The sequence below is a fragment of the Mauremys reevesii genome, linkage group 2 (assembly GCF_016161935.1).
Source record: "Mauremys reevesii isolate NIE-2019 linkage group 2, ASM1616193v1, whole genome shotgun sequence".
Classification (NCBI taxonomy): domain Eukaryota; kingdom Metazoa; phylum Chordata; order Testudines; family Geoemydidae; genus Mauremys; species Mauremys reevesii.
The window spans coordinates 19003588-19291945 of record NC_052624.1 but is presented as its reverse complement, the minus strand read 5'-3'; the positions used below and the strand labels follow the sequence as shown (position 1 = coordinate 19291945).

Here is a 288358-nt window from a genome sequence, read left to right as displayed (position 1 = left end):
TTTTAATAAAAATACTCATGAATAAATCGTAGTCTTAGTCATCCGTTATATCATAGACTTTGACAAGCAATTCCAGACCATTCTGATATCAGAGGTAACTCAGCCAATCACCACACTTACTCTACAGCTAATCTGCATGCAGCAATTTCATTGGTTGTATAAGGGAGAACGCACAGATGGTGGATTACTTGGCCCAACTTGCATACCTGTGCAACACATGGACTTTCAGCTACTAATGTCAAATGTGAGATTAGAAACAAGCCAATTAAGCTGCCATGCCAGTTTTGTGTTTTGTTTTGTTTTTTAATTTCCTTCCATTTCTCAATGTTCTCTGCATACCGTCTTCTCCCTTTTCTATTAATACCTTGTAGAGGCTTGTTGAACTCAGCACCTTTCTGTATTTTCCTATTATGACCCCTTGGAGTATTTATTAGTTCACAGGTTTAGCACCTTGGTTGCACCTTTACAGATTTGTAGATTAAGGACCAAATTCTCTGCTGGTTGTAAATTGGTACAGTGTCATTGACTTTAATGAAGCTGGTCTTGTATCTTGAAATGGGCCAAAACCATAAACTTTGATTGAAATACCCTCTGCACTTTGCAGCTGAAGCCTAACTCTACTTACACATTATTATTTTATGGTCTGTTTCAAGTGTAAATCCTAAAGTTCTCAAAGGCCTACTATATCCATCTTCATCCTGCCTTCCACTGAACTACAGCAACAACTCTTGTCTTCCACGTAATATAAGCCAAATGTTCTAAGTTCTTATTTCATAGTTTCATAGAGTTTAGGGCCAGAAGGGGCCATTAGACCTGCTAATCTGACCTCCTATGTCACAGGCCATTAATTTTCACCTAGTTACTCCAATAAATGCTCATCCATGTGGGCATTCATGACCCTGAGCAGATCAGCAGTGATTACAGAGATCTGGCAGCAAGCATGAAGGAGTCAAGGGCACAGACTGTGTTCCTGTCCATCTTCTTGGTTAAGAGTAAGGGCCCAGGCAGAGACTTGTAGAGAATAAAGTCCAGAGCAGTTATAGATACACTTGGTGATTTAAGAGGGCCAATTTCACAAAGCTGAGAATCATTATGAGCCAAATCAGCTGGGAGAAAGAATATAATTAGAAAAATGTGAATGATAATTGGAAATCATTTAAGAACACTTTACAAGATGCCCCAAAAGCCACACTTCCAGAACTGAAGAAGGCCATGCTGGTTAAAAAACCAACTTGGTTTAGAGGGGAAGTGAAGGCAGCTGTGAAAAATTAAAAAAAATATATAACAAATGGAAGAAAGTGGAAGTTGATAGTAATGAACATAAATCAGAAGTTAGGAATTGTACAAAATTGATAAGGGAAGCCAAAGGACACAAGGAGAAATCTATGACCAGCAGAGGTAAGGACAATAACGAGCTTTTCAAATACATTTGTAACAAAAGGAATCCTGACAATGTATTGGTCCATTACTACATGGAAATGGTTGAACTATCAATAATAATGCAGAAAAGCTGGAAGCATTCAATAAATATTCCTCTTCTGGATTTAGGGAAAAGCAAATGATATAGTCTCATCATGTGGTGATGATAATACTCTTTCCATTCCACTAATATCTCTGGAGGATGTTAAACAGAAGCTATTAAAGTCAAATATTTTTAAATCAGCAGGTCCAGATAATTTGCATACTATATTTTTAAAAGAGCTGGCTGAGGAGCTCACTGGACTGTTAATGTTGATTTTCAATAAATCTTGGAGCACTGAGGAAGTTCCAGAAGACTGGAAGAAAGCTAATGTACCATTTTTCAAAAAAGATATAAAATTAACATGACACACATTAAATGGAATAAAAACTGGCTAACTGATAGGTCTCAAAATGTAAATGTAAACTGAGAATCAACCGGATGCGTTTGCAGTGAGGTCCCACAGTGATCAGTTCTTGGCCCTATGCTATTTAACATTTTTATCAGTCACCTGGAAGAAAACATAAAATCATCACCAATAAAGTTTGCAGATGACACAAAAATCAGGGGGTAATAAATAATGAAGTGAACAGGTCACTGATTCTGAGTGGCCTGGATCACTTGGTAAACTGGGTGCAAGCAAACAATATGCACTTTAATATGGCTAAATGTAAAAGCATAAATATAAGAACAAAGCTTACAGAATGGGGGACTCTATGCTAGGAAGCTGAGACTCTGAAAAAGGTTTGGGGGTTGTGACTGATAACCAGGTGAACATGAACTCCCAATATGACATTATGGCCAAAAGAGCTAATGTGATCCTGGGATGAAAACAGGGGAATCTCAAGTAGGTGTAGATAGGTTACTCTACCTCTCTATTTAGCACTGGTGTGACCATTGCTGGACTATTGTTCCAGTTCTGGTGCCAACAATTCAAGAAGGATGTTGATACATTGGAGATGATTCAGAGAAGAGCCACAAGAATGATTAGAGGATCAGAAAACATGCATACAGTGATAGACTCAAGGGGCTTAATCCATATAGCTTAACAAAGAGAAGGTTACGGGGTGACTTGATTACAGTCTAAAAATATCTACATAGAGAACAAACCTTTAATAATGGGGTCTTCAATTTAGCAGAGAAAAGTAGAACACAATCCAATGGCTGGAAGTTGAAGCTAGACAAATTCAAACTGGAAATAAGGCATACATTTTTATTTGTGAGAATAATTAACCACTGGAACAATTTACCAAGGGTCGTGGTGGATTCTACATCACAGTCCATTTTAAAATCAAGATTGGATGTTTCTTCTAAAAGATCTGCTCCAGTAATTATTTTCGGAGACTAGATGATTACGACAGGCCATTCTGGCCTTGGAATCTAGGAAAGCTAGTGCACGTGTAATAGCAGTGTAACCACGGTACCACAAGCAGTGGCAGCTGAGGCACGGTTTAGCTGTGCCAAGTACAAACCCACCTGAATCTAGTGGGCACACACTCGGCACCGCTAAGCTATGCCTCCACTGCTGCCACCAATGATACCATGGCTAGAGTGCTATTAACACTCACGCTAGCTTGATGAGAGCTAGCACTTGGAGATGTACGCAAGCAGGGGAAATCACACTCCTAGCTCATAGTGTAGACGTAGCCATAGAGTCACAGATTCACAGACTCCAAGTGCAGAAGGGACCATTACAATCATCCAAAATCTTCTGACCCAGGTGGCTGTTGGGTAAATCATGCACCATGACAATGATAGTGGCAGCTCTCATTACAGAGAGACAGGGCCACCAGAACACTCTGCTAAAAAGACAGGGGTCACCTTCCTAGCATCCTCTTCATTTCAGGGGCAACCTTTCACTCAGACCGCTATTCACTTCAGGTCTTTAGTTGCCCTGGGGAGGGGCCTCTACATGGAGCTCCTCCCTCTCTGCCCTCCCACTTCTCTGATTCTCCCAGCAGTGGCCTGTCTACTGAACACACACACTCCCTTGTATGAGGACCTAGCTGACAGACCCAGCCTGCACCACTATGAGTGCAATGTATCTGAGGCGGTCTCCTCATCTGGCTGGTAAGAGCCACAAAAGTGCCCATGCTGCTGACAGCCTGGCCTTGCTTGCCCAGGCGGGAAGAGGCAATTTAGATGTGCGACATGACCAGTGTCACAAGGAAGACTTCATAGAATCTCAGGGTTGGAAGGGACCTCAGGAGGTCATCTAGTCCAACCCCCTGCTCAAAGCAGGACCAAACCCAACTAAATCATCCCAGCCAGGGCTTTGTCAAGCCTGACCTTAAAAACCTCTAAGGAAGGAGATTCCACTACCTCCCTAGGTAACCCATTCCAGTTCTTCACCACCCTACTAGTGAAAAAGTTTTTCCTAATATCCAACCTAAACCTCCCCCTCTGCAACTTGAGACCATTACTCCTTGTTCTGTCATCTTCTACCACTGAGAACAGTCTAGATCCATCCTCTTTGGAACCCCCTTTCAGGTAGTTGAAAGCAGCTATCAAATCCCCCCTCATTCTTCTCTTCTGCAGACTAAACAATCCCAGTTCCCTCAGCCTCTCCTCGACTTAGCACACGTAGGAGATATGACTCCTGTGAGTGGGCCTAAGAGAGATGCTGCAGAGGCCCATTTGTTAGGAATTGTAGGTGCTCAGTACATATGACATCAAGTTGATTTTAGAGTTAAACCAAAAAGAGAGGCTGGTTTCTATACACGGAATCCAACTTTCAAAAGCAGGGTTAGATGCTCCGAAAGCTGATGTATATAATTTTTGCCATGTGGGCACCCACCATCTTCTCTGATGTTGAGCCATTGACCAAATGGGACAATGTCTCAGACTTTCAATGTTGGCCTTTAGCAATTTCCTGGAACCTCCAAAGAGGATGAAGAGTGAATCTGACCTAGAGCATGTATTTTACATATGCACTCATAGCTGTGTTGTCTATCATGATCCATGGTGTCCTGTGCAGTGGCCCTCTGAGCAAGAAGAGCTAGTTCAAGAGCAAGAAGTGCTTTTCATTCAAAAATATTTATATGAAGATTCCTCTCTTTTCATGACCATGGTCCAAGCACCTCATTCCTACAGCCTGTCAGGAAAATCCTACACCACAACAGCAGAGAGTGTCTGACTTTTGTAAAGCCTGACCTTTCCTCTCCAGATGCTTCTCAGTCATCTTAATGACTGAGATCACCGGTTGCTCCTTTCTAACTACAAGCCCCAGACTCTGGAAGACTGCTCTTTAAGACTGCTCTTCTTTGGAATGGTGCAGGCGAGCTAAACACAGATTCCCTGTTACCTGACAACTGTTACAACCACTGCCATTGTTTTGGTGAAAGTCCTTGCAGCAGATGCAAGGCCAAAGAACAGGAAGCAATACTGGAACAGCAACTGACCAGTGTAAAATGCAGTGTCATGAGGGATATGCAAACATGCACTTTTAGATGTCAGATCGATGTTGCCTGCTGCAAAATCACTGGAGCTGATTGCCTGTACTGCAAGCTGAAACAAGGCAGGAGGATGAGCAGAGAATCTTGATGTTGATTGGCCTGCCTGTGAACCAACAAAGAGCAGGCAAAACCCAGAACCACAGAAATTATATTTTAGTCAAACTTTTTCCAGCATCCCAGTAAGTCGTATGGAGTTTTGAGAACTGTTGTGACTATGTGGTTATTGTATCATTGAAGTCTGGAATATTTTATCTGGCAGAATTCAAAGCAACTTATTCATTTCCAGTCAGATGCATCTGGAATTCAGACTGGAGATTGAACCTAAGTATGAAGTAGCATGGTTGTAGTTTGTAGATAAAGGACCCCTTCACTATGCTAACTGGGTTCATTTTTGTTGTTGCTTTATTTTTTATGTGGTATTTATTCTAATCCAATCAAAATAACTGAAGTTAATTTTAAAAGGCTTTTTTGGCTTATTAGCTCTTCGGAGACATAAGAAAAGTAATTGGCAATGAGGATAATGTCCATTTGAAACCAGGTGATCCAGCAGTGATGAAGAGGTCTCTGATTAACTGGAGAAAGGAAAGGTAAAAATGGTGGGTTTCATTTTGACAGAAAAGATTAAAAGGATTTTGAAGTGTATGCAGAAAGGGTGCAGCAGTATTTTTATAACAACAACGAAATGAGGCTCAGGAAGAGATCCATTTTCCTATCCCTAGTTGGGGAACAAGGCAGCTTAGGATTTCCTCAAGAACATGGCAAGATAGACTATAAGGGTTTGATTGAAGTGCTTAAAAAGCTCTATGAATCCCACACAAACTTCACAGCAGAGAGAGATATAAATTTCATTTAGAAAACCATAGAGAAGGGGAAAGCACATCTGATGTTCTAGCAACTCTTAAAAATCAGTCCCTGACCTTCATTTTAGTAATCATCTCTGAGAAGCCCTCAGCCACCAGAAATCCAAAAGGGAGAGGGGCTGCAAAGAAACAAGTAAACCTGAAAGGAGCAATGGTTATCGTGTTGGTGTTGGAATCCACCAAAAGAAACATACTGCACTTGGAGAGAGCACCTCTGCCTGCATTTCATATTGATGAAGGAAAGGCCAGACCTTAGACAAGGAAGTGGACATGAGTTGCTACACCCTGGAGGAGACCAGCAAGTTAGAAGGAACCACATTTTCAATGCTTAGAAACATCACATCAATCAGAGCAATTATGCAGTAGTATGGAAACTGTGCCAAGAGAGGGTATTCGGGTGTTGCTAGTCATGTACATTACTGGAGAAAGGAATTAAATAAAAGGAAGCTGTTCTCATTAAGGATATGGAAAACCACCTAGTTCTGTGAGTATCTAGGAGCTAATTACATAATTTGTTCTTCATCATAATGAGATGGCTGGTCATTTATATCACTTCTTAGAACTGCTTTTGGCACACAATAAGCAGGATTCAAATGCCACATATAAGGTAATATATGTACAAATAAAGGAACTCCACAAATGGAAATCTATGGAGGTGCTGCCATATCTGTAATTCTTGAAAAGCTGTACATGAAAATATTTGCTAACGTCAAATTAAGAAAAACAAGTAGAGTATTGAATAAGAGGCATTAGAAGATAAAAGTTATGATAGCTGCAGGTGATTGTAAAGTAAAAGGGTATCTGTTTGCTGTCAGCATTAACTGTTACATAAGGAGATGGTCCTTCACAAAACAACAAGGCTAAGTCACATTGCAGTTCTAGGAACCATGCATTAGATAGCTAGTGAAGTTAAAACGAACACTTTTTTGATATATGGCTTAGTGAAAGGCATAACAACAAACCTGAATGCAGTTAAAAATGCCATTCCTACATTTCTTAATGCTCCTCCTGTGCCTTATGCTTTGCTAGAACATATAAAAAGGCAAATTAGAATACTGCAGAAACAGGGGATAATATGACTTCTAGAGTTTAGTTTAATTTTGTGTGTTACTAAACCCAATGGTAGTGTGAGGATTTGGGGATATTTATATATAGTCACCTTAAGCTTGGTTGGAAGTGTTCAGGTACCAAGGTGATAGGCACAGTACAAGAATCTAAATGGATCACTATCCATCCACTTCCAAAACCAAAGAATTTATTTCCTAACAGGTAGGAGGGGTGAAGTTTACGGAACCTGATCTGTTCCCAGCATTTACAAGTGGCCAGATAGCCAGATTATTTAAAAAATCAAATCTAACCTAAGATTAAACGTATATATAAAGCTTAATAGGTATGAAAGGCAACCATTCAGTGTAGCTAGTGACCCTGCCATATCCCAAAGACTAATGCATACATTTTGTCCAGATTTCAACTTTATCATCTCCTATTTAAAGGACACTTGAGAAATCTAGAATGGGTTCTGAAAACATTGTAAAAGTATGGATTTAAAATGGTAAAAATAATAATAATGGTGGCTTCCAGAACCAAGATGTTTATTTAGGGAATAGCAAAGATGCAAAGCGAACACAGCCCTTAAAAAAAAAAAAGAGGCAAAAGCCATTGAAAAGGTTGTTGGTACCCAAAAACGTTTCAAGGTGGAGATTGTTTTTGCCTGTTGTGGAATATAATAATGAGTGTCTTCATTGTTACAGATTATTTAAAATGGGTTTGGACTGGAAAGAAAAATAAACTTTTGAGGAACCAAAGGCATATTTCCACCTTAATCCAGAGCTTCCTTAAATCAAAAACATGGAGACCCGGGAGAAAGGTCAGAATCTGGGGGAAGCATGGACCATTATAGCAGGGACAAGGGAGAGGCAAGAGAAAACACAGAGGGGAAATAAAATCAGTATATTAGATATCTCTATACTAATGTGAGAAGTATGGGGAATAAGCAGGAAGAACTAGAAATGCCAGTGAATAAACGCAACTATGACAAACTTGGCATCACAGACACTTGGTGGGATAATACTCATGACTGGCATATTGGTATGGAAGAGTACAGCTTGCTCAGGAAGGACAGGCAGGGAAAAAAGGGAGAAGGTTTTGTCTTATATATTAAAGATGTATACACTTGGACTGAGGTTGAGATTGAAATAGGAGACAGACTTGTTGCAAGTGTCTGGGTAAGAATAAAAGGGGTAAAAACAAGGGTGATGTCATGGTAGGGGTCTTCTACAAACCACCTAACCAGGAAGATGGGGCAGATGATGCTTTTTTTAAACAACTAGCAAAATCACCCAAATCACACGGCTTTATGGGGATGTGGGACTTCAACTACCCAGACATTTGTTGGGAAAATAACACAGAAGGGCACAGATTATCCCACAAATTTTTGGAAGGTATTGGAGATAATATTTTATTTCAGAAGGTGGAGAAAGCTACTAGGGGAGAGGCTATTCTAGATTTGATTTTACCAAATAGAGAGGAACTGGTTGAGAATTTGAAAGTGGAAGGCAGCTTGGGTGAAAGTTATCATGAAATGGTAGAATTCATGATTTTAAGGAATGGTAGGAGGGAGAACAGCAAAATAAAGATAATGGATTTTAAGAAGACAGACTTTAGCAAACTCAGGTTGGTAGGTAAGATCCCAGGGGAAGCAAGTTTAAGGGGAAAAACAGTTCAACAGAGTTGGCAGTTTTTCAAAGAGACATTATTAAGGGCACAAAAGCAAACTATCCCAGGAAAGATAGATATAATGGCAAGAGACCACCCTGGCTTAACCAGGAGATCTTCAATTATCTGAAACTCAAAAAAAAAATCCTTAAAAAAGTGGAAACTAGATCAAACTACAAACGATGAATATAAACAAACAATACAAGCATGTAGGAACAAAATTAAAAAGGCCAAGCAGGTAATGAGCTTAAGCTAGTTAGAGACATGTAGGGTAATAAGAAAACATTCTACATACATTAGATGCAAGAGTAAGACCAAGGATAGGATAGGTCCATTACTCAGTGAGGAGGGAAACACAATAACAGAAAATGTGGAAATGGCAGAAGTGCTAAACAACTTTTTTGTTTTAGTTTTCACCAAAAAGGTTAGCAGGGATTGGACGACTAACACAGTGAACACCAGTCAAAATGAGGTAGGATCTGAGGCTAAAATAGGGAAAGAACAAGTTCAAAATTACTTAGACAAGTTAGACGTCTTTAAGTAGCCAGGGCCTGATGAAATACATCCTAGAATACTCAAGGAGCTGACAGAGGAGATACCTGAGCCATTAGTGATTATCTTTGAAAACTTATGGAACATGGGAGAGATTCCAGAGGACTGGAAAAGGGCAAATATAGTGTCTATCTATAAGAAGGGAAATAAAGACAATCCAGGGAATTACAGACCAATCATCTTAACTTCAGTACCTGGAAAGATAATGGCATAAATAATCAAGCAATCAATTTGCAAATTTGCAAACACCTAGAAGATAATAAGATGATAAATAACAGCAATAGCTTTCTTTGACAGGATAACAAGCCTTGTGGATAGGTGGGAAGCAGCAGATGTGGTATATCTTGACTTTAGTAAGGCTTTTGATACTATCTTGCATGATTTTCTCAAAAACAAACTAGGGAAATACAACCTAGATGGAGCTACTATAAGGTGGGTGCAAAACTGGTCAGAAAACGGTTCCCAGCAAGTAGTTATCAGTGGTTCACAATCAAGCTAGAAGGACATATCGAGTGGGATCCTGCAAGGATCAATCCTGGGTCTGGTTGTGTTCAATATCTTCATGAATGATTTAGATCAGTGGTGGGCAACCTGCGGCCCACCAGGGTAATCCACTGGCGGGCCATGAGACAGTTTGTTTACATTGACCATCCACAGGCATGGCCACCCGTAGCTCCCAGTGGCTGTGGTTCACCGTTCAAACAGAATGAAATTCAATAAGGACAAATGCAAAGTACTCTACTTAGGAAGGAACAATCAATTGCAAACATACAAAATGGGAAATGACTGCCTAGGAAGGAGTACTGCGGAAAGGGATCTGGGGGCTATAGTGGATCGCTAACTAAATATGAGTCAACAGTGTAACACTGTTGCAAAAAAAGAAAACATCATTCTGGGATGTATTAGCAGTGTTGTAAGCAAGACAGAAGAAGTAATTTTTGAGTGAGGCCTTATCAGCATAGAGCAGAGCGGGAGTATTGTGTCCAGTTCTGGGCAGCACATTTCAGGAAAGAGGTGGACAAATTGGAGAAAGTCCACAGGAGAGCAACAAAAATGATTAAAGGTCTAGCGAACATGACCTATGAGGGAAGATTGAAAAAAGTGTTTAATCTGGAGAAGAGAAGACTGAGGGGGGACATAACAGTTTTCAAGCACATAAGAGGTTGTTACACGGAGGAGGGAGAAAAAGTGTTCTCCTTAACCTCTGAGGGTAGGACAAGAAGCAATGGGCTTAAACTGCACCAAGGGAGGTTTATGTTAGATATCAGGAAAAACTTCCCAACTGGCAGGGTAGTTAAGCACTGGAATATAAAATTACCTAGGGAGGTTGTGGAATCTCCATCATTAGAGATTTTTAAGAGCAGATTAGACAAACAGCTGCCAGGGAATGGTCTAGATACTAGTTAGTCCTGTGTTGAGTGCAGGGGACTGGAACAGAAGACCTCTTGAAGTCCCTTCCAGTCCTACTCTTCTCTGATTCCTCCTTTATTAATATTATGCTTCTCCAGTGCTGGACCTGTAATTCTACACACACTTAAAGACAGAGACACAACCACTATCTCTTGTTCACTCTTCCATCTAACTTTTTTTTTCTTGTGATTGCATTTGTGCTTAGAGATGAGAAAGAGAAATCCACAGCACATTGAGTGGGTAAATGAGGAGCCCCAGTTTGATTCATTTTGGGATCTTTATGTTTTTTGTGGTTCCTTTCCCCCCAGCATGCAGGAATCAATCAATAAGTCACAGAGTGGCACAGATGATGTTTAAAATGTATATTAAATGCTGCTGGCAGAGTCCACAGAAATGAACACTATGCCATTAATCTGATCCCGTTAAAGTCACTGTAGTGAATTACAATTATTTGTTTTTCAGGAGATGTAACACCCAGGGCCAGATTCCGACACACTCGTGCTGAATAGCATCTTACTCCATGTGTGATTCCATTGCCTTCAACATGAGTCAGGGTATCAGAGAGTGGCCCTAAGTTATTTGTGCTCACAGCAGACAGAATTCTCTGATCATGGTGCAGGCGAGTTTTCTAGATGGCCACCTCCCACAGCACTTTTATTATGACACTGAAGCTCATTAATATAATGGATGTATAGGGCTACATTATAGGTTTTACAGTCAGAGGTATAAGGAAAGCACACAGTGGCAGCACCCAAGTAACAATGAGTCCTGCCCACTCAGGCACAATCCAAAACACTTAAGCATGATCTTAATTTTAAATACATGAGCGGTCTCCTTGACTTCAATGGGACCCCTCATGTGCTTAAAAAAGAGCATATGTCTAAGTGCTTTGCTGGAATGGGGTCATAGGACAGGGAATGCAGAATGCCACAGTGGGAGCACACTCAGAAACAGAGTCACTATATTATTTAACAGGTGTAGTGTGTGCACATACCAACAGGAAGGGTGTAGTCAGGTTACATTCTCAACTTAAAGACACACAGTCTTTTGGGTTTATAACTCTGTTGACTCTGAGAACCAGTCCCTTTGTGACCTACACTGCGGGCATGAGCTTCAGCATTCTTGTCCTCTCCAGTCTGGGTGTGATATGGAGCAAGAGCTCTCAGCCTCTGCTTTCTCCTTCCCCAGCATACTTGTGCTGAGTAAGATACACCGCTACCTCGATATAACGCCACCCGATATAACACGGTAAAGCAGTGCTCCGCGGGGGTGAGGCTGCACACTCCGGTGGATCAAAGCAAGTTCAATATAACATGGTTTCACCTATAACGTGCTAAGATTTTTTGGCTCCCAAGGACAGTGTTCTATCGAGGTAGAGGTATAGTTTGGATCTTAAACGGCTGTTGATAGACTGTTTTTGTACTGCAGTAATCGATCAACCAATCCAAATCAGCTGGCATGGGGAAATCTTGGGTTCAAAGATATAAAGTGTCTCATTAGCCTTTTCTACAACTATTTAAAAAATAAATAAAAGTTAACTTGTCTATTATCCTTCTTAAGATGTTAGCACTAAGCTTCTACTAAAGTTAATGGGAATTGTGCATGGATACGGAGAGGACATGCCACGAAGTGCCTATCTTTTCTGGTTACCCAGATAGCTTTTTCTCTGCAAATCAACGCACTGGAGTCTTGTTGAATCTACAGCCAGATAGGCTAAAAAAATAAATGCAGCCAGATAGGCTAAAAAAATAAATAAAGGTCTGAACTTCTTTCATGCATCTTAATGGGGAATATTATCCATAGAGCCCATTTATGACCATTTAAGTGAAAAATACTATTTAAACGGGCAGCAAAAACAGCCTCCATCATTAAAATGCATTTTAAGTGTCAAGTGGATACAGCATTAGTCACGACTGTGAGTGTCCATGCACAAAAACCCACAAAACCAGGACAAGATCCAGCTTGTCCTTTTGCCGCAAAATACTTTAAGATAACAGGTCAGAAGGAGTAGTGTATCTCGTAGATTTTTTTCGGGTTAATTCTCATCAAATGTAAAACTTTTATAAGTACCGGAATTTTATGTTTACAGAAAAGTAGAAAAGATCTCAACAGATTTTTTTCCTTTTTCCCCATATATTTGGATCGCTTCTTCTCATAAGCTACTGACTTTTCAGCTACAGGCTATGACTTATCCCCTGACAACTATAGTCTCTGCGATAAATTATTCAAAGTCAGACCTGGGGCTGTGTCAGTTCCTAGAATATCTGGGTTTTATATCTTCTCTAGGCTCACTTTAATTTATATAATAAAAAATGCAATCTGACCCCAGATGGACTAGAACGCATTTTACACCCGATTGTAATTTACTTTAGCAAGTATCTAAAAGTGCAAACTCTCATTTTGAAAACAAAACACATGCATCATAAAAATAGCGCACCCCATTAGCAGCATCTAAAATGTTGCACAATGCAAATAATAAGAGCTAATTAGGACTTTGCGGACACTAGTGCTGTGTTGTAAAATGACAGTGGGTCGGCTTTCTCAGTATTTCTATTTCGATCGATGTCTGCATTCGCTCTGTTAGTTTTCAATTGGTTTCATCTATCTTATTTTGGGTGTCAGGTGAATTATTGTAATTAATTCACACGTTTTAAAATTTTCCTTTGTTTTTCAGATTTATCCATTGCTTTTAATAAGTCTTTTAGAAAAAAAGAACCACAGGGTAGCCTAAATTCTGCTCTAACATACACCATACAAGCACAGAATTCAGGCCTAACAATCAGGCTGATTTCCTTCTCTCTCTCTCTCTTTCTCTCTCTCTCTTTCTAAAATACCCAGGATTAGGGAGGCCTCCCACAACTCTTACGTTTGGTAGGAGTGGTTCAGGGCTCACCATCACTTGAGAGACGTGAGCTGGGGAAGGAAATCAAACAGGCCAGTAACAAAAGAACTCACTTGTGATGGGACATATGAGATGTCACTGAGAGAAGATATATGTACTTCAGAGCTGTGGCTCTCAACCTTTCCAGACCCCTTTCAGGAGTCTGATTTGTCGTGTGTATCCCCAAGTTTTACCTCACTTAAAAACTACTTGCTTACAAAATCAGACATAAAAATACAAAAGTGTCACAGCACACTAGTACTGAAAAATTGCTGACTTTCTCAGTTTCACCATATAAGTGTAAAATAAATTGATTGGAATATAAATATTGTATTTACTTTTCAGTGTATAGTATATAGAGCAGTATATATAAGTCATTGTCTATATGAAATTTTAGTTTGTACTGACTTTGCTAGTGCTTTTTATGTAGCCTGTTGTAATACTAGGTAAATATATGGATGAGTTGATGTACCCCCTGGAAGACCTCTGCGTACCCCCAGGGGTACATGTACCCCTGGTTGAGAACCACTGCTTCAAAGGGTGCCCTGAGCAGGGGGAGTGGTTTGGGGGGGGGGGGGTTGAAGGCTGAGTACAAGCCAAATGGATTGAAATTTCATTAACCTGTTATTTTGTGGTTACCAAAATTGAATTCACAAGTAATTTTTTTCTGTCATTTCAAGCTGGTTCTCTAGTAATGGTTGATTCCATTAAAAAGATATCTATCTAGAGGAATCTGTGCTGTATCACTTTTTAAATTTGAAACAACATTTCATTTTGAATTTTAGTTCAATTAAAAAGGTAACAAAAAAGCCCACAAGCCTAAAACAAGATATTCAACCCCAACCAATTTTTTTTTTTGCTTTACTTTTCCAGTCCAGGCTCCAAACTGAAAAATCAGTTATTTGTACAGCTCTAATCACAAAATATTCCGGACTGTACTGAAAGGCATCTCAAAAACCAAAGGTCTATCCAGAAGGACACAAACAGTAGCCCGATTGGATAATGTCGTTCTCACTATATTTTTCTGGTACTTCAGAGTTGTGGATTTCACACATGCAAGAATCTTTGATCCCACATTTTTGGCAGCTGGTGAAGAGATAATGAGCGTTAAGCACAATACAAGCAAGAACAAAAAATCTGTAAGTTTCATAGAGACAAATTCAATGATGACATGATTAGAGGTATAAGCTATATGTTGGTGGGGAATTTTGCTCTCAATTGCGCTGGCGTAAAACTGGAGTTCAGGATGTGGCTCTCTGTAGTGAGATCATTTTTTAAATGTTCACTTAGCAAATAAAAGAAAAAAAAAACATTTATTCCAGCTTTTTGAATTTCCTAGGCTGATGTGACATTTATTATGCTATGTCCCACACACATCTTGCTGCATCTGTTTGTTAATCACATAATGTAGCTAATGCTGCCAAATGAGGACATAGCCAACAAACATAGCAAAGCAGCTGAAAGACAGTTGTCTTGCAAAAAAAACCAAACCCAAACTGGTTTTACATATTAATTTTGGGGTTTGGGTTTTAAAAAGCTCATGTTGGGAGGGGTGGGGTCAGACTCAGTAGGGCAGATTCTTCCCTCAGTTACATCTTCACATGCACACCCGAAGTCAGTTTTGGGGTTGTGGTGGGTGCGGGTGGAGGTGCATGCATGCATATGCATCCCCACCAGGGTCCTGATTTCTAGAGATGCTGAGCAGCCAGAGCTCCCACTGAAGTCAACGGGAGCTGTAATCCCGGAAGGCTACAGTGAGCACTGGAGTAGATTTGCACATATGTAATTTAGGGCAGAATTTGGCTCAAAAACATGCATTTAGGGATAAATGACATAGGAAGATACCCACATTTTTGCATACACTGGGAAGCTGTCACACCTCTCTGCCTCACCTGGCTTTCCTCCTTCCACCAGAACATAGGGTGACCAGATAGCAAGTGTGAAAAATTGGGACCCTTTTTTTTCAGGGGTTGGAAGGGTATGGTGCCTATATAAGACAAAGTCCCGAATATCAGGGTGTCTGGTCACCCTACCAGAACAGGCCCTGAGGACCACTCCTTATCCATTCAGAGGGATGAGGTGGCTGACCTCCTGCCCCCTCAAATGCCTCACTCTATAGGTCTTCATGGGTGCTGGTTTGGTTTCCTCCATCTCCTTTTCTGGGGACATCACCAGGCTGGCACATTGCTCTCCCCCAGATCCTTGGGATCTTCGTGACACAGGTGAGCAAGAAGCAATCTGACCTTTCCTTACACACAGAGGGTAGCAGGTGAAGTAAAAACTCCACTTCTACAGCACTGGCTGCAGTGCTAAGTCCTGGCAACTCACAAAGATTTAGGGATACTCTTTGCCCTTGAGCTTAGCCAATACAGAAGGAAAGGAAATGTCTGATTCTCCCTTCGCCCTATTGGAGTGACTACTTCCCTAGGAACCACGCTAACTCTCCTGGGGGGCATTCTGTTCCTGCACAGCCACTACGGTGGGAGAGGGTCCATGTGCCTTTCCCTCTGCCCTGTGAATGGAAGGGCTCAGGCCTCCTGCCCCTGACCACTCGCAGCATCACACTTCTTTTCAGTAAGGAAAAGGCACAAACCTCAAAATCAGGGGGTTCATTTTCCCAGTTCATTTCAAACTCGCAAAAGCTGTGTGCATCTGTAAAAAGAGAGAGAGAGAAGCTGAAATGTGACCACTTTTTCTGCAAAAACTTGGGCCATTTTTAAATGTTATTTTTGAGCAAAACAGTTAACGTTTAGAATTCTGCGATTTTAGTCAGATGAAGATCAAAAATATGAAAGACAAAGCACTGAAATGTGTAAAAATTCAAAGTTTTGTTTCTTTTGGTGCAAAATGGACCATTTCACAAACCAATTGGTGAAAGGCACTGGAATACCAGCATGACGGGGCCATAACTACAAAGATATGGTAAAGTAAAATGGCTTGGCATGAACGTGCAAATGGTTTTTTGAGAAGTTTTGTGGGGAAATGAACATTTTTTCATAACATCAAGTAATATCCTCTAAATTTCAATGATAATATTCAAGAAAAGTGGAATGATCTCCAAATGCAGATGTCCTAACAAACCCGATTACTGTGCAAAGAGAATACAACTACTTTTGCACTTCATTTTTGAAAGTATGTGTGGCTGAATTTCAACCTTGAACTTGGCTATGGACCAAACCTAAGACCAACAGAGCCTATGCTTGTCGTTTTTTTTACAAGACCCAATCCTGCCATATGTTTACCAGTGATATCATAATCGTCTGTGCAATACGCAGTCTGCTGTGGATTTTGCCACAGCTGTCAATAGAGCTCATTCATCATGGACCCTAGATAATTGAAGCACTCCATCTGCTGTATGGCCACTATTATCAACTGTGATACTTGTGTAAGTAACTTACTAAATAATGGTCTGATCCTGCTTCCATTGAGAAATCAATGGTAGAACTCCTATTATCATGACTGGTAGCAGGATCAGCCTTAATTTACTAGCCTTTCAATTCTGAAATTGTGAATGACTATCAAATGCCTAGTTTGATATATAAGGGTGATCTCTGTCCCATCTTGATTAGATTTCAGGACTCATAGCTAGAAGGAAAAAATGACATACAAAATTCAGCATGGCCTGTCATTATCACACAGTCTCTACAAACTAATTCAACATAGCACCGTTTATTACAAATTTGCACTAAGGGAAAGAACAGACAAAATAGAGAAAGACGAAATGTCCTAAAGAAACAAGTTATGCTGAATTCAAAGTACCCTAGTTCGAACTACTCACCCGTCCAGACGCCACGGAATCGAAGTCCGCGGCTCCAAGGTCGACTCCGCCACCGCCGTTTGCAGTGGTGGAGTACCGGAGTCGACCGCGGCGCTTCCGGAGTTCAAACTATCACGTCCACATTAGACGCGATAGTTCGAACTCCGAGAAGTCGAACTCACCGCGTCGACCCGGCTGGTAAGTGTAGACTAGCCCATAGACTTTAAGGTCAGAAGGGACCATTATGATCATCTAGTCTGACCTCCTGCACAACACAGGCCACAAAATCTCACCACCACCCCCCACTCCTGTAACAAACCCCTAACCTATGTCTGAGTTATTGAAATCCTCAAATCATGGTTTAAAGACCTCAAGGTGCAGAGAATCCTCCAGCAAGTGACCCGTGCCCCACGCTGCAGAGGAAGGTGAAAAACCTCCAGGGCCTCTGCCAATCTGTCTTGGGAGGAATATTCCTTCCCGACCCCAAATATGACGATCAGCTAAACCCTGAGCATGTGGGCAAGACTCACCAGCCAGATACCCAGGAAAGAATTCTCTGTAGTAACTCAGTTCCCACCCCATCTAACATCCCATCACAGGCCATTGGGCATATTTACCGCTAATAATCAAAGATCAATTAATTGCCAAAATTAAGCTATCCCATCATACCATCACCTCCATAAACTTATCAAGCTTAGTCTCGAAGCCAGATATGTCTTTTGACCCCACTACTCCCCTTTACAAAGGAGATCAGTATTATGATTTTTTTCTCCAGCAAAATTATTTCATTTGCAAGTTCCTTTCTTCCAAGTTCTGAATGTTTACACAAAGCCTATTTTTGTCCTTAGACACTTTTTTCAGGAAAAGGCATAAGCTTTCTGAAAAGTAAAGCAACAGCAGCAGGTGCCATTTTTAACAAAGAAGAAAGAAAATGTTGTTGCCCTTCCATATAAGGGTCCACACCAGAACTTTAGGACAGAACACCCTTGAACTTTGAGTTCAGTTTCAGACCCAGATAGCTGCCCAGACCCCACCTCTAGTCAATCTTTGGCTCCCATTGACCTTAATTGGTATTCATTGATTTCATTGGGAGCCATTTTTTTCCATTTCAGTAAAGATTGTCACAGAGCAGACACCCCCGCTCTCTCATGGAGACTTTACTTTTGTTTTTCCTTGTTCTCAACATTTAAAATAAAGGCCTTTCTGATTTAATATATCTGTTTGCTCTTTGTGTATGTAACATTACAACACTAGCCAAGTCAAAAATTCTAAGAGATGATCCTCTCTTACGGTGTTCAGCAATTCCACTCTCAGCTAAAAACCAGAAAGTGTTAATGTGCAAAGAGAGAAAATCATTTTGAATCTCAAAAAGAAACAAAACCTTAGTTCCAGTTTTAGCCAGAGGCTCATATTGGTTCATAAATTTATCCAGACTGATCTTTCCATCTCTAAGAAAAACACAGAAAGTAAGCACAATTGTGCATTGGGTAGGTTAGCAATAACTTTAATGCTTTATTGCTTGGGTTTTTATCTGATTCACAAACTAATTGGTAATCTTACCACTGCAAGAGACCTGTAAGAAGGGGCAATTAGGCAGAATGGTGTCCTCTAATGTATTCCTTTAGCAAGACATCCACAGGCTGTATGTTTAATGGAGCCACTCTGAAGTCAGTATGCCCTATGGGAAAAAGAGTGAACAACATTCAAGAACTGGTAGAGTTATAAAAAATAAACAAATACAAAATACAGGGGATGATGCCAGTCTTCTAGAGGTGACATTTTGATAGAAACAGGCCCAAACATTCCTAGACTTTGGAGTGTTAGAATCAAGATCCCAATTTTTCATTTTCAACTTCTGTCTACTTTTTGACTATGCTGTTACTACAGAAGTTGCTATGGAACAATCTACCACTGAGGAGGTCACAGTCACAGGCAAACAGCTATTAAAAAGTTAATAAGAGAGGATCATCCAAATGTTATAAATATCAAAACTCTTCACTGAAATCTTAAGGCCCTAAAAAGAATAGAGACGGAAAAATCAGCTGCAGGATGTATACTGCAGAACTGTTTGTTCCTTCCCCCTGACTTTATACTGCAAAGAGCCCAGCGGCTTTTTTCTTAAGAGTGCATTTTTTTACCATTCTGGTTTTCCTCTAGATGCAGCAGAAACCAGCAGTACTTCCTGGAGGACGCCATCTTAGATCAGCTAAGTGCTGCTGGTTTAGAACCTTGAACAGCACCCTATGGTGGCAGAAATGTAGCATGGCAGGTTTCCATTGAGGTGACTGGGAAAAGTGCAAGTGATTAGTCACAGTAGTCTGTTGGTTTGTCATCATTGTCATTCAAGGTTGATTTTGGTGGTCCTTTACTGCCTCCTGGACTGGGCAAGCCAAGGTGGCATTTTTTAATGGTTAAAACAAAATAAAAGGGGAGGTGGAAGAGAGCATTAAAAGTGGTTGGAGTTACTGATTGAAGCTGAATGGAGGTGAAGCCAAGGAACAAAGACACAGGTCTCCAGTGTCAGTGGAAACCAGTTCAGACTAGCCCTCAGTAGAGATGGGAGCACTTGCTCATTAATAAAGGTGGGGTTTTGGAAAGGATAATAGTAATCTAACTACATAAAAAGGTTACCCTGGTTTTGGACACATAATGAACCTCTAACCTATTTCTGTCCTTCTTTCCACCACTGAATGAAACTAGTCCACAGCCCACCATTCAGACCCTACAGCTGTAGTGTGACAGATGTACAAACCATTAATAGCTGCCACCCATTCCAAGTCATTAAACTGAAACTCTGCACAGGTGTGTAAGCTATCGCCAGGGGACCTGTGGGATAGGGGGTTAGTTCTTTTCACTGAAAGGGTCATTCTTATTAGTGACATAGTAGGGAGGAAGGAGTTCACATCCTGACTGGGGTTACACCAGTCTTGCAAAATGCTAGTGAAAATTTACCATCCAAGGCACAAGTTCTCTATGCTGTCCCTTTACCATGATAGAAATTTCACTTGCCTGTCAAATATAACTTCATGCCCCAGGTGAACAGGCAATTAGAATATAAAACATTTTTTTAAAAAACCAGTAAAATTAGAGAGCAGCCTAAACTAAAATTTTCCAGTGTCCAGGGGAAGGGGGAGATCCGAGATTTTGGTTTGGTCCATTAGAAATAGATTCCGATAGCAAAGTTCAGGTCAGGAACTCCAATAGTGCATTGCTAAATGCCTCTATAAAAAGCTGAATGGATGAGTTTGGGTGCAGTGTGAACAGTGGTTTGGGTACAGTGTCCTGATCCAGGTGCTGTAGGTGGATTCAGTGATTTCTGTGCCATTCTGTTAACTTCAGAAAACAACCACTACAGTGGACACTAACTGGCACCTTCGTGGGCAGTTTTAGCGGGAGGCCAAGGACGGAATGAATGTGGAGACTGAACTCCCTGCTGCACAACTCCTATGCATTGCAGAGCTCAGCTCTGGGGGAGACCCTAGAAAAGCATCACACATGAGGGGCTGAGCATGTGTAGGTTAGGGGCCAGGGTAATTTCCACTGTGTGGATGTTCCTATCCTCACCCTATGGTGAAAGGAGAGGGAACAGCGGCAGCTATATAGCAACCCATCCACCCAAACCCCAGTCAGCTACTAAGGCTAAGTGCTGAGCAGAATTTGCCCCATAATCACAGCCTATCAAGCAAAGGTCCCAGACTATTAGCATAGGAATAGATGCTCAGACCCATCTCCCACAAACCCAGGCATTACAACACCCCTCTGCTTTGGGTATCCGAATTCTCTGTTCATTATTTGAAGGCAACTACCTTAGCTAATCCTATCAGGGCTGAATTTGTAGACCTTATATGCCATGAATTCGTAGCATTTTTGTAGACTGCATGACATTCCAGCAACTGGCTGACTTTATAATGTTGCAAGTGGGTGAGTTTTTGCTCACTCTCTTGCAATCTCTCTGTAAGCAGTGCAAGCAGAAGCAGGGCAAGTGTCACAGGCAATATTCAGTGGCAATTCCGGAAACTTTGCTGCTCAGAAGTGGCACTCAGCCAGCAGAGGGAAAAGAGAAAAGCTCATAGCTGTGAGCTTGCACACTTTGTAACAAAAATGCTACTGATGAGGCAGAGAGAGAAATCTGGAGAGGTGACTTTGGGAGGTCACAGAAGACTAGTTTTTGCCAACAAACATGAACACTCACAATCAGATTGTGGCCTCATGCCATTCACTGTTTTATGTGCTATCTCATCAAAATATTTGAATTTTCAATGGCTGGTTTAAAGGCCTGCTTGTTGCAATATTATATATCAAACTCCTACAGGTTTTGAATTGTACAGATACAAAAGAAGGGTATTGAGGAAAGCTGGCATTCAGAATTTATATTGTTCTCGATTAACATTTTCCTTCATTCTAAAAATTGTCAAGTGGCTGAAGGTCACTGAGCAACATGGCAAAACTGATGACAGACGGGTGGCAAAAAAAAAAAATCACTGGAAAATGAAAATCCTTCATTGTCCAGATTGGAAGGTCACAAATTGCCATTTTAGATTGCCTAGTCTAAAAGAATCCTACCCCGCTTAAGGTGTCAGCTCTTCAAAGAGAAGTATTGTAAATATCGCTGCCTTTTACGTGATGTCATTTGTGAAGGACTCTGCTGATGTAAAGATTATTACTCATTTATAAACATACGCTATTATAATCATTAGCACCCTTTGTTCTTTGGTTCAATGGAGTTACATTCAAAACTAACAGGATTTTCTGTAGTCCAGTAATAAAGACTCTGTCAACTTAATTTTGGCCCAACATTTATATTTTATTTTTTTTTAAATCTTTTAAAGCCTAAAACCAATAAACATGACAGGTTATATATATATATATATACATTTAAAATATATATCCTGATGAAAGCAGCCAGTTAAAATAAGCACTTCCTTGCAGGATTTGAAATCCATGCACTGTAACACCAGGAACTCCTAAGCAAAATTGACTGTAAACAAAAAAGTAACTGATTTCATTTCCCAGGCTGAGCAAAATGAGAAAAGTAAACAGCACACATAAATGGTGGCATGGACATTAGCTATTTTGAATTAGTTCACTTTTAATAATCAAGAGAGGCATTAGTAATAAGTTTACAATATATGATTTTTAAATTGACAGCATCCCATCAATAAGGCTTTACATTGGTAGAGAAGAATCCCAGAGGTCTTGTCAAACTATGTAATTCACTCTGTGTTTGTGTGTGTATGTGGTGGGGTCTTGCTGATGACTCCTTAAGAACTGAGGTCCTGTTTGCTCTGTATGGTCAGTGTTGATCCTTTCTGTAAGAGCAGAAATTTTTCCCAGTCACCAAGGCAGAAAAATTCCCATCACAAACTCAGTTATAGTGTGTATTTCATGCCACTGGCTGCACTTCAATGGCTTTTCATGTATATTATTTGTAAGGCGCTTTGGGATTTTTCAGAATGAAAAGGGCTATAAAAATGTAAAAGGATTCATATTACTTTACATACTATGGACCAGCTCCCCCTGGAGTCAGTGTCAGAGCCTCCCAGTGTCTGCAGTGGAAGCAGGCCTGGACCCTTTATACAGGGATCATGTCACTCACTTCTGGGTACCACACAGCAACCATTTGAACCAGCACCCACCCACAGAGGCAACGTGCCAAATAGGTTCTCTAGCTGAAAATACTAAGAGCATTTTAGATGTGTGGAATATAATTTCACAGATGAGAATTTCTCCAACACGCTATTACAGAACGGGATCTTTCAGAGCACAGTTCATCAGCATCTTGGTGGTATGACCCATCAAAAACAATGCTGTATTGGTTCACTACTGACTCATAATAAGCTGTTTCCTTCTTATTATTAACAATGTTTCTTACAATAGTGCCTAAAGATCAACCTTGAATGAGGCCCCATCATGCTAGGTACTGTAGAGGGTCTCTTCCCTGAAGAGTTTATAATCTAAAGAGACAAGACAGACACAGTGTGGGGGAAAGGATAGAACTCATGAGCAGAGTGAACAATGTGATGGCAGCAAATGGCATGTTAATGTCAAGCTTTATTTATTTATTGACTTGGTTGGGGGTGGGTTTACTTAGCAGCTGATCAACTGAATGGAAAGAAAAGGATGGGAAGAGGGTGAGGGGAGAAGAGGGTAGGAGGAGAGGTGTGGCATGAATCTGAGATGAAGAGACTGTGAAGGAGGGGGTGGGAAAGGGAGAGGGTTGGCTCAAACAGCCAATCAGTACAGGGCACAGAAAGGCCCGTCAAAACTGGAGAAAGTTCTCTAAATGTCTAGAGGTCCCTGCTTTGGCTGCCTCCTGAGTTACCTAAAGTATCACCTGCAACATCTTGTTTTTCCTTGGAAGTCTTCCATGCAGGTATAGACCAAACCATGACTGGCTTAGGGTGTGATCCAAACCCCATTAAAGTCAACAGAAAGACTCCTATTCGCTTTGAATCAGCTTGGATCAGGCTCTTAGTTTATGAGACCGTTGTATGGCTGTCCTTAATATTACGGAATTTTTAACGGAAATAAGTATTTTGTTCATTGTTTCTCTACAAGGTACTTCAATAATACAACATTTACATGCACAGGAAACATGACTGATGCAGGATACTGCACATCTAAATGCAGTTCTTCCTACTTTTCCCTTTAGAAACACACTTATAAAGCTGTAATCAGCAGCAAGTGAACCGGATCAAATAAAATAAAAACCACTGTCATCTGAACCCACTGAAAACCCAATTTTTCCTAACAGAGTAAAGATCATATATTTTTAAAAATCATTTTAAAATGTTCACTCTTTGTTACTGATAACACCTTGTGTTATTCCAAGTGACTCTTTTACAACACATTTGCTTTTCACCGTTAATAATGTGTTGTAATGTAGCAGTGAAGCTGAACAGCTCTTCACATTGTCCAGGCTAATTAAAGTGAGTTTCACTTCCTAGTTCTCATGCCCTAGTGCTGTGCTGTGATGTTTGGGATGTGGATTTGCTGAAGAAATCATGTGCTCACAAGATTTCCAGACAATTTCTGCAAACTAGGGAGGTTTGGATAGTTTATATCAACGTGGGATAAACATCTGTGCTCTTGGAAACAGAATCCAAACACTGCGACTTTCATGGTCTCCCCATCACCATCTATAACATTTGGATGGTGAGAGTATTCTATGCAGGTTCCTCCCTTTAGCAGGGTAAAATTGATTCCAAGCTCTGTAGTTGCCAACCGGACAGAGTGCAATGACTGTATCTTTGTGCTTTTCTGAATTATATCAACTAGTCTTCAGAAAAACTTCAGTCGACTATTTCTACAGGCTTTTCCATGGCACTCGTGGTATCTGAGCACCTCATATATATGAAAAGTTTTATCCTTGCAACATTGCTATAAGGCAAGGGGGTATTATTCTCATCTTACAGATGGGGAACAAGGGTACAGAGTGATTAAGTGACCTTCCCAAAGGTCATAGAGAATGTCTGTGGCAAAGCCAGGAATAGACTCCAGATCTTCTGAGTCCCATTAGGCAAAATACCATCAGATAAATATTTTAATTACACCTTGTCTGTACAAGGAAGTTGCACCAGGTTAACATAAATTGATTTTTAAGCTGATATAGTTAAACCATTGCAAAAAAAATGTGTGGACTCTCTTAATTCAGTTCAAGAGTGGTTTATTTCAGGTTAGCTGAAACCTGTTCCTAAATAAGAGTGCCCATGTGGTCTTTGGTGTCAGTTTAAGTCTACAGTTTGAATTCACACCTTCAGTTACACTGGTGCAACTTTCTCATGTGAAATAGCCCTGAGACATGGGCCTGAGCTGAAGCGTTCAGATCTGGATCTGAACTTATGTGAAATTCAAAGGTATTCAGATGTGGGGATTCCGAACCACCCAGTGAGAAACAAAAGAGCTTCAAAGTACAGATCTAGAGCAGGCTCATCTCTAATTTTAATAATATTAATATTCTCAGGACAACTATCCTGTCAAAAGGAACACTGGAGTTTTTTTACCAATCATGTGGTTTTTTTTTTAACTAAAGAATCACTTTAATTGGTTTGAATTCCTTGAGGGTCGATTCAGAACACAGCAACATGGAGGATTATACCCACAGTACTTATGTTACTTTTCTCCACAATAAACATTATAAGTGAGTTAGCCGAGAGTCTGTACTTATAGCTGTAACCTACTATTGACATGTGCATACGTTACAGGGGGAGGACCGCTATCCAGTTACTATGTAACGTTCTATCAGTGAGATTTTTAGGATTTTTGAACAGTGTACTCTGTATATGGCAACTGCTGGTTAGTGTTTGCCTATTCTTCACTGCCTAAGGACTCTGGTTTTGTCTTAAGGGTCCGCGTAAGGTCAACTTCCCACCCCCCAACAGTGTCATAGAGAACTATGCTGAAGGTGGAGGAAATGCCTCCCTTTACTAAGCAGCCAGTGTTGATAAAACAGCTCTCTGTTAGAATAGCTTTCAGGGCAAACAGTGAGAAGGTTTACTCATTCAAACAAAGTTAAGAGTGAGCAAATTCTCTTAAAGATGTACCTATGTCTGAAATCTTTGTTTCATTTTCAGTTACTTGATAGAAAGTACAGATAAAGACAAGTAAGACCTTCCTTGAGAAAGCCTCTGTGCTCGTGACAATGTTTCTTTTGTGTATAACAGAGAAGCATTAAAAAAATATCCCCACTATTGTATTAAAGTCCAGGGGGGGAATATGTGATGAGAAAAAATAAATCACCACCATTTAAGTCTTTTTTACATATGTGAGTTACCATTGTTTTCTTGTTCTTTCTGAAAGAAGGACAGCACAAGAAATAGAAACACTTCATCCTGTCCAAGTTTCAATGCATTTGATACCAATGAGTAGTTTGGGGGAAAGTGATCAAAGGTAAACAGTGGCTAAGGAACTGTATGATTTGTAAACATGTGATTGCTATTACAGCATGAAAGCTGTATATCATTTTACTACTATTACTACTGTTTGTTCGTTCTTCTTTAGAATTGTTGATGGTATCCAGACAAATCTTTCATTAAGCACTAACAATACACTTGTACATAATTAAAATAAGACTGTGGATACAGAAGGCCCTGACTGGGAAGACAGGATCCAATTTCCATATTCCCACTGAATGCTGAAGGAGTTTTTATCTAAACTTCAGGGCAGCTTGGAACCATCTTTCCCAAGCAGATCTGAATCAAATATTGAATCACAGCCCCTTTAAACTTTGGATCCAGACACAGGTAAAGAACCTGTGCCAGGGAACTACACCCCACAAGTGCCTCCGTGGATGGGACTGCTGAAGTGGGTTCCTACAAGGAATGTGGAAGGAAGGAAGGAAGTGGATGTGCCACACATAAATAGTGACATAGCCAGGGGGGGTCTGTTCACAGCACAGGTTTGCATAAACCAGAAGAGCACAGGGGGAGTTAGAGTCTACTACTTCCATTCCAGCTGTAGCCAGCAGCAGGCCAGCCTTCACCTTTCTGCCACATTCAGGGGTGCATGCTCCATCTCTACTGAATTAGGTTATACTTTTGTGCCAGAACAGCCCTTCCACTCAGGCTTTGCTTTCTTCCTAGGACTGAGCCCTCTTTAGAATGATTTAAGCTAAAAGGTGTTCAGCAGAACTATGTGGAAGGCTGCCCTGTTCTCTCTTTGTGGGCCAAATCCTTAAATGCCGTACAACACATAAGTAAGCAGGCGCGTCCATAGCCTGGGAATGGGGGGCACAGCATCCTTCCCTGGGCTATGACACTTTCAGGAGCCATTTTATGGCGGCTGCTGCTCCAGCCTTGGGGCTGAAGTGGTATCTGTAACCCCTTTTACAGTGTGCACACGTGTGTGTAACGCTGACAGACCCTAGTTGTCAGCGGGCAGGATCCAACCGGGGACCTCTGGAGCTTAGTGCATGAGACTCTACTGCATAAGCTAAAAGCCAACCGGCTCTTAACTAAGACTGTAGAGCACACTTATTAATTATTCTCTCTTTAAGTGGTCTTGGTGCCACTAGATGGGACAGAACACCACACCCAGGAGGTGTGCACATTACATGTGCACTGGCCTGAGGGGCCATGTGGTTGCAGTTAAAGTAGCATGTTCTCACTCCTTCCTTGGTCAGTTCAGTCCTCAAATTCCCCCTCCACATTCTATAGAGTCAATATGGCACACTGGGTACAGAATTCTGTGCACACTCTCCAGTACCACAGCAAGTGTAGGATTTTGCATATTTTTGATTGAATAGGTTGTTATGGGCCCCTCCCTCCTGTGTAACATTTTCCCTGACAAGCAGAGCTCTAAACACCTATCTGTTTAATCAAAATATAACCACTGGTGAAAAAGGCAACACAGACTGCTGGAAACTTCATATTCAAGAAGCAGGAGATAATTCTGGAAAGTAGCAGTTAAAATGAGTTAGTGCCTTCAACCATAGTGAAAGCCATGGATAGTCTGAATGTAAATAAACCATTTTTGCCCCTCACTTAGGCAACAATTCAGCAGTCTATCCCTGTGCTCAGTACATACTGAACTGGAGGCTTACATGTTAGTGCAGCTTCAACATTTTTATGAATAAAGGTTATGTGTAGCCACTTTCCATTTCTTTGCTTTGTCTATCATAAATGAATGCTGTTCTTGACAGAAGGGAACTACTATTTGCATAGAACATCTTGCTTATTCTAACACATAAGCAGCCTCCTTATGTCGTGAGACAAAAAGCATCACAACTGTTATAAATCTTCTGAAACAAGGATTAATGTGAAAGGCAATGAATATAATTATCTAGTGTATGAACCTTAACTACATAAGCAACACAACCATGTCATACAAAGACAGAGCACACCAAAAATCCTGGAACTTCATGGAAGTTTTAATCTGGTCTCTGTGAGATCTGAGTTGAGATCTGAGTTCTATGGCTCAGACTTTTTGCCAAGAAGGCTAATGGCATTTTGGGCTGTATAAGTAGGGGCATTGCCAGCAGATCGAGGGCTGTGATCATTCCCCTCTATTCAACATTGGTGAGGCCTCATCTGGAGTACTGTGTCCAGTTTTGGGCCCCACACTACAAGAAGGATGTGGAAAAATTGGAAAGAGTCCAGCGGAGGGCAACAAAAATGATTAGGGGGCTGGAGCACATGACTTATGAGGAGACGCTGAGGGAACTGGGATTGTTTAGTCTGCAGAAGAGAAGAATGAGGGGGGATTTGATAGCTGCTTTCAACTACCTGAAAGGGGGTTCCAAAAGGGATGGATCTAGACTGTTCTCAGTGGTACCTGATGACAGAACAAGGAGTAATGGTCTCAAGTTGCAGTGGGGGAGGTTTAGGTTGGATATTAGGAAAAACTTTTTCACTCAGAGAGTGGTGAACCACTGGAATGGGTTACCTAGGGAGGTAGTGGAATCTCCTTCCTTAGAGATTTTTAAGGTCAGGCTTGACAAAGCCCTGGCTGGGATGATTTAGTTGAGAATTGGTCCTGCTTTGAGCAGGGGGTTGGACTAGATGACCTCCTGAGGTCCCTTCCAACCCTGATATTCTATGATTCTATGATTCTATATACCAAATACAATGGTGTTACTGTGTGATTGGTCCTCAGAATAAGCTGTGATATATCACTAGGTAACTTGGATATTAACTCATGCTGCTAATTTAGATAGATACACTAAGAGTGAAAATGATATTTAGCCCATACTGATTTCTTTAAATCTATAAGCAGGCTTTGATACTACTGACTCCCAGATTTTGTTGAATCGGCTGTGGACTCTCACATTAGTGGACAGGATTGCCTTTGAGTGTTTCTGTTCTAGTGTTTCAGAAAGAGCCCAGAGGGTGGCAGGAGGTAATTGCTCATTTGTCCCGAGGGGCAGATATGGTTCCACAGGATTCTGTTCCCTCAGCCCAGCTCCTCACCATGGCTGTAAGGATTCTGAGGTAAGCAAGTTGCTCAGGTATCACTCTCTCTCTGGATTTGGGACCAGACTTCAAAGAGAAACTGCTGAGCTCCAGTTCATCTGCAAATTTAACACCATCAGCTTAGGACTAAACAAAGACTGTGAATGGCTTGCCAATTACAGAACCAGTTTCTCCTCCCTTGGTTTTCACACCTCAGCTGCTGGAACAGGGCCCCATCCTCCCTGATTGATCTAACCTCGTTATCTCTAGCTTGCTTCTTGCTTGCTTATATATACACACCTGCCCCTGGAAATTTCCACTGCTTGCATCCGAAGAAGTGGGTATTCACCCACGAAAGCTCATGCTGCAAAACGTCTGTTAGTCTATAAGGTGCCACAGGATTCTTTGCTGCTTCTACAGAACCAGACTAACACGGCTACCCCTCTGATACTCTCTCTCACTTTCATCAAATCCAGGTGGAGTGCTATCTTTGATCTTCAGTATGTGGCAGAGATAGGGGCTTGGGTGAGAGCAGCCTTCAACAGAGTTGATCAATTACTGTTAACAAGACTTATCTGAAATGGATGGCAAAGCATTATCATAACTTCAAGCATTCCTCTTAGATAGGACTTGGAGTTATGCATGACAGCCTCGGTAGCTAGCACTGCCTGAAAGCCATCGCTTGTTCCACAGGGATCAGTATATTTTCCTCCTTCTCTCCAATCCCTACATGAAACCATGTAGAGAGACTGGGAGGCACAACAGACTCCTTATCCCAAAAGCATGCTGACCAAACCTAGCTTTGCATCTCATGCTCAAAAGACATCATCAGCTTTGTCAAAGATAGCACAACACCTGCACAAGATCAGTACCTGATTCAAACTGAACCCAGGTGAGACTGAGGCAATGCTAGAGGGAAGGGGAAACACCACAGAGCTAGCCAAGATGCTAACCTGTTCCTCCATTGAGGCCATCTGCCCTCTGTTCATTAGCATGGTGTGAAGTTTTCACTCATAGTTGATGGTGGATACCCAGGTAACAAATGTGGTTAAAAATGCCTTATTCTGCCTGCAACTTGCCTGGAGAGTGAGCCCCTTACTGCCAGAGGAGACGCTAGTGACAGAGATCCATGTATTCATCAGCTCCAGAGTGAATTCCTGTCTCTCAATGTAGCTTGGGATGAAGGAGAAGGGAGCAATACAATAATTCTAAATTGTGCAGAATGGGGCAATCTCCTTACGGGGGAAAAACACCCTGGACACAGCCCACGAGTGCTCAGCACCTTCTGCTAACTCCCACTTTACTTCTGGTGCCAACTCAAGGCCTTGAACAAGCGAGGTCCAGGCTACCTCAGAGACCCACTAGCCATTCACAACCCACTGAGACAACTGCACTCCAATGGGGCAATGCAGCTAATTATACCTAGGAGGCCCTTGACTACAGAATGACCTATCTGAGAAGAGATTATGCAGCCCAGTCAGCCATTTGCAGAGCACTTTGCACAACAAAAAGGTTTATAACAAAAGCCTTCCTGCAATGACTGAACACAAGAAATAGCAGCTACAACAAACCACCTCCCAGTAACATATGCTGAGAAATTGAGAGGAGAATGAGTAAAGTCCACAATAGACAATATTTTGTAAATACTAATGTCTGTGTTTGGTGACTGGACACTCCGCCTGATGACCGCTCTTGAAATAGTTTAGATTTGAGACAGATAGCGTGCTGGTTGAGGCTCAGTCTAGGTAATGTTTGTAGGCTGATGGAAGCTGTATAGCAAAATGGTGCCTGCCCTCTTTGTCAATGAGGGTCACAAATTTCAGTGCACTTTTGGATGGCAGATTGCACCTGTATTTGGCACGATGAGTGCAAACGTTTGGCTCCTACATCAATATTGCTGTGGTGATCTCTGCCTTTGTGACCTCCACACGGCTTTACTGTTACACTGTCTACATCAGTCTACCCTGGAAGGCCACTCAGATGCACAGCTACTGCGGAATGCAGAGCCTCCTCACTTCGCTGTGCTACCTTCAGTGAGTGCATTACATTAGTGCTCCAAAGGGTGAGTTGTCTCCCTGTTTGCTTTAGGTGTTGATATTGCTCTTTGAGAGAAAGAGTTTTAAAAGCTGCTTTGCCTTTCTGCATCTGCAAATGGCGGGCACAATTTTGCACTTGCCATTATTTGTTGATTGAATTAATCTCACTCGGGCATCTACGTACCTTTTCTGTGGCAGCAGTTGGGTAACAGGAAACGGCATCCATTTCACTCAGTTCTTTGTACTCTCAAAACTGAGGGGGCAAAAAGAGAAGCTGGACTGAGGTCCATTCAGATGCAAAAATCAGACCCTCTAGCCCTATATAGTTGAAATCCTAGATACCTTGTCATTGCCTCTCTTTCAGAGCACTGGCATAACAGGTGAGTTCGGTTTATATGCTCTTGCTTACAATCCTTAGTTTTGAATGTCTAAAGGTGGTGACAGGTTGTTCTCAAAGGAAATTTCACAATAGAATTCACTTCCCCTGCTGATTTGTTAAGGACCAGGCCCATTGATTTTCAAGTCACAATGCAAGACCTTTTCCTGTGGAGGTGGGATATACCCCTGCTTCCTTCTACTTGCAAGATTGAGGCACTTAAAACTTAGGTCGACATAGCTAAAACATTCAGGGGTGTGAAAAATCCACACCCCTGAGGACCGTAGCTATGCCAACCTAACCCCCAGGGTAGAGTCACCTGGCTCAGTGGAAGAATACTTCCGTGAGTTTAGCTACCATTGCTCAGGGAAGTGGTGTTCCTACAACAATGGAAAAACCCCTTCTGTTGCTGTAGGCTGCAGCTACACTATGGGATTATGCCGGCATAACTGCTGAGCTGTGCTACGTTGCTATAGTCCGTTGTAGTGTAGACATATTCTTGGTCTCTTTAAATTTAGTTTGAGGTTAGTTATCTAAGTGTGCATGTGTTTTTTAAGTAATTTATGTGCAAGTACTGAAGACACAATACGATGGGCGCATTTTTAAAAATAAATAGGCCAGATCCTCAGTTGATGTAAACTGGCATGACTATTGATTAAAGTGGAGCTACACCAATTTACACCAGCTGAGACCCTGTCCCAATGAATGTAGGCTGTGCAATACCCAGGGCAAAGATAAAATACTATTTTTTTAAACAGTCTCTTACCCTGCCTTAAAATTGTAGTTCTCCTTGTAGTAACGCAACAGTGGTAAGAATCTTTTGACTTTAAAGAACTCTGACATAATTTATATCATATTAAACTGCCCTCTGACTGAGCAAGTCAGTCAACTATAAAGAATAAAAGTCAATACATTAAAAAGAAAGAAACACTGCAGCCCTCACCATCTGCAGTAGTCACAGTATTTTGTGATATTTAGCATGGGAAGTACCACTGCCAAGATGCCAAGTGTTGAATTTTTAATGTTGCCCATTGTATTTACTTGAAAGACTTCCTTCACCATTGGCCCCAATCCTGTAACCTGATCCATATAAGTAGACCTTTGTGGACCCCCTATTGACTTTAATGGGACCTCAAGTGGTCATTAGGGCCAGCCTGTGCAGATTCATTGGCAGGATCATCGCCCATTGTTTGTAATGGTATAAGGGTGGCTCCTATCTGCTATGTGAACCGTAAATCTGGCCAAAATGTAACTATGTTGTTCGGAACAGCAAGACATTTGAGAGATTTCTCGTCTATATTGACAGTAACAAATATTTTCAAATACTTATATTTCCTGCTCTGACACTATTTCAGCATGTTGAAGGAGTTCCAGGGTCTTCTTGTGTACTTGTGTGGTTTTAAAGACTGCACAGTGTACTAATTCCCCTTCAAAAGAAAAATCCAATTTCAACATCACCTTGTTTTTTTAAAAAGAACATGAAAAATAGTAATAAATTTCATTTTGGCTCAGTTGATGTAAAAAAAATGCTTTTAAAACAAATTAATGTCATCTTCTAACCGCAATGTCTGGACGTGCTGACAGAGTCTGCCAATGTCCCCTATACCCTACGAACAATAAACACGTATCTTGAAAGAAGGATTAAAATAAAGAGCCCAACCCTGCTCCCATTGAAATCTACCCAGCAGAAACATTTCTGATGCACTGAGCAAACACTGTGGTGGTTGGGTCCTCAAAAATTCTGTATTAAGTTCTGCCTCTGGAGAGGTGCTTAAAAATTCATAATACTGTGTATCTATTGATGTATTTAACGGAACTCTGGAGTAAGAAAGTAGAACTCTCCAATACTGTCAAGATAACACTGCCAAATTTTCCTTTGGATCTATACACTTCCAGATGAAAAACTGAGTTCCCTTGGGGGTATAGATATTATAGTTGGAGATGACAGCTTGGATCCCTATTGTGAGAAATTATTCATGATATTAGCAATTCTTCCCTTTTAAGGTAAGAAGGTGAAATATTACATCTTCACTCATATTTCCTGCAATAACCTAATATGCAGCTCAATATACCAGGACATTTATCAACAAGAACTAATGTAAAAGTGAGTTAGGTAGTATAACAAAATAGTGCATATCTGCTTGAAAGTGAACTTGCAATGAATACCAAGTACTAAGATAGTGTGTATCAAGTTTAGAGCCTCTGAGATGAGGCAGTTAGACATATGCCTTGTGGGGCTTTCTCGCTACATCGCCAGCCTTTCTTGTGCTCACAAACTACATTAGAAGAGCTTTGGCTTTACAACAGAGCTGCAATGACTAGCTTACCAGGAAAAAAAAATCCCTCTTCTGTCTGCTACACTAATATCCGATTGTCGATAACTCATTCAGCTGTTAGGTCATTGGTCTGACATGGGAGTAAGTCAAGTAATATCAAGCATGCAGCAGACATAAAAACACAAGTTAAGCACCTTTTTGGAGTGCAGAAGAAACAAGCAAACCCTCCGTTAAGCATTTCTTATGCCCTTCTGCTTTTCTTGTTACTCTGAGCTCTGCTGGCCCTCTGGCATGTGAGTTACACCAGCTAAGACACATTTAGCTTCCCTTCATCTCAGAAGCAGGGAACCAAAGTGAGAGGTGACGTTTAAGGGATATAAGTTACATGTAGGTAAATGAGTGTGAATCTAAGGTGATGCAGAGCTCTCCAGCAGAGGAGTCCGGCAATCCCAGAATAGAAAGAGGTCCCCAGCATGGACTGACCGGGAAGTCCAGGATCGGAAACATTTATTTTTTTAAAACAGGGATATATATAAAAAAATAATACTATATATAAAAATTTTTAAATATGAAACTATAACAACAGGTCTACATATAGGAATGGAGCAGCAATATAGTGGGGATGATAATTCAAAAAAAGCTCTCAGAGGCAGCCTGAAAAGCCTCAGTTTCGACTAGTTCTGAGATCTCCTGAGACTTAGTTCCCTGGTCTTGTTCTTTGAAACTGACTACTAGACTGTGTGTGTTTTACTGCAAACATGTGTGTGTGTTCAAATCAAATCTACTTTTCATTCACACAGCGTTTCTGGTGTCAGAAGACTTTCTGTTGTTCTGTGGGGGTAATTGTAATGTCACTCATAGCCCACAGTGCCATGCACAGACTTGGGCTGCAGGGCAGGGTGCACACACACACACACTGCACTCACTAGAGGGACAGGGACAGTGTGTGGTGTGTGTTGCTGCCTTTCCTTTCCTTGGTGTATGCTGCAGGTGGTGCCTTCCTGCAAACCCACCCATCAGTGCACACTTAAAGCACACAGAATGTGCCATGTTTCAACGAATAAACAGAAATGCAAAGTCAACGAAGATTTTTTATTAATTACTAAAACAAACATGTTAGTTTTAAACGTCCTTGTTGGGGGGAAAACTTGGTTTTTGATCAGGCTCTCTCTTAAAATCAAGTGGGCAGTCAGTTCCACCACCATTCTGCACTTGCTCAGCCGGTAGTTGAAGTTGGCCGAGGATCACTGTAGGCATCTGCACATCCCCAACCGTTATTTTGTGGTCCGGGAGAAAAGTGCTGCTGGAAGCGTCTAAACAGACCAGGTTCCTGAACACATCCCAGACCTGCAGCACTTGTGTATTTAGTATGGATACACAAATTCGACTATTAAGTCGAATCCACATTCGACTTTTTAAGATTAGAAATAGTCCTGTGTAGTAGAGAAGCCTAAGGCCAAAGGGAGTCTCCGCTGGTCTAACATACAAGTTAAATCAACTCAAACTCATCTCTGAATTTGACCCTCAGTTTGAAGATTCTAGACGCAGTCATTTCCTGAATCCTGCAATTCCTCTAAGCCCCGAACCTTGGGCATTTAATATCTCACCCCCACACACATATACACCATATCCAAACAGATGAATATCCAGCTAGTGATTTTGCCTGACAGCCAAGTCGTCCTTTTTCATGTCCTCTATTTCAGTTCATGCTGTGGATTTTTCACCTTCACCTTGCCCAGAATAGGTTCTTTAGGTCAGGTATGCTAAAGTTATCCAGACTTTGGAACAGTTTGAGACATCAGAGTGACCTGAGTGCCTAAATGACCTAATTCTTTACTGAAAATGAAACTTAAGCGCTTTTAAAAATTTTACTCCTAAGGGCCCTGCAATTTCAGGTGGCCATAAATCATATAAATCTGTTATTATTGCTTATCATAAACAACCTTAAACCATGGCAGAAGGAACATTTGTCTCTACTCCAAAGTTACAGGGCTATTTAATAATGAGGGGTCTATTTGGTCCAACATTTGTAATAGTTACCCCAAGTAATGCCATTGCAGAACTACCCCCCAAAAGCACAATCAGAGTCATATAATCACCACGACAAACAAGAAACTACATAGCTATCATGTGACTTAACCCAGATGTCCACCTTGTATTCCCTGCTCCTCCCAAGCATAGCTTTAGGATGCTGTCCTCCATTACGAACCCTGTGATCTCATAAAATACCACATGATGACCCAAAAGGCACACATTAGTTCACAGACATTACACAGCCATGTCTACAAGTTTGCTTCTGAGCAGTCTGTGTTTAGTTTTAGGAATAAGATAGTAGAATAGTGAGGAGAAAAGAGGTAGCCGGTACTGTTTGGATTTAAAGTCTTCCTCTGCACAAAGTGCTTGAAAATAGGAGGCATTGCCCCTGGTTTGCACCAGTACAGGTAACTTTCCATTACAACTAAGTGTTTGCAACACCATCTCTGAGGTATCTGGGCCTTTCTATCCAACTAGCTCAAAAGATGAATGAGTTTAGCCTCACAACACTTTTATTGTTCCCATTTTACAAATGAGAAAACTAAGACTCCCAGAGAGATTAATAATAATTGGAGATATACCAATCTCCTAGACCTGGAAGGGACCTTGAAAGGTCATTGAGTCCAGTCCCCTGCCTTCACTAGGCAAGACCAATTTTTTTGCCCTGATCCCTAAGTAGCCCCCTCAAGGATTGAACTCACAACCCTGGGTTTAGCAGGCCAATGCTCAAACCACTGAGCTACCCCATTTGACAGAGTCACTGACCCTATGGCAAAAGCAGGATTAGAATTCGTGCCTCCTGACTCCCAGGCTCAGGTTTTTACCCACAAGACCATCCTCACATCCTGCTGGTATAGCTGGAGAATTATGATTTACACAGGCCTTGGATGAGTCACAAATTACAATCTGACGTCACATGGTATTTACTAGGGCACATTGCACTGGGGGGCTGAACAGGAGAAAGTCACTGCAGCACAGGGCAGCGTCTACTTGCATTATGAACATGTCCTCCCACTCTACATTTGTCATATGGCAACATGTAACACAGTGCTGGTTTTATGTCTTTCCCCCCCACACACCCCTACTCTGATTTCCATCCCTATTTTGACCTTTCTCCTGCTGTGGGTAACTGTTAGAAAGTCCACTGGGTTGTAGGATGGTATCAAATCAGCACCCACACATTTTGATGACAAGACTTTTGGTGGGCCCACAGACATGTCTCTTCCACTAAATTTGACAGGTGGAGAAAGGGGATCTGACAGATTTACATGGACCACCATATATAAATGGGTCAGTTACCAGGTTATGAAAATTAAGAGAATCTTTAGAATTTTTTTTAATTCATATTATGCCATCTCATTTCTACTGGCTTGCACTATTTTTGACTTTGTAGCAGAATCAATGAGCAAAGCCATCTCTGCTATAACTTCATTGCCTATAAGGAAAAACACAAGGGATAAATTTGGCCCAGAGTTTTTTCACTCATACTGCACTCCAAAACAATGGGTCACCGTTTTAACTAGCGATTTAAACTTTAAGGAAAATTAATATCATGGGCAGATCCTCAGCTGGTGTTAGTCAGCACAGCACCATTGAAGTAATTTACACCAGCTAGGGATCTGGTCTCACATGTATACATTTACCTTAGTCAGAGCACACTAGGTTAAAGAGACCCAAATCTGTCATAGAAATATATAATACTTTATCTTGAAGAGCCATTTATAAATAGTTTATAAAAGGTTAATAACTTGTTAATAGATGTTACATAAATGGTAACTCAGTTATCGAGTCCAGCAGGTTCCTTGTAAATATGCCTTATAACCATCTATGCCACCTTCTACTGATGCGCTTATAACCATCTCTAACACAATATTCATGTTTGTAATATGCATATAAAGAATCAATCATTTATTAACCCTTCATGAAGTATTTATAAATGCAACCTTAATACAAAGTGTGACCAAATAGATCCTTTCTGAGGTATTACTCCACTCTGGAAATATAACCAGAAAGTTAAAATGAATCAATGTTACCATTCCAGAAACGTGTGAAAGAGCTGTTTTGTAAACTGTATACAGTTATATATATATATAAAAATGCTGAAATCACCACTGTCCACCTCCGATAAAAAAAATCTGAAAATGGGAAATTTAAAATATATGTTACTGAATTCCAAATTTAAACTATTTTGCCCATGTAGCTCTTTAAAAAAAACAACCCTATTAACATGTCCCCCACATACATGTTTCTGTTATTTTAAAAGGGATTCGGCTTTCCTGGGAAATTATTTACTCTAAGGATAACAATGAAAACATTAACACAAACATGCATTTTTTTACAAAGTAAGTAAAGGATAGGGCCAAATTCCACTCTTAGTTACAACAGTGTAACAGAAAACAAAATTTGGGCTCAATGTATTAAAAAAGATACATTACATTCCACAGAAATCTGGATTGTAGCAGCTGTGCTGTTCACTCCGACAGTTTTAAGAAAATGTGGCTAGTGTTTGGTTTTTTTCTCTTCTAAATTAACTTTAACTGGATTCAGTGGCCAAAAAGTCCAACATAATTTAAGTATCTTTAAAAAGAAACAAACGGGTGGATTAAGTTGAAAGCTTTTCTTCAGCTAGCATTTCATAGTGAGCAGTAAAAGACTTTTGCATATGTTTTACAGTACTGTATTATCTACAAAGGCATATACCAGGATCTCTTAATCTCTGACTGTTAGTAAGAATGGAAACATTTTAATTTTTCAGAAATACTTTTTGTATTATATAACTTTGTCCAAGGATTACCTGGGCTTGATTGTTTAATCATTTCTTTAAAACAATGCAAATGGAAGGCAAAGTTATTTTGATCATCACCACAGGCTGAAAGGCCTTGGCTGAGAATTCATACCAGACAATAGAAGAAAGACTGCAAAGAGATAACACGGAAAACATGATTAAATCACAGAAGTGACATAAAATCAATAGAAGCAGCCAAAGATCAATAATTCTTTGCTCTGAGTAACAGTCAGTAGAGCTTGTACTCGTTTTCAGATTTCTTCAAGATTATTTCCTGTTTGATTTGTAGGGAGAGAGAGAGAGACTTTCTTTAGAACTCTTCTCTTTTTAGTGTTTTTATTAAGAGTCTTCATTTGTACGTATTTATTGTTGAATGCATTAGCTACTGTCACTTTGTTTGCGTTGGTCTCTAAAAGGGCCACCAGTAACAAAGTAATATCAATGTAGGGTAATTATTGAAGAAAAGTTGATGTGACTTAGTAAACGTATTAAAGAATTTAGGAATTTCCAACTTTCAGCATATGTGAAATGTAAGCAAGTATCATTCACTTCTTTATTTAGAATGTCTCTCTCTCTCTCTCTCAATATATATATTTCTGAACACTCAGATGACATTGGCATTGCATTAACTCAACAAATTCTAAAGGAGAATAGCAAAAGCAGATTTGCTGTCAGAGAATTGAAAGGATCCATTACATATAACTCTGGGAAAAAAGCAAGGGCACCAGACAAATTGCATTTTGTAAATTATCTAAACTGTAGCAAAACGACACAAATAAACAGAGTCTGTTTTTCAGGCATTGCTGCAAATGCGTACTGCAAAACAATACAAGCCTCCACCACACTCCAGTGGTATAGACAAAACCGTAACCCATCATTGATCTATACATGGAACAAAGGCAGTATACGGCCCTAGGTTTGCATTTGCAATTAACGTAAAGGCTAAGGGCCTGATTCTCATTTATACTAAGGCCTACGCTGTTCTGACAGGATAAAGGGGCTTTAAGGTGTGTATAAATTATCCAGTAACCCCAGTGCTGGGCCAGATGCTCTACTGGTATAAATTGTCATCCCACTAATAACATCAGTGGAGTTCTGACAACCCCATGTGCTCAAAAATCATGAGACAGGCCCCCAAAATCATAAGATTGGCTCAAAAATCATGAGAATGTTTATTTTTAAGAATTCATTTTGGGATCTTTTAACCTGAGGTCTGGTTTTTGAACCTTCAGGGCACACTCCAGGCATGTTTTCAAGATGCTCCCTGTAACTATGAAGGCTAGAAACTGACTTTTTGATTTTACAATCATGCTGAGATTTTCACATATTCAGCCGACTTCAGGAGCTGGGGCTTAAAGAGAAACGCCAAGTGTGAAATCCTGGCCCCACTGTAGTCAATAGGAATGTTGCCATTGACATCAATGGGGCCAGGTTTTCACCTCAAATATCAGGAGCCCTGCAATCAAAATAATGTGAGTGGGCAACACTGAGCCTCTTGACACCAGCTGAGAGTCTGGCCCAGACAGCTACTTAGTCCAAAAGAGCAAAGACTGGGCCTGATTCCCCACTGTGCTCCCCTACTTTCACTTCGGAGGAGCCCCGTTGATTTCAGTGGCGTTACACCAGTGTGAAACTGGAGTAATGAAGCAGTGCAACAGGCCTCCAAAGTGTGTACCCCCACACACAGACACACATGTTATTTATAATAATCCACTAAAGCTTCACATCCTGTCCATCGGACACACAGGTAGACCTGGTATCATGGACATTTAGAAAACATTAGTACCAGTATCAATTTTTAGCTAAAGTTTAACACAGTTGTAAAGCAAAGGTGCTCAGTCTGCAGCTCTTCAGCCGCATGAGAGAATCTGGATTTTGATCAATGAGCTTCCCATTGTCCCTAATTCTCAGGCGGAGTGAAAAGAGCATCGATCATAGGAGCATTCCCTGGGTTTGTGTCAGGCATAGGGAGCACCAATGTCATATCGCTGGGGGTGTCCGGGAAGAGCTTGCTGCAAAGTGAGATCACCAGGGATTCTTTCAGACCCTGAGTAGGAAGCTTGCTGCAAGGGGAACTGACTACATCCAGGCAGTTACAAGTCTTCCAGTGTAGCTCTGCTGATCTGGTCGAGACCAAAGCACAAGCACACAAGAAGGACCAGGAAGGCCCCCCAAGGGCACAAAGCCCTTGTCACTTGAGGTGGGCAACATTTTTCAGCTGAAATTTTATGTAAAAAATGCAGATGTTGGTCGACTAAAACATTTCACGATTGTGTGTTGATTTTGGTGAATTGTTTCAGTCAAAGAGAGAAAATAAATTGGAAATGTTAAAACGAACCATTTTGACATTTCCAAAATGAGACGTTTTGATTTGGGGGTCTAGGATCACAAGGGGATTTGGTTGCTATTGACAAAACTGAGGCGGCCGCACAGCTGCGTGCCTCAGTAGACCGATGGTGAGGGCACTCACCTGGGTTGTGGGAGGCCCATGTTCAAAGCAGGACTCCTAGGAGCAGCCAAGCCTGGAGAGAGGGCTTGAGGGGAACTTCACTATTGTTAATTTCGGCATTAATAAAACCAAAGCCCAGGAAGGGAGGTGGTTTGCACTCTACTCAGTGTGTGGGTTGTGGTTCAGAACAGGTTAGGAAATGGACCTGCTTACTGCCAGAAAATGGGACAAGAAAAGTAAAAGACAAAAGGAAGAGAAATGAATAAAACACAAAAATGGAGAGAAGAGACAATGAAAAGAAGAGGAACGCACAGAGGAGGAAGCAGCAACACAAAAACAAAGATGGAGGAGAGGACAGACAAACAGATGATGAGAAGTCCCAGCATCTTTGAGATGGGGCATATCATTAGCTATTATGACAATATATCCAAAGAGCTATCCAAGAGCATTCATCTTCTTGTCTGAAGTCTGTCAGGAGCAGCACAGGAGTGCCAAGCAATATGATCCACAGCATGGAAGATACTTTGAGCAGCTAACCCAAGCCTCATAAGGGGGGAAATAGAAAAGTACCAATGAGGAATCCTCCCTTCATTCAGGAGTCAGGGAGGAAAAGGTAGAGACAAGAGATATGCCTCCCCACCCTTAAACCAGGATAAAAGGGAGAAACAACTTCTGTGGTGAAAAGCTGAAGGGGATGGACATAGAGCTAAAAAATAATCATAGCAGAACGGCCTGGCAACATGCTTTGGACTTTAGCATTCAGATGTAACAGCATTAAGTCATTAGGCTGAAACAGTTGATTTGCAAGTACACGTTAGATATTTCACATGTATAAGTGAGGTCCAGCAGGTGTATTTATGCAACTGAACATGCCTCCTTCTGAAAACCTTGCCATTAGATGATCAAATATTCTTAAAAAAAACAATTATTTTCACCTCAAAACTTCCACAGTTAGTTGTGATGGGGTTCACTACACTCAAGTACTTTGTTATCACTGTAATCAACCCAAGTCATTGAAAAGTGGTCTCCAAATCATCATGTGACACTTCTCTTCAACACATGTCCAGCCCCAGATGTGTTTCAGAGCACTGAACCTGAATAGAAGGCAGTAGACACTGTCAGATTTAGTTGTTTACAAGCTTCTGAAAAGAAAGGATACAAGGTCATCAGAGGAACTAAATAGTCATCAGCTTTACAGCATTTTTTCTAGCTGCAGACCTTTCCCCTCAGAATTAAATTGGCTTTTGACAATGGATAAAATGTATTATAGGTGGGATTTGTATCGATGTCTATACTAGAATTAAGATTGCCTATTTTATATTATATGAATCTCCTTTTTCAGTTGCTCCTAAGTTTCACCTTTTGCTTCATCTGGTCTTTGCCAAAGTATGATTTTTTGGAGAAGTTTGGAGAATAAAGGTCTTTCGGCTATATTTTTGAATGACAAAAGTTAATTTTATCTCTCTATATATGTATGGGGGGGGCTCTAAACTTCTGTTTGCAATTAAAAAATAGTCAAATGAAAACAGAGAGAGCGAGACATACACACACACACACACACTTTTGCCACTATTAAAAAAATGTTTTTTTTTTAAGACCGCGTACTGCGTCAGCAGTTTTGGACAGAATATTGAAATGTGACAGGAAGAAAGTCAATGACAGGGGCACTAGATTACACCAGCTACAGATTTGGCCTAAATGCTTTATCCTATTAGAAACGGAGTGAAAGGAGAATTCTTAAGAGTACAAAGGTCCAGGGACCAATTCTCCACTGCCTTGTGCCTTATGTAGTCATTTATACCTGTGTAATGTTGATGTAGCAGGCTATCAAATCAGAATTCTCCATTCACAGTGGAGATAGTGTTTTGCATTCACATTGCACAGACGTAAATGATTACATAAGGTGCAAGGCAGTAGAGAATCAGACCCTAAACGTCTAGGTATTTATAATGCAACTATCACCAAGGTATCACCAAGGTAGCAAAATTTATAGCAAAACTCAGACCCAGTCTACCAAACAGTTTTTGTCTTCTCTATCCTTCCCATTTAGTAGTGAAAAATTTCCTCTTAGGCCTGTAATTTGGATTCATGGTTAGGACCCTACCAAATTCATGGCCATGAAAAACAGACTGTGAAATCTGGCCTCCCTTTATTAAATCTGGTCTTTTGTGTGCTTTTACCCTATATTACACAGATTTCATGGAGAGACCAACATTTCGCAAACTGGGGCTCCTGACCCAAAAGGGAGTTCCAGGGGAGTTGCAAGGTTATTTTAGGGGGGTCGCAGTATTGCCACCCTTACTTCTGCGCTGCCTTCAGAGCTGGGCAGCCGGAGATTGGTGGCCGTTGGCCGGGCACCCAGCTCTGAAGGCAGCATAATGCCAGCAGCAGTGCAGAATTAAGAGTGGCAATACCATACCATACCATGCTGGGTCTCCGGAGAGTGGTGACTGCTTACTGAGGGGCCAGCTCTGCAGGCAGCAGCACAGCAGTAAGGGTGACAATGCCATGCCATTCCATCCTTACTTTTGCGCTGCTGCTGGCAACGGCTCTGCCTTCAGAGCTGGGCTCCTGGCCAGCAGCTGCCGTTCTCCAGCTGCCCAGCTCTGAAGGCTTTGGAAAAGTATCCTTCCTCTTCCCAGTCCCCTCGTGCTTTCCTCATTAGCAAGAGTGACTGTGATTTATCAAAGTTCTTATGCTGGTAGAAAAATTAAGAGAAATTCTTTCCAGATTGTACAGCTAATGGCACATATAAATAATGTAAGGAGAAATCCGTAGCTGTTAAGAGGTATAGGGTAGGCGCTGTCAGCTTTAGAAAACTCCCACCAAGAAATGCACAAAAATTAAAAGGCAGAATTTAAGGAAGTTTCCAGTGCCCCATAGAGAGCAGAGAACCATCCAAAAATTCTTTCCTGAGCTCTTTCCTTCCAAAATGCAGCATCTGAATCCTTGGTATCTTGCACAGATGAACAAACATAGACATTGTTTTCAAGCTGAAGTTTTCATTTAACTGTTTTTTAATTGCAAACAGACGTTTACAGTCCAACAATATATAACCTGGTAAATCGTCATTAAAATGCCTCGAGTCATAAAACAATGACAGGAACAATAATCAATATGTATATATCAAAAGTGAGAGGTTTATACTCTGACTGAGACAATAGCACAACAAAGCAAATGTTTGCAGTCTTTAAGAATAGCAATGTCATTTATAAAGTATGAGTAATAAAATCAATACTGCTGATATTAACCAATACCTGGGTGGAACTTGTTCTTGGACTTAAGACAGGTTTCCAGATAAGAATGTTGGCTATTCAGATCCTTTTTTCAGTAAATATAAATATATTGCTTAAAGATATGCCTTTTTGTTACAAGAATGTGCTAGCAGTGTTGATACTTTATGAGCATATAATAAAATAACTATATGATATCTGCAGAAATATAACATTTAGACTTTTTACTTCCCTACTTTATTGGGCTTACTATTTTTTTCTCCTTTAATTACAATAAATAAATTCCCCGACAGCTGATGAGGTGGATGAGGTGGCTATTCTGGAATATGTACTTTGCATTACAATCAATGATGTGTACTGAGGAGCTGAATGACACATTTAAGAACTCACTATTTATAGGGCACGTAAAGGATGTCTATTCTAGAGGCTCTTACCTAACCTGAACTAGAAAGGCACTTAAAAAATTGAATCTGCTACTCAGAGCTTGGATTCTATTGTAAATTGCCATCTATACTTCTGTCTGACTGCTGAGCCATTATGAGATCACAAAGCTGGTCTAATCCTCACTGATGTCTTTAGTTTCAGTTTGCATTTTATGCATCTATCCCTCTGTGTCAGACAAAAAAATAGTGGTAGTTAGGCAGATAAATATGCTACCAGGAAAAAAATGATTTTACAAGAAGAGTGTTTTAAAAGCCACTTTCCTGGGTCTTTACAGTATGTAGTCAAGATACTGCTCTCATTTACCATGGGGTAAGTTCAGAATAATGCTGGTGGAGTTACTCCAAACTTACACCAGTGTAAAAAAAAGGGGGGGGGCAGAGATTTGGTTCTATATTAATCACAACCTTCTTGATCTTTTCCTTCTCTTTCACCTTTTTCTATGGGGTTCCTTCATGCTAACACTTGGCAAAGGTCACACAAGTGTTCAGTGGGTGTAGCACCTTTTTTAAGCTTATCTACATAAGGAAGCCTGGCAATGATCTACCAGGGAGCCCTTTTATTACTGGAGATGATCCAGCTTTTTCCCCTTTTTATTTTTCTTTTAAATGAAGCAACCGCTATCAGTTGCAAAATGCACCTTGCCTGTAGTGCGTCATGACAGAATAGGGTTGAAGATGTTAGGTTAAATTCTGTTCTCAGTTACACCTGTGTAAATTCCAAATGACTCCATTAACTTCAATGACGTTATTTGGGATTTTACACTGGACTTAGAGCAGAATGTGTCCCCTGACTGGCACTAGGAATAAATCAAAATCATTCCAGTGTAGTGCAAAAGCCTTAGAAAGCTGGGTAATTCAGCTTCCAATCTAACGAGCTGCAGCTTGTAACACAGAGGGAAAGAGGAAAAATTAGTACAAGTTTTTTAACCAAAATCAGTTTACAGTTTTGAAGTTTACAAATCCATCAAAATAAGCCTAAATAACTAAATTCACCCATCCTTCAATGTAATGTTTTTACCCTTCCTATCTTTGTCTCTCTAATTAAAGTAATAAGAATTATCCAAATATCTTAATAACAAACAATTGAAAATAAAATAACTGTTTTGTTCTGCTGAGCACAAATAAGTGTTCAGCTAGCAAAGCTTTTAGCCTGCTAGAGTCTAAGGATTTCACTACTCATGTTTGTCCAATAAAAATAATTCTGAACATTTTAGATCTCAACACAGCAACTAGCTGCTTAAAAATAGAATAGAATTGGGATATCAGTTTTGCAGCCAGACATCCATTTACACAGGAACCAATTACATCCAAAAGAGATGGATCTGCTCCTGTAAAGTGCTCATGCTCATTCTAGTTCAGCAATCAAGGACACTGAATTTAGAAACATTTTACAATAACCTCAGGAGCAGAACTTTGCCCCCACTGAAATGAAAAATATAGCAGATCCAAGGAATGGTGAGTTGGCAATGATAGTAAAAAGGAGAAACCAGACAGGTCAGCAATTTTTAATGCACCCTGAAATATAAATCTTGATAAGAAATATATATTAACATACCCAGATGCATTAACATATACAGGGACAGTGTTTTCAGGACAGAAAGGCTATCCTGTGGCTGGGTGGGATTCATTTTTTATTATAAAAAGAACAGGAGCACTTGTGACACCTGAGAGACTAACAAATTCATTTGAGCATAAGCTTTCGTGGGCTAAAACCCACTTCATCAGATGCATAGCATGGAACACACAGAAAGAAGATATTTATACATACAGAGAACATGAAAAGGTGGGAGTAGCCATACCAACTGTAAGAGGCCAATCAATTGAGATGAGCTATCATCAGCAGGAGAAAGAAAAAAACCTTTTAAGCGATAATTGAGATGACCCATAGAAGGTGTGAGGATATTTTAACATGGGGAAATAGATTCAATTAGTGTAATGAATTGCGGATACAGACTAACACGGCTACTACTCTGAAACCATTTTTTATTATGAAGATTTGGTAGAAAACAAATGTGTTCTTGCTTCATGCCATCAAGCTTTTCCTATGAGGATCCAAGTCAGGATCCACCAGATAAAGTCAATCCAAAATGTATCTTAAGATCAAAAAAGCAATCAGCTTTATCCTAGTTAGAGACTTATGAACAAAGTCTAACTCCATGAGCTCAAGGAAGAAGACATCTTTCTTCAAAGGATTTCACCCACCCCCACAATTACCTTCCCTTAATTAATTATAAAACCTGAACTCTTACCATAATCTGCCTAACAGGTTACTTTCTAGCTCCCCCTTGTGAATCAGCACAACATACTGTTAGTTCCATCCCATAGGATTATACTGAGCCTAAACTTGGATTTGTAATAAAATTAGTGATGATACTTACATAGCACATTTATCAGTAGATCTAGCAGCTTTTTGCAAGGGTAACTGTGCATTTTTATCCCCATTTTACTGATGGGAAAGTGGAGGCATATGGAAATTAAGTGACTGGGCTTTTTGGCTTTGACTCTATTCCCAAAATATCACCATCAGCATATTTATATTTTCCTGAATTTACATATTTGACAAGACATGCTGAAATCTGATACACACTACTCAGATACTCTTCTGCTCATAGCATGACTTACTTAATAAACAGCTTGTTTTAACTTCAGTCCAGAATTATGGAAAGTTTGATTTGGCAGGATAGGTAAAGTGAGATCTTCCAAGGAAAATTAGGAGCCTAATCCATTCACAGAATAATGGGACATGGATACTCCGCAAATATCTCTCTGCAACAAAAGGAGAAGAAGTTGAGCTTGATGAACAATTAAAACATGAGTGTTGACAAATCTGAGCTGTGTTTGTCTGTTATGAATGATCATATCATTTCATATTAGTTCTTTTCTCTGATTGAATGAACATAACTCTCAGAATCAGGAAGAGGGCTTGAAAAAAAAACACTGAGGCTTTAAATCTTTCTGGGAGATATAGCAGATAAACGGGATTGGGAAATTTTGGAAGAAAATTAAGGCCTTTTTAAGCATCATTCTTAAAATATAACCTACTGTAGAAAATATTAGCTGATTGCAAATTTCCCATTTAAGTTTCCTCTCATCATATTCACATAGTTATTGTGTGTGAGCAAGAGAGCTACAAAGGGTGCTCTCAGAACCTTCTCAGGCTTATATAAATGTCAGTGTCTCAGGGCTCTGGTGAAAGAGATTGCAAACATTTTCCCCCTTCTGTGTCAAGCAGCGTCCTGATCAACATAAAATATGCCATGCATGATGTGGATACTCAAATATTAAAATTAAAATTTGCTTTCCACAAATATTTGTGTGAGAAAAACTCACATCACCCAAATGTTTGCAGAATGCAAATGCAAAAGGGGCACAAAGCATGGATGATGCAAAGTCATTTTTACATTTTCATGAATATTTGTGAATTGATTGATTGATTGATTGATTGATTGCAGTATAAACCCAATTTTGCTCAGTATCATATCACCCATCCCCTAAACGGTATAGTTCAAAAATGAAGAGCATTATCAAACAACCTGAAAGCACATTGCAGTTTTTAAACAGCTAATTTGCTATGCTATAGAACATTCAAGAGAACGCATACTTCTGTTCTATGACCATATATGGATTTTTAAGTGGTAGACTAAGAAAAGGTATAGCTTGTAAATTTGATTAATCAGTAGAAAAGTTACTGGAAACAGTGATCAAGAACACAGCAGGGGAACACCTAGAAAGCTATTGTTTAATTAACGATAGTCAACATGGGTTCAGAGGAAATCATGCCGAAGCAAATCAGAATTCTTGATTTTAGGATACAGCACCACACAAAAGAGAAATCTATTGTATGAGGGTGAGCCACTTCATGGATAAAGAATTGGCTTGAAAATATGGTCTAAGTGAAGGCAGGTCAGGACAGAAGGAGAAAACTCAGAAGGTTTAGTATTCAAATCGGTGTTGTTCATCTTGCATATCAATGATCTGAAAAAATCAAAGTGCAAGATGATTAAATTAACTGACTGTATTTGTCTGGGAAGACAGTCACTAAAGAGGGCAACAAACTTTGGACTGACATTTTTGGACTCAGAGCATGAAGATGGATGCTATTAAACATTATTGTATGGTGGAAGGGAAGACTAATGACAAACAGTATCAAAAAGAACTGGGACTCTGAGTGAGATAATTGGCCTAACTCCTCCTATTCAAGTAATTCAGAGTTTTACCAACTGACTTCATTGGAAGCAGAGTTATGTCAACACTGAGCATTTTTGAAAATCCTACCATGGACCCTCAGAGGCTATGAAAAGTGACAAGTTAGGATAAGAAAGATGCGGTGGCAACAATAGACAACATTGAAATAATGTGTCATACCAATAAAAGATGCAAATGATTCTGGGATTCCAAAACAGAGGTGATGAGCATCACTCAGAAAAATGATTCTGCAGAAGAGGGGACTAGTGTATGCAGATGTGGAGAACTGGAACATGGCCCAGTGTATCAGGCACAAAACTGGGTCTCGAGAGATCCAGCTTCTATTCCCATCTATGCCACTGACCGGCTGAGTGACAGCAGGCAAGTCACTTCCCCTCTTTCTGCCCCTGTTTCCCTCCGACTCTTTGTCTGTCTTGTCTATTCAGACAATAAGCTCCTCAGGGCCAGGACTGTCTTCCAATGTGTTTGTACAATGCCTAGAACAATGGGGTCCTGATCTCAGTTGGGACCCATAGGTGCTACTGTAATATAAATAAAAGATGCTCTGGTTCTGCTTTTTAGTTTTTATAGGATACCATAGAAATAAAGAAGGAGTGATAGAAGCTAATCAGAATTCTACCTGGATTCAAGGACTTTAGTGACACAACCAATTTAAGAGGTGCTACATCTGCATTCCTTCCACAGGAAAATATGAAGATGGCACCTGACTAAGGGCTTGACTTTGTGGTCTTCAGTTAGCAAAACTTCCACTGATTTCTGTCTTCTCCAGATTGAGCTTTAAGAGACCGTGTAAAAATGTCCAAACAATACTAGAACTGATAGCTTTACAAGATTGTCTTCACTATTGTCGGATACAAGAATGAACAGGGACAAACTTGAGAGGAAAAGGCTGAGGATGGGCCCAAAATGGATTTAGGCAGAATTTCTTCACACAGAGTAATTAGTATTATTTACATGTAGCAGTTACAGACATTGTGAGGTACAATTTGCAACTCAGGAAGGCTGGATCCAGATGGGCTCTCTGGCTTCGTTCCATCATAATAGGATCTTTAATTTTCCAACATAAAGCAGCAACTTCATGCACATATTCCTTACTTCAGAGCAAAACTTGGTTTACAAACCCAAGTAGTTTAAGGATTAAAAAGTTTAGTCTATCTCTGCAAATAGCTGTAAATGAACTTTATCAAAGTGCAGGGAAAATCAAGCCTTCAGGTAAACAGGAACATTTGCCAAGTGGAAATCCCAGCCCTTTGTATATTTAGTAATGAGTGAAGATAAGATTTCTTTTTTGACAGCATGATGGATACAATCATAAAAGCAATCATGCTATTGTAACAGAGTATACTTGAAGAGTGAATGTGATGGCTGCAGCTTTATACTTTAACGTCTTTTGCCTTTCCTTGATTTAATGTACATGAAAGTCAGTTAGTTTCTCTGGCATGTGAAATGTTAAAGATTTTTTTAAGCAATACAGACAACCTAGATCTAATTGTCATCAGACTCAAAACTGCTGAGCAATTCAATAATTTCTGACTCATTTAAGCATACTTGTTTAATATATTTTATGGAGAGAAAGGTACAGTAAGCACTGAACTGCCAATTCTTGGAAAAACACTGGCTCATCAATTGTTGACTCTGACACTATGGTCTAAAAAAAAATCAAGGAATTGGTGAGAACAACTGATTAGTTCCCTGACATTTCACTTCTGGAAGCCTGGTTCAAATCTGCTTTAGGCTACAAGTGAAATGAGTTCACTGGTCTCAGCTTAATCCCTTCTGGATACTTATCAACATCACAAAAACCATATAATCTGACATGACTGACAATCGCTGATCAGGAGAAGGCCCTAGCTTGAATTACAGCAGTAGCAAGTCAGGACTGCAGTTCGATGACACACATATCCAGGAAAGCTTTCACAGTGACTCACTGTGCTGGGCCTGGCTATAGTCTGGGCTAACCATCTTTCTCTTTCATTAGTCTTTGAATCCACCCAAAATGTGAAGGTGATCAACAAATATTAAAAACATTGGCTTTGTGGGCCAATTGCTACCGCTAAACAGGCTATGGGGGGACATTCAGCACAGAAATAGGTTAACACCAACTTGTTTAGATTCTGGTTTCCCACTTTGAATTTCTCAAAGTACTCACTGGTCCCAAAAACCCCAGAATGTATAATTCTGTGACGTCAAACATCATGGATTGCACAAATGGCAGTGGGGCTTCCCATATTTGTGATGTCCCATTCTGGCATAGCTTCAGGGAACCTGGAGGCATCAAACAGGCTTCAGAGAGGGAATATGAGAAAAGGTGACTATTGTAGGTGACTCCCTCTTGGTCCAGACTGGCCTCAGCCTGATGCTGTGTGAGTAGTGTAGACCTGAAATTGGCTAGTGACAACAGGTAAAATGAGACTTAGGCACCTAAGTGACTTTTGTAGTTTCCAAAATTTGACATAACCACCCCACGTCCCCCTAGGGGCAGCACAGTAGGTACTCCACATAGTACAGTCACATGGACACCTAACACTTGGCAAGTTCACCTAAGAATGACATGTGTCGTTCTTTGCATTACAACAACCAGAGTTTGTGTAACCCACACATCTCCTGGGTGTGGTGCTCTGTCCCATGTAATGGCACTGAGACCACTTAGAGAGAGGTTAATGAGTTTACTCTACAGCAGTGGTGGGAAAACTGTGGCCTGTGGACCGCACACGGCACATCAGGGTAATCTGCTGGTGGGCCATGAGACAGTTTGTTTACATTTACTATCTGCAGGCATGGCCGCCCACAGCTCCCAGTGGCCATGGTTCACCATTCCCAGTCAATGGGAGCTTCGGGAATGGTGAACCATGGCTCCCATTGACTGGGAATGGGAGTCATGGCTGGCTGCCACTTGGGAACTGTGAGTGGCTGTGCCTGAGGATGGTCAGTGTAAACAAACTGTCTTGCGACCCTCCAGCAGGTTATCCTGATGGGCCACCACTGCTCTACAGCCTTAGCTAAGAGTCATATGGCTTTTAGCTCATGTATTTAGCTCCAGAGGTCCCAGGTTCGATCCTGCCTGCCAGTGACCGGGGTTTGTCCGTGTTACACTTGCAATTAACAACAGGGCTATTTTTACTTAAACCAGAAATTAGGGTTTGTCATTTGCTGCAGCTCATTCTCTGTCTCTGCACAAAAGGGATCCCTTTGGCCCTTCCAGCCACACCCACATCCTTACACAACAGCTGCTCCGCACAACAATTGAGTGCAAAGGCTGAAACTTTCTACACTTGGCTTCTGTGGTAAGGTGAGTAAGGACCCAATCCCACAATCAGATTCACACACATTGAACTTCGCACCCAGGAAAATCCCCAGTGATTCCCAGGGGATGCCACACTGGCATTCAGGGAGTCCATCTGGAGTCAATCAGACTCTAATGAGTGCAAAGATCCACACATACGGATCCAGTTGCAGGACTCGGGCCTTATTTTGGAGAAGTATGAGGCAAAAGACTCTTGTTCCTCTTTTGTGTTATGAGAAAGTGGGAGAATGTATATATTTCCCAATTGAGAAAAGAAATACTAAACATGCTTTTTTGATCAGGCTACTTATGATATATTGGGGAAGAGTCAACATGGCTTTTTTTAAAGGGACATCATGCCTCGCCACTCTATTAGAATTCTTTGAGGGGGTCAACAAACATGTGGACAAGGATGATCCAGAGGATATAGTGTACTTGGACTTTCAAAAAGCCTTTGACAAGGTCCCATACCAAATGCTCTTAGGTAAATTAAGCATTCATGGGATAAGAAGGAAAGTCCTCTCATGGATCAGTAACTGGTTAAAAAAAAGGAAACAAGGGATAGGAATATATGGTCAGTTTTCACAATGGACAGAGGTAAATAGCAGGGTACACTAAGGATCTGTCCTGGGAACAGTGCTGTTCAATGTATTCATAAATACATTGGAAAAACGAGTAAACAGTGATACAAAATTACTTAAGATAGTTAAGTCCAAAACTGACTGCAAAAAGTTACAAAGGGATCCCCCAAAACTGGGTTACTGGGTAACAAAATGGCAGATGGAATTCAGTGTGGATAAATGCAAAGTAATGCACATTAGAAAACATAATCCCAACTATACATACAAAATGATGGGGCCTAAATTAACCGCTACCACTCAAGAAAGAGATCTTGGAGTCACTGTGAATAGTTCTCTGAAAACATCTGCTCAGTGTGCAATGACAATCAAAAAAGCTAACAGACTGTTAGGAACCATTAGGAGCAGAATAGATTATAAAACAGAAAATATAATAATGCAACTGCATAAATCCATGCTATGCCCACCATTTGAATACTGTGTACAGTTCTGGTTGCTCCGTTTCAAAAAAAGATGTATTAGAACTGGAAAAGTTCAGAGAAGAGCAACAAAAATGATTAGGAGGATAGAACAGCTACCATATGAGGAGAGATTAAGAAGACTGGAACTGGACAGTTAGGAAAAGAGATGACTAAAGGTAGATATGATAGAGGTCTATAAAGTCATGAATAGTGTGGAGAAAGTGAATAGGGAAGTATTATTTACCCCTTCACATAACTAGAGGACACTCAATGAAATTAATAGGCAGCAGATTTAAAAACAAACACATAACGCACATTTAACCTGTGGAACTTATTGCCAGGGGATGTTGTAAAGGCCAAAGGTATAACCAGGTGAGAAAAAATATTAGATAACTTCATGGAGAATGGGTCCATCAATGGCTATTAGCCAGGAAGGTCAGGGACACAAACCTTCTCTGGGTTTCCTGAACCTCTGATTGCCAGAAGCTGGGAGTGGACAAGAGGAGACAGATCACTTGATGATTACCTGTTCTGTGCATTCCCTCTGCAGCACCTGGCACCAGCCACTGTCAGAAGACAGGATACTGGGCTAGATGGACCATTGGTCTGACCCAGTATGGCCACTCTTACGTTCTTAATAAAAGGATGTGCTTTGAAACTCAGCAGGGTTCTCCGTGAGGAGGGGTTTGTTAAGAGGGAAAAATGTGAGGGTGTAAGCCATTCTCAGCAGGAATTACTTGTGGGTGAGCGGGTATTATTTGTTTTTATTTTCTAGGCCTCTGGCACCTTGGGAGTGAGGGGGAAGAGGGCTCATAGGTGATGATTAGAGCAGAAGTTCCTCCCATCTCCCTATCTGAATGTATTTAGGAACCCTCCTGGAGTTCCTGAAGGGAGAATGCTATTCTTCCACCTTCTCAGTCACACTGAGGGTGTCTCTTCTAACTGTAATATCTGCTTCTCTGGGAGTTTTTCTGGTAGCAATGTGTTATAGATTAAGTGTAGGTCAGATCTACCCCTTGTTTTTTCTCTTATCTTCGGGTGTCTGTAGGATTTTGTTGTCTACAGAGAATAAGGAGGAAAGCATCCCTTTGCGCAATCTTCTTGTGTTTGTTTTCCCACTTATACTATCCTTTCCCCTAGCAGAAGAGCTCTGGAGATAACAAAGGATGCAGATTGGCTTAATCAGCAACTCAGAGCTCCCTCTGGAAAGAGTTCCTAATATCTCCTAGTGAAGAGCACACCTGATTTAGCTTGCTTGGCATTCCCACTGTCAGCCCAGAGCTAGCTTGTCTGAGGTAAAGCCATCAGCAACTTTCATTTCAGAGGGGGTGTGTGGGGGTAAAGCAAACAGCCACCTGCTGCTAATCATGGCCATTCGGCAGAGACGAGCCAGATGAGATTAACTGAACAGTTCACAGGTGGACAGTCAGCAGTTATTATGAAGCAAAGATCATGGGATGTCTATTTAAGGCTTGAGCCTGGCTACAGCCCACTTGTGGTGGGATCCTGGGGAGGTGGGCTGTGTCCATGGGTTTTTGGAGTGCTGTAAGGTGCTTCAAAGGTAGTTTGGTTTCTAACTTCCATTGATTTCAGTGGAACTTAGGAGCTTAAATACCATTAGAGGAGCTAGGTAATGGTGTCTGTAAAGTCCTGCAAATGGCTCCTAAGCCACCCTCCCTCCTGGCAGCATGGGGACTCAGGAGCTGCCATGGCCTCATGACCTATGTCTAGGCCATGCACCTGCCCAGGGAGTTACTGGCCCAGAGCAGACTCTGCAAGTGTTAAGAATAAAGGGGTTGGAAATTTTCTATAAAAAATTTTTTTGACAGAAAATTGGCTTTTCTGTTACACTAACATTTTCCCATTACATGTCTGCTTTCTTCAAAAAAAGTTTGATATTTCATTGGAAACCTCTCCTCTTCCCAGCCAACAAAAAAAAAATCTGCAATTTTCAGTCAACATTTTTCAGTTTGGGGCCAAAAATGTCCAGGTTTTGGGGGGTTTTCTCACAGAAGATTTCAACAACAACACCAAGTTCATTTTAGATGAAATTTTCCGCAGGGGAAAAAAATCATTTTCCAACCAACACCACTTAATAATGACAGGCTTAACATTAACTTCTGCATGCTGTTGTCATTACTAGTATTAATTATTTATTATTTGTATTAGTAGAGCATCTAGAACCCCTAGTCATCGACCAGGACCCAACAGTGCTAGGTGCTGTACAAACTCAGAACAAAAAGAACAGGCCATACCCCAAAGAACTTACAAACTAAGTATAAGACAAGAGACAACAGATGGATACAGACAGGTGGGAGGTACAAGGAAACAGTGATGCAGTCCTGGGCACCATGATAGGCATTGGTCTCTACATAGTAGCAGCCTATCTGTTGTCAAGTTTTATGTCGGTATCATGACAAAGGAGGAGTTTTGAAGAGCTATTTGAAGGTGGATAGTGAGGTACTTGTAGACATGCAGAATGTCTAGCCATGCTCCGAGTCTCTAAACCCATAGATCCTGGATCAAATAGTGTTTGTGTAGGGAGGTTTCCACAATCTCCGAGGAGGGGACATGATACTGTGTTGGCTCTTTTCCCACCAGGAGTTTTAGGGCTAGTGTAGCAGGCTCTCCATTTCTTTCATCACTTTTGCATTGTTGGGGACGAAGGGAAATAGTTCATGCTTCCTTCAGAGCTCACAGTGCAAGATATACTTCTTTGCACAGTCCTTTTCTCAGTCAAGTACACAAGTTCCATGTGGAGTGAGGGACATGCAGAAGAAACATTATATTTCCTGTTCTCCATATGGTTCTGCTCTTTGACTCAAGTCATTATGCCCTAGACATCTGGTCAAAAGAAATGAGTGTGTACCTGATTGGAAGATGCTGTTTTTCTTCCTAATCTCAGTCCAGCAACCTGAGCACCAGTAAGAAATGCATTTCCAGCTTCTTTCCTCTATCATGACAAACAATCCTGAGATACAAGCATGTATAAATTGTTTCTGATCAGATCAAATCTGACCTAACAAATTGGTCAGTTATTCCATTACTGTCCTGTTTGTTTTGCTTACATCCACCTCCATTTCCACCTCCATTTCCAGGTTGCTTTAATATGCTTCAAGTTTTATCACAGTGCATCAAGACTAGACACAAGCAGTGCGGCACAGGTCTTTGACATGAGACATTGTTCTAAGGAGGCCTGCTGTTCAAAGCCATCATGATGCTATATCATGAAAATATACAGCATGGAGACCTTGTCAGGCTGAGCTTTGCCTTGTGACTTCCTGTCAATGCATTGTACCAATTATGTCATAATCAGATCTCTGAAATTATATATTATGTGAATGTGCCATATTTGAGATATTATTCTTAATAATTATTGACATGACATGCTAAAAATGACTCTTTTAGAATCAACATTGTGTATGCTGTCAATGCAAACTAAGACTAGCATACACCGTACTTTTTATGAACACAGACAAAGAATCATTACCACCAATGAGAATTTACTCACCCTTATTAGGAATGAAGGCACTGGAAATAAGGGCTAAATAATTCCAGGGTATAAGCTGACTATGGCCACCGCAGATCCTAGAGGAGTGCCTCAGCAACAGAAAGGCCACCAAGAAAGAGGCTGCTTTGATGGACAGCATCAACAACCTACTTTCTGCTGGGGATATGCAAAGGCCAACACTGCCACCAACCAGGACAATGTTGACCAAACAAGAAGTGTGGACATGGGGCTGATTCATTGCATCCTCTAAGCAGCTGCTCTATAGGAGCCCTTGTCATCACTTAGAGCTGCTCCTTCAACTACACATCACAACATGACCATCTCTGGTTGGGGTGAATCCCCACAGATGAGGAAGGGCATTGGTTGGCATAGGGGAATGTTGCCATCTTGCAGGGTCCTAGAGCCTGGGCTCCCACCCAAGCCCAAATGTCTACACCGCAATTAAACAGCCCCTTAGTCCAAGCCCCCCAGCCCAAGTCAGCTGGCAGGGACCAGCCACAGGTGTCTAATTGCAGTGAAGATGTACCTCAGAAGTTTCTCCCTAACTGTAGGCAGTAGTGGTTGCCTTATGTCCAGAAGCCTCAAGGCTAACACCTCTCATAAACATATATCCTAGCTAGTGCTAGTGCAGAGATTCTAATTAATTATGTAAATACTGTCCTTTTTGGAACCCTCTGGAGATCTTTGCAGCAGTAACATCTAGTAGCAGTGATTTCTACAGGTGAATTAACCTATCTCCTAGGCACCATCCCTTCCAGGGGATCATTTCTTGTGTGAAGCAGGGCTTGCAGTGGTTCATACCTGGCCAGGAGTGTGCACTGGAAGGAAGAAAAGTAAAGAATGATGCACATTTTGATGAAAGCCTATGGGTCACATTCATCCCGGGTGTAACAGCACTGACTTTGTTAGAGATACACCAAGGATGAGTTTGGCCTGACAGCTTTAAAAACACTCGGTTTCACTGGAGCTACAACCTATTCAGACAAACTCCTGTCAGGGATGGTCTAAATAATACTTAGTCCTGCCTCAGTGCCGGGGACTGCACTAGATGACCTCTCAAGGTCCCTTCCAGTCCTACCTTTCTGTGAATCTATGACTTAAAATAGCTGAGTGTCTGATCCTCCAGGGTGTTTCCTTTCTATGAGCTAGATTGTAACACCCTGATTCACGTTTGGTAGTGTCTTACTGTGTGAATAGTCCCATTGTCCTCAAAAGGACTTCTCAGCAGAAAGAGTCTGCTCCGTGTGAATAAGGGTGTAAGCACATTGCAACAGGGACTGACTTATTCTTTGTTAGTACAATGCCAGGCACAACGGGGTCCCATTCTCAGCTGGCCCCTTGGCACTACCATCATAATAATAAATGGTTAATAATAATCATAATAATTAATAATATAAATATGACCATATATGAAGACATATCAGCTTTTGAAACAACCTTGGCTTGGCCCTTCCTCACTGGCATTATAATGGCAAAAATACTAATTAAAACTGAATCATTCTGTGTTAAATTGAATGAATTTTCACTTGATAGTTGATCTGGGGAAATGTTAGCCTGCTCTTTGCTCAGCATATTTAGATAGAATGAATGCATTCTAACAATTGTCTCTGTCTTCTGGTTAGTGCATTTTGAATTGATTTCAAAATTTCCTTAGGTTATATCAGAGACACTTTTCTAGCGGCTCAGAAATCACAGTGCACCCCGTGCCCTGTTGTCTGTGTGTCTTACGTTGTTTACGTGCCAGGATCATTTTATACACCACACTCTGTGCCTTACTTTGTAAGGCTGCCCTTATATTACTTTGCAACTGTTTAGATTTTCAAGCATCCATGCATAAATTATGATTTATTTTGCTCTCCAAATGGAAGGTTGAGACGAGTATTTGTGTGTGTTGTGGGGGGGAGGTTGTTTTTCGTTATGAATATTTTAAGAGGATTTTTTTCTTCTAAAAAAACTACTGCACATTAGCTAAATTTAAGTTTTCTTTCTACATAAAAAAACAACACAACGTACAAAGCTGGAATTAAATGAAAAAACTAGCCTTGGGCCCTAGATTAAGAGGTGCTCAGCACTTGTAACTCTCACTAGAGTCTACAGGAGCTACAGCTGCTCAGCACCCTCAAAAGTTTGCCTTCTGTGATAATTAATATTCCTTCGTATATATGTGCCTATCATGCCATGTAATACCAGCTAGATAGTAGCTACATACCACCATTATATACATTTGTCAGGACTTACAACAGATATATGTATTGAATAGGCATCAATATAAATATTGTGCAATTTTGAACATAATGATAGTACAGTATATTGTTGCTCACAAGTTACTCAGACGTTGTTATGATACTGAGAGCCAAAAGATGAGGGCATAATTGAACTATTGCCCAAAGGCAATTACTGACTAAAATTGATTCATCCTACAAACAAATTTGACCAATGCATTACAGCAGATTTGGACAATTATGCCATAATTGTTAAAGAGACATAACTGCCTAATATTAGGCAGTTATATTATTAGCAGTTATAATAACTGCTAATATTAGGCAGTTAATATAATTTGTTATACTCTAGAATTTCTTGTTGGTTTAGCCAACTAGATCTCATGCAGGAATAGGGAGCTGCGCACTATTTTGTGAAAGACATGAGTTTTTTCTTGCTTCCATGGCTTTTTGTTTTGTTTTGTTTTTTTATGTGTCTTCAATGGAAACGCTAAACTTTCAGTAATAAGAGGAGGGCTGCTCTAAACGTAATGGGTTCATTAGGGGCCTGAGCCAAAGCCCATTGAAAACAATGGGACGTCTCTTACTGATTTCAATGGGCGTTGGATCAGGGCCTACCCGGTTGGGATGAAGGTCGTCCTTCCTTGTATGAAGCCTGAGGGGTTTTCTGTGGGAACTGGGAGGGAACAAAGTTAGCTCCTATCAACCCGTAGTCAGATTGCAGGGATTTGGGGCCACTGAATTTGCATGAACATGAACTCATGCCCCACTCAATAGTTCAGCGCCTAAACAGAGACCACTTCCATGGTGGCACATAGCGTGAGGGGCCCTTTTGTTGCCACCCTTCTTGTGAGCCCCCAGCTCCTCCACACCTAGAGGAATTCACCTTAAGGAAGGACACTGCTTTTTAAAGCAGTCTGAGCTGAAGAGGTTCAGGCCTGCTACTAGATGCCCATGTAGGAGCTGCACTAAACATTTAATTTAATTTATTTGTTTATTCCATCTTCACCTAACAAATGACTGTTGGTTTTGGATGTAAACCTTGCCACAATTATACACCACCTTGAGACTAGGCTACTCTCCTGTACATTACACGGGGCTGCATTTAAGACTACCTGGAAACTGAAACAGAATGTAGCTGCCCACTTTCTAGGTGTGGTGTCACACTGGGAGCAAATAAGTCCAAAGGTCCATTTCCTGCACTGGTTATCATTAGCTTCTGAATAGAGTCTGAGGTATTGGTTTTAACCTGTAAAGCTATATTGGGTCAGAACACCCAAGAGATTCTCTCTTCCCATGTGACACCACTGCAGTTATGATCACTGGGGGGAGCCCATTGTGGAGATAGCTGGGACAATTCCTCAGCTGATGTAAATGGGTGTAAGTCCACTGACAACGCATGCTGAGGATCGGGCCTGTCTCAGGTTAAAGAGGGAGGGCTGAACACAGCATTCTACATGAATGCCCCTAAGCTTTGGGATTTGCCTCCTCATTTGGTCTGCAAGGACATAGTTTTGCTAAACCTCCCGAAACTGTTCAAGGCCACCACCCCCCCTTTTTTTTCTTAGGCATTTTTGCTGGGCTAGGATATAGCTGAGCGATTGAAGGTCAAGAGGGGAATGTGTGAGGGATAAGGGGAGCTGTTATTTTGAGTGGTCAATGGATGATGCAGACAGATAGTTTAGTACATGATCCTTGTGTTATTTTATAGAGATGCTGCAGTATTAATGACTGTAAAGTGCCCAGAGTGATTCAGATGGGCACTTATTGTTGTTATTAGAAATCAAAATAAATAAATAAATAAATAAATAAATAAATAAAAGTGATTACATTTGATGCATCTAAGAATTGCTTCAGAATCTACTGCTGTGACATGTGTGTATGTCAAGCAATATTAGGCACTTTTTTATTACGGTCACAGATCAATAGCACAGTTAAGTCATTTTCAGGCACATACAATATATTAGGGACAATTTTAACAAGCACATTGGGACACTCTGACTGGATTAAACAAAGTATCTTGAAAAAGCTAGGGTGTAAATATGCCAGAAGAGAAAGAAAACATGTATACTATGTTCAAAAATAGTCTTCAAGTGTAAGGAAACAAGAAAAACTGAAACAATCATGTGCATACCTCTCCTGCTGCCATGGACCAATGAATACAGTGGTTACCATGGCTGGATCTGGCTATGAGGTGGACTTCAGAGGGCAAGCTTTGTTTCTGGTCATTACCCAAACAGAGAGTCTTGATCCAGTCTGTTGGTTTGTGTACTTTGGACAAGCCAATTTCACATTGCAAGAGCCAAGGAGATCACTTCAGTTATAATTTATCTCATGCCTTCAGGGGTTCTCTTAGCATTCCCCTGCTTGGCTGTCATATCATACAAACATGGAGATGAATTTCATTTGAAATTCCAAAATATGACTCTGCATTTTTTTCCTGAAAAAGTGCAGTGAGGAACAGTACAAGTCACACTCATAACATTACTTTCATTGCCAAAGGCTATTTATGTATCCTCTTTTTTTCATAGAGAAAAATAGTAACTTAAAATGTAGATCCTACTAGTAAACTAGCTCTGTCACTGATCTGGGAAGTAATAATATATAACACATGAGTGACAGTTTTTTCAAAGCTGAGCTGTTAAACACGTACGTTGGACTTGATCCTAGCTCTTGATGAAGGCAATTAGAGAAAGAGGCCTTCCCACAAAGTCTGGAGTGCCTTCTGCAAAAAGGGAGCCCCAAGATTTTCAGGTAAGAATTTTCTTATTCTTATATTCATGGAGGGGGGGGACCTATTGCATCATCTATATCTAGCCACAATCTAGTACTAAAGATAGAATTTCTTTTAAAGGTTGCATCATAATAATGTTTAGAAAATGCAAACATTAATGTTAAGTGACTTACCCCCAGAGCAGGTGAGCATCAGAACCAGGACTAGGGCTCAGGAGTCCTAGGGTGACCAGACAGCAAATGTGAAAAATCGGGACAGGGGGTGGGGGGTAATAGGAGCCTATATAAGAAAAAGACCCAAAAATTGGGACTGTCCCTATAAAATCAGGACATCTGGTCACCCTAAGGAGTCCTGTGCTTGAACAGCTAGAATACACTGCCTCTTCAGCCTTCTGAATCATTTATAAGAACAGAAGAATGGTCATACTGGGTCAGACCAATGGTCCATCTAGCCCAGTATCCTGTCTTCTGACAGTAGCCAATGCCAGGTTGTTCAGAGGGAATGAAACAGAGTGATCCACCCCCTGTCACCCATTCCCATCTTCTGGCAATCAGAGGCTAAGGCCATCCAAAGCATGTGATTGCATCCTTGACCATCTTGGCTAATAGCCATTGACGGACCTATCCTCCATGAACTTAGCTAATTCTTTTTTGAACCCCGTTATAGTTTTGGCCTTCAAAACATCCTCTGGCAACAAGTTCCACAGGTTGAATCCAACAATTAGAAGCTTAAATAATATGTTCCACCAGGATATTTTTACCTCACAGTATTGATATATTCCTACAAATAATTTTTTTTTTGCAAATATACAGCGAAAGAGAGAAAATGCTTCGTTACAAAGTTATGTCTGTGGCCCCAAAACTTTTCCTGGCTTTTAGCTGAAGACCTGATCTCAAATCTACTCTCAAGCTTCCACTCATGGGGATGGCAGGAGACGATGTAAACTGTGGAGGTGATGCTTTGAGACTTGAGATGCTTTAAGAGAGTTCTGATCTTTTTAATATATAGCACCCCTAGTGGCTGTTACATGGAGTTCCACTTGTTTCATCTGCAAAGATAGCTTCTTGCTTTTCCCCCTTGCATTCCCAGAGGAAAGTAGCTGAAAAGAGATGTGGATACAGATCACAGAGCAGGGAAAACATGAGGATGAAAGTAATCCCTACTTAATAAATCTCAGATGGGAATAATTGGGGGGGGGAGTGAGGAATATAGAGGTGGGGGGTCATAGAGAAGGGGAAAGGCTAGAACAATAAATGTGACAATTTCTCCACATTTAGTAGTAAAATTAGACCCATGCATTGTATTTTGTTTTGTATTTACCTGTTTGTTGCTCTGATTTTTGAGGTACTATGGGTATCAAGAATCCTGTGGAAAACTCTGCTTTAAAGTACAACTAGCAACAACAAAAAAGATATAATCTGTGTGTAATGGTGATGGAAGATATTATAGGCCTCATTTGAACCAGTGAAAAGCAAGAGGTATCACCACTGTTACCCACACAGGTGCACATGAAAACTACAAAAGCCATACTAATAGGTGCCCATATTCTGGAAGTCCATGGTACCCCCTCTACCCCTTCCCCCCACCCCAACATGCAGATTATTTCTTCCTGAAGCATGAATAACATGCGGGAAGGATGTGTCTATGGACCTTTGCCGAGACAAGTGGCATACAGCCATAAACATGCAGTCCATACATTCGGGCCAACTGCAGAGTATCCTGCCATGGCAAAGTCAGGCCGTGTCCATGGAGTGGCTCTTCCCTAGATGTTGCTGCAGAGCAGAACGAGGGTGGGCAAATTCTGACTCTAGTTTTCCTTGCTGAGTACAGGTTTTCTGACAAGGCCTGTGCCCGTTACTTTCTCAAATTTGACCCTATAATTGTGACATAAATGATAGTATCTGCTATTTGTTCAAAATTCTAAATTGACCATGAAGATGTCATTTCCAATATCATCAAGAGAGCCAAAGTTTGCTACCACTGGTTAAACATTTTCTTCTGCAAGAGAAAATAGTCTAACATCTTCATGAGTGTGTGTGGGGGGGAACAACCTCCAAGGTTTAAGGCAATGGGCCTGCCTGATTCTCTTTTTACTTATACCAGTTTTAGAGCAGTATAACTCACTTGACTTCGTTGGAGTTACTCATGATTTACTCATCGGTAAATGAAGACAGGCCCAGTATTTCTTGATAAATATCACACATGCAAAGAGGTTACAAGAATGAAGTTTTAACACTCTGCAAAGTGATAAACTGATTTCAAAAGTCATATATTAGAGGTGAGTATAAAGGGTGACTGTTAGAAGAGTAATTAAGACCCAGTTATCTACACAAACATTGCATCTGCTGTTTTGTGAAGAAAATTTGTGTATTTGCTGCTGCATTCATAATTACATAAAAGCAATGAACCTCATGACGTTTAAAATAAGCCACTAATAAACTCACTGTGGTGTTTAAATGCCTCAGTGCTCTTACATAATGCAAAATAATAGACTACCAGTCTATTTTTTTAAAAATAATCAAGATTTCAAGTAGTTTATATTCCTGAATTGCAATGTGGAATAGTGAAGGCAATTTATAGATATTTATGATACATATATAAAGAGACAAACCCAGTATGTGTGTTTATAGGGGGATATGTGGTTCATATATACATGTGCATAACATATATATACATGTGCATGCTGTGTCTGAGCCAAAGCCATTGGAGTTAATGTAGAGCCTGATTTTCAGCAATACAATGGTACTCACTGCTGCCAATGCTTTCAATGATGGTATGGTTGCCCAACACCTCTGAATGTCAGGCCAATGAGGGCCATCTAAATGTGATTCTCTGTGTGTCTGTCTTGGCGCTATTCATCTACAATAGGTGCCACTGAGAGACAATGGCACTACAGCCAGAGCCTTTGCAAAAGGCAATGGAAGATGCTAGGCCTGCTGCAACCCTTGATCTCAGCAGCAGTAGTTTTAAGAGAGGATGAAGCTGCTGCAGTGGCTGAGAGTGACAGTTGAAGTTGCTGCAACAGCGGAGAAATCCTGACCCCACTGAAGTCCATGGGAGAATTGCCATGGACGTTAGGGGGGTCTGAATCTCACACTAGGAGTTGAAGGTACAGGAGCTGGGACTTCTCCAGGGGAGATGAGGGCAGACAGTTCTGGAGCCCACACCTGATAACGGAGCAGCTCCAGTGGACTAGGCGGGAAGAGGAACTAGCCACTGACCTGGAGCAGGAGATGCTCCATGGAAAGGGGCTGACTCACTGGAGCAGTGTGCTAGGCCTGAAGCAAGCCCTGCAGCAATGAGAGTGGGAGGCGCTGAGCTAGACCACTGTCACCGCAGGCTTAAGCTACAGCTTGCAGCGGAGGTGAGAAGCGCCCAAAATGGAGGTGGCCCAGTCAGTAGGTTGGAGCCAGCTGCCGCTGTAGGGAGAAATGCCGGAGAGAGGAGCAGGTCTCCCTGGAACTACGATTAGAGGAAGGAGACGGAGCCCCTGGCTACACAGAGGGCAGGGTGTGGGGGGCTGGAGGCAGAGCCCTTACAGGAGAGGTAAGAGGCGCTGGACCCTGCAGCGCAGGTGGGAGGCCTTAACCCCACCCCCAAGCTGGTGCAGCGGAAGTGAGATGCGCTGGAGTTACCCGCAGGGCCCGAAGCAGCGGTGGCAGAGCCCTGCAGAGAGGCGCTGGGGGGGGGGGGCGCACTGGAATCTGGTTGCAGTGCAGGGGGGGCACTGGAATCTGGTTGCAGTGCGGGGGGGCGGGGGAAGGCGCTCAGCCCGCAGCCGCGCTGACAGGCGCTGGAGCCCCGGGGATGGCGGGGGCTGGAAACCCTGCAAGGGTGGGGGAGCGGGGAGAGGAGCCGGACCCTTCCGCAGGCCGAGCCCCGCGGAGGCGCTGCTGGAGCAGCTGGGGTGGGCGCCTCCGGGAGAAGCGCTGCAACCGGGCGCTTGGCAGAGGGGGTCCGGCGGTGCCTCTCGGGGCGGCGGGATCCAGGGGGCCAGCCGGCGCTGTGAGTACCGGGCTCGGGCGGGTGCCAGGCAGCCCTGCCCAAGGTGCGGGAACAGGCCCGACTGAGACTCGGGTCCACTGGGCGCAGCTGCAGCAGCCAGCGGCCGCCCTTCGCCGCTGCCTCCCTGGCAACTTTCAGACACCGGGAGAAAAGCACTGAGGGGGGCTAGCGCCTGCCGAGCGCCTGGGGGGGATCGGGGGCGCCCTGCCGTGTGTCTGGGGGGCCCTGCCGAGCGCCTGGGGGGCGAGATCGGGGGCGCCCTGCCGTGTGTCTGGGGGGCCCCGGCCGAGCGCCTGGGGGGGATCGGGGGCGCCCTGCCGTGTGTCTGGGGGGCCCTGCCGAGCGCCTGGGGGGGATCGGGGGCGCCCTGCCGTGTGTCTGGGGCCCTGCCGAGCGCCTGGGGGCGAGATCGGGGCGCCCTGCCGAGCGTCTGGGGACCGGGGCGCCCTGCCGTGTGTCTGGGGGGCCCTGCCGAGCGCCTGGGGGGGATCGGGGGCGCCCTGCCGAGCGCCTGGGGGGCGGGCTCGGGGGCGCCCTGCCGGGTGTCTGGGGGGCCCTGCCAAGCGCCGGGGGGGCGAGATCGGGGGCGCCCTGCGGAGCGCCTGGGGAGCGGGACCGGGGGCGCCCTGCCGTGTGTCTGGGGGGCCCCTGCCGAGCGCCTGGGGGCGACCGGGGGCGCCCTGCCGTGTGTCTGGGGGGACCCTGCCGAGCGCCTTGGGGGAGGGATCGGGGGCCCCCTGTCGTGTGTCTAGGGGTCTCTGCCGAGCGCCGGGGAGAGATCGGGGCCTCTGATGTGCGCCGGGGGTAGGATCGGGGTACGCTGCTGGGCGGAAGCGGAAAGGAGCACCCTGTTATGTGACAGAGAAAGGAAATCGGGATTCGGGGGGCGGAAGGGGGGTACCGATGTGCCAGAAGAGACGTGCGGGGGCAGGGAGATGGCCGGGGGAAGAAATGCGCCGTTGACAAGGATTCTCCTATTGTGCCAGGGCAGGGCTGGCATCCAGCAGCGGGCCCGGGAAGTGATGGGGAGAGAAAGGCACAGAGGGCAGGGATCATCTCACATGGGTGGGGAGGAGACAGGAGAATGGGGGAGAGGCTTGCAGTGAGCACAGAGGTTATCCAGATGTGTCAGGGCACGGGCTGGCCTCCTGCACTGGGCATAGGAAGGAGGGGAAGCTGGATGGGGGGGGAAGGCTGAAGAGAGCCTAGATGCGCGGTATGGGTAGGCACGGCAGGGGAGGGAAGCACTGACTGGCAGCTGAGATAGAGACACCCCGCAAGGAGAGGGCCGGAGTGATGGCTAGAGAGAGAGTGATACTGGCGTGGGTAGATACAGAGATGCTGCTAATGGAGAGAGACCTGGAGAGCCCAGCAGTAGGGTTACAGGACTTGGGGAGGGAGGCCACGCCAGATAGGCATTGATGCTCCGCGTTTTAAAGACAGAGCGATGAGGCAGTGGATGTTGGAGACAAAGTGCCAGGAGAAAGAGCGGGTGTCCGGGGGTAAGAGGTGTTAGAACCCTCCTCGCAGTCTGATGCAGACAGAGCCTGGATACAGGCAGCAGAGAGACCTGCTTTGTTGTTTCCCCAAAGAGTTTGGGGCTGCCTGGTGAGGGGTGGGCTGGTGTCTCTGGGACCTGGAGGCACTGAGATCTGAAGGTGGGAGCAGGCTTGTGAATGGAAAACAGAGACACTAGGCACCTGAAGGCAGAGGGAGGGTGGCAGCCTTTGAAATGGATGGGACCTCAAGGTAGGGGCACTTTTATGTCTGTTGGGCCTTAAGGCGGAAGGAAGAAATCCTGTGTCCAGGGCCGGAAGCAGAGGAAGGGAGCTGTCTTGCATCTGGGGACCTAGAGGAGGAGAGGGAGCAATCTTTTCTCGGTGGGACTATCTCACGAAAAAGGAGGGAGTGGACTTGTGTCTGGGGACCTGCAGGCAGCGGAGGGAGCAGCCTCTGTGACTTTTTAGGTATGTGGGAGGCGAAGCCAGGAGCAATCTAGTAGCTAGGGACCTGCAGGCAGAGGGATCAGGGCTCTGCATCTTTCCCTTCTGAGGCTTGGCAGCTTTTCCAGCTCCATTTGGTTGAAGAAGGGAAGATTCTTTCACAAAAGAGCAAAAGAAAAAGCCAAGAGAGCTTCCAATTTCTGAGACAACTGGACTCAACATTGATTTTTTAAATCCAAGACTGAGCAATTAATCCTCCTAAAGAAGGCATCAGTGCCCGAATGGTGGTGGTTGGTTTTTTAATGCACACACATACACATATATTATACACAGAATTTACAATCTCAAAAATCCAGGCACATCGGGTAAAAGTGTGCTCCGGTCTCTTTATCCCCAGTATTTCTTTAGAAGTTGTGGTTAAAAAGATGTAATGTTAGTAACAGCACAAACTAATGTTACTGAGGCATGCAGAATTTATCATCAAGGCACAAAGGCTGAAGTGAAGAGTCTGCCCCCCTCCTACCCCATAGACATAACCTTCCGTTTGCATTCACGTTCATTTCTCTACTGGGTCATCAGAAAGTACAGCTGGTAGCCATAGACTTTAGGTGAAACTGACCAGATCCACCCAGAAACCATAGCTCTGCTTTCTTTCACATCTAATTTGATAGCAGGCTGATTTTAAGCTTCCCATCGTTACAACTTTGCTTGATTTCTCCCTTTTCTCCCCCCATGCATTTATTGCTTGCATTTAATTAATTCCTTCTTTGCGTTTCCTTTCCTGTTAATCTTTGGGTGACTGCTTTGTACATATGGCAATCTGATAATGAGGGTGTTTATCCTTATTCTATACTACATCATTGCAATGTCCACGCATTTACTAACTGGTGCATCGATCATCTTTCGGGCGGTGGGGGAAAAATAGGCGGGGGGATAAATGATTTGTAATATCCCCCACCGTTAGGAGTAGTACTTACACCCTGGCACTATCTAATCAACTGTTACATCAAGTCATGCTGTTTGAGGCAACCACATCAAAAGAATATACGCTTTTTTGTATGTTATATATTCCCTATATCTTGACTTGGCGCGCGCGCGCACACACACACACGTTTAAAAATAGTGTCAAGCAGATATTTAGCTGTTGTACAACTTGTTTCTTAAACTAAGTTACATCTCTATGAGAAGTTAAAAGGTAAATCATTCCAGATTCCAAGTTTAACAATGGAAAAGGGGAAATCAATGAAGTAGTAAAAATAATAAAAATAAAATTACTTGTCTTTTTTCTTAGGGGAGGATCACAGGTTGTAATCGGTCTGTCAGTTTTGAAAGGAGTTCATTCGGCTTTAAAAAATTGTCTAGAGGAAAATCACACACAGTCCTCTGAAACTCTGGTATTCTGTTTGTTACAGCTTAGGACAGAAAACTTTTTAGCACTTAGAACTATGTTGGTTTTCGTAAAGGCCATTTTTACAGAGTTTAAGTTGATTCAACCTAGTTATGTCGCAGACTGGAAAACTCCCATGTGCTCCTTGTCCCAAAAAGTTTGTCTTTTTAAATAAAGTGGATTTTTTTCCCCGAGAAGGGGAACTTTTGGTTTACTTCAACGTGTCGCTTAGGATTTTCAAGAACTCTTTAAAACAGTCTTTAAAGTTTCTAAATTCCTGGACAAATTGTATTTTCTCTGGAGCAAAAGCAAATGAGCTCTTTACAGAAACAGAAGTGTTTGTTCATAGTGGGACGCTGCTTTTCTGTCTAACCTGCTTTATCAGCACCATCTCTCTGCGATTTTGCTCGTCTCTCAACACCTTTGTCTGATTAGTAGCTTTTGGAGATCGGGATAAAGACATCACTTGCCACGCTGCATAAGATAACAATTAATTTAACATTAAACTTATCCCCTTTCCATTCACTTTACTTGGATCGGTCTCTGGTAATTGTGTTTGCGGATGCTTTCAATACTATGCTTTTCTAAAAACTTAATGACACCCCACAAGAAGGTATAAGGGTTTTAAATGCACTTCTTAGAGTTAGCCCAAAGAAACAAAGCATAAAGTCCCAACATGCTCGGGATATCAGAGTCTGGTCTTTTTTATTCAGTTCGCTGCTTGTTTCTTTCTTCAAGTACAATATTTTCTTATTTTAAGTTGTTGTCTAATAAAGTACCATTTAACAGCTATATACACTACAATTGCATCATATAAAAGTTATACACACAAACTTTATAAAACTACCATTTTATATTTTAAAAAATACTTTTTTCCTCCCCTAATCCAGTCACTTACCTGCTGAAAAAGTAAATATATTTGAAAAATCGTATTGCTTTCATGCAATATTGCTTTTCAATGAAAAAGAAAGATACACTTAGACGGGTTAATTTTCAAATGGTTAGTCATTTTGCCCCTGAAAGATTATTTTTCAAAGTTGTTTGATAGCCAACTTTTTATTTTATTTTAATTTAAACCCGCCCTTAAAAACTTGAAATGCAGTAAGGCAGCCTGCTAATATTTTTATTTCACAGAGACATCTGTTACTCCTGCTGACAAATGTACCACTCTGCCAAGAAAGTTTAAAAAAAAAACAGCATGTAATTGATGTTATCCCAAGAAAGCGCTATCTCCACCCCTTTCGGCTCCAAGCCCTTCAGGTAAAAGAAAAAAAAATATCTTTCAAGAATTTGTTGCCTTTTTGAGGGTTAATACATCAGAAGACAAGCTTGCCTCGCCTTAGCCAATCAGAACTCGGCTCTGGCAGCTATAATATAGAACTAAAGGCAGACTCCTCTCACAAGCGTCTCTAGCCTTGCTACCATTAAAATCAGACCCTTTTTGTCTCTCGATTGCTGTCTCACGACCAAACTCCGATGTGTTCCGTTATCAGCGACCTAAAGCCTGCCATTCCAACACCTGTCTTGCTAGGGATCGGTGGATAGTATACGATTCAGAAAGCAGACAAGGACGTAGGAAGAGAGAGATCTAGAGAGACAGCCAGGGATAGACACAGAGAGCTTTGAAGTAATTGGATTCAATGGACGAAATGCTGCTGTTGACAAGAATTCTGTTGGTGGGCTTCATCTGCGTTCTTTTGGTCTCCTCTGGGCTGACTTGTGGACCAGGCAGGGGTATTGGAAAAAGGAGACACCCCAAAAAACTGACCCCTTTAGCCTATAAGCAGTTTATTCCCAATGTGGCAGAGAAGACCCTAGGGGCCAGTGGAAGATATGAAGGGAAGATCTCAAGAAACTCCGAGAGATTTAAAGAACTAACCCCAAATTACAACCCTGACATTATTTTTAAGGATGAAGAGAACACTGGAGCTGACAGACTGATGACTCAGGTAGAGCTACATAGATACATATATTTTTATTTGTTAGCATATCTGAGCAATCATAAATTAAAACGTCTTTAGCATTTTTGAAAGACACCCCTGCCCCCCCCCCCCGCAAAAACCCTCATCGGTTAGATTCATATTTAAATATCCAGTTAAGTTTGCAGGGGCATATAGCCCATATATATTTGTTGGGGTTTTGTGTAATACTTACAATTATAACCTTGCCATGACGTTTCCTGTAACTTGGTTAGAGATTTCTGTTTGCATTTGTCCCCAAGCCTGCACTTTGATCAAACGAATTGTATACAGCTAAGAGGTCCCCAAGTGTGCAGTGACCGTCAGGCCACTCTTTCATTATTACAAATGCAGTCATCGGTTGGTACAGCTGCTGACTTTTTTATATTTATTTTATTTTATTACCCTTCATTATTGTTGTTTGCGAGCGGATTCTAAATTTAGTACCTCTGGAGTCTTGCAGTCACAAAAGGCAGCTGAAGTCCAATCGACCATTACTCTCCTGTTTCTGTATTATATAGCTTGTATTGCAAAACCATCCTTTGCAATTGTGCCCATCAGAGCGTAAATATATTGATATTTCTTTAAGGATGCTCGCCACCAATGCTCTGGTACTTCCAAATGGGAGGGACTTGCAACTTATCAGCATTGCATCACTTCTGTTTTAAAAATCAGATGGCACAAGGTTTACAGCTGGATAAATATTGAATCGGGAGTGGAATCAGAATGCGGAACCACTGTATGCAAAAAATAAACCCTCCCAAACAGCCACATTATTATAATAAATATTATTATTGCTCACGGAGAGATAGGTGAAAGCAATTAGTCTCCCAGTTCTAGAGTTTTTGAAACTGCATGGAATCTAGATGCCATCTAGACACTGGAAATGGGTTTCTCCCAAATATAGGTCAACAGCCTCTCCCCCCCTTCCCACTATTAATGTATTTAAGTCCCTCCTTCAGTGCTGTAATATACTCGGCTGCAAGAATCGCGTTGAAGATGGGAAGAATTTCCTAAACTCTCCCCTTTGCCTCGGCTTGATTTTCCGCACGTTTACGAGATTTATTTGGGCGAGGGACGTGTCTCCTCCAATCTCCTCCCGACCACCTTAAATCTTACTGTACCTATGAGTGTTGACGCGCGCGCCTCTGCCAGATAGAAGCGCGAGCCTCAATTAAATATGCACAGGCCACGGTGCAGAGCATGTTGTGTAGAGAGTTCCCAGTCCAATTCGATAGCAGCTTTAATCTCGCCTCCTAATGCAAAAGAAAGGCAAGTGAGAGAGGGCTGGCTGATGACTATTGTGGCATGCATTGTAAGATCCAGTCCCTCTTATAGCCCTCGGTCATCCTCCCTTGCTGAAAAGATGCAAGACAGTGTAGCTGTGCGACAAGTCAGACACATCTCGCATTTTCAGCTCCACTTACTCCTCTTTTATCGATCGCAACGGCTAGGATTTCAGTTTGTATCCTTTTTAATACGGCAAATGCTGCTGCTGCTGCTGCTGCTGCTGCTAGGAAGCCCCAGGAAAAAAAGAAGACGTGCTTTTGTGTGTGTGTGCGTGTGTGTAATTAGACACACACACACACACCAGACTCATGAAAGAGCAAATGAAGCTTAGGTGTAGAGAGGAAGAGAGAGGGAGAGCCAGACATAGATTGAAATACAGAGGGAAAGAGATGGAGACCCACAGATGAAGGGAAAATGTGTGATGGTGGGTTTTTTTAAAGGGGAGGGTGGGCTGAAGTGGGGGAGACCCCAGCATGTGTGGTAGTGTCTCCTTTCTCCTCTACCGCAGCCTTGGAGGTGCCTTGTCTCGCTAGCTGCCCTTCCCTGGGAATACAGAGCCTTCTACATGGCTTGCCACTCTCGCTGCAATAGCTGGCAGCATTTGAACTTCTGACCTTCTGTCAACTTCCCTCAGACGAACGAAACGAAAACAAATACTTTTTCCTTCAGTGACTATTCTCGTTCCTTACACACACAAAAAAAGCGGGGGTAGATAACACCGCTCTGCCTCATAGCACAGCTTAGGTACCACACCAAAATAAGAGATCAACGTCTGGCTGCAGCTTCATTACTGAACCCCCTTTGGGGACCAAGAGAGGGGAGAAAGGGACATCGGTGATTGCATAATGATATTGGGGGAGGGGTGAGGAAGGGACAGGAGTGATCTCATAACCCTGGCTGGGGCTGGAGAGAGGTAATGGGGTGATTGAACAGTAGTGATCCTAGAGCAACGTTCGGGATGGGTTGGAGGGGGAATTGCTCGGTGGTCTTCCAATAACAATATTGTAGGGAGGTGGTGGAAAACTGCCGCTGACATCAGAATTCCCTCATACTGCAACCCTACAACGAGCTGGGCCAATCTCTTTCTTTCTCTCTCAATCAGCAACCTCTTGTTCTGTTAAATTCAAGCCTTTAAATGCCTGCTTCACAAGCCCTTCAACCATGGAAAGCTCTTCCCTGAATGGAATTGTTAAACTTTCAGAATCGTTGCTGAATGCATTAGCGGCTAGTTAATATTAACTTAAGAAGGGAAAAAACGCAAACAGAGCTAGGTAAGTCAGGTTCTTAACTTTGCAGGTGAAAACAGCAGTTTGCTGAATGCCCCCCCCCCACACACACACACAGAACAACCATTGGCTGGATCTGTGAAAGAGATAAGGGAGCCGGGTCAATATGATAAAGCTGGAATTTGTATGAAATAAAATAGAAATCTAGTGCCATACAGGCACACAACCGGTGCATGATGTGCGGAATTTGGAGATCAACTTGGCATTTAGGAAGCCCACCGGGTTGTTTACACTGACAGGTACCTGTTAAGTGTTTCCTTCAAGCAATTCATTTGTGAAGAGATTAGGGGCTGGCAGGAGAGGGCTTGTTGAACAACTTTGCCTCCACACAAAGCGTTAGTGGAGGCAGCCCTGCTGAGTTTCACGGTGGCTGAACAGAATTGGGCTTGATTTGTGGCACACGACCCAATGAATTAATAAATAGTCTGGCCTTCACGGCTTTTGACTCTGACAATCCAGCTCAGCCAATATAAAAGGAAGGAAAGTCCTTTAGTAGGTCGTTCCTTTCCCTTTTATTTTGCCAGAGAGACTTTAGCTCATATTTATAGGGGAAAGAGCTGGAATAGCAAACCCGCCTCGTCTACTCTCCTCCCTGCTTGTTTTCTTAGTTATAAAGTAACATGACTTTAGACTGCTGTGCAGCTAAGGGCTTTCTCCTTGTCAGTGGCCTAAAACGTTGACTGTTTCGCCTTTTTCTCACAGTATATCTGCGAGAGAGAAATTCACAAGCTAAACTTCCTTATGGTTTTCTGCTTTTCCTAGACTAACGTCACCTTAAAAACCAAACAATCAGCTCTTTCCATAAAAATGTGAAGTCACATGGAACAATCGGCCAGGGAGTCCAAAGTGGACTCACCAAGGCACTTTATATTTAACTGCCACCGAAGTATTGCGAGAGTATCTCTTTATGGCTGTAATATACGCGCTGGAACTTTCCTGTTGTGCAATCCGGTCACGTACCTAAAAGTAGTGTAGCAGGAATCATGCAAGCTTTTCCCCCCTTCTGGGAGCTGTGAAAAGAACCTTTGTGGTGTGTTATTTTACATATTGATAACGTTTTGGGTGAGTCCTCCTGGAGAAAGCCAAACATCCCTACCCACCTGATGCGTTTGCCTTTAGCTTTACTCAACTGCAGATGATATTTGTTTGACTGCAACAGTCAAATATCCATATCGTGAAACGGGATTGTCCTTAAAAAAAAAATTAGCTGGCCACATGCTGTAGTCTCACATTTGCAAATGTGCCTGAAATGTATATTGCTTTTCTAATCCTCAGTGGGTGTGGATGGGAGCTGACCTTTTTCTAGGGCTCATTGATTCATGCAGAGCAGTATTCTATTTAAACTCGGGGATGTGATAAGAATCTACCCAAACTTTTCGTACTTTCTTTAGAATGATCTCCTCGCTCCGTCCTCCCTCTCTGCCCCTTCTTTACACATGTGTCCATAACCTCTTACAATTTCTCGCCGAACTGCTGGGTCCTGCATGGTACATTTCATAAAACCAAGAAAACATAAGGGAAAGGAGCTAGTTAAAGGAAATAGAAAGTTAATCAGGTGGTAGCGGTCTATAGAGTTGAAAGAATGTGGCACTCCATATAAAGAATGCTTGTTGTCACTCCCGGTTTCCTATTCTACGACAGCGCACCTCTGGGGTTGTTGGTTTTTAACATTGCTATCAACTTGATCCCTCTCTGCTTTTCATTCTTTCCCCTAAGAGATATCGGCTTGCTCTTATATATACACATGTATGTATATTTCAAGCAGGATGAGTGTTTCTAGCCCAGGCTGGTCTAAGGACTCTACTGAGTGATCTGCGAAGGAAAAACTCCTTCTAGCACAGAAAGGCTGTTAACGCGTATTGAGACCCTTTTCATCACCGACTTAAGTTGAAAAGACCCGGAGAGAGATTGCAGGGGGAAATATTTGGCTCCCAGATGTATGGCAAGTGTTTGTCTTTTGGAAAACTTTACTCTGCTCCCAACAGTGTGAAAATGCACGTCTTAGTTGGAAGAATGAGGAGAGCTCATGCCATGCTTCTGACACTCACACAGGTTGCATGCTGTAAGGAACTGAGCGAGCGGTTGAAAGAATGGTTATAGCTCGACCTCACTCCGTATTGTCCGGGCTTCAACCTTCTCTGCACCGACCTCACTTTACTTCCTGCATCAGACTAGCAGGCTTGGCCATTAGGTATCCGAGAAGCTTTTCAATTCCCCCAGGCTGGCCCCTTGCACGGATATATAGGGCGAAGTCACCAGGAGTTTTGCCCTTGACTTCAGTGATAGTGGGCCCAGGATCAGAGTTTACTGACAGCATAGCTCAGGCTTTGTCCATAGTCTTTAACTCTTGACATGCGAGGTGTGTGTTATTTTGAATGGGGGTTGGGGGGGTCAGTGGCCAGGGAGTGCTGTCTGAATGCCACAGTGCCCGTGCAATGCGTGTGCCCCTGTCCCTGCAGAGATGCAAAGACAAGCTGAACGCCCTGGCGATCTCGGTGATGAACCAGTGGCCCGGAGTGAAGCTGAGGGTGACCGAGGGATGGGATGAAGATGGGCACCACTCCGAGGAGTCGCTGCATTACGAGGGCCGGGCCGTGGACATCACCACCTCGGACAGGGACCGCAGCAAGTACGGCATGCTGGCGCGGCTGGCGGTGGAGGCTGGCTTCGACTGGGTCTACTACGAGTCCAAGGCCCACATCCACTGCTCCGTCAAAGCAGGTAAGGCCGGCAGCCGAGCGGCTGGCACCCCAGCACCCCGGTAAGGACGGTGGGACCCAGGCCTGACAGGTTGGACCCTAGGGGAGAATAAAAGTATCCCAGCAACCGGGGGTGTGAACCCCCCTAAGGCAGCCACTGAAGGGATACAGCATCACTGGGGGCCTAGGAGGGGAGGGGCACTCCCCATGACTGAGCCCTGGGGCGGCTGCTGCTTGCAGGGCTGCCCAGAGGATTCAGGGGGCCGGGGCAAAGCAATGTCAGGGGCCCCCTTTCAGTAAAAAAAGTTGCAATACTAAATTCTACTGGGGAGCCCTAGGGGCCTGGGGCAAATTGCCCCACTTTCCCTCTGGGCGGCCCTGGCTGCTTGTGCCAAGCGCAGGTTGCATCCGAACCGGGCACTTGACCTGGGGGAGGATGCGGTTATCGGGCCATCGCTTTGCATCGCGGCTGGGCTGCAGTGGGAGCCCGGGCTGGGGGTGGGGGTGCGCTTCTCTTCCCATTTAACTGATTTCGAGCCAGACATTTATGAGCCAGCCTCGTCCTGTGCTTCTCTGCCTACGTAGGAGGGGGCTATTAGGAGGACAGTGTAGCTTTAGAGTGGAGTTTACAGAGGCAGGGGAAAGCCCTCGTTCCGATCCCAGTGACAAGCTGGGCAGAGAACTGATTCGGATATGAATCCGATTCTCTAGCTTTCTCGCTCTGGTGCGGGTGGGACGAAAGCATGCCATGTATCTGACGTGCCAGGCGCCTCTATAGCCCTAGATTAATCATAAGGATGCAAAAACCTGCAGCCAACTCCACCACTTTGTTACAGTATTGGTCCCCTCCCGCCCCGCCTGAGCCCACAGCTCTGCAAAATAACAGTCGTCCCCCTGGCATTTATTCTTTTCTAAATCCACATAGTATCTTACAAACAAATATCGTGACCATTTAAACACATCTAGCTGGCTGCACTCCCGAAGTCTAGTAATATTACTATTGCCAACAGGACCTGCTAATGTGCGCAGAAAAAGAAAATTAATGCCATTCATGGCTTAATCTGTAGCCTCTAGGAAACCCCAGGATTTTTTTCCCCTGTGCTTACAACGCCACATGCTGTTTCAACAAAGGAATAACTTGCTAACAATAAATCGCGAAATTTGAAACTTCGTTTCTGCGCATAAATTGGCGCTTTTAGCAAAACTGTTAACAGTGCATCGCAGAAGAGCTGGGTTTTTCACCTCTAAGTGTTTGTTGCATAGCATCTAAACTGTATTTTAATAGCCTCTTTTAGCCAAGAAACACTTTTAAAGTGTCAAGAAATACTTAGTTGTGAAAGAAAATAATTACTCTCTCTCTAAATATATCTGTTTGCTTAGAAGTAAGGTAACTAGGGGCCTGATCCTGCTCCCATTCAAAGCAATGGCAAGACTTCCATTGACTCTACTGGGAGCAGATCAGACCCCTTAACCAGCTTTACATTCCTGGGCTGATGAAGAACAACACTTTTCTGGCTAATGCAGGCTTTACATTCAGTCTGTGATATTGCTTTGGTTAATCTTCTGGTCTCATTTAGCCAAAGAAATCGCTACAAAGTTGCTAGTGATATTAAATGTCCTTTTTTATAGTAAAGATATGCTCAGCTCAAGGTGTCTGTTTGTGATGCACCGTAACCTTATTCCAAATGAACATAATCCAACTCCATGTATATTTCATAGGAGACGAATAATTCCAAGAGAACAAATCTACTCATTAAAATTCCACACACACTTGGAGGTTTGGGGTAATATTTAGTGCATGTCAGGCAGGGTCGTGTGACTGTACTACACGGGCTTCAAGAGAGCAGGCTTGAATTCCGCCAGCTAACTCTGATTTCAAATTGTCAAAACCTCGTTTCATGACAGAGAATCTTATGAGAAGATTAAACCCTATAATTCCAGGCAGGAAGATTCTTTATCTAGATCTCTGTTTGCAAAAAGTATGATCCCGGAGATTGGAATGCAAAGAAGAGTTCCCCCAAGGTCTGAATTATTGTCATCAGGACAGAGAAGAGAGGCTGGGGTGGAAAAAGGGACATTGATAATGGGCTACTGCAAGTATTTAGAGCAAGCTCCTACATTTAAAATTCAAATACACATCTTGAGTGTCTTGGAAAAGTGGCTCTGCTGTGCAAATAGTGCTTGGAAGGTCCTGGTTTTTTGGAGAGTATGTGTGTGAATTGGCACATAGGGTTTCTGCACCTGAACAAATAGGGGGAGGGGGGCGGGGGGGAGAAGCTGGGAAAAAAATGGAAGTGTCCTCTCTTCCAAGAGTGTCTGCATTTATTACATGAATCAGAATGACAATGCTGATCCTTTATTGGATTTTAATTAGAGAACCCAAACAGCACAGCTCAAAGCAGCAGATTTTCACACCTCTGCCAATTCACTGGCATGTTTGTAGAGTTGCTACACTACTAGATCTATTCATCAAGCCCCTGAATATGCAAACAAAGCTCAAGCAAGAGCTTTACTCGGGGCTTGTACTAAGGTGTAGTTTGCTAGGAAAGGACTCTACATAAAGCGCATAGCTCGTTTGTTGCCATGTTCTCAGTGAAGAGGCCTTGGAGATCTTGCTGTTCCATTTCTGAAGCACAAGTGATAAAGTCGTTAGCAAATCAATAACATTCTAATTTTCGCCCTTCCTGTCCTTCCTGAGAAAGTCATTAGGAGACTCTCCAAGCGTTTATTTAAATCATAATAGCTTATGCACCAGCTCCAGAGGCACAAAAATAAAATCTGTATCTGTGGTCTTACAACTTTTAGGGGGGGGGGAATTACTTGGACTAGAAATTGGCACACTCAGTAACTGGGAGAAAACTGCAGTAAAATCAAGGGAGGGAGCAAGAAGGGAAATAAATGTTATCAAATGCCCTGGCTACAGTGGAATACTATGGCTGTAGCCGAATACACAAAAATGTAACTAGGGTGTTCAGGAACACGCAGGACTCACTAGGTGAAATTCCAGACTCTATGCTATAGAAGAGGGCAGAATAGACAGTCATACCGTTCCCTTCTGGCCTGAAAATCTTTTAAATTTCTACATATTATAGTAATATTTCCAAGGACAGAGAATTCAAATCCATAAATGTGGGGTGATCTTGTTTTTAAAATGGCTAGAATTTCTCTGACGGACTAATAATGAGGCAGTGGTGACAGAATAACCAAGAGCCCCAAAATTTAGTCTCAGGTTAAAACTTAGCCCCAATGACTAGCCTGTCCTTGTGCATAAAGTAGAGGGTGTTTTAAGGTTAGGCAGGGGGCTGGGGGAGCATACACTCCTGATCTGGGCTGCGCAGGGTGTGTGTGTGTGCGCGCATGTGTGTGAGAATCCTCACCTGGTGTGTGGGCACAGAGACTGCTGTGAGGGAGTGCTCAGAAGTTCCTAAGGCAATGAGAGGCAGGAGGATCTAGTGGATAAGGGCTTGTCTACACCTAAAATACAACAGCGGCACTGCTGTGGCACCTCAGTGTAAATATTACCTATGCCCATGGGAGGGGTTCTCCTATCAGGGTAGGTACTACACCCCTAAGAGGCGGTAGCTATGGCAATGGAAGAATTCTTCCATCCCCCTAGTACTGTCTACCCCAGGCGTTAGGCTGATAAAACTACATCACTCAGGTGTGGATTTTTTACAGCCCTCAGAGACATAGCTATGTCTAAGTAAGTTCTCAGTGTAGACCAGTCTTAAGGCCAGGGGTGTGAAAAAAAATATACCAACAAGAATTTTACCGACAAAAAGTGCGGGTGTGGACAGCAGTTTGTTGGTGGAAGATGCTCTCTTGTTGGGGGTGGTTTAATTTTGCCAGCAGGAGAGCTCTGTCCTGCAGCAAAGAGTGGCTACACTGTGTACCTTACAGCGGCCAGCCATGCCATGTAAGGTGCGCAGTGTAGACCTTGCCTAAGAGTCAGGAGCCCTGGGAGCTAAGTCTAGCTCTACCATTGACTTGCTATGTGACATTAAGCCAGTCACTTCACTTCTCTGTGCCTCCGATTCCCCTTCCGCCCTTTGGTTTTGGCTGAATTAGATCCGGTCTACACTACAGACGTAGATCGGTATAAATACCGACCTAACCCCTGTGTAGACAGTGCTCTTGGTGGGAGAGCTTGACGCAGCTAATGCCTTTCAGGGAGGTGAATTAACTATGCCAACGGGAGAGCTGTCTCCTAGCAGCGTAGTGTCCTCATTGAAGCGCTACAGCTGCTGCGCCAATGCATTGTTTTACATGTAAACTTGCCCTTACACTGTCTATGAATCGGCAGCACAACTTTGGCGAGTGCAGACACTTGCTAAGTGACAGAAGAGCGTCTCCCATTGCTGTAGTTAATCCACCACTCAGAGGCAATAGCTAGGTCCACAGAATTCTTCCTTCAACAGGCAGGTCTACAGTACAGCCTGAGTTGATATAACTTACATCACTCAGGGGTGTGAAAAAGCCCCCCCTCCCCCGGAGCAACACAAGTTTTGCGGTGTCCACACAGGTGCTATGTCGGCGGGAGACACAGCTTCCGCTTCTCGCTGGAATGGAGTAATTATGCCGATGGGAGAGCACTCTTCTGTCAGCATAGCGCGTCTTCACCAGATGCAGTACAACAGTGCAGCAGCGCCAATGGAGCATAGTAGTGAAGACTTACCCAACCTAGCGGCATCTATCCCAGGGGGTTAGGTCAGTTTAACTATGTCGCTTAGGGGTGTGATTTTGTCATAGCCCTGAGCAGTATAGCTAGGTCACGCTAAATTGTAAACGTGCACAATTTAACTATGAACTTTTCTACTGGGGAAATTGACTGGAATAAACTATTCCACTTGGATTTGATATTGCAGAATAAACGTAATCTTATTCCAGAATATAAACTCCACTTTGGAAGTGCACTAATTATTCAGGATTAAAGTATCTTTCTTTCCAGAGTAGTGTCCACATGGGGAGCTATTCTGGAATAGTTACTGCAGAATAGGTCATTTTGCAATAGCTATTCTGGTCAATTTCCCCCATGTAGACAAGGCAACATTAATTTTGAAAGGGATCCAGTTAAATTGGCCCAGCCTCCATCTAGTGCAGGGATCGGCAACCTTTGGCTCACCAGGGTAAGCACCCTGGCGGGCCGGTTTGTTTACCTGCCGTGTCTGCAGGTTCGGCTGATCCTGGCTCCCACTGGCCGCAGTTCGCCGCTCCAGACCAGTGGGGGCTGTGGGAAGCTGTGTGGGCTGAGGGATATGCTGGCTACCACTTCCCACAGCCTCGATTGGCCTGGAGCAGCAATCTGCACCCAGTGGGAGCCACGATCGGCCGAACCTGTGGACGCGGCAGGTAAACAAACCGGCCTGGCCCGCTAGGGTAAGCACCCTGGCGAGCCGTGTGCCAAAGGTTGCCGATCCCTGATCTAGTGTAAACCACTTACACTGTTTTAAGTGTTAGCTTATTTTGAGTTAGCTTCAGCTTCAACTGGATGATTGCCCGTTCTGTTCATTCCTCTGAAGCAATGGGATTGGCCACTGTCGGAAGAGAGGATATTGGTCTACCATTGGTCTGACCCAGTATGGTCGTTCTTATGTTCTTTGTAATGTAAGTGCAGCTACAAAGGGGGCTGCACCACTTTCACAAGATCAGTTTATTACTTTAGTGAAAGTGGAGCACTTTTCTAGACAAGGCTTTAACTGTCTTGTCTAGTTAGACTGTGAATTCTTTGGGGCAGGGGCTGTCTCTGGTGATGTGTATATCTGATGCCTAGCACAAGGGGGGCTTGGGACCTCTACACACTACTGTACTATTACTAATGGAGGAAGTGTGTGTGGGGGGGTGCACAAACTCCTAGGAGAGGAAGGGGTTCACAGCCACTAACCTGAGCTGGAAAGGTGGCATGCAAAGGCCAGTGCTATAAACGTGTGCACTGAAACTCAACCTGAGGCGTGGAATGCAGACAACTCCTAACCTGGGGATCTAGGGAGGAGGAGTAGGACACTGGCTAGAGAATGTATGTCTTATGGGAGAGAAGATGGGGGGACTGTGGGATGCAGAGAGCCCCTGTCCTCGGTTCTGGTGTGGGGGAGATGCAGAGAGTCCCTGTCCCTGGCTCTATGGGGGGGGGGGGGGGATATGCAGAGAGCCCCTGGCTAGATTGTGTGTTGGGACAAGAAATGAAGCCAACCCATGGGCTGAAAGGATGGGATGCAGAGCAGCTGGCCTGATGCCTGTGTGTAGGATGCAGACAGTGAAGGTTGCAGGGGGGGGGGGTGCAGAGAGCCCCTGCCCTTGGCTCTGTAGGGGGCGGGGAGGATGCAGAGAGTCCAGGGTGGGGCAGGGGCGGGTGCAGAAGAACCGGAGCGGGGCAGAGAGCCCAGTGGGGTGGGGCGGTGCAGAAGAACAGGAGCGGGGCCCAGAGTCTGGCGAGGGGCGGGGTGCAGAAGAACGGGAGCGGGGTGCAGAAAGCCCGGCGGGGGCGGGTGCAGAAGAACAGGGGGGGGGGGAGGGCGCAGGAGCCCGGCGAGGGGGCGGGTGCAGAAGAACGGGAGCGGGGCGCAGAGAGCCCGGCGGGTGGGGGAGGACGCAGAGAGCTCGGCCCGGGGCCCCCTCCGCCCGCCCCCAGCTCTAACCCGTGCGCCTCTCTCGCCCGCACAGAGAACTCGGTGGCCGCCAAGTCGGGCGGCTGCTTCCCGGGCTCGGCCACGGTGCACCTGGAGCAGGGCGGCACGAAGCGCGTGCGGGACCTGAGCCCCGGGGACCGCGTGCTGGCGGCGGACGCGCAGGGCCGGCTGCTCTACAGCGACTTCCTGGCCTTCCTGGACCGCGAGCCGGGCGCCCCCAGGCTCTTCTACGTGATCGAGACGCGGCAGCCGCGCGCCCGCCTGCTGCTCACCGCCGCCCACCTGCTCTTCGTGGCGCCCCCGCGCAACCACTCCCAGCCCGAGCCCGAGCCAGAGCCCGCCCGCCGCCGCGCCCTCTTCGCCAGCCGCGTGCGGCCGGGCCAGCGGGTCTACGTGCTGGGCGAGGGCGGCCGGCGGCTGCTGCCCGCCGCGGTGCACAGCGTCTCCCTGCGGGAGGAGGCCTCGGGCGCCTACGCCCCGCTCACGGCCCAGGGCACCATCCTCATCAACCGGGTGCTGGCCTCCTGCTACGCCGTCATCGAGGAGCACAGCTGGGCGCACTGGGCCTTCGCCCCCCTGCGCCTGGCCCACGCGCTGCTGGCCGTGCTCTCCCCCGGCGCCGGCCTGCCCGAGGCGGAGCCCGCCCCGCCCGGCCTGCACTGGTACTCGCGCCTCCTCTACCGCCTCGGCAGCTGGGTGCTGGACAGTGACTCCCTGCACCCGCTGGGCATGGCCGTGCAGGCCAGCTGAGAGCAGAGCGCCGGGGGAAAACCAACTCACGGGAAAAAGAAAAGGAACCGCCTATTTTTAAGGGAGAGCACGGCTTATGACATCATCATCATCATCATCCAAATCATAATAAAGTAGGACAGTCCAAAGTAGACTTTAAGGAAAACAAAGACCCCGGGAAGTTTTGTTCTGTTTAGTTTATAAATATATTATATATATATTTTTATTTGGTTGGTTATTTTGTTCTGTTCTCTTGGTTGTTGTTTTTCCTCCTCTCCTGGATATTTATTGGTTTGGTATTTTGAATAGATGTTTTAAAATGGATATGAACCGGACCTTCAAGAGCCTTAAGAAGCTTCTTTGATAATTTATTATCACCTGAACTGCACTCACAGGGGAAAACGTTATTTTGTGAGGCCAAGCAAAACTGCACAGAGTCTATTTTTCTACATGTCACATCTGTCCTGACTTTCAGAAAGCAAAATTCTGTACTTTTCCCAGCCCACCATTGCAATGCTACTTCTTTTCAGCAAGTCTAAACACAAACAGAAAAGACAAACTTCATGGGGTCATAAATTATATTTTTGTACACAGAATTGTAAATTAGATTTTTTTGAGAGATCAATACTTAACTTGAATCACATTTCGTTTTTGAAATAGTGTAAAATATGAGAATATATTATTTTAATTTAAATAGTTTCAACTGTAACATCATTTCCTGTATTGTTTTTCATGTTTCTTAAATATTTTGCTTTGTAAAAACACCATTCGGCCACGTTCTTGGAAGTCAAGACTGTTACACAAACTTTTTATTTACAAAACCGTAAGAAACTTTGTTATTTTTAACATCCAAAAAAAGAAGAAATGTATTAGAAAATAATATTTTTTAAAAAAGCGCACATGGCGGTAATTCTGTGACGAAGGAGAGGGTAGTTTGTACAGAGGGGAAAAAAGGATGTTTTGCATTAATAAATTGAGAAATAACTGCTGTAAATTTACTAAAATGTATTTTTGAATATTTTGTAATAGTTTTAATAGTTTTATAGAAATAAAAATGTGCCATGCACAGTCTGGTTAGTATATAATAACTAAGAGTTCCTGGTGCAGCCCATTTTTTTTCTTTTTGCTTATTGGTTTAGGAAACGTGATACCTAAAGAAATGCCCATTGTTTTCTTTAGATTATACTTTGAATTCTGCTAAACGTATGGAAGTAACCAAATACATCACATCAGCTCTTGGGACACCTCAGATTTGTTATACTAACAGTAGAACCTCACTTATTCGCACTAATGACTGGCAGATACATTGTGGATTACTGCAGTCTGGACCAAATCTTGCCACCCTTTCTCAGGCAAAGCTCCACTGTTCCAGATTCTGTGTTCACTTAAGAACTCATCCAAAGACCACTGAAGGCAATGGGAATCTTTCCATTGACTTCTCAGAGGAATCATTGGATCATTAAAGCAAGCTAATCTGCAAGTGAACCACGGTGCCCACGAACAGCCCCAGTGACTTCTATTAGTTTGCAGAAATGGGGTTCTAAACTGATGTAAATCTGGTGCAACCACACCGACTTCAATGAGTTACTCTGGATTCACACTGCTGTAGCCAAAAGGAGAATCTGGCCAGCAGATTTCAGCGGCTGTCTTGCCTGAGTAAAGATGCAGAGATTGGAGCTTTTTTAAAATCAACAAGGAACAGAAAAAAAAAACAATATTAAAAAGAAAAGTCAAGGATATTACATCACAAATATACTTTTTCATTTATTCTGATGTATTATTTAGTTATAACTATTTATGATACTTTGCAATATATTAGTAAATGTACTGGAGTGTATTCTATAAAATTAGTGATGCAATCTGAGTAATATGTGATCTCACTACTGTACTTAAGAGATGAAATCTTTGCTGAGGGTTGGGGTCTGACTACCAGGCTTTTGGTGAGAATTGTCACGTGCTGATTAGCAAGGTGCCAGTTAGCGAGGTTCTACTGTATTTTCTGATATCTCCCTACACCTCAAAGGAAATTTTTCTATTTCTAAAAATTTTGCAAAACAGTGTGCGCATTTCAGATAAGAACATAACATAAGGGCGACTTTCCTTGAATGCCTTTTCACTTTTTCTTCAGTTTTGATTACAATTAGGATGATTACACTTAAGTTACCATTTTGCTCCAGAAGTTTAGCAAAGTCCTCCCCTGAGCTGGAAAGCAACTACCTTGCACTCAGACAGTCTTCCAAGAGGTCTGCTTGGGCTTTGAGGCTCTTGTAAGGTGGCATTCTTGGGAGGAAGAGGTTCATAATTTTTTATCCTCAAAGTATGTCCATTTCTGGAGCAGTAGTCGACTGTCATGGCTAAATTCTGATCATGTGTACCTCATGTACAATTAATTGACAATTGGATGTGCTCTCTGTCCTCTGACCGTCTCTGGTTTTGTGACCTCTTTTCCCTCAGAAGTGTCTGGGGTTGTGTGTACATCGATAGCCGAACCTGGGTGTGTAAGCTCTTTATGCTCAGACTGTTGCAGTGTCTTGGAGTTGTGAACTACCTGTGTCAGAATATAGTCATTTCTTTGGGAGGAGATTAAATCTCTTGGCCCACCATTTGTGGTGCTGTTTTGAGGCCCAATCCAGCTCTCACTGAAGTCAATGGGAGCCTCGTCATTGAATTTAATGGGCCCTTAGACAACAATCTCCTTGAGCTCAAAGTAGGACAACATCTGGGGTTTGTAAACTCTTACCTCAGAACATGGCAGTGCCTAGTCACGCTGAGCTCAGACTGTGGCAGTGTCTGAGGCTGCAGATTCTGTCTTCCTTCTTTGGCAAAGTCTGGGGCTATAATCAATCTCAGCTCAAAATGTAGCAGTATTTGGATCATAACGACTCCAGTCTCAGTTTGTGGAAGTGTCTGGACACATAATCACTTCGCGACAAGACGATGAGAGTGGCTGAAGCTGTAATCACTTTAGGCTCATTGGCAGTGCATGGAGTTTTGCACTCTGCCCACAGAGTTTGGTCGGTCAGGGTTGTAAACTGTCTGCCACCCCGGAGTGGGATATTGCTTGAGATTGTAAACTGCCTGGCCTTACAAAGTGATGGCCTTGGGTTCGTAAAGTCATCCCCAGTTCAGGCTGTGCTGTGTCAATGTCATTAGGGTTGTAAACTCTCTGCCATTAGTGTATGCTAATACATCTGGGGTTATAAATGCCCTGAGCTCAGAATATGGATATTTCTGGGTATGTAAAATATGATCTCAAAACAAATGAATTTTTAGGAGTTTTGTCCTTAATGTGGCAGTGTCTGGGCATCTAAGCTCTCTTACCAGTATCTCTGACCAGCAGCTGGGGTTTTGTAAGGCCTCTACTGTTAGACTGTGACCATGTCAAAGACTGTACTTTCTCAGAGTTCACACTGTTACAGTGTTCAGGGAGGCAGGCTATTGAACTTAAGGCATGGCTGTATCTGGGGTTGTACTATAAATCAGAAATGTTAGAGTTGAAAAAGACCTATTAGATCAGAGCCCATTCCCCTGAAAGGGTAGGACATAGTCCCCAGATATTGCTGCATTTGATCTTAGCCAGAAGGCCAAGAAGAGCTCAGAGCACTGCAGTGTGAGAGCAGCTAAGATGCTGTGTTATGTTAGGATCAACTATCTTAGCCAAGTAAAGAAACACTATGCTGTGTTTTCATTGCACATTATTTCTAATGACTATATGCTCCCCTCTCACGATCCATTTATTACACCTCCTGTTGATACCTTCAGAGCTTTATGTCTTGAACACCCCTCCATCCTATGCATTAGAAGTGCTTTGTTAGATGGATCAATAGAGAATCTATGAGTAAAGCTCTCGTATGAAGGATCTACTGTCTTAACATTGTGCAAAAAGTTTAGGAAATGTCACAGTCCATTTTCAGGGTCTGAGTTTGTATAAAATGTACAAATAGTGGTGGCTACAGAATAGTTTATGACTAAATACATATCTATTACTGTTAAAATAATGTATAAGAATGTACTTGAAGCTATTATCCTTGTGCTCTGTTGTTTGAATAATTAAAGAAATTACAGAGACTTCCTGAAATGTCTGTTATGTGACAGCATTCCTATCACATACTTTCAACTAGCTGGATGTTTTTCCCCTATGACATATAAAACAGAATTTGGAGAGACCACATTTTACAAATCTCTCCCTTAAGTGCATGAATATTATGCATCCGTGTGATTTTTCACTGGAGGTGCAATGGCGCTTATGACTCATTTCAAACAAGAAAGGAATTCTAGGTGTGCCATTTGGTGCAACTATGGGAACCTTCTTTTCCCTCCATTTAATATCCATGTAAACGGTGTAATATTTACATGTGAAATACTGTATGGCTGTGCAAAAATCCCTAATTTGTCAAGCGTTTTGGGAAGAAAAATAGAACACTAGTGCATGAAGAAATGCATGCGCTTCTTAACCTGCCCCTCAGACTCAAAATGAGATATCATTCTAAGTAGCATGGGGATTTTACGTTTATTTTCATTAGTCTTAACTGATAATTCACACAACATCCAAATCCGAAATTCTTGTGTGCCAGGAATAGCAAATGAAACCAGAGGGAATTTGGGGTGCACAAGGAATGCAGGATCACAACCCCAATGCATACTAATTAGATATGTCGAGCCAACCATCATAGTAAAAGCAAGTATTTCATTTCCTAGCTGCAATCCAGTTCTGTCTCTCTCCTTCATCTTATTTATAGATAGATAGAGAGAGATATATTTAGGCTATAACTGTTTGCATCAGTCTTCCTGAGCATTTCACATCATACTAAAGTTGAATGAGAGATTTGAATCAACTGAGTTTGGTGATAATTGGATAGCAAGTTTGCAGCTCCAGCATGACATCCATTTCAATTAAAATGGAAAGGAAATACAAATGAACATTTTATTTTACTCATTACTGTGAGCTATAGGGGACCAGTAGATGTTCCTAAGATGCTGAAATTCTCTCTCTAATGGTTTCAGCCTTAATCTGGTGCAAACGTAATAAAAAAAAATGGATAGTGTGCAAACCAATTGGTCCTGCATCATTAAAAGCAGTTGAACTTTGCCAGATTTTGATGGGAGCAGGAGCAGGCCCAATAAGTACCAGTAGGCTGAAATTTGTAGATGAGAGCTCTAATTTTTGGTGCCTCGATTTTTGAGTGTTAAACTTTAGCTACATTAGGCTTGACTTTCAGGAGCACAGAACACGAATTGGATGCTCAACGGGAAGTGTCCAAAACTAAGGCTAGGCCCAAATTTTCAAACGTACGTCCCTAAAGCTGCTCCTAGTAAAATCAATGGCAAAACTCCTGACTTCAGTTAGAGCCAGTCCAGTACATAACTGACCTAGGAGCTGTACTGCTGCCTTATTTCAATCTAGTCCTGTAAAGGATCCTTATGGAGCTGAATTTATTTAAAAAATGAAGTGTAAGAAAACGCTTACAGACAAGACTTGTGTGCAATTCAGAAATAAAACCATGAGCTCAGGAAATGGACTTTTGGGGGAAAACATTTGTTTTGATGCATTGTGTCCTAAACGTGGAAAAAAAAACCCACCCACATTAGATTCACACTGTGTGTTGTAAACAAATGTCCATTCATATTAACAAGGAGACCAGAAGGTAAAGATAGCTGTCTGTGCAATGCCAGCTGTTCTCCACTCAGACAGTCACTTTGGGGCAAAACCAGCCCCATCTCCCACAGAGGGGTCCTTGGCTGCAAAATGGTATGGTTTTGCCGCTCAAGGGAGGGTGGAGCCAGGATGGGGATGGATCACAGAGGAGAGGCGCACCCCTTAAGCAGCACAAAGCCCCATGAATTGCTACCTGGCTCTTTCCATCTCCCTCTACTCCCTCAGCAACTTGCCCAGATACTTGGGATACGCCCTGGGATGAGGATTTGCCTTTTGAAAAAGGGACCTTGCTCTCAGTTGCCGCACACTGGAAGGTAGTCTAACTTATTTTTTCGTCCTGGCATGAAATTCATTGTAATAAATTAATTGTAAGTATGTATAGAATTACAGACACCTTTTGTATGTTATACACACACAGAATTCACAACGAGCTTCCTCTTTCGGAAGGAGATGTAAAGCCAAGGTCCTGGCCAGTTTTGACCATTAAAAGATTCCAAGACTCTTTTTTCAAAGGATAGCAGTGTGACCTCCAGTATTCTGGCCCAATATCTACTCCACTATTACATTCTGCCTCTCTACATTCCCCTTTCAGATTCATTTTAACACTAGTCTTTGGATGGAAGCAATATAATGTAATAGGCTTTATGAGCTAAGAGGTGAAAACATTATCTTAAGTTAAAGAAATCAAGTACTCAGAAATGAGGATATCCTAAAGCTAAGGTTGAATGCTTAGCCTTAATTCCACCCCCTTCTGCGCACAACTTAAAATTAGAGCTGGTAAAATCATTTTGCTGTGAACATTAGTTGCAAGTTTAGCCTTTTTTCGTGTCTGCAAATAACTGATGAACCCATTCTGTTTTCTGTTAATGAATTTAGAATTGGTAACTATTTGCCTAACAGCTAATGCATACAAATTTCAGCCTATGGGTTGCTCATGAACTGTTCTCTTTGAACAATCATTATTTACGGTGTGTGGTTGATCATCTCAGTCACATGGGATTGTTTCTACTCCCTGCCTGATTGGATGGGGAACTATTCAAAAACAAGAAAATAACAATCAGCAAATATCGAACAGGTCACTTCTGGCACAAATATTTGTATGAATAATCATTTGTGCTAACATTGGTGAAAGTTTCAGGATTCAGAGTTATCTTCAGAAACGCTTGGCAGCCATGCAAATATTTGCAAATAATGAATAGTGTGATCCCATAAATAACAGAAAACCAAACTTGCTGCTGTAAATGATGAAAATATTTGTAAATCACTGTGTGAGTTATCCAACAACTACTAATGTCAACAGGAACCTTTCCACGGATTTCAAATGGGCATTGTATTAGGCTCTGTTTGGCCAGCTGTACTCATGGTATAGTTTGTTTTCATATCGTATGATCAAGTAATACAATCTATAATGCAAACAGGAATTTCTTATATCAGCTAACATAGGGGGCCAAATTCTGTCCTCATTTTCATGTGTGCAACCCCATCAACATCAGTAGGGTTACATAATGGGCAAGTGAGGTCAGAATTTGTCAACCCACTTTATGTGCCACCTGGTATTAAGTTTGCCTCCAAGGTCCTGGTCTCTTTCTCACTTAAGCCATTGGGAGCTTTGCCATCACCTTCAATAAGTGCAGAACAGGGCACTGAATATTTACTCTTTGCAACCAAGTATAATAATACAGTATAAAATTTATTTACACATTTAGTAATATGAAACTGATTTTTTAAATGGACTCTTAATTCTGCCAGAAAAAACTACTGCATAGAAACATATAGGGTGTTTTTTTCAGAAGAGCCTAAATGCATATAGGTGCTGTTAAAAATTCCACCTGATAAAGAATCTAGTGAAACTTTCATGTACTGCTGCATTCAAAAAGCAAAACAAGGTTCTTATTCCCAACTTTGTAGGGCATTTGCCTTCAGCAACAGAATCTTCAAAAGCCAGCAGAGTATGCACCCTTTTTAAGCCAGAGCTGTTTGCAAATGGATATGGGAGACCTTGGCTGAAATTTTCGAAGCAATCTTCAGGGGATTTGGATGTACATCTTCTGTTTGCATGTTCAGCTCTCCTAGACTACTCTGAAAATATCAACTCTTGTTTATAAAATTAAACTATAAAAAAAAGCCTCTGAGGATGCCAGTCAAAGTAGAATGATGTGAAAAGAATTCTACTCAGAGCAATGACAACTACACACGAAGAAAAGTCTTGTGTACATGGAACTAGACTTGACTCAGGAGATCTAGTTTCAGTTCTTACCTCTTCTACAGACTTCCTATGTGACCCTGTGCAAGTCACTTATAATTCATGTGGTGTTAAGGGGATACATTCATTAAGGTTTGTGAGGTGCTAGGACACTCCTAGAATGGGACCATATGAATATCTAGATATAAAGAGTCATTCAGATATCATACACTATTTTTTTTAAAACAAATGAGTGCCTTTTGCAGGCAGGCTGGCAAGCCTAAAGAAAAATAAGAACGGTCATATATGTGTCAATTATGTATTAACTTATTCAAGTCATATTACACATATATTACTTTATACATTTCTAGAAATGTAAAAAATATCTCACAACTGCCAGTGCTATCATCTTTTATGTATTCTGTACATGCATGTTTTGTAAACACATTTCCTGTGGTATTTCAATACAATTCTGGGCACGCTCAGACAAGAGAGCTACTGTCTTTTAAACTACTTTAAACCCTAAACAGATATCTCAGTCCACAACTGGTCAACTGATTGCAAGTTATCTTCACCTTCACTATGCACAAAGCCAGTCAGTTAGTAGTACCTAAAGTGGAAGCATCACTCCTAAGCAATACAGGACATCTGTCCTCTGCTTTCTACACTGGCTTCTCATAGAATACTGGGTCAAATTTAAGGCCTCAGTCATTATCTTCAAGGCACTCAACAATCCAAGCCCAGGATTCATAAAAGATCTTCCATAACTCCATAATGAGGCGATAGTTACACTCTTCAGGCACAATGGAACTGTCTAGTGCAAGGGTAAGCAGAAGACAGAGCTTTCTCAGGGGTCAGTCCTAGACAGTGGAACAAACTCCTGCAGGACTTCAGACCCACCACAAACCTCCCCACCTTTCACTCCAAGTGCGAGGCACACTCCATCAACCTTGCCTTCATTAATACAAACACACATAACTGGCTAATTTAAGAAATTCCCACACAAAGGTCCCCTGGGTAGAAGGGAAAAAAAGAGAGAACTACATGTGGGAGGATGGCTAGTCACTTTGCTTAATTCACTATGGTCTATAGTGTGGAGGGCTGTGTCAGAACCTGAATAGAAGAGTAGAACATACATCTGTAGATGTTTCAGAAAAAATATCCCATGTTCTAAAGGAGGAGAAGGGGCAGCAGCTGGAAGAGTGGCAATCTCACTATGGAATGACAGTCCTTCCCTTTTATATGTGAGAGGGGCATAATAGGTTGGCCACACCCCACACAAGTGATATTTGCTCCCTGCTTGGGATAGGTGTTGGTCCTCCTTTACGTTGTCATCAGGATCTGGGAAATCCACCTATCCAGGGATGAGATGTGGGGCACTGAGCCAGAGACATGACCAGGAGAGGCCACAGCAGCCAGTTGTTTGGATGGCAAGACTAGGTAAATGGCTGGGTATTCTCATTCTGCTCTGATGGACGCAGGAGTGACATGGACAATGGCTCAACCATGAATGGCTCTGGCTTCATAGCTCTGAAACAGCCTAGTGCCTGAGAGCCTTCCAAGTCTTCACACCGAAAACAAGAACAGACTTGCGTTCTCTCTCCCCCTTCTGAGCAGGCAGCAGTGAATTACTCATATAGGGTACATCTACCCTGCACACTCCTTATGGCAGTGAGTAGAGTGCATGCACTCCACACCCCCCCGCAGGGGTATAAATAGCAGTGTGGAAAGTAAGATTTCACAGGTATGACTAGCAGGCAAGGCACTGCTTAGGCAAGTAGAGTAAAGAAACACTTGAATGCTTAGGCTATGTAACCTGCACAGCTCTCTACACACCCAAGCAGTGTCCCCCCTCCCCACATCTACACTGCTATTTTTAGCAGTGCAGTGTCCCTCTGCCTCCCTGCTGCTGGAGCCTCTCTCTGCCAGAGGGAAAGGCCTCAGCAGCAAGGAAAGCCTCTGGCAGTGGGAGGCAGCGGCATAGGTGCTGACTCTATGGGTGCTTTGGGGCTGGAGCACCCATGGGGGAAAAATGGTGGGTGCTGAGCACCCACCAGCAGCCCCTGTATCAGCTCCCCCCACCCAACTAGCAGTCCCCGTGGATCAGCGCCTCCCCCTCCTTCCGCACGTGTTCCGCCCACTGTGAACAGTTGTTTTGCTGCGTGCAAAAGGCTGGGAGGGAGGACACAGCGTGCTTGGGGGAGGGGGCTGACCTGGACGGGAAGAGGAGGATCAGGGGTGGGGCCTCAGGGAAGGGGGGGAGTTGGGGCAGGGCCTGGGTCAGAGCTGGGGACCAGACACCCCTCAGCACTTTGGAAAGTCAGCGCCTGTGGCCAGCAGGGAAGGTTTCCTGCTGCCAGAGCCTTTCCCCGCTGCCTCCCCCTACCAGAGCCTTTCACTGACACATGTAGCTACACACCGCAGTGTGGATGCAGCTTGCTTTTCCCTACAGCTGTAGTTATACGTACCCTACATGCTTCTGCCAGTGGTGTGCAGTGTAGACATAGCCTTAGATATCAGGGTGGTTGGTTCTTCGTTATCCAGAGGCAAGTGTGTTTGGGAGAGCACCTACTGAGGAAAGTAAACCCACAAAGCTGAATTCTCCATGCTGCGATGTCTGGGGTCATTCTTATCTCTTGTGGGAGCGAGTTCCCAAAGGACCTCATGACTGTCTTAGCAATCTGAGGGGAGATGTCCTCAACAGTGAGGCTGATGTTACCCATCAGGCAAGTTCTTCAAAGTGCTTTCTTCTGCCTGTCTCCTCAGATTTGCCTAACTTCAGCATCAGCCAGCTGTTCTTCATCCAGGTACATGATGAGCATGGTTCTACTTCCCTTGTCAATGGGCAAGAGGAGGTCATTCACCAGAGCAACAAGTGCCTCCTCATTACCCCGCCCAGGCCTGATGCCCGTCAGAGGGGTTCAGGATACTGGTAGCAGACAGGCAGCACTGAGGGGGTTCTAAAGTGATTTCTGGTACAAGCTACTAATTAAAGGCTCAAATAACTTCAACACACACTGAAATCTACAGGAACTGAAGGTGTTCAGAACTTAGCAGGATGGAGCCCAAAATGGTCACAGAACCAGGTTTGCTAAAGGAAACCAAGATTTTATGCCAAAGGATTGTATATTTTGGACATTCATAAAGGCACTCAATTCAGGCCTTGGTCCTGGAGTTGCTTCCCCAACATCCATGTACAGCAGAAGAAACTTTTCACATGGTCATGATGTGTTCAGGGTTTTTTTATAAAGATTTTTTTTATATCATGCATCATCTGAAGCTGAGATAAAGACAAATAAAACATGAAAATATGTGTGTGTGTGTGTGTGTGTGTGTGTGTGTAGAAACACACACACATACATACACACAATTCTAATTCTGTGCCTGTATTGAGTGTGACCCAGTGGGAAGAAAAATTAGAACGTTTTCTTGCAGTGTTATAGTCTCAGTGTAATTTCCTTCCTCTTGATAGTGCAGTCCTGTCAAGACTGCTATTTCATGAGAGTGAAATAACTGCATATGTTATGGACGAACATCAAATTAAGTGGAGAAACTTTCATATTAAAAAAAGAGATTCAGGGCGAAATCCTCTGCTGGGTTACATGGGCACAGCTCCATTGACTTCAATGGAGTTTCACCTGTTTACACCAGCAGAGAATTTGGCCCAAGAAGTTTACACAAACAAGCATCATAACCATGTGCAAAAACAGTTTGCATTCAAAAAGATTCCTTAAAAAAACAAAACAAAACAAAAACAATCTTAAGGATCCTCTTTTCTAAGTGGAATCAAAGTGACCTCTAGTGGTTCTCTGTTAATTGTGCAGCTTAAGAGTCATAAAGACACTATTTGTGCCATGATAGCATAGTATTGTACCTTCAGTTATTGTAAATGCAGCCAACACTCGATTAAACCCTAATCCTAGGGGTTAGCATCTCTGAAGATCATTATTAAAATTCAAGTGTAAAAATATTTTAATGTAATTTACTATTTTTCTTAGGTCAGTGTACTGCTTGTTTGGCCCAATATATTGTACATAACTAATATGGCCAAAAGAGGTTGATTGTTCTTATTAGATAATGAAAAAATAAGCAACAAAACAAATATCTGCAACTTCAGAACTGCACCAGTAACTTAACCACTGATGTGTCCTTTGGGACTACTTTGAAGTATAAGGTGCTGTTCACTGTGAATTTGGGTGGCAGAACGTGCATTAGAAATATGACCCTGCTGATTTCTTGCTATCTGGTGGAATGGTCACAGCCTGATGACAAAGCTTTTACTATTTCTTATACAACATAACTTGCAAGGTTCCAGCCATACAATATTTAGTTAGTCTGGATGAAAGGAAAGCGATTTTTATCAATACCAAGTGATCTTTTTCAAACTAACTATCAAGTAAAAATAACAGTGTAGAGAAAGGACGATACAATTAATCAGTAATGTGGACAACTAAAGATACATCAGCCAATTTATGTCAGTTTACCATGACAATCAGTAGAATAGGGAGACCCAAATGGGATAGCACTCAGGTCCATTCACCAGTATATAATCATCCAGACAGCAGAATGAAGGGATCGAGGCCAGCAGCTAGATGATTAGGAGTTCTAGCCCAACGTCCTCATGGCAGATTTGAGTGTTTGAGTGGGCAATAAATAAGATACTGATCACTTTGGAACAGGAGTTAGGGATGAATACTGTACGAGAAGATGCTGAGCTGTGCTAATACTTAGAGAATACAGATTAAAAATTAATCCTTTATAGGTAATATTATTCTTGGGGACACAATGATCCTCAAACTAGAGCTGGATGAAAACCAGGATGTGTTTTTTCCAGGGGGGGCGGGGAGATCCACAAAAATGTCACTCTTTTTGGAGGGGTTGAATTTTGAAGACAAATTTAATCAAAATCACAAATTTAGAAAATTTTTGAGCAGCGGCACTTCTGTCTTTCACATTTTCTCCCCCTTCTTCATCATCCTCACTATGGAACCAGAGGGTCTGCATTTCCCATCCAAACAAACAGCAAAAAAAGAGCAATGTCTTTTGTCCATCTTTCCTTTTACTGGCCCCTCGGACTTTCATATACAATTCAAATTGCTATTTGGACCTTTTCCAGAGCTCCTTAACATTCTCCATAATTAAGGTTGGCAGAGTGTCTGTGCACGGCAGTGGCCCGGGCTTGGAAGCTACTTGCCCCCTTGTTGTAGTCAGTATTACTTGCATCAAGTTTTGCAATCTGGCTACATTTTCCCTTAGTTGCTTTTGTCAGCACTCTGCACCTCCTACTCTTGAGATTGTGTATTATTTAAAAAAATGACTATGGCAAATTTTAGAATAACTTCCCTTGTGAGTAATGGGACTGCTCGTATGAGGGATACTCATGTGAGTTGAGGTTTATAGGATTCTGCCCCATATTAATGTGTTGTTTTATCTTATAATACTGAGATAGTAAGACATTTAGAAATGTGAGCATTTACTGAGTATAACCTTATTCATCCTGGGACATAAGGAGACTACTCACATGTTAAAGTTAAAGTTAAGCATGTATCTTTGTAGGCCTAAGTTTGCCTACAGTTGAATAACACTGACAGCATTCAATAAATAATAAATACTAAAACTCCCAAACGACCTTCTCCCTTCCCACCCTCAACCTCCCCTCCCCCAAATCCCCAACTTCCAGATTTAAAGAACTATACGCCACAGCTATTTTTCCTCCTTTCCTTCAATGAGCTTAGTATTTAGCTAGATCGCATGCACTTGGCCTGCAGATGATGAGATGATAGAAAGAACCATTAGCATAAATACAAAATAAATCTGCAGCACAATGATGTTCTTGCCTATGCTCCGCTAAACTTCTCTCCTCCTACAACCATGAAAGGTTTATAGAGAAGTAGAGAGAGAAGTAGCAACAAGTCATGTTCACGTTTCACTGTTAAATAAAATATCACTTGACCTATGTTTGCTCTTAAGGTTTACAGGCTAAAAGAAAGACAATTGTGCCACTAAAAGCAAACCAAAGAAAAACAGGTTGATAAGAAGAAGCAAGGCCCACCACCCAGAACTAGCTGAAGCTGACCGACTTTCAATATTTATTAAATATGTACATTTTCCTGCAATGTTAAATTAAAAACACTGCTTTGGTCTATTCAGAACCATTCAAAAATGCAACAGACTTGCAAGCATTCCCTGTTCACTTGTCTAAAATAATGCAGTTTTAATGAAGGACAATGGCTGGAAAAACAATCTGTTTTGAGATGGATACTTTTAGGTTAAAATTATATCGTTTTTAAAAACAAATGTGTGCCAATCTACATTATTTATAGCACCGTGGAGTGATACAGCTGAAAGCTTTTTAAAAATCTCGTTTACTTTACACATACATGCTTTTTTCAGCTAAGGCAAGAGAGTACATTGGGTCAGTTTCACTTTTGAGGTCCAGTGTGGGTTATGTAAAGGACCAGAAGTCAGGAGACTGAGGTTTTCGTCTTGACTTTAGGGCTCAGACCCTACTATAGAACAAACTGATTTTCATTTATTACGTCCATTTTAAAGGTTTAAAGCCACAAAAATATAGCAAAGCAAGTCGTTGCCAACCAATCTGCGCTTAGATCAATACATACATTTGCCTCTAAAGTAGAAAGAACCATTAGCATAAATACCAAATAACACAACTAGCCCCCTCTAGACTTCTCATGCTCCTACAAGAATAGCACTATGACACAGGAAAGAGGAGATCTAAGGTACCCAGAGTCCACCACATTTAGGGCTTTACAGGCAATGTTTTATTGTGAGTCTCCCAATAGTTGGAGTTTTTCTTAAGGCCCCAGCTCCTCATTGTTGCAGAGAAAAGCTTGAAAATGTGACTCCCACAGGCAAATGAAAAGAACCCAACATTTTAAAAAAAACTTGTCATTTTAAAGACAACTTTATGATTTTGGGAGACTTGTCTCATTACTTCTGAATTCTTGGGGTTGCTGACACAGTACAAGTCAAAACAAACACTTGGAAGCATTTAGATTCTATGATGTTGGATGCTATAGAAATGTGTAAACCAGACAGATAGAAAACGGGCTAGCACAGTCCAAGAGAACAGATTGACTTAATGCCCTTTGACTTAACACTTCGTAGCAGGAAAGTTGATATTCTGCCCTTACATATTTCATCCAACTTTCAGAGTTGTCTAAACAATCATTCTTTGTAAGGAAAGTAGATATGACAACATGTTCCTTAAGAAAAGGCTCTATCGAATTTAATAGGAATGAAACCAATAGGGTTCTACAGACTTCTATAGAAATTACTCAAACAGCCTAGAGAACTGAATACAGAATACCGAAATCTAACAGGTTTTTACAGAAAAAAAGCCTACAGACTTGAAGATTGAATACAGTTGATTTTCAAAGTCAATAGGAATTCTCTCGTTCTTTATAAATTTCTATAGGACTTTTCCATAAGGGGCAAACCTGACCAACTTAAATAATGGAAGAAAAGGATAACAAAAGGATAGACAGGTATAGCTCCCTTGCTCAGGCTGCTTTGTGTAGTATGCCAGGAAGTGCTTTTGAACCCAAAGCAAAAGAAAGTTAACCCATAACCCCTTAAATGTCAAATACCAACATAACAAGAGCAATTTTTTTCAATATACAGTATTCAAGTTCCTTGCTGTAAATGAGTGCTTAGCACAACGCCAGTCTAAACAGTAATATACTGATATACTATATCATTCACTTTTCTGCAGAGGGCCAGCACAAGGCATATTTGCCTCTTTAATGCCTTTTAAGATCTCAGATTAGGGTTTAAGTAGGACCTACATAGGGCATCAGCTTTGTGGGGGTTCTCTGTATGGTTTGAATTTCACTGATAGGAAAAATGCACCCATAAACTTAATCATATCCAAAGACATAAGCCATAATCTTACTAGTCAATTCATAGGGTTAAAGTTACCACTTGATTCACAACCATTGTCAAGTATCCATTCTCGTCCATGATTAACAAGGTACATGCTTGCTAAAAGCACACTGATAATAAAAACTATTTACCTTAAGTTTGAGCAGGTGTATCTTCTATACTCATCCTCATGGAAGTATATTGTTTGTAGTGTATTAGAGTGTGGTTTTTAGATGTTGCTTGAAATTATTAGAACTGGGAGCACTGGCTGTTGGGAGTCTGAAAAGACAGGAAACAGGAAGGAGGGGGGAGGAGTTGAGGAGGCAGAGTGAGGGTTACAGAGGGTGCAGCAGTAGCTTGGTAAAGAGGTTTCCACTTTAAAAATAAAGTCCTGTTGAAGTTTGTTAGTACCTTGCCTGGTTGATAAAACATAAAAGCCAGAACAGCTGATTGTCTGCCATTTAAAATGGCCACCAAAGTACCAGGATGTAGAATGAGGTGCATGCTGATAGCAACTCATTCTAAATGTTTTATTTAAAGAAACAGTACAATCCAACTGGAATTCTGGGAGGAGGAAAAAACAGAAAGATTCAGTAGGGCCACCTGAGACAAACTGATCCAGTTAACCTCCCTTTGCAAAAATTGTATATGAATAAACTTGGCCTGACTGTGAAGATGACCTTCTCTATCCAAGAAATTTTAGATCTGATGATGGATGGTTTATACTGAAATTGTGAAAGTATCGGGAGAGCAGATGTCCCAGGTCTCATGTTTTCTCAGTTTAAGCTCCACTGCTGTTTCCTTGACATATACCCTAAAACTGCAAACACTTGCCCCAAACATAGTGCTTAATACTGTTGTAAATATTCTCACTGACCACCACCAAAGTGTCTTTACATCAGAACCCGACTTACTCTTTATATAGGCCCCTGATTTCAGCAGAACTACTCACAGGAGCAAATACTCTGCTCTGCAGTAAGTGATTGAAGGATTGGGCCTAAAGATTTTACAAGGCGATCAAATATGTAGATCACATTTTTGGTGGAACATCAGATACCTTACATTCCTTCACACTCAGTGGTTTCCCTTTTCTGGGCAGATAGAAAAAGTCAACTGAACATGCTATTGCAGAGTTATTTTTTATTTATTTATTTTGATTTCTTAAAATAAATCAGTTGTCAACAGTTGTGACAACAGATGCCAGGAACAGCTGTTGGGTATTTCCAATCTGTGACTTTACTAATTTTTCATGGATGTTTTTGTGATTAGCAGAAAACGAAGTTGGCTATTTGCAAATAGAATGAGGTGCACTGTCCTGAACCAAAATATGCCAATGTCATTCTCAAATTTATCTCCAGATCTCATGGAAAGTGCATCATCCTGTATCTTTCCTTACCTCCTTTCAGGGGTTTGCTTCTTCTCTTTTAGTCAAACTTGTGACATCAGTAAAGTATTGAAGATTGATGTACAGGTTGCATCCGAAGAAGTGAGCTGTAGCTCACGAAAGCTCATGCTGAAATAAATTTGTTAGTCTCTAAGGTGCCACAAGTACTCCTGTTCTTTTTCAGGTTTTCCTAAGGCACTCATCATTCTATATATTGGGTGCTTTTACAAAAAGTAGAAACAGACGTTGACATTATAATGGGTTAAATTCACCCCTGAATATAAGGGCTATGCACTATTCAAGTCCCACTTAAACTATCACAATAATGTTTACATAGGATTTAAATGGTGTGTAGAGGCCATGTGTGGTCCTCTGTGAAGGGGTGAATTTTACCCTATACCCATAAAAGCCTCTGCTGCCCCAGAGATAACTTCATTTACCCACCACTATGTCTACTGTTATCACAACAGCCCTCAGACCAACCATTCGCTCCCTATAAACATTGAGTTTAAGGCCGGAAGGCACCATTAGGTCATCTAGTCTGGCCTCCCATATAACGCTGCCCTCCAGTATAACGCTGGCCATAGAATTTCATAGAGTTACCTTTGTACTGAGCACGTCTTCCACAAAGGCATCCAGTGTTGATCTGAAAACTACAAGAGATGGAGAATCCATCACTTCATCTGGTAGTTTGTTCCATTGGTTAATCACTCCTATTGTTGAAAATTTGTGCCTTATTTCTAATTTGAATGTGTCTGGCTTTAACTTCAAGCCACTGGTTTTTATGTCATTCTCCACTATATTAAAGAGCCTTTTAATACCTGGGATTGTCTCTCCATAATCAAGTCACTTCTCAATCTTTTTGACAAACTAAACAGAGTGAGCTGTATAAATTTCACAATATAAGGTATTTTTTCCAGATCTTGAATTATTTTTGTGGTTTCTTTTCACACCCTCTTCAATTTTAACAGCTTTCCAACACAAACACAAAAGAAATGTTCTTGCCTGCCCAACACCACATACCATGAAAAGAAAGCAAGCTCTGCTTCATAGTTCACCGTGGTAACAGGGTGTATTGGCCCTGTCAGGCTAATAAGGGAAGGCTCTGGGGCCAACACCACCCCATGCCAGGGGTTTATAATAGAGACAGCCTTTTGGAACAAGGAACTAAGGAGTAAAAAGAAGTCTTGGGATGGTAGCTAGAAGTTTGGGAAGAAAACCTCAGCTGTTGCCTCTGTTCAGGGCTTGCGACTGGAACTGCAAAGGGCAGGGTGGGTCAAAGCTGCCCTCTGCCCTCAGTGCTGTGATCCTTAGTCCCCGGGCTGCTGGAAATTGTAGGCCTCTGCAGCAAGGCATGCTGGGAAGCGGGCAGACTATGAAAAACATTTTTCCTCATAAAAAAGAGAATCTTGGAGAGTAAAGAATCAGTCTCACCAGGGAAATGGTGAAAATCTGGTGAACTTGATACAGATTCTGGGGAGAATTTGTGATCCTGGAGAGTCGGGGTCAAAACCAGCTTTGTGGCTTGTCTACACTGAAAACATCCATCAACCTAGCTACCGCCTCTTGGAGAGATGCATTAACTACAACTCTAGTGAGTGTCTACACTGAAGAGCTACAGAGGTGCAGCTGCAGCACTGCACCTGCATTGCTGTAGCATTGTAAGTGTAGATAGACCCTGAGAAAGCAAATTTTCTTTGGGACAGAGACCCAGACCTCTGAGGAGAATCTGTGATCGCAGAGTGCCTGAGAAACAGTACCTTTGGGAACAGGGGAAACTTTTAAAGTTTCTTGGAACTCTGGAAAAGTCTGTTGCCCCCGGAGAACTTGGAAGGAAAGTGCATCCCTGGAATAAAGAGCTGAGTTTATTTTTTTGTTTGTTTGTTTGATGCATTTATCCAAAGCCAAAAAATGTGGGGAATCAAACCTTAGAGAGAGAGATAACTGTTTTCTTTTGATTCCATAGGTGTAGTCACATAATTATGCACCACATAAGCACCCAATTAAAGGGGGAAAAATCCTAAAAAATATCTATTTTATTTTGGAGTCAAGAGATGACATCTAGGTAATTCATAAGCCTGTTGCATACTTATTGGGGTGTGCGGGGTGTGTGCAAAAATCAGAATACAAGCCAAATAACATTATTAGGCTTGGGGTGTTTTGGTTAATTCCTCCCTCTCTTGCCCCCCCTCCCTTTTTGTGGTCTGACTCATGTTTTTTGAATTTTTGGAACTGGCAATAATGTATGTGATTTTTTGACTTGACACAAGGACCAGCCGGGGTTGAAGGTTAATGTTTATAAGGCCATCAAAGCTTGCTAACAATACACTTTTATCTAATGTAATGCAATTATTGTTAATCTAGCCTAAACTTTCCCTCCTTAGCTTTATACGATTATTTTCTCCTAATATATACAATCAAAGTTCACCCCACGGTCTGTAAAGAAAAAGACTGCGATTCAGCTTTGAGCTGAATGACATTCCCTGTCCCAGGTAATCTTATTTAATCACTGGGTCCCTTTATAGAAATCACTGGGTCCCTTTATAGAAATAAACAGATACTATCATGTTACCAAACAGTGCCTGAGTCTTGAATTCACATTTAACATGTGTACATGAATATATTGTCTTTGTTTTCTTGAAATTAATTTAGAAATTAGAGATAAGTATGGCGGCCACATTACAGACTTAATATATTTTACCCATTGAAACGCAAATAGCTGTTCCCAGCAGGTTACATTTTAAAATGTAGCTTAGGAAGAGTTTTGCCTCACTGATATGCTATAAACTTTTGCAATATGCTGTCCAAGTAATGCCCTCTAAAAGCTGAGGTCTGCAAACCTTCCTTTGTTCTGAGCACCATCTGCTGGAATGTTTTATAAAAACATCTCAGTTTAGCAGCACTCATGCTTAAAATTGATCAGCAATGTAGTTCCTTGACCATTGCTGAAATGTAGATCTGAAGTTTTGTGTTAAGTCCTGTAAAAGTCTGAGCCAGACTATTTAAAAACTACCCCAGTAGCAGTCTTCAGTAACAACAGGGAACACTTCATTAATCTTTGTAAAGCAAAGGCAACAAATGTAACGACCATGTAATATAGGCACTAGTCGTCAAAGAAAAATGCAGGCAGAAAGATTTAAGGGTCCAATACTTCAAATCTTTCCTCAAATGAGTAGTTGCTCTGAAGTCACTACCTCATGTGAATAAGGACCACATGAGCAACAGTCTGGAGAATAGGGTCCTATCTGAATGACAAGTTCCTGAAGTGGAAGAAAAGGGATAAGACAAATGTCTGATAATTGATTAAATCCTAAACTAGGCTGACCAGGCTTTCCTTGGGCACCCAAAAGGTAGCCGATGTTGTGCAGCATTTACTACTGAACTATAAGGTCTGCAAAGATCTAAGCATAACCAGTCTTGCAAAGACTTATTCATGACAGTAAGCAAGCGAATAGTCCCACTGAACACACACGGGCCTCTAGGTCTTGAGCTAAAAGAGTTCTCTCCTAGCAGGAAGCAGTAGTAGGCTCTTATCATCTCTGTGGGCCCACTCAGCTAGTAGAGGGCAAAATCAGATACAGACAAAACCTGTGCCTTGTGATGTGATAATCAGTGCAACCCCCAATTAAACTCCCTAGACCCCTGCTGAAATTATTTTAAGACTATTTGTGGGGTTAGTATATCCAGTGATTAAAGGTTACCTTAATGCCTGGTTAAATGGCTTCTGTGTGTTGTTACTTTAGAAACCTAAAGCAGTAATCTGATTTCAGATAAAATGGGTCTCTCTCTCTCAGTCTCTTCATTTGTACAATGTAGAGTGCTTTTTTCCTAGCAACTGAAAGTGGATGCTCTCCGTTGATCTGCTGGTTCATGAACTGCTCTGGCTGAAAACACCTCCTCTCGTACTCTTTTAAAGGACCAGCATTTGCTGCAGTTGAACTGCTGCCTCTGTGGAGCTGAGCATACAGGTTTAAAATGTTATGAAATTCATTACACTAGGTGCATGTTAATAAGCAGAGAGTCAGACGGTCTTTGTTTATTTTTTGTTTTCATTATAGTTCTATCCAAAGAAATTCTGACCTGTCTACACTAGGGAAAGCTTATAACCAGTTTAGCTAAATTGATTTTAAAACAGCCTCCCTACCACCTCCTCTTGCAAGTCAGTCCCTAGCATGACCTCTTCCCCCTCTACTCTCCAGCAAGCCCCAATTCACGTTTGTACTACTTGCCTGGTTTCTGGCACCAACCCAGCTTCCTGCCAAGACGCTGCATAGCTCCAGATGTTCCTTGCCACCCACCGTTCTGCCTGCACAATCTATGACCCATATCTCGCCCTCTTTCCCCCTTGCCTGAGGAAGAGTGGGGGAGCCTCTCTGATTGGCTGCCATCCCCATTCGCCTGCCTCAGAGAGAGAGCAGCCAATCAGAGCTGCTGCAGAAGCAGGCAGATCTCTCCTCCCTCTTCTCAGGATCTTTTGGGGGAGGAGGGGGAAGAAGGAGCAGTGACAACTTCCCATCCAGGCCTGGGAAGGGAGAGAAGCGGATCTTGCCCCCACCCAAGACTGGAAAGGGGTTGGAGGATGAAGCACCCTGGGAGCTTCAGGGCCAGGACTGAGTGGGGACAGAACAAATGTGAGGGCGAGGCAGATTTTATGTGGGGACTGCATAATTAGTGGCTGAGCTGGGGGAATGGGACTGGGCTGGGGACACTGAATGAATAATTAGAATTTTGGGGAGAAGCTGGAAGCTCTGCACCATGAGGCACTCAGCGAGAGCTCTTGCAGCACGGGCCAGACTCATCCTTCTTAATAAAATGGGGGGAACTGGAGACACTAATTCTCTCTCACACACACGGGGGGGGGTCTGGTTCATGATTTTTAAACTTTTGGGATTGCCAATACTGCGCTCTTACCCCTGCCCAGGAAACTTGATTGGCCCAATTCCCTCTCCATCACCCAGAGTCTTTCTCTTTTACCCTGAGTACTGCCAACTCCAACCTTTCACAAATCATGTGCTTTTAAAAAGTAATAAATGTTGGGCTCCTTTTATTTGCCTTCTGAAGTTTGTTCCTTTAGGGTTCAGAGCTTCAAAATCTCTCCACAACCACAAGGGCTAGAAAGTAACTTTAAAAAAATAAATGAATCTGACATTGTGACATGATGCCAGGAGTTGGGGATTTAAGGAACACAGTAAATATGGCAGGAGTTTCTACAGGTATGTTAGCAACAAGAAGGTCAGGGAAAGTGTGAGACCCTTAGTGAATGGGGGAGGCAACCTAGTGACAGATGATGTGGAAAAAGCTGAAGTACTCAATGCTTTTTTTGCCTCAGTCTTCACAGACAAGGTTAGCTCCCAGACTGCTGCACTGGGAAGGACAGTATGGGGAGGAAGTGAGCAGTCCTCATTGGTGATCGAATGGGTTAAGGACTATTTAGAAAAGCTGGACATGCACAAGTCCATGGGGCTGGATCTAATGCATCCGACGATGCCGAGAGAGTTGGCTGATGTGATTGCAGAGCCATTGGCCATTATCTTTGAAAACTCGTGGCGATTGGTGGAGGTCCAAGATGATTGGAAAAAGGCAAATATAGTGCCCATCTTTAAAAAAAGGCAAGAGGAGAATCTGGGGAACTACAGACCAGTCAGCCTCACCTCAGTCCCTGGAAAGATCATGGAGCAGGTCCTCAAGGAATCCATTTTGAAGCACATGGAGAAGAGGAAGGTGATCAAGAACAGTCAACATGGATTCACCAAGGGCAAGTCATGCCTGACCAACCTGATTGCCTTCTGTGATGAGATAACTGGCTCTGTGGATATGGGGAAAACAGTGGATGTGCTATACCTTGACTTTAGCAAAGCTTTTGATATGGTCTCCCACAACAAATTAAAGAAGTATGGAGTGGATGAATGGACTATAAGGTGGATAGAAAGTTGGCTAGATCGTCAGGCTCAACGGGTAGTGATCAATGGTTTGATGTCTAGTTGGTAGCTGGTATCAAGCGGAGTGCCCCAAGAGTCAGTCCTGGGGCCAGTTTTGTTCAACATCTTCATTAATGATCTGGATGAGGGGATGGATTGCACCCTCAGCAAGTTCACAGATGACACTAAGCTGCGGGGAGAGGTAGATATGCCGGAGGGTAGAGATAGGGTCCAGAGTAACCTAGACAAATTGGAGGATTGGGCCAAAAGAAATCTGATGAGGTTCAATGAGGACAAGTGCAGAGTTCTGCACTTAGGATGGAAGAATTCCATGCACTGCTACAGACTGGGGACCGACTGGCTAAGTGGCAGTTCTGCAGAAAAGGACCTGGGGATTACAGTGGACAAGAAGCTGGATATGAGTCAACAGTGTGCCTTTGTTGCCAAGAAGGCTAACAGAATATTGGGCTGTATTAGTAGGAGCATTGCCAGCAGATCGAGGGAAGTGATTATTCCCCTCTATTCAGCACTGGTGAGGCCACATCTGGAGTATTGCATCCAGTTTTGGGTCCCCCCTACAGTAAGGATATGGACAAATTGGAGACAGTCCAGCAGAGGGCAATGAAAATAATTAGGGGGCTGGGGCACATGACTTATGAGGAGAGGCTGATGGAACTGGGGTTATTTAGTCTGGAGAAGAAAAGAGTGAGGGGGGATTTGCTAGCAGCCTTCAACTACCTGAAGCAGGGTTCCAAAGAGGATGGAGCTTGGCTGTTCTCAGTGGTGGCAGCTGATAGAACAATAGGCAGTGGTCTCAAGTTGCAGAGGGGGAGGTTTAGGTTGGACATTAGGAAAAACTTTTTCACTAGTAGGGTGGTGAAGAACTGGAATGGGTTACCTAGGGAGGTGGTGGAATCTCCATCCTTAGAGGTTTTTATGGCCTGGCTTGACAAAGCCCTGGCTGGGATGATTTAGTTGGGGTTGGTCCTGCTTAGTATTGGTACTGAAATGTGTGTGTGCTGGAGGGGGCAGCCTGAAGTGATTGTTGTGTGGGGGCAGATTTGAGGCCTCAGTTAATTGTAGTGGGGGGCAGTCTAAGCAGGGACGCTCCTGCCTTCCCAAGACCCCTTGCCTCTGGTCCTTTAGGGGTAGCTCAGGGGATAGCTGCAAACTATACTCAACCTAAGAATGTCCATACTGGGTCAGACCAAAGGTCCATCTAGCCCAGTGTACTGGTTTCTGACAGTGGCCTATGCCAGGGTGCCCCAGAGGGAATGAACAGAACAGGGAATCATCAGGGGATCCATCCCCAGCTTCTGGCAAACAGAGGCTGGGGAACTACCCCTGCCCATCCTGGCTAATAGCTATTGATGGACCTATCCTCAATTAACTCATCTAGTTCTTTTTTGAACCCTGTTATAGTCTTGTCCTTCACATCATCCTCCGACATAGAGTTCCACAGGTTGATCATGCGTTGTGTGAAGAAATACTTCTTTTTGTTTGTTTTAAACCTGCTGCCTATTAATTTCATTTGGTGACGCCTAGTTCTTGTGTTATGAGAAGGAGTAAATAACACTTCCTTATTTACTTTCTCCACACCAGTCATGATTTTATAGACCTCTCTCATATCCTCCCTTATACAGGCCCCAAGCAACCTGAACCGTCCCCCTCTTCCCCCCGTCCCCCTCATCCGTACCAGATGACAAAGCTGGTTTATTTTATTCTCACAGCAGTGAGACAGTGTCTTATATTTTAAAAACCAAAATAACCAACCTGCCATAAATTAGTGCACAATGCCCAACAAACTGCAGCGTCTCCCACGTTGGTCTCTTGGCGTACCTTTCAATGGCTGGTTTTGTACAAGAGCAGGTTTGAAGGGGGAGAGGTACACTCCAGAGTGTACCCCCATCCTGTGAAGGGCAGCCCAGTCTTGTGTAAGAATGTGGGATAAGGGCGGCAGGAGAGGTCATCCTCCATTTTGGAAGGCGGGGCTCTGCACTGCAGGGGGTACAGCCAACCAGGGGCGGCTCTAGAAATCGGGCTGCCCCAAGCAGCGCGGAGCGCTGCGCCGCCCTTCCCCGGTCCCACGGCGGGTCCCCTCTTCCCGCGGCTCCGGTTGAGCTCCTGCCGGCATGCCTGCGGCAGGTCCACCGGAGCCCGGGACGAGCGGACCTGCCGCAGTCATGCCTGCGGGAGCTCAACCGGAGCCGCGGGAAGACGGGACCCACCGCAGTCATGCCTGCGGCAGGTCCACTCATCCCGGGCTCCGGTGGACCTGCCGCAGGCATGCCGGCGGGAGCTCCACCGGAGCCAAATGCCGCCCCCCAGGGAAACGGCCGCCCCAAGCGCATGCTTGGCGCGCTGGTGTCTAGAGCCGCCCCTGCAGCCAACACCATGCTCTGGTTGCTGTTGGACTCCATTATAGAATGTTTCATTAAAATTAATGTGAGTTTAATATAAGCTCTGCGTACCTTAATCAGGAGAACCCCATGTGACTCTACACCCTATATTCATCATAGTGATGTTATAATGATATGATTATGGCATTATTATGATGCATTTTGTACAAGATGGGTCATGTAAGGTGTCATTGGAAAAATTATGATTTGCTGAATATGATTATCCTATTTATATGCACGTATCATTTTTGTATCTGAAGTTATAAATATGACTATGGATCTGTATTTCAAATGGGCTTATTCTGGAAAACACCCAAAGCCAACCTTTCAGGTACAACAATGAAGACAGACAGTGATAATGACTCATCAGCAAAGACAATGGGCTGTGGAATAGCGTAGCCTTCCTGTAACTATTTCGGCCAGCCTATGAGTAATGGCTGTCATGACTCTGCAAGAGCATGTGACCAGACTACATGACTCCGAACTTCATCTTGGGTACCTGTATTTTTTCTCAAACTAGTCTGGGAACCAAGCTTGAAAAAAGGGTTCCCGCTCTATGGAAAAGCTATATCAGGCCAGGGGTCACATCATCGGTTGTTCTTCACTCCCCATAACTCAATACCTGAGAGGAAGCACCTAAAGAAAAAGAGTTGGAATGGGGGAGGGGATTCCCAAGCTGCAAAGCAAATGCAGCTTGTCCCTTAAGAATCTACAAGCCTGCTTGTATCATCAGCCAGGGTGAGAAACTGCTCATTCATATCCTATCTTTCTAGTAGTTTAGGCTTAGTTCGTGGTTTTGTTTATTTGCTAGGTAATCTGCTTTGATCTGTTTGCTATCACTTTTAATCATTTACAATCTAGCTTTTTGTAGTTAATAAATTTGTTTTATGTTTCAATCTAGACCACTGTGCCTTTAAGTGAAGTGTCCTAAGGGGAAAATCTCAGCTTGGTTAACACAAGATTGTTGCATATTCCTCTTCACATTGAGGGAGGGGCGAACTTTATGAGTTTACATTGCACAGATCCCTGGGCAGGGCAAGACAGTACAATCTTGGGTTTATATTCCAGCAAAGGTGCAGGGTGGAGGAGCTGGGAAATTGGCTGTTGTCTCTTGCCTGTCTTTGAGTACAGGGCTGCCCAGAGGATTCAGGGGGCCTGGGGCAAAGCAATTTTGGGGACCCCTTCCATAAAAAAAAGTTGCAAAACTATAGAATATTATATTCTTGTGGGGGCCCCTGCAGGGCCCAGGGCAAATTGTCCCACTTGACCCCCTCTCTGGGTGGCCCTGTTTGAGTATGGCACTCAGGTAGCTCAGTTTGGGTGTGTGGTGTCATGCTGGGTGATCACGGGGCCTGGAGACACTGAGTGTCACCAACAGCATCGTGTAGGAAAGGCCAGGCCAGCTGGGAGGTTAGAGGGGCGCAGCAGTTCCCACAGCTCCCGAACTGCACCCCAGGGGTGACGACCCGTCACACCCCACACACCTCTGACTGTGCCCTTTTGCTGGAACAGTCTTTAATGGGCATCTCCATGGCTTTTTCTGGGGAGGCCAGGAGCTTCTTCAGAGCTCTGAGGGGCCGGCGCCCCCTCATTTTCCAGGAGCGTTATTGATCAGCTGGGGATGTAGTCACCTGAAGTTGGCTTCATTCATTTTTCTCAGAGATCACTGCAGTAATCTCCTCTCCCCTTCTGAGCATGCTCACCTGAAGATCCTAGTTGGCTTTAACCTGGTCACCCCTCTGTTTAACCCACATGTGAAGCCAATGAGGGAGACTGGGAGGAGCTGCTGGGAACAATGTCATAAACATGGTACTCTGTTCTCTACCATATTGGAGGTGGAGGGAACTGCAGAAGCCCTGATTTCTAGAGCTAGTAAAAAAAAATCATTGAGTTTGTTTTGGATGGAAAATGCTGTTGAGCACAATAGTTTTGTTAAAAAAAAATCATTCTGGCTGATTATTTTTTGACAATTTTCAAAATATTTTGAAAAAAATTCCTACAGGCTGGGGAAAACCTCCCCACACACTTCCACTTTTTTACTCCCCGTTTTGTTTCCCAGTGGAAAAGTATGAGTGCAATTTTTCCCACCAAAACAAAATGAAATTTGTTTGATAAAAATGGAAAATTTCAAATTGAGTGAATGATTTTATTCCATTTTATTTTTAACAAAATATACTTCTTTTCAGCCAGCTCTGCTGCTTTCTCAATGCTTCATGAAGATGGAGCCTTCGATTAAAAAAAAATCATAGGCATGTAAGATGGAGATGCTGCTACTTGGCACAGAGAAGCAGCCAAGAGCACTGGCAAAGCCTAAAATTCCTTCTTTTCATTTGTCCATGTATTGGCAAAACAATACGGACTCTTACTAAGCCCTCCGTTGTTCATGGACTCTATAGCTGTAATTATCAGAAATGCCACCTTTCAGCTTTTGCTGGCCAAGATATTCTATCCCTCTCAGATACAGATCTCAGTACGGTTACCCATGCCTTTGTCAGTTTGAGATTAGACTGACTGGGACATGTACTGATGGGAGGCCTTCTGAAAGCTAAGCAGAGTTTGACAAGTGTATAAATAATAAACGTTTTAAAATGCATCAGCCCAGCGTTGAGGTAGGTCAGACAAACCAACTATTATGTGTCTGACTACCAAGTTACATTTGATTGAACTTCAAAGTGCTGACTGCTATCTATAAAGCCCTAAATAGTCTATTACAATTTGCATAGCGTGAGCATTGTGCTGGAGGATTCACAGACAAGGCCTGTTTCAAACAGCTTACAGTCTAAACAGATATATAGATATATAGATATGGGAGAAGAGGAGCAATGAACAGCCTGATTGAATGATGCCACTGCTGCCATGAAGCTTATGGGAAACTGCCCCGACACAATAACTAGCTTGATGACCAGTGAGAAGCCTGCTTTGGATTTTATTCATTAGTTTCGTTAAATCCTATCATTTAAAAAAAAAGTATTGCTAGATCCCTCAGCCAGGGACAGAGCTGAGTAACCACATGTTCCTATTACTGTTGCCCAGTTTGATAACCCTCTCCCACCCTCCAACTTATAGTGTCTTAGCTTGAATTAGATAGTAAGTTTTGTTTTTCTCTGCACAGTGTGTAGCATACTAGGGCCCTAGTCCTGAATAATACCAGAATGCAAATAATAATGAAGTTAAGCATGTTCTGTTAGCTCCACAGTGCTTGCACCTTCAATATTACAGGAAGAAGATACGTCAGGGAAGGAGGGAGGTGCAGTTCATGTATACTGCAGAGAGGGACAGCATGAAGCCTCAGAAACAAGACTGGGAGGCAGACATACTGGTGTGTATTTAGTCCTGTGGTGGGGCAGACCCAATGGGGATAGGGTGATGGAAAGAGACGGGGAGGAACATAGGCAGGGATTAGGATACACAGAGCCTTGAAGGTGATGACCCCCAATTCTAGGTTTTGGCTCCATTTATTTCAGAGACAGCCGTTCTACTCAGGCCCTACCACAGTAACTGCTTAGAAATGAAAACTGTTCTCCGTGGTGGGTCCTGCTGGAAATACATGTGAGCACTTGGGGCATCTAGAAGGACATGTCCTGGTTCAGATTTCTTGTAAACTGGATTTTAGAATCCCCAGAAGTTTTGAAAAAGACGATTCTTGGCTTGTGCATACATTGTTGCACATACAGGTATTGCACATGTGCACCGTTTGGATATTGTGGATACCCAGGGCTAAGCCTATGCATGCACAGGGTCTCCAATTTGTGCACACTCACACAGTGAGTATTACTATGGAACAGAAAAGGTGCTCTTCACCCCCCAAAAGCACCCAGAACCCCTTGCAATAAATTATGTAAATTTCCACTCACTGAAACAAAAAGGACCAACTCAGAGACCTATACCCATTTTCAATCAGCAACAAGGGAAGTGTTTTGGCTCTAAGCCCACACCCAAAAGAGGAGGAATTGCCTAGTAAACCATTTGTCCTGGGTTTTGAAACTCCCTGGAAACACAAAGCCCAGTGAGTTGTGCTGAGTCATTGAAGAGGAACATCACATATAAGCAAAAGTAGAATTTATTTTATTGATTTTAGTCTGTTTAGACCACTAAGATTGTAGGCATAAAATATTAGAATGGCTCCTTCCTACATTCTAACCCTCTCCCGGCACAACCCCCTTCATCAGTAGTATTCACAGTCTGAGAACCCATTTCACCTTTTAGAGAGGAGGTAATTACGTCTTGTCAATTAGACTCAATCACTGAACTATAAACAGCTGCTGGCATATAACCATTCCGCCTCATTTACAACTGTGATAGCCTTTTAGCTGTTATAATTTTCACATACGCACGCTACCATTTCCCCCCATAAATTCTTCATAAAAATGTATGAGAAAAAACCCTGGAAATGGAGAGAGCTAAGAGAAAGGGTCCTACAAATGTTAAATGAAGATGAGGGTTATGTACCACCAGCTGTTTGAAGCTCAGTGATTGAGGGGCTAGCTGATGAGCAATGATTACCGCCCCACCCCCACTCATACAAGGGGAAGTGTTTCTCATTCTGGATATCACTGATTAAGGGTCATGTGGGGAAGGCCCAAGAAAAATCCTCATATTTTAACTTGATAGTTGCATTTTTCTGGCTACAGTGAATGAAAACAAACCTCTTGCAACCAGCAAAGTTCAATGTTAGGAACCAGAAGTCAAGCATCACTTTGCCATGAACTGGCCTCTTTGCAGTTTCTGCATCAGAGTTCATTAAAGGACTGATCCTCTCATTCAGCTGAGCTATGATTCAGTTTTCATTGCCTTTTTTTAGGATCAAAATTCTAATCTGGCACTAGGTCTAAGGAAAGTGCTAGGATGCTCTTTACTGAGTTCTGCTGAGATGTCCAGCACCTAAAGGCAAAATTAACATATATTTGCACAGCACCGTAATTGCACATGACACGTTTTAGGCAGATTTAAAAACAAGACATAGGATGAAATCCTGGCTCCACTGAAATCAATAGCCAAACTCCCATTGACTTCAATGGAGTCAAGATTTCGTATAGGATCCCTGCGCTGAGCTCCTATTCTAGAGTAAAGACCAGCAAAAGTGACAACAGCCCATGATGGGATGTGGCATAGAGAAACCAAAGGATTAGGCCAGGGAGATAAGGAATTTGGGACAAATGGGCTGAAATTCATTCCAGAACAGAGGTGATCCACCAGGCCCTCTATACCATGGAAGACCTACTACAGCAGTGGTTCTCAAACGTTTGTACTGGTGACCCCTTTCACATAGCAAGCCTCTAAGTGTGACCCCACCCCCCTTATAAATTAAAATCACTTTTTTATATATTTAACACCATTATAAATGCTGGAGGCAAAGCAGGGGTTGGGGTGGAGGCTGACAGCTTGCGACCCCCCATATAATAACATGGTGACCCCCTGAGGGGTCCCAACCCCTAGTTTGAGAACCCCTGTACTACAGCATAGCATAGGAAGGACTGAAGTGGCACTAAGTAGAGCTGTGGGATGTTTTTTGCTTTAATTTTCCATCAGCTTTTAACGAAAGAAACAGAAAAATAAAGTTTGTCAATGTTGTTTTATCAGAACGCAACACTTCAGAATTTAAAAATGGTAACAACCTTTTGGCCAAGTCTCCTCTTTAGTGCAGATGGTGTGTAGGCCCTCTGTGTTGGCATGGATGCCACCAAAAAAGTATCACGAATCCACTGGGAACACGTGCTAAACTTGTGTTTCTGGTTAGTGCCACCAGTGCACTTTCTACAATGCGATGGCAGGAGAGACCAACTGGTGCATAGTTTTACCATTTTTTTAGCATGCCAGCACTAAAGCAGCTGCATTGAAGAAATGCTTATATTTTGTGATGTGGTTTCCTCTGGAGGAGCTGTGGCAAACAAGGGATTTTTACAGTGAATTCTGAGGGCAGAGCTGCTTCCTGGGAATCAGGCACTGGCATGAGCTCAGATTCCTGAAAGAGGGGACTGCCGTCTCTGTTTCAGGGCTGGTGTAGATGATCTGAAATGAATATGTTACACTTAGAAAATACCCAGACACATCATCAGTGATTTCTCCTCCAGTGGGAAACTGACTTGCAAGGCCTCAACAAATGCTACTGCCTACCAGATGGGCTACAACAAAGTGTGTGTACATAGATGCACATCTTAAATTGAGGGGATATTCATAAGGTTGCACAAGAAAATGGAATACATTTGTCATGCGGACCATATCTTTTTTTTTTTATCTACCTGTAAAGTGTCATGCAAAGCTCTGGTGTTTCAAAATATAGACTCCAAACCGATAAAATGAAATATTTTTAAACAATGTGTTACTAGATTGTGAAATCCATTGCCACCAGAAGTTGAAGCCAAGAACTTAGCAAATCAAGGGAATTGGACACTTATGTGGATAGCAACAATATAGAGAATAAGCATAATTTTAACGACAACACATTTTGCAAGGGATATTATATCTCATGCTTCAGGGCTTGAGCCGATCTATTAGAGACCAGGATGAGACCTAATGTAAGAGACCGATTACCATAAATCTGCCTATTGTGGCGTTCTTCCTCTCTTCCTCTGAAACTGGGCACTGTTGGAAGCAGGAGACTAGACTACATGGGCCTTGAATCTGATCTAAGGTATGTCCACACCCAGTGATGAGCTGCCAAAAACTTAACAACCGGTTCACTACCGGGTCTTTGGCGGCGGGTCCTTCAGAGCTGCCGAAGACCCGGAGCGAGTGAAGGACCCGCCGCCGAAGTGCTGCTGAAGACTTGGAGCACCGCCTGGTGAGTACAAAGCCCACATGTTTTTGTACATTTTTTTTAGTCATCCCTGCCAGGGCCCCGTTGAAACTGTTCGAATGGGGCCCTGCACTTCCTAAAGCCGGCCCTGCACATCGGGGTTGCAAAATTGTATCGGAGGCCGTGTAGGGAAGGCTGTGCCTCCCAAAACAGCCTGTCCCCCCCATCTGACCCCCACCCACATCCTGCCCCCGACTGCCCCCCTCAGAACTCGCAAGGGCCACAAGCAACCCATCAACCTCCTCCCCCTGCTCCTTGTCCCCTGACCACCCCCTCCTAAGACCTTCCACCCTAACTGCCCCCCGGACCCATCCCCCCCCCCCCACCCAACTTGCCCTGCTCTCTATCCCCTGACTCCCCCGACCCCATCCACCACCACCCTGACAGACCCCCGGAACTCATGCCTACCGAACCCCCCCCTCCGTTCCCCATCCCCTGACCGCACCCCCGAATCTCCACCCCCTCCAACCGCTCCCTGTCTGGCCCCTGCCTTATCCAACCCCTCCTCCCAGCTCCAGCCCGGCCCCTTTACCATGCTGCTCAGCTCAGCGTGTAAGGATGCTGCGTGGCCTGCTGGAGCTCACAGCACCCCCCCCCCCACACCTTGCCGCTCAAAACGGCAGGAGCTGCAGAGCAGCCCAGAGCACTGGCACCGGAGGCTCCGCACGCTGCAGCTCTGCGATGGGGGGGTGGAGCGGGGGAGGGGCTGGGGGAGCCACCCCAGCTGGGAGCTCAGGTGGGCTGGAGACAGGATGGTCCCACAGGCCGGATGTTGCCCACGGACCAGAGTTGTTTGCCCACCCGCCCGCCTGCCCCTTTAACAGCTGGTTCTACACCGGCTTCTAAATTTAACAACCGGCTCCAGCTCACCACTGTCCACACCTTGAATATTGTGTGCAGTTCCAGTCATGCCATCTCAAAAATATATTAGAATTGGAAAAGGGCAACAAAAATGATTAGGTGTATGGAACAGCTTCTGTACGAGGAGAGATTAAAAAGACTGATTTTTTATCTTAGAAAAGAGGCGACTAAGAGGAGATATGATAGAGGGCTATAAAATTATGACTGGTGTGGAGAAAGTGAATGAGGAAGTGTTTACCCCTTCACATTACAAAAGAATCAGGGGTCACCCAATGAAATTAATAGGCAGCAGGTTTAAAACACCCATGAGTACGTAGTTTTTTTACATGATGCTCAGTCAAGCTGTGGAATTCATTGCCAGAGGATGGTGTGAAGGCCAAAATTAGAAGTGTTCAAAAAAGAATTAGATAAGTGAATGGAGGATAGGTCCATCAACTGGCTATTAGCCAGGACGGGCAGGGATACACTACCATGTTCTAGGTCAGGGGTTCGCAAACTGTGGGTCATGAGGTTATTACATTGGTGGTCACCAGCTGTCAGCCTCCAACCCGAAATACTGCTTCTGCTCCAGCATTTATAACAGTGTTAAACATAATGTTTTTAATTTATAAGGGGGTCGCACTCAGAGGCTTGCTGTGTGAAAAGGGTCAGCAATGCAAAAGTTTGAGACCCACTGCTCTAGGCACCCCTAGCCTCTGTTTGTCAGAAGCAGAGAGTGGTTGACAGAGGCTAGATTGCTCAATGATTGCCCGTTCTGTTCATTCCTTCTGAAGCACCTCGTACCCACCATTGTCAGAAGACAGGATATTGGACTAGATCAGGGGTCGGCAACCTTTCAGAAGTGCTGTGCTGAGTCTTCATTTATTCACTCTAATTTAAGGTTTCGCGTTCCGGTAATACATTTTAATGTTTTTAGGAGGTCTCTTTCTATAAGTCTATAATATATAACTAAACTATTGTTGTATGTAAAGTAAATAAGGCTTTTAAAATGTTTAAGAAGCTTCATTTAAAATTAAATTAAAATGCAGAGCCCCCTGGACTGGTGGCCAGGACCCGGGCAGTGTGCCACTGAAAATCAGCTTGCGTGCCAACTTCAGCACCCATGCCATAGGTTGCCTACCCCTGGGCTAATGGACCATTGGTCTGACCATTCTTATATTTTGATGTAGTATGGTAATTCCTATGTAGCACTCCTTAACAGAAGAAGGAAAATGTACCTTCATTTACGTTGGAAACTAAGCACTTGCCTATGACTGCATCACCTGCCCTCTAGGCCAGGTCTACACTTCCGGGTTTTGCTGACATAGCTACTGATATGTCAGTTATAGGTTTGAGTTTCTGGTTAGTTTGACAGACACATGGCTATGCCTGAAAAAGCCCTAATGTAGATACAATTGTATGTGGGGTAGAGAGGTGTAAAAAGTACTTTTTGCCAGTATAGCTTATTTCACACGCTAACCCAGTATAAGCTATGCTGGCAGAAACACTTTTTTGCTGGCTTAAACTGTCTATACTAGGACGGTTATGCTAGTGTAGCTATACAGGAAATAGTTTTAAGTGTAGATGAGGCTTGAGCCATCTATCTGGGACTTATTCTAACATTGCAAACCCTTTCAAACTTCAGTGTACCAGAGGCTGAGGAGAGGCAAGGTTCAGAGTCAGGGAAGTAACAGGTTCTCTAGCTCTTACAATTTTAATTTCATGCCCTCCAAGCCCTGCATATTTGGATTCATGGTAACTAAGGCACCTGGTTTTACAGATAGACAGGTTCATGAAATAGTCCCAAGAACATTTTAAAAATTCCCTAAAACTATTTGTTAAAACAGTTTCTGTACCATGCAGAATATGTAGCTGTGTGGAATAGTGTAAACGTCTCATCAACATTCATTTGGGATCAACTGCATAACTCACTTGGGATTTAGATGGTTATGAGACATGTGACCACCCAAACTCATGCTGATAAAACCTGTATACTCCCACCACACACATTCATGGTAATAGTACATTCTGGCCAGGGAACTGCACAAAAAGAGGTCACTCGAACAGTGCTCAATTGGTGGAATGTAGGACAAGAAACAAGAAGACCTGAAATATTCACTCTCCTAAGGAGTCTCAAAATTTTTCATAGTGTGGATCACATCGTACCAGAAAGATTCTGATGGATCCTCCTTTCTCCCATTCTCGATCACTGGCAACCTCCCTTCCCACTTGCAGCTATAATTTTCCTGTGGTAACTGCAACAAGCGCTTACATGGAAAGATAAAGATATGTAAATATATGTTTAGCTGGCTTTTAATGCAATGTAACATTTGGCGATAAGGAGCACCAGCACCATGTGATCAGCCAACAGTTTGAAGACGCTTGTTTAGTTTGAAGGGTAGATATTCAGCCACACAGATGCAGAATTCCCTTAGCAGCAACACAGTTCAAAAGATCTAAAAACAAATTTAGATGTGAGCTTTTGAAAAAGGGCCAGCACTTAACTTTGGGCAGGTGGCCTTGATGCAATAGGGCCCAATCATGCAACCTTCATATGAATACATCCTCATTCTCATGAATAACCCTACTGAAATCAATAGAGCTCTATTCAGGTTAATAAGGAATACTTGCCCGGGTCCTTTGGTTTTAAAACAAATGGTTTCAAATAGAACGGGTGCTTCAGAGTGAATTGGGGACTCAAAGTCTTTGAAACCTGTAGAACAGAATAAAAGTCTTGAAGGAATGGTGATAAAGGTTAATGAAACAATGTATTAATTTTTTTCTATCCTCCCCTATCCCTCCCTCAGTTCCCAGTTTTGTTCACGCTACAAATTGGGAAACTGTGTTCTAAAAATCAGATAATCAAAATGCAAGTAACTTGATGCAAGTTAATAGATCAGCTCCTATGAAGAGCTGACACACAGGGAAGAATGGCGAATCAACTGTCTAGGCCGGGGATATGGGTGGGCCCTTTGTTTCAGACTTTTAAAGCTACATTCTGGGCAGACCAATACAAATGGAAACAATACTTCTTGCTAAACTTATATTAATGCTTTGTACATTCTTTGTGAAAAGGTGTAGGTAAAAACCTCATTACTAATATTCTAAAATAGCCTTTAGCTTAAAAGAAATGTACTAAAATGTATGAGACGAAGAACCACGAAAGCTCATGCTCCAATACTTCTGTTAGTCTATAAGGTGCCATAGGACTCTGTCGCTTTTTACAGATCCAGACTAACACGGCTACCCCTCTGATACTTGACTCAAATGGGTTTTATTTTCACAAATCCTTACTGCAGGCATCCTACACAGATTATTTCAGAATTAGTCTTCATAAACATTTGCCTTCAAGCTTCTTAAAATTGATTTTATTTTGGATAAAATTAAACACTATTTTGTACAAACAATAGGCTATTCCTGTAGATTTCAGCATAAGATCCAGCACATCCGAGATATTTAATTTACATGAACTTCTTACTTAAATTTTCTGAGATCTCGGTGAATCAGTGTTCACTAAATGCCTACTGTGGGTATCTGTGATTTAAGGACTTTGGGAATGTCAGGATAGTCTATTCTGAAGTTGGAGGATATTTTCTCTGGTTCTAGGCTCAGTAATAGTTACAGGCTGTGACATTATATTGAAAGTTTACAAGCTATTTCACATGCAACAGTCTGAATCTCAAAACTCATTTTCTATTATGAAATACTGGGGCCCATCTTATGTGAGTTATATTACATACATTCTTCACAATACTCTAACACACATTTTTATGTAAATAATGGTGCCTTGAAAAATCACACTACAAAATGCGAGAAGTGCACTGTGAATATAGGATCTGGTTCTGATTGCTGCTATACTGATATATTTAAATGAGTGGAATTACTCTCTATTGACATTGATGTAACTATATTCAGAATCTGATCCATGGTGATCATACTGGGGTCATTTACACCTTTGTATCATGTCTTGAATTATGAACATATTGTCTGGCACTGGTTAGGCGAGTGGCCACTCATAACTGTTTGACATTTAGATTACTAACTTATGCAAAAAAGCCGTATTTTTACTGTTACCTGCCCCCATCCTGTTTTGTCTGCTTATTCACCTGTGGTGTCTTAAAAAAATAAACTAAATTGCAGCCTCCCTGGGTCATGGATTGTCTTTTTGTTCTACTCAGTTGCAGTGCCTAGAAAAAGGGACCCTGCCATGTGATTGGTCATCTGTGGGTGCTACCAAGAAATAATAATGATACATGGTATTTGTAATAAGTGACAAATGTGAAGTTCATGTTGTGCATAAGAACAAGATACAAAGGCAATATATGCTACAAAGAAAAGGAAAAAATACTTTATTTACACAATTTAGTTACAATAAATACACTTAAATACATACTGACATTTGAACTATGGAATCACATATAGGGAACTTGTACATTATTTCTGTGTTTTCATTTTTACATTCACACCTAACATATACCACAGAAAGATATCTAATGCAAATGGAAAGAGTTGGTATAATCAGGCACATAACACTTAAGAAATGAGACGTAAAATAATGTGTGTAGATGATGCAGTAGAAAACATGAAGCAGATGAACCCACAGTGGAGTCAGTATCATGATACAGTCGCCTCTTGAATTTATATTCTGAACTCCTAATAAACACAAGCTTCATAATCCAGATTAGAACAGTACATTTTAAATTATAGTTTCAATATACCCAAATATATCCAGCACTTAAAAGTTTATAGGTTAGGAAGGATCACATTCAGTAATAGTAATAGAGGTAGAATTGTGTTGACAGGTGCTCATTACTTCTAAGTGGCAATGATAAAGTACTATTACTATCACTGAATTCAAGAATAGAATTCCTGCAAAAGTAAAGGGTGGAAAAAAGTTAGTAATTAGTCTTATATCTCCTGGTATGCCACAGAAGCTAGAGCATATCTGGAAACTGCTGTCACTCCCCTAAGTGGAAAAGAGCTGTGAAACAAAATGGTTAAGTAATATTTTCTCCACATCTTTGGAATGTTCAACACATCCTAAAGTGTGAAACCTCTAAAAACGACCCCTCCTTTGGGTGGCAGCTGTTTACATTCAACCATTTACAACTAACATCTGTAGGAAAGACGCAGCAGTACAATTTACTTTCAATACAGGCGACCAAAACATTGTATTAGGGAACTAGACTAGAGAATGATTCTGAGAGATGGGTACTACAACTGTCACACAGGCAGAAAGAGAAAGTTTTGGACAGAGACGAGAAGAACATCAAGGAAAAGACAGCAGTAAAGAATTAACATTCTTGCAGGTAAACTAGGAGCGAGGGGAAATAGAAAGGGGACAGAGAAAGGGTGAGGAGAACCAAGGTGACTAGGGATAATTTGGTAATAAAATAAAGTGTTATGACTTGTTTTAATGGTGTATCTTCTTAAGAGTATGAATTACATGGTCCATTAGAGACAGATGATCAACTGTAAATAAATTCATTAGTCTTGTCTTTGCTGAATCTGTAAATGAAAATGTGTATTAATTTGAAAGTTAAAATTACTGAAAACTCCCATCTCCTGCAAAGTAGTCCTGCAAAAAATTGTTTCATTATTGAAAATAAGTAGTTTTATTTCTATTTATGCAAAGTAAACCTGTCAGATGCTAGAAAAATTACTATGCACAATGAAAAGCCTGAACTATGAAATGCATTTTTTTTAAAAAAAAGGCAAAGCTAGCAGTAAAATGCTTCATTTAACAGTGATTTTCCATATAATCACAGATACTTTTTCAGCCATAATATATTTTATGTAACTATACACAGGACTTTTTAAAAAAACCCTACATTTAATCTGTAATAAATTTTAAAATAGCGTAAGATCAATTAACTGGGATGCTGTTAAATTAAAAATCCTTGATGTAAACCTGTTGAGAAATTATTAAATATGTAAAATGACCCCTTTCCATTTAGAGTTAGAAAAATACAGTGTCAAACTTGAGAAGTGAGAAAGCAATGCAAGTGCTTAAAGACCCAGTGAAATTAGCCTTCCCATCAAGTTTTACACAGTGCAAAAGACAATGTACTTCCCATCAAAATAAGCACAGAAATGGAAACTGAAGATTAAAAAAAATATCCTGCAAAAGGTAGCGCTAAAGAATAAAACAAATGATCCTTCCCAACCATATTATACCAGAAGATGGTATACGTGAGGATCCAATATGAATCAGTGTTTTTGTACACAAGACCTTGCGCTCATGTGGATAAGAAGTTAAAATGTAGGCAATTTTTATGATAAAATTAACTAGGTTACAAAAAACCTTACATAAAATCCTTAGGATTTAATACTAACTTAAGATAAAATTCTTCCAGTATTAAAACTGTTGAATTGATTCATATTTAAAGAACGGTGCTAAGTAACATTTCAGAATCAAAGCCAGTTTAAAGGTAACATTGAAACAAGAGCCTTAAATTACCCTAATGATTTATTCCTCTCAAAACCTAGTGAACTTTCTTTAATCTGTCTAGTGCCTCTTTCCCCCACATTTATTTTTCATCCAACACTGCTGCTAGAAAAATCAAAGTACCAAAAATCGCTACAAAGAAAAAAGTTATGCCTAGAGGACCAAAACTAGAAATCCTGTCTAACAAGAGCATGTGAAGCCAGAAGCATATCCTTGGGGTAGAAACATACTTAGAATCTTGCAGTGCTAATGGGGAGGACACCATAACATCTACAGGAGTATGGCGGAGCACAAACCTAGGACATATCCAGAAAAGTCAAACTATGGATAAAGGCAACACGCACAGCTACTTCTGCTAATTCTAGGAAGTGCCCACAGCATCGTCTTAGAAGGGGCCAATCTTTTAAAACTGACCAGACTGAAGATACTATATGGTGTAAACATTCCAAAAAAAAAAAAAAAGTAAAAGAAAAAAAATTCAGGATCAAATAAAATGCTCTTATTTATTCCCCAAAGTAGTCAGAATTAGTTGCTAATGTACCTAAGGTAATAAATGTAGCAATACAGAGGCATCTTGAGAATACCTACACTTCTGTAAAAGTTCTTCAGACTAAATCTTTGCAATGGAATCCAACTATGAAAGGAATTAAGATGCCCAATGAAGATCTGGTAGTTTACTTACTAAAATGGCCTTAAGAAGAGCTGTGAAAATTAAAAGTGAGTTTTCAGAACCAACCCCCAAATGGGAATTAAACCTATTCGTTTGAAGATTTATTTTTGTCTGATATTCTGTAGATTTGACTTCAATATTTATAAATATCATCATAATCTTTTGTCCAGTTACATTGGAGACGAATCAGTCATTCTTGGCCCACATCAGCCTGCTAAATTAAAAAACTCTGTCACTATAGTTTATAAAACATTTTGTAGCAATTCCTGTATTTATGAAGATTCTGTGGTCTGCACTTATGCCTCTCCCTATCCATAGGATTTTACCAAGCTCCTCAATTATGTTTAACGGTTTCTTTTCATCATACAAAACGTGCCACCCTGCTCTCTGAGACTAACCTCTTTGTACTCATACAACATAAAGAACCCTCCCAGAAACCCAAACCTTGGTCCGACATGAGAATGTGAAGATCTAGTGTAATGTATAATCCGCTTAATCTTTAAGGACAAAGGCCTTTTAAAAGAAATTAAGAACATTCTTCTATAATTTCACACATAATATGGCCAGACCAATCTAGTAGCCAAGATGTGATATGATAGAGTAAAATGAACTTAGAAGTGCCACGAGATCAAAACAAGATAACTGAAAAAGAAAAAAATATATATTTGGCTCCACATAATCACCTACTGTATTTACCTATTCAAATAGCATTACTAAATTTAAGTTTCTCTGAAACTTGTGAACAAATAATACACAGATCAGGATATATGTATTGACTTACTAGCATCTTTATAAAAAATTGAAGAGATACACAAAAACACATCAACATTTATGGAACTATGTCCATTAAACTTAGATAAGACAACACAAAAAAACTAACAAGTAGCTAAGATGTGGTTGAATTGTAAGCACTCTGAGTAACATCTTTTAATTTTAAAAGTTCCATATTTACATTGTATATTAAATGCAATTTTTGCATTCTGCATCTTATTTTAAATGCATGATAAAGAAAGAACAAGATAATGGTTGCAACAGATCTTCCAAGAAAATTAACTTAAAATGGCCAGATTTAACGAAGTGCTGTAAGAGAACATGGAAATAACAGTTTTCTAATTTTACCTCTACTTCCTTTGCTTTTGTGGGAGGAGCCACAACAAATGGAACCAAACTGTGATGCTATCGTTCAAACTGGTCATTGCCAGTAAATCCAGTTTTAAGTTACGAGTTTATTACTGAAGATATGTTTTATTGAAACCTTTTTAGTGCATGCCTAAACCTAATGGTGGTTGTTACTACGGTACTTTTTTGAAGATCATCCTGTTCAAAAGATCTGTAATATACAGGATGGATGGATGTACATAATTGTATCCATATAAACATACATACATACAGAACACACTCACAGTTCCCATACGATACCCAGCTACCGTGATAAGCAGCTACAGTCACTATCAAATATGTCTGCACTCTATCTATGCATAAGCAGTCATCTAAAGTAACAGTCTATAAAGACGGATATATACAATTATTAAACAATGCTTACATCGCTCCAATCTATTTAGTAAGTTAAGGAGACATTGCTCGTGTCTTTGCTTTCAATGCCACCGGATGGTTATGTGGGGAAAAGTTTAAAAAACCCTGACTAAAAATTCTTAATCCTGTAGTTGCAAAATGTTGCTCTCCTAGGGACTGATTCAAAACCCACTGAAGTCAGTATGAGACTTTCCACTGACTTTTTCAGGTTTTGGATAGGGCCCCTATTCTTTAGGCCTCAAAAAAGCTCATATTCCAACATCATCATCTGCTTATACAAGAACAGCAGATCAGCTGCAGACTTGCCCACTGCTGGACTCCCCTTACTGAGCTATTTGTAGCCACATCCGACCCATACTTCCATGGGCAGACACTCGGATCCATTTATTTTCTGGATTTTTTCCAATCTTCCCCTCACAGAGAAGCTGTTCCTTAACAGTGGGTACGTCACCATCTTTAATGGCCCATCTGAGATGCAAGCATTCCTTTTTAACAATAAAAAACACAATATTTGTGGGGTTTAGTAATGGTGGATGTGAGGAGGGAAGAGCACTAGTGAGAGCCAAGCACCATGGAAGTCAGGTGTCATGCTAGCCTTCACCTGCAGCCCCACCAACTCATTTCTAACTGTGACACATCTGCTACTCCCAGTCTTGGATCTGTCCTGAGCAAAGAACATGAACTGTGCTGCACTGCGCCAAATGTTATGATTTAGAGATATGCAAATGTGAGAAAACCCACTTTCATACGTGAATATTCTAATGATCTTACTGTGATCTGCTAAGATACACGCTTTGCTAAGATGCAAATGGCTTTAGAAACCACTAGTCCTTAAACATTTTCATTTTCCCATTGTAATAATGTTAATACACTACATTATTCTCATATTATTTCAGTGGAAAAAGAAAGCAGTTTTACCTAGGAAACTTTAGACACTATTTTTTGCTCAATCATTAATTTTTAGTAACTTCTTCTTAATTGGAAATGAGTACAAAACACTCTGCTGTGAGAAAGCCAGCTAGAAAGCCTATGTGAACTCGTCACCACTAAATCTTACATACAAGCTAAGGTTTACCGCAGCTAATTTGCTTCAAACTGCCATTCTTCCATATTCTGGCACTCATTTAGACCCCATTCGCAAGCTCCTGCAGATACACTACATCATGTTAGTGTTTCGGTTACTTGAGTATCCTCAAAGACTATGAAGTTTCTGTAGGTGCCCACTTCAAAAAGTAGGTCAGCACTCAAAAGTATATGCTAAAAATAAAGAATGAAGGAAAACCCCACCAAATAAAAACTAAGAAAATGTTTCATAAAACCTGCAATTGGATATAAACAATGGCATTTTGCTAAATTTGTCCAAAAGTAAATGAAAACTTGTTCTTTTGGAAATACCATCCAGACGGTTCTAACCCAAAGGAAGTATAATGGATTTTACCAACTACAAAATGCAATCTCCTTTAATGTTTGCACATAATTTTTAGAACTGCCAATTTCACCCACAGCGTAACATCCTCATAATCCCATCTTTGTGGGGAACACCATGCCACAATTCTAATGCCTTTGCAATAATTTTTTTTAAATGGTTTAGTATTAGTCACAAAATAAATTTCAAGGAAAAATACTAATTGATAAAGATTAAGAGGAAGCATACTCTGCAATAGTGGCACAAAGAAACGCTATTGGGAATGTACCACTTTCTCTGTGTCACCCTATTTTTAAAATGAGGGTAAGTGTTTCACTTTTTCCTCGTATCTTGCAATCCCTTTTAAAAAACAATTTAAACTGTAATAAAATACTACTTGAAGTAAACTACCCCATTATGCTACTGAAAGGTGAAGATCAAGATCCTTCCTTTTAAACTATGGGGGGCGGGGGAGGAATGTAGCAATGTTATTCCTACAAAGTGTTTTCATTTCACAAAGGGAGGGGGAAGGGAGTAAAGAGGGACTGTGTCAGACTAGAAGATGCAAAAACCGATCTAACATATTTACAAAAACAGAAACTACAGCCTTCCAGTGTCACCTCCAAAGCCTCTCAGAATATTATCCTCAATCAAGTAGATCACGTCTTAATCTATATAAGAATGCACCTTCTATCTTCTCAGAGGAACAACATACATGTGTGTTTTGTTTAGAGAAGTGAGTTCTCATATAAATACCCTGCACTGAAGATAAGAGCAACCATTATCAAATATTCTTTGCTATGAAGAAACTTTTTAAATTTTTCAATGTAAGTGTTCTTTTTCTCAACAAGTCACTGTGATCACACAGTACGATCTTGAAGAACAATGTCTACATGCATTGTAAGCACTTTGAAAAAAAAATCTGTAGTTCCATGGGGTTACAACCGAATGTGAAGAAATTGAACACAAAAACTCCACTTTGCTAGATCCTCTTAGGTTCAGCTTATCTTGAGGAAATCTTGTTACTTTCTGTAGTTCTACAGAGCAGTTAAAGAAAGACTGTAAACTGAAAAGACTTCAGATCCTGATGGTTTTGCCTTTGTATCTTCTCCATGTGTAGCTCCACAGTATGCCTCTATGAGCGTTATCAGCTATGCTCACTCAACTATCAAAGCCACGTTAATGTGGGATAGATCTATCATATGCCTGTAAAACGTTAAAGAAATAGTTAGTATATTCGGCACACAAACTTATACTGCTATGTGTATGGAGAGTAGAAAACAAGGTTTTATGAAGGTCATTAGTAAAATATATGTTTGAATATGGACTTGAATATGAAACTGTCATAGGAGACCATGATTTCAGCTTTTAAAAAGGGCAGATAAACTAAAGAATGAATCAATGGCTAAATATTTACCTGTGGAATTTCTGTTGAAATGCTAATGCATGTGCTGGTTCCTTAAATTTCGCTATGGCTTTCCGTTGCTGAGGAAGCATCTGTAAACTCTATGGAAGACAAAACACACAGTTCACTTTCTACAAAAAAATTCATTATCTTTGTTTCAGAGACATTGCAAAACTGGTCATTTTTCTGTTACCAGAAATGCTTATTGGCCTGTAAAAGGGAATGAGACTGTTAATATTATTTTCATAGCTGAGATGTGAAACTGGAGTTCCCTGCTGTTCTATATGGAGAGCTTTCAGTCAGAAATTGAGTTGGAAACGTACTGGAGCTTTCCAAGAGAAGAGGTTAAGAGTCCAAACTAACAATTGTACAGATGGGGAAACTGAGGCAGAGATGCCTAAGTATCTTGTTGAAGTTTAGGGCCTAACCCTTCAATCTGATCCATGTGGATGGACCATAGCATCTGCAAAGAGCCCCACTAACTTCATTGGGAGTATCCAATGGGTCTAGCCATGGGGATCAGATTGAAGGATCAGTGATACACACAAGACAGACAGTGACAGAACCAGATAAAAAATCCAGATCTCCTGACATCAAGCCATGTGCTGTAACCACTAGGCCACATTCCATCTGTATAGGACTGGCTTTTGATAGACATTAGGGGAAATTTATATAATGTACTGAAATACAATAGTTACAGTGCTTTGGTAACTCCTGATTGCCAGCTAAGATGAGAAACAAAAGTTACGAACTAGCATTTTAATTATTATAATGGCAAACTTCTCACATATAATGCAACTGGAAGAAATCTGAGAAATGTAAAAAAATATATTTACACATGATGTGCATAATAAGCAGCTACTGATTCATAAACATAAATGCTCAGCATGACTGGAGACTCACCTAAAAGATCTGCCCTTTCTCCAAAGACCAATATACAACCTATGAAGTCCAGAGTTATGTTCAAGTTGGGAGAGGGAAGATTTAATTGAAGAGACTGTATATAAGGCACCCTTCAACTTTCATGGGGATTGATAAAACTATAATTAAAAGTATTAATCCCAATTTGCAGCACACCAATAAAGATGTTTCTGGGAATTATTTTTTCAAACTAAAGGTAAGTCTAAACTGCAATAGACCCAAGGCTCAAACTCTGGCCCTTCCCCCCTTTCATCTACACACAAATTGCACTAACCCAGGGCTCGGACCCAGAGTCCCAGGACTCCATGGGGGTGGAGGATCCGAGCCTGAGTCAAGCTGGGAGCCAGGGTTCAAGTCTTGTTGCTGTGCGGTGTAGATGCACCCCCACTGGACTTGTGTGCTGGAAGTCTGCCAAAAATATCCCACAACCCCCCTAGACAGCCTTTCTTTGTCCTCTGGACAGTCAAGTTTGATGGACAGTCGAGTCTTCCCACAATGCATCATGAACAAAGTGCTAAAGCAGTCACATTTTGGGAGGGCACTAGAAAGTCTCAGATATCCATAGCTGGACTCAGGTCTACATAATACAGTGTAGATACAAGAGTGCCAGGATTCAACAATTCCTATCCTGGGGTTACAAATGAGTGCAGATGCTCAAGCCCTAGGTTAATAAAACCAGGGTCTGCTAACTCAAGTTCTACTCACCCTGGGCTTAACATAGCAGTGTAGACACATCCCGACTCTAAAGTATTCCAGCCATAAAGGCTGGAATATCATCGTACACAACAAAACTTCAAGACATGCACAATCTAAAACAGAATCAACACGTGATCTTACTACTGTAACAAATTGTTCTTCCTCACTGTTCCTGTGATTGTCACAGTATCACTACATCATGTCTAAGGGCAGGTCTACTCTGCAAAAGAAAAAAAAAAGTGTATTCTTAACTCAGGTTAGGTAACGTACATTAGTGAACTCAGGTTCAATCTAGGGTTGCCACCATCCGGCCTTTACCCGGACAGTTGAGTTTTTGGCTTCTGTGTCCAGGTGCCATTTAGAGTTGCCAGGTGCCTGGTTTTCAACTGGAAAATCCAGTCAAAAAGGGGAACTGGCAACCCAAAATGGCACACGAACCAAAAGTCTGGTTACTGGGGGAGGTGCCGGGTCATTACCCTGTACCAGTCCCTGCTCAGCCAGAGCTGCCGCCTACCTGCAGGTTGGCTCCTTGAGACAATCCAGCAAGCAACAGGGGGACGGGGAAGAGGAGCGAGCGATGGGGGCGGGGCCTTGGGGGGAAGGGCAGGGCCTCAGTTGTCCAGTTACCAGCAATTAGAATGGTTAAGGCAGGAGTGAAGACACGGCAACCTGGCTTTTAATTCTGGTTGGTTGGTTGAGTTCTCCCCCCAGAATCACCCATAGGTTTTAATTCGAGCTGCTCACCTGAGTTGCCATGCTTTCCCTTCTATTTTAAGTTGAGTTTGGTGATGCAGGTTAGTAGCTTGAGTTAAGAACACACTTTTTCTAGGGTGTGGGCAATGTGGTCATACCCTTAGATTCTATAGCAGGCTGTCTGGAGCAGGGATTTGACCTTTTTGGGTTTCTGTAAATCACTTATCACCTTTTTCTGTATTACAAAGAAGCAACAAGGAAAAGATCGTAGGCCCCTTTTTGTGCATTTTATTCCGTCTGTTGTGCATCGCAATTCTGTGATTGCAGAATTACTACCTGACTGCAGACTCCAATCCCCATTGCTGAATGGAGCATCTCTAACAAATGGGGCTAGATCTCTCCTACAGCTAGACTCATGGCAACCCACTACTCTCCTTAGAATGAGGTGACAAAACCAAACACATGTAGCCAGCATGGCTCTGAATGGCTGCTTCCTCACTTGATCTCAAGTAAATGCTGCCTGAGCTCTTGTGTGGTAGCTGCAAGAGGCTCTCCATTTATCTCCACTGCTCAAGAACTTCTCTGGCCAGGGCCATGTAATGGGTACTTGCACATTAACTTCTTTTTCCTTTGCTTTAAATTAAAGGAGCATTATCAAAGTTTCGGGGAACTACCCAGATTTGTCACTGTGGGGGACATAAGATGTAACTCTTTGTTCTTTTACAAAATGGAAGTTAAAAATATATTTATTTAAATAGCCTTCAACACCCCAATTCTTCCAAAATATTTGAAAGCACGGAGCGAGCAGCATCATTCTTGGGAGTTTCTAGACAAAATTATTGCTTTTTTTTGGGTCACTGTTCGTTACCAGCTAAAATGAGCTATAACTTTACAGCAAGTGGGGGCAGTGCGTTCTGCCTTGAATACATTCATTCTTTAAATTCTTCATATTTCTTAACTTAGCAGGGGATATCAGAGTTTTCTGCTAGGTAGTTTAGTGTGGTCTTCACTATTTCCCTCAGTGAAGAACTGCAAGGCAGTATAATGATGTCTCCCCATTTTAACTGGTTACCAAATACATTAAGCTTTTTTTTTTTGTTTTCTATCAATTTTAATCCTGCAAAATGGATCCTAGACTACTATTTTACCATCTAAGGCAGCATCAATGGCCCAGTTGTAGAGGTGAGGTGTGCAAACAAGGAAGGACAAAAATGAGCAACTTAAGCATGAAAGACGTGTACCTTGGAATGTGGTCAAGTGCCTTTGTGCTAAAAGTAAACCCAATCAAAAGCAATGATGAGCATAGGCATACACGTTAACATGACTCCTGGAGCACACAAAAAGGGAAATGGTCAAAAGTGAGGGGTGACTGTGACAATCATTGCATACTGACTCTCCCTGCCCGTAGGGTAAAACCTATTCTATTTCCGTGAATAACTTAATTTCACTGTAGGCAGGAATAAGTCAGGTGTGTAATGGACCACATGCTATACAAGGAGAATCCAGGTAGGTTTGCTTAACAGACAACTTCCTCAGAATGGCAAGCATATCCTATCCTTCACCATTTGTGATGGCCCATAAAGAATAAGGGAAGAAAAATAATAATTGAAGACACCTGACCCAAAAATTACATTACTAGGTGGCAATCCCAAAGAAAGAAAAAAATCAGTCAGCTAAAGTAATCCTTATATTGTCAACATAGGATTCAACCATGAGCATAACTGTGGCAACAGCCCTAAACGCCTACATTTTAGAGGAGGGACCACGACACTGCTTCTAGTATGCCTTTTATTCCACCTGTGTCTCAGAACTTGAGTGTAAACTTGCATGAATGTTTCCACTGAGGGTTTTGGGGGTTTTCCTTCATAGGATATGCATGAAGCATAAATGTCTGAAGTTCACCGAGTGTTTAGGGCATATTTAGAGGCGCATTTCGATTACAACAGAAAACTACACTGGCACCAGTGAAGTAAGGCTCTTACTTTAATTTTTTCTTTCAAGATTTAGGTAACCTACTTATGGAACATTAATAGGAAAATAATTGTACTCTTCTTTCAGTGAGACATTTCCATGAACACAGAAAAACATTCAATTTAACAGGAAAGTATTCACGTTTCTACATACAATGAACGTATATACGACAAACATGAAGCTTTCTTCACAAGGATATGATGTTCCCATCATAACACTACAGTATTTTCTATTCATATCGTATATTATACACAATCTAACTAAAAACACCAGTTTTTCAGTTGTTACATATTAAAATTAAATCGCAAACATGACATTAATGTGACAATAACATTTTCTACTGTTTGATTATGGGAAAGCATGAAATAAAGTTTTGTACCAAAAAATAGGGAAAATAACTTGATTGCAGGGGCTAGACAGGCTCTTCAGGTTGGACAGTTGTTTAAAAAATACCAACAGGCATGATGATTTCAACATGTTTCTTCTGCTCGTACAGGATATAAAATAATTTTACGCAGTAACAAGAGTGCAGGTGTGTAAATTAAATGGTTTTTGAAAAGATCTGCAAATGGATCACATTTGCTACATTAGACAAACTCCCTCCCCCCAAATTAGTAGAACGATTACAGTATATTTGTAATATAAAACTTCAGCACAAATTCTTCAAGCTAGTGGACGGCACTGAGAACCCCTCCTCTCCAAAACTAAAAACTGTACTAAGAAATCTCGATGGGGCCTGATTCTCATTTACATTAAGACCATGCTAGCAGTGTAAATTATGCCCACTTTAGGGCCCCTTTAATTACCACAGCAATGTAAAAGGGCCGTAGTATAAATGAGAATCAGACCCAATGAGAAATACTTGAGATTTTGTTCATTTTCCTGTTCCCTCCCCCATTTAACCTGTGACTTCCCACTCTCTTGTCCTTTATTGCAGTTTTCTCTCTCAATTTCCTCTATGGTCTCCCCTGATTTTCTCTTTTTTTCAGTCCTTTCCAACAGAATGGGGCCATTCAATCAGAACCACATTCCTGAACAATAGCTATTTCACAATGGTACCAATATTATGAAACTGACACTGTTCCTTATAAGTTTCTCACTGCTGCTGGTGCCTCCTGGAATGAGGAAGAGCATAGTATGGTACAAGCACAGGTATTACTACTGGGAGGGACCCATCTATTGGAAATGAGGAGTCACATATTAAAGCCTGCCCCTCTGGATACAAGATGTGGGTCAATAGTCCTTATCTGTATGGCCTTGCGAGGGAGATATGCTACATGACTTGGAGCTTTACTGAAATTTACTGCATGGCTTTAAATATTAAAATTTAAGTGCAAAGGACATACTGCCATATATACAAGGGGTTCATTGACAAAGAATCCCTACAATTTCACCCTGGATGTGAGGGGTGAGGCAAAGACCCTTTATTCCCTTCAAAGAAATGCTGAGAAAATGTGTTAGTTATAACTATTTGGCACAAACTTATTTGCTTAGTCATGTGGTACAAAAGACTTTCTGTAGTGTTTTTTGCCTCCATAATTGTCTCATGCTAATTTCAATCATAGAATTTGAGTAACGTGTGAATAATTATGTTAGTCAGTAGTCCAGAGTATTTGGAGTACATTATCCAGTCAGTATTCAGCCAAAATTCACTATCTACATTCTAGCACAGGAATGAAAAAATTAATACAAATCCCCAGTTCCATGAGGTTCCTGTAGTAATCGCATGCTACATCTAATAAGCATAAGGACGTCACTATTATAGCAAACAAAGGCAAATATTTGCCATTTTATTATCAGGATTCAGAGTCTGTTAAGTGGCAGACAAATATCCATATTGATTGTGATAGTTGAGGTTTATGGAGAAACATACCTGCTGCAACTATTTCAAACTATCCCCTTTTTACTTATACAAGGATACTATCAACACTGATGGAGCTGAAAACTGACGTAACATTATCAAAGGTTTTATTTAAACATAACTCCCAAGTGACCAGCACTGAGTCTGAAAGGCAAAGAAAAGTCTGCTAACTGGGCCTATCACCCAGTACTGTGGCACCCTCCGATTCCTTCGGAGCATTCTCCTCCTGATTGGCACTTCATTGCCAGTGCTGCTCATACCAAAGGCGTCATGGGGCTCAAAGCACCAATCAGAATTTCAAGGCAAGAGGAACAGAGAATAAAGGAGTCGTAAGCGGAGAAAGAAAACAAGAAAAGACTGCATTTCCACATTACGCTTCCCCCCATTTCCTGTCAGTCTGGAGTCTGCATTATGCAGGATGAGCATTTCACATGCCTAGGTTGAGAGAGTCCAACTACACACACTAATCTGTATCATGTCTACAGATATAGTACATACATCCCATTGCTGCAGCACATAATATACATGAATAGGTAAGTCTGATATGCTACATACCCCCATGTGAGCTGACAGAGGCATGCTGCACTGGTCTAGAAAGGGGAAGGATGTTAGATTTGTCATGCATGTCAAGGATTTTAAAAGAGATACTGTACTTCCATGTAGGGAATCCCAGCCTAATGTTTCTGACACTTTGGGGTACCAATTTCTGTTCCCTCCTTGGGGGCGCTGCTGTTCCAACTGTCCCTGACCTTAGGTTCCTTCTCTTCCTCTACACTAAGTGGTGCATACAGCACTGTTCCTTGCACTCTGTGGTAGGGGGCAGCACTGGGTAGTAGCAGAAACAGAGACGATCCAGGTGAGAGGGAACACACTGTAGGAATGCATTTCCATGCATGGGAAGACTGAGTAGGGGAATGAGAATGGGAAACAGTAAGGAGGACAGCACACCGGAGGGGGTCGAGGGAGGGAGAAGAGTCCTGATGAAAATAAAATAAAAGAGGCGAGAACAGTGATAAAGACAGGGAGTTGGGAACTAAGGAGAGAGAAAGGAAAGAAGGAGACAAGAGCAAGAGTTGAAGAAAATGGGCAGAAGGGATGGAAAAAACTGGAGAGAAAATAGGGAAAAAATGGAAAGCAACCTGCAGAAAAATACATATGAAGGAAAATGGGTTGGGGAGAAACACAACAAAAACCCATGAGCATGAGAGGATAGGCGAAGAAAAGTTAGCAACTGTCTCAGAGTAAAACATGGGAAATCCAGGGGGTGAGGTGCGCATACTCTATGCCATATGAGGGCTACAACTAAGAAAGATTAGAAAGTCATTACTTTAAGGATTTCCAGCCACCTAACAGGATCTTCAGTATGTCAAAATTTTGGAGGCTGGTCAGTGTTAAACTTAGAAACATCGGCAGGGTAAGTTACATTTCCACTGTAAAAAGCAAGTCTTAATGTTTTTACTGTTAAAGCTACAGTGTTCTTTACAAACAGAGCACATTACATGCGAAGTTTCATGCTCACTTTCCCTTTTCTTTGGGACTTTGAATTACATTAGCAAAATTTTTACATAAGGCAACAAAAACTGCATTCTCTTGTCCTGCTTAATTAATTGATGTAATTTATTCCATTGCTCTAAGTCAAAGTTGAGCAGTTTAAGTACGTAATACAATTCTGATCTTTAACTTGCTGTTGAAAGTAATCGTATGCACATTGACACTTATTCTATTCTATGTGCTTGCAAGGAGTTGTTTACTTTGCTGAAAAATAGTAATTTAAAAAATGTACTCATGTATATTTTATTTCCAAGTACTTCTTAGAAATAATTTTAAACATGTAAAGGAAAGATGAACCTTAAAATGATAATAAAAGTACCTAAATCTTTATGCTACAGCAATTCTGTGCCTGCCAGAAAAATCTTATTTATATTTTTAGAATATAAATTTCCTTTTTTTAAAGTTTCCTGTTCCAGAAATCCACTGGAAAAATAATACAGATTACTGGAAATTATCACCTTCATATTTGCAAAGTAAGTAAAAACTGGGGTGCTGTAATTTGGCTCATCTCCCTAATAGGAAAGCTCAGGGACTTTTGTAAGGAGTACAGAACAAATGGAACCCTAACAGTTTCAAACATTTAGGAGAAGAATATTATCATTGGAGCAGTCCCAGGGGTGTATTTGAAAACAATATCTCAAATAGCTCCCCCATGTTCCTTTCCCAAAAATATGATTTGGCAAACCTACTCAGCACCAGCTTGGTGAGTTTGTATTGTGTTGTTTTGCTAAAGTCTACCACAACAATACAAATACATTACTAAATTGCAATGACTTAGCAGTTTGTAAGCTCTTCAGTACAGAGGGCATCTTTTCAAAACCTAAACACTTAGTACTTATATAGTTACCATTTTTCATCAGTAGAACTCTTTACAAGGTTGGTAAGTACCATCACCCCATTTTACAGGTGAAGAAACAATAACAGAAGTCAAGTGCCATACAACATCTGCTGAGGAGTTTGCAAATGAGCTCAGTTCTCTTATACCGTATCCACTGGACTGGGAGAGGAGCTGCAAAAGCGTCTGCTTCTGACTTCCTCCTTAGTGGAGTCTGTACTATTATGATTTATAGAACAGTACTGAATATAAATTTACTTTCTCAACACCATCTTATTATCCAGACTAGAAAAACACTTTTGAAATATTTATTGAATTTGTCACTTGTTCTTGCATACTCAATAACAGAGGGTGCTTAGGTGCACTAAAGAAAGCAGCAGCAAACATTTGAAAAACAGAGGTTGATGAAGTAATTAGTATAATCAAATCAAGCGAAGCAAACCCTGTTCCTGTGTCACTTGCCACAGAACATGGCAGTTTAACAAGAGAAAAATCCGCTTAACTCACTGAAGGGATGAAATACTTAAGAGTACAATCAGCCAGTGTAAGTGAAAAAGAAACACAGGGATATGTCCCATCAGCTGCACTCCGCAAGTCCTCCTCTGTCATTTGCTGCTCTCTCCCCTTGCCTGAACAATCTTCAGCCCTTTTGCTAATAACTGATCCTCACAACAATGTTGGGTGTTTCTCTTTCAACTATTGCAGGACATTCTCCCATTGCTTTAGGCTCCAGCCTCCTGTCACAGTCAATTGAAGGGAGGAAAAAACAAGAAGCTGAATTTAGCTACAGAACAATTTTTCACAATAACTACTGATGTATCATTCCACAAACCTACTTGAGATGCACAAAGCCAAAAACTGGTTAACCAGTGAGTTTACAGCCCATCTCCCTTTAACAGCGACATTATTCTGAGCCATCTTGATAAAGGCTACATTAATTCACCAGGGAAATCTATGTGTTAGCAAATAGAATTAGAAAGCATTAAAAATAATCTTATGGCATGTGATTTACCTGTACTTAATGTGAGATTGTAAATTTTGTTGACAAAAGGGTTTGGCTATAATATCATTGCTTGTCCACAATTCTTCTGTTGTGGCGTACATTTGCACAAAGAAACACAACCATTTAAAAAAAGTACTTCTAAATTACTTTCGGTTACACTACTTATTGGTGTGGACTAGAGGTCAAGGTGCCATTTTCCAGATAGAACTAGTATAGAAAAGTGATGCTCATTTCAGCTGCAAATATGCAATACCATGGCAACAAAAATGAAAGTATTTCCAATGAATTTCAGTGGAAATTGCATCTACTTACATCAGCTCTAAATGTGCCTCCAAGTGCATGATTTGTTCAGTTTTCTTAGGAAATATTTTGATTTGTATCTCCACACACAATTACAGTTTCAATTATTGCAATTAGAACTTTTTATCATGTTAGTTCTAGCTATAAAATATTACTTGTTCTCAAGGCAACTAAATAGTGTAACTGAAAACAATTAAAGACTTTACAAATGTAATTCTGTTAGATAGAATATAGGTTTTATTGGCTAATTAACTTCATTATATCAAGATTGATTTGTGCTCATTTAGAACCAGGTCTCAATTTGTCCCTTTGAGTACTTTTGGAAGGGTTATTGTCAAGAGTACATTACAAGGCTAAACAAAAACCTCTCAAGCTAAAATTATTTTCTTCCATTTTCTGTTATGTTACACTGTATACAAATACTGTACAGGACCACTAGCTTGTGTAATACTGAAGATGAACTGGCAACATAAAATTAAAGACTGCAAAACAAAAAAGTGAAAGATCTAATTTCTTTTTACTGAAGAGTGTTAGGTCTTAAATAAAACACGTTAGTAAAGGGATCTTAATTCAAGCCGAACAGCTTGAACAAAAACTAACATTTGCTGCACTTAAATTAACATTGAAGTGAAAATGATGCAAGATTGTTTCAAACTGGTATTATTCAGTTTTTTTCTTTTTAACAGTAGCTGAAAATCACTTAACATATAGTTTAGCATGATATTAAGCGTTGACACTTTCAGTCTTACACTCAGTATCTGGTTCACACAATACAGTTTAGGCTTACTTTGGATCAAAAAATAATTTTTCTAGTAAGGACAAAAATAAACTAGGCCTCTAGTTTAAACTGTAAACTACTTGGCATATACAATACTATAGTTTTAAATAGCTACCCCAAGCCTCCTTACAGACAGAAAGTGTGCAGCATCTTAGCGTCAAGTGTATTGCTTTGCCTTTTATTTAAAAAAAAATATGCAGGTGTGCTTGTGTCACAGCCCAGCAGATTTGTGGGGATTGTTCAATTCACCAATGAAAACTTGTTAAAAAATCAGTTATGTTCTGGTTTTGGGGTAATATTTTTTCAGTTTACTTCTTCCTAAACTATGAACTTTCTGCTTAGGAAACTAAGGACTGACGGCACTGGCTACAGCAGTGGTCCCCAAATGTTTTCTGTTGCATCTTCCTGGGAGCCAGGGTTGGGAGCAGGCTCAGGAGCAGAGCCAGAGCTGTGGTTGGGAGCTGGGGCCAGGACCCGGAGCTACAGTGCGGGCAGTGGTTGGGACCTGGAGCTGCAGCGGAGGCCAGGAGCCGGGGCGGCAGCTGTGGCTGTGGGCGGGGCTGGAATGGAGTTGGGGGCAGAGCAGGGCTGAGTGGTGCTCTGTCCCTGCCCCCCGTTGAGGCTGGCCTGGGCCCTGCCACGCCCTCCTGAACATTCCTCTGTGCCCCCCGACAGTCTGGGGACCAGTGGGCTATAGCCACACACAGTGCAGGTACATGTTGTCTGCATGCCATTTTGACAGTGCACTTTAGTGTTGACCTGTTGTTCTAGCACTGAGTTAGAAAATCTTCTCAGGTCACTGATGAGTTTTATGAAACATGAATTAACGGCAACTAGGGAAAAGGTTCCATTGAACTGAATTTCAGTTGAAGTCTCAACAGATGACATGTTACCATATTAATCTACTGCATTATCTTCCATACATTTAATGTTATGTGATATACAAACTTAGCTTGGTCATGCTCCTACTGAAGCTAACAGTGATTCTCTGAATAAAATGGAACTTTTGCACAAGAAAAATGCAGTATCAGGCCTTACGGTATTAAAAAAATTATACTATGAAGTTTAGAATCCCATAATTTTGTAAAAGACTGTTATCCTAAAACTTACTTTACCAGCTTCTGCTTTTTGGATTCCAAACGCAGGTGCTAGGAAAATACACATACAATTAATTAATCTGTATATCATAGTTACGTTGCTATAATATTCAGTGTAATAGCTTAGTTTTTTCTCCCTGTTAAAGACAGCTCTACACCAAAACTAACCATTACTAGTATATATAACTCCTTCTCATAATAGTTTGTGTGTATATACACACACCCACACTTAGTCTAATAACCTCACAAGAAAGTTGTTATTTTCAGCATTCTCTGTACAAATTTATCTAGACTTCTGTCCAAATCACTATTAAAAACTCCCTCCTCCTTTTAACAATTATCTAGCTGACTTGTACAAAACTCCCTAAGAAGCATTTCAGAATTGTTAGTCCCACTTCCTCACCCATGTACTTTCTTTCATGGGGGAAAAAGATCCCTTACATTTTCAAGTGCTCACTTTGCTTCTTCTTTTGTGTATCAGGGCTACCCAGTACTATCCATATGTTATACAGTGATGTATCTTGCACATATAAAGATAGTTACTCATAATATGAAGTCTCAATGCCTATTTATTTATAACCTACCATCTTCGCACAACCAATATCATATAGCTATCAAGTACAATTTAAAAACTTGTTCGTTTCTTTTCACACTACCCTAACAATCCTAGAAAGTAATTTTTCATAAAAAGTACTACATTAGTTTCACAAAACAAGAGCATGCCTGTGTGAGCCTATAAAAATGAGCTAACCTCAAACTCTAGTATTTGTACACACATGAAACATTTTCTCCACTCTGCCTGTTTGCCCCAAGAAGTAAACTGAAATGAACAAAAATTCTGTTGGGTATTCACAGAGAACATAATTGATGAAGCTTTTGCTTTAGTAGTGCCTGCCTGCATGAAAAGACCAAGTGTAAGGACAGTAAACATATTACATGCATGTTTCCAAAATAAAACAAAGGTAGGATCTGGCCTTTGGGCTATTAGTCTAGATGGAGATACAATACGTTAAAGTGCTAAACCTCGTGCTTGAAGCCAAAGTCTCTTCACATTTTTCAGCTCCTTTAATTCAAGACCCAGCTAGCTGGATTCCACCTATGGCAGCTTGGTTCTGCAGCTCTGCCTCCTGTGTGGCTTAGGTACTGCTGCACTGAGCTACACAGAAAGTCCAGTCACTCTTCAGCAACCTCTAGTCTCAAGCAGTAGATTTCTTCTGACTTTAGGAGTTCAAAATAAACAGATTCAGATTTCAAGGAACATACTCTTCATTTGGATAACTTGGCCTAACTGGATGGAGCAGCAGAGGATGAAGGCCCTCCTCTTGGATCCATCTCAGACACAAAGGATTTTCCACTACAACAGATGCAGAGGAAATGGAGCAGGATCATTCAGTAAAAGTTAAGGAGGACGTACAATGGAACAACTCCTGGAAACACACACAAAATCACCCCCAGTGGAATTTAGAAGCACTTTCTGACCCTGATCATTTACCTCCCACCTGTCTCCTCTCCTGAAAGTGAATACACATCCCTGGCTTACAGATCAAGTGCCTTTAAAACTAGATCTATGAGAGATGGAGGAAGAGGAGATTAAGCTTGATACATCTGCTGAGGAGGGCTGGCCAGCCAATTCAGTTCAGTTGAGAGACTTTGCAGCTCTCTAAACCCTTATCCATCCTTTCTCCTGAAGGGTGCAGAAGACAAAAGCTCTGAGCCCTGAAAATTCAGCAGAAGCTGTCCTTTTTCCAAAGCTGTATTATAAAAACAGCTGGAGGTGGAAGATGACACAGTCACAGATGTACCATAGGAAGCACTCGTGTATTATAATGAGGTGGTAGCACTGTTACAGTTAAGACTGAGATATGTATAAAGTTAAGAGATCATCATTGCTTGCTAGCACTGCTTGACAATCTGAATTGCGTCAACAGTTAAGCCTATGTGACTGATACTCTGTTGAAGAAAAATGAATTCAGGCTAACAGGGACTCAAAGTTATTCACCTGAAAGCCTGAACTACGTATGTTGATATTTTTCAGCAGATTGTTCTTTTCCCCGTCTGTCCCAGAGTCACCATGGGATAAGAGAGACCCTAGGAACACTCAGCAGTAAAAAACCTGTTTCCAACTGAATTGGTTGGGAAGCTGAGGAACAGGGAGGGGAGTTGGAGGTGACAGGAATGGCTTCACTTGAAACCTGTCAATAAACCAGAGTGTAATGAGAAGCAGAGAACACGCACACTTTGAAATAAAAACAAACACACACAAAAAAACAGTTCCGTTAATCCCAGGGAAGAGAGGCCATATGTTTCAGACGGTGTTTTACCACTGTAGAAAATGCAGCAGAAGCCTTCTGCCTCTAACCTCTCCAGGAACGAAAGTGGCTGGAGGGTGAATAGAAGCTGGAAGTCCTGTATGGATGAGGTTGCCAGCATACTATGTGAGATCTGCAGAAGTGCTCACAGGTTAACAAAAACAACTTGTAACAGAGTATGACTGGGAGGAGGCAGCATGACTGCCCTGTCCTGAAAGCAGCTCAGTGGCCAGCTGGCACCAAAGAATGATACTCTTCTACCCATCTTTCCCTCCCATCCTCTGCTCCCACAAACCTTCCCACTTTTACTTCTTTCCCTCTCTCACTTATCTTCCATTTCCTAGATAAGAACCAAACAAAAAGCTCAGGCATGGACTCTGTTTGCTATATGGAAGAAGCAAAGGGACTCTATAGGACAGAGGTTAATACCAATCTTGACTGCCCATTCTTTTGCTTCCTTTGGTCTGTCTACACTGCAAAAAAGACCCATGGCAACACGTCTCTGTGCCTGGATCAACTGACTCAGACTCAAGGGGCTCATACTACAGGACTAAAAATAGCATTGTAGGTGTTGGGTCAAAGATCCCAGGCTCCAGCCCAAGTCGAAACATCTACACTGATATTTTTAGCCCCCTAGTGTGAGCCCGAGTCAGATAATCCAGACTCTCAGATTTGCTGCCACAGGTGGGCGTTGCCGGTTTTTTGTTAGCAGAGTAAACATACCTTGTGTAGTGAGGGGTAGAGCTGGATGTACAGAATTCTTGTGCAAAAGAAAAGTACAAATAACCAATACTTTAAAATCACTGATGCTTTTAGTATACATAACTCATTTATCATCATCTTCATTTTACAATGTATTATTTTAGTGAGCAAATTGTAGGGAAAACAGCATTTTCCAAGAAAATCACCGAGAAACACTGCCAGGGCCTAAGGAATGCTCATGTTTAGCGTCGACTCAGACAGTAGGGCTGGAAAAGACAACATGGGCCATCCAATCTGATCCCTGGCATTTTAAAGGGACTATTCTCTACATCAACATTTCTCTAACAATGGCCGGTGCACTATTGGTCTACAGAGTGATTGCTGGTTACACTGGCTTCTCCTGCCTTAAAATTACATTTACAAGTGTCCAGGCTCAAAGGAGATCCAAGGCACCTGTAAAAAGCAGCTAGTAAGGAGGGAGCAGCAAAACTAGCAGTCTCCACTAGGGGCCACTGCAACCAGAAGGGGGAAGCCTGGTGACTAGATGCAAAATATCTGTCAATGGGGACACAGCTAAGAGTCACTGGTCAGACCAGAGCTTCCTATATGAGGTACTTGAACAAGGAGGCAGAAGAGAAGAGAGAGTGGAGAGTGGGAACAAGAGAGTAGTCAGATAGTGAAGGAAACCGAAGCATAGATAAGAGGTGATCAGCTAATTCACTGATGGGAGACATATATAGACAGCAAAAATGAAGTAAAAAGGAGAGATTTTGGTAAAAAGTAAATGGATTTTAATATTAACTGTACACGTACCAGTTCACCAGTGACTGCAGCTCTTGTTGAGTTGGTGTGGATCGGGCAGATTAGGAGATTGGTTGTGAATCGGGCAGATTAGGAGAGGTGGCAGCCCAAGAGATAAAAGCTTGCAGGAAGTGGTCCACACTAGAATAAAGCATGAGCTTCCACGCTGGTGTGTGATCTAACCTGTTCTTCAATAAGTGAAGCGATAGTGCAGCAAGAACATTTAAAAAGGATCAGATTCTATTTTTGTCTCTCCCTCAGCTTAGGTCACATAACTCAGCCTCCTTTTATTGTTCCACCACTTCCTGATGCCTGCACTTCATTTCTAAGAGTGACAAACAGCACAGATTCTGATCCAGGATACATTTGACTTTTCTTCTCCTGGTCTGACCTCTTTCCTTTCTGCTACCCTTCCCCTTTGCCACTTTCTTTCTTTTCGTGCTATCCCCTTGACACTCTCACTGCTTCAATATCTCTGTACACTACATAGGATTTCCAGTCTATTGCTAGCAACAGATTCTAGAAGCAAAACTGCAACTCCTTAAAAAAAAAAGTTGGGATGGAAAAAGAGCACGACCCTCAAACCAACTAGTGTCTCCGTCTCAGACAGACACAGGGAATTCCTGACTCAGGAAAGCTTGGTTCAAAACTTCAGACCTCAGATGATGCCCCTGGTGGGTCAGCCTTCTCCTCCAGCTCCAGGAAGAGGATGGGGAGGCTATGGCAGTAGTGACCATCTCTGCTCCCAGAGATTGCTAATGGAGACAGTAAAAATTCTCAGTTGTGACAGCATACAAGGTTGTCACAGCCTAGAGGAACCAATGAGTCACCAGACTTGTATGCAATGTCACACTCTAAAATGAACCTTGCTGATACTATAAGAACCTCATGGGCTGGGATTATTCATCTATCATTGCCCCATTTGTCATTTTCACTTATAAGCTTCAGCTCAGAAAATAGAATCAGCACTTTTGAATAAAACTACTGAGAAACTTGCCATTACCGTGACTGAGCACTAGGTAGTGCCATCACTCTAAGAAAGCTAAGTGCGATGCATTAACAAAGCCCAATCATTTCCCCTTCTAAAACTGGAAAAGGGACGGTAAGAGAGAGATCAGGATACAATTCTTAAACTTACTCTGAGTATGGCTAGAGTTACACCAGCCTGAGCTGTATTTGCATACAATTATGAAAAGCTATTTTTATGGCAGGAGAAAAACCTTTCTAATCCTAACTCTTAATAAAGCAGTGTTAGGAGTCTACACTCATGGTCTATTTTGGGAAACACTTGGTGCACGGAAATATTTGATGAAAGGTTATTACAGAATTGCTGCCTAAAATGGTCCATCATTACTCAAATTATTTGGCGACTGGAACAATCTGATTTCGCTCACGTGATTCCCTGTCTCCCATACAGTCCTAACAGATACAAAAGAGTAACGACTAGCTGCAATCAAGCCTCCTTAGACAGGTTAAGGTAGCACAACATGGAACCTTCAGAGTTGTGCTGGAAAAATGGGACACACTCATGCTCTTGCATCCGACGAAGTGGGTATTCACCCACGAAAGCTCATGCTCCAAAACGTCTGTTAGTCTATAAGGTGCCACAAGACTCTCTGCTGCTTTTACAGATCCAGACTAACACGGCTACCCCTCTGATACTCATGCTCTTAGCAATCCAAAAATAAATCCAATTCAGACAAGTCTGCTTAAATTCAACATGTTAACAATCTACTTTAGTAAGCAATGCTACATAGAGATAACTGTGTTGAATGTCATTACATACTTCGGCACCAGGCCTATGAGGCTGTGCTTTAAATACACAATAGCTCCTGAGAGCCTTTTGTACCTTCAAACCCTTAAAAAGTGTGATTATGTATAACAATGCATATCTTGTAGTTCCTCACTCTGATTATGACCTAGTTTAATGTCATGTTATTTAAAAACAGCCAAATAGCTGATTTATTGATTCTTTCCACTCTTGACAGAGTTTATGAAGATGACAGTGGACAATATTCAAAAAGAAGCATTTTTTGTATTTTAATTATGAAATATATATATATTTTTAAACAGAGCACTTGATTCAATAACTATGCTGGAGCCTAAAGCATTTTATTACATTTTTCAATATCCCTGGAATCATGGTCATGGGTTTTCCACCTGTTCTAAGAACAGAGCAGCTTTATAGAAGGACAGGGAAAGTGAGAAGTCCAGTGATGAGACAGGATGGAGGAAGCATTTCAAACATTAATGTGAAGGAATAAAACAATTCCTCCCCTGCTTCCCGGGTCCGGATGAAAAATGATGGTGCATCTCCCTTTCCACGGACTGCATACCCTTTCCTGACCTCCTCCTACCTCAGAGTTCAACTGTTCCCAGCTTATCAGATCTGACCTATTGCCCTTATTCACAGCATCACTATCCTAATGTGAAATCTAAGATGGCAATGTTGAGAGGGAGCAGAGAACTAGATTCATTTTTCAATTTCATTCTCCAGCTGCCTGTTGGTGTATCCTGATTCTAAAATTCACGTGCAGTCCCAGGGTAAAATAAAGTCAAAGCTTTTACACATAGCAGGTCTCTGAGGCATGGCAGTGGACTTGCTCTGCTTCCTCCACAATCTGAGAACAACTAAATCTGACAATACTTTGCTTGAATGTAAAAGCACACTACAGTATTCCGACTAAAATTATCCAGTAGGTACCAGCCAGACTGATTCTATTTGCCACCATTGTTCTAAATGCATACCTCTCTCAGTGGCAAGTCCTGCCCCCTCTCCCTAGAGATGCAGAGGGTTTTCCTGTAATGGAACCAGTGTAGTTTTCTCATACAGGGGGTTACGCAAGATTTTGGGAGTTTATGCAAGGCATGTGTGCCCCTGCGAAGCCAGGAGCCCAGCTGCAGGGCAATTACGCAACTGGGAATGAGGGGAGGTGCATCAACTGTTATGTGGATACACAAGTCACTTCCCACTAGTCGTGAGACTATTCTAACACTGAGGATGGACTAGTGGTTATGGAGTGGCTCTGCTCCTGTAGAGTTCTTGGGATGTCAGAATTCCTTCCCTCCTCCCAGAGGAAGGACTGTTCAGGCTATGCTCTAGGGCAAGGGATCTGGACTTCAGGCAGTCCACACCCCTTATCAGGGTGGCCTGCTGACAGAGGAAAGGAACACTGGCTTACATCTGACATACATTTGGTAGGTTTTGTTGCTCACTGTAAGGGCCAGAAAAGATTCCCCCCGCCCTCCCACAACAAACTTTCACCACAGGCTCTATAGAAACTGATGGGTAAAAGTCCCTCACTCGCTAGGGAAAGTGTCTCCTTTGCTATAGGCAAGTCTATGTCAAAGCTTTTGCATATCCCACTGCCTTCAGAAATACCTAAACCCTAACTATCCTCTCTATTCTCCACAACTAAGTGATCTGAATAGGCTGTTACAGCCCCTGCTTTGATTTTTCCCTCCTCTCAGTCTCTCCTGTACGTCCTCTAGCTTCAGCCCTCTTCACTACACTGAAAATACCCTTACCAAGGTTTCTAACAACCTTTTCTTTGCTGAGCTGTGGGACCAGTACTCCATTCACCTCACCCCTGCTTTTCCTGGAGCCTTCAGTACAAGTGATTTTCTTCTTTTCACCATCTGTGCTCTCTTGGCCTTCTTCACCCTCCCTCCCTCTTGGTCTGCTTCCTACCTAACAGTTCTTTCAGGAGTTTCTTCTCCCTTTCCCTCTTTCTATCGGAGTCAGGGCTCTGTCGCTGGTCCCCGCTCTTCTTCCTCTACTCTTTATCCCTGGGTGATCTCATCTGTTCACATGGTTCCAACTATCATCCCTATGATGAGGGCTCACAAATCTAGCTTACCTCACTTGACCAGTCTTCCATGAATCCAAATGTTTTTCTGGTATATTGTCTGGTACAGTCTGTTACCAGTAAAATCTTGGCATGGCCAAAATGAGCTGAGTTTCTTTTCCACCGTAAATCCTCTCCACTTCCACCTTTCTCTGTTGCTGAGGACAACTCCAGCCTCCCTGTCACTATGGATCTCACCCCTCAGGGTCACCCTGGCACCACTTTCTCCTTTGACACATCCATGTGTTACCACACCTCCACAATGTTGAAAAAAAAAATTAGATATTTCCTATCTCTGACAGCTAAAATACTTGTCCATGACCTGGCCACCCCCTGCCTGGACTACCAGAATGTCCTCCTCCCTGAAACCCAGAACACCTTCCCAAAGTCTGACCAAAATACAACGGCTAATTCAGATCATGTCATTCCCCTGTCTAAATCACTCGTGCACAGCGTATCAGGTTTAAACCTCTCAACTTGTCCTTCAGAGATTTGCACAATCCTGATCCACCAGGACCTTGTTTTGTACTGCATCACCCTTTGCCTCTCTCCAGCATCACTGCCCTTCTGGTCTTTTAAACCTCCAATCTCTGTGTGATGAGCACCCTTCCTCTGTTCGTTCAGATCCCTCCTAATGGCCCAAGTCTGTGTTACCCACAGCCATTAACGTGTCTCAAATGCCTTTGCTATCCACATTTTTAAGGAAGGGAGAGTAGGAGTAAGAAAGCAAGGAAACAGGAGGTAGAAAATGTCTAAACACACATTCCCTTCTTCTGGTGCTCCCAAGCTCATCTCGCCTTCTAAGTTATTTAAATTCCAAATTCCTCTGTGCAAAAACTCCGTCTGTGCTGAGCACAGATGCTAATAAAAATATTAAGTCAAGATCACAAGAAAACTTAGCTGAGACTCATTCTCTCTGGGGTTTCTAGCCTCTCTTTCAGAATTAAGGGAGCATCCCTGTGAACATGGGTCATTACTATGAAAAATGTCAATTTAAACTCTCACATTTTTCAATTCCAGCTCTCTCACAAACTTTCTTTGCAGCCTACGAACTTGCCGGCCTCAGTTTCCCCATCAGTAAACACAGATGATACTTGTTTACTTCACCAGGTTGTTGTGGGGATTAGTTAATATCACTACAGTATTTTGAAGATGAAAAGCACCAGGTGTTCTGTACAACAGGCTTCTGTACAATACCCATCCTTTCAATCCTCTCCCGCCCCACCTTTTTACCACTCTCAACTATATTTACACCTGGAAAATTCTGACCTGTTTTTCCCAGCAATAGTGTAAACTCAAATGTAGGTGTGCTTTTGCTACTAACTGCTAACCTGGCTGTTTCTTATTAAATACCATAACCTTTAGATTTCTGATGTAATGCCAGTGCTCAATCTTTATTAGAAGGTGCAGCTATGCTAAAAAAATATTCTTTTTTCAGCAATGGTGCAGCTGCATCCATTCTACCAATGGTGCAAGCTCTTGGTTAGCCTGGGCATACAAACTTGTACCACATCATTGGATTCTGCTGAAAAATGATAAGAAATTCCATACTGTAGATGAGCCCTTCTCAACAAGACTGTGCTGTGACACTGTATTAGGAATCAAGTGATTGTGGTATTTGATATGAAATAGGAAGCGGTGAACAAGTTTTCCAGCACGTTCACAGTAAGTTTTCTTTACCCTGAATACTTCCACAGCAAGGTTTGTGCTAATTTCCTACTAATATTCTCAAACAGGAGTAAGCAAGTAAAAATTGAGTAAATGTGCTTCAGAACTGACCCTTTATACGGAAACTCTGCATGCACAAAGAATCAGAAAATGCAGCACAAAGTTTTCTGATTTTTCATCACACCCTAGAACAGAAATTGCTGGACTCACACCTACATTTAGAAATGGAATGAAGCAGACCAATTTAATAGTGCAAATGCCACCCTTGCTTTTACACTTCCTTGTAGCGCAGGATTTTAGGCACAATGAATGGCTTAAAAAAACCTCTAGAAAATAATTTCTGTACAAAGTACTGAAGGAGTTGAAGTGACAAAGTATTGTGTGTGAATGTTCTGAGTATGCAAATACAGAAAAACCTAACAATGTTTTCTTTAAACACTATAATAGATCACGTACAGTAGCACTTATCAAAGCTTTTTACAAACAAAAGTTAAGTCTCTCAGAACTACAGACATAAGTAAATCAGTAGGGTCCCATTTAATAAAGAAGGAAACTGAGACGGAGGCATACCTCCTTATGACATCTGTTTTCTAGGATACACAACGATATAGTATAACCTAACTCAAAAGGTTTCAAAGCCAAGAAATAGCATCAATATGACAACTATATTTCTGTCTACAAATTCTGTTCCCAGAGTTACAAGGAATAAATGAAATTCCTAAAACTGAAAGATAAGATGGGGAAAAGAATCCATTTTTTTTTAAAGTTTGCTTTGTGTATTTCACAGCACTTTGGTTATTCCTCAGTGAAAATCAATGGGACTTCTGCTTCTAAATTCATTAGGCATTTTGAAAATCTCCCCTTTTGCTTAGAGTCATCGTCACTATTTAGCTGATAAGTCGAATGCACTATCAGGCAGTGCATGCACAGAAATAGGCACAAGAGTTAGGCTGGGTCATATTTGGTACGGCTTTTGGGCTTGTTCACAAACTGTTCCTGAAAAGACTTTTCTAAATACCACCAAGTAAAAAATCTGAATAAATCCTTCAAAAAAAAAAAAAAGTGTTTTTTTTTAAAGTCTAGCTATGATCTCATGATACTACTGAAAACTGATTTTTTTTTTAAAACTGGATGATTTTTAAACAAACACTTGACAGTATCCTTTAAAAAATTAGTGATTCTAAAGAATCAGACCTAAACATCAGAAAAGAGCCTAACTTATATTAGCAATAATTACTGAATGTTGTGAATTAGTAAACCAACAATAAAAAACAAGGATAATAAATAACTAAAGACGCTTTCTTTGGACATGATTACAACACTTCATTATATGCTTATGTTTGTGGCATTTTATTCAAAAAGTGGGAAAAAATTCCTTCAAATATAAGTAATTGCCAATAAAAAAAATGTATTTAGTGTCAGAGAATTAACTGAGTTTTCCAGAATGAAAGACTTCTGGCACAAAAATTATAAACCAAGCTTGACCTACCTGAATGGGTCCTACTGACATCAGCAGGTTTTTCAGTTGGACATCAGTAGTTGATGAAGAAAGCCCTTCAACTGACACAACACAGGGCTGAGGTTTGCACTCCACCACTCGCAGGTTCTGTTTATTTGGCATCAAGCGTCCTCGGCCCATCTGGCCTGCTACTCCTCTGCCTCTCCCATGCATAATGACCTGCCAACAACAAAAGTAACAGTATTTTGATTTTCTTAGTTAGTGCTTCTGTTAAGTAACTTTGACAGATAATATGAAAGTTAACAATTCATTTAAAGACTTGATTAAAGTACATGTCAATAAAAAGCAGCATGTCACTGTTTGCTAATTTAAAAGGCCACATGTTGACATATTTATCCGCTTCTTATCCAAATATCTCCCCAAATTACAAAAAGTTATAATGGGTACAAAGTCTGCCTTTGTATTTTGAGGTGGGCTTACAAAGCAATTGAGCATTTCATGCCAAAAACTAGAGAGTCTACTGCTCTTCACAGTGATTGCATCACATGCATGTGATCAGCTCTAACATTTTGGGATGGGTCGTTAAACAACTTTTTGCCCTCTCCCCCTTCCCAGACCTCAAACAAGATGACTGCTTGCATCCGAAGAAGTGGGTATTCACCCACGAAAGCTCATGCTGCAAAACGTCTGTTAGTCTATAAGGTGCCACAGGACTCTTTGCTGCTAGATTCACTATATCTATCTATATCTGTATGTATGTGGGGGGATGGGGATGCAGGCCCTCCCCAGTCTCCACTGCTACAGAAAAATGTTGCCCAATAGACCATGCTAACTATTACCCTTAACTGCCCCTCTTTTTTTGAAGAGAGTCCACACTGGCTGATCAGTATGGCTGATCTATAGGCAGGAACTGGAAAGAACTTGAGGAAAAACCCCAGCCTGACTTGTAGGGCTTGAGTCACTTAGGCAGCTGCCAATCTCACCACAAATTAATTCCCCTTCACCAAAAAAAGTTTCCAGGGATCCAGAATTCACTGGCCTCATAGGCTAGCACTGAGCAGCTTTTTGGAAGCAAATGAGGTGGGAAGACAACCTATGACTCTTAGGGAAAGTCACCATCAAGCTTTTATTCCTAGTAACTGGTTTACCAATATCATCTCCATAATGAAAACAGTAAGCAATTTTTAGAGAAAAGAGGAGACTAGCTTTCACACACTTATAAAACCAACACATTGTTGGGAGAGCCCTGGGCCCTAAAAACTGGCTCTCATAGGTATCTTATAGTATTGATAGCAATATTGACTAAGATTTAATGCAGTACCTCATGCATAATGCACTTTGGCAGCTGCATAGATGTCTTTTTAGTATTTGCTGCAGAATTCTGTTTCAGAATATGAGCTTCCATTACAGTAAACAAACAAAATAGAATAAAATATAGGTCTCTAAGCTCTTATGATTGCAAAGACAACTTTCAAAATGTAAGCCAGATGTAACCAAAGCCTTAACATCTGCCTGATTCTGCAGACAGTTTGAAACATTAGCTATGAGAGATGTGAACTGGTTCAGGTCATCTCACTGGGGAGATAACATGGAAAATTAATGAGGACCCTTCCTAAAATGTAAACATGTAAACTATTTGACTGCTGACTATTTTAGGAGAAACTTCAAGGCAACATTTTTTGTATTATCGTTGGATGTAGTGCGGATGTTGTGATGGGATCCAGTGGGGTTATTGTCAGGTAGGGGTAGATATGGGTCAATCATTGTTTAATTTGGGGACAGCACAAAAACTGAATATCAAAGGAATAAAAACACTACTGATTACACTGGACTGGACGAAAGGATCAAAGCTACAGGGAACAGGGAAGTGTGAATTATTCTGGGGTTCTTGCTGTAGAATTCATGTCTAATTTGATGCACAGTGGATGTGGTCTTGAGTCACTGTCAGAAACATACTTATAACTACTAAAACTAAATATCCTAATATTAACCCTGGCTGGCAGGACAAGATGAAACAGCACAGAAGGTAATGTCTAGCAGCATTACACCAGTTCTTGAGCTTGATTCTTCAGCTGTCTCTGGCAAATATAATTAACATCAGAAGACTAAGAGCTTTTGAGGAAACTAAATACACCTATACCCCGATATAACGCGACCCGATATAACACAAATTCGGATATAACGCGGTAAAGCAGCGCTCTGGGAGGGGTGGGGGGAACTCCGGTGGATTAAAGCAAGTTCGATATAATGCGGTTTCACCTATAACGCGCTAATATTTTTTGGCTCTCGAGGACAGCGTTATATCGGGGTAGAGGTGTATGAGTCAACAGTGTAACGCCGTTGCAAAAAAAGCAAACATCATTCTGGGATGTATTAGCAGGAGTATTGTAAGCAAGACACGAGAAGTAATTCATCCACTCTACTCCATACTGATTAGGCCTCAACTGGAGTACTGTGTCCAGTTCTGGGCGCCACATTTCAGGAAAGATGTGGACAAATTAGAGAAAGTCCAGAGAAAAGCAACAAAAATGATTAAAGGTCTAGAGAACATGACCTATGAGGGAAGACTGAAAAAATTGGGTTTGTTTATACTGGAGAAGAGATGACTGAGAGGGGACATAACAGTTTTCAAGAACATAAAAGGTTATTACAAGGAAAAGGGAGAAAATTTGTTCTTCTTAACCTCTGAAGATAGGACAAGAAGCAATGGGCTTAAATTGCAGTAAGGGCAGTTTAGGTTGGACATTAGGAAAAACTTCCTGTCAGAGTGGTTAAGCACTGGAATAAATTGCCTAGGGAGGTTGTGGAATCTTCATAATTGGGGATTTTTAAGAACAGGTTGGACAAACACCTGTCAGGGATGGTCTAGATAATACTTAGTCCTGCCTTGAGTGCAGGGGACTGGACTAGATGACCTCTCAAGGTCCCTTCCAGTTCTGATTCTATGAAACAACTCCTATTCTCAGAAGAAATGTCTTCCAAGTGCTGCTGCTCCTGAAATTTTCAAGAACTTCAATATAATTCTCCCTAAAGAACAGGAAATGCTCTGCAGCAAAGGCAGAAGGCTCCAGAATAGTAGGCAGTGCAATGTTTGGCTCAACTTAGGTGAACTGCAAGTACACATTTGTTTTGCTTTAACTTAGTTTCATGTGGTGAATGCCATCATTCCCCAGAAGGTAGGGGACAAGCACAGAAGTAATTCAACTAATTAAAAAAATAAAATATATTTTCCCTCTAAAATTCTCCTGGCAATTTCAAGTTCACAACAGAGAATGCACCAGTCAGTGATCTTACAAATACCATAGACTGCAAAGGAATTTCTGGTACCCGTGATATCGTAGACTCGTGTATTCTGGCAGTGTTTCTCAAACTTAATTGCACTGTGACCCCCTTCCGACAACAGAAATGAATACATGACCTTGGGATGGGGGACCGAAGCCTGAGCCTCACCACCCCAGGTGGGGCGCCAAAGCCAAAGCCTGAGCCCTGCCACCCTGAGCGGGGGTGTGGGAGGGCAGCAAAGCTGAAGTCTGAGCCCCACCATCGTGGGGTGGGGGCTGAAGCTGAATCTTGAGGGCTTCAGCCCTGGGTGGGGGGCTGTATTCTGAGCCCAGCTTCCCAGAGCTGAAGCCAAAGTCTGAGCCTCACCGCCCACAGCTGAACCCTTGGGCTTTGGCTTCAGCCCTGGGCAGTGGGGCTCAGACTTTGGCTTCGGGCTTGGGCCCCAGCAAGTCTAATGCCAGCCCTGGTGACCCCATTAAAACAGGGTCGTGACCCACTTTGGGGTCCCGACCCACAGTTTGAGAACCATTGACTTATGAGATCTCTTCAGTGAAGATGACAGTACCAAGGAGATCACACAAATAGGGATTTAAAAATGGTTAAAACTTATTTATGTGCTGAGTGCCTCTGAGAGCCTTGTTAGTGGAGAATTCAGCAAATGTGTTCTGAACTGAATTTTTGTGTTTGCTTTGGAGGTCAATTTTAATGGCCTACTCCATACTGCCATTGTTATACAAGAGGTGCTGAGCTCCTTTCAGAAGATCCATAGCTGACTTTTTTAAGCCCCACCCCCACAAAAAATAAAAAAAATAAACAAACCTGAACTAACTATAGAACATTCAGTACTATACTATACTATTCACGGGTGTTCCTTGTTTGAGTCCAAAATAGAAAAGTCATAGCATGGAAGAAAAATAAGGAGGCTGCCTTGTCCACCAAGAAATCTATACCTCACAAAAGTACTAATTTACTGACCACCCCATAAAGGTTCCTTGTCCCAGTATTCTCCATTTACAAATGTTTATGTTAGTGGAGGTCCAAATGCTTATTCTGTGCTGAAGGGAGAATGTTTTCACAAAGGGTTATATGGTATAGCAGTACCATCTAATATAGTCTAACACATGAACCAGAAAGCAATAAGATGCCAGAGGTACTTAGGAAAAATTACAGCCACTATCTCATACTTTATTAGAGTTCCAGGATTTAATACAGACATAGGTTTTGAGTAAGACTTGTTGTGAGTTCAATCCTCGAGGGCCCCATCTAGGGATCTGGGGCAAAAATCTGTCAGGGACGGTACTTGGTTCTGCTGTGAAGGCAGGGGACTGGACTTGATGACCTTTCAAGGTCCCTTCCAGTTCTATATATATATATTTTTTAAATATGGAGATATACCTAACACGCTTAATTTTTAATACAGAAAACAGTTATAAACACTTAATTTATAGCTATAATCCTAGTGGAAAATCCCACCCTGATAGTGCTAATCCTTTGTCCACCAGACATATACACAGAATAAGGGCTTGTCTAAACTACCCGCCAGATCGGTGAGCAGCGATCAACCCAGCAGGGGTCGATTTTGCGATAAAGTGACCGCTGAGTGCTCTCCCGTCGACTCTGCTACTCCACCAGAACGAGGAGCGCAAGCGGAGTCGACGGGAGAGCGTCAACTGTCGACTTACTGCAGAAGACACCGTGGTAAGTAGATCTAAGTATGTCGACTTCAGCTATGCTATTCACGTAGCTGAAGTTGCATATCTTAGATCGACCCCGCGCAGTAGACAAGCCCTAAGTAGCCTAACTTGGGAATGCTTCTAGGAGGAGAGAGTATTCATTCAATCTTTGACATCTCTACTCATAACGCCAAAAAGCACTGTCAGTTGTGATAATGATTTTCAAGTAGTGGATATTCCTCCACTGGAATACTGGACTGATACCACCTAACAGAATTTACGCAGGCCACAGAACCACAATGAGATTGGAACAACTTTCAGGCATTACCAACCTTGGCTGGATTCAAACAAGTATCCTGTAGGTTAAAAGCTTTATATCCCCTTATCAATTTCCTGAATCATCCAGCCTTCCATTAATAACTTTACCTGGGCAGATACAGTTTAAATTTCTTCAGTGCTGGTAAGGATTCTGGTTATTTCTTAAACAATGCTAACATTAATATGGCAACACATTCAGCAGATAACACAGATCCTAGCAGCAACAATGCATCTGAAAATCACCTTTTTAGCTGGATGAATCCCTTGGATGTTTTTGACTCCTTGTGGAACTGTTGAATGTATCTGAGCCTGCTGCTGCTGCTGCTGGAGTGGTCCCTTTGTCAATGTGACCTTCCGCATTGGCTGCTGTCTCAGTTCTAGAGGTTGTTGGAGGCGTTGGGGCTGGCCCTCTGGCTGCACAAAGCCAACATTCTCCCCCTCCTGCTGAAATCAAAACCAGAACATGCTGTTCAGTACCTATCTACTCAATGCAAACATTCACTTCCTGTGAGACCTGCTGTGGAGAAGAACTTTGTTAGCGCACAGAGAATTAGAAGAATACATACTTGCATACTAAAATCAAACTAGTGTCTGCAAGAGAAGGTTGTATGGTATGCACTTCAGCTAGGAACTATACTTAGTTACACAATCCATAATGCAGGAAGTACAAAATACTACATCTGGTATGATATTAAATTCACTGTGGTTTTCAATTGTTTCCTTTCAGTAGACTGTGAAAATGTCCTATTATTTATCCAAGGACCCACCTATTCATTCTTCACTACAATTCCAGCTTTTCAGGCTATACGTTTATGTTCCGCTAACTACATTTTTTTAAGGGACATATATTCTAGACTAGAGAAGGGCGGCAAAGCAGTCTGAATGAAGCAGGAACCAGTCGGAACCTTTACGCATCTTTCAAACCAAGCAAACCTTCCAAGACTAAAGGTTGGTGATTTTTATTAAGTGCATCTTTATGCTGCCTATTTATAGCCAAAATAAGCTTCTAAGTAATCTCCTCCCCGCTAACGATGACCAATGTTAGAGTAGTTTTCTCCTCCAAGTGTTTTTATTTTTTCTCCCTTAAAAAAAAAATAAAATAAAAACAGAGGTGACAAACCATGTCCCTGTCTCAGCCTCTGAAGTCATATATGGAAGTATTACAGTCTTCCCAAAAACGAGCTGTGTCTGCAATACAAGCTTGGGATGAGAGGAGAGGTAGAAGAGAGGAGCCTGGAAGAAAAGAGTAGAAGTGTGCAGAGGCTCGGCTACTTCCACCCAAGGAACCGGTGATTCTCTCACATGGATACATGTCCACCTTTCCCAGATCAGATACGGCCAAGTTTACAGTCACCGTACACAGTTTTCTGAAGATTACATACAGCGAGAGGCAACATAATTAGTCTACTATGGAAACCTGAGAAGGCACTAGGCAGCCTCACAATTATAAAGTGTTTCAAATGGAGGATCTAGCTTGCAATGCTATGCAGCATATTAACAGCTTAAGGGGACCCGTCAAAACACTCAATATCTGTTACAGAATAGTAGGGAAAAGGCTACTCACCAGTAACTATGCTTGAGTATATATTGCCTCTGCAGACCCACACTCAGAACACTCATTCCCACAGAACTGCTAACTCAACCACTGAGAAATGCACAAAAACAACAGGAGTCTGGTGGCACCTAGTGCCTGTCATGGCTGCGTGAGCACCCACTCACTGATCTGAATATTCTAGAAGACCAAGGTAACCGAAGGGCCCCGCAGCATCAATTACTCAGTTTCTTTCGCTAATTCCAAGAATCTACAGAAGGTCTCAAAGAAGAGGGAAAAGAGGACGGAGAGGCTGGATGAGCAGAGGTATTAAGACTTGAACAGTAGTTACTGGGAAACAGTCTCTCTCTGTTCGGAATTACCTTTGTATATTCCCAATCTGGGAGATTAGCGCCCAACCCCTGAAAGAAGTCAGATGATTAAAGGAGAACTGCTTAACTCACCCAAAACAATCACCGCAATGAAGTACCAACCAGAGTGTCATGATGCACAAATGTATACACATACACAAACTGGCTTCACAAATTTCTGTGAAACAAACATGTTAATTGCCATAAATTATCCAATTTTGTAGAATGAACTGAGTCTAAACTAGAATGTGAGTGAATACAAAATCTAATCCATTTGGAAAGTGTGTTCTCTCACAGTTCCCTTTCCTCCCTCTTTTTGACTTGTCACCAAAATCTATGAATAACTTGTGGAATTAACAGAAGGGTTTCATCCTAACATGCAAGCTTCTTACTGATCAGGATAGACAATATACAAGGTTTTGGGAAGAACAACAGGTCTATATAGTCTGAAAGTCAGTAACTTTTTGATAAAATCATGATTGAGGATTTCATCTCATGGGATATGCTAAAGGAAAATAATTAACTGAAACCCATAACTTGCTCACTCTTCTTACTGGTTTTATACCAGAAAAACATTCAAGATCAGGCAGGTTCTCTTTTCAAACTCCTCTTGTATGTTTGCTGAAATGCTTGACAAATGCACTCTGATACGGGCAAAAAATTGAAGCAAATACTTCAGATTATCAAAGCTTACAATTTTTTTAAGCAAAAAACCCAAAATATCTTGGATATCTTAAAGATCTTGAATCAAACATTATGGCAGCTAGGAAATTATGACGCCTGAATGAACACAGGAGTGAGGAACTAGGATCCTAAGATGGCTCCAGATGTAAGAATCAGGACTGACAAAGCCTGACCTGATGGTTAAGTGCCTGCTGGGGGAGGGTGTGGGGGAGAGACTTAAACGATGCTCTCTTTTCTTACAAGTCCAAGAGATGAACCTATATATAAAAAACACTACCTCAGAGTGTGAGGAATCCAGAGATACAAGAGGCAGTATCTGGCATGCTGATGCATCATGGATATTTTAGAATCAGACAACATACACCTCTTCAAATAGGCCTGTTTAAAAGACCCAGGAAAGACCAATGCTTAACTACTGGGCCCACATATCACACAATGAAACTGACCAGACTAAAAAATGAATAAAAGCAATACAAAATCTTTAATGGCATGGAGTCATCCTAAGGCAGCAACACTTGTTCACAATCTTAAAGAATTGTAATCGCTAAAGCCCAAACAATGGGGAATCATCTAAAAATTTTACTAAGCTTAAACTATTTAGAGAAAAATGAAAAGTTATAAAAAATGAAGAAGGCTCACTAACTCAAATACACGTGAAAGCAAAAGAAAGAGAAGTGATACCCACAACTGACCCTGGCAAAGGAGAAAGAAGGGCAGCTGGATTCAAAATCTATTTTTATAGCCTTGTTCTAAATATTTAGGATTTCCACAGGTCCCTATGCAAGCCCAAATGGTTATTGCTTTTCTAGATGGCTTGGAAGTCACAGTGCAGGAGCACCATGCATGTGATGAGAGGGATCTACAGCATACACCCTTGAAAGAGACTTGTGTGTGCATTAAAACTATTTGGAAGCTAAAGGGCCAACAGCGCCACCCCCAGTTGCTTTCAAGCCAGCAACAAGTTCTCTCTTTTTTCTTTGCATAACTATTCAAGATTTTAACTTAAGATGGTATCACTGTCTTTCTCTGGGGAGTTCAAGCGCAAATATTGCTGCCAGGTCAGCACTTGCCCAGGAGCAAGCAAGCAAAGGTTTGTAAAATGAATTTGTCTTAGTACTATTCATTTCAGTTTGTTTCAGACATAGCTGATCAAAGACACATTATCCAAGCCAAAAAAGGTAGCTCAAGGTGAAAATGAACAAAGTGTATGTGTTAATATGTTTATATCACAGTTCAAATATTAGAATAATTACCCACATCATGCTTTAAGTCCAATTCCTTACATTGGACACAATCAATGTCAGTTACCACAAGTTCTAAGTCTGAAAAACTAAGCCAGTAAGGCTGATACATCAGGGGTTCTCAAACTGGGGGTTAGGACCCCTCAGGGGGTCGCAAGGTCATTACATAGGGGGTCACGAGCTGTCAAGCTCCACCCCAAACCCCACTTGCCTCCAGCATTTATAATGGTGATAAATATATTAAAACAGTGGAAATCCATCAACCTGCATCTGACGAAGTGGGTATTCACCCACGAAAGCTCATGCTCCAAAACGTGTGTTAGTCTATAACAGGGGGCGGCAACCTTTCAGCAGTGGTGTGCCGAGTCTTCATTTATTCACTCTAATTTAAAGTTTCGCGTGCCGGTAATACATTTTAACATTTTAGAAGGTCTCTTTCTATAAGTCTATATTATATAACTAAACTATTGTATGTAAAGTAAACAAGGTTTTCAAAATGTTTAAGAAGCGTCATTTAAAATTAAATTAAAATGCTGATCTTACGCTGCCAGCCTGCTCAACTCGCTGCCAGCCTGGGGTGCTGTTCACCTAGGCCGGCAGCAGGCTGAGCAGAGCCTGCGGCTGGGACCCCAGACCTGGGGTGTTCAGGGCAGACGGCTGCCGGGGGGGGGGGTTCAGGGATCCGGGCAGCGGGCTGGGTGGGTGGGGGGGTGCAGGGTAGAAGGCTGGGTGTGGGGGTTCAAGGGTCAGGGCTGAGGGCTGGAGGTGTGTGGGGGTGCAGGGCAGAGGCTGGGTGTGTTGGGGGGGTTCAGGGCAGAGGGATGGGACTGTGAGGATGCAGGGCAGAAGGCTGGGTGTGTGTTGGGGTGGGGGGGTTCAGGGCAGAGGGCTGGGAGGTGCAGGGCAGAAGGCTGGGTGTGTGGGGGGGTTCAAAGGTCAGAGCAGAGGGCTGGGGGGTATGGGAGGTGAAGGGCAGAATGCTGAGTGTGTGTGGGGTCAGAGCGGAATGCTGAGTGTGGGTGGGGTCAGGGCAGAGGGCTGGGGTGGGGCCGGGCAGAATACTGGGGGTCTAGGGGTGCAGGGCAGAATGCTGAGTGGGTGGGGGATCAGGGCAGAGGTATGGGGTGCAGAGAAGAAGGCTGAGTGTGTAGGGGTCAGGGCAGAGGGCTGAGTGTGGGGGGATGCAGGGCAGAGGGCTGGGGTATGGGGGTGCAGGGCAGACGGCTGAGTGTGGGGTCAAGGCAGAGGTATGGGGGTGTGGGGATGCAGGGAAGAAGGCAGTGTGGGGGCGGGTCAGGGAAGAGGGCTGCGGCGTATGGCGACTGCAGGGCAGAATGCTGAGTGTGGGGTCAGGGCAGAGGTATGGGGTGCATGGCAGAAGGCTGAGTGTGTGTGGGGTCAGGGCAGAGGGCTGGGGTATGGGGGTGCAGGGCAGAAAGCTGAGTGTGTGGGGGGAGTCAAGGCAGAGGTATGGGGGTGTGGGGATGCAGGGCAGAAGGCTGTGGGGGGGCGGGTCAGGGCAGAGGGCTGGGGGGTATGGGGACTGCAGGGCAGAATGCTGAGTGGGGGGGGGTCAGGGCAGAGGGCTGGGGTGCTCTGCTCGTGGGGTTGCTCCCAGCCCCCTGCCCTGAGCGGCTCAAGGCAGGGGGCTGGAAGGGAGGTGCCCCGTCCCACCCCCTTCCCCCAGGCCCCGTCCCTACCTCTCTCTGCGTCCTGTACGGAGCTGCCTGCACGCTGCTGTTCTTCCTCCCCACCCCCTCGCAAGGGCCATCAACTGGTTGGCGCAGGGAAGGAGAGGGGGCGGGGCAGGAAAGAACCACTCTGGGGGAAGAAGCGGGAGAGAGGGAAGCTTGGCTGCCGCAGAACCAAGCTTCTGCTTCCTGCCCCCGCAGGGAAGAGCGGTGGGCGGAGGGGGCTGAGTTAGGCTGGGGGCCGGGACGGCGGCAGGCAGCTGCGTGCCACTCAAAATCGGCTCGCCTGCCATGTTTGGCACGCGGCTGTAGGTCGCCGACCCCTGGTCTACAAGGTGCCACAAGACTCTTTGCTGATATTAAACAGTGTGTTTAACTTATTGGGGGAGGTCGCACTCAGAGGCTTTCAATGTGAAAGGGGTCGCCAGTAAAAAAGTTTGAGACCCACTGTGATACATCAACTACACATACTTCAGAGTCAGAACATTTGGACTTAATGCTACAAAAATAACTAACAGATCACTTATCCCTGATGGGGATACAGCATCAACTTCAACAATTTTTTGCATACTACCTACAAAGGAAAATGTAAAACATAATACACATGCTGGCTTCCAATTCTCCTTTCAGGGGAAACATTAACGTGGGATCTCGAGGGCAAACAATACATACAGTAGCGGAGCTTCTAATCTGCATATTAAAATCGGGAAAGGTTCTCTGGTTTATGGTAAAATGGTAGATAGAAGAGGGTGGTGGTGTTGAATTCTACTTGATGCTAGATTCTGCGATGCCCGGGCCAGAGCAGGTGGTTGAGCTGTTGAAGAATCAGGCCCACAGCTTGTAGAGGAGTAAGCCTGAGATGCTAGTGTCTCTAGTATATCCTAGTATAACTGTTAAGTCTCTTAATTCTTGCTGATTTTTCTTGGACGCAAAAATAAAAATTTGACAACTTCTTACAAATTTTCTGGTTTTTTAACCCTTTTCACCAGCCTATTTTTGATTTATTAAAAGTTTTTTAACACCCGGGGTAAAAGAAAGGGGTTAGCAGGCCCACCCATCATTTTAACTTTTGTCCTCAAAATCTATTTTGATTTTTAAGAAGTTCATAAAAACACTTGATTTTTGGGATATGTATTTTAGTACCAGATCTTGCAAAGAGACGTCTATCATTCATTTACTCTATTATAGACACTTCAGGTGAAATTTACCCCATCCACACAGCCAACACATGGCTGTGGACCACAAATCCACTTAAAACCTATACTGAGGACTTAATTGGGATGATTTCAGTGGTGAACGGCTTCCGCCCAGGGGAGAATTTCACCCTTTGTCTAAATACCAATAATGAAAAAATATTTTCTTGAGATACTGGCTGCCCCTTAAACTCTAAAGCACAAACCATTTTTCCCCTTCACAATATGAATCATCAAGTTTTATCTAAGGCTTGTTCCCCAATTGCTAACTTACAGTCAGGCGTGAACATTTCTGGTCAAAACCCTAAAAACTGGGTTTAAACGGCAGTCATGACAAAAGCAGTTCTATCTGTTCACCTGAAAGTCTTTGGAACGTAAGGGAAACTGGTTATTTGCCAAAGAAAATCTGCTCTTAAAAGCCACCTGACATAAAAACCCTACTAGTTCTAAATACTGAATATAATTTAAAAATGAAAACTCAAAAGGAATGAGCAAGTGGATTTGGTCTATATTATGAATATTTTTTTCAAACTTCGAATGCTAAAGAACATATTTGCAAAGTATTCTAAGACAGTGCAATGAACAGAAATCGTTTCATTCATGAAGGCCAGTGATTTTAAAACAGATTTGTCAGATACAGATTATGACCACATTTCAAAATGGTTGCTATATAATATTTCAGTTGTTTATTTTATCAATTCTTTGCATCTTCAGAAATTTAAGTCATCCTGTCTTAATTGAATATAAAAATGAGTTCTATAAAGGGAGTTTTTGGTTTTTTTTAAGAAGGGTGCCTGAATTTAGTAAGCTAAGGCATTGTACTCTATCAGGGATGTTATGACAGTTTTACAATACAGATGAAGTTTGTTTGCCACCAACATTAGCAGGACAAATTTATTTATAACAAATGCTTTAAAAAAATGTACTGATAAAAATGCCTATTGATACTGTCAACGCTTCTTGCAATTTGACAGATCAAATCTTATTTTCATTCTTAAACCCCATGAAGGAGCGATATCACCAACTTGCATTCTGTAGTGAGCAAATTGATTAATCCCTCTCTATAGAAATCTCAACTCTTGATTACACCTATCAGACGTTAAGCAGCATTATTCTAGAGTGACAACACTTGACAAATTCCCCAACCATTTTTCTCAGCCTTTGTGGCCCTGCTAGCTTGTATTAACCCTGATGAAAAATTAATTTTCCTTATCTTCTGCTAAACCCCAAAATCCAAATCCGCCAAACTGGCAACTCTTTCTGTAAAGGTATTATGAAAACCTCTAAAAGATTAATTGCATGTCTTCAGGTGACATTAAATTAATTTCTATACTCATGACAGACATTTGATACTCCGTACTGAGAGGACAGATAACATTGTCATGATACACAGAAGGACAGTGGTGTAGTGTCCCAGGGCAGCCTCTTATGCATTCTCCTTTCGATAAGGCCATACTTCACTGTCACCGGCACTGTTACTGATCTTACAGCCCATAGACCTCACTGCACAGGTTTCTATTAACTACTACAATGCTGTGTCTATCCATGTAATCTTTAAAAAGCTAATTCAAAAATCACCCATCAGTAAATGGACGTGCATGCTGCAAAAGCACTTCACAAATCAACCCAAGTTTATTTACTTTAAGTATTACATGCATAAAAACAGAGGCAACAACAACAAAAGAGGTTCTAATATGCTCACCTCATTCTGTGGGCCTATTTGTTTAACATACACCATAATTCAAACAGAGCATGTGGCAAAAGATGAAGTCTTAAATCTTACCCCGAAAACCTCAAAGCTCCAAATGGTCTTTGTAATTGATTTTCCTTGGGGGGAAAACTAAATACTCCATATGCAGTTTAAAAGTCAGTATTTCCAGAAAAAAGTCACTTTATAGATCACAGCAGTTGAGAGAAAATACCTATTAGATCATTAAAGTCATCCTCGTTCAATGGCAGAAGATAGTCACTATATTTTTCATATATCTACAGTATATAGGTCTGTGCGTGGAAATAGATTTTAAACTGATACTACAAAGGGTTCTAGTAAAAAAGACTAAAGTCCACACTGTGATGCTAACACAGCAGTGTGATACACAAAAATAAACACTGCAAAAACAAAGCAAAACCACTGATATCTACGCTAAAATGTAAGGAAAACAGCTAATCAATAGTTCAGGACATTTATCAACAGTATTAGCAGAACAATAGGTGTCGGACAAAAAGAAACTCTTATGTAGCACTTTTTATCTATAGATACTGAAAGTACTGTACAAAGATGGCAAATATGTTTCCCATTCTAAAGATTGGGAAGCTAGGCATAAGGCATAATTACCAAATATCACACAAGTCAGTGGCAGAACCACCACAGGTCTTCAGACTCAAGTTCAGTGTTCTCCCTGACTGGGACATGTCTGATGCTGGTCATTACTTTTTAAATGAAAGAACAGCACCAATACATTGATTGAATACAATTCCGACTTTGCTCCCTCCACCCATATTGGATCATAGCCATCTCTACTTAAAAGAGAAATTCAGTACTGATGAGCAATCTAAGACAGAAATTAACTATCTAAGTTCTAACTATTTACTCTCTCACAAAAAGAAAAGTATATGCCTGGCAGACACAAGGTTAGATTAAGTATCACTGAAATCAAATAACTGGGCGACCAATCAAGCAGTCTCCATTTATATTGACGGAACTGACCTTTTCTAACTCTTATCAGAGCATTAAAGCGGATGTTTGAGGAAATGTATATTTTTCCCCTTTTGATTCTTAAAATTTTGATCATGAAGCTAGCTTACTCAGAACAAATATACACAAAGAGATAATACCATACAAAACGACGTAGAAAGAAAAATATAACCACATTCCCTTTCCAGCTCAGTACAAAAGGAAACGTGTTTCAGTCAAACTACAGACAGGCATTCAGTGAGCAATGATGTACTGAATACCCTGCATGCCTCCTTCAAAAGTGGGCTGAAAATTTCCTTGCTTGGAAATTTGTATGTTGTTGTTCATAACTGCACAGGCTATAGCATAGACAGGGTTAGACAACAGCGGTAAAAGGAAACAAGCATTATCTATGCTACAGCTTTAGCCATTACTATTGACTGTAGTAACTGCACAAATGGTGAATTATCGCTACTTACTTTACTAGGGTAGACTCAACCTCTGAGTTATTGAGTGTTGTATGGGAAATTCCCCAATAAAATGTAAATATAACTGCAAAGATACAGTAAAATCAACTAAGTTTGAGACTTGCTATCTATGTACATAGCCTTCACTGAGTTACAGTGTCTCTATTTTAAAATCTACCTCCTTCCACCAAAAACAATGCACTGTTTTAAGCAATAGAAAAAGATCATTTCAGAGCAAGTACACCGGGCATTATTATTTTAGCAGAGGTAAAGAAAGCCCCATAATACATATTTCATAGAATACATGGTGTGTAGTAGCAACAAAGAATCCTGTGGCACCTTATAGACTAATAGACGTTTTGCAGCATGAGCTTTCGTGGGTGAATACCCACTTCTTCGGATGGTGTGTAGTATGCATATCTGCTATTGGGACATACCTTTTTGGATGGAGACAAGGGGTTTGTCAAGGAAAATTCCTGTTTTGGGGGTAGAACATCCATTCAAAATGCTAGGGGTTACCAGACCATAGAAGTTGGTCACTATTTTGTTTCTCCAGTCGTGCAGTACGTCTTTCAAAGAAAATCTCCATGTCAGGCTTTTCTATTGGAAAACCTCTATAAGTAGTTCTTTCTCCCTCTAAGTGAGTCAGCTTTTTTATCTTGATTCTTAAAGCACACCCACCATTGAGATATCTGAGCACCAAAATTAATATTCAGCAGGTTTAAAACAAAACAAAAGGAAGTACTTCTTCCCACGGTGAACAGTCAACCTGTGGAACTCATTGCCAAGGGCCACTGTGAAGGACAAAATTATAACTAGGTTCAAAAAAAGAATTAGATAAATTCATGGAGGATAGATCAAGGACACAACCCTATGGACGCAAGATGGTCATGGACACAACTCTATGCCCTGAGTATCCCTAAACCTCCAACTGCCAGAAGCTGGGACTAGACAACAGGGGATGGATCACTCAATTGTCCAGTTCTGTTCATTCCCTCTGAAGCATCTGGAACCAGCCACTGTCGGAAGACAGGATACTGGACTAGATGGACCATTGTGTATGACTGTTATGTTCTTACACCATTAAAGTGAGCACAACAAAATTAACCTTTCACTTTCCCCCTTTCTGTAAGATGCTTGTTTTGTTTCAAAACATGATTTTGGTGCGCTTTTCAGGAGTGGATAGGTCAGAATAGGTTCTGAACATGCCCAGATGTGTCATTCTGATCTTTTCCGTTAGGAAAAGCAACTCTGCCTCCTCCTTGCAATCTTGACACTACACTAGTGGAAATGTCACTGTGGTCATTACTTTACAGAGTGAAACAGTCCCACTGATATTTGAGGCTATCCTAACGTAGGACTTTCAACATGAAAACCAAAATCTTAAACTTGAACCAGCATTCAACAGAAAGCCAGTGAAGAGAGAATACTGGGATGATGTGCTTTTGTTGGACTGTGCTGCTGAGCAAACAAGCTGCTATGTTCTGAACTGACTGGAGTTTCCAGGTTGGCAAGTTCATTCCTAATTTTTCTAGTTCAAGTTTCCTGTAACTTAAAATTCCTGGCTTAGTTGAAGGTTTCTTTTTGCCTACATTAAAAGCTGGGGAGCCACATATATATTACATGTCAACAGCAAGTACCTCTGACTGTTGATGCACATGAAATTGGTGTTGGATTCTCACCTCGTACTTTTTCCTTTTAAATAAAGAACAGTAAAACTTACAGGATGCTCATTTCTAGAAACTGTTGACTGTGCCCCCACTTTCCTGGAGGAAAGTGCCCCTCACTTTATACCCACAATCAATAACTCTGGTTGGCTCTTCAACAGATTGTGGTATTCATCCATAAGTAGGACTACCTAGAACCTTGGAAGAAAAGTCAATGCTTGTTAATTTGAGAGCTGTCTCTCTGAAAGAGACTCAGATAAATGTCTCACCTCACGGTAAAGTCATTTTGAGCTTGATCTACACTGCTCCATAGTTTGGACAATGAGCGGTATGAACAGCAGTGTGCATTCAAGTGCTGCACTGTAATTCCCCCATGGGGATGCTGTGCGCTTGAAATAAAAGTTTCCCTAGTTTGCATTAATGTAGTCCTCTTCAGCCACATGGATCTTGCAGCCTTAGAGATGCTTAGATGAACAAATCCCTGCAGACTGACAATTTCTTTACCAAGCCAAAACAGGAACCCAGTGCGTACCACTCTGCTATGGCCACACAAATCTGTTTGTTCAACTCTTGCAAGGTCCTGCCCCAAGCTTCTAGCATTATGTTTTCCATGGCACTGATGGTATTCAGTTATTTAGTTCTCCATTTGCGTTTGAGTGTCTTCTAGACGCGAGGCATACCTGTATTAGTGGCTAGCTCCTCTAATTTCTTAAACTTTGAACATTTTATATCAAAGCATTTCACTGCTCTTGGAGTCACTAAATTTAAATGGGACAAATCTGCATCCTTTCCCACTCCAATAATCCCATGTTGACCAATTTTCACTTTAAAATAAGATTTCTATTAGCGACATTTTTACTTACACTGTCATGTCATCCTCTATCATTTCCTCTCATTGAAATCCAACTACTACTTGATGTTGCAATAATGTACATCAGGCCCACCATGAGAGACTGTTTTACAGTATACAATTCCAAAATTAAACTGCAGAAGACTTTCTATTACAATTTTAAGGGAATGATGGAATTTGCTTTTACAGTATTCAATGAAAAGCCTAGTCTTACAATTGTATATTGAAATTTTGACTAAATTTTAAAGGTCTGTTCTCAGATTGATAAGAGGAAGCATTTTATTTTGCATATACTCTAAGTTATTTGCAGTGAAATTAGATTCTAATTTAACCCGTTAAACATGGATTCCTTTTAGTCAGGATTTGATTGCTAGCCTCTCTTAAAGTGCCATTTAGTTCTTCTCTTGCTCTTGACCTCACCTACCTTTATACCCTGGTCTCCTCCTGCACTGCCCTCCCATTAACTGCTCCTTTGCCCCTGTGTGAATTCATGTCTCCTTTCGTACCACCCCAATAAAAGGTGTACCCCCCTCTCTAAAAGATTTCTGAAAATCATGACTTATTCCACCTCAGCAAACCATATCAATCTATGCCCCAATAGCACCTATATAGTTTTTAATATTTTGCGCCAACCTGTGCCTTTAGACTGTACTTTTACAGAGCAAGAATTTTGGTGAGTTTTTCAGTAGGGAACATTCTAATTTGAGAAATATTGCTAGACTGAAATGTTACAGATACTGGAAGTCTGTCCACCCATCACCTTTGACTGAGTTTTAATCTCCTTGATGTTTAGATTAGTGCAGCTTCTTGGGTGTCACTCTTTTCGTGCTGAGTTGTAAGTGTGAAAAAGAGGCATTAAGACACAATATAAAATGCTGGCCTACAGTAAGTTTTTGCCTGCACACCTAACAAGATATGGACACTGACCTTACTTGTGCCCAAGACCATTATTTCAGATGGTGGGGGATGAGTACTGATGCTGATGCCATCCTCCCACCGTGAAAATAACGTTACTGAACTCTGCTAATGTTCTGATGTTCCACACCTCAGAGCTGCATTTCAGATATGGGTTGAAAGCTCCCTATATACTTCTTGCCACATAAGTGTTGGAGACTTTAATTAACGTTTGTATAAGCTTTTCTGATGTCTTTGGACGAAAGGCGCTATAGAAATTTAAATTATTTAAACAATTTTTATTGGCTGTAATGAACAATACACATAAAAGCAAAACAAATACAATCATCAAGCAAATCTTAGTAGATAAATTTACATCATCCAACAGGATTGTCTAAACCAAGAACATTTTTTCCCATTTTTTAGAATTCAGTGTTCAACTACCTCCCTCCTTGACCGTTATCCTAAATTAAGCAAAGCTATCTGTCCTTTAGCTCCCCTCTTCAATCTTTTTTATACAACCCAAGAATATATCCTTACAGACTGAATTTCCAACCAAAATAGTTGGTCAGCTATTTCGGTCACGCTTTTCAGATGCAGTGTCGGGCAGTAGTTGCTGTAACTCATGAAAATCTAAGACTTCACTTTTAATCCAAACAGAACATAGGTACTTATACAAAAGGCCCACACAGACAAAGAGTGGTGTATTCTTGGTCCAGCATAAGATTCAGCATTTTCGGGCCACAGAGGCTGAGACATATCACTTTGAGCAAGGAAGACCAGTCTTTGGCTAGGGAGAGATCACCCAATAATAAAATAAGATGACTGAGTGGTACAACAATGATTTAAAAACATCATGCAATGCCAACAGAACTTCAGACCAATCAATGGACATGTCTAACATGCCGAGTTTGTATAACCTTTTAACACTTAAGACATATAGGGCTAACGCTGGGTACAAAACCTGCTCCCTCATGACCAGGATCATTCCTGCTCTATGATATTGGATTTACAGATTTCAACTGCACTAGATATTTTTTGAAGTATCTACTATGCCTGCCTACAAATATCCATTTATTACCGTATTTCCTCCCAACAAGTACCATTTCAAGATCTTATCCTGTCTGAATCCTATTGTGTTCTTTATCTAGTATTGAGATCAGGCCTCTGATTGAGCCAGACAAATCTAAGACTTTTTCTCATGGACAGCATGATAATAATATGCTGATCTTGTGTATCCAAGACACAGTGAAGTGATGTCCTGAAGATATGCAACAAAGTAAGACAGAAGCTAGATAAGCTATGCCAACAGAGGTGTTGTAGCTCTGCAAAAAAGCAAAGCCCTGATATCAAATATATCCGCTGAACACTTGATCCCACTGTCTCTTCAAGTCCTAAAGATCAGACTGACTAAACTTGCCAAGCATATTTGGACTACCAAGACTGAAAGGGAATAATCAAAATAGAAAGCCACTCACAGAGGCATTCCTCCTTGCTCATCTAGAGGCACGAAAGGAAGGGTTGGCCTTAAAATGTTTGAGGAACTAGGATTCTGGTAAAAATGACAGGTATGACATGGAATAAATAAGGCTAAATCCTAGCATTAACCCCTTGCATCACACGACTAGTCCCTGATAGGGCATGCAATACATTGCAGTGTCTAACATACAGGAAGTGTTCATCTTCTGCTTTCTTTTTCTTGAGGCTTGCCAGGCACATACTGGAGCATTTACTGCAGGAGAGGGCAAACTATGGCCTGAGGGCCGGATCCGGCCCCTCAGGGCTTTCGATCCGGCCTGTGGGATTGCCAGCCCTGGGGCGCAGCGGGGATAAGGCAGGCTCCCTGCCTGCCCTGGCCCCACGCTGCTCCGAGAAGTGGCCGGCACCATGCCCCTAGGAGAGGGCTCCGTGTGCTGCCCTCGCATGCAGGCACTGCCCCCCACAGCTCCCATTGCCCAGGAGCGGGGAATCGTGGACAATGGGAGCTTCAGGGGTGGTACCCACAGGTGAGGGCAGCACACAGCGGAGCCGCCTACCCCACCCCACCCCACCCCCAGGAGCCACTGCTGGCTATGCTGGACACTTCTGGGAGCGGCGTGGGGCCAGGGCAGGCAGGGAGCGCCTGCCTTAGCCCCACTGCTACCCCGGAGCCACTCAAGGTAAGCGGTGCAGGGCCCCGCACCCCGAACCCCTCCTGCACCCCACACCCCAACCCCCTGCCCTGAGCCCCTAACCTCCTGCCTTGAACCCTCTGCTGCACATCTCTACACCTCCAATCCCCTGTCCTGAGCCCCCTGCTGCACCCCTCCGGTACCCCAACCCCCTGCCCTGAGTCCCCTCCCGTACTCCACACCCCCTCCCGCACCCCTACCCCCTGCCCTGAGCCCCCTCCTGCACCAAAAACCCCCGCTGAGCCCTCTCCCGCACTCTGCACCCCGTCCTGCACCCTAAACTCCTACCCTGAGCCTCAACTCCCTGCTGAGCCCCCTGCCACATCCTTCCTGCACCCCAACCCCCTGCACCGAGCCCCCTCCTGCACCGAGCCCCCACCTGCACACTGAACCCCCCTGCACCCCACACCCCAACTCCCTGCCCTGAGCCCCTTCCTGCACCCCACACCTGTCCTGTACCCCAACCCTTGTCCTGAGCCCCTTCCTGCACACTGCACCCCCTCCCATAACCCGCACTCCCTCCCACACCACAACCCCCTGCCCCAGCCCTACATTCATGGCCCTGCATACAATTTCTCCACTCAAATGTGGCCCTCAGGCCAAAAAGTTTGCCCACCCCTGATCTACTGTGTCAGACACTGGACAGCAAGTATCTTTTTTGAGGATATTTAATAGGTAAATATTGCAATTTCATGAAATCTTCTTTAAAAGACTATTCGTCCCATGAGTGCGAAGTATAGTCATAGCCACTTTGATGGGTCATCTTATTTTATTCGGAGATATGGGGATATTGCATACCTGGAGTCTGATACTCTAGCTACTACCCTAACACCTAGTTACGTAAAGGACTTGCTGCACACAAAATAAAGACTCACACTGGGGTGTACTCTTACTCAACAGCAGGAGTTACTGTTCTCTGAACGTAATTTTGAACCAAGAAAACTGACAACTTTCTTAACAAGGGAAATCAAATTTGGCACAGCTGCTTTGAGATTAAATAAAACCCATCATTAGCATATAATGCCACTTTGATAACTGTTCTACCCACCACGGTATCAGCAAGCAGTCTAATGAGCAGACAGTTTTTGCCAACAGCTCCTGTGCAAAGCAAAACCGGTACAGATAAAAGGTGGTATGAGCATGATCTCAGTCCATTCCCTGTTAGATAACTGTTTACTTTACATTATTCAGTACTATTGCCAGTCTGCTGAAAGAGAGGACTTTTCAAGTGTGTACTGACATACACTGGCACAGCTGGGTAGAGTAGCCTGCACAGTGCCTAACCAGTATCAATCTCACCATTCCATGGACATTAAAGACTTCATCTGCACAAAAAGTTAAAGAGAAAGGGAAATGGGTATAAATGATCTGTAGTTTTGACAGCAGCAGAGAGGCTGCTATACTGCAGAATCAAGTCACTGCTTACAGATAAAAGGAGCCAAAGCATATTCTGGGGTGGCTGACAGCAGGGAAGTCATGCAAACCTAATTTAGACTGAGGAAGAAAGATTATGGAGTAAATGTTCTTTTAAAAAAAAAAAAAACAGTACCTGGGCGTCTCAAAGGTCTGGCAATAACTGCTGTATGCTGCAGTGCTAAAAAACAGAGTTATAAACAGGATCTGAGATCCTTATAGTCTGCAGGCCTCTCATAAACTTGTTAATCTTTTTTAATATACTGAGCATCAAAATAGGGCAGATTGCCCCCCTATTGCTGAGATTTTCCATTTTGTCTGTGTGGCACATAGAACAAAGTAATATAGATTCGGCTTTCTGACATACTATTAAAAAATTAATTAACCATCTTGATCAGAGTTAAAAAGCTAATGGTAACACTTGCTTTTATTTTTCTATAGTTTGAAAGAAAACAAAATATTCCATGGTGGCAAGGAAAAGCAGCTTCATACCACCATGCATAGACAGCCTGTTCTATGCTGATGATCCTGCAGCTATGAACTGAATTTTCAGGGGACAAGAGCAAGTCTACATAGCATACAATGCAGCAGGAATGATACATGTATTTAATGTGGCTAAATCTGATGGCAAGCAACCATAGTGTATAATTGGTAAAAAAAAAAAAAATAAGTCACTCATGGTTTGCTGGAAAAAGAGAACATTAAGGGAAAAAAAATTGTTTCATGACACTTGCTACATTGGGCACTGAATCATTTACCCTAGAGACCTATGCACTGGTGGCTTGGGTTGCAGCTTGATGTTTTGTTTTGCCAGATAAAAAGAAAAGTTGGGGCCTGATTGCTTTTGTTGAATTACCAAGAATAAAATAAGCCAGTCACACTACTTGCAGGCCAATGGGATTCCTGAAAGCATGATTATATTTTTATTTAGTCCAACAGAAGGGATCACCTACAACTTCTGGTATTTACTCAATCTACTGGACTAAAGTTACTACTAATGTCTGAAGAAAGTCATCCTCCACTCTAACCAGATCCTCATTAATCATATTTTCCATTATGCTAATATATTTCTTTAAAAAAATGTTAAGAGGACCTTTACAGTCACTGTGTAACTACACAATTTGAAACCTTTTTAAATTTGTAATGTAATAAAATCCTAATGAAAAGTAGTCACCTTTAATACTTTAGTCTCTCTAGCATTTTAATTTCCTCTTCCCTTTTAACAACACCAAGAGTGATATCTGTCTCCCTTTGCATATGTTTACTGTGCTCATTACCAAGGAATCTGAGCACTTAAGACTACATTTTGAGCTACTTATTTGCTAAATTCTATTATTTAACAAAATCAGATTTCGAGAGAAGAGTGAGAAACAACTTCTGTAACTGAGGTCCTGTTCAACCTCTGCTAACACACTCAATATGTCCACCTGCTTGTCGCTCAGTGCAGTTCTAGTGGTTTCCTCAATTAGTGTATAGATTTCTTTCAGATTGCCCCTCTCCTAAAAGGTACCACAGCACAGAAAGATTTTTATATTTAAATATTTTTGCACAAGGCAAAGCAAGGGCCAGATGTCTCTCGGAAAACCCTGTAGTTAGACCCTCTGCATTTTCATCTTATTCTGCACTCTTATTTTTTTCAATAATAGAAAATCAAATTTAAAGTAGATCAGTGGTTTTCATTCTGTAATCCGTGGACACCTGGGGGTCTGCAGACTATGTCTAAGATTTCCAAAGGGGTCCGCTGCACCTCCATTCAAAATTTTTTAGGGGTCCGCAAATGAAAAAGATTGAAAACTACCGATACAGATATTTGCTGGATGAATACAGAAAAACATTGTGAATATACAATGCTACAAGGATACCACCAGTGCTCAGGGGCCAATGCAGACAATGGACCCCTTTGTCAGAAGATAAATACATCTGATTTTGACACAAAAGTGAAATGGTGGCATTTTCAATCTAGTCCCTAGTACAAAATTTCCTCTCCCAAATTCTGTTTATATCACAGTTTTGCAATGTGGTTCTCAAAGAAAAAAGGGTTGCCCACACTGTTCAGACAACTATGCTAGCTCCAGCCATGCTTAAACATGACTGGCTGCTAGTTTGGTTTCAACTGCATGATAGATAGGGCATATGTCTTTTTTTTCTTTGGGGGGGGGGGGTGAGGTAGCCCCTCAAACTTAAAAATAGCCACACAAATTCTTTTCTCCCATACATCAAAGCATTTCTGGACCGAAATGCTCTGTGCCAGGGTTTCTTAAATTGGGGTCTGCGAGGGTACTCCAGGGGGTCTGCAAGTCATGGCTGGCCCGGCTGATAATCTCCTCCCCCTCCCTCCCAGTGCCTCCTGCAGGCTGTGGAACAGCTGTTCAGTGGAGTGCAGGAGCCGCTGGGAAGGAGAGGGAGGCGCTGGGAGGGAGGGGGAGGGGGAGGGGCAGGGTGTGCTCAGGGGACAGGGCAGAAAGAGGTGGGGAAGAGGAGGGGCAAGGGTGGAGTAGGGATGGGGCCTTGGGGGGAGGGGTTGGAGTGGGGGAGGGAGGAAAGGGCTAGGACTTGGGGGGAGGGATAGCTCAGTGGTTTGAGCATTGGCCTGCTAAACCCAGGGTTGAGAGTTCAATCCTTGAGGTGGCCATTTGGGGATTAGTTAGGGATTGGTCCTGCTTTGAGCAGGGGGTTGGACTAGATGATCTCCTGAGGTCCCTTACAACCCTGATATTCTATGACTGAGTGGGGGATTTAAGGGTCTGCAAAAATTTTAAATCAAAATGGGGGTCATCGGGGTGCTAAAGTTTGAGAACTGCTGCTCTATGCAAAGATTCACAGGTGAAGAATTTTTAGGTGCAAGTTACAAGCACCCAAAATGAGTAGATATTATTCAGGAAAAAGTGATGTAAACTTAATGGTAACCCCACTCCAGTGCAATATATTACAGCAAACCTCTGTTCCTACAAGTTTTTTTAAAAAATAACTCTTGTCTATAACTCTGAAAATCATCTTCTGAAATATGGATTATTAGTTCTGTTGAATTTGCTGTTTTCTTTTCAAAATAGGTTCTTTTCCTATTTTAGAATTGCATTGGATAGAACACACAAAAACAGACCATGACAAAACAACACAAAAATAGATGAGCCTTGGAAACTTACCCCTCCTGACAACTTAATCACCCTCACTTTGGTGCCGACATGGGGCCCATCTCCACTACCAGTGTTTGCCCGTTGCATGACAGTCCTTTTCACACCAGGTTTCAGTTCCTGAGGCCTTCCTTGTATTGATGCCACCCTAGCAGTCTGTCCTGGGGTGAGTGATGCTGTAGTTGCTGCAGGTTTTGTTTGTAATACTTTTGGCGATGGCTGAAGCTGACTTTGTGGTATTGTTCTAGTCTGTCTCAAAGGCTTCACTGTTTTCACTTGCTGTCCTTGAAAATGCATATTAGCCTCATCTTGCATGAAATCTGTGGGTTTGGGCTGAATATTTGCAACTACCATGTCTTGCTTTTTAACAAGAAGTCTATTTTTCACATTTTGCCTGGCCTGTGCACCAGGATGGACTATAAATGGATTTCCGTTGGTGGGAAACTCTGATGATTCCTCTTCCTGCTGTGTGAAAGATTGTTGTATAGGAGGCTGTTGCTGCTGTTGTGCAAGTCTTTCAAGTAACTCTCTCTTTCTAGCACCTGCCTGCTGCTGCCGTCTCAGCTCCTTCTGTTTCAGAATTTCTTCTCTTAGGCGTTTCTGTTCTTCTATCTTCAAGCGGTATAATCTGGTTTCTTCATCTTCATCAGGAAACTACAAAAAGGAAAGGAAAGGCATTTACTGAAATAGTGAAATATGTCCAGTTTAGTCAAAGCTAACATGAAGTTATTATTTTACAAGATGTCATAATGGCATGACTCTGAAAAGATATTTTGAAATTACCCCAACATTGTGCTAAAACTATTAGTGACATATCTTCCAGTAAGATTTGCTATTCATTAGAGACAAGCAGCTTGAATCTGTTTTAGGAATTAGATATACTACATCTGGGGGGAGGGGGAGGCCACTATATTGCTAGTTTGGAAATCTTATCAAAATACTAAAAATGAAGTCTTATAAATTGGAACTCTTGTAGAAGTTTCTGAAACCAATTAAACTATTAATATAATTCAAGATATCAAAATATGTTTCAAATGGAAAGTAACAATACAGAGGCAATCCACTGTCACACAGGTTTTATCTTTCTCTTTTCTGACAAACTAACAAAAGGTAGGGTGGTAAATGACCTGAAAGGCCCTGATTAGAACTATTGATTTTTCTTACAGAATTTTCAGCCTGATCTCAAACTCATTTGTCACACAATAATTGGTTATAATGAACAGCACAAGTCAATCTCTCTGACCTTGAACTCATGCACTCTCCTCAGAATCAAAATGTTGCCACATGCAGTGTTGGAATATTAATGGTATATAGAGAATGCCTTTAATATTCCATCCCTAAGCCTTTCTGAAAGTATTATACTCTGTCAAATAACCTTTCTAAAGGTCCTGCAACTTTGGCAGAAAGTGTCCTTACAGGAAGCTATAAGAAACAGGGAACAGTTAAGGAAATGCAGATGCCCATCTTCAAAAGATCCAGCTTGCTTTTGAGATAGCTGCTTCAACAGGATGTACATATTTTATTACAAAATATACCTGATGGAATCAGATTCCATTTTAAATGGATTTAAGATTGTTTTTAAAGCAATCTGCCTATAAAACATGCTATATAATGAATTTACTATTTCAATGAACAGATCAGTCTGATTTTAGGCTATACTTACCAGACATATTTGTCAAATAAAATAAGTTTAGGCTTTCATCAAATAATAACACATTGCATTTCAGTAAAGTCTTCCATAAAAAGGTACTAAGTATTTCACAAGCAATCTGTGTGCCCAGTAAAGAATGGTTACTTACCATACTTCTTCTTTGAGATGTACTGTCCATGCAGATTCAAATATGGGTATGCACGTGAGATTGGATTATTGTAGCAAGCAGTGTTCATTAGGGCCGTGCCTGTGTCCTAGATGTCTTTGAGCCTAACCCCAGTCAAGGGCATAAGAGGCAGAATGGGTGCCCACAGTTCCTTCTCCAATTCAGAGGAGTAAGACTTTGGAGCAGTGGGGAAATCATGGAATTCATGTGGACAACACAATTCGAAAAAAACACTGTTACCAAAAGATAAGTAACTATTCTTTCTTCTTTGAGTGATTGTCCACATGGATTCCACTCCTGATGACTAACAAGTAGTTGTCTGTTTGGAGGCGGGTATTAGGAATTCTGTTTAACCAATGACTACAGAACAGCCCAACCAAAACTGGGAGATAAATAAATTAGTTTAATATGGAACTCAGAAACAAACTTTTGGCAGGAACTTGGGATGATACCTAACCCTAAGCCTAGCCTTATAAAAACTATCAGGGGACATGCATCTCCCCTACCCTTCAAGCTGATGTACTGGCTACTGAAAAGGCAGCCTTCATTGATAATGGGATAGGGAACTGCTTGCTAAAGGCTCAAAGGGGGAATCCATCAACCTTGCTAATACTATACTGAAGTCTGAAGACTGGGGGCTTCAAACCGGGGGCCATGAATAAAAACTCTCTCTTCCACTTTGATATATGTCAGTCTAGCTGAGACCTTCTTGCTTTGGAGCAGAATTTTTTCTGAACTTCAGCTGAACTGCTTACGTAACAATGTCATACAATGTCATACGTAACAATGACAAGTCTGGGCGTAGGATCCAACCATTGTTCTGTGAGACTGTTGGGCAGAGCAGCCAACACAATAGGGAAGTATAATAAAAAATCCACCAGATATGAACATCAGACCTGCCTGGCCCATCGGAGCTATCCTGATCATCAGTCCAGCATCCTACTTCAGACTACACTGGACCCTTCGTATCCTGGGGTCTGATGTGAGGACATATATCTGTCACAGATTAACAGGATATGAAAGGCACTAATGTGTTTGGTCTAGAGCACCCTCTGGTGCAGAACACTTGGAATTTCTTGTTCTGGTCTGTGGCAAATAGGTGTATTAAGGGGCATCCTCACTTGCAAAAGATGCTCTGCAACACTGGGTTCTTGATCGTCCTCTCATGGATGTCTGAGAACTGTCTGCTGAGGTGATCCGTTAGTAAGTTTTGAACTCCTGGAAAATGCAGGGTCATCAGTGTGATCTGGTGACAAATACAGAGTGGAACGGGCTCCTAACAGAGTGGAGATGACCTGGCTCCTCCTTAATGGCTGACATACCGCGTAGCTGTGGTGTTGTCTCTCAGCACCTGGATTGGGGATTGCTGGAGCAGAGGCAGGAATGTTATTCATTCCAGATGGATGGCTCTGAGTTCCAGGATGCTTAAGTGCAGGTGAGCTTCTTGAGAGGATCAAAGGCTCTGTGTTTGTAGGTGATCTACATGAGCTCTCCCATCCCTTAGCAGAAGTATCTTTGTAGGCAAAGATGCAGAGAACGGTACTCCATTGCATAAGGATGTGGGTCTTTCCACCAGTTTAATGAGGAGGGGACTTCTTGTGGGACTGTGACCAACATGTTCATGCAGTGTCTTCTGACTAGATACACTGATTTCAACCACCCTTGCATGGAGCACAGGAAAAGTTTGGTGAACTGCATCACCCAGGTGCATGAGGCCCTATATCCTAGAAGTTTAAAGCATGCTCATGGTGACATCTTTGAGGGAGCTTGAAGTTGGCTGATGAAGTCTATTCTAATTTGAAATTCTTCTTGTGGGAGACAGGCTCTCAGTGACCTGGAATCTAACATGGCTTCTATGAACTCTATGCTTTGAGTGAGAGTAAGAGTGGATATTTGTCTATTGACTCAGTCCTACTGCAGCAAAGAGATTTAAGATTACTTGAACTGAGCTGATGACCTGATGTAATGATCTTCTTCAGATCCACACATTAATAGGATATGCATAAACCTGTGTCCCACGCCTCCTTAAGAGAGCTTGTACAACTGTCAAGTATTTGGTGAACACCCTTGGTACTGTGGCAAGTCCAAAGGGCAGGTTCCTGTACTGCTAGTGAGATGTTCCAGCTCACAGGAAACGCATCATGTTCTTAGTAGAATATATGCTCTTGACATATCGAAGGTTCAGAATAGTTCCTCAAGCCCCCTTCTTTGGAATGAGAAAATAACGGGAACAAAGCCCCCTGCCTCTGAATTCTAAGGGTACCTTTTCTGCTCCTCAAACATGCAGGACAGGGTCCATCTCTTTCTTCAACAGTATCTCATGAGAGGTGTGGAGGGGAAGATGGGAGCAAAGGTGAGAAGGAACTGGAATTGTATGAAATAACCCAATGCTGACAATCTCTCAGCTGTGATGATCCTAGTCCAAGCTTCTTGAAAAAAAGGCAGTTGCCCGAAGGAGGCTGAGGGCAGAGATTCTCCAAAGGCTCTGCCAGACTTTCAACTGCGGCATGAAGCTTCCTGTCAAGAGGAAGATGTTAAGTGCACTGTAGCTGAAGAGGTGGTGGGATGTCTACATTGGGCCTCTGCTTCTCTCCCGGTGGCTCCAATGCCTCCATGGGAGATAATCATATTTAGCAGGAGGACACTATCTGGATGAGATTTGAACTCTGGCTTGCCTTCTCTTCGGGGCTGGAGTGTACCAGCAAAGGAGTTGGCTGTCTTTGAATTTAAGAGGTTGCAGTCCTCAAATGGAAGATCCTCTACCGTGGTTTGGACCTATCTGGGTATTCCTGATGAAAGAAGGCTTTTTGCATCACCGCTAATGTGATCATGCTGTATGTTGATATATATCAGATACATTCAAAAGCAGCCAGCAAGATTTCCCTCTAGCACAATGGACCTTAATTCTTCCATGGTCCTGCATGAGTCTATCCATAAACGAAGACAATGTGTCCCAGTGTAGATTACCAATTATAGATGCTTCCAGCAAAATGACTATGTACATCTGGAGACTGGCAGAGAAGCAGACTTTTCTGCTGAACAGATCAAGTCTCCTAGGTTATGTCTACACTGCAATTAAAAAACAGTGGCTGGTCCATGCCAGCTGACTTGGGTTCGCGGGGCTCGGGCTAAAGGGCTGTTTAACTGCAGTGTAGAAGTTAGGGCTCAGGCTGGCTCTCAAGCTCTAGGATCCTGTGAAATGGAAGGGTCCCACACAGAGCAGGAAAAGTAAATGACACCCAATGTCTCAACAGCTCTATGCGGTACCATGATTTCAGTGACTGAAGGCTTAGTTAGCATTTTGAGATCGTATGCTCCAACAGGGAAGACTCTGGTACTGGCTCACAGATATGTCACTTGGTGACGAATAGGCCGTAGGCACCAAAAAGGCTAGCAACGTGGGAGCTGCATACCAAGATTACAAGAACTGGTGCTGAAGGCGGGCAGCAGACTTAGCTAGTACCACAGGCACTTTTTTCATACCTGGCAATGAGGCTCCAGAGGCACCCATTTTAGGGCATTTGCTGCCCTTTGAATGCAGAGCTTGAGACAACGTAACATGTTTATTCTTGCATCTCTGTTCCATGGGTCGCACAGAGGGAGACTCATGTCTTGTCTCTGGAGCATGGTTCCTTTCAATCCCTTCTTGCAGTCGACAACTGCAGTCTCTGAGGCATCTTAGCCCTGGAGCTTGGGAAGGAACAACAGTTTGTTGGGGCACTTGCTGAGCAGGAATGGAGAGAGGAGTGAGCCTTTGCTACATCCTCCTCTGAACAGGCTTTCATGGAACGCTCCAGGATAACTTTAGGTAGGCATCCCTTGCCTTCGGAGTCCACTTGGAAAGAGAGCGGCAGAAGAATCAGCAGTTAGGGATATGCTCCTTGTCTAAATAAAGGCACTTAAGAATGTCCATCACAAGAGGGGCATGTCAAACCAGAGATTCAATTTCTGCCATACCAACTCAAGTCACAGTACTGAGGAGACTCAGAGCCCAATGTCTATGAAGAATTAGTAAAAATGATCTTTTTCATACCAATGGGCAAACTGAAACTAATTAACTACCTAACAACTACACTAACTAGTCATTAACACTAACTGTAACAGCGTCGCAGAGAAGCAGGCGGACACTGCACATCAGCGATAAGAAGGAGCTGAGTGATGGTGGGGCCTGCTCTGCCTTTTATGTCCTTGGGTGGGTTAAGGAGGGTATAGGAGCAGCCCCAATAGACACTGATAGCCAGAAAAATCCAATTTCACGCGAATGAACACCATGAGTGGAATCGTCTGCACAATCACTCAAAGTACTATTATTCCCTTTATACCAATGGAGTATCAGGTACAGAGAGGTTAAGAAAAAAGGCACGTGTCAGAGATGGGAACAGAACACAGATGACTTGACTTTCATGCCTATGTTTTAAATTCAAGTTTACCCCAAATCAAAATGCTGATGATCTGATGCTTGATGAGCTATAACCCAAAGATCTGAAATGAACTTCACGTTTCTGATGACAGCCTTGATGATAGGCTCTTAGCCTCTGAAGAGGTGGGTGCATCCCACAGGATGCAGGTCCTAAAACATCTTTCTTATACCAAAAAACAGAGAATGAAAAAGAACGAGAGCTGTTGCTTCTGAAGAAGTGCATTGTCCTCCTTCAGTCCTCTCTCTTTAACAGGAAATTAACAGGATGAACTGGGGAAAAAATTAAGACAAAAGTCCTCTAATCAAACAATCTTCAAACAAAATAGGAGGAAAACACTCCTAATTCTGGAAACCAAAACCTATGCAAACTGAAAAGAGACCAAAAATGACCACAGAGAACAGGAAGTTATGAGCCCGTTTTCCCACCTTGAGGGAAAGATTTATCGAGAGACGTTAATGCTTTATTTTAAAAGAGGCAAAGAAAACTTTTCTTTGTGCACTTCACAAATTAATGAGGCTCCTTTATTTCATATATTGCCAGCCTTGCAAAACTGATGTGAAAAGTTACCAGCCCATTCACAAAATTCATTTCTCCGCCCTTTATAGTGATGACTGATTTTAACATACAGCAAGAAGATATTTATACATACAGAGAACATGAAAAAGTGGAAGTAGCCATACCAACTGTAAGACGCCAATCAACTGAGATGAGCTACTTTCCACCTTTTCATGTTCTCTGTATGTGTAAATATCTTCTTGCTGTATGTTCCAGTCTATGCATCCAATGGAAGTGGGCTGTAGCCCATGAAAGCTTATGCTCAAATTAATTTGTTAGTCTCTAAGGCACCACAAGTACTCCTGTTCTTTTTTGAGAGAGAGAATGCATATGCTAATTGCTGTATCTTCAATAAACGTGGTGTATTGCCTTTTCTCCTGAAAAAGATCCCATGTGCTTCTTATAAGCATAACACAGTAATAGTTTTTCTATACATAGACATATCAATCTGTTTTTTAAAAATTCTATTTTGCAGCCATGCAGGGCTACAAAGAGGAGCATTATGCTATGGGAAGAGTAGATTCCCAGTTTCTCAGTGGGACCCAGCACTTGCTTCTAGTCCTGCAGGGCTGCAAACTTTTAAAATGACACAATTTTAAAATAGAGCCAAAATCTATACAAGTTCATAATTTAGTTTTTCAGTTCTAACACACTTGAAAAATGACCTGCGTAACTAATTTGTGGCTTTGCCACTTATGAGCAATGCAACAATATGACAAGAGAAGAGGATATTTCCTCACTCTTCATTAACGCCATAAAGGTAAAGAAGCAGACAGAGTGAAATTATTGAAAGAAAGAAAAATATGGAAAAATGACTGCACCAGAGAGAGTTCTGTACAGGTCTGCCCTAAAGAGAATTGTCAGAACACAACTTAAAAAAAAAAGGTATCCCATTACATGTGAATAGAAGTTATGTACTGAGTTAATGCACAGGATGTACAAATCTGTGGTGAAGTTGAAAGGACATATTTGTTACTATGGTATAGCATGTGGATTGTTGCTGCTTTCCTTAGAAAGCAGCAGTCCTGTTTTCCATTAACATCTCAGTTAATTGTTGAGCATCTTCCCGCACTTACTGTGGTGGGTTCTACTGGGAATTACAAGGAGACACTCCCTCTGTTCCAGGACAAAAAAAAAAAGCTTTCTGCGAGTTACATGAACAGAAAGTTTCACAATTAGCTTCCAAATAAAGTTTTGAAGCACCCACAAAAAGATGAGGGATACAGAAGTTCTGTAAGACTAAAGCTTCAGATAGGTAAGGCCAGTTAATTGTAGAACATACAAAGTTTACAGGAATTTATTTAAATTTAAATTAAATCTGAGGGGACAAGAAGGCTGCTCTATCTTGTCTTGTAGGGAACACCCAGTCAAAGACAGTAACAAAAGACTTAATGACTAATGTATATATTTTGGAGTTAATTCATATTTAACTGGAGAGACAAAGCCTGTCACTGTATGTCACAAGCTTATAATCTTTATCACCTTTCTTACTGGCCTGAAAGATGCAGAATTTCCCCCAAGATCTGTGTTATTTTCTGTTACTTTTAGATTCTTCTATGAGGAACTGATATGAAAAAGAAAAAAATCTTTAATATCTGCTGAAACTAAAGAGCAAAGTTAAATAAGTGACCTCTTGAAAAGCTGAACCAAGGGGTTTTTACTCCTATGATGAATGAGTGCACAGGAAGTTAAATACTGATAACTGCATGTTTCTTTCATGTTATATTTGTGGAAATGAGAGATGGTCATAACTAATTCAAGAAAAAGAAGAGGAGCTAATCACCAGCAACTTAAAAGAAGACGTTCTTAAAAGAAACCTGGTGTTTGAGACAGAGCAGTTCATAGCTAACTTAACATGAAGGATTTGTGGTTCTGCTTGGAATGACTTGACATTTGAAAACTGTAACAGTCATTTAACCATCATATAGATACAGTGTCTCATAGTGTTCAACATTAAGGGCCCAATCCTGCAAACTGCTCCACACAAGAGGACTCCCTGTGACCATGGGGAACCCCACCGGCTTCTATGGAGTTCCATACAGGGGTAAGGATCCACACACAGCAACATTCAGAATCAAGACCTGAGTGAGGTTCAGAGTACAGCCATACCTCAGACTCTTGGGGGGGTCCTGGTAAATTAAATAGCAACTTTTTTTCAAAATGAAAAATAATAAAAACAAAATATTTTATATTTCCTCCAGATGAGATGTAGGACAAGTATCCGCTCTACCAGCAGAAGAGGTGCCTGAGGGGATGGCTCAGCTGCAGCTTATCATGAGGACTCCAGGACTTGGAGGAGATTGGCTGGGCTGGGAAGCCATGTTTGGAAGTCATTTGGGTCTCATTTGAGAGAGCAGAAAATGGAAAAGAAGAGGAAGGGAAGGATCTGGTGGCTGTCTTATTCACAAGATTGGGGAGGAAGTGATGAGTGGCTGTCTTATTCACAAGACTGGGGAGGAAGTGATGAGCAGTAGGGAACCAGGTTGGAAAAGGAAGTATTAGATAGGGATAGCCATTGCTGAGAGAGTAGTATCTGGTGGTATTAACAAGTGGAACTCATTGCTATGGGATATTGTAATAGCCAAAAATGTAACTGGCTTAAAAAAAAAGAACTAGACAAGTTCAAGGAGGACAAATCCATCAATGACTATTAGATAAGATGGCCAGGGATAACCCCATGCTCTGGGTGACTCTAAACCTCTAAATGCCAGAAGCCAGGAGGGAAGACAGAAAAAGAGCTATCCAAAACTGCCCTGAAGCTCTGGTACTGGCCACTGTCAGGGACAGGATACTAGGCTAGATGGACTACTGGTCTGACCTAATATGGCAGTATGAGAAAACTCAAACTGAGCAGCAGGGAGTTGGTTGGATCCAGAAGCCTCTTAGTCTGATATGGGAAGTTGCAGGACCTGAGGCAAAGGAAGAGAAGCACTGCTGTTGCTAGCTGTACTCCAGCCTCATTTAGCTTCATGTCACTCGCTGTGGTTCTCTCAGATACTTTCAACTCCACCACCAGATTTCAGGTCAGCAATGTTCTGCCCATACTATCTCTGAAGCAACTAAGTCTGATTCATTCCTGCTCAGTGTCCTCCCCCTTCGTCTCTTCCTTTCCTCATTCAGTAGCTGTTCCTACTTTAACCACATCATATACCAAAGCAGGGTGCCCCAAATCAAGTAGGTTACCTGTCCCCAACTTTTGTAGGAGTAGCTCCCTTACCTCCCAAAATTAACTCACCCAGCCCTTCCAACCTTCAAGATCTGGACCCCTCTCCTGGGAGGAGCTTGCAGCTAATCCCCTTCTACCCTTCTGACAACACTACAAGGAGAGCTGGCAACCTGGAAGTGGGACGCCTAGTGGTAATGAAGTGTAGCACAGAGGTGCATATAGGTGAGTTTATACTCCACAAATCAGACTAGCAAACGTATAAACTTATTCTTTAAAAAAAGGTAAATAGATTAGCCAATGTTTTAACTTTTAGCCATGACTTCCTACTTAGCAGCACCATACTGGTATGTTTTGCAGGTATTTCTCACCTTTACCTTACAGCAACTGGTGACATTAAGAAATAGAAATGTATGTACTACGAACAGCCATTTAACATTAATGGAAAATCTCCCTTACCTCTGGTTCAGATTTTACTTCTACTTTAGTTTGGGCCACTGGCACGACTGTTCTAGCTTTCATTTCAGTTCTCCCATGTGGGCTCCCAACACCTACTACAGATCTTGTAGCAGGTGTTGTGCTGGTAATGGGTTTCACCTGCGCAGCAGGGGCAGCGGTTCGCCGGTTGTTACTAATCTCAATAGCATGCGAAGGTGCTATTGGTAATTCACGCAAGTTGCTATTCCTTGAAGCAGTTGACTGTAGCTGCTGATTCGGACGCTTGACCATGTTCTGTGTTGGTGTACTCTGACAGAGGCAAAAGATAACATACATATAATATGGACGCCTTGGTAGCCATTTCAGAATTCAGGGTATGTTGAGATTTCCACTTCAAGCAAGACTAACATTTAGCCTCAAAAATTGGCACTAACTCTTCAGAGGACAATTGCATTTTCAATATAGCTTTTCAGTAAAATACCCACTAACTTTTGTGGAGTAAGTGTTTAAAAGTGCCCTCCTTCTGAAATTTTCTCATTTCTATCATATATCTTTAGGTTTCTTTAAACAGCAAAACTTAAGACTTCTCTCACATATACACCATTTCTAAAATAAACCCCAAGAATGATTGTCTGATCAGAATAACTTCTCTGAGTTATGTCCAGATTGGCCAACGTACGATGCCTTGGCTCCCCCACCAACCAAGTGAATGGGCGAGGGGAGGAGGGACAGAAGGAAATGGGGCAAACTTCTCTGCATTGGAGCAGTGAGAGTAACAAGGGATCCCCCATGGCACTGCTTCATGGTGCACCAGGAAGCCCAGTCAGCAGTGCTATGGAGAGGTCTTCAAGCAGATTCCCCATTGCTGAAGCACTAGGCTCCCCAACCCCAATCACAGCTTTACATTTGACCATACAACCCTCCCCCTATTCCACCCTCGCAAACATCCTTGATCTCTAGCTTCTTAGCATGAGAGGGCACTGTGTCTGTCTGTCTCTTTCTTTCACACAGTGAGTGAGTAGGTGAAGAGGGAAAGACAGTAAGTCAAGGGGGAGACAGAGGTGATGGGGAAGTGGTTATAAATACAGGATATTGAATAAATGAGGAAGGAAAGAGGAGAGGATGAATGAATGAAGTAAGAGGAGAAGGAATAGGAGTGGGAGAGCCTATGCTCAAAGGTTTTAAACTTGAGCTCAGATACACAATCTTTACACACACACACGAGGGAACACTGATGAATGCCAGTATTTACTGGTACTTACATGTCTTGGATTCATTGGACCCTGCCGCTGTTGACACTGCATTCTATTGTTATTTGACTGTTGCTGTGAAGGCTGCAAATGAGGTCTGAACTGTGGCTGGGTAATGGGAATCAAAGGCTGTGGTGGACCGGCAAGATGATGCTGATGCTGATGTTGATGCTGATGCTGATGATGCTGCTGGTGCTGCTGTTGCTGTTGGTGGTGGTGCTGCTGCTGCTGCTGGTGGTGGTGTTGTTGTTGCTGATGGTGAGGCTGAGGCGGTAGAGGAGGGTGCAAGGGACCCTTTACATTTTAAAAAGAAATAAAAGACATTCTATGCATTTTTTTCAATCCTAAGGAAAATAAGCTCCTTAAGCAATCAGATTTGTTCTTGTATGGCAACAATATTTTGGCTGTAAGTAAGGAGCTCTAGACATATAGGCTTTCCTGGGGCAACAGTATTTGCAGTAAACGAGGACTGTTGATTGCTGTGCAGGGTAATGACATCACTTGGTCACTGACCAAGTAAGGGTTGCACTTAGATTTTAGCTCAACTTCTTAATGTGAAAAAAATCTCAAATAATGTTATTAATGAGACTACAATAAATAAGTCGAACTGTCCTACTTGCTTCTAAGAATTACTAGAATATAATATTTACTCTTAAGAAGAAATCCACAGTGTATGCATCACGAATCTATAACAACCCTCCTCCCCTCCGCCCCAAAATTCAAGGGCCTTTGCAGAATATTTTTCATGGCAATACAAACCATTTGTCTACTTTAACAAATAGTAGTTTGTTAAGTAGTAAATACAGTAGTTTTTAAAAGAAAAACTAATTTTTAAGAAGCCAAACTGATTTCTCTCTCACTGCTAGTCCCCTAAAACACACAGCTCATTTTTATCAGCAGAGGGCACCCAAGACCTGTGACAAGAGGTGAAATAACCCAGCAATGTCTATTTTGTATACATATACGTCTCTCTGTAAACAGACATTTTTGAATAATACAATACTTTCATATTTCTGTTGGAGTAAATTAATTTAAGGAACTGTTGGTGAACAAAATATGTCATTAAGAACTTTTCTAATCTCATTAGGTGTAAGCAGTTGAGCAGAAATCACAGCAATTTTAATAATTTCACTTTTGAAATATCCGTTGGTGTACGTTTCGTAAAGGAGTTGTTGATATGGTGATAAAAATCAGCTTCTCTGTCTAACACTAACACAATAATAGGAACTACACTTAAATCTACTTCACATTTGTAATATCAAACAAGAGTTAGCCATTTTGGTTAGATTGCTGTTATGAGCTGAACGTAAAGATCGCAATATAGCTTTCTAAATGCAAAAGTTCTAAATAGTGCTTATAAGCCCCCTTTTACCATTGATTAATACCTGCATATTGGGCTGTGTATGTGTTGCTAGAAATGGCTGTCCTGGGTTTTGTAAGAATTGTTGTCTGGGTTGCATGAAAGGCCGTGGATTTGCTGAACCTGGTTGGCTGAAGTGAAGAATTCCAGCAGGATTCTGAGGCTGGATGTTTGGCCTTACTGGTCTGTCTCTGGGAAATACTGGTTGCTGCCCTTGCTGATTATATCCTGGTCCAGGTTGATTGAAAGGCAGAGGATTTTGGGTAGGGACAGGATGGGTACTGTTAAGGAGTGGTGGAGGGGGTGGAGGTGGGGGACTCCGTTGCTCGAACAAATGATGACTTGGGAATCTTGGATCTGTTGAAATCAAAACATTTAATTAAGTGACAACCTCCTCATGAATACAAATGTGTTTTAAATACAGTCCTGGCATATTTTCAGCTTCAGGAGAGTAACTTGATAATTTGATTGAGGAATAACTACAAAATAGTTTAGTTGGAAGAGCAGCTCCGCAAGATTATATGAGAGATACTCCTCTTGCTTGTGCCAAGAACCGCCTTAGCATGGAAGATTCAGACCCTTGGGAGAAAGAGGACAATTTGATAACTAGCTGGCATTAATAGTTATTTTTATTATTTCTACTGCAAAAGCACCTAACTCCTCCAAGCAGGAATCAAGACTAGAGAAATGCAAGCACTGACAATCTGAACAAAACTAACACCCTTTCAATCCACGCAAAGGACTAGTCAACCCACTTTATGCAATGTTTATATTTTACTTAACACCATGTTTGTTGTGTTGTAACTTTAACATTAACTGGAAGATTGGACAGAATTCATAGAAAGTTAAATTTGTAGGGCACCAAATATTCCAGATAGATACAACTGTTAATGAGGGAACAACCACAGATGAAAGGAGAAATGGTGTTGATATTTAATATCTGAACTGTAACAAACTGAAAACAATGTTATTTGGTTGCTTTTTGAGAGATGACAAAATACAGGATCACACTAAATCATAATGGTCCCTTCTGATCTTCAGATCTCAAGTGTGTGGATAGATTAATTCATAAAAGGGGTTACTATGTGAAAAGGAAGAATATTCAAATAGTATATTTGCAGTGAAAAAGGTCACCCTATATACCAATCTAAAATAAAAATTATATACCTCCTAGGAAGAAAGGGTCTCTTTCCTGGGGAGGAGGAGGAGGAGGTGGTGGTGGAGGCATAGGTGGTGGAGGTGGGCCTCTCCACTGGTCCTGTAGAGGGATTCTTGGGGCTTGGGTGAAGTTGGTAGGAACAGGTCCAGGAGGGTGCTGCTGAAAATCTGGAGGGCCCTGTTTAATAAAACAAAAATCAGCAAAACTAAGTACATCTTTGAGAAATTCATCCATAGTCTATTAAAAATACTCTTAAAAAAATCAGTTGACCTATCAATTATCTCCTGTAAAGTTGGCAGCCCTACTGAGTCATTCTTGCACAATGAATCAGACACTGAAGCTGAGAACAGGATCTTGAAATGATTTCACAGCATTTTAATAGTCATTGTAGCACCACAGGAATGCCATTTCTTTTCAAGCTTATTGAAATCCATGCAATTATTGACCTTCTTTCCCATTAATCCAAAAGTCTGAATGTCTACTTTAGAAAACGTTCCTGACATTTATCTTCTTAAACCATGCTATTCTTTGCCATCTATTTAGTGCAACCTAAGCTACAGAAATGAAGCAGCTTTACTTCAAAAGGAAAAAAAAATCAATTTGTGACATCCAGAAAATTAGAGCAATCATCTTTCAATAAATAACAGGAACTAACATTTCTACCAATTCACATAAAACTTAAATACTTAAGCATCTGAAGCATTTCAAAAGGCATAAGAAAAATTTACACAGAATCTGTCTTTCCTAGATTTTTAAAAGAAGTTTTAAATAAGCCTTTAAACACTGGCTTAATGTACTGTTATTTCACAATCAAGAGCATGCAGAATAATTCAGATTTAATTCAGTAATTCATACTACCACTATCATTATTTGCTTTTATATGGAAATGTTTGACAATTTTAAAAATTGATACCATCCACTGAAAATGTGAGGCAGTCCCCCATCTATCAATACATTCACTAGGAAACAGATACCATATTCATGATCGCATGCATGAAAAAGTCAGAAAGGTAATCAATGTCATCTCAGCACATCCTTGTTTTCAAACTAATATGCATTTAGAAATTAGAGATGTGTATTACATGTGCACCTGGTATTCACCAACAATTAGAACCACATTAAGCAAAAACAAGCCCTTCAAAATAAACAGATTCAAGAAGAGATGCTCCCTTTTAAAGTTAAGTAAGAGAACGTTAAGTCTGAAATAACACAACATAGATCTTAAAATGGGACCAGGAAGTTTACCAAACCCCAAATCTAGCATACTTCCAGAGGAAACATGTCCCATGGCCTCCACCCTACCACTCATCCTAGTGTGTGCGCATGCGCATGGGAAAAGGTAGGTGTCACAGAGCTAACCATAATTCGAGAATATCATTTAAGCAAGTTGGGCAATTTTTACTATGGTGGTCATCAATTTTAAGAACAGTTGAGTCTCCATGCCCATAAAACTTCTGGCCTCTCTGCTGAGAGTGCTATAATTGAGGTGTTTGAACAATTAACACCTTTCCACTAAGAGCAGGGCTGCAATCACTCATTTTACATCACTAAACAGCCGTCAGACATAACTACTTTTGGTCACTCCTACCCTGCACTAGACTGGACTTAGCAACCCTACAGATTAAAGGTTCTATATCCCATTATCAGTCTCCCGAACCATCCAGTCTCCAGTGGCTACTTCATTTAGAGGAGAGGTATTATTTTAAACTCAAGCATGAAAGTCTTTCACGACACATGTAAAATTTATAAGAAGAGCTGGTAGTGGCTTCTCTATTTAGATTGCCTAACATCTTCCATTATCAAATATTCTTGGGACTTTTTCTTGAAACATCTTAATACCTCCATTGTAAGCAGCCAGCCTTTGAAATTCAGTAAGGAAAAAGCCTCAGGCTAGAGAAGTGACTTTTCTTGTCCCAGGAAATTCCATTCAGGTGTAGTTGAATGTTACTATTAAATATTGCCTCTCTCTCACTTGTTGTGCAGGAAACTTCTGGCAGCCTGCCAATATGACAACTGAACATTCTGATGAGCTAGGCCTGTGCTACCGCCTAAGCACCATCACCATATACTGTACTGGGAACACCCAGGAGCTGCCAGAGGACCTGTAGTAGAGTGGGGGAGGAGGAGAGCAAGGCTACCCCATCTGACCAAACTCCTTTTCTAGACCTGGCACATGGTACCAGCTTCTCATCTCCTCCTCCTCTGGGGGCTACACATGGGACAGGAGCCCCACACTTCCTGGAAAGGAGATGGGAAAACAGATCCAGGCAGAGCTCCCCCGACCACCTACTTTACCCAGCACATGGTGTCAGCAGCCCACCTCACCTCCACAAAAACACACTTCTGCTACTGCCAGCCAATGTAAGGCCTGTCACTCAAGCGGTAGCAGTGTGTATTGCAGAGCCAAAGATTCAGGGTTCGAACCCTGCTGATAATGCATGATGGGGAGATTATTACAGCTGCACACAAGAGAAATTGTTTTACCTTTTTAAAAACCTAGCAAACTGCATATAAAGACAACTGGTAAAAGAAAGTTATTTAGGTTGCAAGTCAAGTACTTCAAAAAAATAGAAAATTCCAGATTTACAGTTGTCAATGCAACCTTAATTCTACTCACATGTATGCATGAACTATGCTTATCTTTAATAACATAACATACTATTTATTCCACAGGAACCCAAGCCTCATTCAATGCAGAGGATTCACTATTTTGTCTTCTCATTGTTCAATGTGTAGCCCAAGTCTGAATTTATTGCACACTCTTCAGGCCCTGTTCTGAAGGCAGAATTATTAATTTCCTCATGGAGTTTTCTAGCACATCAGAGCTTCACAAAATTTATTTTTGCAATTCCCCTATAAGGTGAGGGGGCATTATGATCCCCATTTTACAGATGGAGAACTGAGGCACAAAAAGACTAAGATGAAAAGCATCCACCTAACTTTCGGTGCCCAATTCTAAACACTAAGGCCCTGATTTTTCAGAGCATTCAGCATCTCATAGCACTTAATATGTTCAAACTACTGCTCCCATAGACTTCAGTTGCAACTGAGAGCACTCAACATTTCTGCAAATCAGTCCCCAGGTCACAACTCAGGTACCAGAAAATGAACAACACAATTAGTGCCCCCCTCCCCGCTGCTGCCACCAAAAGTTTAACAGATCTGTCTGGCATCACACAGGAGCTCCGTGGTAGAAGCAGGGATAGCATCCAACTCCCCAACATATCAGTCAACTGCCTTAGTTATGAGATGGTCCTTTTTCTTACTGCAATGCCCTGTCTCATTCACCACACACCTTTTCACTTCTACAATAAATGAGGCAGGCATAGAATCATAGGACTGGAAGGGACCTTAAGAGGTCAATTAGTCCAGTTCCCTGCACTCGTGGCAGGACTATGTATTATCTAGATCATCCCTGATAGGTGTTCGCCTAACCTGCTCTTAAAAATCTCCAACGACAGATTTCACAATCTCCCGAGGCAATTTATTCCAGTGCTTAGCCACCCTGACAGAAAGTTTTTCCAGATGTCCAACCTAAGTCTCCCTTGCTGCAATTTAAGCCCATTACTTCTTGTCCTATTCTCAGAGGTTAAAGAGAACAATTTTTCTCCCTCCTCTTGGTAACTACCTTTTATGTACTTGAAAATTCTTATGTCCCCTCTGTCTTCTCTTTTCCAGACTAAACAAACCCAGTTTTTTAAATCTTCCCCCACAGGTCATCTTTTCTGGACCTTTAATCATTTTTGTTACTCTTTTCTGGACTTTCTCCAATTTGTCCACATCTCTCCTGAAATGTGGTACCCAGAAATGGACACAATACTCCAGTTGCGGCATAATCAGCGCACAGTATGAGTGAAAGAATTACTTCTCTTGTCTTGCTTATAACACTCCTGCTAATACAGATGAGAATGTTTGCTTGTTTTGCAACTGTGTTACACTGTTGACTCATATTTAGCTTGTGATCCACTATGACCCCCAGATCCCTTTCTGCAGTACTCCTTCCTAGACAGTCTTTCCCATTTTGTATGTTTGCAATTGATTGTTCCTTCCTAAGTGGAGTACTTTGCATTTGTCCTTATTGAATTTCATCCTATGTACTTCAGACCATTTCTCCAGTTTGTCCAGATCATTTTGAATTTTAATCCTATCCTCCAAAGAACTTGCAACCCTTCCCTGCTTTGTAGCATCCACAAACTTTATACGTGTACTCTCTATAACATTATCTAAATCATTGATGTAGAATATACATCAGTAAAGTAACACTTGATACTGTCTATTCAGCTATTAAGATGCATTATTTAAGCATTAGTCCTTGCTAATCCATCCCAGCTGACAGCTGGAAATATCTAACTGCAGTCTAGTCCAGTCCAGTCAAGCCATGAGGCAACAAGGAGGCAATGGATGTGGTTTAATTAGGCTGCAACTTCATTCACTTAAAATATTTGGGAGTACCTAGCAATACATTGCACAGTGAAGGGGTTATCATCATTTCCTCATAATCCCCAACATGGCCCCTGCCATCCCATTGCCAAGAACTGTCACCCTCCCCTCCTAAAAAGGCTAAGGGGGCTATAAAACAAAGCAGTTTGGCTTCCCACTGTATCACATGTAGGAGCCCCAAACCCTCCTTCCTCAGCTCCCATAAGGGATGCTTTCCCTTCAAATCCTTTTCCAAACCATTTGATCCAATAACCATATCCCTTCCATAATGAATACCTGCACTGGACATCTGCCACAAGTTTTGCATACTAAGTTGCAACATTATAACTTTACTCCCCTGCCCTACCCCACCGGGTCCCACACCCATTGTGGGAAAGATGAAAAAAATCCACCCCTCGGCTAATCCAGTGGTAAGGGAAAAATTCCTTCCTAGTCCCCAAGGAAAAAAAGGCAACTAGCATAATGCTCACAGCAGATCATGAAGGATCTTTCAGTTATCATGGCTGGAAGGGTAGATGCTGCCAGCTCAGTCCAGGTAGAAGAAGGTTCCTCTGGGACTGCACAGGGTATCAACACACCTCTTCTTCCTGAGCAGCTGGAAGGGCAATGCTCACTCCTCCCAGATACATAGTCTAGCCGCTCCCCACTCCTACAGGGGGTAAACTTTCCCCTTCCTCCCCCTCTACCACCAGTTGTACAGGGAGCCCTTAAAGGGAAAGCCACCCCTTTTCATTTGGTCAGCTGGACAAAGATCCACTACAAACAGTTGCGGTGAGTACACTTTGCCACATACACATTTTAAAGGTTTTTACTGGTTCTTCTGAGTAGCCAGTGAAAAACTACATGAACTACCACTTACTGTTAGGCTGATAATATGAAGGACAAGTCATGCAAAGTCAATTATAAATAGATTTGTTTTCCATAGAAAAGAAATGTGAAGGATGAACATTTTTCAAGGATAGTTAACATTTGTTCCTGTAAGGACAAACTATGGGCATGATTCTGTTCTACCAAATGTCAATAGAAACAGGATTGGGCCCCTATGATTTTTAAGCAGGGTTTGATTTGACTTTTACTAAAAACTGGAGGAAGAATGTACTACTGTGCCTAAATTACATAGTAATCATGTGCAGGGCCGCCCAGAGGATTCAGGGGGCCTGGGGCAAACCGGGGGAGCTGTGGCACTTGTATTCACCCGGTGGCGGTCCGGGTCTTGGGCGGCATTTTGGTGGTGAGGGGCCCTTCAGTCACTCTGCGTCTTCAGCAGTGCTGAAGGGCCCCCCGCCGCCGAAATCCCGGACCGCCGCTGGGCCAGGGCTAGCGGGCCCCGGGGCAAATTGCCCCACTTGCCCCCTCCCCCGCCTCTGGGCAGCCCTGATCATGTGTAATTGTATAGATTTGTATAGATTCAGCAGTTTCAATACAATTCTATTAAATATTAATTTGTATTGTGAGCAGGATATGTGCTGTACAACTTGCCAAGTTTTTAATTTAAAATTTTTTATCCAGTGCTCTCATTTATTTTCTGACTTCCATTAATTTAAATTCTCAGACAATGTGCATACATGTAGGTTGAATTTTTTTCCAGTTTTTGTTTGTTTTTGCACTGCGTTTGAGGTACTGATGAGTTGAGTCAAATCAGTTGAGATACAGATTTATTTGCCTGTGAGATCGTTAAATTTCTCATTCATATAAAACATGGTAAACTCTGAAGCACCAAAATCACAATGGCACCTTTAAATGAAACTTCATTGCAGTTGCTTTAATGGAGAAATAAGGTACAGTAATATTAGACTTACTATTTTACTGATAGATGCACATTACATACATTTCTGAAAGATAAAGGTCAAACCTGCATTTAAATATATCTAGAAAAACTAAAGGTTTGTCTGTAAATCTAAGATTAGAATGCCAGCGCTGAATTATTACTTTAATGACTCATCACAATACTAACCTCTAAAGTCAGCAACTCTCTAATACCACCTACTGCCGTTGATATTTGGCAAACAAAAATAAAAGCAGAACATGCAGTTATTTAACTTTAAAAATTTAACAGAGCAGGTGCAGCAGCCAGTTTTCATAATGGCATATTTTTGGTAAAATAAGCATACAGTAACACAGATGCATAATAAATCTTGATATGCACAGTAGTTACTTCCATTTTTCATGGTTTTATATCTGCCTAGTTTCAAATTACAGCAAAATAGTGAGCATACATGTCAACTAAGATGTCTTTTTGCAAAAAACAAAATTTATTTTAACCCATTACTTTGCTTGAGTAATCAGTATGTTGATTCTGTAGAAGCACTTCAACTAATCTTACAACCTTGAATAATTAAAAACAAAGGTAACTGGTTCTCAACTAAATGAAAGAGGCTCATACAAGCTAGTGTTGTCAGGCAAGGTAATAGTGGTCAAATTCCTTAATCTCAAGGCTGAGGTTTGTCCTTAAATTGGGGAAAGAAAAGGAGGAAGTGCCTCACTGTCACCCTCCAGCGACACACCTGGGCTGGACTGCAGCAGCAGAAACAAATGGCTACACAAAACTAACTTCCTGACTTCCATCCCAGAAAGAAGGTAGCTGCAGTTCAGGACCTACAGTGCAATGTGGGAAGAAAGATGGGTAGATGGTACTTGGAGGAGTCCTTTCCATCAACAACAGGGAATACTAGTTTCCATCATTGATTTCGTAATGTAATAAGAATGTACAACATTGAATGTTTATGATGCATGTCATGTCTTAACAGGCACAAGCAGTTTTGGCAATGATTTGCCATGGGATTGGTCATTTTTTTTACTACAATCACATTGTATCCATCTGTACTATCTATTTCAATTAAACTTTACACAAGACAAATATTCCACTAGATGGAAGATGATAAACTAACCTAGAAACTAAAGCTTCCTGAACTATTCCAAAATCCAGGACTAACACCAACTAGTCACCAGCACCACTCACTTGAAGTGGGGGAAAAAAGGTAGCAGGGTGAAAAATCTCAGAGAGGCTTCTCTATTTCTGCAGTGGTTTGATTTAAATGCTACATCATTTTTAAGCTCTGCTGGCTTTAGGGTTTGATAGTACAAAAGCCAGGAAAACCATTTTCTAGTTATGGTACTTCTTGTACTCGGACAATAGGAAAGTAAGCAGAACTTCAACGAGAAGGGACTGGAGGCTCCAAACGTCTTGCTACCCATAAGCAGACAAACCCTATCATTTGGGATTTGAAATCTGCAACTCTACAGGACAGAGCCACAGCAAATGCAGGCGCATTAGAAGAGAGCAGGACTGACTCAATTATGAATGTGCAGTGGGACTGAATTCTTATTGCTCATTCTCTCTAACAGAGAAAAAATGTTGGTATTGGCTGTTTTTTCCCTAAAATGTTATGTAGTTAGATTTAGAGAACTGATTCGCTTGGTTTTTTTGGAGACTCCAAGGTCGGAACTGAAGAAAGTGTGAAACTACGCTAGTGAAAAGCTATTTACCATTCAGTTTGTGGCTATCACTGTTTATACTGGGCTAAACATTGCTCAGTTACCTGGGTGTGAACTTCACTGAAGTTCATGTGTTGTACTAACATAATTTAGGATAGAATTTGGCTCTTTGAAATAAGGTTGATTACATAATAATAAATTACCCCACTAAATCATGGAAGGCAAAGGTCAAAGAAGGCAAACCACAGAGTACACAACTGATTATTACTTTATAAAGAACTGTAAATTACATAGTGCTTTGCAGAAATACAAAGAGGGTATATCTGCCTCAAAGCTCTTACAATGTAAATTTACACATTAATATTTTAAAAAGGATTAATTTCTTTTACTTATTAACAGAGAAGTTTATAATCCCAACAGAGTACTCCAAAATGAATGTTTTGCTGTATTTAAGCCTACTTACAAAGATAGTACTGTGGTGAATGGAGCAATTTGTGTCCTATTGCTATCTTTACTGCTCAAAATATTCCATTTATAAACAGAAAGATGACAGACAAATGTGGTCAAAAGTGCAGCTTGTGTGACAAAGGATCGCTGTAGGCAAGCCCAGTACTACCACGTAAGGTCTGCATTTAAGAGTGTATTTTTCCCTGAAGGTCGGTATGGATTAGGAAAAATGCAACTTCTAGGCAAAGTTCCATCCCTTTGCATTAGCAGCTTTACAGGTCACATAAGAGATTGGTCTGAAGTCACCAACAGATGGTCTGGATATATGTCCTCTATATGCAGTGTATGGATCCCTTATGACCAGTTCAACATTGTACCAGCAATGTTTCTGCTAATGTGCTAGACTAGCACCCCAACTAACAGTAATGAGAACATATCAAGAGAACTGAGAGGGTAATTAATTTCCTTCTTTGAAGGCATGATGTTAGAGACTCATTCCCACTGCTCAGGTCTTATCATGAGCTTTCCAAAGGGAGTTGCAGGTCTGGAGGGGAACAGACAATGGTCGTCACATTTCCTTATTTGGGTGTCCCCGCTGTACAATCTCTCAGAAAATGGAAACATGATGACTTCCAGACTCCATGTTGGGAATGCAGACCGTTAATTTAAAAAAATCTTTACAAATTTTAAACTGAACTAACTTGTTCTGGAAATCTTTGAAAAACAATAAATGTTGAACTCTCGCATGCCATTTATCCCAGAGCACTGGAAAGTGCAGTTCTACTCTGAAAAGTTAGGAAAGTGGCAGAAGATAGATACCTAAAAAAATAACATGTAAAATTTGCCCCGCTTCCATGATGACAGGCAAATTCCTGAAATAAACTATGTTTAAAATGAACTTTGTATTTAAACTGTTCATGGCTGAATTTTAGAAATCTCAGAAATATCGTATGTTAAGTTTACCTGACACCTTCCTCCCCCACAAAAAGAAGTGCCCATCCACTCCTCCATCACTCTTCCCCTCATCCTACAAATTATGGCTCCACAGACAAATATTTCTTTCTATAGTCTTACATGCTATGCTGGTTATGCAATTTCCCATTTTACTGACTTCCATTATTCAATATATCTAAGGCACAACTTGCATGCTATCAATCACTTTTGCAAAAATTGCAATGCTAAGTTGTGTCTACAATTCATTAGAGTTGTGAATAGCTCATTGAACATGACTTTCACACACTCAGGCAATCCTCCTTCTGAAAGAATATGAGATAAGGTTACTTTAATCCTTTCAAAGAATTGCACTATTTTGCTTTCCTTTTTATCCCCTTAAATATCCTTCCTAGTTAAGAAATTAACATTCTCTCATACAATTCTTACACAAATTGTACTTTTACTTTTCTGCATCTCTTGTTAATTACATGATGTTATCTGGAATAATCTATTCAAGAAGCACCAATAACTTTGGTTACCAATAAAAGAGAAAACTTAGCATAAATTGCTTAGTACAAAGTTAATCTTATAAAGCAAGGAATAAAGAGGATCTAACAGCTATTATATGACTTATCTGCTTCCCAAAAAGGGTCACTCTATACTTTTTTCAAGAGACTAATTAAATACCTTAACAATGTCATTGAAACTTCATGAATCTTTCAATAAATTATACCCTGGCTCTACAACATGTTTTCATTTATTAATCTCACTTAAAATGCAAAGAGCTACGAGAACCCCATTGACAGTTAAGCAGGGCCACTCAGTTAATTCTTATTATATGGTTTAATGCAAAGAATAATGACCGCTATAACCTATGACACAATTAAAACTATAGCCATCTGTCACAAGATGTTAATCCTCTTATTTCAGCAGTCATCAGACTTTTCAAAAAGCTTTCCTAAAATGCCTACCTTTTAGGAGAAAGCACTTATTGTTGTGGATAACTAGGCACATTTTATATACCCTGAGTGCATTATAAAAGATTTTAACGTAGAATTTATACACACCACTGTATGCTTTTAAGAGGTACACTTCTAATCAATTTCACTTGGCTCTCATTTACTAGGCATAATGTTTTTAGGATGAGGAATGATTCACTGAAATTGAAAAATAATATACACATTCTAATACTATTTTAAACACCTAAATTTGGGACCTAATCTGCCCAATAGCTTCCATTTAATGCTTATTACAGTGATGCATTTGCATTGAGGAAAAAATAACCCGCTGAGTGGCATAATTATTTTCTCTAATTAAATTAATACTTAAACTATGCCTTTTATTTAAGCCTTTATACGGCTTTATCAAGAGCAGGACGATAATAATAGTTTATAGTAATAAACAGATTCACGTGATATTGAAGGTGTACCTACTTTCAATAGAATCAGATCACTCAGGAGTCAGTTAAAAATATCATAACACAATAGTTAGCGCTATTCAAACTGTTTCCAGAAATGGAAAACTGGTTCAAACAGAAGGGCTGTGTGAGCTGTAGGACTATAGGCAGATCCAGGATGGGAAAATAGGTTGGGAATGTCTGTCCAAATTAAGTCAAAACTAAAGGAATCTTGAATAATATTAGGTGATCCACTAGATGTGGAATATACGTTTGACACTTTATAATGCTAAGACATGAGAAATCACATTGGGAGGTATAGGCCCAAGTCTGAGCCATCCTGTTGGAAAATCCAGAAGAGCTATAACACCTGGTTTCTTTATCTTTACACCAGTAAAAATTCCATCCATGCTCTTATATAGGCTGAGAGGGTGGAAGATCTGTGCAAGGCAAGGAGAGTTACGGAGGAATTTCATGTTAGGATATTTAGGTAAATAAGGCATGAAATACTGCTCACTCTTGTCCCAAACTCCTGCTTTAAAGCCATGATGGTAACAATGATTCTTGAAAGCTGAGCTCTCACTGCTCTGTATGCATGGCTGGAAAAAGAGTATTTACAGTGAGCAGGGAAAAAGCATAGCAAAGTGATGAAACATCATGGACAAACCTAAACAGCCTCGGTTATCTGCAGGAAGGGAGGTGCAACTCTAAATGTCTCAGATGAGATTAGAAACCCTAATGTGACAAAATGTTTTTTAAAAAGTATAGCTGTTTAGTTTTAAAATTAGTGAGTCTTCTGCAGCTTCAACTTCAATTTCATCTTTGGTTTACAAGTCTCTCCTCTAGGGTCTTGCATAAGAAAGTTAAAGATGGCCATTACCACTAACACTGAAATGTTTAATTGAAGATTCAATATAATGTAGGAATAGCACACAGAACAGAATCTGGAGGACTGGTACAAAATAGCAGTTAAGTTTAGGGTGGCAGACCAGAAATTTTCCCATTAGCAATAAAGAACCCAACAACCACTTTGCTTAAAGACAATAAAGATCTTTTTGAAGATTGATGTGCTGGGAAATTTACAATGTATTAGAAATCTCAGACTGATCAGTGTCCCCAAACATGTGAATAAGAAAAGCACATTTAGAAATTCCTCAATTTCAGGACTATTGAGATTAAGCTTCATTAAGAGCTTTTCTTCTTCCTTAGAATTAGAAGCTATTAATTGGGAAGACTATTAACCATGTTTATGAACCTGGTGTGTCTTGGTGATCCCGCAAGTCACCAGTGAGAATTCTGAAAAAAACTAGAACTAAATCAGATCATGAATACAAGAAATTCAGGATTTCTACATTTTATTCCCGCCTGAGTGGTGCAAAGGGATTTTTTTAACTAATATAAAAGCAATTTGAGAACCTCAAAGCAAAACAAACATTGGAGTGATCATGTCTTTTTAAAAATGAAAACAAATGTTTTATTTCCACCAAATAACAAAACCCAAACTAAAAGCAGCTTTACAAACTACTAATATTTCTAATGCAGCTGACTTAGACTAGGAGATACGCAAGTAAACAACATTTAAGACTTTGCAATACAGTTGTTAAATTACATAATTCCTGGTTTATATTTCTGCAGAGAAACTAGATTTTGAAAGTAATTTACATAGCCCTGACCATATCAATACTTACATCTGATACCCGAGGGAATTCTGCGCCCCCAAAAATTAAAAATTCTGTACAAAATACTTTTTAAATTCTGCGGAATTCTGCAAATTTTTATTTGTCAATAATTAAATGTGCCTCCAGCATGGCAGTGGGGAGCACAGCTGGCTGCACTGAGGTGGGAGATCACCCTGAAGCTCCCACCTCCCTCAGTACAGGGACTTGGCAGTGAGGCTGCACCTGATCCTGACACAGTGCAAGAGCTGGGCCTACCCCAGAAACACCCCCGGGCCCTGTTCCTCTGTGCCAGGCACACCAGGTATCCACCCCCTTCCCTCATTTCCCTCACCCCCCCTTACCCAGCCCCACTGCCAGCACTCACTGCTGCACAGAAAACAGGAAGGCTCCCAGCACAGGGATGGAGAGCTCAACTGGCACTAGGACCCAGGAGGGGGCATTCAGCTGCAGAGTCAGCAGAGCAAAGATATAGCCTCCTTCAATTGGAAAGCTCTGTGCTTGCAGAAAAGGGGGGGGGAGAGGGAGGGAGGGTAAGTGACATGTAACCCCGTGTGCCCCCCCTTTAGAGGGGGGCAACACCCCCCAAAAACCTGCACCCATGGCAGTATAACACTCTCCCCCCCCCCCCCCACGGCTCCCCTGCTGTTTTCTGCAGGGAAGCACAGGAATTCGGGGGGGGAGGGGGGGGCGTTTTCTCCAGGCATGCAGTCATGCAGAATCCCCCCTGGAGTAATCTGAGTAATTTTATATGTGAGAGCTCTCCCACTGAACTCACTGGTACTATTTGTGTGCATAATGTTATGCACACGTATTTCCAGGTTTGGGACCCATCTGCTTTTCTGCACTCAGACTCTATTAATCCAGTGCATTATCTCTCAGATGCAGATCCAGTTTGTTGTAGGACAGATAAATTCATTCATACAACTGTTTCCTGGATACAATGGTGTGAAACATGTTCATTGGATTTCCTTATGGGGGGAGGAGGGGTCTTGACTTTTGTCATCAGAGTCTCCTTATTGGCCTCTAATTGCTATATAGTTATGTTTAATAATTTGTGCTGGTTTCCCCTCTAGAAAATTTGTATCTTTCTTACAAGAAGACTTAGGGGAGAAAAGTTAAATTTGCATTCATTCAAATTATTTTTTTAGCAACTTTTAAGTAGTTAGGTAATAAAAAATGAAACTATTGAAAAATCTAAGATTTCATTAATGCAGGAAAAAAAACTTTAAAAAAAATATTCTATGTATCTTTAATTCCACAACTCAGGATGCTCACAAGTCTGAAATAGCAGTTAGCAAACAAACCAAATATGGCAAGTACCATGAAATACAAATGTGAATTCTGTTTGTTTGATTTTAACATCTATGGAGCATGTGCACCGTGGAGATAGTATGACAAGTTAAAGGGTTACTGCATTTTAGAAACCATGTATTCCTCTCTTATTTAATAGCTGTTACCATCATGTTTAGCTGCTGCTGCTCCTCTTGCAGATGGGAATTCACTGATATGATTAAATTTGATGGTATGATAATGTATGGTAATCGTGATTAATCAGAAGCCTACTAGCAAATGGAGGATGTTGGGTATTATGTCACCTGCATTTTAAACTGCATTCCCTCAATGCCAGCCTGACAATATTTGACAGCTGGAAGGATCTCATGCTGCATCTGCTTGCTACTACTTATAGATCTGATAAGAGAAAATGCCCATCATTCCTTCACTATCTTAAGTGCTGTAATTACAGGGCTTTGCAGACAAGTTGTGAAAACAGTAAATGTTCAAAACGAAAGCTTTTTGCTAGATGTTGAACAAAGCTCAGTCTCACATCTGCAAGGGCTATAATCTGAAAGAAATGTAATTTGATGCAGCAGTCTCGTTCAAACATGATTTGCATGAAATGCCATATAAAGCACTATCCAAGAAATGTCAATCAACACCACCTGATACCATGTATGCTGTTAAATGGAAACAAAATGCTTTTTACCCTACCTGTGATTTGCTGTTGCTACACAGTAATCCAGTGAAAATTTCATTTACTGTTACTGTTATTATAGTAAAGCCATAACTAAAGCAGAATAATTTTGAGGAAATAGTTCAGTAGACTTGTTTTCACAAGTGTTCTTTCATTTCCATTAGTAATTTACCTCCTAAACAAATACTATTACAAAATATGTAATAGTTAATCACCACCCATCACTGAATATCATTCAGAAATAACAGACTGCTCTGGAAATTGCAAGACATGAATTAAGAGTAACACACTTGTTAATGTGAGCCAAAACTTTAGATAGTAGGTTTTTAAACCCCCGATTGCCTTACTTTTATATCACCTCATTATTAAATCTGAAATAATTTTGAAAATAACATGTAATTCAATTTGCTTTTTGGAACTTCCAGTACAATGGAAACAATTTCATTTTGCCTCATTCCCCTAAAAAGTTGCAGTGTTTAGGATCCACTAAAGCAAAGATATTTTTACATAACAAAAAATGCTTTAGTATAATATCGCAAAATCAGTTCTGTTACTAAATTTGCTAAAGCTTCAGTTTCTGTTTTGGACCACAAGTTCAGCCTGTACTCTGCTTTCTAATGCTACTTAGAATTTTTAACATTAGTAGCAAAATTTATTGTTTGTATCATAGTAGTGTTTACACCTGAGGCATTGCCCTAGCAATCCTAGACAGTGTTTGCCTCAGACCTCAAAATGTAAGACAAGTAGCAAATGTACGGTAGAAGAGAGAGATAAAACATTAATAGTTTAAAAATGCGTCATTACCTTAAGTTACTGAAATGTGTGAAAAGTAATTTAAACAGCTATTTTAAGGACTTCCACAAATAACACATACAATTATATTCCGACGTATATTTTAAGATACTGCTTTAAGAAACTTGAGACTTTTTTTTAGCAAGAAGTTTACAATGAAGGGTTCAATGTCAGAACCAAAACTAATCTGAAATGTAACCTTAAATACTGACATTTTTAAAAAGAGCTGATGTAATGGAGATATATGGAAGCATATTGCAATCAGAAAATAGAAAGAATATTTAATAATGATGGTGATTTTTGTAAGGGTATTTAAATAGAAAGGGATACAAATGGATAAGATACCAGAAAGGGGAAATGACTATGAAATGTGGAAAGTTGTTCATGAACGCATGAGGGCTTTTTCTTTTATTAAAAATTGTATTTTTATACTGAATAAATCATTCTTATAAATTCTCTGTTTTAATTTAGTGGATTTGAATTCTGCTCTGTACACAAGTGTTTTATCAAAGAATAAAGTTTCTGGATCTCAAAATAAAAGGACTGGGGGTGCATCCATGGACCACTAAGGGTATATCTAAACGGGATCAAAAAAGCAAAGATTCACCAAAGAGGTGGTGTAAAGAGATGCCTCAGTTACTACTACTCTTACCCACAATCCTTTCCTCTCCATTCTAGAGGACCCTCTCCACCAAGTGTCTAAGGCCCAAACTCTGCCTCCTTACTTTAACTCCATGGGAACAAAAGGCCTAAATATAAAGAAATTAGTGCAGGTCTGCCTGTGGAGAGAGGACATGACTCCAAGATCCAACTAAGGAGATCCCCACACACCTTGTGCTTCAGAGTTAAATAAGTTTGACCAGTACAACGAAAGAGAAGAGATCAGTCAGTGCATCTGTAACTATAGGTACCACTGGCTATTGTCCCCTATTCTCAGATGGAGTATACCAGCTGCCATTAGCAGCTTGATGGGACCAAGCAAGCAGTGTGATGGGGAAACAGTCTGCTCCATAGGCTGTTACTTCAGCACAAAGCTAAAGTTCTTGCTAGACAACAAATACTTTTTAGCCAATTGTGTCAAACACATTTGCTTAAATTCAGAACACATTTAATACTGTATTTATATAGTGTTATTATGACTCACTTGCTGCACAACCGTGATCAAGTCACTTAAACATGAAATTTTTCAAATTCATTCCCTACTGTTAAGCTAATAAATTCATATTACAAATTAAAACTACAATTAATGGGTCTGATCTTCAAAAGTGCTGAGCAGCTAGCACCTACTATTGACTTTGCAACTTGAAGTCAATGGGTGGGATTTTCAAAAGCATCTAAGTTAGGCACCTAACTCACTTAGGGTAGACTTTTCCAAAATACTTATGGGTACTCCTGGTTGCACTACACTTTTCAAAATCAGGCCTCTTATTTAGGTGCCTAAATATATATTTAGGGGCCTAACTAAGGGCTTGTTTACATTACCCGCAGGATCAACGGGCAGCAATCGATCCAGCGGGGATCGATTTATCGCGTCTAGTCTAGACACAATAAATCGACTGCCGAGCACTCTCCTGTCAACTCCGGTACTCAACCAGAGTGAGAGGTGCAGACAGAGTCGACAGGGGAGCATCAGCTGTCAACTCACTGCAGTGAAGACATGGCGGTGAGTAGATCTAAGTACATCGACTTCAGCTATGTTATTCACATAGCTGAAGTTGCATAACTTAGATCAATCCTCTCCAGTGTAGACCCGGCCTAACCAACTATTTTGGAAAATCTTGGCTTCTTTGTGCCTGTTTTCCCAGCTGCAAAATTGAACTTCCCTAAAAATTTCCATTCTTCCAATGGGAAGGTCTGCATCCTGTTTGCAGCTTGCTCAGAGATAGAACCAAGCTTGCCAGTAAGGACAGGACGGGTGTGTTCTCACATGTGTACATGCTATCCACTCTGTTCCGCCTCCAGCAGTTAAAAAGGCAGGCTCTACTGCATCTTCTTCTCAGAGCAATTGTTTTATTAATTATTAAAAATCTCCTTCTGATTTGGCTGTTTGGGCTTTCTAATTTGGCAGTGAGAAAGAGTTCTGCCAAGAGATCTTATCTCTCCCATTTTATGCCAAAATGGGAATAAGAACACATACCCAACTTTTGTAGAGCACTTTAAAATCAACAGCTGGAAAATGCCATGTGAGTGCCAAGCACTGATGTCATACAACACATGGGAAACATTGTCCTTGTATCAATGGTATCAGGACCTACGAAAACACAATTTAAGCATAGTATCTCAACTGGCCATATGAGGGCCCAATCTCAGAATATTTTCTCCTTTTTAGTATACAATGTTTAATGGATTAACCTTCAGGCTTGAAGGACTGAGTGCACTTTACGGAGAGTTTTGAAAGAAGACAGGATGGTGATTTGGCATACAAGAGGGAAATTATGGTGACAGGATTTTTGGTTGAAGTTATTAATTAGTACCCCTTTTTACTTTTAAACTCATTTATGACCACCACAAGGAATAGTCCAAATCCAGTAAAAAATGTATTTGGGGATGACTGTTCTATCCTGGGTGGAGTTGTGGAATAAAAGCTATAGTGATGGACTGTCTGACTAGGCTTTCACCCCTCCCCTGCCCTTGTTTATCTGCTTATACTTCTTGGCCAAATAGCATTTAAAGACTTTGCTAGCATGGGTCTCAGCTCTGTAAAAACAGAGCCTAGAAGCTTTCTAAAGAACCATATTTAAACATGTTTTCCTGTCAGAAATGTGGTACTCTTGCAATTAGTGCTATAAGATAGTTTTTCTATGCACTACAGTTTATAACTCCATTTGTAAAATGTCTTCTTGTTAAGTTGGGTCCTAGTGGCCAGGTCATGGGAAAATTTGAACCTTTAATAGCAAAAATAATGTTCAAGAATGGTTCTTGAGAGAGATGCTGACAGAGTTTTCAAATGCACAAGGTCCAAGTCATCACCTATGAAGACCTTGGGGCCAGCCTCCTCAGCTGGAGTAAGTTGGCGGAGCTCCACTGAAGTCAATATTTCAATGAAGTTATGCCAACTTATAGCCACTGAGGAGGATCTTAAGCCACGCAGGTTGGACTGGTGGCAACCTAGGGATAATAAAACCATTGAGTTATGAAAGATGTTCCCCTTTTACTTTTAACTTTTCCTCCCTTTCTTTTGCCTCACCCCCACAGTGTGACCCATCTGCTTGTTACATTTTGTTATTGTCTTAAATTATGAGTTCTCTGGGGCAAGCACAGTCATTGTCTTATTCATTTGAACAGCATTTAGTACAACAGGGTCCTTGAACCTTGATTGGCATATCTGCACTACCGTAATATAAAATAATATGGCCAAGAAACAGTAATAAAAATACAGAAGGCCTAGTTAATTGCTCCATGGGTAAAGCCTTCAATCAGTTTCGCCAAAAATGGCAGAGTCATCAGAGCAGATCTTTGGCTGGGCTATCTATATAATAAAATCCCAGATTATCACTAGAATGTCGGCTGAGTCAGTGTGAAGCGATGGGAAAAGGTACAAGCATGAGCCTGAGAGCTTTTTGTATAGAATATCACTACGTTCAATCATCACTGGGATTTGCCGTCTGTTACCATCCAATTTTTAAGTTCTCAGACATTTTGACTTTACTAATTATATCCATGCAGTGTACAGCTAACGTAGGGCATTTATCAATGCCGTGCCAAGAGTCCTAGACCACTTATATCAGAGAAGACGACAAATTACCACCTTTATTCTACAGCAATTTCACTGGCTATATGAGGAGACGGTGGATTATTTGGCCCAGTTGCCACACCTCTGCGAGAGAATGGGCTTTTAGATACTAGTTATTTGTTAAATGACAACTGTGTGATTGGCACTTTGAGACAAAAGCTAAAGTCAATTTGCTTAAAGCCCAAGATACATAGATAACATAAGACCTAGTGGAAGGCTCAGTGGAATGTGTTAGCTTAACGTGCTGGGTTTTTTAATAGACTATTTAAAAATAACTGGAAGAATTAAATAGTGTCAACTGCACGCTGATTAAAATCTCTGCATAAATTTTATTGCCACAAACTAATACACTAAGAAAAATATGGAATACAATGGAAACCTACGGAGTCTTCTGCAATTTTTAGAGACTGACAGGCACTCTTCAGAACTGATCATTTTAATATTTATCCTGTGTAGAAGTGTGCCATAGCCTTCGGCTGACAGCCCCATCTCAGAACCATTATCTACTCAGTTTCCAGTGAGTTTAATATGGTTATTGATAAAGACCTGTTTGCACACTAAACAAAGTAGTCACTGTTTACTGAAAGGAAAAATGCTAGACAACGAGGTATCTGATATATTCCTTGAGTATTCCAAGATTTTACTCTGATTCTGTAATACCCCATATGTTAGAAAATAACCGGAAGAAATGTGTAGAAGCCCAAAAAAGTAATTCCATGTCTTCTCCCCACTTACTCTCAAGGGACAAAGCTTTAAATAAATAAGTAGGGATGAAAATGTTAAAAAGTTTTACTTATTACTATTGGCAACTGAATATGAAAATGCAGCATCAAAACCTGTATTTAGTGGCAATTGATTTGTTTAACAATTGTCTCATTTCCAATCACTGCTCAACTTCAATCATTGTAAGCACTGCATTATGCTTTCTACCAGTTTCTTATAACATGATGCTCAATGTGCGAAACACAGCCCTGGTACAACTTTGTTGAAGTCAATACAATTGTGTCCTCTTACAGAAGGGCTGAATTAACACTAAAGGTTTTAAAAATGAACGATTACCTTTTCTCATATACTAAAAAAAATTCAACTACAGTCCCAAACAATTTTTAGAAACACGTGAGCAGCTTGAAAATGAAAACAAAAAAATCTGATTTGATTTGTGGACTACACATGTCCTTTGTTTAGGTGGTCCTAAAAAGGAGCAGTAAAATCAAGTTCAAAGACTTCTTTCTCTCAGTCATAAAGACTTACAGGAATTCTAACAACATTTTATTCAACCTTACAGGTTTTTTTAAACTGTATTTGCAAAGTTTTCTAACTGCTGGTCTACCTGTTAAAATATACATCAACTAAGAATAGAATAGAAATCTTTGCAGATTTTAACATGCATCAGAGCAAAAAAAATTGCTCTGTAACAAAAGCATTTCTTCCACACAGAGATATTTTAAAAATGTTATACCTCTGATAATTATGCAAATTTCACACCATATTTTATTTTCATGGAAAACAGGCTGAACAGATAAATGGAACACCTAGAACTTTCAAATCTGAAGGTAAATTTGACTTGAGTTCAACAGCTATATACTACATTTGATATAACAAAAGTGAAATATATATAATGCTACTCATACCTATCTATTACCTAGCAGCTTTGGTACTCTGTGTAAACAGTTGTAAAGCACTTTACAAGGGAGGTCGGTATCATTAGCCCTATTTTACAGATTCAGGTAACTGAGGCACAGAGAATGGAAGTCACTTACTCAAGATCTTATCCAGCAGGCCAGTGGCAGAGCTAGGAATAGAACCCAGGTCTCTTGAATCTCAGTCCAGTGCTCTGTCTACTACAATGCACTGCCTCTCCACTTAATAGGAAGAGACTAACCAAAAGAATTTTCTTAGCTCTGAATATCAGCTACTTAATATTACAGCAAGTACCAGTGTCATGTTTACATAAGAAAGATGCCCCATTTTCTCTAGGGAAACTTTTTGGGGAGAAGAGAAAAATATTCCTATCCAGAAGAGAAATACAATTCTATATCAAAAGTAAGCTGAAACTTGGCTATTTTATTCCATTTAAAAGTTGTGCTGTATATGAATTATTTTGCTATATGTATGTTAATTAGTATTGTCTCCTGGAAATAGGAAAAAAATATTTAAAAAATTCTAATCGTACAACCTATTTAAAGAAATCAAGTTCTAATTTTAGTATGTTGATGTAAACACATTTTCAAGGACGTCAAATACAACAGATTTATACATCCTTTCTTCCTCCTATTTCTTTTCATTTCAAAATTTGCTCCACATCAATTAAAATATATCACAGGAAAACAAAATATAAGATTCAGGGATACAACATAATTCCAATGTTCACAAAGAACAGTTACAATTAACATTTTTAAATGCTAGGAAGATTACTCTGTTTTGCACTTGGACTTGCTCAGATAAAAGTATTTCCTCTAGTTACACCACAGTCAAATTGTGGTAACCTGGAGTATAGAAATTTCACAGAAGTATAACAAAATTGGGTAAACGATAACCAGGCTTTGTAAAGCTCGAGTTTGTTTTAGGTTATTTTTTATACTTCATAAAACAGATTCTATGGTAATGAATATGACTATCAGTAACTCTGTACAAAACGAACAAGCATAAGTAATTGATTGGATAAGGATCTTTGAGAGGAAATATTCTGCACAGAAATAATCCTCGTACTATATGCATATGGAAATCACAAAACCAGCACATTTTTCTGTGATCTGCCTTTTCCAGCTACAACTGATTTCTATACAGATGAACTCTGTATATCAGTATATTTTGATACACAAACATTTACTTCCCCCTTCCACATTCCATATACTACCAAGGTTTAGCTTTCCCATGTACAAGCTTCATGTACAAGAAAAGCACGTGTGGGCTTCCAAGTTTTGGCAAATGAAGGCAACATTACACAAAAATTACTCATTCATATGATTTGATACTCTGTGTGAACAGTTGTAAGTAACTAAAATGATACAACACAATAAATTAAGATGAAAAATATCACAAACTGGAAAACTATGAACAAGTGATTTTTCACACTTCATCCACTCACAGTAAGTGAGGCGGTCAGATTAGTTTAGAGAAAAAGCTAAAAGATGGCTAGTATGTTTTGGAAGTCAAAGATAAGCAAGAAGGGAAGTATCATTCAATGCCAAATCCATTTTTGATATAAAAAGTAATGAAACTTTTTAAATGCTTAAAGCAAGCAGAAAATAAGGCACTGATTTTATAATAAAAATTAAAATATGGAGCTTTTTAGCCGGAGAGATTTCCCCCCCACCCCCAACAGCCTTTTTAAAGGATGCCAGTAGTTAAATGAAAAAAAGTTCTCTAAGACAAGATGCATTTATACCTCTCCCTTTGGAGAGACTGGTTCAAATATTTTACAGTTAAATAGAATTAATTCTGCTCTCAAAAATCCATTGACCTTAAGCTTTTAACAAACATTTTCAACTGCGGAGATTACTGTCAATATTTACAAATCCTTAAAATTATATTTCATTGGAACAGCTTTTATTTGCTATATTAATATTTCTTTGCAAATGTATGCTTATCCATATCACAGAAGAAGCAGCAGCTGCTACTCACAGGAAATCTCTGGGGTCCTACAGCAGGTCTTGGCTGGGTTGGGACTGGCAACAAGGGCACTGAAACAAGAAACACCTTTTAATACAATTTATTTTACCTACCAGTTGTTGACTTTATCTCCAAAAGTAGTCATGAAGCAGAACTTAATCACTGCTGGTTATGTTTACCTTTAAGAACTAAACATGTGCTCCACAGCTGAGAGGAGACAAGTTTTGTTTCCAACATTCAACAGGCAATTAGTATTCGCATAGCATAATTTAGATAACGAACACAATCCTGAATTTTCCAGAATTAAACAGCCTGTTGACAGAGAAAAAAAAACCTACAAATGGCCAAACTGAAGGAAGTATACACTCTTTTAGGCCTGTAAAGATGGATCTAAAGGACATAACCATACAGCATTTAAACAATGCTTCAAATGCAAAGGAGGGAATTCAACATATACATCCTAAATTATTCTCTCTCAGAACCTTTTAGATTGTCATTGTGACTCCCGACAGACTCCGTGCTTCAGTGCGTCTTGAGAGTATCCTAACACTATACATGCTAAGGCATCACAGCAGATCAAGAGCTGGAATGACTACAGAGAACCTAAAATGGGAGTGAGAGGGTAAGAAGTTCAGAATTATGTACTGATGTCTCCTATTAACATTACTGAACGGGACATTCCACACACACAAGGTTCCTTCCTTAAACACCTCGCAGGTTGAGAAGGGTCACACTCAATTTGTGATATTCACAGAATCAGTGTAATATCTCAAATGAAAAATAACCTTTCTATAAAAGACTGCAGCAGGCAAAAGATCCCCTGCCTCAAAAACAAATAGCTGTTAAACTGAATTTCAAAACTTCAGCAGTGGATCAGCACTCCTCTCTATATTAATGAACTTCTTGGGGTTGTTATTAACAAAACCACAATACACACAATTACAAAAGCTCTTCCCTATATGGTGCACAGGAGAACACTGTAGTATCTCAACTGATGTGGTGACTAGAGCTGGTTGGGAAAATTTCCAGAAAATATTTTTTTCCATTGGAAAATGCAGATTTATCTCAACAAACTGTTTCTGGAACAGGGTTGGTTTGAACAAATTTGCTGCTTCAAAAAAGTTTTGGAAAAAGTTTTGAAATTATTGGAACATTCCATTTGGATTTTTCTACGTGAAAAATTCCATTTTTCCACTTCTATATATCATCTATATCTATATATAGGTTGAAATTAAAATGAAGCATTTTGAAAATATCAAAACAAAAAACTGTTTGACTGACCCAAAATAATTTTTTCTTTCAGACTGCAAGTCTGTGAAATGAGAAATTTCATCCTAATTTGGGATGATCTTTTCAAAATTTTCCCAGGATGGAAAAATCATTTCCCATACTTCTCTAATGGTCAGTTATCAAATACTGACTTTAGATGGAGGCCACTGTACTATGTTTCTGAGCAGGAGAAATTAACATTAGAAGAAAAGCCATCCAATAAAAAGTATTACCTCACCCGCCTTGTATCTAATACCCTGGGACCAACTGGGCTACAACTACACTGCATTCATAAATTCTTAGGCCAGGGTTACACTAGCGGGGGGTTCAAACTAAGATACGCAACTTCAGCTAAGCTATTCACGTAGCTGAAGTTGAAGAATCTTAGTTCGATTTACCTGGCCGTCCTCACGACGGCAAGTCGACTGCCGTGGCTCCCCCGTCGACTACCGCTTACTCCTCCTGCCGAGGTGGAGTACAGGTGTCGATTAGCAGATCAATTTATTGCGTCCAGGCGAGACGCGATAAATCAATCCCCGATACATCAAACATTACCCACCGATCCAGTGGGTAGTATAGACGTATCCCTAGTGGTATTTACAGCAACTAGTAGCACTTGACACTTCATGACTGAATTAGCAAATTCCATATTGGAGAATCCAACTCCTATCAAAGATTTCTCAAACTTCACTTCTTAAAAAGTGAGTAAGACACAAGAACTAATGTATTAGTAACTATTCTTAGCTCACACCTATGTCTAACTTCCATACACTTCTGTTGAATATTTGTTTTACTGTTTTATATATTGACATACTGGGCTAAATGCACTAACTTTTCACCCTTGGAAGATTGTGTTCAAACTCTATATTAGGTTACAAGTGAAAATCAGTTTGATGGTCTCATCTTAGTTCTTACTGAACATCTGTCAGTATCATACAATCATCAACGAATTTGGAAAGATGGGGAGTTTGACAGAACCATGACTAAAATAGCTTAAGTGTTACAGGGCCTATATGCAATAAAAAAGCTGTATAGGAAGGAACACACAAAATAGGCCAGCATTCTGTTCAACTGTCATTATCTGTTTTGGTATAGTGCCTCTGGCAGTGCCCCCCCCCTTTTTTTTTTTAAACACACAAATGAATTTAATACTCATGAATTTCAATCCTTGGTGCCTCTGCTGCGGCAGCAAAGATGGCTCAAACCAGCACTCTTTTTGGAACATCAAATTAATCCACAAATTTTTAATGAAAAAAGTGGAAGAACCAGTGATATAACATTTTAAAACAGCACAGTGTTGGACAGGATTTTAAATAAGAATGGAAGTAAATATCATCTGATGGTAAATGACCAGGAAATATTTAAAGAGACAACAGAAGCCATCCCTGTCTCATGTTTTAAGGGATTTTTTAATACTGTTTTTTCTGACAACCAGAAAATTCCTTTCATTTAAAGTTAGTTTTAAAGGATAAAATTGAGTCACTGCATAGCAATTTAGTAAGTTACTAAGAGACAGTGTGGTAGCTCACTTCTGAACTTTGGTGGCCCTAAAATCCTTGGTGGGATAGTTATTTGTGATGCCAATATTAAGGGAAAAAACCTGAATCCCCAAACTCAAAAAAAGTTGAATTGATTTGCGATTACTGCTCAGATTGGGACCATGCTGTCCTATCGTATTTGTTAATTATTCTTATTGGGGTGTATTGACCTATCTAGTGCTCGCAATTCTGGGATGGAAGAGGCAGTACGTTGCAGGAGGGTAGGAAGGAAAGAAAAGTTTAAGATACAGCAATGCGAAGGACCAAGTATTCAAATGCTGCATGTGACTGATAGCTGTATGTCCACCTCATGTCTGCTGAAGGTGTGAATGGCAGCTTTGCAGATTTTCATGTATGAGTTTCTCTTTCATTCTTCCTGAGGCTGAAGCAAGCATGGAGTATGGTTGTACTCCTCAGGTACAATCTTGATTTGAACATTTATCTCAGAAAGCGGGGGGGGGGAGGGCTACTTTTCAGAAAAAAGCAGCTCAGAGAAGAAAATTTTATAGCCAAGATACAAGAGGTATGAATCTGTTTTGTGGGAATACTTTGGCTTAGAGAACAGGACTGGTAACGGCAAGTTCTTCTCTGATATAAAAAGAAGAGTTTATCTTGGGAATGAAAACAGAAGTTATCTAGAGATAGGGCTCTTCAGTGGGAAAGTTCCAAACTCACTCTTCAGGCCAAAGTGATGGCCATTAGGGAGACTACTTCCACAGTCCTGATGGAACACTTCAAATGGCAGCTTCATAACAATTTACACTAGATCTATGGAGACTTTTTCAGAAGAGGTTTAAAACTATTATTAATCATGTTTATGGCTATGATTTTGTCATGGATATTTTTAGTAAAAAAGTCAGGGACAGGTCATGGGCAATAAACAAAAAAATCACGGAAGCCGTGACCTATCCCTGACTTTTACTAAAAACATCCCTGACAAAACGGGGAGGGAGGAGGGTCCAGCACCCTCCCCCACCCATTGCGGCTGGGAGATACAAGGATCCCATTTCCCAGTGGCTGGGAGGGGTCTCCCTGCTGCCCTGTGGGGATGGAGCTGAGGGGGGTCCCCCGCACCTGCGGTGGCAGAGGAGCTGCGGGGGTGGAGGAGACTGCCAGCGTTGAGCAGCTCCGGGGTCCCTCTGCCACCACCAGCTGGGAGCTGTGTGGGGCCCCGGATGATCATGGCGGCTGATCCGCTGCAGGGGGGACCCCTGCCAGTGGCGGCAGCAAGGCAACTCAGGGGTCATCACCAACAGTGGCAGCTGGTCAGTTGCTGGGGGGAGTCCTACCCACGGAGGCTGGACTGCTGCGGGGTCCCTCCCTGCTGGCAGTGGCTGGTCAGCTGTGGCACTCGCATTGTCACAGAGATGGCTGGAAGTGGTGGATTCCGTGACATAATCTTAGCTTTAATCATGTTTATTACAGTAGTGGCAAAGGGCCAAGCAAGAATAAAGCACCACTGTCCTATGCACTGTACAAACACCGTCTTAGCCCTGAACTGTTTACAATCTAGACAGATACAGGGTGGGGGAATGGGTATAAATTAGGATTGGAAGGATTCAATTTTTATTAGTAAACGTAAATTTACCGCACACACACACAGATGAAAAAATATTTCCATCAATAACTGAAATTTACAGATGAGTAAAAAAAATGCTCCATGAGAACTTATTAGAATTCAATTTAAGGATATTTACTTTGTATATTTTGACATGTGATGTTGCAAATTTCTGTTTTAATGGTTATAAAGCTTTAACTTTTTCAATTTCAGTCTCTACTGTTGTTAAATAATTGTGACTATACATCCCTCAATTTCACACAGGTGTGAAAATGTAAATAGATAATTTTAAAAATTGCTTAAAAATAAACTGTCAAAATTATATAAAAAATTCAATTCTGTCAAGCCTAGGTATAATACACCCAGTGAGCAATGTGTTGGCAACAAACATGTTTTTTCTACAACGGTATTATTTTGTTGATGGGCTTAGTTCAGAGGGAGTGAGTTAAATGGAAAGATTAGGAAAAGAAGAGGTGACACTGAAGCGAAGAGGTGTAAGGGGGACAGGGCAGGGGAGAAGAGGATAAAAGGCAAGTGTGGAGTACACCTGAAGAGAAGAGATAATAAAGGAGGGGACAGAGAAGGGTAAGAGCAAACAGCCAATCAGTATACAGCAGAGGAAGTCCAGTCAAAACCGCAGAAAGTTCTCTGAACGATCAAAGGTCGCTGCTTTGGCTGCTTCTGCTCCTACCAGCTGGAATTTCTGGCTGGCTCCTCTGCAGATTTCCCTTAAGGTCAGTTGGCAGGAGGGTAGGGTAGGTGTGACATTATGCCCCACATTCTTCATAGTGACATTATTGTGATACAAGTATGGCATAATTACGATGTATTTTGTGCAAGATAAGGCATGTGAGATATCATTGAAAAGGTTATGATTTACTGAATCGGATTATCCTACTTGTATGCATGTATCAGTTTTGTAACTGAAGTCAGGAATATTGTCTATGTATCTATTACAAATGTGTTTACACTTGGGAAACACCAACTGGGCGAAAGACTGTCAGTCTAGATGGCTGGCTGGGAAGGAACCATACAAGTCAGTGGACCATAAGGGAGAACAACAGGTCTTGGAAGAAGCTAATCTCCCACCCAGGAGCCTTCCTGAGGACACTACAGCCTCTGAGTCATGGCTGCTATGACACTACAGGGGCATGTGACCAGATCACCTGGTACAGGACTCCATCTTGGAATACCAGTGTTTTTCCACTGAAAGGCATGGGATCCAAGCTTGGAGACAAAGGATTCCTGCCATATGCAAAAGCTAAGGCAAAGGAGTGACATCATTGTGACTAGTCACTGACTCCCCACCCAAAGGAATCTCTTGGAAACACCTGAAGGAACAAGCATTGAATTGGGGGGAAGTGCTAGACCCAGGCTAGAGGGATTTCTAGCCTACGAAAGGAACATCTGGGGTTTTTAAGCTGCACGCAAGGGCAGCTGGCCCCTTAAGAATCTCAGCAGCTGGCATAAATCATCATTTAGGATGAGAATTTGCTACTTATATCCAATCTTTTTAGTACCCCTCTACCCTGATATAACGTTGTCCTCGGGAGCCAAAAAAATCTTACCGCGTTATAGGTGACACCACATTATATTGAACTTGCTTTGATCTGCTGGAGAGTGCAGTCCCTCCCGGAGCGCTGCTTTACCGCGTTATTTCCGAATTTGTGTTCTATCGGGTCACATTATATCGGGGTAGAGGTGTATATTAAGATTAGATTGCATTTTTGTTTATTTGCTGGGTAATCTGCTTTGATCTGTTTGCTATCCCTTATAAGCACTTTATCTACTGTAGTTAATAAATTTGTTTTGCTTTATCACAAACCACTGTATGGGAGTTGTATCTTGGGGCAAAAAGCTGTTGTATATTCCCTCTCCACAGTGAGGGAGGGGGCAAATTTCATGAGCTTATGCTGTACAGCTCTCTGTGCAGTACAAGAGGGTATAATTTTGGGTTTACACTCGGAGGGAGGGTAGGGGTTCTCTTGAGCAGCTGGTCAGTTCCTTAGCTGTAGCTCCATATGCAGAGCAGATCACAGAAGCCTGTAAATATTGCAGCTGGGTGGGTCCCTACCTGTGTGTATGCTGGTGAAAGAGAAAGCTTGGAGAGCTTGGCCACTTTTCACAGCAGCGGTGTGAGAGGGAGCCCAGGCTGATGGGTCGGGGGGCTCAGTGGTACCCCAGGGGGAACCCATCCCAGTAGGTACCGTTCGGGGCCTAGTGCCTTCTGAGAAAGGGGTCTTCCCTCACAGTTCCAGGTCCAGAGGACCCTGGGGGTGAAAGGTGGCCCTGGTCTGGTCCCATTTTACCCCTTCCCCCTAAGTGCAGCTCTCTCTGCTTTGGCTGCTTCTGGTCCTTCCAGCTGGTATCTCTGGATGGCGTCTATCTGCCAATTTCCCCCCAAGGTTTCACTCATGAAACAAACAGAAAATAGGAGTGTAAGACAGTAAATTTCCCTTATTTCTGTTTAGAACAAATGTCCTTAGTAAAGAGACCTAGTCATACTTGGGCTCAGCCCTGCTATAAAATGATTTAGCAGAAATTCCAGACAGTCCTGCAAAAAAAAATTTGTGACTTGATATCACCAAATTTTACAGAATCTGCTAGTCTGAGTCCCCTAAGCTTCAAGTCTTGGTATTTCAGCTTCCAGGAAGCAAATTTCAGACAGAATGGATTCAAATGAATTTAGTGAAACATCTACCTAAATTTCTACGATACTCCCCATCACTGCAATACATAAGCACCTTTTGCATGTCTGGGAATGCCAGAATGAATTAAGGAGGGCAGGGTACCATCTTGATGCACCAAGAAAACAAAGGTATACTGAATTACAAGGGAGCTGAACTATTCAGTATCAATCTGGCTTGGTCCCTCTCATCCTTGCTGGTCACTCTGACAATAAACTAAGTTGTGAGGTAGTCATACAGTCAAAGACTCATTCACCGCATGCTGAAGTTGTCAACTGACCTATCTTTTGCTATTGAGGTACCCATAGAGAGATATCAGAAACTGAGCACAAGGAATATTTTGTTTTGTTGACAGCCAATACAAACACCTATTTTGGGAAAATAGGTCTAAATTTCCTTTAATATTTGGGTCTCTGTCTCCCACTTACCTGAGCTAAAGGAATGGTGACTCAGTCAGTTCACTTGAACAACTAACTGTGCTGGATATGTGTTACTAAAACTGTATTTTTCTTCATTGAGGAGTATCATTCTTTGCCTCCCCCTCTTTCAAGATTTACACTACTGACATCCTATTGTCATCTTCCATAAGTATACACTTTGTAGATATTCAAGTGATAGTAAATCCACTGCTACAATCTGAGGCCAACTACGATTTTAGGTCGAATTTAGCAGCGTTAGATCAATTTAACCCTGTACCTGTCCACACGAAGCTCCCCCCCCCCTTTTTTTTTTAAACTTAAAGGGCTCTTTAAATCGATTTCTTTACTCCACCTCCGACAAGGGGATTAGCGCTGAAATCGGCCTTGCCGGGTCGAATTTGGGGTAGTGTGGACAGAATTCGACAGTATTGGCCTCCAGGAGCTATCCCAGAGTGCTCCATTGTGACCGCTCTAGACAGTGCTCTCAACTCAGATGCACTGGCGAGGTAGACAGGAAAAGGCCTGCAAACTTTTGAATCTCATTTCCTGTTTGGCCAGCGTGGCAAGGTGCAGGTGAGTGCAGATCTCATCAGCAGAGGTGACCACGATGGAGTCCCAGGATCGCAAAAGAGCTCCAGCATGGACTAAACGGGAGGTACAGGATCTGCTCGCCATATGGGGAGACGAATCCGTGCTAGCTGAACTCCGTTCCAGTAAACGAAATGCCAAAACATTAGAAAAAGTCTCAAAGGACAGAGGCCATAACAGGGACGCACAGCAGTGCTGCATGAAAATTAAGGAGCTAAGGCAAGCCTACGTAAAAACCAGAGAGGCAAACGGATCAGAGCCCCGAACATGTTGCTTCTATGATGAGCTGCATGCCATGCTAAGGGTGCAGCCACCACTACCCCAACCCTGTACTTTGACTCCGTCAATGGAGAATCACGCAACAGGGAAGCGGGTTTTGGGGACGAGAAGATGATGATGAAGAGATTGAAGATAGCTCACAGCAAGGAAGCCGAGAAACCGGTTTCCCCAACAGCCAAGATATGTTTTTCAACCTGGACCTGGAGCCAGGAACCCCCGAACTCTGAAGGTGGAGAAGGGACCTCTGGTGAGTGTACCTTTGTAAATATTACACATGGTTTAAAAGCAAGCGTGTTTAATGATTAATTTGCCTTGGCATTCGCAGCCAGTACAGCTACTGGAACAGTCTGTGTATGGGGATGGGGCGGAAATCCTCCAGGGATATCTCCATAAAGCTCTCCTGGATGCTCTCCCAAAGCCTTTGCAAAAGGTTTCTGGGGCGGGTGGCCTTATTCCGTCCGCCATGGTAGGACACTTTACCACGCCAGGCCAGTAGCACGCAGTCAGGATCATTGCATAACAAAGCATGGCAGCATGTCTGCTGGCATTCAAACAACATCCGTTCTTTATCTCGCTGTATTATCTTCAGGAGAGTGATATAATTCATGGTCACCTGGTTGAAATAGGGTGCTTTTATTAAGGGAACATTCAGAGATGCCCATTCCTGCTCGGCTGTGGCTGAACAGAAATGTTCCCTGCTGTTAGCCACGTGGTGGGGGGAGGAGTGAAATGTGAGTGATTTCTCACACCAAATCGGCAGGCCCTCAATACAAGAGGCAAAATGTGACTTTGTAACAAAAGCACATCTGCTGTGTAATGTGAACAGTAAGGTTTAACGTGAAAGAGTGTACCCATTTTTCTCTAAAATGTGTCTTTGTAACCACTCTCCCTTTTCCTCCATCAGCTACAAATGTTTCTCCTTTGCAGAGGCTAGTGAAGATTAGAAGTCGAAAAAAAAGACACTCGGGATGAAATGTTCTCTGAGCTCCTGCTGTCCTCCCACACTGACAGAGCACAGCAGAATGCGTGGAGGCAGACAATGTCAGAATGCAGGAAAGCACAATATGAATGCGAGGAGAGGTAGCGGGCTGAAGAGAGTAAGTGGTGTCACCTTGCTGACAGAAGGCAAGAGTTGATGCTCAGGCTGCTGGAAGATCAAACTCATATGCTCCAGCGTATGGTTGAGCTGCAGGAAAGGCAGCAGGAGCACAGACGGCCACTACAGCCCCTGTGTAACCAACAGCCCTCCTCCCCAAGTTCCATTGCCTTCTCAACCAGACACCCAAGAATGTGGTGGTGGGGGCTCTGGCCACCCAGCCACTCCACCCCAGAGGATTGCCCAAGCAACAGAAGGCTGGCCTTCAATAAGTTTTAAAGTTTTTAAGTTTTAAAGTGCAGTGTGGCCCTGTCCTTCCCTCCTCCCCAACCCCACCCAGTGCTTCCCTCCTCCTCCACCCCTCCCGGGATACCTTGGCAGTTATCCCCCTATTTGTGTAATGAATTAATAAAGAATGATGGATAGCTGGATTTGAGTTAAAGCCATCTCAACAGACCAGGATTTCTGACCAAACAGGCTAGAATCTATTATTTTGGTCTACATAGAGGACTGTATTTAGGAGTTTTCTGCATGTCCACTAACACAAGTGTTAAATTGTCTTATTGATGGTCAGTTCAGAAAAAAAGGAAGATTTGCTGGAGTTTCAGATGAAGAAGAGATCATGAACTGTGTCAACACAAATCATCATGGGACCTAGAAGGCAAAGACTTTGTCATGTTGAAATCCTAATATATAACGGTTACAAGACTCATTCTTCAGGTGCCTATTTCCTGGGAATAGAGCTATGGCTAAAAAAATGAGCTCCCACACAAGAAATCTTGAGCAGAGATGAATCTTTGAAAAGAGATTACAAATCCATTTTGAACTTTGAATACGCAGAGCATACGAGTTGTTGAAAGGAGATATTTTGATCAACAAATCAAGACAACAAAAGCCATATTTGAGATAAAGAGGTACCACTGGCATGACCAAGATTTTAGAAAATACTATGGGTGCTGTGGCAAGGTCCAGTGTGAGCAACATACTGACAGTATCTGTAACCACTGATATAAAGAAGAAAGCCATAAAAGGGTCAATGGAGAAGGTGCTGATACGCTTTTTGAGGTCAGACAGAGCAAAAATCCCCAAATGCTGTTTGCTGGAATTAGAAGAGGGAGGCTGTCCATCTGGATGCAAGACTTTCATTGACTAGTTGAAGAGGTGTGGGACAGGCTGAATGTGATTCTTTGCTTTTCATAAAACAAATACCTTCAACAGTTGCTTTGGAAATCTTAAGACGGGTGAACAAAAGGGATTCATCCAAGAGTAAGGAGCTTCTGGACTATTGTAGGTATTCTAACATACTGACTGAATAGGTGGGAAGTATTGCTTTTATTAGATATGGAAAACTAAAATAATCTCCAGGGAACAGCCATTCTGAAACCCATCTGTGAGAAGATCTGGTACAGGATTAACATACTTGAGATCTCTCCCAATTGGCAAAGCCTAGTCCTGCCAACTTTCCTTTATTTGACAGAATGATAAACAGAAAGTTAGCTTCAGGCCAAGACCTCTGCTTATTTGAGGACAAAATATCTATTAGATCAGAAGGTAAAAAAAAAATTGCCTTTTCTAATGCTGACTACAGTCACAAAGAGACTTCAAATTATACAAGTATTTCTTTTCTTTTGTCTCAGGCCTTGTCTACACTACTGGAGTAGGTAGACCTAAATTATGCTACTCCAGCTAAGTGAATAACATAGCTGGAATCGACTTAGCTTAGGTTGATTTACTGCGGTGTCTATACCGCGCTGCATCGACGGGAGATGCTCTCCCGTCAACTTACCTTACTCCTCTCATTCCAGTGGAGTACCGAGTCAACCAGAGAGCACTCTTCTGTCGATTTAGCAGGTCTTCACTAGACCCACGAAATCAACCCCCGCGGCATCGATCACAGTAGCATCAATCCCCGGTAAGTGTAGACATGGCCTCAGATTCAACACAGCCAAAGAAGTTGCTACTTTAACAGCCTTGTTGCAAGTTCTCAGAAAAGTTGCCCAGCAATGGGTGCTTGAATTAAATTAGTTATGGAAAAAGTGTTTAACTCTCAGGCTTTGAATCAAATAATCCATTAAAAGCAGTGGAGCTGAGAAAAGAACAAGCAGAGCATATCATGTCAAATTCATCTTAAATAAAATGGATGCAGCTTGTACCTTTCACACAATAATAGCAGTTTGAGGGGTGTCACAGTATATTCACACACAAATAGTTGGGTGGATGTTCTGAGAGTGCCTTGCTGAAGCTAGTACGTTACTTGTGAAATTTTAAACTGAAATGCTTAGCCAGTTCTTAAAAACTGATGTCCACTATTTAAATATATCTTCCTTACGGTTGGCAATTCAATTGTTCCTTATTACAGAATAATGCAAGTTTTACCTTAAATGTCATTTTAAAAGAAGAGCTAGAAGTGGAAGAGGCTTTGTTTTTTCAACAAACTACTAACTTTGGCAAACTATTTCCGCTATGATTAAGCAAGGAGAATTTTAGCCTGAAATAAGTTTTTGTGGACGTTATGACTGAATGACCACAGAAAACCAATCCTGTAGATAGCATTGCCAGTGCAGGGAGCAGGGAGACGCTAACACAAAACTTACAATATTCAGAACACTCACCTTGCACAGGCGTCACTACTGTCCCTTTGAAATGTGGGTTTATATGTATGTTCTTCGGTTGCTGGGGTGTCACTGGGGGTGGAGTCATCATTATTCCAGGTGTTTCTATCTGGGGTGGCATATGTAGTCCTGGAGGAGGAGATGAATGGTGTTGATGCTGCATAGGAAGCAGTGTTTGTAGCTGTTGCTGCTGGAACAGACTCCTAATAGGCTGCTGCTGGTGAGGAGGAATTAACCTCTGTGAATGACCCTGCAAATAACCAAAAAGAACAAAATCCATTCAGTTAAAATCCAAGTACACGGATGTAAAAAAGAAAAATCAGTAACAAAAACCACAACTGGGATTTTCTGAGAATGTTCAAGGCCTAATTTTCAAAGAAAGACCCCTCCAATTCCTATCATTAAACCAGCTGAAACTACCAGCATGGGAAGAAATAATTTGAAAGCAAAAAAATGTCAGCATAAAGGGAAAACAGGCAGGAAACAAGAAGTAAAGGAAGGGGTAAGAGACTGTTCGTTCTTATATGTGGGGCCAGAGCCTAGCACATGGAATTTTACCAATATCCAAAAAAATTTAAAAGACAAATGAGAATAAAATATCACTGTCAAGTACTGGGTGTAGCTGTCAGAAAATGAACAGAAGTAGGAAAAAAACTAACATATGGCGCAGAATGGCTTTCGTTACTAGTGAGGATCAACTGCAGTGCAGTACCAAACAATTAGCTGTTTGTATGTGTCATTAGGAAGCACAGTTTAGATACCATAATAAATCCACTAGCATCTGATCATTGTACAAGGGTAGGACCGCGCTAAGAAAACTGGCATCTTTTTGTTGTACTGTGTTCCAGTGTAAGTACTTGGATTCACTAAAGGATGTAGCTGCATGGACAAGTCACATTTAACTAAACATAACCTGCAGAATTGAACAAGTAGCTTCAAAGTATTGGGTGGGAGGGGTGGGGAGGGTAGGATAGGGCTTCTCCACATGAAGAATCACAGATGTACATGAACAAATGCGTCTTGATACCTTGATGATGAGAGCACAGAAAGGCTTATAATAAAATTATTAGATTTTAATTTAAAATACATTAAATGAATTGAAGACTGCAGCAATATAGTAGGTGAAAAAACAAAGGTGATTTATGCCCCCCCCCATTCTGTTCTACAAACATGAAATATTGGCATGCATGTTTTGAACCATCAAGTATTACAGCAGTACCTACTAACAGTCTGTTATGGTTTAATTAATACTTCCAGTGTAAAACCTTGTTCCCTCACTTTAATGCATCACCTCTATCATACCCATACACAGACTGTAATCTAGGAACAGGGATCCCAGATAACAGTACTCCACAAAAACAAACAAAAAATTAATTATATATTTCTTGACCACTCAAGTATTCTCTTTTGGATAAGACATTAAATTAAGATTTAATCATTTGTGGCCATTGTTGTTCCCATGGCATTTTTCATAACAGAGGCATCGACCCGAATAACCTGGCCAAATTCCAATGTGGGTAACTAATCTGTCTACCTAAATTCCCTGATAATTTCAATTACAGATGTTATACTTCACCTGCAATTTTAGAAAACCGTTGTGTAGTATTTCTGAAGTAGAAAACTGCTGTGCGCTAACCCACAGGTGAGTGAAGACTCCTCTGAGAGCTTATCTACATTAGCGAGCCTACAGTGGCACAGCTGTACTAATGCAGCTGCGTGGCTGTAAGATCACTCATATAGCCGTTATATGCCAACAGGAGAGAGCTTTCCCACTGACATAATAAAATCACCTCCACGAGCAGCGGTAGCTATGTCGGCAGAAGAAGCTCTCCCGTCAACACAGCACTGTCCATACCGGTGCTTCTGTCAGTCTAACTTATGTTGCTCAGTGGTGTTTTTTCCACACCCCTAGACAATGTAAGTTATACTGACAAAAATGGTAGTAGAGACAAGCTCTAGGTTTTTATTTTCCCCTTAGCATAATGTACAATATTAGAAATACAAAAATACTCAGTTTTAAGAAATAATGTAACATCACTATTTTAACAGAGTCTTGAAAGTCACCAGAATGAATTCAACAGAAAAGGAAATATCTGGTCAGATATTTTCCATGCCAGGATAAGCAGCAATCTCAAATGCAAAGATGGCTTCCCTATACAACTGGAGTTAACCTGCTCCTCTCTGTTGATGCAAAAAACAAAGAGCCTGATTATCTGTTTGCGTCATTTGAAAAATGCTTGAAATTTGGATACTTTGAAATACCAAGGTCTGAAACTCTGAAGTGGAAATGTGACCCTTCACATACTTCCAAAATCACAACTATATTTGGGAGAATAATGGATTATTTTTGGGTTTGCTGGCAAGTCCAAACAATTTGGGAAGAAAAGATGAGTTTTGGGTCAAATTTTTTTTTTATTAAATATTTTCTGCAAATTGAGAAGTTGAAAAAAACGTTTTGCGTCGAACAAAATTTTGTTTCATTTTGATCTGGAGTATTTAACATTTTTAATTTTTTAAAAATTAAATTAAAGGAAACTTCAAAACAAAAAGTCATTTTGAATGAAAAAAATTCAAAACAGTTCAATTGCAAAAAATGTCTAAATTCAATTGTTTGGGGTTTAAAAAAAAAAAATTTCACTGACCAAAACAATGCAGGGAATCTACGAATTTGTGGAATATTTCAGTGTTGCCAAATCTGTATTTTTCACATACAAATGTTTTGGTCAAAAATGTGTGTCAAGTTCTAATCACTAGACTGTGAGAAGCCCATCTTCCCTTAAGGTCCACTGGGGCAACAGTAAATTAAGATTTGAGTTTTTAAAATCTTTATGAATGATTAAGAATAGTAAAGTTTTTCTAAAATTCACCCCAGTTTTGAAAGACAAGGAGCTACATAAAGATCTACAAATCAGAGTAATAACTGCCATAATTATTTTCTTAAAAGTACCAATTCATAAAGAAAATACTGTGCATTAGTTACCACTGTTGGTGGCTGCGTTGGTAGCAGCGCAGGCCTGTGATCCTTCATTCTTCCCCTTTCATTGTTGTCTCTTCTTTGTTCTCCCATTCCATGACACATTATGGAACCTCCTCTCCTCCCTCCTCTCCTTGAGCCGTAGCGTCCCTGTTTAAGCTGTCTTTCCCTTTCTTCAAATTCAAATAACGCTGCTTTGGCTTCTGCTGAGAGTTCTGTTATATGAGAAAAATGCATATGTTAGGTATTTGCAGTAAGGATTAGAAAGGACACCATTATAACTAGAGAAAAGTGTCACTACAACCAAGATAAAATTTGCAGGCTCTTTGATCACCTTAAGGTGGCAATGGCATGTTAACATTTCATTAAAGCAAAATCAATGTTTTTCTTTTTGTGTATTTGTATCTGCTGCAAAGGTAAACATGTAGTGTCAGGTTAATGAAACTAACATGAAGGAAAATGTTATTTTACTATTGAAGTCTGCCTCACATTTGTTGCTTGTTGTTTAAGAAGTTTGTTATGTGAAAGGAGCTAGACTGCCAGCACGGGTAACTTCATTCTCTGTTTATCCACAGAAAAGGCGTACAGAAAAGGAAGCAGCAGGAAACACTATAGTAAAGGTTATGCTGAGTCTTCCATCATAACCATAGTTTTCTAATGCTTCACCTTCTGTTCTGTACGTTTGTCTTATGCCAAAGACCTTTTCTGAATATTTGAACAAATTCAGCTAATGCCATTTTTGAGAAATATGAAAGAACTAAATGATACACACATTCTTATGCAATTTATTTGTGGCTCAAAAAAAAAAAGGGATGAACTTAACAGGGGACAAACAAAGACTAAACACATTAGGGTGACCAGATGTCCTGATTTTTTATAGGGACAGTCACAATTTTTGGGTCTTTTTCTTATATAGGCTCCTATTACCCCGCACCCCCTGTCCCGATTTTTCACATTTGCTGTCTGGTCACCTCAAAACACATACTATAGATTTTGGGCCCATCTACAACTGAGAAGCTGGTTACAACAGTTGCCCCCAGTTCATTTATAACATGGCTAAATGTTGCAGAGTAGATGGTACCTGGAACTAAAGTTAAAACCCAAGGCAAACCAGGTCAGGGGATAACTATTAGTCGGGGACTAGATTACAGTAGAAGTGTGGACTAACATACAAAGTCTGTACTAAATATTAGGACAGAGTGAAGGTTTTACCAGCAGCATGACCAGGCGATACTTTATATGTTGTACATTTTAATGGGGTCCACTTAGTGACAAGCAATATAACAAGCTAAACGCTTAACTAGAAAATAACTAATAAATAATACGGTGCTGCTTTTGAAACTGACTTTTCCCTTTATCTTGTTAACTGTGCAAATTTAACACTATTAGAATATGTATTTGCTGTATGATGAAATGAACTTACAAATCCTTTTTTTTAATAAAGAAATAATCCATATTTAATGTTACAATTTAAAGGGACAGCATCAAGATAGTCACATTTCTGTATGAAATATTTTTCTCAACTGGTATTACAAATAATACCTAAAATTGAAAGTTTTGAGAGAAAAATGTGTCGTTTGCATGTCAAACCATGCTGGGTATAAATCAGTTTCTCTGCTCCTACTGAGTGATTTTTCCATGTTGTAGGGGTCTTTCACACAACTCTGGAACATCTAAAAGAAAGAATGTGATAAAGCCACAAAAATGGCAGGGGATGTAATAGCTAAAGCTACTTAAATCACTGTTTTAAACTTACTTATAAGTGATCTCATTAAGCTTTCAAGTTCACAGCGGATTGAGGCAGGCGTGTGTATGTGTGGGAGGAGCAGAAACGGGAACCTGCTGCTATTCTTATTTGGCTGGAGATACTTTGTGTGCATTTGAATTGTGAAGGCTATATATTTGCAACAGAAAAAGGTAACTAGTGGTCTAATATTTCAAGAGGCCCTTAAAAAAGGGTTTAGAACTTGAAGAGCATTACAAAATGTGGCAAAAACTGCAGACACCCTAACATTAATTATACATTTGTACAGAGTTGTTGCCAGTTGCTGATGAGAAGATGGAGCCAGGAGAGGGTTGCTGGGAGCAGTTGAAAAGGTTTGGAAAGCTGACAGCAGCCCTTTACCAGATGGAATAGATTATGGAAGGAAGGACAAACTGCACTGGACATGTTATTGCCAGGTAGTTTCCAAATGAGTTAATGAAGGTCTGATCTAGGTAAAACCACATCCCTGGTCTCTCATCTTTCTTCCTGTGTGTCCAGGATAATGCCCATACTATGTTTCAAGGTTCAAATTTCAGTTGTGTTGGTCTCCAAAAATGTGATTAAGTTGAGGAAAAGGAGAGGTGTCTAAACTGTAGAGGAAGCTATTCTGTCCACTCAATGAACTAAAAAACCATAACAGCTGACAAATGTATTTTAGGTCACATAAACACAGACGACTTGCTCAATTTTTCAGCCAACAAATACAGTTCCATAAAATTATGGATGTAAAATAACAGGGTTATATAATGGCTACTGTTCTGCAATAAACTACAACAGGCACTGCTACACGTGTACTATGAAGACAGTGATTATTTGGATATGATTTTGTTTACTTCATTGCAGTTTAGAAACATTTAACAAATTTTTGATTGTGGGACTGAGGAAGTACGTTATGAGGTCAGAAGAGATATTCAGTGTTTTAATTCTCTCTTTCCTAAAAGAACAAATAAATCAACTTGAGGGTCCAACTTTATGCCCCAGCCCTGCAAATGTGCATCTGCGTGGTATCCCCTTGCAGTCAGTAAAGGCCTGTTTTCACATACAGTGCTGCAGCTTGCCACTGTAGCGCTTTAGTGAAGATGCTACTACACAGATGGGAGAGATTCTGCTGTCGGCATAGTTAAGCCATCTCCCCGAGAGGCGGTAGCTATGTCAGCAGGAGAAGCTCTCTCATTAACACAGTGCTATCTACAGGGGGTTAAGGTCAGTAGAATTATGTTGCTCAGAGGTATGTACTATTCAGACCCTGGAGCGACATAGTTATACTGACAGAAGTCTGTAGTGTTAGCCTGGCCTAAGACGCCACACAATGGAGGAGTACACTGTTTGTACATTTATGTGGTGGTTCAGAGCCTTAAACACTCAAAAGTCAGATAATGCAAAAGTTAAGGTTCTCACAGTATCCTTCATTCATCCTCTGTACGTACACAGAATATTTTGGAACAATGCCGATAAACATACTGTTAATTACCAGGGAATAATTCTATTTAATATACACATGCACAACATGAACAGTTTTCAACAGGAGTGCCATGGATGTATCAGAGGGAGAAACTGGGTGCTATGTATGCGTTGGTGATGGGACAAGGTTAAATTATGTGACATTTTGCGTATTTCCTGATTTGAGCACTCAGACTTGTAACCTTATTACATTACACGTTTCTGCATGAGTGTGTGTGAAAGAGCAACAAATTTAATGAAACACAGATTTCAGACCAAAAACTCAGTATATTCAAAGTTAGATGTTATACCAAGCATAAACAGACTACATTGTGCATACTATTGCTGGCATCAGTACAGCATCACTAATAGTTCCAACTGCTTTGTGTATGGCTTTCCATAAGGCGTGGAAGCCATACTGTTTGTTTTTTTAAATCAGGCCTAGAGGGAAGAGTTCCTGGGAAGAGCAGGAGAGCAAAGCAGAGCTGCTTTGAAGTATGCTGTTGGTTTTTGATTGTACCAGGCCAAATAAGATAATTATCTCCCGCTCTTTCCTTAAAGATAAGTAAGTCTATTGTATACATCCATCCATAATGTAAGCGCTGTACAGCCAGTCAATAATTCTACATGATAATAATGAGTACATGAAAAGCTTTATTTAAAGGATGAATTCAGTACTCAGAAATGTATTTTATATCTTTTCCTTAACATGTCTCCCTAAAATCTTTTCAAAACCACCTATTACATTTTCTTTGTTAAAAAAACAAACCAAAAAACCCCAAACATTTAGGAAAAGTTTCAACACCGTTCATGAGAGAATAATTTCTACATTTTATATATTTATTTTCCAGGCACACACATTCTAATCTTGACTACACAGTTCTCTCTCTCATACACATACACAGTTAATGTAGTGAATCAGCAATTATTTTTCTAGTGGCTCTAAGTGTCAAGATTAATTTCACTACCCCTGGTAATAAAATGGTTTCAAATGACATCTTTAATCAGCAAGTAAGAATGCTTCCCTCCAATAGAGACAAGCTGTCACAAAAGGTCACCAAAATGTGACAGGATGGAAATTACGTTTGTAACTTCAACTGAAATGTTAATTTCTCTTTAAGTGTTTTCTCAACTATGTCCAGATTTTAAAGTAAAGAGATGTAGCTATGCAACAAAGTTTCATTTTTAAATCAGTAATATCTATTAACAGTAATCCCAAGAGCAGGGCTGATATTTATATGCAAATGACAAATTTTGCATTGCTGTTAGTTTAACGGCTAAACAGTATCAGTTACTGTATGTCCTTTCATTAACAAACACAAAAATTAAACCAATCACATTTACAGAAACTATTATAACAAAAGCAACTGGCAAAAAAAACCAAAAAAAATAGAACTAACCATTGCCATTTATTTTAGTTCATATTTGGATAGTCATTTTACCTTGCTTTGCTTGTATCTGAGCGACATATCAAGTAACCCAAAAACTTGATAAAAACTCTAATATAAAAGCGCTGTTTCCCTTTAAGCTTTTTCCTTAAGCATTCACAGTTGTTACAAAACCACCTGGATACACTTAAATCTGTTTACAGCTGCCATTTACCTTAATACTAGGCAGCTATAAACCAATTCTATGCAAGGGTTTACATCAGTTTAACAAATTTCATTAAAAAAGTCACTTTAGTTAAGCCAGTGACACACTGTGTGCAGATAAGGCATACACATCTTAGGGTACTTAGTGCATTTGGTATCACACCTCATCTCTAGACCCTTTATGCATTATTATTGGAGTGCCTTGGTGTGAAGCTCCTTTGGAGAGCTCCTCCCATCCTAGTCAGGATGTATTCATCATTCTACAACAACATGGATTGGAAGTCTTTTCCTAATTAAAGATTTTTGCCTGAAATACCAAACAAGCATGGCTAATGAGTTAATTCATTGCCCAGATTCAATAAGAGAGTCTTCCCCTGACTTGAAACCACCGAAATCTCAAGGTCCACGGAGGTTTGACATGGATCACATGCCATGAATTTTGTTGTGCCAATCAGGCCAACATCTGTAGCACGGTCCCTGCTGACAGGATTTGTCAAGGTGAATAAATTTCTGGAATAAAAACTCCTTCCTTCCTTCGTTCAATAGCATGAACTCAATGACTTTTTGCCAAGAAGAATCAAATTTCTTGCAGCATTATTCCTCTTACTGTTGAACTGTAGAGGAATCTCAAGGAGGACAATTTGGAGGAGTCTCTCTGAAGCAAGATCTGTTGCCTTGCTGGATCTTAGGTAACTAGTGTTTATTTGAAGGTAAAAAGGCTCTTAAATCTCCCTCCATAAAAAAGGCTCTCTGAAGAAAGTACTGGCAGTCTAGCTATTTGTTATGTGACCCTTCAAAAAACCTGGAGGTTTAGGACACATTGGCTTTCTTTGGAAGGAAAGCAGAAGCAGCCTGATTATTGAATTCAGACCTAGCCATCTAGGCTAATCTCCAGGCTGAGGCCGCCGTTCCCCTTCCACCTTCTTTGCCTGAAGAGGGACCAGAGAAAGCAAAGTGGATTGTGCCCTTTGCTCTTGGGAATATAGCCTCTGCAGTCTTCCAAAAAATATTCCACTCATCCTACAGAAAGTCTTTATGAAGATCTGAAGAGTGCAGCCATACATATCTGCAAGCATCAGTGTCAGCACCATCTGCTCTCAATGCCTTATAGACCAATGGTATCTGATAAGCTACCTCCATTCACTCTCAAGTTATCTGCTTCATATCTTGACTCTCTTCAGGAAGCCATCCAAACCTTTTTCCACAGTTTGAATTTATACTTAGTTTCTGCAGAACTGTGAGCACTGCGCAATGGCAAACACTTGTTCAAAAGGTGTTCCAGCATCTGTATAATCATCATGGGCAGCCATATTTTGAATCTCGGCAGTCTTGATTCTAGATCATTGTGTCTTAGCATTTAACCCCAGTAATACCAAGCACTTCTGACATCAGATGCTGGTATTGATTGTGGCATCAATATATACTAAAAGTGCTGCCATTATCTGAAATCCAACATGAGCAGCAGCTTCAGTGATCCCCAATGGAACAAGGGATTTTTTTATATCACAGTATCAAATATTTCAGCATCCAGAGCATAAAAAGATTTGGTGAAATGAACCCCTCTCCAAGATACCTCATTGTGACTTTATTTGGACAGATGGACTAAAACTGGGCAAACAAGGGGAAGCCGAAAATCAATTTATCACTTTTTCACTGAAATTGCACATAACATCACAACAGTTTATTAGCTAATTGATGAAAAAGTCTTATTAGGATTAAGCACATAATGGCTTTCCCACTTCAATGCTGAAACATGTGCCAAATATACATTCACTGCAGCTGGATATATGCTGTGTGCCAACATACTACAGCAAGTTGCTTTCAACTAGTGTGATGTTTACTAGAACTGTGAGCCTTACACCACGCATGAAAATCTGTGGGGGTCATTTAAAAGGTGGAAATATTAAAACAGTAGTGGAATTTTCCCAGTGTATAGGCAACTGCTGTTTAAAGGCATAGGTGCTGGAACTACGGGTGCTGCAGCACTCCCTGATTTGAAGGGGTTTGCATTACATACAGGATTTTCAGTTTGGTTCGATGGCTCACAGCATTCCCACTACAAAAATTGTTCCAGCACCCCTGTTTAAAGGACAGCCAGGTTTAAGGAATCTGAAATGCTTCAATGAATATACATTGCATTGGCTTTTGAAAAAGCATATACCTTTTCTGATATTCTAAAGGAGGAGGAGAACTAAAGCTACTAGGAAAAGAAGCAGCGAACAGCTTGCATATAGACAAGCAGAGTCTATGGCAGACTACATTCTTTTACCTTAAGAATAACAGAGTTAATAGGGCTTTAAGTAATCCAATCTTTTCCTTTCTTTTATTATAGTCATTTATTATAGTCCATTGCCACAGAATCTTACCCAATGTTTCTGGAATGTTTCTCCTCTCTCTCGTTATGTCTGAGAGCCTAATGATGGTTCCTTCTTTTCGTTCAGTTTTGAAACGTAGTCGTCCAGATTGTTCATCCTCCTCCTCCTCTTCATCAGATTCTTCTTTTGTTTCCTCCTGAAGTTCCAGAGTTTCAATAGCTGCCTGCATCACAAGAGAAAAAGATGAGTACAAACTAACGCTGGCTGAGATAGATTTTCAACATGCTAAAAATATCACCATTTTTGAAAGAATCTTTGTCAAGATAGGAAACACACACACACACACACACACACACACACACAAAATGTCTTGTATAAGGGCTCCACTGCCTGTACCTTTCTGGTATTATAAAGAATTCTTGGGCACGGTTTGGGAACAGCAGGTGATTCACCATAGTTTATAGCTTTGTTTGGTTACAATATACAGTAGCTACATATCTGAGGTATAACTGATTTCTGTAAAACATTTCTAGCCAAACTCTTGGAACATCTCTTGTATTGTTATTACAATGCTTAAGAGGGTATTTTGAATATTCTACCAGAACCAAATCTGATTAGTCCACAGCTATTAAAAAATAAAACCGCATCAAATATCCTGTAATGACATGTAGAAAAATGACTATTCCATAGTTTCAGGGTTTGGATACCATCAGTATCCAGAAAACATTAGATTATCCAAAAACATTAAAAGAATAAATTAATTATTCTTAGTGTTTATGACTCATGTTATTGACAATTGCTCTGAAAGAGTAAAGGCTAGATAACTTCACAATTTCTAAATTAGATTCCTTTGATTAGGTACAGTTTTGCTTGTCTTGAGAAAATATTCTAGTGGAAATGAAGTTTAAACTGAGCAGTTTCTCATCAAAAGAATGTACTGTTATGCAGTACCCAATTTTAATATACTAAATCTGCATAATGGAATGTTATGCCCTTGTTCACAAGTCACATTTGAGATCTTCTTGGGGGAGCAAACCTTTATTATTCACAGAAAACCATGTCCCAAGTGTCAGTGTCTCTTTCCAGCCTGTCTAACCTCTACCCAGTCCCCCCTCCCCCACCCCGAAAAAGTTTTCCTGTTCTGGGATGGTGGACAGAAAGTTAAGAATGTTACATTCAGCTTAAATTTGATTTATAGTTTGAAATTTAAAATATTATAATATAGCATTATTTGCCATGAAAGATTGGGTTTGGGGTTTCTTTTTACATACTAGCAGTCCGATTCCTGATTTATTGGGGGTCTCACACACAGTTTTTAGTTCTTTTTAGAGCCTACACATGTTTTTTCTGTTTGGTTAACACAGAAAGAACATACTAAAGCAAGACATGATTTTGTCTTCTAAATTAGGGCACTTAAAAGTAGTAATTATTAGAAAGGAGGCAAGGCAGGAACTCATAGGAGCCAGTTAGCTCCACAGGTGACACACATCAAGCCTACTGTCCTCACCGCAACTGAATGCAGCGACTGTCTAGGCAACAGGAAGGTCAGGATGGAGCTCCTTTAAGGCCCTTACTACATCTGGATTACAAGGAAAGAGAAAGTGGGGGGACAGACTTCTCTGAGTGGAGCCAAGGAGGGACCAGGAAGTGGCCTCTGGCCCATCATGTGCACCAGGAGAAGGAGAGTATATTTACATGCCATGCATTCCAGACAAAACTCTTTCCCATCAATCACCAATCAGTACCCTCCTCCTACCCATGGGGTCAGAGTAGGACCACGTTTTATGATCTGCTTTAGACTTTCCCTACTCCCCTTTTTTCTTTTAGGACTGGGAAGGAATTTTTTCCTCACCACTAGACTGGCTGAGGTGGGGTGGGTTTTATGCCTTCCCCAAGCAGGTCAGGGACACGGCGAGATAGATATAGAGACCAGGTCAAGATATCGTAACTATGTAGGTAGCAAGTCTGGTAGGTGTCCAGTGCAAGTACTCATTAGCCCACCTTAATTGTTCTCGTTAGAGTTGGTATGGCAACCTCCATCTTTTCATTCATTTCAGGGGTTCCATTTATAATGTTGGCTGTAGGGTTGTTAACTTATTACTGTGTTCGATTATTTTACACGTAATTGGATAATTTTTTTTTTACAGAAACAGATTACTCTAAAACTACTCATCAATTCCACATTTGAAAAGTAATCTGGGGGTTTTAGATTTGGATTTGAGACCCCTGCCAAACCACTCTTAGGTTCTGGCCTAAGTATTCCAGAGCAGAGAAAGCCCAGCTTAGATCAGCAATCCACACTCTGCAACAGGCAGAGATCTTTGATTATTGCAGCCTTGACTTCAAATTTGCAACTACTTACAAACAACTCTGGGAGCTCTCCAGGAAATAATTGGTGAAGAATTGCAATTTCACCATTGCCAGTACAAATATCCTCCAGTTTTCGATAGATGAATACAAGGAGTCTAATATTCAAGGAAATTCATGTATACACCAAAAAACCTTTTGTCAATCTTATTGTCAAATTCAATATGAGAAATTCTTCCAGTTTAGCTGATATGGATTCATCCACACATAGTGAAGAAATCTTTCAGCTCCTCCAGAAAAGGAATAAAAGCCTTTGTGTGCTCAAGTAACCCATGTTTCTTACTCAATTTTTTTTTTGATCACACCACCACTCTTATTTCCACTGCTAATTAGTCATATTTAGCGCTAGTGGCAGGATGCTGACATCCTTGAGAAACTGGCTTAATGATGCCCAACCTGAGAGGTTTGTTTTTGTGTGTTTTTCCAAAGGAGTCACAGATTATCATAGTTTTTTAAAGTTATGTGCCTTTTGTACCAAGAAAATAAACTCTCATCAATTTGAAGCAGAATTTAGACACATAATAAATACTAATCAACATGACTGGAATAATGAATAAAAAGGTGACTAATGAGTTCTAATCTGGGAAGGAAGGTCACGTTATTCTGAATAATATGGTAAAAGTAGTCAATATTATTACTTCTACAGAAATACAGTAAAATGTAAGAGATTACACTCAAAGTAACTGTCAACCCTATTTGGCAGCTTGATGTCATGACATCTGGATATTGGACTGTGCATACTTTAAGACAGTGATATACAGACTAAGGCTTGCGAGCCACAAATGGATCTTTAATGCATCTCCTCTGGCTGCTTGCAGCGCGGGTTATTAAAACATTGATTTAATTATCAGCCAATCCAAGTTATTAGAGAGAGAAAAACTAAATATTTCCCGTCATACTGTTTAAATACAAAAATATAGTACTATAATAAACGAAACAACGAATTCACAGTACTGTGGCTTTTTTGGGTAACGCTGATGGCTAATTTGGCTCCCGAACCAGAGGTCTGAATATGATTGCTTTAATAGGAAACAAACATTCTCTGAAGCAACATTTGTAGCTTGGCTCAATGGAACTCTAAGCAGAAATGGTTTTTATTAGACTATAAGAGAAGTTTAAAATTACAAGCTAAATTATACCAGCATATCACTCTAGATAAAAGTAGAACTTCAGACTTACAAACACCTTGGAAATGGAGGTTGTTCATAACTCTGAAATGTTCGTAACTCTGAACAAAATATTATGGTTCTTTCAAAAGTTTACAACTGAACATTGACTTAATACAGCTTTGAAACTTTACTATGCAGAAGAAAAATGCTGCTTTTTTTTTTTTTTTTAGTAGTTTACGTTTAACACAGTACTGTACTCCATTTGCTTTTTTGTATGTCTGTGTCTCTGCTGCTGGTTGACTGCATACTTCCGGTTCCAAATGAGGTGCATGGTTGATTGGTCAGTTTGTAACCGAGGTTCTCCTGTACTCCGTAGCTATTGGCTTCAAACTCTCACTCACACACACCCACACCCCACACTATCTTCTCTGTAGCTGTCCTCCATGCTTCCCCACTTCCCTTTTCTCTCATCTTATCTGGCTTACTCTGCTTCCTTCTACTGCTCCTCTCCCTCCTTGCTCTTCATTTAGCTAATTCTTAACAAAACCCCACAGAATTTAAAAAAAAAGAAAAAAAAGGAAATTGCATGAGATTTGCAAGTAATCACTTTGTTCCCTCTGTATGTTACAACCTTTCCTCTACCCGGAGTCAATCTTGTCTATTTAGATTGTAAGCTCTTCGGTGCAGGGACTTATTACTCTGTATTTATACAGTGCCTAACAAAACGGTTCTTGGCTGGACCCTGGCACTACAATACAAATAAACTATAACAATATTTACTCCGTGTAAGCCAGGGGCAAAACGTTTGCCCAGGGAAAGTCCAGGTTTGGGGCGAGGGATTCGCTAACCCATTAAAAATTTGAATGTTCTTTATAATATAGAAGAATTGCATCTATAAAACCTTCACCACAGAGCAGCCTCTCTCACGGTGGCATCTATCCAGTGAAAATTAATGAGGTTCACTATTCATGGACGACTTGTAAAAGCCAGAGTCCTGTGTTATATATTTGATGTCATATTTCAATGATTCCTCATTTGCTTAGAGAAGCAAACATGACCCCACAAGCAAATATAAACAGGATATCCCTAGTCATGTTTAAAATACATTTCCAAAATATGACATCTTATTCCCAATTTAAGTTCCTCCTCCCATTTTAAATTCAGAAAGAATGCTAGGACAAAACAGAAATCCCACTTTAGCAAAAGGAAATATACTTCCCTGTAATTAAAACTCAGTAATGCAGAACTTTTAGAGAGAGACACACACACACAGAAAAACAAAACAACACAACACTCCCTATGAGCACGAACTGTATTAGCTTTTTAAGTCTGAAAAGTAACTGACAAGGGACATGATATTCTGGGTGTACACTAGGGTCTTATGATGAGTGACTCCTCCAAAAGTTCTAACTTTTGAATTCTAGTCAGTTGTTGAATCTCATATCTGTGGCTAGAAACCCAGGAGTGGGATTCTCTAGGGATTACTTCCAGAAACATACAGTTGCAGTTTGTTTTTAGCAGCTATCATCTCCCTTTTATCTTTTACACCAAGTATATAATTGCATCTGCAGTGAAATTCTTGTTTAAAAGAAAATGAATGTTCATACAGTATCTACATACAGAGTTTATGGGTAATACGTATTTCAAGATGAAAGTTAATATATATTCTGATTTTATTCTTACAGGAGAGCATTAGATTTCATTCAAATTGATTTTGTGATAAGGAACTTCATGTAAACTAATTCTATCTTACTGGCAGGGCTATTTTATATTGACCTTGGGGCAGGGACCTTCTTTTTGTTCTGTGTTTGTACAGCACCTAGCACTGTGGGGTCCTAGTCTGTGAGAAGTGCCCTTAGGCACACTATAATAAAAACATTAAAATATAGTGATAATCTAAATGTCTCCAAAAAATAACAAAACTCCAATTCTAAAAGCAAAGAAATCTCTAGTTTTGTAGGGACTAGCCACAAGCACAATGAGAGTGACATTTTGTAGAACACCACAGCTGGGCTATACATCAGGATTCAAAAGTATATCTGTCCCAAATCACAAACTAATTACCATGGACAGAATTATATGCATCCCCAAATGGGGGTGTGGAAAGATTATGCAGAGAAAAATAAATAACTGTAATCCAAAACTTATTCTCCATCAACATGATGGAGATGTCTCCATCAACATGAAGCATTCAGTTGCTTCAGTGAAGCTGAGGGTTCAAGTATCAGACTAACAGAGGTGAAAGCACAATACATCTATTATTCAATCACATACATTAAACCACTAAAAATGTGGAAGGCTTAATATTAATACTCCATGCCATGCTCGAGAGCCAAATTTAACTTCTGCTTTGTCACTAGGATACGGTCATTCCGCTAAACAGCAGAACCTCCAGATGCTATAGGAGCCACACAGATGAGCACAAGCAAGTTCTACCCAGCAGATTACAACCAGGAAGTGTGGCAATGATTGTGAGAGAGGAAAGGCAGGGGAAATGTAGTAGAAATGAATACTCCAGCTTTGTTCAGGAATGGGGAGGATCTCCATTCCCAGGGAGAGGAAGGCTAGTAGTGGGCAGGACAATCAAAACAATGTTTTCTTTACCTAAGAGGTGGATCTCAGTTACCAACACTTTCGATTGCACTGCATTTTCAAGCTGATAATGAAGATCAAATACTGTTGACATTTTTGTCAATAGCAAGAACATAAACAGCTAAGATCACAGCCATATAACACCACACACCATGAATTTATTGATTCTCCTTTGAATAAAGGAACAAAGCTCATTAGCAAATTGCTTTTACTGAAAAACTGCAGGCAGTCCGTCCTCAAATTATAAATCTGAGGCAGTCTGAAGTTTCTCTTTCAAAATATAGGCTACAGAGCAAGTACAGTCAGCTTTAAGGTAGGTCAAAATTTGGGCGTATATAGGCTGACAACATCTGCTTTAAATCAATGACTAAAGAATCTCCAAGGAATTGAGTTGATGGAAAAAGTAGATAATAAAGTATATACAGGGTGCATATATGCAAGCTCACTAATTATGTCTTTTCTAGTTATACAATTTGTCTCATTTTCCCAGTGGGATCGAGCTGGTTAAATCTTTCTGCTGTTCCTGGAAAGGAGTCTAGGATATATTATGCCTAACAGCAAACCAACTCCTCTAAGGTCTCAAACTGTACACTCATGATGACTGATCTGATTTTGCTTAGCCTCTGATTCTTCTTTAGCTGTCCAGAAGAATCTCTGAAAGAATTACTACTGAGATTACTTCTGAAGTAATCTCATTTTACCTCTATGAATTTATAACTTTGCAACACAATGTTGAAGAAGGCTCATATTGCACATAAGATGGAATCTGTTAGTGTCAAAGTATTTGCCCACAACGACACCCTGGTGGTCCCAAAGAGAAAGGTTGCTTCATCAGGGTGAAGAGGACAGTTTCTGTTCTGACCTCCAGAAAATTTAACAATAAGAAGGAAAGCTGCAGAATTCAAGAGTTCAACGTGCTGAAAGGTGTCGATTCAAACTGTAGAACGACTGAAAATTATGTGAGTTTGGAGACTGGCATTTTCGCAGTCCCACTAAGGTCAAATTACTCGGTACATTTTAGCTTTCTGCTCCACAACATTTATTTGCAATACTTGTCAGGGTCTTAATTACATACAATGATCTGTTTTAAGTAATAAATGATGGACTGTGCTTTCATCAGTTAATACACAGACCTTGGCTCTGGATAGTCAAAGTACAGCAGAGTACCAGAAAGAGGGTGTTTATAGGCCAACAAATGCACAAAATGAAGTATTACTAAATGGATCTATAAAACATTACTAAAACTTTAAAATGTTTATTAAATATTAATCTACCAAAGAAGATTATTCCAGCGTAGTTTATTTGATACAACTAGAGACTGAAAAGTTCTAAAATGGAGTGAGTATACAAACAAAAATGCCACTTTTTGAACCTCTTGGGGTTGAACTAGCTGATGGATTTGTACTCTGGAGAGGGAACCAAGGGCTTATCTAACAAATTGCTCCAGAGGCACAACTGCAGCTGTGCCGTTGTGGCACTTCAATACAGCGTAGGTATTCCACCTTCCCATGAAGCAGTAGCTAGGTCGAACAAAGAATTCTTCCGAATTAGCGCAGTCTACACCAGATCAGGTTGGTTTAACTACTTCCCTCAGGGGTGTGGATTTTCCACACTCCGGAGCAACATAGCTGGGTCAACCAAGCATTTTAGCATACACGAGACCCAACATTCAGACATTCCACTTCAATGAGTATTCCAATAGATCCTATAAATTAAACTTTGGGATACAAGTAATAGTGCAGCAGATTCCTGGGGAGGCAGTAGACAACAAATCTCCTTACTACCCCCACCAGCAATCTGTTGCAAGTTAATGCTGAAGAATCAGTAAAACCCCTTCCTACTGTAGCCAGTGAGCAAATACCTGTGAGTTTTTGGCATCAAGCCTCTGTCTAATTCTGTAAGAAGGGAACAAGGGACCTCACCTTCTCTCCTGATGAAAGAATTAAGAGAAAACTGCAAGGAGAAGCTTGTAGAATTTTCAGACCCATGCACAAGATGCTCCCAAATAAGGCACAGGATGGGTCTTTGTCTTTTTGACTTTCAGTGACTCTTAGGCTTTTAAATGCTTACATTTCCTTTGAATATAGGACTTTTTTTGAAAATTTTACCATCTTTACCCCAATATATTCATTTGGGCATGGAGGTATCACATTACGGTTACAGTTACTAGGGATATACACAGTGATGAGCTGCCAAAATACTAACAACCGGTTCCCTCCTCCTCACCCCATGAGGGGTCATGCCCCCACCGGGAGACTCCTGCCCCATCCAACCCCCCCATGTTCCTTGACAGCCTCCACCCCCCTTCCCTGTCCTCTGACTGCCCCTTGCCACCCCATCCAACCCCTTCTCTCATTCCTGATGGCACCTGGGGACCCCTGCACCATCCAACCACCCCTTCTCTCTGTCCCCTGACTGTCCCTGGAATCCCTAACACTAACTGCCCCCCACCGCCCATCCAACCCCTGCTCCTTCCTGACTGCCACCCCGGGACCCTTGCCCCCGTTCAATCCCCCTGTTCCCTGCCCTCTGAGTGCCCTGACACTAATCCACGCCCCCAACTCCCCTGCCCTCTTCCAACACCCCCTCCCTGCTCCCTTACCATGCTACCTGGAGGTGGGGGCCCAGCTGGGCTGGGGCTGGGACCGGAACCACCCGGCCAAGGTCGGGGCCGGGCAGGAGCTGCGCCGTCCGGCTGAGGTCAGGGCCAGACCCGCGGCCGCGCCGCCCGGCCGGACCGGGGCGGACCAGCGGCCGGGCAGGACCGCGCCGCCCGGCGGACCGGGGCGGACCAGCGGCCGGGCTGGAGCCGCGCGCCGCGCCCGGGCTGGAGCCGCGGCCCGGGCTGGAGCCGCGCCGCCTGGCTGGACCCGCGGCCGGGCAGGAACCGCGCCGGGCTGGACCCGCGCGGCCGGGCAGGAACCGCTGCCCGGCTGGACCGCGCGGCCGGGCTGGACCCGTGGCGGGCAGGAACCGCGTCGCCCGGCCGAGGTCGGGGCCGGACCCGGTGGCCGGGCAGGAACCGCGCCACCCGGCCGAGGTTGGGGCCGGACCTGGCGGCCAGGCAGGAACCGCACCGCCCGGCCGGACCCGAGCAGGAGCCGTGCCGCCCGGCCGAGGTCACAGCTGGACCCTGGAGGCAGGAGCTGCGCCACCCGACCCCAGAGTCTCGCCACGACCTCGCCGAGCGGCGCGCCGCCTGGAGCCCTCCTCCCGCTGGCACCCCCACCCCCAGGCCCCAGCTCACCTGGTGGAAGCGCTGCTTCCTTCTCAGCCCTCCCAGGCTTCCCGGCTGATTCGCGGGAAACTGGGGAGGGGGAAGAGAAGCCGGAGGAGCTTCAGCAGAGGAGGCGGAGTGAGGTGAGCTGGGGCTGGGGGAAGGGTAGGGAGCTGCTCGAGCTTTAGTTAAATTTAAAAGCCCTTTTGGAATTAGTTGTCCCTCCAGGAACAACCAGTTCTAAAGGGGGCTTCTAAATTTAACAACCAGTTCCCGCGATCCAGTGCGAACCGGCTGCAGCTCACCACTGGATATAAAGTAGAACCTCAGCATTACAAACGCCTTGGGAATGGAGGTTATTTGTAACTCTGAAAGGTTACAACTGAACATTGACTTAATATTGCTTTGAAACTTTACTATGCATAAGAAAAATGCTGCTTTTAACCATCTTATTTTAAATGAAACAAGCACAGAAAGTTTCCTTACCTAGTCTTTTTTTTTTAACCTTTCCCCCACTTTTTTAGTAGTTTACATCTAACAGTACTGGCTTTTTTTGGTCTCTGCTGCCTGACTGCAAACTTCCGGATCCAAATGAGGTGTGGGGTTGACTACTCGGTTCATAACTCTGATGTTCGTAACTCTGAGGTTCTACTGTATGTATAAAATCACAGATACCATGCAGAATTATCATCATTCTCCCACCTAAAAACTCCAGTTGTGTAAACATTAAAGGAAATATGCCCTTCACACCTATCTGTTGCCTTCAGGTTTTCAGAATTTTTTTTTTTAAATCCAATACTGTCATTAGAAAAAAGTGAACACAGATGCTAGCAAAACAAAGGACAGTAAAACATTTCTGCAACATACCATACATCCTAAAAACAAAGGGAGGATATCAAGAATTGTTGGCATTTAGCCAGCTTGCAGCCAATTGGCATTACTTCTTAGCCAGCAATTTGAACAATTCTAAATTATTATAAATTCTGCAATAAGCAATTGTTACAAGATTTCTGTAAGGTGCACAATATACCTCTTCTGATTCATTTGTAGGTGTTTGGGAATCAGCGACCTCCTCCAATTCCTCTTCAGCTACATATTCTTCCTGTTCTTCCATCCCTTGTTGTTCATTATATGACTGTATATAATCTTCATCCTAAAACAATTATAAAAGGAAGTTACAAGGAAGGGCCACATGTGTAAAAATTCAGAACTATACATGTATAGATTACAGGAACTGAAAACAGGTTTAATCAAAATCCAGGCTATTACTATGATTTTCTACTACACGTGGTAGTTAATCTAGCAGGGTTTTTAGAACAGTTGTAGTGGCTTTAATGCTACTGACAATATTATATTAACAACATTATACAGCAACACACATAACTAATATGGTGTGATCCAGCTGATGCCACAACAAATATCCCATTAATTTCAGTGGGATGAGGATCAGGCCCTTAGATTTTAAATTCTTTGGAGGTAAATCTGGAATATTTGCTTGTCTGAAGTGCCATCTGCCCCATGGCACTATATTGACAATAGCCACCTTTATTTTAAAAAGGGGAAAATAGAATATTTCATTATTCTTTAAAATGTTACTCTACTAATTGAATACAGCTATTATTCATCTGTCTAGAAGGCCCAAACGAGGATCAAGCACCTATTATGCTAGATGCTGTACAACCATTAATAAAAAAAAAACAAAAAAACTTTTCAGAGTACGTCAGCTGATATTTTAAGCAGATTTTCTCTTACTAAATGTATGAAGTATAAACTGTGATTATGGAATATATTTACTTGCAATTAAAATCAGTACATGCTCTTCTGTATGCTGCTTAAAAGATATCAAATTATGCATGTGACATTTTCTGAACTAACCTCCAATCTCTTTATTCAGATTTAGACAGTTCTCAGTTACAAAAAGGATGAATGAGCAGGACATCAATCACTTTGGAATATTAGCACCTTAAAGATGTCTTTAGCAGGTCAATAATCTTTTCACCTTGGAAGGACTTTATCAGATCTTGTCTAAAGCCTGGATAAAAGCTTTTGCATTAAGTACTTCTAACAATTGGCAGTGTATCTCCACCACACAAAGCTGTTTTCTTCCTTAAGGATACAACCCTCAAGGTCATGGTTCTCAACTGCCTTCCAGCATGACAAAGGAGCATTACCTACCGCCAAACAAGCTGTCAACACAAACTTTGTCACAGCCTAGATAAAGAAACTGGCAGACAGTGATAATAGGTCTAATTTCCCCCCCTCCCTAGGGAAGTAAATAGATTTCAAATCAGTCTAAAAACCGATGCATGTGAAGCAATGTGATCTTTGGAGATACAATAGAAAGAAACTCACTGGAAATTCATCTAGAGGTTCATTGATTTCAAGGTCTAGCACTTCATCATTGTAAATTTCTTCCTCTCCCTGTTCTTCCCCATATTCTATTTGGTCTTCCGTCAGCTCAGCATCATTGCCTTCATACTGTCCTTCCCCTGTGTACTCTTGAGAGTATACTTCAGGTTCACCCGATTTGTCATAAGCCATTTCATCCTCCCCTTGGTCATATTCCGACTCATGTTCTATCGAATGATCATTAGCGTTCTCAGAGTAATCATATGACGTAACCATGCCAGATGTAGCATTAAGACTAACTGTGACACCTTGAGAACTGCAATGGAAGGGGAAAAAAGATTCAGACCAAAGTTGAAAATATAGCAATTAACTAAATTTGTAAGGATTTAGTACAACGGAGCAGACAAATACATATACTCTAAGTTAGTGAACAAAAATGTAGCTCACACATCAACTTGACTGCATGCCATAAACTCATAATGCATACTGTACCACAGCTTATCACCAGCTGCAGATTATTTGACCAGGGGAATCAAACCAACCAGATGGTCTAACAGGTTAGGCTGGCAAAAGTCCTGAATGGTAACCAAGCAGACTGGATTCAATTTTAATTCCCAGACTAACAAAAATACACAAAATGACTTCAACTGCATCTGCCTTCTAATACCTCCAAGTAAGCTACTAAATCATTGTTATTACTATATTAATATAGACAAGAAACAAGCAATTTGAATTAGATCGTGGTTTTTATTGTGGTAGATTTAAGTTTCCATTCGGCGGGGAAAAAAATACAATTTATACAGTCAAGAACTGTCTTTTAAAGGTGACCTGTGGAGGTTTAAAAAAAATTATTTTATGTTAGTAACAGAATTTGTGTGAACCTAAAAACAGTATTTAAGAAATTGTTTGAAAATTCAGATCTTTCTTATGAACTAAGGCTAGAATTTAAGTTTTGATGTTTAATTTGCAACAGTTGATATCACAGCCACCTAAAAACAGTCAATCTCCAACTCGAGATTTGGTGAGAAAGTAGGAAAACAAGTTGATTCACAAATATGATGTTTTAAACTGGATTACTGATTTGCTGAACATTTTGATTGAAAAATGTTTTTGGAGGGGTGTTTTACTTTTAAAAACTTTTTCCTTTACCATGTTACAATTCTACAAGTTAACTTAAAAGGGACCTACTTTTGCAAAATTTGGGACCACAAGATCTAAACAGATTTGTATGCTGTTTGTACACCAAGTTGGCCCCAGACTGGAAGGGCTTTGAATGGAAGTTGGAGGGAAAAGCAGCAAAAGTATTCACCCCATGGGTAACAGTAATACAGCTGCCAGAGATGGAAAAGTAATAGTTCATATAAAAGGGCTTATGCACAGTTAAAATGCTGCAGTGGCACGCTTCAGTGAAAACACTACATCAGAGGTTGGCAACCTTTCAGAAGTGGTGTGCGGAGTCTTCATTTATTCACTCTAATTTAAGGTTTCGCGTGCCAGTAATATATTTTCATGTTTTTAGATCTCTTTCTGTAAGTCTATAATATATAACTAAACTATTGTTGTATGTAAAGTAAACAAGGTTTTAAAAACGTTTAAGATGCTTCATTTAAAATTAAATTAGAATGCAGAGCCCCCCGGACCAGTGGCCAGGGCCTGGGCAGTGTGAGTGCCACTGAAAATCAGCTCGTGCGCCACCTTCAGCACGCATGCCATAGGTTGCCTACCCCGGCACTACATACACAGACGAGAAGGGTTCTCCTATTGGCGCAGGTATTCCACCTCCATGAGAGGCAGTAAAATTCTCCCATCAATGTAACACTGCCAACACCAGGGGTTGGATCTAATTTTCTCATCCCACTCCCTCCGACCCTAATTTCCTAGTGTAGACCAGGCCTCAGTTTCCCACTCTGGGCAGCACTACTGCCTATTCGGGGTGCTCTCCTCTTTGCTTTCACCACCTGTGCAGTCACATAGCTATTCCCTGCTGCACAGCACAAGAAGGGAAAGGTAGCAGGGGAGAAAAATAAGAGACACACAACTGGTAGTCTCCTACTTAATGGAAAATCCTGTTTCTCTTTTGATGGTTCTTTAGTTCAATTCTACTGAGAGAACAGCATCATGTTCCCAGATTGCTAGTCTGAGGATGGAGTTTGACCCTACTCCCATAACTGCAGTAGAGAAAGCTACCTCCTTTTCCTCTCTCCCCTGCCTAATGTGGACTGCGGGTGGGAAAAAATCTTAGGACAGACACCACTTTGTCTCCTAGAGTGAGCTTTCCAAGCTGTCTCATATATTGTATTGGACCATATGACCCCTTTAGCCTGTACCCTCAAACAGCTTATAGTGGGTTAGGGACACCACCACCACAGAACATTCATGTGGCAGGGAGTGACTGTTCATCTCTAAAGCCTTGTACAAGTCTTTGTACAAGTTTCAGTACTGCATGGTGCAAGAAGGGATGCAACAACACAGTCCTCGATTCAAATTTCATGCATTTGGAGCCAACCTCCACAGACTCAGAGAATGTTAAGGGGGCATTCCTGGGGTTCTGCAGGAGGCCTGGCTTATGATGGTGATGGGGGGCTGGACAAACAGGACTTATGCTGATATCAATGATTTAAAAACAAAAACCCGTTAACTGAAAGTTAAAAAATTGCATAGCTGAAATGTCTTATAGCTCAAACTATATGATTAAATGATGGGCTGAAAAATAATAAGCAATTTCAGGTCAAGCGATAATTTTAGGGATAGTTTTACAAACCACTGCAATTATAAGATTACAATTGCTTTCTCAGCCATAAATACAGTAGAAGCATGTTTGGTTTACACAAAAAATGTCATGGATATATCCAGATACAAGGGAAAGCATTTCAAAGCAAATAATGCAGATACAACCTTATTCTGGAACATGGAAATTTTTGCAAGGATTGATTTTGATGAACAGGTTTTACAATATAGCATTACTAGTGCAATGATGACCTGAATATCTTGCATTCCTGATGCCTAATACTCCATTAAAAGTAAGTAAGAATACCTATTGTTTGCAGTGTAGTTGTAGCTGTGCTGCTCCCGGGATATTAGAGAGACAAGGTGGGTGAGATAATATATTTTATTAGACCAACTTCTGTTCGTAAAAGAGACAAGCTTCTGAGGGTATGTCTACACTGCCTACGTTACAGCGCAGCAGTGGCAATGCTGTGACGTGGGCAGTGTAGTCACACTTTATCGTCAGGGGAAAAGCTCTCCCTGCGATAAAAAATAACCACCCCGAATGAAGGGTGGTAGCTTTATCACCGGGAGCACGGCTCCCAGTGATAAAGTGCTGTCTATACTGGCGCTCTTCAGTGCTCAAACTTGTCGCTCGGGGGGTTTTCACACCTCTGAATGACTAAAGTTTTAGGCTGAAAGTAGCAGTGTAGACACAGCCTGAGTTTGCAGAGCTCTTCTTCCAGTCCAAGAAAGGTACTCAAGAGTGTCAATAGCTAAATACAAGGTTGAACAGATTGTTAAACATATGGAGTTAACACATGTTGCAAGAGACCATTCAAGGTGAAGCGGACAGTTAACACCTTTGCAGTCATGGGACAAAGGAAGGCTAGTGGGTTACAGGAAACCCACACATCACCATCAAAAAATGAGCCTGGAAGCTTAAATTCATAACTTTTTCTAGACTAAAAATCATGGACTCCTATTTGTCCTAGGAATGCAAAGGTATTAACTGTCCACTTCACCTTGAATGGTCTCTTGCAGCATTGCTAACTCTTTATGCCTAACAATCTGTTTCATCTTGTATTTAGCTGTGACACTCCGGAGCCTGGTCTACACTACAGGGTTAGGTTGATGTAAACTGCCTTGTGTCAACCTAGCTGTGGAAGCATCTTCACTTAAATTTGGCTCCTGGCAATGTAAGTGTCTCTCTATGCCCATTTAGTAACACCACCTCCCTGAGCGGCGTAGAACACATACCTAAAATTTTGTTCATCTTCATTGTCACTCTGTAGAAGATCATCATTCAGTTCTTCATCTGACAAGTCTGACTGATTCTAGATTATAATAAAACAAGAACAAATGTTCATGACTTTTTTTAAAACACTAGTATCTCTTTGAAACAAAAGCAAAGTAAAAGGTTCTCTAAATACTACAATAAAAGAATATTGGCAATAAGCAACATGTTGACAATTAAAAAGTCTGTTCAAATTTGATAGCTTTTGAAAAGAATTCTATAATTAGCTGATGAAAGGAATGAGGTAGAAGCCACCATATCTAAATTTCAGTGAAGCATTTGATATAGTCTCTCATTAAAACTTGCAAAATTCATTCCAATTGGCTTAGATTTCAACATTGCCACAGGGACTGAAAACTGGCTGACGGACAAACTAAAGGTAATGATCAACCAGCAATGTAATGAGTTGGGGGAGGTGTTTAGTGGAGTATCAGAAGGGTTGATATTAAGTGTCTTCTTACAAACAACTTAATTAAATAATCTATTAGCATGACACAGGATGGGAGTGAACATCATGTTGCTGCCATTTCTTGAGGATACGAACTTGGGAGAGACAAATAACTGGAAAGGCTCTAGAGAGGTTAGAAATATGGGCAAATAGGAAGGAGTTCAAAGAAGAGAAAAAAATTACTCAGGCATATGTAATTTTTGCTGCCCTTCTCTGAATTGCTTTCAGTTTGTCAGCCGTGCTATCACCTGTTCTATTTATCTGTAACAATGAGTTACTAACTAAAAGAGCTAACTACACATAGCTTGGCTAAGTGACAGTATTCCTATCCTCCCAAAGTAGTAAAAGCATTAAAAGTTATACGAAGGTGGGTTTAGCTATAAGTAATGGGATGAGATTAAGAAGAAACCAATTTAGGCTTAATATCTGTGAAATAACTTCCCAAAAGATTTATTACTAGGCTGTTGAACAATCTCTCACAGAAAGTGGTGGGCATCCTGCCACTTGAAAAATTTAAAATAAGACTGCACAGCACAACAATAGATACTCCTGGGGGCATTCTGTGCCAAAAAATTAAAAATTCTGCGCACAATATTTTAAAACTCTGCAAATATTATTTGTCAAAATAACACTACATAATCATGCCATTTTCAATTATTTTGGTAATTTGGTAACAATACAGACACACACAAAATTTCCCCCAGGAGTAGAGAGTTAAAGAAACCCCTATGACAACCCAGTTCCTGTTTCTCTGCCACCTTCCCCCTCCCAGAGTCCAGCTGCAGGACTCCCGCCACCCCCACCCCCCCCAAGTCCACGGATCCAGAGGAGAAAAAGTCCCAGGCTTGCACGGAGTTTTGTGCATGCTGCCTTCTCCTTTCCTCAGGGCATGCTGGGAACTGCAGCTGCCAGGAACTCTACAGCTCCCTCCCCCTCCCTCTGGCAGTGTCTTCTATGCATGAGCTGGGCTCTGCCAGGTCCAGCAGCCCCTATTGGCAGTTAACAGCACTGCAGCCCATTTCTATGGGGGAAAGGAAATTCTGCACGCACGTTAATTTCTGCAAAATTCTGCATTACACAGTGATGCAGAATTCCCTCAGGAGTAAGTAGGTAACTTTGACAAGAAATCCTGCATTGCCTGTATGATGGATTAGAATTTATTCATATTTTGATTAATTTATTTGTCTAACTCCAACCATTCTGAGAGATGTTTTTTCAACAATTTATTATGGCAAGGATTTCCTATGTAGGTATTATTCCTATCATCTTAAAAAAAATTTAAATAATGGAATTAAACTAATGTTTATGGTGCAAACCACTAAAAATGCACACAAAGAAAGCCAATTTGCCAGTGGTACTTGAGGTCTGTTTAACAAGAAGTTATATCATAAAATCTATCCTCCAGCTGCGAGTAAAATATTCAGAAAACAATTTCTCTTTTTAATTTTGTTTACTTAGTTTTTAACAGAGTAGCCTCCTCTTCTTTTATTTTCTCTTCCTATTTTCTGAGGAGAAGCCCCACTTTCTCCAGCAGACAGAGTAAGCCTGCTGAAGGAAGTAAAATCTGGTTTTGGCACATCACAGGAAGTTTTTGTTTTGGGAATGGGTCTCTCTTCAGGAGTCAGGAGTCTGTGATGCAGGAGGGAGGACTCCTAGACGTTCAGTACTCCTCGCAGCCCTTCTTATTGGAATCTGACCTTTCAGCACCATCTGTGCCCCAATAACTGGCATTATGGATTTTCCTACTGTGGAAGGACAAAGCCATTGCCTAGTAGTTGCCCCATGCTCAGAAAGAAGTGGAAGTGGCTATTAGCCTTGGCTGCTCCCTGCCTTCCCCCTACCCTGTGCATCCCTGATAGAGAAGAGCTGCAGTTCACTGGTTGAAGAAGCTGCACTGGTATCTCAGATTGGAAGGAATCAATAAGGACAGAACTGTTGGAATGGGTCTCAGGGCTTGTCTATACTTACAGCTAAATCAGTACTACTGCAATGGCAGAGCGCTTTCCCGTCGATGTCTGTACTCCATCTCTCTGAGAGGCGGAAGGTAATCTGGCGGGACAGTGTCTCCCGTCGATACAGGGCAGTGTGGGAATTATGTCCAATTCAGTTATGTAACTTATGTAACTGAAGTCGACGTAACTTAGGTCGACATACAGCTTTAGTGTAGGCCAGCCCTCAGGAAGGGAAGACAGGAATGTTGGGTAGCATCAGTGAAGTGTTGTTTTTGCACTGCTTAAATGACAGAATAAGCCAAGAGAAACTAGTGTTGAGAACTACCTCTCTGGATTGGTGAGTAGAACTGGATGGAGAACAGTAATTCCATTTCACGAAGGATTGGTTCTGTTCTGATGTAGAACAAAACCAAAACATTTAGAAATTCTCTGCAAAAGGGAATGAAGTCCTGGGGCAATCTGCAAGGCAGGGTGCCCTAGTCACAGACACTGAAAGCACTGGGGTTAAGAGGAACTTAGTCGAAACTGAACCATCTCTGCGGAACGTCTCAATTTTTTTCCCCCCACTAAAAGTTGTTGTTGGAATTTCTCCAACCACCTTTACTGTTTAGATGATCTAGGTGACATTAATATATGTATACGTTTAAAAGTTCTGCTATATAGTTCGCAGTGGACTGCAAGAATTGTTTTGGGGTTCTTTTAGATTTCTGTATTTAAGTTGATTTTACCCAGATAAATAGGATATCCCTGATCATTTATAAATGGTCATATAATATGACAGCATGAGTTGTGAGTAAAATATAGGTTCGCATTTAAAATTGTAATGAATTATTGGGCATACATGAAACATGCTTATTTCTTACCTTTTTACCAGTAAGCAAATCCTCTCCAAGCAAATCATCTTCAAGTTCACTGGAAAATATAAGCGAATATTAAGAATACCCATGTCACATTCACGAAGAAAAATATATTTTTTCTGGAATAATTATTCAATACAGTAATTTTAACATTGGCCAGAGGAGAATTGTTACTGAATCCATAATGCTTTTTATTTGATAAAATATATAGCACATTAATATGACGACTCAGGAAAGAGGTTTACATTATGCAAGGGATAGGCACTGAACTTCTATCTTAAGGAAGGGTGGATGTTTTCAGGATGTTGGAGTCTTTTATAAGCCATCCTTCCCAAGACAGCCAAATCACAGTACTCAAATCCAATTCCCTACATGTGGAGATCTTCATGCCTTTCATTTCTTAATTCTACTTGATTAAGCCACTAAGGAGGCACAAAGAAGCTAACATTCCTGGTAGTCCATTAGACCCAGTACGAACAGCTGAAGAGTGGGAAGAACTTACATTTGGAGGGTAAGAGAAATCCTGCAGAAAAAGACTCCTCCCCTTTCAAGAGATTTGTTCAAAGGTGGGAGAGTGTTTGAATGCTTTTGAGGGATAGTTCAGTGGTTTGAGCACTGGCCTGCTAAACCCAGGGTTGCAAGTTTCATCCTTGAGGGGGCCATTTAGGGATCTGGGGCAAAAATCTGTCTGGGGATTGGTCCTGCTTTAAGCAGGGGTTGGACTAGATGACCTCCTAAGGTCACTTCCAACCCTGATATTCTATGATCTCTAAGAGTTTACACTAAAAAGTAGCTCCCACTGATATAAGTCGCCCACTACACAGACTTTACTCCACCTTCGTGAGAGGAGTAGTGCTTAGGTCGAGGTAGTTAGGTTGACACAGTGTCCATGTAGAGCTTAGGTTGCCTGTTGCTGCCTGACAGCTGTCAGCACCCCGGGCGGTGGGGTTCCGACTGTCAGCAACCCACAATGTCCCATGCTGACAGTTAAATCAGTGGACACACTCCTGGTGAGAGCGAGCACCACCGACAAAAGTAGCATAGTGTGGACATGAAAAACCGATTTAATTACTGCAGTGGCAGTAAGCTGAGGTAACTTAAGTTGACTTAATTTTGTAGTGTAGACTTGCCCATAACCTCTCTCCCATAACTAAGTTCTGGGTTGCCCACAAGGAACCACTTTTGCAGGTGAGAAACATTAGGGTCCTTGGCTAGATCTGCCCAGATCTTTCCGGTGGCATAAAGAACAAGGGGGGAGAGACAGTAACATGTACATCCCAAGACACAACAATAGGAGGGCACTGAAGTTCCCATTCTGTAAGTATCAATATTAGGATCTCCAAGCCCTGATTCTGAAGGTTTGCATAAAGGATTCAGAATATGCCTTAGTGTTAAGGAATAAGAATCTACCCTTAGATGTATGGCAAGCAGAGCATGAAGAGACAACTGATTTTTACTGATTTCCTTTGTGGGAAAAGGAAACAGCCCATAAATTACAGTAAAGTAAGTTTGGGATATATAAACATCTTGCATCCGACGAAGTGGGTATTCACCCACGAAAGCTCATGCTGCAAAACGTCTGTTAGTCTATAAGGTGCCACAGGATTCTTTGCGGCTTTTACACAACCAGACTAACACGGCTACCCCTCTGATAATAAACAGGGAGGTAACTAAGGATGCTCAACGACCAAAGTAGAACATTCATCCTAATATTTAATCAAGCCCATAGTGAAATGGTTAAGCACTTGCCATTTTTCCACTTTATTTGCCAGTAAGTCTAGCTGCAGATCCAAATTATACGTGCTAGATCTGAAAATTGGTTGGGAATATGGAATAGGTATTTCAACACAGCTGAAGCCCAATGAAAATTCCAGGACTAACGCTGGTACCCCTTATCCTTTTCTAAGATATGTTTTGCTGAGTTAGTTTTACTACCTGACAATGTTCAAAAAATATTCTTAAATGTCAAAAGATGAGGAAGAGGAGATTCAGTTCAGCAATAAACAGGAAGGGATTATCAGCACACAACATTCATTTATGCTTGCTGTTCTCAAACTTCATCCCATGTATATTAACAAACTGATTGCTAAAGGTTCAGTAGCAATATCAAACAAGAGTGGGTATAGGAGACACCTGTCTCGTGCACCCCCAGTAAAGTGACCAGACATTAGGTCCCTTTATGCACAGAGGCAGAGACCTCTGTAAAGGAAATGGATTCAGTAGAATTTAAATCCAAACCCCATCAAGGAGGCAAGTGTTTCAAAAAGGCACTGTTAAAATTCTAATGGGAAACAATTTTCCCGAACTATGTCTTATTTTGCATTCTGGATTACTCCCTATATCTCTTCCAAAGTAACAGAGGTTCTCTAGCTCCTGGTTACCATGCTCCAATATCCAAGGAAGGGTAAGGTGATTTAAGAATTCAAAAGGGCTTCATGGTGGTGGGGATGGGGTTAGGCCAAGCAGCGACCCAAAATGGCGGAAGCCATGGGGGTAGACTATGGGAGATGATCAAAACTACCAGAGGTGACACGCAGGGGGGTTAGGGTTACCAACTTTCTAACTGCACAAAACCAAACACTCCCACCCTGGGGCCCTGCTCCTGCCCCGCCCCTTCTCTGAGGCCCCACTCACTCTATCTCCCTTCCCTCTGTCGCTTGCTCGCTCTCCCCCACCCTCACTCACTTTCACCAGGCTGGGGCAGGGGGTTGGGGTGCAGGAGTGGGGTGAGGGCTCCAGCTCAGGGTGCGACTTCTGGAGTGGGGGGGAGGAAGACCGATAGCACAAGGCCCACCACCACTGGGGGAGCGGTCGGGGGCAGGAACGCACAGCCCTGGCCTGAGCTTCAGCCTCTGACAGCTGAAGCCAAAGAAGTCAGGGAGGAATCCATAACTGCCGTGACCTCCATGACTAAGTCATATCCTTAATCTTGAAATAATAAGCACCTGGTAGTAACTACAATAAAAAAAAAGTCCAATTTGTATGAACAAAGCAGATCACAGCTGTACTGTTCAATTAATGCAGGCAAGTTACTGCTACATAATTAAAATATAAAGTGAAGTAAAATAAATTCATGAAGCACAATGAAGAGGCTATCTACAGTTAAAGAAATGGATTAGCTCTCCTCAAAACCTGAACCTTCATATGCCTTAATTCCTCACCAAAAAAATTAGCGTTTCCCCATTTCTTTAAAAACAAAACAACAAAAAAGCTTCATTATAAGTGGAGTTTTACCATAAAAAGAGGCTCATGGCAAACAGTGCCCTCATTTTCATCACAAAAATAGCAGCACAATGCTTCTTAAAATCCTGAAGTTAGAGTGGCAGAAGTACTGGCCAACCTCTAGGTGGTCACCTAGTCACTCTCAGTGGAAGTCAACTGTAGTGAAAATAAATCAGAACTTCTCACTATCTACTAAAAGCAGACGGCAGCAAAATGGGGAACCTTTGATTCCTACTCGCCTTTTTTCTCACAAGGCTGTGAGAGCTCCCTCCTTCCTCTGCTGAGCAATAGCAGAAGGGGAGATAATTACTCTGGAAGGCAAGTAAAAGTTAGTAGGTGATAACTGCTTCACTTCTAGAGCATTAGCTCAAAGGAAACTGCTTAGCCTGGTCTACACTACAAAGTTAGGTCAACATAAGCTGCCTTCCATCAACCTAGCTGTGCATGTGTCTACACTTAAATGTGTACCACCAATTACACTGACATAGTAACACCAGCTCCCATTCCTGGAGCAGCTACAAACAGTGGAGTGCTGCTTCTGGGCCTGAGAAATGAATGCTGACCAGTGGGATTGCATCATAATGCAGGTGTGGGGTAACAAACTGCAGAACTTTTGCATGCGCAAGGCCACATTCTTGGATTTGTGTGCCAAGTCTTGCCCCAGACCTCCAGCACAGAGACACAAAAATGAGAGCTGTTTTGTCAGTGGAGAAGTGAGTGGTGATCACACTGTGGAAATTTGTAACGACCAATTGGCCGTTAATTGTCTCCTCTATGCAGAATTGTGACTCTTAGCAATGTGCAGGACATAATGGATGGATTTGCAGAAGTGGGGTTTCTGAACTGCTGTGGAGTGGTAGACAGCACACACATCCCTATTTTGGTACCAGACCACCTTGTGTGATAGACCCAAGCCAGTTGGGAACAGCAGAGTAGTAGAAGGGAGATCTACTGGCCACTGGATAAGCAGTTTTCTGTTCCCTGAGTGACCAGAGCAGGGGCTGCTCCAGGCTAGTGAAAACACCTGACTCCAATTAACCTGCTAAGAGTCAGGTGAGGCTATTAAGCACCTGACTCTAATTAAGGCCCCTCTGATGCTATAAAAGGGCTCACTCCAGTCAGGCCAGAGGAGAGGAAGTACGTGTGAGGAACTGGGAGCAAGAGGTGTGTAAGAAGCTGAGAGTGAGTAGGCATGGTGCTGGAGGACTGAGAAGTACAAGCGTTATCAGACATCAGGAGGAAAGTCCGGTGATGAGGACAAAGAAGGTGTTGGGAGGAGGCCATGGGGAAGTAGCCCAGGGAGTTATAGCTGTTGTGCAGCTGTACCAGGAGGCACTCTAGACAGCTACAGTCCACAGGGCCCAGGGCCCGGAGTAGAGGGAGGGCCTGGGTTCCCCCCAAATCTCCCAACTCCTGATCAAACGCAGGAGGAATTGACCTGGACTGTGGCTTCTACCAGAGGGCAAGGTCTCTGGGCTGTTTCCTGACTCACAGGAATCTCCTGTGTAGTCCAGTCAGGGTGAATCTGTGAAGCGAGCAAATCCACCAAGGTAGAGGAGGAACTTGGTCACACTTGCCACAGAGTACATCAACAGAAAGGGCTATTTTACTATGGTTACACAAGTGCTGGTGGATCATCTGCAATATTTACCAAGATCAATGTTGCCTGGTCAGGGGAGGTGCATAATGCTTGTATCTTTAAGAACCCAGGACAGTTCATAAAACTACCAGCAGGGAACTTCTTTCCTGAACAGCCGATTACCGTTGGCGATGTTGAACTGCCAGTAGTGTTTTCGTAGAACCCAGCCTACCCCTCACTCCGCTGGCTCAAGAAGCTGTATACCAGCCACCTCAATAGCACCAAAGAAAGATTCAGCTACTGTTTCGGCAGGTGGAGAATGACAGCTGAATGTGCTTTTGGTAGGCTGAAGGGTGCAGGCGCTGTTTACTCACAAGACTGGACCTCAGACAGAAAATTATCCCAGTTGTTATAGCTGCCTGCTGTGTCCTGCATAATATGTGTGAAGCAAAGGGGAAGAGTTGCCGCTGGGGCGGAGTGCAGAGGTGGAGTGTCTGTGAGTTTGAACAGCCAGACACAAGGGCCCTCAGAAGAGCTCAATGTGGAGCTCTATGGCTCAGGGAGGCTTTGAAAGAACACTTCAACAGAGAGCCACAATAATGGGTTGTGGTGTACTGTGCTCTATCTGGCCCTGCAGTTTGGGGGCCTGTTACAAATTACGTGGTGCTTGCTGCACATCTATCAATATAACACTGACAATGCGCCTATTAATTTTATGGTGCTTGCTGTTTATGATTTAGGCTGTTTGCCACTGATCCTACGAGTTGTCACAGTGTACAATACTGGCTGTGTGGGTGCTTTCACTATTTTCAGGCATTCTGCAACATATGCTGGGAACTAATAATGATGAATTATTTTCCTAACAATTCAGTTTTATTTACTAATGAAAACACCTGCAAAAAATTATTTTCAAGTTAAAAGCAAATACATTAAAACCTTAATAAATGTATGGATCACAGAACTTAAAGAACAGAAAGGAACATTTATTTCAATTTTAGGTACACATGCATCAAGCGTGGCACTCGCAGGTCACTGTATGTATACTGTCCTTAATGTCTGCCAGTGTGGAGCGGGAGATGCCCCTGGTGCCATGTGGAATGTTGGCAGAGGGGGGTGCAAGGAGGTGCTATATTGGAGTTCTCCATGGACTGCACAGGAAGGTGAGCCTGGGATTGTTGAAACTGTAGGTCTGCAAGAGTCTGCAGCATCCGTCTCCTGGAGAAGTCCCATTACTTCTTGGTGTATCTCCCTCTCCTTTTCCTGCTGGGACTCTTGAGCTTTTCTTCTGTCCACTCTTTTCCTCTCCATACAATCTGCAATATTCATCTTCCAGACCCTCTGTTCACTGTCTGATTCAGCACTGACTTGCAGAACACGTCATCCCAAGTTCTCTTCTTTTTCCTCCTTATCTGGCTCAGGTGTTCTTTGGGTGCGGAGGGGGAATCCCCCAACAGCAGCAGCCACAGATAAAACACACAGCGGGACTTCATCATTATAGTCACAAATGGAAAGCAAAAGATAAGATTTGGAACTACTTTCCCTTGCTCCCCTAAATTTTTAAACAAAACATGCTTATTGACAGTTCTGCTTCAGAGTACTTGTGCTCGGCAGCTGTGGTGAGTATGGCCTGTCAGGTATATGAGAAACAAGGAGGGAGTTGCTCAGTTGCATGAAATTGAGTATAGGGCAATGGCATTGAATAGTGGCAGCTTTTCCCATAGGTGGTGGTGATTTTAGCTGCTCTCTCACTCGTGAGGGTAACAAAAGCACAGAGAGCACAGCTGCTGCAGGCATCCTGAAGCCTCCCAGGCTCGTATGCTGCTAGTCTGTTTACTGCGTTGGTGCCTGCTGAAGACATTGTTGATTGACGTGGGAAAGCGTACTACCGCAGAGGAAGAAATAAGACAGCCCCCTAGAAACCTTTGGGGGAGGATTGCTGTGTACCTCCATGGAAGTTTCTTCGGGATCTCTCAGAACGATTCAAAGGACATCCTCTTGAGAGATAAACAAACTGTTCCTCATGCCCCCCACCCTTGGCCTAACTCTACAGGGACACAAAAAGCAGATAAAAGCTCTAGCTCTTTGTTGTAGCACTACCTCTTCTCATACAACTAGATTAATGAAAAGTCGATAGCTGTGTCCTTCTAAATTGGCAGTGCCATCATTGTGATGGGAAACAAATTAACCAATTTAACCAAGGTTCCTTCTGCATCAGGCTTGCCTATGCTCAACTGGACTGCAGTGGAGTCTCAAACAGGTCCTGGATTGTGGCACAGCTAGACCTTCCAGTCGCATGTCCCCCTCCTCCACTTTCTCCCTATTCATGTCAGGAGCCTGTGACTTGGACTCTTCAGAGGTATCCACGGTGGCGTGTGAGGTGGTGGTGGGGTCTCCCCCATAAGTATTGCATGCAACTCTTTGTAAAAGTGGCAGGTCATGACTCGGCATTGAATCAACTGTTGGCCTCCCTGTCCTTCTCATGTGCCTGCTACAGTTTCTTCACTTCCATACGGGACTGCTGCTGATCTCTGTCAGACCCCTTCTCCTACACCTCCTGTGCAATCTTCTCATAGATGTCCATGTTTCTACTGCTAGTCCATAACTGTGCTTTCACAGCCTCTTCTCCCCACAAACCCAAGAGATCTAATATCTCCTGTGTAGTCCAGTCTGGAACATGGAGCCAGCTGGGCAGTTTCACACAACAGTGGAAAGTTGGTAGGTGTGCTTGCCACGATGGACAATCGGGAAAAGGCATATCAAAATCTGCAGGGTTTTAAAGGGATGGGGTGTGTGGCTTCTGGTCACCATAACCCATGGGCAGTGGAGTTAGCAATTGTGACCAGAGTGGTCAGTGTTGGGCATTGTGGGATAACTGCTGGAGGACTGTTAGAGTTGACATAGGTAATTCAGTGTCTTCACTTGTGATACGTCGACCCCAATACATTGACCATGGCTCAGCGCTGCTTAGTGTTACTATGTCAGTGTAATGGAGAGATTATGTTGGCGGTAGATATTTAAGTGTAGACACATGCACAACTAGGTTGATGCAAAGCGGTCTCCTGAACCTCAGCTGGAGATAATTTTCAAAGAGAAAGGGGAGCAGAGGCCCCAAATTATCTCTCCCTTCATCTCTACGCATGACACCAACCACACCTGAAGGACAAGGAAATTAACACTGAACCGGGGGGGGGGGGGGGAGGTGGAGAAGAGGACAACTAGAGCATGTGGTGAGAGAAACTTTGGCTTTTAGTTTACTTAGTTGCATTTTACCTTTTATTTCATTGTAACCAATTCTGACTTTTTATGCCTTATTACTTTTTTTTTGTAGTTAAACTCATTTTATTGTTTTATCTAAACGTGTGTGTGTTTGGACTGAAGTGTTTGGGAAACTCCATTTGAGATAAGGTTTGTGCACATCTATTAATGAAATGATGGACTTTATATGAGCTTGTACTGTCCAGGAGGGTACTGGGCAATACAAGATGCACATTTCTGGGAGAAAGTCTGGGACGGGGTGTTTGCTGGTGTTGCCCAAAGTATAACTCATGGGTGGTTGGCTGTAACACTCATACAGTATAGCTGGAGAGATTTACATGCTGGAGGCTGTATTGGGGCAGATCAGGAGTTGTTGCTCTCACAGTGTAGTGTAAAAGGCACACCAAGTGGGAGAATTGAGGGAACACAGCTGTTCAACAGTCCAGACCAGAGGTGGGCAAACTACGGCCCACATCCGGCCCGCGGGACCGTTCTCCCCAGCCCAAGCTGGCCCCCAGTCCCTCCCCTGCTGTTCCCTCTCCCCCGCACCCTCAGCTCACTGCGCCACCGGCACAATGCTCTGGGCAGTGAGCTCTTGGGGCAGTGCAGCTGCAGAGCCCGGCCTGAACTGGTGCTCTGTGCTGCACGGTGCGTGGCTGGCTCCAGCCAGGCGGCATGGCTGCCTGTCATGGTGCAGCTGCGCCGCCAGCCACCGGTGCTCCAGGCAGTGTGGGCAGGGGGTTGGATAGAGGGCAGGGGGTTCTGGTGGCAGTCAGCGAGAAGGGGTGGCTGAATGGGGCAGAGGTCCTGGGGGGAAGAGGCAGTCAGGAAGGAGAGGAGGGGTTGGATGGGGCGACGGGAGACAGTCAGGGGCGGGAGTTCCGGGGCCGGTCAGAGAGCGGGGGTGGGTGTGGAGGGTTGGGGTGGATGGGGCAGCTGGGGGCAGTCAGGGTTGGGGGTTCCAAGACAGTCTGGGGACATGGAGAAGGGGTGGTTGGATGGGGCAGGGGGGGCAGTCAGGGGTGGGAGTCTGGGGGCAGTCAGGGGACAGGGAGTTGGAGGAGTGGATGGGGCAAGGGTTCGGGGGGGGGCATCAAGTAATGGGGGGTTTGGAGAAGCAGGGGGATCGGATTGGGGCAGGGACTGGGCCACGCCTGCCTGTTTGGGGGAGGCACAGCCTCCCCTAACCAGCCCTCCATACAATTTCTGAAACCCGATGTGGCCCTCAGACCAAAAAGTTTGCCCACCCCTGGTCCAGACTGTACCCTGGGGAATGTCATAGCAGGTTCATGGAATTTTCAACACAGGCACAAAAATTATGGGATAGAGAAGACTCTAAGGGGTGTAGAAAGTTGTATGATGGGAACTTGACCCTACAGTCCCAGTCACCCCTGCGTGACTTGTTTCTGCCCCACCATGCATTGCGCTGGACAGAGTTTTGTACACTGCGATGCCTACCCATAGTGCACTACACTGTGCATCAAAAGAAGCAGTTCTGGTGACTATGCACAGCGCTGATGCAAGGAGCCAAGAATGCATGCACACAAGCAATATACTAACTTTAGCAGCTTTATGCCGACGTAACTTGCGGCAGCAAAAGTTTGTAGCCTAGACATGTCCTTAGAGTGGATAAAAATTGTACTGTAAACAGAGTGAAAGATCAGACAAAAGCATTAAATCAATTAGGGACTTTGATTAGACTCTACATCGGTTTTACTATACTAAATGTCTGAACAAATCACCATGATACTAGCATGGAAGAGAACGTGTAAACTTTTTTGGCAAGTAGCTTGACAAGTGTAGTTGGATTGTAGGACTCAATACAAAAGAACATAGCTTTGCTTCCCAACTAAAGGTATGTCTACACTGGCAAGTTTCTGCGCCACAAGTTATACCACTTTTATTAAAACACTGGAATTAAACCGCTCTTGCGTGTCCACACTGTGCTTCTTGTGACGCTGGAGTGCATCCACATTAGCAGCTCTTGCAACGGCAAAGACAGCAGTGCATTGTGGTAGCTATCCCACTGTACAACTGGCCGCAGGATGCTTCGGGAAGGGTTTGCAATGCCTCATGGGGCAGGCACAGCATTATATGATGCAGGTTTTCCAATCCCATTTTTCCATGGGCATCCTGCTATATTGCCAGCTGCTTTTCAACAGAAGCGGGGGAGGTGTGGAGGAGAGTGAGACAGGGCGTGTGTGTGTATGGAGGGCGGGGAGAAAGTGTGTTTTAGGGCCACAGAGTATGTCAGCATGCTGTCTTGTAAGTTCAGACAGCAGCAGGAAGCAACCAGTCCTGAAGCAGGGGGAGGGGGAAACCCTGACATCAGCCCCTGCCTCCCTCCCTGGGCTCTCCGCAAAGCGGTCTCTCTCACACACACAGACACGTCTCTGTGTTCAACAGCACAATGGTTAATGTTTCAACAGCACATTAATGGTTTGCTTTATGTCCCAGATGGCTGTCAGAAACAGTGCTTTGAAAGGGGAGTGACGTATGTCTTCAGGGCAGCCAAGTTCAAAACAATGAGCAGAGTGGTAACTTGAGGCATTGTGGGACAGCTCCGGAGGCCAATTACAGCACAGAACGCAATCCAGTGTCTACACTGGCAATAAAGCACTGGAGCCTCTGCACAAACAGCCTTACGATTCTCGTCGAGGTGATTTTTTTGCAGCACTGCAACTGAGGACTTTCTGTGCGCAAAGTGGCTTGACAGTGTGTACACGTCCACAGTTTGAGCACAAAAAGGCTGCTTTACTGCACAGAAACTTGCCAGTGTAGACATGCCCTAAATTTGGTTACACTTTCAAATCTTTTCAATAGCTTTATATTTTTCAACAGAAAATCTAAAAGAAACCCACCCATCCTTCCCCCTCCCCCTGCCAAAAAAAAAGAATGACTCAGATTAAAGACAATTTTTTTTAAAAGGTAGCCAAAGATCACAAGTTGTAACAGAAGTTATCAGTTGTTTACGGCATATGCCTCCAAAGACTGGCTAAAATAGCTTTAAATATTCCATGATTGAGAAGGTAAGCGTAGTCAGAAAGCTGACTGCAAAAACAGTTATGTATATCCAACATTTAAAAAAATCTATTCTATGCTGTACTGGAGCTGTTCATGCCTTCAGACTCTAAGCTTGTCAAGGCAGGTATATATGTATGCCAACATTTAGCATCCACTGACAGACACATAGCTGCCAACAGCTTCATTAATATCTGAATTTGCACTGTTTTAAGAATTAGAATACAAAATGGCACTCCAAGAAACTAAAGCAATGTAATACGATGTCTGACCATGAAAAAAGTTAACTACCTGTCCCAGTCATCGTCTCCAGTTCTTCTTCTCCAAGACCTTTCTGCACCAGGCTTATCAAACTGATCAAAGTCATCATCTGTAAAGAAGAAGACTACATTAGATAGTTCTTACTGGAATATATATATAGGAAGCACAGAAGTTTTCTAATCCTGATGCAATGACTTGTTCTCTTTAGGAATTACAGTCCTACGCCTTTTTGGTTTTACAATTTTTCTCTAGTATTTGTTTAATTCAAAAAGTTAAGATGTAGTTTGGCCTTAGTTAGTAAGGAAGTAGTAATAAGATGTAGAGATCTTATTGCTAACGAAGTTGAGACTGCAATGTGGGGAAATCAAATGTAGGAAAGGATGTCAGCACATTGATTGAAAAGTTTACAATCAAAGGGTCAGCCCACAAACAGAAAGTAAGCTACGTCTGCAGTGAAACCAAATTTCAGATGGTAAAAAGTATTTAAACACTACCTAAAAAAGTCAAGTTGTGCTGACTGGTTATCAGGAAATATTTTGCTTTTTAAGTGAATTTGTTTGTTTGTAAGTGGCGAGAATTTGGCAGCCTCGAAAACTGAAGTTCTAAATTTATCCACAAAATAGGTGCAGCATGCAGCGTTCAGACAATCTTCCCATATTGCCCAGCTAATATGTCTGACCTGTAATTCAGAGGGACCATCTCTTGTGAGGAGAGAATAATCCATTCCTCACCCCCAACTGGAATATGGTTATAGTATAAAAAAGGCTATCACTAGAACTTTGGATTAACATGATTTTTGTTTTAATGGCTTCTATAAGACAGGTGCCATTTTTACATAATCACTTTCCTGACTAGAATAAGTACAATTATTTGTCTCTTATAACAAAGGGGTACCAAATTAGGGCCAATCTCAGAATGATTTTTTGATGGTTTGATTTGAAATAAGCCTTTAAAAACCTACACCTTTTCAGTTTCCACTTAAGATTTTGCGTGTGTTCAGGTCCATTCAACCGGGCATCTTTCTGTGACAATTTCCCCACCCAATGGCCCTAGTTATCTTCCTTTTGTCTAATTTAAATGCACATTTCATTGATGACACTCATGGAAAACCCAAGGTGAGCATAAAAAATAATGAAAACTCAGCTAGGGCAGTCACAGCAACTGTTTTCTAACTAAAATGGTAGTCACTATACATTCCCATGCCATTAAAATTGTTTGCAGTAGCTTGTGACCCAATGAAAGTCAAGTCATGCATGATGAGGTATAAAAGGCAAAAGGCATTGTTTTAGATTTCTTTTGGAAAAGAAACAATACACCATTTTTTAAGGTCCTAACCAAGGGAACTCAACTACTTAGCATATTAGTGCAGCACTCCACATCCAAGCAGTATCTACATTTTAATATTTTTTCCTCCACAACATCCAAGATCCAGCTTTTTCTCTGCCCACACAGATAAAATGTTTGTCCAGGACTTCACATCATCTTGCTCCTTGACCAATAAAACCTCCTCCTTTCCGGCCTTACCAAATACCATCTTGATCCCCATATAGTCAAACGCTGCTGCAGAAACCATTTTCCCGAATTATAGCTCACTAAATACCATCTTGATCCCCATATAGTCAAACGCTGCTGCAGAAACCATTTTCCCGAATTATAGCTCCGATTATGTCACCACTCTCTCCATTTTCCCCTGCTCACCATACACTCACAGGCATGGTCTACTCTACTTAGTTTTTATACCAATATAACTATGTCAGTTGGGTGTGATTTTTTTTACCACCACTTCTACAGGTACAGCCCCTAGCATGGGCACGTTATACTAGTAAAAAGTTACCTTATACCAGTACAGCTTATTTTGTACAAAAAGACAAATAGGTTATACTGGTATAACCGTGCCCACTAAGAGGGAGTTATACTACTTTAACTATATCGGTATAGTTAAAGCAATAGAACCAACATGTGTGTGTAGATAGGCCCTATGGCTCTTTGGGTCTTCACCTCATCCTACTTATTTCTTATAATGGTATGTATGCTGCCATCAACCTATACACTTCAGCCTGGTCTACACTAGAAAAGGGGAAACTACACTGACAAATCCTCTCCTACTATAGATGCAGCTTTAATAAGCAAAAAAAGGGCTTTTGCCAGTATAGTTTATACTGAACAAAATAAATTATACCAGTTTAAAAGTGCTTTTGTGATATAACAATCTACACCAGAGCTTTTCCCGGCATAGAAGTGTGTCAAAAAAAATCACAGTCCTAATCAACGTTACTATTCCAGCAAGAGTTTTCTACTGTAGACCTTGCCCTCCACGCTACCAACACTACTAGCCTTTATTATCCATTAGTCCCTCTATCACTCATCAGTGTCCTCTAAATATCTTTGCACTTTCTCCCATGTCATCCCTTCTCCATGAGAGGAACTCCTTGTAAAGATTCACAAAGCTACATTATCCTCTTTCAAATCTCTCATTAAAGTTTCCTCTGCCATGATTCTTACCAAAGAGTCAACAATGGCTAGACACTGCTTATTACAAGAATCATGATTTTCACACTTTTATCTTGTGCCTCCCATGTCTGTCTGTTGTAATCTCTCGTTGTTTCATGTATTTAGACTGTAAGGTCTTTGGAGAAAAGGGACCATACTTTCATTTCTGTACTTTGCCTAGCATAATACAAATAAATCTACAGACCAAAAGTGAGAGTTACAAATTACCATGGTACTATCAAAATTTGATTTAACACTTTGAAATGTATTGTTAGAGGAGCCCATAAGAGGGTTACAAGTATTTGGGTAGTCAAGAACGGAGTCATGACAGAAATAAATTTAGGAACCTCCTAGTGAAAAGCATTCATTTCTAACACTTATGGTTTGCAAGATATTAAACATCAAAGTGTTTTTTGATTCATTGTATGACTAGTGTTATTTGGAGAATAGCAAGTCACAATCGTGTAAATTTTTCATTTCTGAAGCTACAAAAATTTTAGTCCCCCCTCCTCCTTTTTAGGCCTTTATATCAGGAATTCACAATACAACCAAAAGTAAATGTACAAACTTTACATGTGGATGTGATGAGGCTTCCAGAGAAATTCTTATGAAGCAGTTCATGTTAATGTCAAGCATGGTTACCTGCCCATAAAATATAACATGTAAGGGAAGACAAACTGTAAAACTGATGGGGGGGGGGAAGATGAGGTAATATCTTTTACTGGACCAACTTCTGTTGGTGAGAGACAAGCTGTCAAGCCACACAGAACTCTTCTTCACGTCTGAGAAGAGTAGTCCCAGCGTCACAGCAAAATGCAAGATGAAACAGATTGTTTAGCATAAGTAATTAGTACATATTGTAAGGTACCATTCAAGGTAGTGTAAGAATGACAGCCAAACATTTTCCACAACTCTCAGACAGCAGCAGGAAGAATTCACACACATAAAATAAACCCCAACCTGACAGGAAACCACAAGACTTGCTGCAAAAGTGGCCCCTACCAGCCCACATGCATGCCTGAGGCTCTCCTACAGTAGGTAGTGAGACAACAAGATGACTCTCTCTGTCTTCCCACCTCACTACCGTGGATAACATCAGGCACCTGATGCGAGGCTGAAAGATACTCACTAAGGGCACCAGCACTCTACATGAACTTTCACAGGTGGCAAGGGAAGAAAACAAGAAAATGTGTGTGCTAAAACATACCAGGATTTCCCAACTGAAGGGTAGACTTAAAGGACATCAGTGGAAAAAAGTGGTCCATTGTTTGGCTCTGTATCGCTACAATAATATAACAAAAGAAACCCTCCTATCAAAGAAAGAAGTCAGTGCAAAACTGCACACACACTGGCTGAAAGTCAGCCATTTTGTTAGATAAGTTTGACCTCCCTCTAGAATTGGCCAACATCAATCCCTTAACATGCATTAAGGTTTCTTAACATAGTATGCTCATTTCGCTGGCAATATTTTTCCTTGCATTATATTTTTCTAGTACATGGGAGCACTGTTGCATGCGTTAGACAGTCGCATTTCCATAATTTGGTAGATTGATTAGTTTTTGATTCTGAGTGTTGTATAGCAGGTAACGTTTACAGGTATTATCCTGCTTAAAAGGGATGGCAAATCGTAAGGATTTTCTGAGGACAAGTTTCCACAGAGCAAGGAGATCTAATTTTTCTTTCCATATCTAACTAGCTCCTTCTTCAAAAACCTTCACTAAAATACATAAAGCCTTGTTTACTAGGCTAAAATAAAAAATTGCCTTTTAAAGACTCCATTAGGGTGGTAGATGAATCAGCTGGAAGATTGCATAGCAGTGTTCTTATAATGCTTCCTATAGCAATACCAATGCAGGCTAAGAAAAAGCTTGTCCTATATACTTGTTGTTAAGATGCAGTGTTTAAGCATTTCACTTAGATGAGATGGCTAAAACCTCTCATCCAAGCAAAACATTAGACTCAGTCACAGTTTGTCAGACCACTCTGTTTTATTAGCACAGCGCTCTGCTAACAACACCCAGATAATGTGAGCACCATGCAAGACACAAACTATCTTATTTATACAGCTAAAAGGACACCAACTAAACAAAGGAACAAAGAGCAAAACTGTAAAATTTACCTGGGGCACAGCATGCATATCCTACTTCCTTACTAACTCTTATCAATCTAAGGCTAATACTTCACCAATCACCCTTAAGTGGAACAATTATTGCTTCCTTAATGTCTGCATTCCTGACACCTGGATTGCAGCATTTCAGCTCTTTTGCTTAAAGGTATACACAGCATTTCTTTAATCCTTTCTATATTTACAATATAATTCATTCTACTTTCACAATCCGTCCTTTTGGTCAAGCTACGCCATGACCAAGATTTTCTGGGTTTCACATATTAACCGTTCTTTATCTCTTTGTTCATCTGCGATATTTAAAATTATCATATTAGCACTCTGTTTTGGGGCAGTCACCTGGGTGGCATGCCTTACACAATTTTGGATACAACAGGAGACTAACTGAAAACATACAAAAATTATTAGGATTCCAAACAGGATAGTCAGGGCTCCCTGAAACAACCAGTTTTCTATGCCAGATAAATTGAAAAGGTTACTTAGCCACTTCCATAAAGAACTCGGCTCTTTATGGGGAAGATATTTGTTCTAAGTGGCTAGCGCGATCTATTACCTCATTGGTATCGTCAGGTATAAACACACAACATTGTTTTCCAATGAGAGCACAGGTCCCTCCTTTGGCCGCCAGCACTATGTCCAATGCCTGACGGTTTTGGAGGGCCACCTGTCGGATTGCTCCTGTTTCTTTGGCCAGGGCTTCTTTTTGTTTTGTGCACCTCACCTCTGCTGTGCTTCAGAGGGTCACTTAATTTTTTATTATTCTTTCACTACAGCTTTTATCTGCTATTGTTACAAAAAAAACAACCAACCAACCCAGACTCCAGAATCTCTTCCTATGCTCCTGATTTTGACTGCCCTATTGCAGCTATGACTTGATCTTTATTTAAAAACATTTTAAATTTTGTAAAGAATCAAGTTACCCCTTAAGGGTTAAATGCTAAATCCCAAAACCAATTGCCTGTGTCTTGCAAAAAGGTCTGTCAGTTTTGCAACTTTGAATTAAAGAGTCAAATGAATTTTTAGTGGCATTAAAAACAAAAACAAAACCAATTTATCTTACACCTACAAAACAGGAGTTTTACAAACCAGATGTGCTGGTTTTGATTCTTAGAACTTTACATATTTTCACAGACAAATAGATACATACACATTTTCTTTTCCTTAACATTCCTTTACATTGCTTTGTTTTTACATAGCTGTATATATATTTGGATTATTTACAGGCATTCTTTTGGAAAAGGGCCCATTTTTCCTTCAGAATGGCTGCAAAGAAACCAAGAATTCTCTCCCTTTAACACGGTCCTTTTTAACATTTTCAAAAAGTTTAACTGCTTAATTCTTTCCAGCCTCTGTAGAGTTAACTTTTCACTCTTTCCTTAAATCACTTGTTTATCTCCCAAAATGACACCTTTATCACCTCAGATTTCACCATTTTAAGTACTGTTCCAGGGGTTCATGCCTGCACTTACTGCTCTTTTTTTTTTTTTTTTTTTTTAATACTCCTGACACTATGCCCTTAGGGCTTCCAACCTGTTTTTCAGTTTCTTTATCTGTTGCTTGCCTGCTTGTCTGGGCCCGATCCTGTTTTTTTTCCTTTTTCTTCAATAAACCGTTTGTGAGTGATATTGTGGTCATTTCACAATTTTGAAAGAAATGTTCAAGGAAAGGGACCAGGAAGGGTGGGGGCTAGTTGAGGAGCCAACCCTCCTTGCTGAATTGGTAGTGGAACACAAAAGAATCAGTTTTTGAGGCAGACAACAAAGGGGAACAGAACAAGGGGCTTTTTGTCCTTTTTACAATGAGATGGGAGTATGAAGGGTGTTGGGATCGATCCGGGGTTTGAAGAACGGGGTAAAGGAGAGCGCTCGGTCAGGTGGTGGGAGAGGAGGCTTTTAATAAAGCTTTTAACTTATTATTTGAATATTTGAGAGAGGCGAGTTTTGATTTTGTCCACCTACGATATGCCTCTTCCCCCGACTGCATGAAACAATTAACCTCTTCTTTAGCCAATTTAGTTTTAGGTTAGCCGAGTTTGTCTTTTAAGAAGTCCACTCGGTCTTTGTCCCAAGATCCTAACAGTGGCCACTGAGTTTTGGGATCCCCCTGAGTTAGCCTAGACCATTTTCCCAGAAATTTACAGGAGTCCAGACCCTTCTTACAGGAGTCCAGAGCCATCCTAAAATACATAAAATGAGCGTTCGTTTAGGGAATTGTCCCGACTTAGACGTCTGGTTACCCATACAGGAGGACTTCACACACCAATCACACAAGAAGGAAATTCAGGTTCGTCAGAGCGATGCCTGGTGCAACACACAAAAGGAGCCCACAAGCTACTGCCTCAATCGCCCTTGCTTTCACACCAAGGGTTTTACCCAAAGTGCAGTGCGGCTGTAACTGCAGATTCCACTCACTCAGACCGCAGGGACAGGAACCCCTTGGTCGGCCGATCCCCGGACGGAGATGGCACCCAGACTCAAACACTCCACAGAGAGAACAGATAGACACAGAGACAGAACAGTCCTCAGTCTGGACAAAACACAGAAATAATTACCTGACCAGATTCCTGATGTCAGATCCCGGGATCCCTACCAGAACAGAGTGGGAACCAACAGGTTCAATGGCGTAGACTTCACTGTGGTCGTGCGCCTTTCCGTTCTAGTGGAGGACCGCTCGGGTCAAATGCCCAGGTGCTGTCTGCCATGGTTATTCTACAAAAACGGTCAGGAATCACATGGCCCAGTGACGACGGTTGGCATCTCGGTGGGACCTCCAAATTGTCAAAGTTAGACTCAGGACTCACAGTTTGTCAGACCACTCTGTTTTATTAGCACAGCGCTCTGCTAACAACACCCAGATAATGTGAGCACCATGCAAGACACAAACTATCTTATTTATACAGATAAAAGGGCGCTAACTAAACAAAGGGACAAAGAGAACAAAACTGTAAAATTTACCTGGGGCACAGCATGCATATCCTACTTCCTTACTAACTCTTATCAATCTAAGGCTAATACTTCACCAATCGCCCTTAAGTGGAGCAATTATTGCTTCCTTAATGTCTGCATTCCTGACACCTGGATTGCAGCACTTCAGCTCTTTTGCTTAAAGGTATACACAGCATTTCTTTAATCCTTTCTATTTTTACAATACAATTCATTCTACTTTCACAATACCATTCTCCCTCACTCACACACACAATCACCAGACAAAAATAGTCTGCAAGCCTCCAACAGTATGGAAGTTTTATGTTTTCAGTGTGGGATAAAAAAATCAATCATTTTTTATTTCAACTGGACTTTTTAAATGAAATACATTGTTTTAAATAAACCTAATTAAAATTAAATTTGAAATCATGACAACCTACATTAAGGTCTAAATTTACTACAACTAACATCATTTAAATTAATTTCAAAAATAGTAAGCATACGTTTCTGCCAAGTTTAAAGAAAGTCAAACCACTGAACTGGTGGAAGTCACTAAGCACCTGGAACCAATACTGGTTGAAGGGCTAAACAAGTTTTTGACACCAGTAGCTCTTCTGCAGATGCAGAAACAATGTTTGCATTTCAATTGAATCAACTAGTTCAGTTCAACTAGAGTTAAGAAAACAACTGGGAGGTGAAAAAGCAGGAAACCTTGTTTTCCTTTTCCAACCTACGAATAAAAATTAAGGGCTTGGCTACACTTGAGAGTTGCAGCACTGGGAGTTAAAGCGCTGGTCGTACAGCTGTGTAGGGAAAGCGCTGGTGTGTGGCCACACTCACAGCTACCAGCGCTGCAGTGTGGCCACATATGCAGCGCTGTTGGGAGTGATGCATTATGGGCAGCTATCCCAGCGTTCAAGTGGCAGCAACATGCTTTTCAAAAGAGGGGGGTGGGGTGTAGTGTGACAGGGAGCGGGGGAGAGAGAGAGAGGGAGTGGATTTTTGGAGCCAACACTGTGTATCAGCTCCCTGCCTTGCAAAATCAGAAAATTTTCCCGACCCCTTACTCTTAACTGCAAACAGCCTGCAGACCAGATAAGCAGCTGTTTCTCTCGTCAAGCAAACACTCATCCCCCTGCCTGCCTCATTCACAGGGGTTATCTCAACAGGAGCTGTGTTTGTTTTTTAAATAAGCAGCTCCCGGAGCCCCAAGTTCACAACAAAACAAAGAGAGGCTGCATAACAAAACAAAGAGAGTAATTTAGTTAAAAGCATTCTGGGATATCTCCTAATACCCTGGAGGCCAATAACAGCGCTGGTGTGTGGCCACACCTGACAAGCAGCGCTGCATCACCAGCGCTGCACTCGTTACACCCCAAGCAGACCAGGTGTACAGCCAGCGCTGCAGCCAGGGAGTTGCAGCGCTGGATGTGCTTTGCAGGTGTGGACAGTTACTAAGTTGCAGCGCTGGAAAGCCTCCACCAGCGCTGCAACTCTCAAGTGTAGCCAAGCCCTAAGTGTAAGAGGATGAGTTTTACTAGTTCTAAAATCTTGAAGAAAATGGTGACCTCAAAACAAGCAGTTCAATTCACTAACTAAAGATAATACTGATAATACTTTGTTGAATATGTCAGTTAGTTTTTAAGCGTAACATGTTTTAATACATTTTTAATAAATCTTTTTTCTTATATATCCAGCACATTTCAGGTAGTTTTATTTTAAAAATAAACAATTTTAAGATGCTGCTTGTATTTTTAATTAAATTTCCATCCACATAGACCTTGACAAATCATAAGTAAAAAAATCACCTAGTAAATAAGAATCATTTTCTAACATAATAAAAATGTAAAAATTAAGCATCTGAATAAAATGTAAGTTAAGCTATAAAACTGCTTAAATAAATGCATGTAGCTATAGAAGATCTTGCTGGTTAGCAAAAAGAAGCACCAAATTTAATGCAGAGGCTATATTCAATTACAACCATCATGTTTTAATACTTACCAATCAATTAGAACCAACCTTTCTTTAGGAAAATAACTAAAAAGTACAAATGCTAAACTAAATTTATAACCATGTTTTACCGTAAAGCATTTTCATTTAAATCAATCCACCCTATATGTTTCATTTCATTTCAATGCTTCTCATTACTACTGGTCAAAGTACAAGAATTTGATACCATGTAACGTCCCACTATTTTATTAAATCAAAAAAACTTTGTAAATTTCCCCCTTGTCCAAAACACATACGTAAAAGTCAGGAGAAAAATTATATCCTACAATATAATCCAATGTTCGGTAGGCAAGAAGTATTTTCTTAATTGCTTCTATGTTTAGTTAACTGCTTCCTCAACAGGTATTTTAACAAACTAACCAAGCTGGCACTGTTTCTTGCAGGAAGTTTTTGTTAACATGGAGGGAAAGCTGAAAAACTCAATTACTGTACCATCTTTCCAGGCTAATTCAATGTGACCTTGCATCAGCTATTTTGACAACTGCTGGAGTCTAACCAGTGCTGCTACTTTTTCAAAATCTGGAACCTCTGTTTTCAGATGGTATAGAAGTTTAGTGTCTAGTGTGTTTGAGAAACATGGGCTGTTAAAACTGTTAAAGTTGAGATGGGAGAAGAAACAGCTAATCAGAATTACATTAATATATTTTCTTTAAGTTCCATTCTCTTTTACCTGGCCGGGCTTAGAAATTTGTGTGTGAATTAGTAGCTTTTCCAAACACTGGTCCTAGATCAATGATCAGCAAGAGAGCAGTGCATAATCCCTGACAACGTACCATTATTAATTAATATTCTTTGCTAATTGTTTGCCATAAACAACATCTTCTGTAGCAAATCATTAAGTCGACTGATGATAGCTATCCAAGACTTTAAAAAAAATGGAAAAGGATTTCAATAAATATCACATGCAGAACTGTACATAATTTGACATAGCTTTATTTTGTCAAATTACAATTATATAAAATTATGGTCTGTATGTACTGAAGAGGCAAAAAGATCTGAAGTACACTAATTGAGGGCCAAATTGTGCAATCCTTATGCTTGTGTGAGCACTTACTCATTGAGATAACTCCCACTGAAGTCATTGGCACTTTATGAATACTGTAATCAGAATGGTAAGACTTTCAAGGACAGCTTTCCAAAGGTATGAAAAGAGTTGGTTTTAGCCATGAAAATGAAAACTATCTGCCACTAGTTCCTAAAAGTAGTAATGCTTATTGGCACTGGTCCATGACTGGATACAACTAGTCCTGACCTCAGATCTGTGTAATTTTCAAAACCCTAACTTTTGTAGGCCCTTGTCAAAAGTAAGTTTCAATATAGCCAAAATGGCACACACACAGTACTGGTAAACTGTCAGACAGCATGACAAAGTAGTATGCATCATAGGTAAACAAAAATATCCAGGACTCGGCCCATCTGACTGCACAAAAATGGAATCTCTCTCTAGGTTCTGCCTCTTATTGTCAAGAGAAATTAAGTTACAGTGAAGTGAGACAAAATTTCCACTGGACCTGTGAAGCGTTCAGAATTTGTACTACACCTCTGAATTGTGCAATGGCCAACAACAGGCAAAGATGAAAGGAAGGATGCTAGAGTGCTAGTGGCAGAAATTATGTTTTCTCTCTCATAGGTCCAACCCTTCTCTATCCAAAGAGCTCCAACTCTCATCAAAACCCAAACTGTCTACTATAACCTCTTCCTCCAGAGCTTCCTTGAGACATCACTTCCCTTCCAGTCAGCATAAAATGCACCTGGCTAAAGTTATCTGCCTCACCAGCTCTGACCATTTCATACTCCCTCTTTGCACCCCTTCACTGGCTCCCTGCTTCTTCACTACATCAAGTTTCAACTTTTATCTTTACTTTCAAAGCCACAGCAACCAACATTGTCCTTTATTGGCTACCCAGCTAATAACACCAACCTGTTCATTTCTCCCATAACCATCTGCATGTCTCGTTACTGTATCACCCCGTACACAGGAAGTGGCCGCCCTATTCTAGACCACCCAGCCACTACTCTCCTCTCCTCATCCCTTAAACTCAATTCTGCGATGGGAACAAGAATTGAATCTACAACATTAATGCATTTTTTTTTTAAAAACTGACCAACTAAGATGCGCACATACCTAAATTGAGTAACAATATGACCTCATTGTTGTGTTCCTTGTTTTTCCTCACCACATCCCTGACCTACTGTTTACTACTGTGACTTGTTTAAAATTACATTGCAAACTCTTCAGAAAGGGACGACGTCTTTCTATTTGTACATTAAAGCATCTAGCACAGTTTCACATGTTGGAATATTGAATAATATATTTAACCACCACCCTAACCAGGGGTTCACCTCTACTAGCTACATTGAGATAGTCTTTATGTGCACTTTGTCTACACTACAATATTACATTGGGAGAACTATTTCAACGTGCAACACTTTTTTTTTTTTAAAGTAATACAAAGCCTATATTGTAAGCTCACTGGGACAAGGGCCACATCTTCCCAACCTCTGTTCATTACTGAATGCAATGCTGACGCTGAACAAACATTTTTTTGAACCACACTTAGCACAATGGGGTCCTGGTCCATGACTAGGGCTCCTATGCACTACAGTAGGACAAATAATAATATAATTGTAGCTTGAAACAACATTTTGATCAACTCCAGCCCCCTGATCTTGCCTGTCATGCACATGTTTTCACACAAAAGGATGCCCATGCAGCTTGCAATAGTTTTTAAAAACACCTAAAAATGATATTTTTCCTTCCCACAAAATATTAAGTGTTTTTACAATGTGAATTTTAAAAACCTCAGTAACAGAACCCAAGTTTTCAGAGTTCACTTTCACATAAAAATGCACTAGTTTCTTTCATCTAGTCACCTCAAGGTTTTGAAAAAAAACCATGCAAAACAATATTTGACACCATTAAAACTTGATGCCCTCAAAGGTATTTACAATCATGTATACTTGTACCCGTGTTGCTCGCATTCTGATCCTACCCCAAAATTCTCCCCACTTTTTCCAACTTTTAACAATTAAATATTGACAATCATTTTTTTAAGGGCTTATCTTCACTAGGAACGTTAATTATGTTTACATTCTTTTTAACAATTGAGCTACGGTTAACATGATGTTACCTGACTTATCTGTGTAGACAAGGATACCCATGTTCAGCACTATGACAGCTTCTTTGAGTAAATCTTGTACCCAACTGGGTTTGCTCATAATTATTGCAAATGATAATCATAACTTGCCATTGTTTCTACCAAAGGGGCAGCATCCTATCAGCTAACCCAACTGTAAAAAAACTGTTTACAAGTATTTAAATACAAGTATATTTCCTAATGAAACTGATTCCCAAGAGCTACAGGGCAGGGAGAAGTTGAATACATTTTTACATTAAACTTTTCTGAAGAGCTGATTAGATGTGACCCAGCATATCTTTTCCATCTTTAACTCTTAAAGATTGCATTTTGTAGATATGTAAAATATTGCTTGAGACATTTAGAATAGGACAAGACAAAGCAATATGCTATTTTAATTTTATACTCATACAACTCAAGAAAGAATGGCCCAGTGGTTAAGAGTTCTGGCACGGAAACCTTGCTTTGTCACACATTTTCTATGTGACTATGAGCAAGTTAATTAATCTGTCTGTGCTTCAATTCTCCATTTGTAGAATAGGGATAACTACCTCACAAGATGTTTTTTAGGGTAAGTTATTAATACTGGTGAAGTGGTCACATACTCTGATTATAAATGTCACTGGATTAAAAGGCTTTGAATAAAAATACGAGATGAAAATAGACCTATTAGGTCTCATCCAGTCCAAAGCTTGGGAAATCTGCTGTGCCAGTGGTGAGAAAGAAGCCTTTCCTGGCAAGAGAGCGCCAAAAACACAAACTATAGAAACTTTCATTTTGTAAAAGGGTACAGCCCTTATGAATGGGAAAAGATCTTTCTAAAAGTGAATCAGTGAGACCTTCAGGCTTCCCACACCAGCCTCTTGGCTACTGCCCACAATTTCCCCAGGTATCACAAGAGCAACTGACGGGCCTGGTCAGTTATTCGAAGCCTGTCGAGCAACCGCGAAACTGACCAGAACCGAGTCAATTTCGCTCCGCAGCGCTTCTGCTCGGGGAAGCTATGATCCCTAGCACAGGAAGCCAGACCGGGACACCCCTCAGGAGACCCCCATGGACGCCACCTGCAGGCCCCCTTCAGCGCCGTAAGCCCCCCGCCCCCTGCTAGGCCCCATGGCCACAGCTCTCGTCAGCTCCCCCGCAGTCCCCCTAGGCCCGCGCCATAACTCCTAGCGCCACCGCTGCCCACGCCCCCTCCCCAGGCAGTCGCACCGCAGGTCTCAGCTACCTGCTCCTCCCAAGGCAGCAGCCATGGCGCCTCCTCCTGCGCGGGCGGCGGCCGCTGTTGGCAGTGTCTCCCGCAGCTGCAATGAGGGCTCGGAGTGGGGGGAAGGCCTCGGGCGCAGGCCCCGCTCGGCGCCCGGCTGCAGGGGGCGAGGATACTCCGCCCTCCCGCCGCCTGCTCCGCACCACCAGCCGCAAGAGAACAACAAACTAGCAAAACATGGCGGCCGCCACTGACGGCTGGGGGTCGCGGCCGCACCGCATCATGGGATAGTGGAGGGCCAACCCTTCCCTCCAGGAGCGGAAGGCAAAGAAAGGCCGCTGGTTGGCTGGCTGAGGAAGGCCGCGCCGAGGCTGTCACGATAAGCGCATGCGCCACACTTGCCTCTACCGGAAATACAAAAAGACTGCGACGCAATGCGCATGCGCCAAAAGTGACGGACCCGATCTTGGTGACGTAATCCACAGTCTACTGGACAGGCGTGTATCTACAGCCGGGGATGCTGGAGACAGCGCTGCGGGCTTCGGCGCGCATGCGCATAAGGCTGCTGGCGCTGGGCTGGGGGAGAGCTGTGGGCCGAAGTCGTCCTGCCTTGGGGCGTGCGCACTGGCTTCGCTGGCGTGACGCGCCGCAGTGCTGCTCAGAGCGGAGGCAAACCCAGTCCCGAGGGTGTGCAGGGCCTAGGGAGTGCTGCACCCACCTGCCCGGGCAACCCATGGGCCCCTGGTGGCCGGGCCGGGGTCATGTGCTGAAATCCGGTCAGAGACTCATAGCAATGTAGGGCTGCAAGGGACCTCGGGAGACCAGCTCCCGCCCCCTGTGCTGAGGCGGGACTGACTCTAGAGCCCTGGTTTGCAAGTCGAGGGTCGCGACCCAGTACTGCGCCGTGCACTGTGAGGCACTGGATCGTGGCGGCTCTCTCAGCACTGCCGACAGGCCGTTAAAAGCCCCATCGGCGGGGCTGCCCGGCTAAGACAGGCTAGTCTCTACCTGTTCCCACACTGCACGGTGCCCCGGAAGTGGCCAGCAGCAGGTCTGGCTCCTAGGCGGGGCAGCCACAGCCCACGGGCCTCCACACACTGCCCCCACCCCGAGTACTGGTGCCACGCTCCCATTGGTTGGTTCCTGGTCAATGGGAGCTGGGTGCTTGCTGGTGGGAGCCATGTGGAGCCGTTTGCGAGCCTCTGCCTAGGAGCCAGACATGCTGCTGGCCTCTTTCAGGGTGCAGGGCGGTCCATGGTGCTAGGACAGGTGGGAAGCCTGCCTCTGCATCCCGGTTGCGCTGCTGACTGGAAGCCGCCGGAGGTAAGCCTGTGCGCCAAACCCCAGCCCTGAGCCCCCTCTAAACCCAGAGCCCCTTCCTGCACACCTAGCCCCTCATCTCCAGCCGCACCCCAGAATCAGGGGCAGCTCCAGGCACCAGCACGCCAAGCACATGCCTGGGGCGGCAAGCCACGGGGGGCGCTCTGCCGGTCGCCACAAGGGCGGTAGGCAGGTTGCCTTCGGTGGCTTGCCTGTGGAGGGTCCGCTGGTCCTGCGGCTTCGGCGGACCTCCCGCAGGCGTGCCGCCGAATCCGTGGGACCGGGGACCTCCCGCAGGCAAGCCGCCGAAGGCAGCCTGCCTGCCGTGCTTGGGGCGGCAAAATACTTAGAGCCGCCCCTGCCCAGAATCTGCACCCCCGAGCCCAAAGCCCTGACCCCCTCCTGCACTCCAACCCTCAGCCCCAGCCCAGAGTCCCTTCCCACACCCTGAACCCCTCATTCCTGGCCCCATGCCACAGCCCTCACACCCACACCCTAATCCTCTGCCTGAGCCCCTCCCACACCCCAAACCCCTCATCTCCAGCTCCGTTGGGTCACAGGCATCAACAATTTTCTTCAACTGGGTTGCCAGAAAAAAGTTTGAAAACCACTGCTCTAGATCATCCCTGACAGATGTTTGTCCAGCCTCGTCTTAAAAGTCTTCAGTGGTGGAAAATACACAAGCTCCCTTGGAAGCATGTGCAGTGCTTAACTATCCTTATAATTAGAAGTTTTTCCTAATAGCTAACCTGGTTAAATGTCCCTTGCTGCAGATTACTTCTTGTTCTACCATCAGTGGACATGGAGAACAATTGATCACCACCCTCATAATAACAGCCTCTGCCATGTAAAAACTATTATTAGGTCCCCTTCAGTCTTGTTTTCTCTAGATTACATTTGCTCGGGTTTTTTGGCTTCCTCATAAGTCAGGTTTTCTAAACCTTTTATCATTTTTGTTGCTCTACTTTGAACTTGCTCCAGTTTGTCTACATCTTTCCGAAAGTGTGTAACCCAGAATTGGACACAGTACTCCAAGCTGAGGCCTGACCAGTGCCAAGTAGAGGTCACATCTCAGTGCAGGCAAACAGATTTTGTGTCTGAGCTGATAATTTTATAATGCTTTCACAAATCTTTTCGAGCAGCTGTGCTAGTGCTTAGATATGGAAACGACCAACTAGATCGTGCATCCCCCCTGCCTAGGGCTCAGATTGGGTGAAAAAAGGTGGCAGTACTCCTATAAGCTCCACCCACAAAATAAATCCCACCTATTGAGTCACCAAAATAAGATGCTATTTACACAGTCAATTGTGCAGATGGCCTTCTTGAGTTTAGCTCCTTCACTGTGGGGCTTGAATATGCCCATGGGCCCAGCCAGAATTCTTGGGCTCAGCTCCTTGATTGTAGGGGGGGAAAAGTTGTATTTCCAAAATGCCACCCACTGGTGACACCAAAGAGGGGTCACTTATGTTGACCACCACAGGGCATCTGAATAAGCTGCTGAATGGACAGTTCACACCTCTGAGAGCTACTGTGCCAGTCTCATCTCTGCATCAGTTACACTGAGGGCAGGTCTACACTAAAAACCTGCAGCACTTTAGTGAAGATACTGCAATGCCAATGGGAAAGCTGCTCCCATCGGTGTAGTTAGCTACTGCCTCTCGCAGAAGTGGATTATGTCAATGAGAGAAGCTCTCCCATCAACATAGACTGTGTTGTCTACACTGGGGATTAGGTCAGTATAACTGTCGTTCAGGACGAATCAGGAGTATGGATTTTTCACACCCCTGAGCAATGTAGTTATGCCAATGTAAATTCAGCCTCCTTTTTGAGGTTTTCATCACAATCATAATGATTAGAGACTTACTTTTTGTCTCTTTCCTGGGACCCACCCAGACTTACAGCCAAAAATTAACTGCATTTTAATACACAGTCCTTCTGCAGGAACTGCCTGCTGGTACTTTAACACAACCCTTCAGATTGAATTTTATGGAGTCAGAAGGTACAATCCTGACCCCACTGAAATCAGTGCTAAAACTTCTGTTGACTTCAATGGGGCCAGGACTTCCCCCAGAACATCTTGGTGTCAACCTTCCTTTTGTGTAGATGCTTTGCAATACAAAAGGAAACTCTTTGAGGTTTCCCTCCAAACAGGAGAGTGCATTAAACCTGCCATGCTCCTTAAGGAAAGGTTTGATGATTGCATCAATGATCCCCAATGAAAAGCCATTACAAGATGCAAGTTTGCTCATGCTTCTAATATTTTTTACAGATTTTCTCTGAACCTCTTCTGTTTCTCAGATGGAAAATTGTGTTCATTGAAAACAGTATTCAAAGTGAGGACATAGCATTAATGTATAAATTGACATTGATAGTATTTTCTTTATTGTTTTCTTTTTCTACCAGTTTGATTGCTTTTAATGACCAGCACTGTATATTAAATGTTTTCATTGAGTTATACTATATCAGACATATAGAGGGTTAAACAAACATGTTATATTAAACTGATACAACTTTAGATAATGTTTCTCTTTTACACTTGGGGCTAAGTTTTTCATCCTGCTTTGGGCACTTGATACTATTCTGATGTCACAAAGAAGCCATTTCTTGAAGGTTTCCGAACCCCAGTTGCACTAGTGCATGCATCCCACAAGTGGGACAATACTTAGGCAACAAAAGCAAAAGACAAAAGTCAATCTGTGTGCACTGATGACAGTGGCATATTGGTTGTTGCTGACCTTGAGCCGAGTTAAAAGATATACACACATATAAGACAGCCAGTATCTTTAATTACATTTCCCAGAGTGATAAGTGCAGAAAAGGGAACAGAAAGAAGATTAAAGGAAACAGGCAGAGGATTTAACATAAATATGAAAAACAAAACAATTCTGCAATGAAATCTGAAATAACCATGTTGTGCAGTAGCTGGACTGTATGTCTGCTTGTTTTATCACTGTAGTCTTCATCCTGTTTACCACCCCGTTATTGTTGGTTGTTAACCCACTTGTTGCATCTCATTTCAGTGTTAAGCTCTTCAGGGCAACAACTTTCTAATGTGACCCAGATCCACCAACTCATACACCTGAGTGGAGCCCTGCTCGCACATGGAGCCCCACTGAATTCAGTGGAGTTTTGCACTGGCATAGAGAAATCTGCCCCCACATATAAGCTTGTGGCTCAGCACTTGGTACAAAGGGGCTGCAGTCACGATGGGGCCCGTAAACACTACTGCAATGCAAATAATAAATAGCAATAATTAATTCTGCTTTAATTTATGCTGTGTATTTCGTAAATTTCAATAAAATAAATACTAGGCCAAATGCTTCCCTAGTGGAACTCTATTGGCTTCACTAGAATTACACCAGGGATTAATTTGGCCCATTGTGGTTTTCTGGCATAAATTACCAACTGTTGGTGTTCTGCCCTTTAAAATTTGGAAGGCATATAGAGAGTTGGGGATGCACAGGGGTCCTACGGGGACCAGAGCATGCATATATAGGAGTGTAATTTGCCAGGAAGATCTAGCATTGAAATCCAAAGGCTAGACCTTTGGCCCTAGGTTAGCCCCCTTTGTATCACACTAGCAGCGCAAAGTATATTTAAAACTATCCTAAATTGAGAGCTGGGGCTTCCCAGGCTTTATGCTACCCACTCCCCTGTTCTGTGCAGGGGTTGTGTGAGGGTGGGCCTGAAGTGTGGAGTGGAAATGATGATGGCCCAATCATGCTGAGCTCCAGAGAATTCAGGCCTGCAGAATGTTCCCTAGGGGGACCATTCTAGCTGATACAAGTTGGAGCAGCTTTGTGGCTGCTCCCATTACAGCGATGGGCAATTTTGGTCCTTGGGCAGATGGAAAGGTGGCTTACAGCTTGGCACTGTTGAGAATATAGCTCCAACATCTAACTGCTGTGTGATAACCTGTCTATCATGGGCCCTGATCCTCTTTCCATTTACGTTGTGGTCAGGGATTGTCTTAATCTGCTTTTAATGTACCATTCTAACCCCAATGTCAGCACTAATCACATACATTTTAAAGCTCCCATCACCTTCTGTGGGACTGAGATCCAACACTCAGTGCTTATACTACACTGATCACCCTGGTAACAAGCACTAAGTATGTTGATGTCCTACTCCTAGCAGACAGAGGTCTGTGTTACAGAGCCACTCCAGCAGGTAGTCTCGGGGACTCTCTAACAGTCTACATTTTCACAGTGCGGGGTGAGAGCTGCAGGCATCACAGGGCCTCTACTATGTATTTTGCTTCACCCACAGCTAGAACAGAATCTAGATTTATTGGCCTAAAGAGCACACAGCAGGATCTGTCCGTTTGGTCAGGCTTCTGCCTGCTGGGATTGGGAGGACATGAGTTCAGAATTAGTATGGGGTAGGGTTTGAGCCTGATCTTGTATCCAGGGGCGGCTCCAGGCCCCAGCACGCCAAGCGCATGCTTGGGGCGGCATGCCGTGGGGGGCGCTTTGTCGGTCGCCGGGAGGGCAGCAGGCGGATCTGGTGGACCTCCCGCAGATGTGCCTGCGGAGGGTCCACTGGTCCCGCAGCTTCGGTGGAGCATCCACAGGCATGCCAGCGGGAGGTCCACTGGAGCTGCGGGACCGGCGACCAGCAGAGCCCCCCCGCGGCGTGCCGCCATGCTTGGGGCGGCGAAATGGCTAGAGCCGCCCCTGCTTGTATCCTGCTGGAATTTAGTGACTGAACGGATGTAAGGAGCTGTAGGACTAGAACCTGAGATGTTTATTATTCCCACATTGCCACTGGAAGGCCAGGCAGAGCTACTGCCAGGGAACACTGTGGAGACTGGGTGCCGCAGGCAGTACCACCCAGAAGGTCCAGAGTGACAATATGTGGCACTGGTAAGCTAAGTGCCAGCTCTCGCCAAGGCCATAGGCATTAGCTAAGAACTGACAAACACAGCAGGAAACCAAACCAGTTCACGTGTATGTTAGTTTTGTTCAAAACAGATATTAGTCTGATAAGAATGTATTTAGTGTTTAGACTCTATGGAATGCTTGTAAATTGCTACATGCATTAATCTCACTTGTAATGTCAGTATTCCAGGCTATAAGGAAATATGTAAGTTTTGCTCTACAACTCTGAAAATGTTTGCTCTGAACTTGTGAACCCAGGCACAGCCATTAAGAAATGTCACAATACAAAGGATTGGTGAATGGCCCTGTAGCAGGGTGGTCACCCGCTCCCAGCCTGAAAGGGTTAAAAGCCAGCCCTTGGAGAGGGCTGGGGCTGGAGCCTTAGGTGGGGCTGACTGGGAGGCAGCCACAGCAGTGGCCATGCCCCAAACAGACTCAGCTGGCCCCATAGAAGCCAGGAGCAGACACACAGTCTCCTCTAGCTGTAGAGGGAGACGGGCCTGGCTGCTGGGGAGCTAGAGAAGGTTCCTGGAGTGGAGCAGGGCTGGGGGAAGGCCAGAGGAGCTGGGGAGCTCCAGCGTGGAAACCCCCCAGGCTGCGGCCTAGTATAAGGCCAAACAGGTACTGGGGTTGCAGGGGACAGCCCAAGGCTAGGCAGAGGCAGCAGGTCCAAACCCCTCCTTGCCTGTGATGAGTGGCAATTAGACTACAGGGGGCTAGATGGGGGCTAGCAGTAGACATATACTGAGGTGAGGTGGGGATAGTGGGTGGGGGTTGCCTGGGGAGGGGATACCCAGAGACTGAGAGGTGTACTGCCAGGGGGCAGCACCCCAGCGTGCAAGGGGCACCAGGTCCGGGAGGGACACGAGGGCCAGAAGCAGCGAGTGGCGAGACTTCAGCCTGCAGAGGGCGCTTCGACGTCTGGAGAGTTAATTCCCAGAAGATACCAGCAGGAGGCGCCGCAGGGTGAGTCTGCACACGATTACAGGCCCTATCACACCTTGGAAATGCTATGTGCAAGGGAGTTCATCTCATGGACTGGGAGGCCAAAAGTGAAAGATAAAGCAGGGTCACAGGAAAATTGATCCTCTCGTTGCTGTTTGAACTGTCATAGGGCCAGAGGCATTAAACAAAGGCAGAACTCACCACAGGAGCCCTCTGGGTCCATCCTGAAAGACATTTTGAAATGACAGTTTACCACATCTCTGTCATCTTTAGGAATCATAGTTATTTGTGTGTATATGTTTGCTTGCTTTAACCTGTAAATAATTCTTTTATTTCTTTTTCTAGCTAATGAACCTTTAGATAGATAGTTTATTACCGGACTGGTTACAGCGATTGTCTTTGTAAGATCTAGAGTACCAGTTGATTTGGAGTAAGTGACTGGTCTCTTGGGACTGGAAGCAACCTGAATGTTTTGTGATTTTTGGTGTGACTGACCATTTATTACTAAGTCCAGCTTGCCAGGGTGGCAAGATAGACTGGAGAGTCTAAGGGGACTGACTGTCTGTGACTCTATGGCATGTGTATAGTGATCCAGAGTTGACATTTGTTACTGGCTTGGTGAAATCTAATTATAGAACATACCTCCAGTTTGGGGTGTCTGCTCTGTTTTTGACAGTCTGCCTTGAAGTGGGCACTCACAGCTGCGTGCTGCTCCAGACAGTGTGACACAGAACCCAGCAGCCCTCTGATTGGTCAAGGGCACTATTTAACCCTGGGCAATCCACATACACTTCAGGCCTGCTGCAAGTCCGAACCACGTCCTGTTTTCCAATCTCTGGTCTCTGACTCCAGCTTTACTCTGACCCTGACTCTTGCCTTCTGATTCCAGCCTGGTACTACCTCTGATCTCTGGTCTCCAATCTCAGCCTGAGTGTGACCCTGACTCTTGTTTTGAACCTGACTCTAGCCATTCCTATGACCACTGCTCATGGGCTACTTTTTTATGGCTGTCCTTGATGTGTGGACACCAGCCAGCTGTGACCACTAGGCCAGACCACCAATGCCCCGTCCCACTTTTGTTCAGATACACAGTAGTCTTGACTGTTATAGACCAACTGACCAAAATGGCACACTTCATCCCCTGTGACTGCCTGCCCTCTGCTGAAACAATGGCTCGACTCCTAGTGGTGCACATGATCCATCTTCATGGGCTTCCGAACGATATCAACTCAAACTGGGACCCACAGTTTGTCTCATGCTTTTGGCATGAAATGTTCTGGTTAATGGACCTTCAGCCTTTTACATCTTCTGCATCATACCCCCAGCCAGATGGGCAGTCAGCGGGGGTTAACCAAGTATTAGCGCAATACATAAGGTGCTTTGTCAACTACCATCAAGATAACTGGTTCTCCCTCCATCCTTATGCTGAGTTCTCATACAACACTACCAACCACACCTCCATGGGGCAGATCCCCCTTTTTTTTTGCGAATTATGGGTTCCATCCTCACTTCCACCTGGCCTTTCCATCTGTTACCAGATTTGCCCATTACTTTGGGGTATGCTCATTTATTCGGTTTACTTTTCTGGGGAAGGGGATTCTGTAATTCTATCAATGTACTGCTTGTGTCACTTGTGTGTTCATATGGAGCTCTACTTCTCCCTTCTGCAAGTCCCCTCCCAATGGAGCTATCCTGCAGGACCTCAGTTCCCTAGGGCTGGGTTTCTCCAGCCCCAGAACCGGATGAGCACACACCCACCCACACATACATTAACAGAGCAAGTCTGAGTGGACCGGGTCAGTCAGCACTGTCAAGCTGACCCCTTATATGTCCCTGGACTCACTGGGCTGGATGTAGCAGCACTTTCAAGCTGACTCTCCTTATATGCCCCTGGGCTCCATGGACTGGGTCAAGCAGCACTTTTAAGCTGTTACCCTTATGTGTCCCAGATTCAGCACGTCCCTATTCCCACTTTCACAATGCAATTGTACTGGCAGTAACCTGCTTGATGAGCAAACCCCACAGTATTTTGGGCGCTGCAGGGATCTTTAGCTTAGGTAAAAGAAGCGTTGCTGTAGAGTGAATGGGGAAAGCTAAAAACACAAAAGAGTAAAGTTCAGCAAGAGAGAGAAAAGCAACCAACTTAACCATAGAAGTTATTTATTGAATAATAGTGATAACTACACAAGGAGGGCTAACCCAACAGAACACACATTATTAAAGGTTAATACCTAAGGTAAAAAGGAAAACAGAGAGAGAGAGAAGGGGGGGGGTCTCACCCACTCCATAAGGCTTGAACTGGTCGGGGTTCCCAGGTGATGCTGGTAGCTCAGGGTCTTGAGGGCTGGAGACAGGCAGTGTCCCCAGCACGATCAGCCAGGAGAAGATGGAGTTCCAGTGGAACTGATGCCTAGTTTGGATCTAAGCATCAGAACCCTGACTAGAGGATGAGTAGGGATTTTTGTAGAGAAAATACAATGGTCCAAGGGAGAACACTAGATTTGTTTATAGGTAAGCTGACGACTCAAAGGTTTTCTTTAGACTAGACAATAGGAGCTGATCACTCTTG

At 41.8% G+C, this 288358-nt stretch overlaps 2 protein-coding genes across 6 annotated transcripts; one reads left to right on the top strand and one right to left on the bottom strand.

Annotated features, from left to right (window-relative positions):
• The first annotated feature begins 70354 nt into the window (after positions 1-70354).
• Positions 70355-83695, top strand: SHH (sonic hedgehog signaling molecule). The gene is made up of 3 exons (XM_039521729.1): positions 70355-70885; positions 75930-76191; positions 82827-83695. The coding sequence occupies exons 1-3, from the start codon at positions 70577-70579 to the stop codon at positions 83540-83542; spliced, it is 1287 nt and encodes a 428-aa protein (XP_039377663.1). The 5' UTR covers positions 70355-70576; the 3' UTR covers positions 83543-83695.
• A 37208-nt stretch (positions 83696-120903) lies between these two features.
• RBM33 (RNA binding motif protein 33) lies at positions 120904-278980 on the bottom strand. Of its 5 annotated transcripts, none has more exons than XM_039523249.1 (19): positions 278666-278980; positions 264782-264860; positions 253420-253468; positions 250120-250196; positions 246157-246469; positions 244835-244957; positions 234571-234742; positions 227414-227622; positions 224434-224683; positions 212400-212458; positions 189957-190125; positions 188815-189146; positions 187442-187723; positions 186201-186488; positions 175798-176439; positions 156051-156248; positions 150565-150753; positions 128054-128142; positions 120904-127842 (listed from the first exon to the last, which is right to left on the bottom strand). In XM_039523249.1, exons 1-19 carry the CDS (start codon positions 278688-278690, stop codon positions 127794-127796), a joined length of 3594 nt encoding a protein of 1197 aa, XP_039379183.1. In that variant the 5' UTR covers positions 278691-278980; the 3' UTR covers positions 120904-127793. The 5 variants fall into 5 exon arrangements, with proteins under 5 accessions (XP_039379183.1, XP_039379182.1, XP_039379185.1 ...); XM_039523248.1 differs by having other exon boundaries at positions 156051-156251; positions 278666-278979; XM_039523251.1 differs by lacking the exons at positions 120904-127842; positions 128054-128142 and adding exons at positions 136862-137306; positions 139761-139798 and having other exon boundaries at positions 156051-156251; positions 278666-278979.
• Between the last annotated feature and the right edge of the window lie 9378 nt (positions 278981-288358).

What these genes read in the sequence shown, in the direction of transcription:
- SHH (XM_039521729.1), top strand. Translation starts at nt 70,577, where the DNA reads ATGGACGAAATGCTGCTGTTGACAAGAATTCTGTTGGTGGGCTTCATC. An exon ending in CTGACAGACTGATGACTCAG is followed by an intron (nt 70,886 to 75,929) that starts GTAGAGCTACAT and finishes CTGTCCCTGCAG; the next exon opens with AGATGCAAAGACAAGCTGAA. An exon ending in CCACTGCTCCGTCAAAGCAG is followed by an intron (nt 76,192 to 82,826) that starts GTAAGGCCGGCA and finishes TCGCCCGCACAG; the next exon opens with AGAACTCGGTGGCCGCCAAG.
- RBM33 (XM_039523248.1), bottom strand. Translation starts at nt 278,690, where the DNA reads ATGGCTGCTGCCTTGGGAGGAGCAG. An exon ending in AGTAGTGACGCCTGTGCAAG is followed by an intron (nt 212,459 to 224,433) that starts GTGAGTGTTCTG and finishes TTCTTGTTTCAG; the next exon opens with TGCCCTTGTTGCCAGTCCCA. An exon ending in ATACACAGCCCAATATGCAG is followed by an intron (nt 187,724 to 188,814) that starts GTATTAATCAAT and finishes TAAAATGTAAAG; the next exon opens with GGTCCCTTGCACCCTCCTCT.